The 288,358-nt window shown below is 36.3% G+C and overlaps 2 protein-coding genes and 1 pseudogene across 12 annotated transcripts in view; all 3 read right to left on the reverse strand.

Annotated features, from left to right (window-relative positions):
- Positions 1–13,041: 13,041 nt before the first annotated feature.
- RIN2 (Ras and Rab interactor 2) lies at positions 13,042–243,124 on the reverse strand. 8 transcript variants are annotated; one of them, XM_074209354.1, is made up of 15 exons: positions 242,914–243,124; positions 237,757–237,860; positions 195,509–195,645; positions 156,447–156,470; positions 124,603–124,695; positions 80,088–80,188; positions 64,365–64,557; positions 59,479–59,590; positions 55,572–55,644; positions 48,176–48,267; positions 44,338–45,471; positions 33,944–34,249; positions 29,602–29,733; positions 24,146–24,309; positions 13,045–20,610 (listed from the first exon to the last, which is right to left on the reverse strand). In XM_074209354.1, the coding sequence occupies exons 5-15, from the start codon at positions 124,657–124,659 to the stop codon at positions 20,284–20,286; spliced, it is 2,691 nt and encodes an 896-aa protein (XP_074065455.1). In that variant the 5' UTR covers positions 124,660–124,695; positions 156,447–156,470; positions 195,509–195,645; positions 237,757–237,860; positions 242,914–243,124; the 3' UTR covers positions 13,045–20,283. The 8 variants fall into 8 exon arrangements, with proteins under 8 accessions (XP_074065460.1, XP_074065455.1, XP_074065453.1 ...); XM_074209352.1 differs by lacking the exon at positions 237,757–237,860; XM_074209353.1 differs by lacking the exon at positions 242,914–243,124 and having other exon boundaries at positions 237,757–242,448.
- On the reverse strand, positions 95,470–118,211 carry LOC141501568 (cathepsin Z pseudogene; annotated as a pseudogene).
- Positions 243,125–270,767: 27,643 nt separating the features above from the next.
- SLC24A3 (solute carrier family 24 member 3) overlaps positions 270,768–288,358 on the reverse strand; it is an 835,148-nt gene continuing 817,557 nt past the window's right edge. For 2 of the 4 annotated variants that reach the window (XM_074209362.1, XM_074209363.1), the window contains exons 16-17: positions 286,297–286,362; positions 270,769–285,309 (exon numbers count right to left, since the gene is read on the reverse strand). In XM_074209362.1, coding sequence (XP_074065463.1) covers positions 285,160–285,309; positions 286,297–286,362 — 216 coding nt within the window. In that variant the 3' untranslated portion in view covers positions 270,769–285,159. Of the gene's footprint in view, positions 285,310–286,296; positions 286,363–288,358 lie in introns of all 4 variants that reach the window. The other 2 variants (XM_074209360.1, XM_074209361.1) reach the window with 2 other exon arrangements.

The raw sequence follows: 288,358 nt of genomic DNA on the forward strand, positions 1-288,358 counted from the left end.
TGATCCCTGTGATGTGGGATAGCTGTACCTGACAATTTTATTAACTGTGAAACACAGAAAATGCTGGCACAGAATCAGTCAGTATGGTGTGCCCTCATCAAAAAAAGGTGCTGTAATCCATGAACAAAGCAGAATCGTAGAAGCAAAAAAGAAAAGCTGCTCAAATCCAGAACCAATTCCACTTTAAATGTACAAACGAACCACAACATGGTACCCTGACTCCAAGAGTGTGATGTCCTTGTTATTTGAAAACAAAGGATGAAGAGTAAACATTTAAAACATAAAAAAGCAAGCAATGACCTCATATTTTCCTGGAAGTAGATATATTTTGTAAACATTACACTTTACCTGAGAACTATACTGTCCAAAGGACTCAGAAGGTCCACATCTACAGGTTAATCAGACATGACTTTTTAATCCTTTCAAATCTTAGCTGATCTAAGTGGTGGTCATCTTCTCCAAGAAAGGCGATAATTGAAGTAAGTGCTTCCTCCTGGTCATCCTGCACTGGTTCAGGAACCCAGGAATTCTCAAGCTCATGAATTAGCTGCCAAATCTGGAAATGACTGTTCCACAGGATTGCTGTTAAGTGATCTGTGCTCAGGGGGAAAAAACACACAAAATAGAAAATGCAGCCAGGGGTTTGGGGTCCAGTTTCGGGTTCACCTTGGCAAGCACATGTTTGTACTTGCTGCCATTTGCTTAAGTTGTAGATACCATTGCTACTTATTTCTCTCTGCTCCCCATCCCATGCTGGAAATCCAAGGGATCTCCAGAAGAGTCCCAAACAGAACACTCAAGAATGTTGCTTAGCAGTTCCTCTCCAAAGTCTCTTCAGTGGGCTGCTCTTTACAGTACAGTTATGCACTGATTCAGGAACCCAGGAATTTTCATAAACTGCCAAATCTGGAAATAGCTTAAAAGTGGATTGGTGACTAAGTCAAGATTGATTTTCATATGGAACAATCCCAGGGACTTTTACCATCTTAGCACCTTTGCTGTGCCATTTAGCTTATTTATGTCCTTCCCAAATAGGACTCACAGAAAATAAAATCAAATCAAAAAATCAAAAAAAAAGATGCTTCAATTCTGCCATGCTTATAGAGCACAACCCTTCTCTAATGCTGATCAGTCTTGGATAAGTGTTTCCCATGCTGAACAATCAGTTCCAAAGTTCTTGAAACCTTAACTTCTTCCCACCCACTAGTGAGTTCTTGCTCTTTATGAGTTCTCCATAAAATAGTCTCTTTTGGTAAGCATGTGTTTAGCCTTCAAAGAATGTGGAGGTTATACTCTCTGTTAGTAGTATTTTGAATGCTTGGCAGTTTAGCTCAAGAAAGAACCTCAGTGTCTGGTATTTTATCCTACTAGGTGATCTTCAGAATCTTCCTAAGACAATTTCAATTCAGTTTCTTTCCATGACACTGATAGATTGTCCAGATTTCATAGGCAGACAATTGTTGGGAGCCAGGGTCTCTAAGCTGTTTGACACAGTCGCAGCAAGACTCAAGGCGGTCACACTGCCTGATGGAACATTTCCTTCATAGATAGATAGATAGATAGATAGATAGATAGATAGATAGATAGATAGATAGATAGGTAGATAGATATAGATATATAGATATATAGATAGATAGATATAGATATAGATATATAGATACAGATTCCATGCATACCAATTATTTATAGGTCTATTATTGATTGCAATACTTACAATACTTATTCATCCTAATAGTGGAATGACTATAAAGGAAGGATTCCAGAGAAATTTCCTGAATAAAACAGATTGTAAACTCTACCCAAATTTAACAGGACTGCCTCTCCCTGAGGCATACAAAAAAGGCTTCAACATTATGAAATCTTTGGAAAATACAGCACTGGGAGTTGCAGGGAGACATCAGAATATATACAGGGGAAAACAGATACAAGATGGGTCAGATAGAATTCCAAGGAAATTAACAGTCTTGCCCCCCTTACCATACACAGGAATATATGATAAAGATGGTGAGAGGATAGTTAGTATAGGTGACCAATATGTGAACTCTAATAGCCTTAGTTTATTGGGAAAGAATAAAAAGTCATAGAAACCACGGCATCTACCAACAGGGCTGAAAGGAAAATTGGTTATTGAAGGAGTCAATGGACAGGTGGACAAACATAACTGCCCTCATTATAGGTTGTCAAGGGAGCATATCAAAAAACATTACATACGCGGCACAAAAACATAAAAGCATTCCATTAAACAAATTATATCAAAGATTATTATCAGGAAAGTTCTACTTAGTAACTTGACTATGCAGCAACAAACTAGGCAACAGACAGGTTGAGGTCATCACAGTCTGAGGAGGGACAAGAAAATTAACTACATGATTGATAATCACACTTGTAACCACTACATGATCAAACTTGTGACCATATGAACTATATGATAATGAAAACTGCACACTTTTGTAACCAAGGAAATAATTTTGGCTTACTTGCTTGATGCTTATATGATTCTCAGACTATAAAAATAAATATGAGCAGCTGACAGTCAACCTGCTCCTGCCTTTAACCCCTGTGTTGACTCAATTCATTTTGTCGACTCTATCCCTCCTGTCAGGTTCCAAGGACCCCACAGACGCTGGACCCCCGCATACAGTAATGAGGTCAGCACAACAGCTCTGTAGGCCTTCACTTTGGTAGTCTAATACCTCTTCTCTCCCACACACTTTCTTTTTGGAGCCTCACAAAACACTGAATAAGTGTCAACTTCATTATCAATTTCCCTGTAAAGTACGCTGCCAAGGTAAGTATACTATTTACAATTGTATTCAAAACTTTTCAAATTGCTGTAATCAATGGTTCCATATATGGATGGTGTGATGCTGGTTAATGGAGCATCTGTGTTTTCTTGGTGTTAATTGTTAGGCCAAAATTAACATAAGGAACAGAGAATTGATCCATACTTTGGTGCATTTCAGCTTCAAAGACTGCATTGAATGGACAATTATCTGCAAACGGAACATCATAAAGCAACACTCCCTTCATTTTGGTCTGGTCTTGTAGCCTTTTCAAGTTGAAGAATTTACTGGAAGTTCAGTAGCTGACCTTGATGCTGTGTTCATCCTTAGTGAAGGCCTTTGATAAGATGACTGAAAACATGTTAAAAATCATGGGAGCAATGTCAAACTTCTTTAATTCCATTGGTGACTGGGAAATCTTGAGAGCATCGTCCACTATTCAGAACCTGGGCAAGTATACTGTTAAGAAATTGATGTATAATACTGATGAATTTCCCCAGGCAAACCAAATTTTGATATAATTTTCCATAAGTCCTCATCACTAACAGTATCAAAGACCTTGATCAAATCTGCAAATGTATACAGACCTCTGTTCTACTCCTGGCATTTTTCTTGGAGCTGTCCAACAGCAAACATATTGACTGTTCCTCAATCCTTTCTGAAGCCACACTGGCTCTCAGGTAAGTGAACATCTTCCAAGTGGAGGACCAACCTATTAAGGAGGCTTCTGCTAAGCAATGACTTAAGAGAAAAGCACCCTTGTGATTGTCACAGGACAATCTGTTCCCATTATATTTATCTAGATGGACAATGGAGGCATCTTTAAATTCCTGGGAGATAACTTCCTCATGCCAAATAAATTGGAAAATTTCAGTCAGTTTTTGTATGAGTATTGGATATTCACATACCCCCTACCTTGTAAATCTCAATTGGAATAGAATCAGCACCAGGTGCTTTGCTATATGAAAGGCATCCAAAAACAACTTCTTCAGTTGCAAAAATAATTAATTAACATCTTAAGCTCCAAATTTCATTCATTTATTGAATTTGATGGAATATTGAACAATTTACATATGGTAGAATAAACTACATCTGTCTTTAACAGAACAAAGAAGTTTTAAGTTTCTCTTTTGATAAAGGATTTGAATAGTAACAGAAGAAACAGCCATATTGTAATTTTTTCATTTTCTGCATAGATTTTTCAAAGTCAAATTAACTAGAACTATAAATTTAACTTCAAATTAACTACAAATTTAAGTAATTACAATATTTAACTTTAATAGTTAAAAATATTGATTCTTGAAGAAAAGCAATTTTTTATTTAAAAAAAATTTTAACATTTAATTTAAAGTTTTAAGTTCCAAATTCTATATTTCCTCTGCCCCTCCCTGAGACACTAGGCAATCACACATAGGCCATATACATATGCAATTGTGTAAAACATTTCCATATTAGTCATTTTTAAAAGAAGACTCAAATACAAGAAAAAAGTGAAAATAGCATGCATCAGACTATATTCAATCAAATCAGTTTTTTTTTCTGAAATCATAGTATGCTTCATCATTAATTCTTTGGGCTTATCTTGGATCATTATATTGTTATTCACAGTTCTTCACTGAAGAGTATTGCTGTTACTGTGTTCAATGTTCTTCTGGTTCTATTCACTTTTCTATGCATCGGTTTATGTAAGTATTTGTGAAAAGGTTCTGCTTGTCATTTCTTACAGCATAATAATATTTCATTATAATCATATACCATGGTTTGTTTAGCAGTTCCTCAATTTATAGGCATTCCTTTGCTTTCCAATTCTTAGCCACTATTAAAATGAACTGCTGTATAAACAGTTCCTTTTCCCTTTTTTGGATATCTTTGGGATATTGACAGTGATATTGCTAGATCCAAAAGTATGCACAGTTCTGTAATCCTTTGGGCATAGTTACAAAGTGCTTTCCAGAAAGGTTGGATCAGTTCATGACTCCACCAACAATGCATGAATGTCCCAGTTTTCCCATATCCCCTCTAACATTCATCATTTTTCTTTTTTGTCATGTTAACCATTCTCATAGATGTGAGGTGGTCCTTCAGAGTTATCTTTGCCAAAGAAAACTCCTAATGGGGTCTCAAAGAAATAGATGAGACTAAAAAAAGACTGAACAACTCTGTAATACATTCTTCTCTTTGGACCTGTAACATGAATTGCAGCATAATCTTTGCAAGTGTCAATTCTTTTTCTAATTTATTTAAGGAAATGGGGTTAAGTGACTTGTCCAAGGTCACACAGCCAGGCAATTCAGTGTCTGAGGTTGAATTTGAACTCAGGTCCTCTTGACTCCAGGGCCGGTGGTTTATCCACTGCACCACCTAGCTTCTCCCAACAAGTGTCAATTGCAAAGAGAATTTGTGTCCTAAAGCAAGTATTGTTCAGATGTTGAGTGGTTCTAGTCCATTCATATTTGGTCAAAAGTGAGTCAGAGTTCTCACGTATCCACAGAAGTTTACCTGGTTCTCTCTCTCTCAGGGATGAAGGCATTTCTTATCAGATCCCAAAGGAGATTAATAGTAAACTCTGAAATCCACTGGAAGTCTTCCAGGCTACCATTATTTCCTTTGACCAGACTGGTAAACCCACCATAGAGACAAGTGATTTCACTCTTGATTAAAGCCAGTCTTTTTTTTTATCCCCTCCAATTCTTTGTCCTACAACAATGTGGAGGTCTGAGGACCCATTGCTAAGTAGTGATGGCTGCTGCAGCAGCCAAGGGAAAAAAGGAGAAGAGAAAGGGAAGACTGAAAAATAGTTTTTATGAAAGTTATTTTTTTTTAGGTTTTTGCAAGGCAATGGGGTTAAGTGGCTTGCCCACGGCCACACAGCTAGGCAATTATTAAGTGTTTGAGGTCAGATTTGAACTCAGGTACTCCTGACACCAGGGCCCCTGCTCTATCCACTGCACCACCTAGCTTCCCCTAGTTTTTATATCAATTGAAAGCCCTGATGTTCTCTGAAATACGAATGTATTTTGAAAGCATTAAAAAATTTGAAATTCCAATTTATAATCTCACATTTAGTCTGAATTTTGGATATAGTTCTGTTGAGTTCAGTTTCATTCTGTTGCTTTTTACTCTCGACAGGAAAAGAAGCTGTTTTTGTCTTCACTGAAGATTTTCCCTGTATTAGAGATGATTCATGCTACTTTTCATTTGTTGTCTTATATTATGTAATTCCTTTTACCACTTAGTTGGAAAAAATGACATGCTTTGACCACATTTCATCATAAAACATTTTCCTGTTCATTGAAACAAAACACCATGTGCTCTTTCTGAGTAAACAGTACTGACCCAGATTCCTTTCCACAGTTGCAAAAATTCTAAATTTATAACAAGAAAACAGCTTGATATTTCATCCTTTGTTGTATTATTTCTTTGTTCAGATTATGTATGAGAGCTCTAAATGCTTCAGCAAAAAATATATTTTTTGTTAGGATTGTTAAATCCTAGATAAATTCCCAGGAACAGATGGCACCTATGAAATAGGAAATTAGTCTGGCAGTTATAAAATAAAAATATCATTTCTGATTTTAACATGATACCTCAAGCCTGAAACTTAAGGTAATGGATTTTATGTTTATTTTTGCTAAGTGGGATGTAAGGACTATTTACAAGAAAATGGTATCCTGATATGCTTTAATGAATGAAATATAGACTTTTCCCTCCTACAACCTAGTATACTTTATTAAAACAATGAGTACTTTAGTGTCACTCAAAAGAAGCTAAGCTCAACCAGTTTCAAATCCTTACCAACCATGGTCAAGTCACTTAACTCTATTTCAATTTCTTCAACTGTAAAATGAGGGTCACAATAGTACCTACCTCCCAAGTTATCAGGTTCAAATGAGATAATTTTTGTAAAGCACAACTCAAAGCCAAAAACATAGTAGGTGCTTAATAAATGCTTTAAGTAGGAAATGTTCTGGGAATTAAGTTCCTTTATTACTAAGTTAGCCATATTGAAAAATGTTAAATAGTGTTGGCTAGCATTATATATATATTCCAAATAATATTCCCACTAATTTGTCCTGATTTGAAGCATACTTTTTTTCTTGATAAATAAGTTTAATTGCATCTTAAGTTAATGCTATTGACAGTGTATAAATAAGAGCAAAAGTGAATATAATTGACTACAAAGAATCTATGTAGCTGAAAAGGCTCAGTTCCCTTCTGGTAGCCCAAAGTTTCCCGGAGGCTCAGAACTTTATTAAGAATTTTATTAATAATTAATAATTTCTGTTTTTAAACTTTCTATTAGAAGCCTATTCAGTAGAGTTGAATACAAATCTGACCAACTTCCCAATATTTAAAAGATTCAGTAGAATTTTAGTTTAGATTCCAAGAAAGTCAAGAGATAGAGATGTAGAGGGAGAGAAATTCAGGTTGATCCCGTTTTTGAATCTCCTTCTTTGTCCTGCAGTACCAAGGATGTTGGAGAACCCATCACTGAGACTGATGAACTCCTCCTGAGAAATTGTGGAATGTGCCAGGCAAAGAATCTAATTGGTGAGCAACCATCCTTTTAACTCTTCTGGGCTAATAATATCATTTCTTATTTTAACATGATACCTCAAGACTGAAACTTAAGGTAATAGACTTTCTGTTCAGTTTTGCAGTGGGATACAAGAACTTTTTTACAAGAAATGTGACCCAGAAGAACTAAAAGGTTGAACACCCAATTAGAAAGAGTCATCATGTGTTTCAGATGTTTTGTTTCCTTCCCTGATTAGGTTCTAAGGACTGATCACATTGTTGGAAGTGATTTTTTTTTCAGTAACTATACACCTCCACACCCTATCTTGGATTGGAGCCTTCTATCTAGAGCAGTTTTTCCAAATAAAAATATATACATTCTCTACTGTGATGCCATTTTACTGCCTCTGTTTTAGTGTGGTGACTCACCAGCTCAAAATATGAGAGATTAGGGTGATGGAGGGAAAATGAAGTAAGTGGGCATATGAAGAGCAGAATACAAGAAGACGTAGATGGGTCTTCCAATTCACTGAATGGTCAAGATAAGGAGGGAGAAGAGAGTAGCCATTTTAGAGGTGTTGACCTGGGAAAAAACCTGATAGATGAAGGGCAAAAGAATAGATTTAGAATCATAAAACAGGAGGAAATGGAATGCTAAATGATTATCAAATGAAGGAAATTCATAGTTCATATACACAGGAGAAAAATGTGGGTGATGGCAAGCTCAAAAATAGGACTAATCACTATTTGTAGTAAGCATATTGAAGTAATTGAGTAGATTAAGGAAATGGTAGTTGGGGTATTTAAGGGAATATCAATATGCATTTTGAAGTTCTTAGTAAAAGGAGAAGAATTGGGTTGGGGAGAAAGGGTGTGAGTTAGGCCCTAATTACTGAATTGAGAATGCACTGAGGTCAATAGATCATATCTGTCAGAATCTAGTCTGGATAATACATTTGATTAGCATAAACTTCAAAGGAGGAGAGGTTGCTAAGAGAAGGTGGTACAAAGAGTTTGGAAGTAACACTGAATAGCATTCCATTGTATCAAGCCTAGGGAGTAGAGTGAACTTCCAGGGTAGAGGTTTCTGTGGCATGGTGCAGAAAAAAATGCAGGCTGAAGAGGAATGAAGACCAGAAAGCAAGAGGGTAAGTGAAAGTACAAGCAGTACTGGAAGAGGTGGACAACGGATACACCGTCATCAGGAGGGAGTCAGAAGACAAAAGGAGGAACTCCACACATTTTCACCAACAGCCTCACACACCTAAAATTCTCTCCCTCCTCATCTCTACTTCTTGACTTCCCTTAGAACCTAAGCTAAATTCCACCTTTTACAAGAAGTTATTCCTGATCTCCTTTAACAATAGTACCTTCCCTCTGGATTATGTCCAAATTACCTTGTACTTATCTTGTTTGAACATAGTTATTTGTATGTTGTCTCTCCTAGCAGACTATGAGAAAATTGAGATCAGTAACTGTTTTTACCTTTTAATCTCCAGTGCTAAACAGTGACTAGCACATAGAAGTGTTTAATAAAAGCTCATTGAATTAACTTGAAATGTGTTCATTATGGAGAAGGCATTCTAGAGAGCACAGTATAAGGGATGATTAGATCTGGTGTGGGACATTAAAAGAGAAGGATTGAATAGGATGGAAATAAAAGAGCAGAAGGATGGGGAATAGGATATATATATCAGCTAGGGGATTCAGAATCACTGGAATGAGGATAGCAGGAAAATTTGGAAATATAAAATTGAGGAATGAATTTAAGTAGCATTTCAGTGGTTGGAGAAGGGAGTTATGTGATTAGATTGTTGAAGGTCGTCCCTGGGGGGGCAGTGAAGTTTTATTTTAGGAAGTTCAAGCTTCCCCTCTCCCCCTACAAGCAAGTATTAACAAAGGCATGGTCCTAGGGAATCCAGTCAAAGAAAGGAAATAGAAGAGTGATGTAGATATGGTTGGGGAGTATTCCCAGTATCACTGGAGAAGGTCTTGGAGAAGAGACAGAGGGTAAAAGAGGGTGACCAGAATGAGGGACAGTAGGAGTCTCAAGTAAGGTCCTGGGAGGAATGTGGCATTGGTCTCACCAGTGCCTTTTTCTCATGTCTCACAGCTAAGACCAGTAAGACTAGATGAGGTCATGTAGGCAAAGTCCTACATTAGATGGTAAATGATAGTAGAAAGTTGACCCAAAGAGATTTCAGGGTCAGCTCAGTCAAATTTAGGGGGAGCACTATGGATAGGAGAATCCTGGTGATTCTGGATGTTGCCTATCTACTGATACTTCTCCAACAGTCTATAAAGGAAACTTAGAGGTTTATTTTACAGCTTGGATTCTGGAGAGCCCATACTCCCCTCATGGAGATGGCCTCTATTTACTGAGTCACTCAAAAGTCTTCCTTGAAGTGGGGCCCAAAATAGGCTACAGTTCTGTAACACCTAAAATTGTCCAGCAGTTTCTTCCCTTGGTTCTTATGATCTTATGGTGTCTAGATTTTGGGAGAACTAAAAACTCCCACTAGATTCATGGTCAAAGAATATAAATGATAATTTTCAAGAAAATAGCAAATAACAACCTTATGAAAAGATGATCTAACTCACTAATAAGAAACATGCAAATCAAAATAAATATGGTTTCATTTCACACTCAAAAAACTAGGAAAAAATGACAAGAGAAAGGTCAGTGTTGGTAGAGGCAGTGTGGGGTTGTGAAAAGACAAACTAATGCACACTTAATGGAATTGTGAATAGTCCAACCAATTTGGAAAGCAATTTGAAATTCTGTGGAAAGAATAAAATGTCTATACCTTTTGACTCAAGAGTTTCCACTAATAAGTCCCAAGGAGGTCAAAGATAAAAAAAAGTTTATATACATCAAAATATTTCTGGTACTTTTTATAGTAACAAAGAATTAAAATTGCCCAAGGATTGTGAAATGACTAAACTGTGTATTGTACCTTAAGTGGCAAATAATATAGATTATAAGTGGTTTTATGGGTTTTTCTTTATTCATTGTTATTCATACAAATCTATCAGGGATAGAATTCAAGGGCCTTATTCTCAAAAGCGTGGAAGATGTCTCACTAGAGAATTATTGCGATGGGGTAGATGTCTTTAACTACAAAGCAGTCAGGTCATTGGATTGTCATGACTGGTGATGTGAGGGAGTGTGCTAGGAACTATTAGGGGTTATGAGTCAAATTTTCTGCTTTTTTTATTTCTCTAGCAATAATTTTGTAATGGTTTCTTTAAGTTATTTTTATGTGATTCCGTTTTTGTTTTGGAGTATTGAGATAAGAAGTGGTCTTGGAGGCATTTTCTCACTCCAAGAAGTTACTGTTCCAGTAGTAATTGGCAGCATGGAGGGGGATGATGGAAATTATCCAGAATCAGGGTTTGGCAAACTCTGAATAGGACAGAAAGGCAGTGATTCAAATTTTAAAATATGAGACTAAGACCGAAGAAAAGTGGGGGCAGTTAGGTTGCACAGTGGATAGAGCACCAGTCCTGAAGTCATGAAGACTTTAGTTCAAATCCAGTCTCAGACCCTTACTAGCTGTGTGACTTGCGGTGAGTCTCTTAACTCCTGATTGCCCCCCAAAATTAAAAGAAAAGTGAGACCCAATTGGGGAGATATACTTGGACAAGAAGACCTGGAATCAAAGTTGAAAATGAAAAGTAGGTTCAGGAATACTAAGACAGATGAAGAAATGGAAGCATAGGAAGTCATACTCAAAGAAGAACTTCAAGAGTTCAAAATATTGAAAGTATTATAATTATGGATGTCAGTGATGTCACCATAACTATGATTGGCTGATGTGGAGTTAAGATAGAGGTCACAGGAGTTGAACTAGGTCACTATGGAGTTGGAAGATGCATCAAAACATATAGTGAAGTCACTGAATAAGAGGCTAGGGTATAAGTTTGATATGAAGACTAAATTAGGTTTTGTTTTTTTAAGGACACCAGATTTGTCCTTTTTAAAAATTTTTTTTAAGGCAATGGGGTTAAGTGACTTGCCCAAGGTCACACAGGCAATTTTAAATTAGGTTTTATGCCCTTTGAGGAAAGAGAGAAAAGCTAGAGACCAGTAGACGACTGTGAAAAGATTTGTCCTAGGTATTCTAGAGTAAATTTCAAAAGAAGAGAGGTTGATGAGTGATGGTGGAATAAAAAAGGGATGATCTGGAAATGACCATGGGGATGGTATACCTATTTTTGCTTTTTTGGAGGGCATGAGGGAAGCACCTGAGCCTGGAAAGGGTGGTGAGGGATGGAACACATTCTATCAGAGTTATATTTCCATTAACAATAGAAGATGAAGAGACTATGAGAAGGTATACAAGATAAATCAAAGTTTGTTAACAATTGAGATGAAGTTGAGGAAAGTACAATGAAATAGTAGAATAGCAGAGCACATGGACTATGGAGTAGGGGCAGGCTAGAGTGGTCAAGGGAGAGGTAATAAGAAAAACGAATTGTAGCCTCAATATATTGCAACTCAGATCCCAGGAATAAAGAGAGTAAATGAGTCTCTCTCCATGATAGGATGGGGAAATCAGATATATGGACACATACATACATACATACATACATACATACATAGATGATACATGCAGATTAGAAGGAGGATAACCTTAGAGGAGAAGCTTGAGATAATAGAACACAAAAAAGCCTCATAAAGAAGAAGGTATTTGAAGTAAGTCTTGGAGGAAGCCAGGGCAGGCAGAAGTAAGCAGAAGTAAGGAGAGAAACCATTTCAGTAATGGAGTGGTCAGTGAAAAGGCCCTGAAAGAGGAGATGAAGCAAGTAGGTTGGATTTAGAAACCTGGAAAGGTAGGAAGAGGCAAGGTTGTAAAGAACCTTAGATACCAATCAGAGAATTTTATATTTGATCCCACTAGGTTCATGGTTAAAGAATATAAATGATAATTTTCAAGAAAATGGCAAATAACAACCTTATGAAAAGATGATCTAACTCACTAATAAGAAACATGCAAATCAAAATAAATATGGTTTCATTTCACACTCAAAAAACTAGGAAAAAATGACAAGAGAAAGGTCAGTGTTGGTAGACGCAGTGTGGGGTTGAAATTTACTAAGAAGAATACTGTCAAATCTGTACTTTGGAAAGATCATTTTGGCAGCTGTGTAAAGAGAGGATAGAGAAAAGTGGGGAGACACTTGAGGCAGGGAGACCAATTAAAAGACTACTGCAATAGCCTTAAGTGAGAAGTGTTAAAAGGCTTGAATTTCGTTGGTAGTTGTGTAACTAGAAAGAAGGGGAGATGTAAATGCAAAAACAATATTTAGTAATTGAATGAATTTTTGAGGTGAGAGTAGAGAACTGGGAAGATTATGATGTACCTAGTAATCCAGGCTCATTATCAAAATTTATCCTTTCATTCAGTAACAGGGAGATTCATAAGTAGGGGAAGTTTTGAATTTAAGATGCCTACAGGACATTCGGTTCAAAATGGCCAGGAAAGTAGTTGAAGATGTGGATTTGGAATTTAGAAGACAAGAACTAATATTATTGATTTTGTAGTATAGAGATAACTGTTGGACCAGGCCTTTGACTTTAGGTGTTATCCTTGACTCCTCACTCACCCTCAGGTCCCTCTCACTCCCAAATTCAATTAATTGCCAAGTCCTATCATTTCTACCTTCATAATATCTATGTGCCCTTTCTCCACCTCCTCCACTCCCCAGCAGTGCCTACCACCGTGGTACAGACCTTCATCACCTCATAGGTGCAAATGATATCACCAAGAGAGACAGAAATATATAAAGAAAAGAGAAGATCCAGAACAGAGAAGGAAGAAGATTCAACAAGAGACTGAAAAGGAGTAGTCAGGTAGTAATCCATAATTCCTTTTGGAAAAAACTATTTGGATTTTAGCCCGTAACTTAAAAGCAGACTATTGCTTTTAATCTGCATGGCAGAGATTCATTATACATTAAGCCAGGAACTCTGTATTAAGTCCTGGGGATAAAAGGCAGACTACAAAGGTCCCTGCTCTTAAGGAGAGCACAGTCTAAAGGGAGAGACAGCATGCCAGTAACTTTGTGCAAACAATTCTATAGATATTATATCAAAGGCAGTCTCAAAAGGAAGCCTTCTTGGTAGAAGATGAGACTCAGCTGAGACTTGAAGGAAGTCAGGGCAGCTAGAAGATGAAGATAATTAAAGAACAGTATTTTTGATGAGGACAGCCAGTGAAAGTACTCTAGTTTGGGAGATTAAGTTGTATTTGTGAGGATTATTAAGTGAACCAGTGTCTCTAGATGGCAGATATGTCAGGAGAAGGATCTAAGATTGGGGAGATAAGAAGGGGCCAGGTTATGAAGGACTTTGAAAGGCAAGCAGAAGATTTGATCCTAGAAGTTACAGGGAATCACTGGAGTTTATTGAATGAGGAGGGAAAAGGTGACATGGTCAGATATGTCTTCCTGAAGATCAGTTTTTAGATGAAGAGAGAGTGGATTGGAATTGGGAGAGACTTGAGACAGGGAAACCAACTTGCAGGCTATTGCAATGAGGTGATGAAGGACTGTACCACGGTGGTAGGCACTGTGGGGGGATGGGGGGTGGAGAAAGGGCACATAGATATTATGAAGGTAGAAATGATAGGACTTGGCAATTAATTGAATTTGGGAGTGAGAGGGACCTGAGGGTGAGTGAGGAGTCAAGGATAACACCTAAAGTCAAAGGCCTGGATGATTTCAAAGATGGTGGTACCTACAACAGTAATAGAGAACTTTGTTATATTTCTTCTAGAAGTCATTCACATACATCTATCCAAATCTACAGAAACTTGACATTTGGGTTTTAAATCTTTAGCTAACATAGGTAGGAAGAGGGCAGAATTCCATTCTTTGGATTAATTTGTCATAATGCATAACAAAGGTTCCTTTTATTTAAACAGTTAAGCTATATTAGATAAAAGACATATATTTCCACTTTGTTTTTTGATGCTTCATTTTAAGGTAGTGTAGTAGAAAGAGGGGAGTTTAGAAGACTGCTCTTTCCTGTCATCATTCAGTTGTTTCAGTCATTTCCAATTCTCTGTGACCCCATTTGGGGTTTCCTTTTTTTTTAGCAAGTCAATGGGGTTATAAGTGACTTACCTAAGGTCACCCAGCTAGGTAATTATTACCTTCTGATTCCAAGGCTGGTGCTCCACATTTGGGGTTTTCTTGACAAAGACATTGAGTTGTTTGCTATTTCTTTTTCCAGTTCATTTTACAGATGAGGAAATGGAGGCAAACAGGGTGAAGTGACTTGTCCAGGGTCACACAACTGTAAGTGAGGCTGGATTTGAAATAAGAAAGATGCATCTTTTCTGACTCTAGGCCCAATGGTCTGTGCATCTCGCTATGATTTAATGTCCTTTCTGGAACTTCACTTTGAGCATCCATATATAACCAGCTGTCTGACAAGATTTGTAGTTTGAAGGTGAAGGCCTACTTCTTTCGCTTTTCACTCGTCCATCTGCTGTAACTCCTCTCTTAGCTAGGCCTGATTCTCTTGTAGTGAATCTCTTTTGGTGAAGGCCTCACAGAGACAAGGAACACACATAGCTTGAAAAGAAGAGAACAATGAGTCTCTGGCTCTGGGAAAAGCTTCCAACTTTTCTGCAACCAACCTAAATCTACTTACTCGAGACTTTTGCATAGTTTAGGCAAATAATTTCTAATCTATATTGAATATCTCAAGTTTCTTAGCAGTTTAAGTTATTACTAAAAATAAAAAAAATACAAGATTATCTCATGATTTTAGCTGAGGAACAGAGGAAAAAGAATTCTGTCTACCTTGGGACTGTCTTTTGCCTTCCTTTCTATCTCCAGTGTTTAGCACAGTTCTTAAAACACAGTAGGCATTTAATAAATATATATATTGACTGATATTTAGATAGAGATTTGTCTTTTATTTATGCATATCATTTACTGGTCTTTTCTGATATAGCCCCTCTGTACACAATAATAGACATGAATCATATATAAGTTATGACTGATCATAATTTTACATAAAAAAATATCAGTGATTAAGAATGGCTTAAAGAGAAATATTTAGAAATAAATCTCTGCCATCTGCAGGCAGAGGGAGAAGAAAAAAAGTTAAATCACTTCCTCAACTTTTTTGCAAATTCGTAGGAGGAATCATAGTTCAACAAGCTTCAGCCACACCCATCAGTTTTTTTTTGGGGGGGGGTTGTGTTTTAAATATGATTGCAGGACCTCTAAAGCCAAGCCTGCAAGTCTCTGAACTTGTATAAAATATCTGCTCTTTGATGGTTATTGAGCTATGTTCTATAAAGGAAAACAAATGCTTACTCCAAAAACTTTGAGAGGAGGAAGATAAAGAAACGTGGCATAACCTCATTTTGGGTTTTGGTTGCTCCAAATAAACATGTTCCTGATGATAAAAATTAAATCAAGAAAGCTAATGATTCATAGAGTGAAGTCCACAAAAAAAAGGACATTTCTTCTTAGAAAAGGTAAAGTAGATTTGGCTTAGTTGCTTAGAATCTGAATTTATTGTTCTCTTATGAGTCAGGTTGACAGAGATAGAAGAGGAGTCATCTTCATTATCATCCAATTTCCAATGGGACCAAAAGTCTCCTGGGTGGAGACCTCTTACATAGTTGTAGAAATGACATATTTGGACTAGGAAATTGTGTTTTTTGCACCCTAGAATTGGAAACCAAAGTTTGGATTTGTTACTCTGCCTTTTGTGGTGGAGCTGCTTATCCACTGTCTACTAGTAGATCATTCAAAGAGAATATGTCTCCATGAACTTTGGCTGGTCTTTCTCCATATTCCCTAGGATATAAAGAAAACATCTTAGGAATATGAATGCAAAATTCATACCATTGAGTTTCAGATATTTTCAGATCTGGAAAATCTGTTTGAATTCCTAGTTATATGTAAAATAAGGGGGTTGGTTCCTTCCAGCTTCCTAAGATTTTATGATCTTATTTGATCTTCATAACCCTTTGAAATAAATTAAAAATATATTTTATGTGTAAAATTTCAGATGATTTCTATCATAAGTTTAGAACTTAATCCTCAAGAAAAAGTCTTTAGATATATACCTTTGTTTTTTGGCTTTTAATGATCTTTCTGTCTTTAAAAGTAGAAGTTTTTGAAATAAAAGAGATCTTAACTAAAGAAATATTTTTCATTCTATAAATGAGCTATAAAGTACTGCCAGAATAACTTGTTTAGATAGAGGTATGTTGCCATTAAGTATTCCTTAGAATTTGGAGAATTCATCCTCCAGAGACTTGTGGCATTATAAAAGGGACCATATGGTTGATTAAGATATTTTTTCCTACAGTAGTGGGAAGTAGAGCCTCCCCAGGTGGTACAATAGATAGGGTCCTGGGCCTAGAGTCAGTAAGACCTGCTTTGATATCAGGTCTTAGAGACTTACTACCTAAGAAATCTAAGGTTTCTCAACTCTAGAGATAATAATAGCATTTACCTCCCAGGGTTGTTATGAAGATCAAATGAAATATTGGTAAAGTACTTGGTACATAGGAGGTACTTAAGAAAATGCTTGTTACCATCTTTTCTTATAGTAGTGTCTGAACAAAAAGTCATGAGCTTGAAAGAAATACAGTGGAGGCAGTTTAATATTTCTATGAATAAAAACTTTTGTTATTATTTTCATTTCCTGACTTTGTTTTCTTGTGTCTCTCAGTAACTTCCACATTAATACTAAACTGTTTTAAGTTGGGTTTTTTTGGGGGGGTGTTGTTTTTAAACTTCTGGATCCTAAGGGACATTATTCTGACAATGTTTGTGATATCAGATTGTTCCTTTGGTCTGGGTCCAAATTTCATAAGATTTTTATATTCAGTGATTCATTCTCCTCCTCTGCCCTACATGTATATATTTTATTATCTTTTATCCTTTCCAAATTTTACTGAAGTCTGTTTCCTGGCAATTTGAGAAGTGAGAAATGTCTGCATGGGGGAAAAAGTGGAGACACATGTTATGTTGTAATTTTAAAAAAGGAAACATTGCTCAATGGTAGACAGATCAAGGAATGGTCTTATGATGTTTTCTTCGGTTCACATCATGCTCTCCTGTTTTGATCTCTGTATTATATCCTATTATCTATCTAAGATTATCTTTAGGTCAAGTCTTAAAATTTGCTAGTTATTTCTTGACTAAAAGCTATATTCAAGGCAAGGTATTTCATTTCTTTTTTCTTATCTATAAAATGGGAATACAGATAAGTAAAAAAAAGTAAGCTCTAAATTCCTTTCCAGCTCCAACATTCTATGATTCTACTTCTCACCTTTTTTATGTTAATGAATATTTCCTGAATTAGATTTTTGAATGATAAACAAGAATTTAAAAGTGATAAATATTAATGGCAGAAAAGATGTTATTTCTAATTTGTCCAGAAGAGAGCAGCTCAGTGCTGGAATCTCTAATAAAGAGTCTATAATATTACAAATATAGGGCGTCCCAAAGCCTTAGGGCAAATTTGAGTTATTAAAGCTTTAAAACTACCCTAAAACTTTTTGGGACAGCTTGCTTTAAAAAAACAGATAGAATGAAAAAACATAATAGGATGAAAATGGTTCAGATTTGAGGACTTGGATATTCATTTAACTTGTTAAACATTAAGTGAACACTTCAGAGGGGGGGAGGTGTTAAATGGTATCCTTATTAACATATGCCCTGATTTTGGAATGTTGCTGAGCTACTTGTTACTGAAAGATAATTATTGAGTTTATATTGACCTTTCATTAGATTTCTGATGCAGTTCTGACCAAAGATTTCAACCACTCTGGGAACTTCCAAGATATAAAGTCCTTTCATTATTATAATTGGCAACTCATCTGTAATTTAGAGAGTTGTCTGAGATACTGAGAGGATGAGTGATTTGTGTGTGGTCTCATGGCAACAGCAAGAATAAGTGTCTGAAAAAGGACCTGAACTCCAAAGCTAGTTAGTCTTTACTTCACTATAATACATTGCCTTTTACCACATAATGTAATTGAATTAATCATGGTTTTCTATAACAAGGAAAGTAATATTGTGCATAAAATTAGAAATTATTTTGCATCAGAAGAGTTTTCCTTGAATTTCTTCATTCTCACAGTATTTACCATATATGTATATACATATGTGTTCTTCATGTGTTTGCTAACCACAAACATTGGAAAAGACTTCTTGGCACACAGTTATGGGATACTGCTGAAGAAAATGAAGCAATGGGGCAGCTAGGTGGCGCAGTGGATAAAGCACCGGCCCTGAAGTCAGGAGTACCGGGGTTCAAATCCAGGCTCAGACACTTAATAATTACCTAGTTGTGTGGCCTTGGGCAAGCCACTTAACCCCATTTGCCTTGCAAAATCCTAAAAAAAAATGAAGCAATTTTTCAAAATTATCCAAAAAACACAAATGTCCACACATGACTATTATATAGTATTAAAATGTATTATGTGCAAAATCCATTCTTCATTTATACAAGGGAACACAACACAGAATGTGCTGAGGGTTTCAGAAACGTGACAAAACCAATGCAAAAAAAAAAGTACAGTCCCTTCCTTGTAATAGGCAGCTGCATATCTTTACATGTAGCAAAGGTATGTTCTTGGAACTACCTGGGTTTGTACACTGACAGAAGAATCATAATTTACTGCACTCTTAAACAGGTCTTACATACAAGCACACGCAAATTTGTTTTCAATGTACATTTCTGAAACTCAAAGGGATTTTTCAGTGTCTTTTTATATAGCTGTTTTCCCCTAAACAGCATCAATGGTACACATCCTTGTTTTCAATTCAGAACAATTTGATGCTGTTAGCTTTGACTTACTGGGAGAGAATATTAGTGTTATCATTGATTTTCTTGGTTGATTTCTGAAAATTCTTTATGAAAGTAAATCACATTCAAGACAGATATTGCCAAATCACAATACATATTTACAGTACTTTAAGCAGGCATGATTCCTTCCATCTCCTTCCCCAACATTCTGTTAGGAGCCTGAACCAGCAGACTAACAATTCATTCCTAGGTTATATTCTATACATTCTCCCTCTTCCTTTCTCTACATTCAGTTCTTTCATTATTCCCAGCATCACTTGTTGGTAAAAAACAAAAACAAAGCACACTGTGCATGAACAAAACTCAAGATACCTACATCATACTTATCTACAAGCATTCAGAGGCCAGTGTCAGTGGTACAAGTTTCTTAAAGAAATCCAGCAGTCTCCCCTTTAAAAAATTGCCCAAATGTCCAGTTCAGAAAAGAGGGACTTCTTAATGCAATACTCTAAAACCAGCAAGAGATTTATTTTTTGTATATTAAATGTTAAAAATCAACATGCATAATTATAGAATATTTTATAGTTACAAAAATATTTTAAAAACCAACCCTGACAGTTTACCTGCAACTGCTATAAAAATTTCTATGAAATATAAAAACAGAGGCTTTTTATAAAAAAAATATTAGTTAGAGGAAAGGATGATGCAACCATCCATAGAACTGTGAGAGTTAATTGATGCACTGCATCGGACAGTCTTGTCAAAACACCTGCTGGTGAAATCATGAGAATACTAGCCTAGACAGCAACAAGTTTATCCAGCATATTCACATATGCTTAAATCAAAATAAACCTGTCTTAAAGGGTAGATAGAAAATAGACCTCAGGATGCTGTAGAAATCAAGTATCTGAAGGACACTGAAGGGAAAATCCTAACATTCCAAGAAACTCAGTTTGCTTTGATTGGACACAGGATGGCTGAAGGTAATCACAGCCACCACTGCTGTATGCATATTCACAATAAGCACTACTCACAGCTTGGCCACTGAGCAAGAGACTGGACATTTCTCACAGCTTGGCCATTGAGCAAGAGCCTGGAGCCTGCCTTTTTAAATCTCAGGCATGTGACTCCCAAGTGATACTCCCAACAATAGCTCATGTGTGCTACTGGGAAGAACCCTGCATCATTCTAGGATATGGAGATGTTTTCTTCCTCATTGTTTGGGAAAATTACTCCATATGGATCGCTCTTGATTCGCTTGTAGACAAAATGGAAGACATGAGGTTGTGGTCGACTGTGCAGTTCAGCCTTGATTTTCTGGGGGTAAGTGTCTTCTGCTAGTTGCTGCCAAGTTTCATCAACAAAAAGAAAGAGGCTATACTCCTCAGGGTCCTCTACTTTAAACTTTTCAGCACAAAGTTGGCACACATCCTCAGTAGTAATATAGGGCTTCACCAATAAGGTCTTTCCTGTACAACCGTTGTTAACCTCCTGGAAGGCAACTCGGAGGTAATTCTGTAAAATGAGAAAAAAAAATAAGAAAAAAAAAAACCAAGGACATGTAGAGAATATCAATACTTATTTTCTTGGCTAAAATTGTACAAAGCAGTCATTAATCATTGTGGGATTCAACTCCATCATAGGATGTGAGTGAAATGAATTTGAATTTGTCAAAATGTGTCTGGGACTTTCCTTCTAAACAGTGAACAATGCTTTTTGAAATTTCAGTGCCTGGGGAGAAAAAGTATTTCACTAAAAGGAAAGTATTTCTGTGCATACTTATGGCCTCACTTATTTCTTTCCCACATCAAAACCTTAATTTACAAATAGAATCAAGAAATAAACTCACTTGTCAGACACATGGTACCCAAGTGATAGCTTGAGGACTCATTTCTATCCTGCTGCTACTGCTTTTTTTTTTTTTAATGGTTTTTAGTTTTCTTTCTTTTCTTTTCTTTTTTTTTACTTATTTAAGGCAATGGGGTTAAGTGATTTGCCCAAGGCCACACAGCTAAGGCAATTATTAAGTGTCTGAGGTCATATTTGAACTCAGGTCCCCTGACTCCAGGGCTGGTGCTCTAACCACTGTGCAACCTAGCTGCCCTCCTACATATATACATATATATATATATATATATATGTATATATATATATATGCTTTGCTTTAAATTCCCCCATCCCTTACCTCCCTTTCTCTCAAGTAAGCAACAATGATTGTTGGCCAATTTGTCAAACACCAAATGTTTATATTTTGAGCTATAAACATCTCAGTGAGCTGAGCACAAATTCTCTATTCTTTGACTCTGTTACAAAATATCTTTTAAATTCCCCAATCCCATTCTCAAATTTCTTTCAGTAGTAAATGTACACAAATCAATAAGTTCAAGTTTGGAGATTTAACACTACATTATATATCTAAAGTTTATTTTAATTTTTTTGCCAGGTATTATTTAGTTAACTATAAAATAATTTTGGCCCCTTCAATTTCCTGGGATCTTAAGATGATATGTAATAAATTTTTTCAAAATTTCAATATTTCAAAATTGACTATGGGCAAAAACCATTTTAAGAAAAGTACATACACATTTTTATCATTTTCATTGGAGGCAAATTATGGTTAAGATTGGGGCTTTGGGATGGGGTGGTGGCAATTACAGTAATTTCAGTAAAGTCAAAAGGAGACTATGTGGGAAGAGTGGTATAAATTAGATATGCAGCTGATGGTGTGCTTCACACAAGAAAAAGGAAAATGCAATAACCCTAGGTAGAAGCAATTCCTGCCTTATACTATTATAAAACAGAAAGATAATTGGACAAGTAAAAATGAGGCCAAAGGAACTAAGTTTTGGTCTCAATTTTTACAAATTTCTAGCCCTGAGACTTTATACAAATACAAATATTTTAATAGCTTCCAAAGTCTCAGTTTCCACACGTGTAAAATCAGAACAATAATAATAATAATAATGATAATAATAATAATAACTGTCCTGTCTTCATCATAGAATTGTAGTAGTCAGGATCAAATGAGATAAAATGCATGAGTTTTTTGAAAAATATAAAACATTATTTAAACATAGAAGTGGTCTGCCACAGGGTCTATAGAGGTGACCTTTGAGACAGGAAGTCTCACTTGTGATCAATACTGATTCTGAGTTGGAGTTTGGGGTGGCTAGGTGGTTCAGTGGATAAAGCACCAGCCCTGGAGTCAGGAGTACCTGGGTTCAAATCCAGTCTCAGACACTTAATAATTACCTAGCTGTGTGGCCTTGGGCAAGCCACTTAACCTCATTTGCCTTGCAAAAACCTAAAAAGAAATACTGATTCTGTGACATTGCTCAAGTTACTTATCCTCTGAGTGCTTCAAGTCCCTCTCTTAGGACTGTAAGTTGCAGGGATTGTGTGGGCCTGCAGAGGGCAGAGGGATTTCTTTATTAGTCATTCTCTCCATCAATGATACCATAAATCAGATTAGAGAGAAAAAAAGAAAAATTAGCAAATGTTTTTATTGTCCTCCAGACCAGTTCATTAACATTAGAATTTAGAGGTTCTAAACTTTAAAATGCTGTTTTTGATTGAACTTTTTCCTTGCTGAGCAAGCTCAATATCCAAAATGGTCATTTTAAGCTTTAAGCTACACTATCTCCAAATCATACTTGGCTTTTCCAAGCTGAAACTACTTTTTAAAAAATGGCAGACTTTTCAGTTTCTTTGTCTGAAAAAGAGCCATGAAAGAAACACTAGATAATAGAGTAGCAGAAAAGGCAGGATAACACTCATGGGGGTGAGAGGTGGGGAAAGAGGGAGGAAGCTGGGGAGAGGCAGTTTCACTCAATTGTTCTGTTCTTCCCTTTGAAAGACATATGCTCTACAATATGTGATCCCAGGAAGCTGAACATAATTGCAAGATCCTGAGTATGTGTCTAAGTCATCAGATATTTGGAGCATTTCTTTTTGGAACCCACAGAGGAAAAATATGCACCCTTTTCAAATTCACATGTCTATTAAGAAATTTCCTAGAAGATAATTTTGGTGTTTAACTTGCTGATCTTGCCTACTAAAGGAGAGCCAACTCTGATCAAAACTGAACTCTCAGCTATTTTAAGAGGGCTGGAAAGGCTAAAAAAAGAAGGAAAAAAAGTGGGGTGAGAAGGCAGGGAAACAAACAGGCAAAAATCTTTTAATCAATTCAGTTTAATTCCACTCCTTCCTGATTTAGAAGGAGTAAATACAAACAGCACCACCTTGGGGAATTTTAGAATTCAAACTAAATCTCAAAAATATAACTAACCATTTTTACATTATGCCTAATTACATTTACATTATGCCTAATTCAGATCACAAGTGAACCCCCCTTTCTTCTCCTTTCAATATTAATTCCTTTTTTCCCTTTTAATGCCCACATTACTAGCTTGTTTATGATGAAAAATTCAAAATTAATCAAAAAGCCCATATTACCAGTATGCTCTTGATAATGGAAAACCTTAAACTAGAATCAGCAAGAAAATCTGGAGAAGGAGATGACTCAGGGATTTCCTAAGTGTATTTCCTATCACAGCTGCTACTCCCCCAAGATCTCTGACATCTAAGGAAACAGTCTAAGGTTGGGAAGGTAATGTGAGGATCAAACAAAGCGAGCTGTTTGTTCAAAGAGAGAGAGGGGACAGTAACAGTGACTAAGGTTTTGGCACTGGCACCTTTAGAGACCTATCCTGTCCTTTATGTGTAGTAGATGCCTCACCTTCTTAGAGAGTTTGCTCTTCAGTTAGCCCTCCAAGTGAACCAAATTCTGCCTCAGCTTGACTTCATTTTTTAAGTAAAACAAATCCAGTATTTTATTTTTAACCAAGAAGGAAAGAGAGAAGTGAAACTCAAGGAGAAATAGTAACTTAAAATGCTTTTTCCCTCTTGGACGTTTCAACAAAAGCCGGAAACACATGGAATTCAATTTCCAGTGTCCTCTATGAACCCTGATTTAACACTGACTGCCTTCCTAATGTGCTAAAAATGAGACAGATAAATAATCTATTGTCCTTTATCACCAGCCCCATACCTGAAAGTCATCCACAGATGGGATGGTTCTATTCGTTGTTCTCCTCTTATGCCACTGCCTGAGGGTGTCTCTGGTCTCTGAGCTCAGCAGGCGAGCTGCTTGTTCCTCCTGGAAATTCTTTATTAAAGAAAGCGCTCCATAGGCACTGGTTAAGTAATAGCCTCCTGTGAAAGACAGCAATGGATGATTTTTCCATAGTCCTTGGGAATGAAATTATTCAAGCTTTTCTATGGTAAAAGTACATAAACTGCAATCAAAATGAGCTCTCTCTTCCCACCCCACCCCCATTTTTCAACAGTTATCTTTTCTTTACTCAAGAAATGAGGTATAACAGGGGTTTGTTTCATAGAGAAATTGCCTGGCAGAATCACTAGTGACCACACATTTCTCTTGGTCACACAAGCCCCTTTTGGAAATAAAAATGATAATTTACTGACTGGTTGTGAAGTCACAAAATAATCTCAGAATTGGAAGGAGCTAGAGAAGTCATCTAGTCTAATCTGGACCCAGGGGTGTGTTGGTAAAATCCCAATACAACTTTTTTTTGTAGTTTTTCAAGGCAATGGGGTTAAGTGACTTGCTGAAGGTCATACAGCTAGGTAATTATTAAGTGTCTGAGGTTGGATTTGAACTCAGGTTGTCCTGACTACAGGGCCAGTACTGTATCCACTGAGCCACCTAGCTGCCCCCCAATACAACTTTAATCTTCATTATTACATTTTCTCCATTATTTTCTTAAGTCTAGACTGCAACAAAGCAGTAACTTAAGTCTTGATTTGTGACATTTGCTGATTATTTGGTCTAAAGGATCACACTGATAAAAGCAAGTTCAAACTGGCTTCAGCAGACCCCGACCTGTATCTGATTTAAGAATCACTTCACAGGACTAGGGCTAGGGTCTTCTCTGAATTCTTGTATCTTTCTCAGGTTCTAGCATGATGCCTTCTTGATGTATTGTTTTGTATTTTAAATTAAGTACTATTTTTTTTGATCAGGGAAATATCTAATAAAAGATGTTCCATATCATGTATAATTGACATATTGCTTTCATTCTCAAGGGATGGGGGAGAGTTCAAGTGGGAGAGAATTTGGAACTCAAAATTGAAAAAAGAGAATGCTAAAATAAAAAAAAGTAATGGAGAAATATCTAATGAAAAAAGTAATTAGTAAATAATGAAATAAATAAAAATCCTATTTCCCTCAATTAAGTTTACTCTGGACTTCCCTATTTTGGAGGTAGCCCCCATTATTGCAGTCACCCAGGCTCAAAACCTCAGCTATTTTTAATGTCTTTCTTTCCTGTTTCCTTCCCACTCCCACCTAATTTGGTCACCAAATCCCATCAATTCTGCCTACAGAAGCTCTCTAAAAGCTATCCTTTCTTTTCTGTTCTCATTTCCCACTACCCTAGCTTATGCTCTTACAATTTTTTTTTTTTTAGGTTTTTGCAAGGCAATGGGGTTAAGTGGCTTGGCCAAGGCCACACAGCTAGGTAATTATTAAGTGTCTGAGGTTGGATTTGAACTCAGGTACTCCTGACTCCAGGGCTGGTGCTCTATCCACTGCGCCACCTAGCTGTCCCTACAATCTATTTCTTGACAATGGTTTCCTTGGCTCCATTACCTACCATCTCCAATCAATCCTACATATTTCAGATTCATCTTCCCAATGACACATTAGACTGTCCTGTTCAAAACTTTTCTCTAAATACCAGTTGTTTGTCAGATGAATGGTATTTTCCAAATGTACCAACCTTCAAAACCCTCCATCGAGGCAGTGGGTTTGGAGTCAGGGATCCTGTCTCAAATTACAGCTTGACTACTGTCTACTACCTTTATGACCTTTGTTTGGTAAGCTACTTAAGGCTTTCTGGGTCTAATTCCTCATTTCTAAAATGAAGAGGTTGAATGAGATGATCTCCAAGATTTCTTCTAGCTTTAACTTTCTATCTTGTACAGTAAGCCTTTCCACATCTACCTTACTTTGACCACTCTGCTAATTATTTCCAGTTTATTTTGTATAGGGTATGTTGTGCCCCCCATCAGACATGTAGCTCCTTGAGGTCAGGAATTGTCTTCTGCCTTTCTTTGCATTTCCAGAGCTCAGCGCAGTGTGAGGGGCAAAATAGATGCTATTATTTCCTGACTCTGTTTCTCTGATTACAATTCTGCCACTTTATTTTCTATCCTCTTGGACATACCCTATGTTCTAGTTACACTGGACCCCTTGTCATTTCTTTCCTTTTTTTTTGCAAGACAATGGGATTAGGCAGCTAGAGCAAGCATTAAGTGTCTGAAGTCAAATTTGAACTCCAGGTCAGCTCTCTATCCACTGTGCCACATAACTTCCCTCCACCCCTTGTCATTTCCTGCTTTTCTGCTTACTCATGCCATTTCCTGAGCCTAGAATACTCCTCTTTCCTTCTCTTGTCAGTCCATCAAAATACTTCCTTCTCTTAACTCTCAGATGAAATGTCATTTCTTCCATGAAGTCATCCCTGATCCTCTGAGTTAGAAGTGATTTTTTTTTTAGGTTTGTGCAAGGCAAATGGGGCACCAGCCTTGGAGTCAGGAGTACCTGGGTTCAAATCCGGTCTCAGACACTTAATAATTACTTAGCTGGTGCTTTATCTACTCCACCATCTAGCCGCCCCTAGAAGTGATTTTTTATCCCTCTGAACTCCTGCAATATTTTGCATTTCAGTTATGTTTTTATTTATTTCTTTATTTCATTTGGGGAAGGACGTACATGCCGTAATAAATCACTTTTGTGTAATATCAAGTTAATAGCAATTCTGCATGCTAGGAAACATCTTAATTCCACTACTGGAAAAAAAATCTTTGGAGTTGGGGAATCCTGACTTTTTATTTTCTTTTTTACCCACTACAGAATCTACCAGAGTGTCATCCATAAGTGATGCTTTAATAAATACAGGAGAAGAGTACTATCTCCTAAAGTGGAGCAGCACAGTGCTCTACACTCAGTAAGTTCTCCATGAACAGTGATTGAATTGGAAGGATAACATGGTACAATAAAAAAAAAAAAAACAAAAAAATACTGACTACAATAACCAGGAAAGACTTTATGGAGAGAATGGAACCTGAACTAGACCTTGATGGGGTAAAACCTGAACTTGAGGAAGGTCAATGGGGTATAGAGAAGCTGTTTTTTCTTTAAGAAAAGATTTTCAAGCTTCAAACTTCTCTAGTCAAGGAACAAAAGGGGATAATATAGCAGAAAGGAACTAAATTTAATAAGCTTAAAAACAAAAGGGTTATAATTTCAGTAAACTACTACCCTGACATCAGAATGCATTTAAAAGAAATTTTTTTTCAGATGATCTCCTGCTTAATCAGCAGGAAAGAATTGTAATCTGCTGCCCAACAAACTAATGAAAGGTTTAGCTTAGCAATAATAAGATTAGAATGAGTAATTCATTACCAGTGGTCAGCATCCTTAAGTTCAAGGTTCTATTTTAAAAGAACTCTACAGTGGCTTCAACTAATTGTTCCTATACTTTAGCCAAAATGAAAAAAAAAACAGCACAAGAGAAAATAGCAAAAAGGTAGAAAGATAATTAAATGTTACTAGGAGGAAAGATGGGAAAGACAGACCCCAAAATGAACAGGATACACTTTGGTAAAAGCATCCTCTAATTTTCTTCTCCTCTCTCCAGTCACTTCAGCCTTCAATTTGAATATAGGAAAATAAATAAGAGACAAAGATGGTCTTGAAAAACAATGATAATTTCCTTAGAGAATTTTATTTTTCCACATACTACCCCCAAATGCAAAAGATTCTCACTTGGCAAACAAACATTTTGAAGGCTACCCACTCTACACCCCCAAATTTGGTTCTCTATTGTAATAATGACATGGTAGAAGAAAGTAAATGGAACCATAGAAATTACTGTGTATTTCTTTTAGGCCTTAAGAGACTAATTCACATGACTTTTTTCCTGTCCAAAAAGGGAGGGCAAGATGAAAACACTGAGGGGAAGTGTTTTCATCATTTATGACTAAATTCCTGATTCCTAAGTTAAAAGTACTATTTGAGAGAAACAGATGAAAACCTGGTCAAGAGGATTAAAGAGGCTCAGTATAAGCTGGTTCTCAGGTGGGATAGGAACTAAAGATATTTATTACTAAGTCGGAATCAGAACAGGATGACTTCTGGCTCTTATCCTACTGTTAGGGTTAGCTCTGGGTGAAGTGGCATAATTAGAAGGATGTAGGAGGAGAGGAGTCTCACTGAAACCAAAATCAAAGGCTAACTTTCCAGCTTCAACTGCTTGAATTTGTGAATGTATTTTGGAGAGGGAGGGAGGAGTTACATTTTCTGTTGATCCTTTTGGCCTGGTCTATTCTGTGATCCTTGAAGGTATAGTGCTGATATAACACATTTCCTAGCTATTGCAGAAGAATGTCGACTCAACCAATCCAAAGCAAACCTCATTGTTACAGAGAACACTGAATAGTACTGAATTATACTGGTGAATATATAACTGAATTGGTTAGAATAGAAAAATTTCCTACTTGATTTCTGATCACTATAGATAATGCCAAATCAAACTTTACTGATTACAAATCAATGCATTGAAGTTTCAAGTGATCTCTGCTATAATGATAAGATATATTATATCATCAATGTTCTAACTGTCCACGGTGAGGAAAGTTCAGGTGGAGAATTCAATGGCCTTTCATTTCTTCCATTTCACAAACCTAACAGGAATATTTCTCTTGGTAGAAATAAGTGACTTACTCTAAAGCAAGAAAGAAATTCTTTCTTGGGGGTGGGGGTGGGGGGCTTTTGCAAGGCAATTGGGTTAAGTGACTTGCCCAAATAATTGTGGTAATTATTGTCTGAGGTCGCATTTGAACTCAGGTCCTCTTGACTCTAGGGCTGGTGCTCTATCCATCGCTCTATCCACCTAGCTACCCTAAAGCAATAATTCTTAACCTGGGGTATATGAATGTTTTTCAAAAATATTTTGGGGGGCAGCTAGGTGGCATAGTGAATAGAGCATTGGCCCTGGAGTCAGGAGTACCTGAGTTCAAATCCAGCCTCAGATACTTAATAATTACCTAGCTGTGTGGCCTTGGGCAAGCCACTTAACCCCATTGCCTTGCAAAAACCTAAAAACAAACAAACAAAAATATTTTGGATAGCTATATTTCAATATAATTGGTTTGCTTTGTAAATCTATGTATTTTATTTTAGGCATTTAAAAATATTGTAAGAAAATGTACATGGGCTTCAGATTACTGAAAGTATTGATGACAAAAATAAAATTAAATACTTGTCTCTAAAAGATAATCTTAATTTCCTTCTCATAGCAAACCATGTTATTCTAAACAGAGTATTTTCTGCAGAGTTTTATCCTTTAATACAAAATATAGTAATTCAACCCGATTTAAAGAACACCACACCAAATTACTTTGTCAACCAGTTTTTACCTTCTCCATGCAACAATGATGGATCTAACAGCTCCATCATGTACTCAATTTCTGTGTCCAGTTCAAGCATATCACATTGTGCTATTACGAAGGTCAAAACTGGCAGGAAGTCATCTGCACCATACATTCTCCCTGAGATGGAGAAGGAAGACAAAGAGAAAATCATTACCAAGATCATTCCCCCCCTCAAAATTTATTGCTTTTAATAGACTAATGCCATTTTGAGGGAATATGCCATTTACATATGTGGCTGTGAGTGTTTCTGAAATTCTCTGGGATTATTATAACCCCATATCCACATATTCACACATCCCCCAAAACATGCCCACAAGCGCGCGCACACACACACACACACACACACACAAACACAATTCCTATCAGCTTCTATTGCAATCTCATATCACAAGTTTTACCAGGAAATTCTAAAAGTGAGTTAAAAATATAAAAATGGTGTTTCTCCTCTTCTAGGAATTACAATCAAAATTCAGTTTTCTGGACTAACAGTTCTATCAGAGAGAACATTCTATATGGTAGAAAACATGGCTGAAGGCCCTTTCTGGATATAAGACAGAAAAGATCCTATTTCCATAGACTCTTGATATCTATCTACCACAGTGTCTTAAACGTAGTGTTATATAAATTTGTGTTAAATTGATTTAGAGTTGAAGAGTCATCTAGACCAATTTCTATCTTTTTAAAGATGGGGAAACCAAAACCCAAGGTTTATAAAATTATAAGTAGACTTAATTCTGCTCCAATTCTGATTCCAAATAGCATTCCTTCCAATGCACCAAAATCTCTTTATTTATACTCTTGATTTGAATATCTCTCTATTTTGCATTTTTCTTTTAAAAAAATCTCATATTATCACAAAATATTATTAATTGCAATGAATATTAGAGAGACAATTTGGTATAGTGGATGGAGTGGTTGCAGGAAGATTTGGCTTCAAATTAGGGCTCTTACAGATATGTGACTATATGAAAGTCACTTCATCTCTCTAGGTTTAAAGTGCCTCCTTTCAAGTGTTGAGGTTGCTAGGTTGAGCAATAGAATACTAATTGTGGAATGAGGAAGAACTGAGTCTAAATCGAGTCACAGACAATTACTAACTTCTATCCTCGGCAAGTCAATGAACCTCTACCTCAGTTTTCTCAAATGTAAAATGGTGATGCTGTTATGATCATCAAATGAAATAGATCCTTGTAAAGCACTGAAAAATGCTGGTATATAGTAGGTATTTAATAAATGCTTGTTCCTGTCTTTCTTTCTATCTACTAAGTTATAGATGGTTATGATTTTAGTTCATGGAGGTTATTGATGATGACATATAACATAAGATAACATAAGTAATCTTTAAAATGACATTTAATACTTTCAACAACTCTAGGGGTTGTACATAGTTATTCCCATTTCAAAGATGAGGAAACTGAGGGTCAAAAAATATAATGCAATTTTCTCAGGGCACAAAACAGTGGCAGAGCTAGGAGGCAACCTATTATTATGTTCTGGCCAAGAATTGCACACTTATGTTTTCTAATATCATTTGGGCCTTCATTGCTACCAGATAATCCTTATGTGCTATTCTGATTAACTACTGTTATCTAAATCTCCTCTTGACTCAAGTTTTCAGTGTTACTCTCACCCCAGTCTCAGAAAGGTATTTCACATTCTATTTTTCTGAAAAAATAGAGACCATTCATCATAACCTCTCTCATCTCTTCTATTCCATACTACAAAACCCATTTATATCTTCACTCCTCCACCTATCCTTTGCTTCATTTTTAGAGGGGGAAAAATGACTTTTCTTCTAGTGAATGTTAAGTTCTCTTTATCTATATTCCTTCCTGTTAACCTCTAAAAGACTTATATTTACATTCTTCATTTTCTTCCTTTCTCCTTCCCATTGCCTAGACACATGTTCAATTCTTTTCCATCCTTAAAAAAATAATTACACACTTTCTTCTACCTTCATTATCCCCTCAAAAGATAATGCTATATTTCATTAGCAAATTATTAGAGTAGTTTATATCCATTGCTTTTGTTTCTTATAACCAACTCTTACTTCTCTTGCCATGCAACCTGACTTCTGACCAGGTTTTACTGAAATTGTTCTCCTCAAGTTCTCCACTTAAGTTATTAAAATTAAAGACAATGTCCACATCATCTATCTATATCTGAACTAATAGTATACATCATTTTTATTGATTTTTGATAGTGTTGATCTTCTTTTCTCTTCCTGTATACTCTTTTCCTTGATTTTCATGATAGAACGTACTTTTTTCTTTTGCTTTTTTCATATTTAACTGACGAATTTGTCTCAGTTTTCTTTACTAGAAAATTATTCACCCACTATTTCATTAGAGGAATGTGTACTCCCCTAAGCTCTGTTCTTTACTATTTTCTGTACACTATCTCTCTTGATAATGGCATCTGCTTTGATAGATTCAGTTTTCATCTTTGTACAGGTGGCTCCCAAATCAACACATCTATCCTTAAGATATCTACCGAATTCCAGGTCTCTAGTGCTAACTGCTTGCTAGTCATCCAAACCTGGAGGTTCCATCAGTCTTCCTACACTGAATATGTAAAACCAGACAACATTTTCTTCACTTAATCCCATCTCCTTTCAAACCATTACTATTCCAGTGACATACGTTTATAACCCTGGAACAACCCCTCTCTACCATAACCCATTTCCAAACAGTTGCCAAGTCTTTCCTATTCTGCCTCTAAAATATGTCCTATTCATTTCTTTTTTTGCTACTCATTTCCAAACTTAATATAGGTCCATGTCACCCCTTGCCTGGACCATTCATTCTTTCCACTATAATTTCCTGAAGGTTATTAAATCTTCCCAAGTCATAGTTCTATGACCTCTGCTAAAACCAAACCAAACTAAACCTTTAAAGGCTTCTGTATTACCTAGACTCTTCACCCTAGAGTATAAAATTCAGACTCCTCAGACTGGTATTTTAGGTTCTATATAATATGAATAGAACCCATCTTTTCCAGATGTTATTTCTTTCCATCCACCGATCTCCTCTATGAATTCCCACAAACTATTCTCCATACCTAAAATACACTATTTCCTTGTCAAATTGATCTGCTGAATCTCCACAATTAAGAAACCTCTTCTTCCTTTAAGGCTTAGCTCAAGTGCCAACTTCTCCATGAAGCTTTTTTCTGATATACTTGAACTTTAGTGCTTTCTATTTCCTTAAGTTACCTTGTAATATACTTCTTATGTATATGTTTTAATTGTTACAGTACTCTTGAAATATAATCTATGTATTTCCCCTATTCTTTTTTGCATAAAGCAACTTCACAATGTAGAAATTTGTAATGATATTAAGAATGATATTATGTATGTAAATAAGGGATCCAAGTGTGCCTTCTTTTAGGCCCAATGTAAGCAGTGTTAGAAAAACCTTATTTTGCCCATCTTTCAACTTTGTAATTCATAAGACGATATCTAGTTATTTTGCCACAAAAGAGAATTAGCCAAGAAACAGATGTTTCCTGTACAAAAATATTCATAGCTCCCCTGTTTGTAGTGTAAAGAATTGCAAATCAAGTGAATATCCATTAATTGGGAAATGGCTGAACAAATTGCGATTTATAGATGTTATGGAACACTATTATTCTATTAGAAACCAAGAGGGATGGGATTTCAGAGAAGCCTGGAAAGACTTGCATGAACTAATGTTGAGTGAGCTAAGCAGAACCAGAAGAACACTGTACAGCCTAACAGCAACATGGGAGTAATGATCAACCTTAATGAACTTGCTCATTCCATCAATGAAATAATCAGGGACAATTTTAGAGTACCTGTGATGGAGAATACCATCTGTATCCAGAGAAAAGAATTATGGAGTTTAAACAAAGGCCAAAGCCTATTATCTTCAATTTTTTTTAAAAAGTGTCTTATGTATGACATAATTTTGCTGTCTCTAATATTTTATTTTCTCCTCAAGGTTAAGATTCTTTTTTTCAACAAACTCAATTATAGCATGGAAACAAAGTAGAGATTATCAGACTGCCTTCTGTGGGGGGGATGGGGGAAAATTATAAAATTCAAAACCTTGCCAAAAACCTCATAAAAAATAATTGGAAAACAAATAAAATATTAATCAAAAGCAGTTTTCAAAATAAAAAAAGAAACAGATATTTCAGATTCATAACCCTAAATCTATTATTTCTTATGAAATTTATTTATAGCTCATTTCTCTGATTATTGAGGTACATGATTTTAAATATTTAAAACAAATGCCCATTTGACAAAACATTTCAATAAAGTACATTGGAAATGATGTAGCTTTGATCTACCTAGAGTCCTTACCTGAGTTATTCTCCATGACTGTGTAAATTAATTTACAAACTCTTAGAAGCAGCATGACTTTCTTTTCAGGTGAATACATCTTCTGCATGGTCATGAATTTGACTTTGATCTTTTCAACATCCACAAAATCTGGAGTTGGGGCAAACACACCCAGGTCCTGAGGGCTTCTCTGTCTGACCAGCTGTAGGTTCTCTTTTAACTGTTTCCATGAGCCATCAGCAGTATGGAAATCTTTCAGCATGGCTTCCACATGGCTCTTCAAAGGTTTCAGAATACATTTGTGCATGGCCTTCTCCAGCACAACATCTGCAAAAGGAAATGCAGAGATCAGTTTCACAGTCAAAAAGGAAGAGATGCCATTCCATAGGATTCAGCAAGGAAAATAAAAGCTTTTTCCATTAATAGATAGGGACTAAACATTCTCAAACAGAATTTTTAATAGAATAAATATATTGAATAAAAACATTCCAAACATATTTTTTTGTGGTAAAGGTTACCTTCAATTTCCTGACACCAACATTTGCATTCTGTCAAAGTATTTCAACAACCAAAGTGGTTTTTTTAGTCAATTTAGTTGGCTAAATTTAAATTAATTGACCATAAGATTAATTTAGGAAACTCAAAACTTAAGAGACACTGATCACAATATTTTATTTTTTTAAACTGAAATGTAAACTAGTCTTCTTTGAGTCTCTTGCTTACACTGAGAGGATAGGTTACTCTTTTCTTTCTTCTAGTCTCAGACAATATCCAACTTGAGAAAAGTAGGTTGATATACTGTGTTTGACATTAAAGATAAGCAGTTATCATAATTTTTAAAAAGTACCTCAAACTTTCCTTCTAACTTTATTAATGATCTATAAAAACTCCAAGATTATCACTGGTACCATCTTTACTAGTCTTACTTTCCCCCCCAACTGACTGTACTCACCACTTCTTAACATATCTTCAGATTTGCTTGATAACAATTATCATTATTATTTTTTTGCAAGGCAAATGGGGTTAAGTGGCTTGCCCAAGGCCACACAGCTAGGTAATTATTAAGTATCTGAGGCCAGATTTGAACTCAGGTACTCCTGACTCCAGGACTGGTGCTCTATCCACTGTCCAACCTAGCTGCCCCATTAACAATTATTTTAACAAAAAACTGAAAACTATAGAATAGGGAAAAAAGTCATCATAGGGTTGAATAATAGTAATAATAAAAGAATATCTTCTATAGTTAAAAGAAATTGCTTTTTATGGTTTTAATATTCATTCTCATAATGCTAATCATCACATGTATTTCTGCCTTATCCAAAATGTTACAATGAAACTAATGGTTGTCATTTCACAGTTATAAATAAAGTTAATTAAAAAAAGAAACAAAAATAATTTGCTCTGAAAGAAAAATAATTTGCTTTGGTTTTTAGATTGTTTTCACGGCTTCTATATTAACTGTGGTCTTTTTTTACCTTCAAAAGCAAATTGAAAATATTTTGATAAATGATTGAAGGGCTGTCTAGTTTCCTGTCCATACTGCTGCTATGTTGTTTAATTATTTTTCAGTCATATCTGAATCTTTGTGACCCCCTTTAGGGCCTTTCTTGGCAAAGATACTGGAGTGGTTTGCCATTTTCTTCTCCAGCTCATTTTCCAGATGAAGAAACTGAGGCAACCAGGGTTAAATGACTCACCCAAGGTCACACAGCTAGTAAGGGTCTAAGGTAGAATTTGAACTCAGGTCTTCCTGACTTCAGCTCAGGAACTCTACTACCTATTGCTATAGCCCATACTGAGACACTCTTCCATGATTCTTTGGAACCTCCTCAATTAACTGGTGCTAATGCAAAGGACCCAAAAGATTGTCTTTCATTTAGTGTGCTTTTACCTAGTTCTTTCTTTTCTAGAAATCTCTCTCTCTCTTGCTTTTTTTTTTGTGGTGGGGGGCGCAGAGCAGAGGTATTGTCTTGCTCTCCTCTCTAATCTACCAAAATTGACTGTTTCTTGAAAGATGATGAATTGCCGTTTTCGAGGCCTGTCTCCAAAGAGATACATACATGTATACATATGTACACATATATAAATATAGCCATACATATTCATATACATAATCATATTTGATCCTCAAAATAATCCTTAAAATAGGTGTGGGATTATTATCCCCACTTTATAGATGAAGAAACTCATTAATCTGAGACCCTATCTGTGACTCTATAAAGGATCTTTCTCACTCCCAAGTCCAACACTTGATCTGCTATAAATTCATGCTTCCTGCCACACACTATGATGTATGCTAAGCACATTCCCCCCCTCAACTCCTATAGTTGTCCAGGCCCTTTAATTATACTCTTCCCCCAACTTCCCAGACAAAATTATAATGAAGGTAGGTATGAGCATGTGGGGGCAAACATATAATTTTCCTTATCTCCTTTCTGTGTTTGAGGTATAAAGTAACAAGACTGACAGTCATGGGTCTTATTGTCTCAAGGGATCAGTCTCATTATATTAGTCATCCCAGAAGTTCCAGGACATGAGGGTTCCTTCAATACTCTCTATATACCACAGAGCCAGAACATGAGGAGCATCCAGGAAGGAAGAACATAAGTCTTATTAAACAGGTTCCATTTACAGGCCTTCATCATCTTACTGAAGGGCTGGCCCAAAGGCCAACTTCTTTTGGTTTTTTTTTTTTTAGATTGAGACCAATGATCATAACTTGTGAGTATTTTTAGTAGAGAGCAAAACTTTCCAGGTATGGATGAGATGTGGCTGAGGATCATTCAACATAAAGAGGGCCAAAACCCTAATGATTTGGAAATATAATGATGATACCACAGGAGATTTGAAAATAATGTCATTCAAATCATATATTTTTTTAAATTTTTATTTATTTAAGGCAATGGGGTTAAGTGATTTGCCCAAGGTCACACAGCCAGACAATTAAGTGTCTGTAGCAGAATTTGAACTCAGGTACTCCTGACTCCAGGGCTAGTGCTCTATCCACTTCGCCACCTAGCTGCCTCCAAAATAATGTATTCTTTAACAACATTTTTTCTTTGCATCTTTGGCTTTTATGATGATTCTTTTCTTCCTTGCCCCCCCTCCCCAGCTCCTCTCAGAAAGCAATCCCTTAACAACAATTTAAAAACAAAAGATGAAGATTAAAAACAAACTAGCAAGACACAGCAACATATTTGCAATGTTCCACACTCTAGGACTCCCACTTCTTCAAAGAAGGGAGGTGTCTTACACTTCTCTTGGTGGGGGGAGGTAAAACTTATATTCACATTTTAATTAGGGCCTCCAAATTTTATTTGTGTGGACAACTGTACTGGTTCTGGTTGGCTGTTGATTTTGCAAGCTGGTGAAAGGCAGGAAGAATTCAGATGCTCCTCACTCTGATCTAATAAGTACACATAGTAAACTTTCTTTTATCCCTCTTCCCTCCATCAATCCCCCTCCCCCATCTACTGTCACAAACAATTCTAGGAGTTAAAACAACCTGAGTTAGTTAATGTAAAAGCAGTCCACCTTCTTGGTGAAGAAATGTTACTATTTATCTGAAGACGGAAAATATGATACATCTCATAATAGACTGAGTACATGCAGACTAAATGGGTTTGATTCCTTTGTAGGTGAGTCATTTGCATTGTTAATACAAATAACAACATTTTTATATCACTTTAAGATTTTACAAGATGCTTTTCAAATATCTCATTTTATCCTCACAATTCTGGGAGGCATGTGCTATTATTATTCCCATTTTACAGATAAGGAAAGTGAAACAGGTTAATGACTTACTTGCTTAGGGTCACACAACCATTTAAGTGTCTGAGGTTAGATTTGAACTCAGGTCCTCCTGATTCCAGGTCCAGCATTTTACTGTCCTACTGAGCTGCCTTTGTTCTTTTCTAGGACCCCATACACTTCTAAGCTCTACTACTCAACTTAATAATCCTTAATAGTTGATAAATGAATAAAGTAACAAAGACTATTTAAAAACCAACTATGTCCTAGCCTGTGGAGAAACAAAAGCAGAGAATGAAATATTCCTACTCACAAAGACTAAAATGTACTTATAACAAGTACATACATAAACATAAATACACTAAATATACAGTGAATACAATAAATGCAAAGTAGCTAAATACAAGGAAGTTGGGGGTGGCATCAAGAATCAGTGATCATAAAACAGTCTGAGGAATAATGAGTGGAAAAGATCAGTGCAAATCTAGAAACACTCCTTGAAAAACAAAACAAAACAAACAAAACTTTCCAAGCAATGTATCCATCTCTGATCTTGAGGGGAGGAGGGAAATGAAAGAATCCTAAATATCTTGTCTGTCTTGAATGATGTGTTGGCTAGTTTTGCTGACCTGACTTTTTTCACTTTCTCTTTTATTATTTGTAATAAGGAATGACAATGGGAGGGAACATGGTGGGAAGTGACACAAAAACAAAATAATAAATACGCAAAACCTGTACCCTCTAATGGTAGGTCAGCAATATCACCTTAGATGAAAGGACATAATTATTTATTATTAGCATGATCTAAGTAACATGGAGTCTTAATTGACTAATAGCTACAAACTCTCACAAGTACCCTTTTCTTTTAAATAGAAGTCTGCTATTTAAGCAATGTGACTATATTGTCTCAAAATAAAATATATTTTAGAAATTTGAAGGCAGGCTCAGAATGCTAAACTACTTTCTATTTTTGGTATGCTTTGTTTGTCTTTCAGGTATATATGCATACAAGAGATATATCTCTAGCTATCTCACTATCACCTAAAGCTTCCTTCTCTTAGAGGCAAGGTCTGGTGGATACAATGCTAGACTTGGTATCAGGAAGATCTGAGTTCAAATTTGGCCTTAGACTGAGTGACCCTGGATAAGTAATTAAATCAATCTGCCTTCACTATCTCAGCTGTAAAATGGGGATAATAATAACATCATCTTTCAAGATTGTTGTGAAGATCAAATAAGATAATATTTGTAAAATGTTGGCACATGGTATAGATACTGTGGCAATTGATCACTAATATAGGATCATAAATCAAAAATGACTCACCCAAAAATAATTCAACTTTATTTTATAGATAAGGAATCTTAGGCTCAGACAAGTGAAGTTATTTGTCTCAAGTCAGCTGACTAAATAGGTAGCAATGTTGAACTGCCTATGGTTAAGTGACCTTCCCATGATCACACAGAACTAGTATATGCTGCAGGCAACACTAGATGCTAGACCCTTTCTTACCATCACATTGTTTCTCTTTTCAAACCATAATTGTAACCAAACTATCAGTAGTAGTTTATATTAGAAAGTGATAAATGAAGCCCACCTAGAATTGTATGTGCATATGGAAACTGGAGAGGGAGATAATGAGAGCTGTCCATAGATCTGTTCATTCTAGTCCATGACACACCAAGGAAAATATCTTTGTAAAATCTTGGGCATCAAATGCAAAAAACAAGGTCTCAAAAAAGTATTGAAAAGGGAAACTGAAACAAAATATCTTTTTATTCTGGCACAAATCTTTTACTGCAATAACATCAGGAAACAATTCATTTATCTAGATAAATACGATATATCAATGTGTGTGTGTATAGGGGAGAATAAGAGTTATGGCATTTTGGGTATGTGATGTGATCATTTATATCACTAATTCATCAATATTCGGTCAATGTCAGTACTGTATTCCAAAGAACTGAAAATTTGCAAACAAATATTTGAAGTATGAATGAATGAAATTGAAAATCAATGTGCCAATATTTCAGAGTTGGAACAATTTTCTTATTCTTCACATAAGATGGGAAAATGAATGAAGCAATGAACTAAATGAGATTTCATTTGTATATGAAAATAATATCTATCTGTAATGAGCTTTTCTAGCATAAGGTTCTACTATTGAAACTTTTGGATTATCATTATTTGCTAGATTAATAAGAGTGAAAAATAATAGTATTACAGAAACCCACAATCATCATAACTCGAGTATTAGTGTTGACAAGTATAACAATACATACTAAATTTTATAGTTTATATGTACCTGAAATCACATTAGTAAAACTACAAGTAATATTAGTATAACAGCTTAGTGCTTTATAAGTATTTCACATTATTCCATTTTATTCTTACAATCACTATGTGAGATATATAGCACAAGGATTACTATTTTACAGATGACTAAACTAAGGTTAAATAATTTAGGACTAAATAGCTAAGTTTAATTTAGGACTAAATTTCTTCGGACAAATTTAGTGCAGTTTGTACCAAAACATGCTACTGATCAAATAATGAATCCACTATCAGTTAAACACAAGCATTGCATATTTATTTTTTTCCCAGATGGTTTGTTTACTTTCATTTAGCCACTTTCTTACTTGGTCTCCCTTGTCATTACTGGGATACATTTTGAAAATGGCTGGGTAGGTCTAAGGTGCAATTTAGAAAGACAACTGTGCTTTGAGAAATGGTAAATATGATGGAATACAGAAGCATGGAAAGACTAACATAAATTGATGCAGAGAGAAATAAGCAGATTCAACAAGGAAAAAACATAAGATATCAATAAAAATTTATTTAAAAAAATGTTAACTGTTGGGACAGCTAGGTAGTGCAGCAGATAGAGAGCACCGGTCGTGGAGTCAGGAGGACCTGAGTTCAAATACAGCCTCAGACACTTAATTACCTAGCTGTGTGACCTTGGGCAAGCCACTTAATCCCATTGCCTTAAATAAATAAAAAAAATTTTTTAAATGTTAACTGTTACATTAGATGAGCACAGATAAAATCAAGAAAGTGTTATTTACTCCTAATTTTTTGATTCTTTTACATAAAAACTTTGTGAACCAAGCAAACATTTTATAGCTATAAATAATTCAACCCACTAAAAAGTTGTTCCAAGATAACTTTTGTTCAGTTTTTTTTTTTTGGCTCTTCTGTTCCCATAGTCCTTGGCATTATGAAATGATTCTGTATCAGAAACTGATATCACTTCATCAATAGAAATAATATTAAAGAAGAGGCATTAATATCTGTATTGTTCCTGCATCCTAAGGTCCATTCTGAGTCCGGGAATTCTTTGGATGACTTATAAGATGAAACTATCTGAGCTCCACTTGGAGCATTCTCCATACTACTTGAGAAGTGAGAATGGGTGGGAAGAACCATTGGCAGTCTAGCTGTTTGCATTGTTAGAAAGGTCCCACTGTAGTAGCTCATGTATGTTTTATGACTGATTAATTATCTAAATGTTTTGGGTCATCAACTTCTTTTGCCATTGTTTTCATCATGAGAAGGTTTTAGTTTGACTGGCTCTCATCTACTCTTACTTTCTAACTTCAGCTGATTTCCAGCTGAAACCTTCCCCATTAGAATGTGAGCTCCCTGACAGCAGGGACTTCTTTATCTTACTTTGCATAGATTTAGTGATTAAAAGATTCATTCATTCATTCATTCATACCAGGAAAGGAGAAACAAACTGTGGCCTTAGGAGAGTGTTCCTAGATATGACAAGGATTATCTAACTAGCTCTGACAAATTTTTGAAGTAGATATGTCATCTATTTTGGTTCAAATAGCTTTAAAAAAATACTTAGCATACTCTTAAGTGGGAGAGCACTGACCACTATTAGACACTTGGTTTCTAATCCTGATTCTTTCACAAATTAGCTGCAACTCATCATCTCCCTGGACCTCAGTTTCCTCATTTTTGTAATTACAAGATAGTTACTTAGGTCCTTTTCAGCTCTAAAAATATTCTGTGAATCAATGATTCTAATTCTACTTCCCTTTCCTTCACTTCATTAAATTAGGGTTGAGCAACACAGGCTATGTCTAGACAATTCTGACCAAAGCCACATCTGATTTGCTGTAGTTCTTAATGTGGTTGTGCTACTCAGTCAGATCTTGTGGAAGCACTGATTTATAAATCAATCCAGTCTATTCGACTTTGGCTTTTGGTAGTGAATGTATTACACTGACTTGGTTATAGTAATTCCTGTGTTATAACAACAATAATAACGAACCTTACATTTAAGAAATGTTTTATATTTTTCATATTATCTCATTTAGTTTTCATAAAAAAACCCTACTCTGAGAATGACTGAACTGTTATTATCTCTACTTTACAGGAGGTCATTGTAGCTGTCCAGGGTCAGGTCACATAGCTTATGAAGCCTCCTTTTTTCCCAGTCCAGTGTTTGATCCATTAGATGTGATATGAGAGAAGGAACAATATTAACATGTTCACATTACTTTGGGTATTGCAGCAAAATAAAAAACAAAAACACAATAATAGTTTTGCTAATATTAGCCGGCACCTGTTTCAAATACATTCTGAGTCCGGGAATTCTTTGGATGACTCATAAGGTGAAACTATCTGAGCTCCACTTGGGGCATTCTCCATACTACTTGAGAAGTGAGAATGGGTGGGAAGAACCATTGGCAGTCTAGCTGTTTGCATTGTTAGAAAGGTCCCACTGTAGTAGCTCATGTATGTTTTATGACTGATTAATTATCTAAATGTTTTGGGTCATCAACTTCTTTTGCCATTGTGTTCATCATGAGAAGGTTTTAGTTTGACTGGCTCTCATCTACTCTTACCTTCTAACTTATTAATAAGTGCAGTGTTTTCACTGTTTTGGAAACTGGGCATATTTAATTCTAGAAGCAGGAGGCATGTGACTTGCCTACTTTAATTAAGAAATAAAAACCCCCACCCCCACCAAATTACAGAGATTCCTGCTGAGTGCATGCTCCACTGTTAGACAAAGTTTTAATTTGGTCAGATTAGATAGAACTTTAGAGATGCTTCCCAGGAAGTTCAAAGTAAGTTCTCTGGTTATCTGAGAACAATCTAATACCATAATCTTAGATCTTAAATTAAAGACAGAGTTACTTCTAAGATGAAAGTCTAGGGAATATTTTCTACACATACTAACTGTAAGCAGGTAACACTTTGAGTTTCTGCTCTCTGGAACACTGATAGAAACGGTTCCCGAGGCAACACCTTTGGTTGAGGTTCCCAACAGGAGCAGGGAAATTTAACACAAGGCAGAAACTCAGGCTGGGGCCTTGGTTGCTTTGTGAGGACTTTCTGTGTGGGACGGCTGAATTGGTCTGCCACATAACTCTCTGCTTAGGTCAGCCACAAGCCCTTGCTGTTTGCAGGCAGTCTTTCTGTAGGGTAAAGGAAACAGACTGCTGCAATGCAAACTTCATGTGTTCTTAAACTGCCTCTCCACATAAATGACCTAGAGCCAGGTTATCCCTGAGAGTGAAGCTTGGGGAGGCCTGCAGAGAGAGGATGCTCATCTAGCTAGCTACAGGCTCTCCTTGAATCCTTTCTAGAGGAAAGGCTGTAACAGGGAAGCCTCCTTTGTAACAACCTACTGCAACACATCAGCTTTAACCACACCCTGACAAAGAACAGAACAAACCGAGATTCCAATTCAGCTAAACCACAAACAGGAAAAAAAAATCCACAATAACAATTTCTTGGTATGGAAATCCAGAAGTGACTTTTGTTTCAATAAGCAGAATTGGAGAAAAGACCTCATATGCCATACAAAGTTTATTACTTCTTGGGGAAAAAAACCAAATAAATAAGACTTTATTGAAGGGAAGGAAAAGAGTTTTACTTTTATGAAATGCCTTATAGTGTTTGGGAGTCCTTTTCTGTGTTGCTGTCCAACATATGCATTCCATGAAATTAGCACTTTTTTTTGCACAGCTTTCTAAATGAAAATTTAAAATGCCCCTGCGTCACTATGAAAAACAAAAGGCAACCTGCCAATTTCTCAATCACCTCTGAATACCTTGGCCAAAGTTGCTAAGAGCAAATTCAGTCTTGGAATGAATTTACAAGGAAAGAATTTCTCTCCTTCAGAGATGTTTACTTTTTACATGAATGCGACTCACAAAACATGCCACTTACACAGTCACAGAAGGAGCAAAAGGTTCAAGAAAATAAAATACTGCAAAATTTTCTTGCTTATTTTTGTGTTTAAATTATAATTCTATTTCTTTTAAGGAAGGGGGAGTCTCCTCCCTCTCCAAAGGGAGAGAGAATCGGGATAGAGGTACTTCAAGAAATCAATGAATAGGAAGGGGTCATTCCAAGAACAGGAAGGCAAAATGCATTCACTCAGACCTCAAACTAGATAGCTCTTGCCCAGCTTGGAGGCAGATTCATTATTTAATAGTGTTAACCAAATAAGCCAGAAGTCTAACAGCAAGCAGCATACACTTTTTCCAAACGGTCCATTTAGTAACAGCAAATTTAGGTACCTTTCATTTTTAATAATTCTTGTTCTGGTTTTCTTTGGAAAAAAAGGATAACATATCTAAAATGTGCCATAGTGGTTAAGTCTAGTGCAAAACATAGAGCAAAAGCAATAAATCCTTACCTATTTGGTCTTCTGGAATCAGCGATTCAATGGGGGGATCCAGCTCCGAGCTCTGGGACAAATAGTTCTTTACTTGAGTCATGAATTGCCGGATGGTTTGCAGCATGTCCGTGCTGGAAACGTGGCATTCCTTGTTTTCCTGCAGAAAGCTGACATAGTCCTGGACAAGGCACCCAAAGTAAGTGCGCTTGTCCCGGGACAGCTCGGCAATCTTCTTGATCATCCTCTTCTCTGGGGTCATGAAGGAGCTGAAAACCCCACTCACCTTTCGCAGCTGAGATTTGACAATCTTAGGGAGCACAAAGGAGCTGCTCCTTTTCTTCTTGGATTTGATGGGGGGCGCCATGCTCTCCTGGTCGCTCTCCCCTTCGTAGTCCTCCTGGCTGCTGGTGGTGTCCCCCTCATAGCTTAGGAGCGGCATGCTGCGGTCCAGGTCCAGGGAGTCGGAGGAGGAAGTGGATATGCTCATGTCGCTCAGCCTCTGCCTGCCTCCATGCCGCTGGAGCTGTGACTCACAGCTGGGAGGCAGAGTCTCTGGGCAGCAGCCCACGGCCCTGGGCTCGGGCGGGGCCTCACCTGCGATGCCAGCGCCGGGCGCCGGCACCTGGCCCACACGGGGCCCCGCCGCTCTCAGGCTCTTTGCCCGACCACCTTCTCCTTCCAGAGAAGAAGCCTGCTTCTTCAGGCGAGGCGGAGGGATGGGGGCCGGCTTCTTTCCCAGGAAATCTAGGCTCCCGTGTTTGTTCCCGTTGACTGTTTCTGGCATGCTCGCCTGAGTGTCAGTCCTGGACAGCTGAGGACTGGTGGGGAGGCTATTAATAGCTGGGGGTGGGGGTCTGGGTGGGGGGGAGCGAGGACTCTCGGTGCCATTCACTTCTGCAGTTCTTGGACTCAGCCTTTTCAGGCTGCCACCCAGGTCCTGGCTGTGCACTTTTAAGAAAAGAGGATTAATAAAACACAGGGCCCCGTTGGTCTGGCTGCACTCCAACTCTGAAGGCCTTCTGGTTCGTATAGAATGCACTCCATTTATAAGGCAAAGCTGACGAGAAGCTTGACAAACACCGTCTGAGGGGAGAGGCCTATGAGGAGGTGGAGGATTTAGGGGTTTGTTGTCAGCCGGAGAGTTCCAAAAATCTGAAAGTCATTATTGGTTAACACAAGAATGTAAATATGGTGGGTCTTTTGCACATTAAAAAAAAAAAAGGCACAGTGCAGCATAACAAGCATCTTTGAAGCATGGAGCTTTTTCATTGGGGAATTGGCTTTTTTTTTTTTTTTTTTTTTTTTTTTTTTTTTTTTACTAAATTTCTTACTGGAATTTAGAGAAGACTGCCAAACCTAGCTGCAGGCTCATATTGGGGCTGCAGGGTAGAGCTTTGCACCTATAAAGATTTAAATTTCCTGGGCCAACCCTTTTACTGAGACAGGCAAACTTGAAAAACAAAATAGAATAATGCTGTTACTAGTTCAGGCTTGAAATGGACCATAAACTAAGCCCACAGCTTGACTATAAAACTTGCAAAGAAACAGCACCTTTCCCAAATAGCTTTTTCTGCTATGCCTCCAGGCAGATGTAGCTCTAAGCCAAATGATCATGTCCTCACAGTTCTCCTTTAAGTAGACAGAATAGGCAGCTGTGTGTGACTGTTACACAATTAGTTTGAGGTTTGACATGCTCAGCATTAAAACTCCAAAGAGGAAAAGAGAGAGAGAGAGAGAGAGAGTCAGTCTGTGTGTGTGTGTGTGTATCTATGTACAGAAGTATGTATGTTCATAATATTAATCAGAGGAAAAAACCCAACTTAAGAAAAAAATGAAAATTTGAAATGCAAATGCACTCATTTATTTTTTGTGGTCCAGTAAATATCTTTCCCAAATTCTGGAGCCTTATTGCCATGGCTATAAGTATTCAACACTCTTCAGTTGCCCAAGAGGCAACTATTTATAGGATTTATGTGGTCTGAAATAACATTTACAATTATTTCTCTAATATATTAAGGAAAAGGAGTGACATAGATAATAAGCCTTTAATTTTGGTTTTAAATAAGATTTTTATTTTTCTTCCTCTATACTAAATCTTTCTATATTTTACCAGGCTGACATTAAAATGGATTTGTATAACCAGAGCAAGGACTAGTTTGTAGTAGTAGGTAGACACTCCATGTTGGCTAGTAGTAAGAAACCATCAAAGGACCAAGTGATGAAATGATTCTGTAGCCGATTGGGGTTTGTGTTGGATGTCTTCCACAGCCCTCTTAATTCATAAGAGTCTAGGAAGTCTGTTGTATATAATATATCAATAGTTATATCTGTCTTTACTAATGTTGCCTATCAGCTTGCCAGTCACACTTCTACTAAAGAGGTCTGTCTATTTGGACAGTATCAAGTACAGTTGAGTGCCTCCTATATGCTCTATATCAAGTACCACAGGGAAGAACAGATATAAAGAAAAGGAAAATCCAGGCTCTGTAATCAGAAGGAGCTTTCAATTTAAATAGGGTAATAAAAATAAATATACAAGGAAGAGATTTAAGAATATTTATAGACCAATTTCAAAATTGGTGGAATTAAGATGGGTCAAACAAAATACCATAGGAATACACTGCTTTAAGGTGGTAATGAGATGTCTGCCAGGATTTCCTTTTCTAACCTCACCATCTGAATCTTCAAAAAATTCAGCAACTTGTTTAAAGAAACCTAAATTTAAAGAGGTCAACAAATATCTGTGGCTATGTTCAGAGTGCCCTATGAATTATGAAGGCTATATATACTACATTCTGTCTATCACAAATGGCACCCACTTCAAGATATAATCTTTAGAGCTAAAGAAAAAACATCTAGGGAGAAACTATGCCTGTTGAATTTGCTAGATCAGGTATCAAATCTTTTTTATATGCCAGAAACTCTGGTTCTTGATTCAATAATTATTGACACAGCCAAAGGTGGACATCCAAAGCACTTATTTTCTTCATTCTCAGCAGCTGTGTATTGCACAGTAAAACTCACTATGTAACTCCCCAAAGCAATGGAACAAAAAAGACTGAAATGGGAACCATAAACCAGGCAATTTTTGAAAAGCCTCCCTCAGGGTAGGTCCAAGTAGCATGAAGGAATGAGGGTTAGTGGGTGAAGGAGGGGGAGGACAAGGCCCAGGGAAGGGATGAATGGGACGCTGCTAACGATGACTTTTCTGCATAAGGGGCAAGAATTAGAACACCATGGTACCAAGTTGTACCATAGCAGAGGAAGTAGGACAGATGTTACTATAAAAACATATACTGGCATTTTTCTCATAGAGCAGACAAATTTCTTCAAAGCTTTGTGCTTCACTAGAGATAGAAGAACTTGAACTAATGAACTGAATGAACATGAAGCCCTTCCCTTTCAGGTCAAAACTTGCCCTTTTCCTTAGAAGGTAGTATAGAAAAGAAAAGAAACATGGAATATACAGAAAGCTATTTTACAGAGAGGCCAAGATCTGCTTAGAGGTCAGCCTTCACAAGGCCTTCTCCTTGCCAAGATTTGCCAGAGTAGTTAATGAGCAGTCAAACTATGCTTGGCCCTTCATCTTTAGTTCTTGCTTTTAAAATAGAAGGCAAAAATGGTCACAAGGCGAGTAAAAGGAGGAAGAAAAAAAGAAGTGAGGGTGTTCAGATGGGTATATATATGGACTGTGTATCCATTCTCACACATATACATGTGTATGTATGTCATTGTTCCTTAACTATGAGTATAAATTATTTCATTCATTGTAAGCCATTCAATCTACAATAGTCCAGAGATGTTTCTTTTCATTCATTATTTTATGTGACAACAAACAAGAATGAAGCATACTTACTCAATCCCAACTGGGCCAGGTCTTCCAAGTCAGTCTCTGTCTTTGCTGTTGAAATGGCATGAGGCAACTTCAGGGTGAATGGTAGGACATCCCTTTATTTTTAAAAGATAGAAGAATATTTTTAATTCCATTGAGCATTTTTTTCTCTTAAATTTCCAATGAGACAAAAGCTCACCATTCAATAGGGTTTCCTTTTTCTGCTAGTCTCATTATAGCTAATCATTACAGTAAATCTTAGCACTTCCTGTCACTTTACTGTCCCTATTGCTACATTCAGGGTGGGAGAATCATCTATAGTTTGTAGGGTTATTCCTACTACACCAGAGGTTTTGGAGGAAAGCAGCAGTTTTTCTGCTAGTTCAAAAGTAATTCAACAGACCAGACATGTTGAATATCTAGGTATAAATTATTTACATCAAATACTTCATGCTCTTTTGCTAGGTAGAATTCTGGCAGAGGGGGCAGAGACATTCAGCTCTCTGGGCAGAATAGTCCTCACCACCCTCCCATTGTTTTGTCTGGTACAGCAGACACTGCCTTGAACCTAGCTCATCATTGCTAATATTTATTGATCTGAAATAAAACCACAAAACCCAGTAACTTCCTGATGGCACATATCACATTTAAAATGATATGAAAATAAAGGAGAAAAAAAATAGAATTGGAAACTGGTTAGACACACCTCAACACAATCAGAACTACTTAAGAGCAAGGTGGCAGCTAGGTGGCACAATGGATAGGGCACTGGCCTTGGAGTCAGGACAGGAGTTCAAATCCAGCCTCAGACACTTGACTTTTACTAGTTGTGTGTCCTTGGGCAAGTCACTTAACTCTGATTATCCTACTCCCAGGGCCATCTCTAGTTGTCCTGATTCATATCTGGCCACTAGACCCAGATGGCTCTGGAGAAGAAGGTGAGGCTGGTGACTTAGCACAGCATCCCCTTATTCAAATTCAATTCATATGCTTCTCATAGCATCACCTCCCTGATGTCATGGTCTTCTTTGCAAAATGAAGGACGAACATTACTATTATCTAGTTCAAGTCCCCATTTTATAGATGGGGAAATTTGATGCCCCACGATGTTAAGTAATTTGTTCAGGATCACATAGCAAATTACACACAGTCTGGGTCTTCTGACTCTTAGGCCTTGTTCTTTCCATGCTGCTTTATCAAACTGCCTTCCCAATTGATTATTATTATTATTATTATTACAGAAAACTGATCATTAATGCAAGTAAACAATATGCATTATGGGCTTACAGTAATTATAATTTGTAAGAAGAAATATTCCTGAGGTAGTAGAAGACCTGTAGCTTACAAGTCACCCTTTCCAATTCTACCAGATGATGCCTTGAAGCCAAATCAGAACTAAGTGAACACTCCCTTATATAAAAATTCTTTCTTTCATAGTCAAAGATGATTCTTTGCTGGTCACCCCAGATGACAAGGCATCCTACTCCCCTCCCTAACCTATCCCCAAACACATAAACACACATACAAAACAACCACCACCACCACCAACATGTATTTATTTTATAAATGCTTTGTTTGCATATACTCTATATAAAGGTCTCAGGATAGACTGTTAAGAGCTAGGAATTGTTTACTTTTTGTCTTTCTGTACCTAGTAGGTGTTCAATAAATTAAGTATTGACTTATTGACTGACAGACACAAATGGGTCAAAATCAGATTTTGTTGTTTTTTTTTTTTAAATAATCCTGTTGCTCTTCTACTGGGGAATCTAGTTGGTATTAGAGAAAGAGTACAGGACTAGAGAGTTAGGAAGACCTGAATCTGAATCCTAGCTATGGAATCCTGGACAAGACAGAATCTTTCTATGCCTCAGTTTTCTTCTCTGAAAAGCAGTGATGACAATAGCTATTATTATAAAGCTTGTTCTTAAAAGGATAAAAATGAGATAACAATGTAAGAGTTCTGCAAACTCAAATTATAGCTATGATAAAAATGTTAGCTTTTATTTAATTATAAAAGTACCCTTTTTGTTCTGGTCATCTGTAACCAACTTCAGCTAAATGTGAGATGGCACAGACGAGAGAGTTGGGGGAAAAAAGCTGGTAATAGAAGAATATTGACTTTCTCTATATTGGACAGGTATGAAGGTCAAAATCAGCCCTTGATATATTCCCACAATGCTCTAATTGGTTAACATAGATAGAGGTTAATGGAAATCACCAACATTATCTTCAAACAGAGGAGACAAAATCTGAACTTTCCCCAGTGAATTCATTTCATACTTTTAAGGTGAGATGAGCTTCTCTTTACAAAACTATTGCAATGATACTGCTTCTTATTCATAGACAAGGCAGCTAGGGGTTTAGGGATCACAAAGCCTGGGACACTTGACAACTCTGAACCTTGGTGCTTTTAGTAATGAAAAACAAATGAGTAAAATGTCAAGTAAAAGGATAAATATACTCAAATTTAATATTTCCATATAAGGACCATATTACTGAGCCAGAAGAGACCTTAAAGATCATTAGGGCAGCAATACCACTACTGGGTCTATACCCTGAAAAGATTATGAAAAAGGGTAAAAACATCTCTTGTACAAAAATATCCAGAGCAGCTGTTTGTAGTGGCAAAGAATTGGAAATCCAGTGAATGTCCATCAACTGGGGAATGGCTTAAACTGTGGTATATGTATGTGATGGAAAACTATTGTTCTATTAGAAACCAGGAGGGATGGGAATTCAGGGAAGCCTGGAAGGATTTGCATGATGAGCAGAACCAGAAAAACATCGTACACCCTAACAGCAACACGAGGGTGATGATTAACCTTAATGAACTTGTTCATTCCATCAGTGCAACAATCAGGCACAATTTTGAGGTATCTGCAATGGAGAATGCCATCTGTATCCAGAGAAAGAATTGTGGGGTTTGAACAAAGACCAAAGACTGTTACCTTTAATTTTAAAAAATTCATTATCTTATTATGTAATTTTGCTCTTATACTTTATTTTTCTTCCTTAAGGAGATGATTTCTCTCTCATCACATCCAACTTAGATCAATACATACCATGGAAACAATGTAAAGACTAACAGACTGCCTTCTGTGGGGGGTGGGGGGAGGGAAGTGAGATTAGGGGAAAAATTTTAAATTTCAAAATAAATTAAAAAAACAACAAACCTCTAAAGGAAAGGAAAAAGGGTATAACTTCTTAGGTGTTAAGATTAAATTAGCTAAAGGGGAAATATAATTCAAATTTAATTAGTTGTATTGAAATTTAATAAGTTCATAATAAATCATTGTTTTAAAAATTCCAAAAAAAGGTCAGTAGGGCCAATCCTCTTATTAAATGGACAGGACTTATCCAAGTTGATAAAGATCATAAGTCATAGAGCCTCTAATTCCAGAGCCAACCTATCTGCTAACTATCTAAGTGATCTTAGTCAAGGATTTTCTAGCACCAACATTCTGTAGTTATCTAATGTTGCATTTCTAGCCTTACAAGGCTATTGTATAAATGTGAAATAGTTTTATAAACTGGGGGATTTTTTTAGGGGATCCAGTATCTAAATCTAGACCTTCTATCTATTCTAAGCCCCTCTCTCCCCTTTTATTTTCTTTAAACTGGGGCTCTTAACCTTGGTTCTGTGAACTTGTTTGGAAAAAGAAATAATAATTATATTTTGAAATAATTGATTTCCTTTGTAATTATATTTTTTTTTATTTTTTATGCATTTTGAAAGCAGGACCATAGATTTCACTAGACTGCAAAAGGTTAAGAGACTCTGTTTTAAACAATGATTAGCTCCAATTTTTTGACTTTTATAAGCACTATTTTTTGCTCTTCAGATAAGTCTAGAACAAAAAAAAGTTTTAGTTAAGATGGAGGCTTTCTTTGAATGATTTCTATATAAATCATAACTTCAAATATCAACTTAGAAGAATATTTATTTAACCTAGGTTTCAAAAAATCTTAAAAGATGTTCAGTTTTAAGCTTATAAACCCTTTAATATAGAACTTGGAACATTACATGATACTGTTCTAGGTTTTTTTTTGTTTCTTTGTTTTTGTTTTTTTTTTTTAGTTTTTGCAAGGCAATTGGGTTAAGTGGTTTGCCCAAGGCCACACAGCTAGGTAATTATTAAGTGTCTGAGGTCGATTTGAACTCAGGTACTCCTGACTCCGGGGCTGGTGGCTCTATCCACTGTGCCACCTAGCTACCCCTGTTCTAGTTTTTCTTGATAATTTATGCCTTAAAGCTACTTGTCTCTCTTAGGTTGAAATTTATTAATCAATCAACCTTTATTTAGCACCTAAGATGAACCAGGTGCTAGGAATAATAACAAAATTTAAATAATCTCTGCCCTTAAGGAGCTTACATCTTATCAGGAGAAAAACTTCTGCTCACAAGTAATTAAGAAATAGAATTATTAACTTTTTGGGGGGTGAAATGATAAGGTGGTATGGAATCATAAAAGGTTGTAGGTTAGGACATGGCAACTGGGCTGAGTTTTTCTGGAAGCTAAGGTTTCCATGCCTTTTCACTGGCTGTTCACAATGTCTGGAATTAATTTACTCCTTACCAGTCTCCCTAATTTTATTCAAGAATAAGTTCATGTTTAATACAAACTTGTTGGCTAATTGATTGAATACAAACCAATTAAAATATTTACAAATATGTTCCCTCTCCCTGCCCCACCCCTTTTTTGTTTTTTGTTTTTTTTGCCAAGACTAGAGAACCTAACACTTAAAGCCAAAGTAAATCACTGAGCAACTTGTAGTGTGAAAGAAATCATAAACTCCAAATACCTCTGTTTTTAACAGGTTTGAAGTTCAGATCAATCTCAGAAGCACTTTTAAAGCTACTACATGCACCTAAAAAAAACTAAAAAAAAAAAGCTACTACATGCAAGATACTAAATGGAAGGAAAAACAATCCCTGGCCTCAAGGGGATTGCATTCTATTGTATAATATTAACTTAAATTGATAGGGCAATTCAAAGTTTGTAAAGGGCTTTACATCAATTATCGCAATTAAGCAGAACCATAACTTTGTGAAGCATACAGGTATAATCATCCCCATTTAACAGATGAGGCATATGAGGCTCAGAGAGGTTAGGCATTTTGCTGATGTTAGCTAGTAAGTGCTAGGGAAAGGATTTCAAGAGGGATATTTTAGCTGCCAAGTCCAGTATATCTAATATACTAAGCTATCATTTTAAAAAAATGCTCCTTTAAATCACCTTCATGTCTGTTAGCAAAGTGTAAACTCCTGAGAAAAGAGATAGTGTCTTTGATGTATCATTATACGCTCCTAGCTAGGCTGGTTTTTCTTTAAAGGATTAAAACTGAGACTTAATTGGTTCAGGGGCTAAGGCTTAGGCTAGTGGACCAAGAACTAAAATGGTAGGGAGAGGCAGGTGTTGCTTCCCCTCAGTCTTAACTGCATACCAGTTCGGCCAGTCTAAGGGTGACAGAGAAAGTTATTTGTAGTTGGAGCAAGACTATCTCCTTTTTTCATTCTCCTTTCCTTAATATGGCTAAGTAAACCTTTTATTAATGAGTAGAGGGTTTGGGAATTCAAAACATCACAACAATGTTCCTTATGAGCTTCTTTACTACAGTGACTTAGAACACCATATGATACGGTTCTAGTGTCTCTCAATAATTTATATCTTAACAGGAAACTAAAATTCCTTTTGCTAGGCCAAAATTTCATTCCATTTCTAAACTTGAAGCACAAGGCAAGCTTAGCTTCAAGTTTAGAAATGCATTCATACACATATTAAAAAAAAGTATCAATATACATAATCTGAGTGTCCACACCACTGTGGTTTTGACTTATGCTTAGGCAAGCAAGATAGAGATAAAGCAGATAGAGAGCTGGGCTAGGAGTCAAGAAGCCCTGGGTTTAAATTCAGCCCCAGGCACATGTATGGCCATGAACAAGTGATTTAACCTCTGTTTACTTCAGTTTCCACAGCTCTAAAATGGAGATAATAACAGCACCTACCTCACTAGGTAGTTACAAGAATACAATATAAAGGACTTGGTCCATAGGAGGTGCCTATTTTCTTCCTCACCCTGACTCTCTGCCCTCATTCAAACATAACTGGTATGAATTTAATTAAAAAAAAATTTTTAAGAGCAAGACTTTTAAAAATCGTGCTTTTTTTTAGGAGAGCAGCCAGGTTTACTGGTTGTTTAATACTTTTCATCATATAATTTGCAATGAAATCCTGTAGCCTAAAAGATGTTTGATAGAACATTGGACTTGAAGTCAAGAAAGTCTGAGCTCAGATCTTGCCTCAGACCTTAGTGATTGACCTGAGGCTAGTCACTGAATTCCTTTCTCTTTCTCAATTCCCTCATCTGTGGAAAGGGGATAATAACAAAACCTACCTCACAGGGCTGGTGGATGACATATAAAGCATTTTACAAACCTTAGGGGACAATACAAATGCGAGTCACTATTATTTATTACTATGAGACTTATTACTACTAAGAAATAAACTTCTCCTCACCTTGTCCCCAATTAATCAATCACTCTAGCATGAGGCAACCTGCCCATAATTAAAATCCTGTTCTATGGTAATCCTCACATAGCTTCACTCAACATCAAACAACAGAAAATAAAAACAAAATGACTTCTACAATATGAAGAGGAGTGACGTAAAACACTGTGGCTAAATTTGTTTTTCACAATGACTTAAGTGGTATTGGAAACTTGGAATGCTGGTATGTTTAAAAAAAGATTTGAAGTCCAACAAAAAAATGCTTTGCCACCAAAAAAATGCTCCCAAATTCTGAGTCTTAATTTTCTCACAACATGAAGCAGCTGAACTAGATGTCGTTAAGATGCCTTCCAATTTAAATACCTAAGTACCTTAGAGTTAGATAATGGAGATGTAAGTACTTCTAAAAGTTTTCCAGTTAAAAGAAAAGTATGTGGAAAAAGTGAGCATCAAAATCCCCCTCAAATACAACCACCTAAGACTTACTGGCCCAATTTTGGCATCCACATTTGAAGAATGACTTCCATCTTTTAATAATATTCAGATTAGGACCAGGGACTTTTAAACATACATTTTTTGATCTATCATTCATTCCAATCTCTTTTGGTTTAAGGGTAAAATTAAAGAAGGCTCAGAGTGATGGAAAGTCCCTTATGAAGGTATAATATTAATAGGAATTTATATTTTAGGAAGCCAAGGGAGAGCAATTTAGTTTCTAGTTGGAACTGGTCAGACTGTTCTTATTAGTCAGATGTATATTCATATTGATTTCTACTGGCAATTAACATGTTTGAACAGCTGTTACCCCAATCTGTTTAATAATCAGGCAATGTTGAAGTAGTATGTCTCATACATATGGCAGTTTGACTGATGCTACTCATGACTATGAGGGATGAAGAGAGTCTTACCTGCTAATGCAATAGAAAGCAATGAGCCTGAATAAATCAGCAAAACTGATCCCAGAGCCCTCCAATGAAAAAGCTGAAAAGAGAGATAAAAGAAACCAGGTCAGTCTCCCAAAGTGCACCCTGAAAATGGGAAAGGCTCACACACAAAAGCCCTCTAGACATTGTACTCTGTAAGAAGGAATGATTTTGCCATCTTCAACAAACTACTGTTTATTTAATCAAAACCAGCTGTGGATATTATGTGTGTCAGCCAGAAACAGGCTACAGATAGTCTGTCCACATGAAGTTCCATCCCTCTTTTCCCTGCACATGTTCTAATGCTTCATAAACAGATCAAAACATAGTCAGTTGCACAACTTTTTACTAACAAAACAAGGTTGAGGTAGAGATGTGAAGATGGGTTAGAGGGACAAGCTGACCAATGCCAAAAGAATATGACAGAGAATGTGCCAAGTCCCTCTACCCTTTTGAGCTTGCTGGGCCCTGTGGCTCATTGGCAATGCTTCTCAAAGTCCATTTCAGAAGGGCCAAAAATGCCCTAAGTTTTGGTAAAAGCCCATTTAAAAATTCTGGAGACATCCAAAAAAGCTTTGAAGAAGCAGTTATCTGATGAACTCAGCGAGAATGACTCAGACATACACATATTTAATGTACCCTTAAAATAGGGATCTTTCTAAATTACTGGAAAAGGTTTGAAATGTAATTTAATCCAAAATGGAATGTAGGATCATACAGCCTGATCAAAGATTTATTTAGAACTGGAAACAACCTTAAGGCTAGTTTAGCACTTTCATTTTATAGATAGTGGTGAGGGGGTTTTAAGTCCTAGGAAATCACATTACTGAGATTATATATTGCAAAATAATTCTCTAATGACATTTCCTTTTCAAAGAAAACATCTTTCATTTAAGCAATAGCAAATAACTATATGGAGATCGAGTCTTGGTGGGTAAAAACCATTTGGACACAGGACTGGGAGGTAGAAATAGCATAGCTACCAGGAACAAATGTTTCCTTTGTGCAGATCCATTTATCCCTCTGAAAATTTATCCTAGATTCTTATGGGGAAGTCTGAGAGTTAGTGACTAGGAAAAAAATTCCAACATTCTAAATAACCAAAAGCAATTTATATCACATCACTTTATAAAAAAAAATTAGAAGAGCCTCGCCAAATTCTTTGTTGCATTAAGAGTTTAGAAATACAAAATATTGTTTCAAATAGGTAAATTGTCAACTTGACTTGAAAATATGTTTTGTGATGAAAATATTTTGGTTGTCATGGTGATTGGGAGCTAACTCAAATCTTTCTCACTCTTATCACCCAACATTTTTCAAAGGGCCATCTGGGAGACCAAGTTTCAAAGAACAAGTCAGTCTAAGGGGACTAAGGCTGAGAGAGGTGGCTTTCATCTTTCCCCAACAGAACACCCAAATAAAACGCTTACTCTTGAGGATCTCTCCAGAGGGAGCTAGGGATAGCCTGTTATAGAAGAAGTGATACCTTACTATTGTCAGAGTTGTGGCCACAGGATCACTGAAACTAAAACCAGTTCCCCCAATGACCATGAATTGGTACAATTAAGTAATGTTTTCATCTTTAAAGATCAAGCAAATAAAGAAGGGGAAGTTTGTATCTTGTGACTTTTGTTCTCCTTCCTTCTATCACAAGTCTTTGGTGTTTATTCACCTGCAGGGCCCTGGAGTAGACTGACTTCTGATAAACTAATCCATCAAGGTATTAATATTTTAACACGTTTGTTACTATCATAGGTATTTTAAGACAAGAACACAGAGAGAATCTCCAATGATGGGCTTTGAGGGCACTTTAGGACTTCCATGAAGATTGGAGAAAAAAATAATTTGTGGGTATGAGAACTTCTAAAGTAAGACAAAATATGAGTTCGTTAACCTTTTTTTAGTGTCATAGAACTCTTTTGCACTCTATGAAGCCTATAAACGCCCTTTTCAGAATAATATTTTTAAATGTGTAAAAGAATATATATTAAAATAGTTATCAAAATATTAAAATCAAAAGTTCACAGAACATTTAAGAAATTATAGAGAGCTTTCCAATCACAACACATAAAGCAGGTCCTGATTATTTCAGATCTATGCTGTTTTTAATATAGGATAGAAGTCATTTCCAGGGATGATTCTCTAGTCAATCTAATCCAACCCTTGGAGCATATTGTTGTTCTACTTGGGGCTGTGTAAACCTAGTTGGGAAAAATGAGGTATCCTGGAACCTCTTGTCAACAGGGTGGGATTTTAAAGAGCAAGAATTTAGTATTTTCTGCAAAACAATTTTGGGGGGCTAAATTCACTTGGATATTAAGAAAGATCACAATTGGTAAGAACTATTGTTTTTTTAACAATTATCTGATGAACCTCAAACACTGACTTAATATTTTTACCTTATGTTGGGCCCAATATCATCACATATATATAGTTAATAGACCTGTTAGCTGATTCCATTATAAGTAATAAAGGAATCTGTGCTGTTTCATTTAAGATTATATTCCTAATAATACTATGCATGCATCTTTGTATGTCAATGTTTAATGCAGACATGGTCTTATAAGATACTTGACATGTACAAATCATGTGGCTTCACAACCAAAATTGAAGGTCTTTTGGTCCAAAAAAAAGTTATGAATTCCTAAATTCTAATCTCTACCATTAATCTTAGAAGAATGATCGGATTTTACCACCTAGAAAATTGACAAAGATAGGAAAAGCCAATGTTGGAATGTTATAAAGGGAAAGCTACACTCAAGTAACTGGCAAAACTGAATGGGGAAACTAAAATGGTACTATCATGTTTCCCTTTTTCCTTATGGGGAAACTAAATTGGTACAGCTGTCCTGGAAAGCAATTTGGAATTAAATAAAGTTTAAAAATGTCAACAAGCTTTTACAAGAAGACACACCTGCTGGAAAAACAAGGTAAGGTGATCAATGAGAAAAAGAAAAATTATAGTGATCAATCTTGGTTCCAAAGGAGATAAATAAGAAGGTATCTTCCCCACTCCTTTGCAGAGCTGGGAGTCACAGGGGTAGGATATTGTATATAATATCAGACTTTTTAGGATGAAGGTTTTGCTGAATTTTTTCCATTCTCCCTGTTTTTCAAAAATTCTTTGTTTAAAGGGATGGTTCTCTCAGGTGAGTGGGAGTGGTAAAGGAGGTAATATGGTATAAAAACAAAAGACAACAAAGCAAAAATCTGTTTTAAAAAGAAAAAAATTTTGTTTCTTTAAAAGGGTAGCAGTAAGGTCAAACAATGGGATAGAATCTGAATTTCTAAAGTTCTAATGGAAAGATGAGACTATCCCCATAGGGCATGTTTAACCTTAAGGAAGGCTGTAGAACTAGAATCTAATTGCTAACTTTGCACATAATTTCAACCCAGATAAATCTTTTCTGGTCTGCTGGTCTATCTTGCCTTCCGTTTCTGGAAGGATCACCAGAACTATTTGTTCCCTCTTTATTAAAATCTTTGGCTTTTGTGAAGATGGCTTATACTGAGGCTTTGTAAGCCTGATAAGTAATAAGAACAAACCAAACAGAATTGCAGTGTTTTCTGGTTTAAATTGTTTGAAAAGAACTTGGAGGAAAAGAGTTAATTCTGCACTCAAACCTCCAAGGAATGAATTCTACTTTTGATGACTGACATTTAACAGAGGACTGGAGGGCTAATAGAAGGCAAACTTCAGTCCAAGAATACATGTGCATTTCCCTCTCACCTTAGCTCACTTAAGAAGTTAAATATTGTGATAGTCATGCAGTGTTAGATAGGAATATTTGATCATCCTTGGTCATAGCCTTTCCTAAAAACTTTAGGGAAGCCCCCAGAATAGTGGTAGAGATCATACAACTGATAACTAAAACATGTATCAACTACTTACTATATGTGCTTTCCTTTATTGCAAATTCCTTGAGATATGATCCAAATTCTTTGGGCAGACGAAGTGAGAGGACTTTCTTTTGCATTTTAGAAGATTTTCGAACCAGGAAGATCTAGTTGTGAGGGGAAAAAAAGAATGTCATTTAAAGATATTCCAAAGGTCATAGTATACATGACATACTTCACATTTTTACAAGAGAGACTTAAGAATACTCAATAGTAATAAATACAGATCATACATGAACTTTGAAGGTCATCTACTTGAAGCTCATTATTTTATACTGAGTGGATTCCAGGACCAGAGGAAAGTAACCAAGGTCAAACTCCAACCTTATTTTTTTTAATGGTGAGAGGTCCAAGTCTAGTTTCTGATATATTGACTTTGTGACCAGAAAAAAAGGTAATTTAACCTCCCAGTGAACCTGAGATTATAATTTACACAAGTTTCCAACTAGGAGTTCCCCAGGTCTGGACCAAAATAAGGTAGCATTAATATCTCTCTTGAAAAACATCTAAATCCTATTTAAAATTAGTTGGTCTAAACTCTCTTTTTAGGCACAAAAATGTTTTGAAAAGTTCAAGTTTAAATTCTGATCCTCAGACAATCATTACCTCACATTCTCAAACCTCTCTTGTCCTATTTACATGTGTTCTAACCTTTTAACTGTCTCTCAAATTTCTTCAGTATATAACTATTTTACCCTCTACTTCTCCAATATTCTGTAAACTTTCATTTTTTTTACAATTAACTCATTTGTCCTAATTTGAATTACAAACTGCTTTGTTACTTTTAAAATTTTTTAAAAATTAATTTTATTTATTTGAGGCAATGGGGTTAAGTGACTTGCCCAAGGTCACACAGCTAGGCAATTATTAAGTGTCTGAGGCCAGATTTGAGCTCAGATACTCCCAACTCCAGGGCCGGTATTCTATCCACTGTGCCACCTAGATGCCCCTGTTACTTCTTAAAAAATGGGTGGCCAATTATCCATTGGTGAATGGAATAGTGTTGCTGAGGGATAGGTATTTCTGGGAATAGGAAGAACATTTGAATTGGAATTAGATCAGAGTTCTGGTCTTGTTTCTGCCACTTTTTAGCTATGTGACTTTGGACAAATGGAATCATCTTAGCATCCAAGAGCCTTAATTTTTTTTTTCTTTTATTAGAATGAGACTAATACAGGAAGAATCTTATCTCACAGGGTCACTGTGAGGCCTTCCTCAAGGAAGGATGGATAGGATGCAGAGAAAAGTCAAAAAATTTCTGGAAGGTAACTATGGGGCTGTAGGAGAGGAAATTAATTCTCTTTGCTCTGTGTGGCAGGAAAAGAGGTTTATATTGGAGTTTTCAGTCAGTTTCATTCAGTTCAATAAACATTGAGTACCTACTATATCTAATATATTGTGCTACTGGAAAGGAAGCACCATTTAGTAAATGACTTTCAAATAATTAGCATATATCTTTAGGATTTTCAAAGCCCTTTACACATATTATCTGGTTTGAGGTGAGGGGACTTGACCAGAGTTATAAAACTAGCCAGCATCTATTTGGGTGGTCTTCCTGACCGCAGGTCCAGAGTTCTGACCATCATACCCCCCAGATCTTTAGATGGTAGTTAGAGTACTAGATTGCTTAAATACCAGTTTTCACCAAAAAACTTCCCAGAAGCAGTTCCACCTGTGACCCAGGAATGGTGTACTATCCCTAAGGTGTTTAATGGTGTTTACTGCTTATTTTCACTTATGGAAATTCCAAACTAGGGTAAGTCACATCTGCCATGCATTGGACTTGGTCAAAAGGTTTATTACTTAAAAAGTAGAAAAGAGGGTGGCTAGGTGGCATAGTGGATAAAGCACCAGCCTTGGAGTCAGGAATACCTGGGTTCGAATCCGGTCTCAGACACTTAATAATTACCTAGCTGTGTGGCCTTGGGCAAGCCACTTTACCCCATTTGCCTTGCAAAAATCTAAAAAAACAAAAACAAAAACAAAAAATAGAAAAGATTTCCCCTCCTTATTTGCCTTTACTTGAACATCAGAACATCCTGCTCATTTCTCCCCACTGCCCCCACCCCACTCAATATTACTGACCTTTGGCCTCTCCCACACACACACACACACACACACACACACACACACCTGCAGAATAAGGCACAATTGTGAAATTGCAAGAGATCTTACCTGCTATCCTAGCTCCACCAAGCTGGCCTGGCAGCTTTTGTCACACCTGAACCACAGCTTCTTTCCTGTCAGTTATGGATTGACATACTTGTCCTCTAAAAGCCCTTGCCTCCCAAATGTCTCAAATTTCTACCAGCCAGAGCTGCAAACAGGCTAGACTTATGTTATGATGAGATAACATGGAAAGCAGTTTGCTGTATAAAAGTGCTATCTACTATGTAGGCAGCTATGTGGTACAGTCCAAGTGTTTGAACTAGAATCAGGAAAATGAGCTCAAATCCTGTCTGAAACTCACTAGCTGTAAACTTGAGTTAACCTTCTTCTTGGCCTCTATTTTATTATCTGTAAAATGGAAGTAATTATAGAACTGTGGTTGCTGTGAGGATCAAATGAGATAATGTATGCAAAATATAAACCTTAAAATACCATATAAATGTGAGTTATTCTATTTATTTTTGGTACTAAAGGTAGTTTTCAGTCTTCAGTTCCATAAGAATTTTCTAGGCCCTTGCCTTTTTCTTAGCTTGAAGAGGGGGAATTGGTTTTCTCAAAGTTTTAGGAAAAGACTTCCTATACATTATTATTTAGAAGAATGATAGTACTACTAAGGAGAAGAACAATATTAACAGCTCTCCTTTAAATTAGAATGGTATGTCACCATGGTCTACCTGTTCATCACTTTCCTCTTTTTATATATATCTGCCAGACTGAATTCCTAAAACAGGAGCTGACTACATTACTCATCTATTCAAAATGATTCAGTCGTTACCTCTAGTATAAATATGAAATCTTTAGCCTGGAATTTCAAGCCTTTCACAGGCTGGCTCTCACTTCCTACTTTGCAAAGATGTTCTCCCTTATCTGTCCCCTCTTACATAAAGACTTTCATGATCCTTAGCTTCTCCAGCTGCTAATTTTCTTTGGGTATTAAAATTATTTTTTATTATACTATATTGACTTATAGGCATATGAGTAAGAATTTTCCCAGCATAACATAAGATCTTGAGGGTTAGGACTGCCTCATGTTTGTTACTTATCATAATGCCTTGAATTGCTTAATAAATACTGAATTGAATTATTTTTTTCAAACATCTTTTCCCTCTCTATCATTCACTTCTGTTGAAAGATATCCCTTGGTCTTCCACTATTCTCTGGCTATTTCTGAAACATTTCCTCTGCCTTCCCTTCAGTTCACATCATGCCATTTGGTGGGGGTCTCAGCAAGGTCCACGTTGATGGTGGAAGAAAAACATCTGTCTGAAAGACTGACAGAAGACTCAGTGTGCCAGGGACTCTCCTCACACAAGTCTCAGCAGGCATGCACCAGCATTCCTTACCTACTGTAGGTGAAGGGCAGGGAGGGGCAATACTGCCTAGCAATGAGGCAGAACCCACTTGTTGGAAGCAATGCAGCCCAGAACAATCAACCCCAAAGCAAGTGCAGGCATCCAAGTATTGACTAGGTAAAAGAATCTCTGAAGGCCCACAACATCATCTACTCCACAGGATCTCTTCCTTCAAAGACTAATAACCAAATATGTTTTCAAACACATTTTTTGTTCAACTAGTCTCACAGGACTGGACACCACATCCTTTTATGGACATTAAAATCCAGCCTTCAATAACTAAATCATTCTCTGCAACAAGTCACTAAGAATATTTTCAGACTGGAGAAGAAGAGAGATGTTGCAAAGTTCCAGCAGGGATATAACTAGAAAGCTCTATAATCTCCAAAAACTTTATCCTCCAGGACTGTGAATCTGGCACGCATTGTTAGTCTCATGCCAGAAGGAAAAGAGCAGGAACAGCAACCAGAAAACTTGGAAGAAGCATGAGACACTCGTCTCTGAACTAAGGAGAGTGGGGAGGAGCATGCAATTATTAAATGCCTACTATATACCAGATACCATACCAATAACTTTATAAATTTTATTGTATTTGATCTTTGCAACAACCCTAGGAGGTAGATGCTATTATTAACTCCATTTTACAGTTGAGGAAACTGAGGCAGACAGAGGTGAAGTGATGTGCCAACAATCACACAGTAAGTTAGATCTGAAGTTAGATTTGAACTCAGTGCTCTATCCACCGGGTCATTTGCTACACAAGTTCTTCAGCCCTCCCAGTTTCCTTCCCCCATCCCAAGGCAGGAATCCTCCTCCAAAGCCACATCAGGTATTGCCCCCTGATTAGACTGCTGGGTTCTTAGCCTTCTTTAGTGGGGACTCACACAGTTGTAGCAGTCTGCTCAGACAGCCACCAGTATAAGGACCTTCCAGTATAAGGACAAGATTCACAGTTAATAATATAACAAGTATTATTCTCTGACACTGGACCCTATGGTAAAAAAAAAAAATCAAAGAACTTTCAAGGCAGCAAACAAAAAATTTAAGTGACTACTATATGCAAGATTTCAGGCAGTGTAGTACTGTGAAAATAGTTCTGCACTTGGGAGTCTGGAAGATCGTGATTCAAATTCTGCTCCATATAATTATCAGTTGTGTGGTTGTAACCTTCAAAGAATCTGTAGCAACTCAGACTTTATGTTAGTGACTTCAAAGTTGCTCTCTCTGACAGTTCTGGTAATTCCCATCCTGATTACAAAGTCACAGGTCCTTCATGTAAGTGAAAGATATTGGATTAACCCCTTTCTATCAGCAACCCAGATGATAAAAAAAAATTCTTCTGCTGCAATTTTCTGCTTACCCCTGGGGGCTGGGACTGAAGTATTCCTGCTACCTCTTCATCACTTAAACTCAGTTGTAGCCATATGGGGTGAGTATGCAGAAGGCGATCCAATATGCTGAGTCTGTTGGAGAGACTGTCGTAGCCAGAATCCCGGGGGAAGTTTTTTAAATCCTTTTTCTCTGGGCAGACATTATCCATGTCTTTTACTATCCTAGAAGGAAGAAGGAAAGGAGGTGTTTAAAGGATTGTGATAGGACTTTTTTTTTCAAACCAAAAATCCTTCTTTGTAATCTTAGGGAGGGAGGGAGGGAGGGAGGGAGAGAGAGAGAGAGAGAGAGAGAGAGAGAGAGAGAGAGAGAGAGAGAGAGAGAGAGAGAGAACATCAGAATAGGAAGAGACCCTGGAGGAAAGGGTATATCTGTTTCCAATCACTCTTCTCTTCAATACATCCTTCACATGCTTTCAAATTATCTTCCTGATGCTAGTCTTTTATATAGCACCTAGGCAGTCAAGTGATAAAGTAGATAGAGTGCCTGGCCTGGAGTCAGGAAGATCTAAGTTCAAATCTAGCCTCAGACACTTCCTGACAATGTGACCTGGATAAGTCACTTGACCTTGTTCACCTCAGTTTCCTCAGGAGAAAGCAGGAGAAAGAAATGGCAAACCACTCTCATATCTCTGCTAAGAAAACCCCCAATAAGGTCACAAAGTGTCAGATACAATTGCATAACAAAATATAGGGTTTACTATGTGCTAAGCACTTGACAGAAATTATCGCATTTGATTTTTTTAATTTTATTTTTTCCAATTACAGGTAAAGATAGTTTTCGACACTCATTCATTCAACATACAATTTCAATACATTTTCCCACCTTCCTTCCTTACCTCCCCCCCTCTACAGCATCTAATCTGATTTAGGTTATATATGTACAATCATGTTAAACATATCTCTAATTAGTCATGTAGTGAAGGAAGAATCAGAACAAAAGAGAAAAAACACAAGGGAAAAATATAAATTTTTTAAAAAAGTGAAAATAATATGCTTTGAGTGAAAATAAAATGCTTTGATCTGCATTCAGATTCCATAGTTCCTTCTCTGAATGTGGATGGTATTTTCCATCAGGAATCTTTTAGAATTGTCTTTGATCATTGTACTGCTGAGAAAAGTTAATCTATCATAGTTGATCATCACACAGTGTTGCTGTTATGGTGTACAATGTTCTCCTGGTTCTGCTCACTTCATTTAACTTCAGTTCAAATACATCTTTCCAGGTTTTTCTTTAGTCTGCTCATTCATGATTTTTTTTTTTTTTTTTTTTTTTTTTTTTTTTTAGTTTTTGCAAGGCAAATCGGGTTAAGTGGCTTGCCCAAGGCCACACAGCTAGGTAATTATTAAGTGTCTGAGACCGGATTCGAACCCAGGTATTCCTGACTCCAAGGCCGGTGCTTTATCCACTGTGCCACCTAGCCACCCTCATTCATGATTTCTTACAGAACTATAGTATTCTATCACATTCATAAACCATACACAATTTGTTCATTCATTCCCCAATTGCTGGGCATCCCCTCAATTTCCAATTCTTTGTCACTACAAAAAGAGTTACTATAAATATTTTTGTATATGTAGGTTTTTTCCCTTTTATGATCTCTTTGGGATAAAGCCCTAGTAGTGGTATTGATCCTTTTAATAACCCTAGGGACGTAGGTTCTATTATTACTCCCATTTTACAGATGAGGAAACTGAGACAAACAGTAGCTAAGTGAGTTGTCCAGGGTCCTACAGGTAGTAAGTCTCTGAGGATTTGAATTTGGGTCTTCCTGACTACAGGCCTATTACTTTATCCATTGTGCCTATTTGAAACCTTAAAACTCTCCTTAATTGTGAGCTATTATTATCTTAGTATCATATGGGACCACTGAAAAATGTTGAATAGGGGAACTACTTAATTCTATTCTATTTAAACTAGTAAATCATTTTAGAGAACCTAGATTTTTTTGGTGTCGTTTTTAAATAAAGGTTAAACTCTGTAGGATCCTGCATCATTTGCATCATTTCTATGATCTATCACTGTCTCTGGAATATTGTATTGCTGCTATACACTCCATGTTTAGCTGCATGCATCTGCTTTTAGTGAAACAAAAATTTATGATTGGTGTGAGAAAGAGAATATTTAAGAATTCATAAAACCCTCTATTCTTGTTCCCATTCATATCTCTTCTATCTTTAGGAGGTATAGGTTTATTGGGGAAAATGTCAAATCTGTTTTATCTCCAGAAGATGTCAACATCTTTAACTTTTGCTCCTCATACAGTACTTTGCATTTTGTAGCTGTCTTAATTTCTGTCAGGCTCAGTTGGCTTCTATGTTTAACTAAGCTTCCCAATTTTAAAAATAACTTCCTTAGGCAAGTCACTTAACTCTGTTTGTCTCAGTTTCCTCATCTGCAAATGAGCTGGAGAAGGAAATGGCAAATCTCTCTAGTGTCTTTGTCAAGAAAACCCCCAAAAGGGGTCTTAAAGAGTCAGATATAACTACAAATGACCAAACGCTACCACTATCATCTCAGAATGAAAGAAATATACATATAATACATGTAGGATCATAGGCAATGAAGTTCAATACTGACCATAGTTAAAACTGTCAGATTCAAGAAAATAAATTATAGTAAATTCCTCAGAGTTTTTAGGTTCATGTACCAGAGGTGACATCGACTTTTATTCAAAATTTCTTCAGTAGTATCTTCAACAATTATAACACAATTTACTAGACTTTCCTACTTTCTTACAGTTTATCTATTCTATTAAAAGTTCAACATTTTTGGAACAATATTTTGGAGTCACAAGTTCAAATCTTGTTTCTGGTACTTGCTACTGGTGTGACCTTGGGCAAGTCACCTGACTGCTAGACCTCATTTTTCTCATCTGTAAAATGAAGGTTTAGACTACATGACCACTGAAATACCTTTCAACTCTAGATCTATGATTCTGTGACCAGATTTAGATAAATGAAGTTGCTGCTTAGATTTGAGTCTTACACCTAGAATCCACATCAATTTCACAAAGGACATTTTGCAAATTAATAGGAAAGTGAAAAAAAAATTGGAAAGAGATTTGGGATATTATTTTGATCATTTCCAAGTCAAAAAGGTGAGGCAGTGGAGTTAGGGGTTAAAATGACCATGGCTCTTTCATAAGCTGCCAAATAATGCATTTGAGGTTAGTTTCTTCTGCTTCTACTCCTACTCCTTTTGGGTGGAGTTGTGTTCAGAAAGATCACACCCTTTCATTTCCCAGCTCTTGCAACTCACAATTTACATCTCATTTTCTCAGAAGCATTTTTCATGTATGTTCTATAAGGTAACCTCATTTGGTTAGCAGCTGAAAAAAAACCTACTGTATAAGCCAATTCCAAGACAAAACCTCCTCCTTTGAAGACTCAGTTCTTTGAAGCCTGAACCACTGTTAGGCTTCCAGGAGGAGTGAGAATTATTGATAATTTCAATTCATTTTGACTGTTTTTCCTCTGAGATATGGAAAATGTAATAATTCTGAATCTGTCTTGAATTTCATATTTCCATTAGAAACCATAAGAGCCAGAAAGAAAATTTCACTAAGTAGAAATTGCCCCTTACTGATTTCAATGCAACTCAGCAAGTTTGTGAACTACTGAATCTAGAAGTAATAACTAATAATAATTTTTATTATCTAATTTTATTCTCATAATCACTTTGGGAGGTAGATATTCCCACTTTACAGATGAGGAAACTGCAACCAAGAGGGGCACAGAAATTTATCCAGGGTCACACAGCTGATAAGTATCTGAGGTTGGTTTTGAAGATCTGACAGTTTTTCCTGATTCCAAGTTAAGCATTCTATACACTATATGACAAACCAACAAATACATTTTCTCTCCCTACCCCCCAAAAGATTTTATAATGAGGTTAATTACAAGTACTTAACAAAATATACTTGGACACACATTCTAGTTTGTGTTAATTAGATTGTCCATCAATAAAGTGAATGTTTAAAATAATTGATGATTTTGTGTGTCTATAGCAGAAATTATCACAAAAATATGGTGTAAAGTTATCCTAATAGTAAGACTCATTACAAAAAGACAAAGGGCATCTTACAAAAGATATCAGCTGGAATAAAAGGATTGAAGCCATCCTAGAGTGATATCACAATTTTTGAAATTTTCACTGTTGTGAAATTAATGCGTCTGGTTGAAACCAGTTTCTCGTCAACAGTAGGATTATGGAGAAACTAGACTTCTTTTATGAGGGCTACGAGGATACTGAGAAGGCTTGAAACCATGACAAACTTCTAAAACTGAGGACAATGGCTAAATGATTCAGAATGGACATAATAATCATTAGCTTCACGTATTTGAAGAATTCTCATGTTAGATAGGGGGTTAAGATTTGTTTTATTTATGCTTGGAAGGTAGAATTAAGACCAAGAACTCTGGTAAGAAGCTCCTGAAAAGAATATTTCAGCTCAATATAAGATAGATCTTCCTAATTAGAGCAGTTTAGCTAGCTAGTATCTCTGAAGCTTCTACTATGGGCTAGGTTCGATGTTAAAAACTGGAAAGAAAAATACTGAAAGAAAAACTTAAAGCCAACGGGGAGGGGAGCACTAAGTGGGGGGTATCCGTTTGGTAAAGTAAAAACCAAGTACAAGAAGTTGATGAAAAGGAAGAGCTGGTTGGTAATTCCTGGTCCTCTACAAAGAGAATTTGGAAGATTTCTCCCCACCTTCCAAAGAGAAGGGTAGAAGCAACTGAGACTCCAGATGAGACGAAAATACCAAAGCTGAAGCAATCTTTATGATGAGATTTGTGGTAATGATCTTATCTTATGGGGCCATGATATTGGTGGAGGTAGTTCAGGGGTACAGTCAGCTTCCAGGTAGCACAATAGACAAGGTCTGTGGAAAGTCAGAGGTGGAGCCCCAAGAGGAATGCAGCCCAGTAATGAAAAGAGGTTCTTAGGGATATAAGGAATTCTATGATACCATGGGAAAGCTGTAGAAGAAATTTATGCTTCATGCTTTATGAACCTACTATGTTCAAAGATAACATTTATTAAGTACCTTCTTATGTTCCAAGGGAGTAAATTATGGAGATAAAAAAAGAGAGGTAAAATACAATCTCTGTTCTCAAGGAACTTATTATAATCACCTTGTAACTTTTGAAAGCAAAATATCCTCCTGGGTCACCATTTGCCTATGTGGGTTGTCTCCTCCAGTTAAAATGTCAATTCTTTGGGGAAAATAACTATTTCCCTTTTTTTGTATTTGTATCCCTAGCACTTAGGGCAATTGGTGTTTGGAAATTACTTCTTCCATTTATTCAGATAAACCTGTAATACCTATTCAACAGGAGGTGCATAGGAGAACTGTGATATTGAGAACTATATTTCAATCTAGACGGGATGAATTGTTCTACAACTTAAACCCATAGAAACCTGCCCTTGAAGACTCTTTAGTCTACAACTCGTGCAGAGTTCAGTCAAACATAGTCCTTATGCAGCACAGCACTAGAATACAAACATAAATTATACACGTTTGTTAAGCTGAACAAAGATGTTTTCTTTTTTTTCTTAAATTGGGAAACAGTGAAGATGTGAAGCATGTATTCTCAATTGATTGTAAGGTTCTTCAGGACAAGGACTATATGGATGAGGGGTGGGGATGTTCTGACCATGGGTCATTTGTTCTTGTGCTGCCACAGCAACTGCAGGCTGTATTTGAAATTCAATAAATCCAGGACCTTTTTAGGGATGAATTAATTAAATGTTTGACCAAATATTGCAGGTGAATGATGTTATAAATATTCAAATGGTCCTTGGAAGAAAAAAAGGTCCCCCACTTCTGATAGTCTATTAAGTGTCAGAGACTATGCTAAGTGATTACAAATATCATCAAGTTTAATCCTCACAGCAGCCTTGCAAGGTAGATGCCCCACATCGAGTTAAAGAATCATTGATTTTGCCAGCTTTCAGACCATGCAGGGAGCTCTAAGGATCATAGAACTCAGGAGGCTGCCTGTATCACATCAACTCACCAACATAACTCCAGCAAAACAAACTAAGAGTCATACCAGGCCAAATAGTGATCAAGAAATTCAATGAGAAACTATACAGCAAGGGCCTTGTTTTCACCTTGGCGCTGCATAAATCAACAAGAAACCCCCAGAAAATTGGGAAAGGGCGTCACTAGCAATGCCACAGAACTGAACAAGTAGCCAAGTCAGCAGCTTCCCAGTATATCCAGAGTCCAGAAACATGGATCGTCTGGAAGGCTCTGTGATGGGAGGGTGATAAGAGTGGAAGGCTTCCTGGGAAAACACTGGGGTGGTTGGAAACCTACTATGGGGCCCTTGGAAGTGACCCAGTGCCCTAGAGTTCTGGGATCCCTAGCATTCATGGGGCATCTAGGTGGTATAGGAACCAGAGCACTGAAGCTGAAGTGAGCAAGATCTGACTTCAGAAACAGCCTTAGACTGTGGCTTTGTAGGTAACATGTTTGCCTCAGTTTCCTCATCTATAAAATGGGGTTAATAATAGTACATACCTTGTGCCTGAAAGGGATTAGGTATGATATAAATGTTAGATCATATTATTGTTATTATTATTATTATTACTATCAGTATGACCTGGGACACCATAGATATCTGAAGAAAACATCAATTACTATGTTACTATACTGTAGATCTAGAGGATGCCCCAATATCTGCAAAAGTATTATGGAAGTTAAACTAAGAACAAACAATAAACAACTAAAGAACCTAGTAGTATAATGATTTTGTTCTGAAGACTTAAGGAAGGATAAAAGGACTACAGCAGTGTAGAAAGGAGGCTGAGGAGGTGGATTTGATATTTCTTATAATAGGGGAATAGGAAGCAGATTAATTTTTCTCTTATTCAAAATGGACAAGGGAGGGTTAAAAATGTGTGAATAAGGGGTGGCTAGGTGGCACAGTGGATAGAACATTGGCCTGGAGTCAGGAGTTCCTGAGTTCAAATCTGGCCTCAGACACTTAATGATGATCTAGCTGTGTGGCCTTGGGCAAACCACTTAACCCGACTGCATTGCAAAAAAAAAAATGTGTGAATAAACAATCTGTTTAAATATACATCCAACTCAACAGAAAAATAAGTAGGGATAGGAAGGGAGTTGAGAGGAAGGATAGTGCCAAGGTCAGATCAATTAAAAAGAAAACAAATTTTTTATCCTAAAAAGAGGAAGGGGGAAGATTAAAGAAAAGAACTGGAATCAAAGAGGGTAGTAATCCATCAATAGAGAAGCAGATGAACCAACTGTGGTACATGAGTGTGATGGAAGAAATGAGGAAAGAGATCATTTCAGAGACTCCTGATAATTATGAACTGAAAGAATGAAATGCCTAGAAACAGGAGAAAAATGTAAAAAATTACAACAGTGTAAAGAAAATCAAATCTGGAAAATTTAAGAACTCTGATTAAAGAAATGATCAACTATGTTTTCAGAGAACCTATGATGAAGCATGTGACCCCTGTTTCCTAACACAGAGATGATGAACTCAAGGTGTAGAAGAAACAAACATTTTTGGAAAAGGACATTATGTTGATTTGTCTTTGCTTGATCATGCTTATTTGTTAGAAGGTTTTATCCCCAATCTGTTTTTATTTTTAACTTTTTAAATTTTATATTTAACTTATTTATTTTTCTAATTAAATGGCAAGATAATTTTCTTTATTTTTTTGTTTTTTGATTTTTCACAATAACTGACATTTTATTTTATTTTTTCAATTACATGCTATGGTTGTTTTTCAATATTAATCTATTTGCATACTTATTAGTTACACATTTTTCTACCACCCTCCCGTCCCCCCTCCCCTTGGCCAATAGTTTAGTAGAAGTTGTACATGTATATTTGTGTTTAACATATTTACACTATAGTTATTTTGTGTAAGAGGAATCAGGACCGAAGGAAAAGAAAGAAAATCATGAACAGGAAGGGAAAACATAAGAGAAGTTTTAAGAAAAAAGTGAACATAGTACACATTTACACTCTGAGGTTTGTTTGTTTGTTCCCTCTGTATATGTTTGGGTCCATAACAGGTCTTCTCTCTCTCTATCTCTTTTTTTTTTTTAAGGTTTTTGCAAGGCAAACAGGGTTAAGTGGCTTGCCCAAGGCCACATGGCTAGGTAATTATTAAGTGTCTGAGACTGGATTTGAACCCAGGTACTCCTGACTCCAGGGCCAGTGCTTTATCCACTACATCACCTAGTCGCCCCTCATAACAGGTCTTCTAAGGGTTGTCCTAGATGTCTGAGAGCTGCATTTATCATGGTTGATTGATCAAATTACAGTGTTGTTAATATGTACAATATTCTCTTGGTTCTGCTTCCTTTGTTCACCACCAGTAAGATAATTTTGAATATTCAATTTTGTAAAGTTCTCTCCCTCCCACCCTTCCCTCTACCCACCCTAGATAGCTAATAAACTGATATAAATAATACTTATATTAGTAAGTAAGCTAATATAGGTAATACATGTACAATCGTGTTCCACAAATTTCCATATTGGTCACACTGTCAAAGAAGAAGCAGAACAAAAATGGAAAAACCATGAGAAGGGAAAAGCAAAAACAAAATTAAAAAGGAGAAGATAGTATACTTTATTCCATTATTCCAATTATTCCATAATTCTTTCTCTGGATGTGAATGTCATTTTACACTGTAGGTCTTTCGCTGTATTGCTGAGAAGAGCTAAGTTCATTCATGGTTGATCATTGCACAATGTTGCTATTAAGGTGTACAATGGTCTCCTGGTTCCGCTCACTTAACTCAGCACCAATTCAGGCAAGTCTTCCTTCCAGGTTTTTTATGAAATATGCCTGCTCATCATTTCTTACAGAACAATGATATTCTTATACAGTCAAATACCACAACTTGGTCAGTCATTCCCCAATTGATGAGCATTCCCTCAATTTCCAATTCATTGCTACTACAAAAAGAGTTGCTATGAATATTCTTGTACCGGAGGAGTCTTTCCTCCATTTTTTATGATCTCTTTGGGATACAAACCTAGTGATGGTATTGCTGGGTCAAAGGGTATGCATAGTTTTAGTCCCATATGTTTTTAATTGGGGATGAAAAGGGGAGGTTGGAATGGAAAGGATGACTCAGCAATAGTGATTACAAAAGAAAAAAACAAAGTTTTTTTTTAAAAGAAAACTATACAAAGGAGCTTTGAGGGAAGCACAGACAAGGACAGATATGAACATAGCATGTGGTAATCTTTATGAAAAGATCTGTCCAGGCAAGCTAATGTACCTAATATAAAAAGGGAAATGATTAAAAGGCTAAAAATCTTGGTGTCAAATTTCTCTGATAAAGGTTTGATTTCCAGTATATATATGTACAATTCATAAATTCATAAATAAGACTAATTAGTCATTTTCTAATAGATGAATGGTCAAAGGATATGAAACAAACAGTTCTTTAAAGAACTGCAAAGTATTCACAACTATCTGAAAAAATACTCCAACTCACTAATAATAAGAGAAATACAAATCTGAAGTTTTACCTCACATTCTGCAAATTAGCAAAAATGACAACAGTTAATGTTGGAGGGGTTGTGGAAGAATAGGCATACTAATAAGTTGTTGGTGTAGCTGTGAAACGTACAACCATTTTGGAAAGTAATTTGAAATTACGCAAATATAGCAACTAAAATGTCCATACCCTTTGAAATTCTGTTACTGGGCTCAAAAAAGTTATCCATGAGAAAAAAAGTCCTCATATACTCCAAAATACTTATTGAATTTGCTATAGTAGCACTTTATATACCAAGAATTGGAAGCAAATACCCATCTTATGGGAAATGACCAAACAAATTGTGTATGTTTATTTAATGGAATAGTATCATGCTGAAAAAAAAAAAATGAAGTTTAAGATAACTGCAGAGAAACCTGGAAAGATTTACATGAACTGATGTAGAGTGAAGTAAGGAGAGGTAAGAAAACAATATACACAGTAATTACAATATAAATAGAAATAACAAAGGCACCAAAAATATCAAAAGTTATCGTAACAAAATTTTGAAGATTAAAAGAACTGAGAAGATACTCCCAACCTACTCTTTTATGGAGACTAGAGGTCCACAGGTGTTACCTATTGTACATATTTTGGGACTTTTAAAAATGGATCAATCAGTTATACTGGCTTCCTACCCCACCCCCTAGAAAATACAATATCATATGAGATGACTCACTGGGAGGGACAGAAAGGGGAGGACTACTTATATCTTATATCACTCTGGTGATATAGTAATAAAAACTTATTTAAAAAAATTTTAAAAAGTATACCTACTAATTCATTTCTCTTGCACAGGGATTTGGGAAATGTTAGTTTAGGTACAAAGAAAAAAATATCTTTTTTTAAAATTTCACTCTTTTCAAAGTGCTGAAAACATCCATACTTAGGTTTTCAAATCCTAGGTTGGCTAAGGTGCTAAGTCACTTCTAGTTTCTTAGTCAATCCAGTGGGAGTTAATAAGGACAAACAATAACTTGTCATCAGCCTGGAGCCATTCTTCCTCAATTAACTAGAGCATAAGGCTAGCAAAAAGAATCAGAGAAGCTAGGTTTCTCAATTATTAGAAAACTTTCATCAGTCTCTTAGTGAAAGCTCTGTGTCACAACTTCATGTGGACCCTTCAATAAGGTCCTTCAACAATAGAACCAGCTTCCTGCTTTAAATCTTTTTTTTAAATTTTCTTTTATTCTCTGCTATGTATTTTTTTTTGCAAGGCAAATGGGGTTAAGTGGCTTGCCCAAGGCCACACAGCTAAGGTAATTATTAAGTGTCTGAGCCCGAATTTGAACCCAGGTACTCCTGACTCCAAGGCCGGTGCTTTATCCACTACGCCACCTAGCCGCCCCCCCTGCTTTAAATCTAATGAGACAAAGGATTATTGTTTTCATATTTATCACCAAACACCTTGAAAAATAATCAGCATGAAGAATCTCAAAGGCAAGTCTGGCTACTAGCCACAGGACACAGGGTTAGAGAGGAAGACTTCTACTTTTTCATTCATTCACTCACTATTGGATGGTCCTAGTGACAACTATCTTTTCAATTGTCATTCACTCTGCACAATGAAACTCACTCTGACAGTGAAACAGGATGGGATTGGGCATCTAGTAAAAATGTTAGTTTTAATTTTCAGAAGACATTCTGTTCTTCTATAAAGAATGGAATAATTGTGATATTAAAGCAAAGGTGACCTAGAAGTAAATGGAACAATAGATATTAATCAAGTTAATGGGGTCAGCAGCAGAAACAGTAGAGCCTAAGACAAGGGCAATGACTTGCTTTTGTTGTTGATCATAATTTGAGAAACCATAGTAAAAGATGCAATAAAGAGAGGAGGCAGAAAGCTAATATTTGCTTTGGGCATATTTAGGATTTTGGCAGTGTAGTTTCACATATTATCAGACCACTGTCTATCTATATGCTCAGTTTTATCATCTAATTAATCCATGACTTTGTTCCATAACAAAATTTACATATCTATGCTGATTTGTGATTTGTAGAGCTTTCTCTATGTATTATCTCATTTGATTCTCATATCAACTTAAAACATAGGTGCAAGAATTACTCTCATTTATATGAAGAAATCTTTAAAGTGATTTGGCCAGAGTCACACAGCTAGTAAGAGTCTGAGGCTGGATTTGAGTTGGTCTTCCTGATTCCACTGTACCACCTAGCTGCTCTTGTTCTATATTTGCCCTCTGCCCCCTTTACTTATTCTCTTTTCAGTTCTTCTCTTTTATTTCTAACAGCTTCCTTCACTTTGATACCACTGGCACTTCAAATTTAACATGATGAACATGAAATTCTACACCTTATTCTTTTAATATACCTGTCCTACTCATTTCTTTACTTTTATTCATGGCAGCTACAACTTCATTTCTAACCCTCATGCCTATAACTTTGGAATAATTTTTTAATTTCTCTCTTTCATTCCTCACTTCTGATCAATGGCTAAATTCTTTATTTCTAAGGCATCTAAAGGCATCTCTCCTATCTAACTATCTTGTCTGCTGTGACTGCAATTATACTCCTTCAAACTTTCTTCTCATCTAGATTAATATAACATCTTCCTTTGGAATTTTCTGTTTCTAATTCATTCTCTTTTTAATTCATTCTCAACATCATCTCTTAAATAATCTTCCTAAGTTATTACTCTGATAATGTCATTAATCTTGTTATTGTTATTCATTTATTTCAGTTACATCCAATTTTTCATGACTTCATTTGGGGTCTTCTTAGCAAAGATACTGGAAGTTTTTGCCATTTTCTCCTCCAACTCATTTTACAGATGAGGAAACTAAGGCAAAGAGCTAGTAAGTGTCTAATGCTGGATTTGTGTCGAAAGCTATACTGTCTACTGAATAAATTATCAATTTCCCATCCTGAAAATTTCTAATCTGACTCCAACTCAACCATCTAGCTTTATTTTAGTCAAACTGATTTACTTTCTATCTCTTCTCATCCTGACCTGTGCATCTCTGACCCTATATTCATTCTGTCACTCATACTGGAAATGTACTGATGACGGCTCTGCCTTCTTTCATGTCCCAACTTGGATACTATCTCTTTGCCTTCTTTCAAGTCCCGACTTGGATATTACCTCCTACATGGGACCTTTTCTGGCTCATACCCTAGAACAATGCTTTGCCTTTTACTCTCCCTTTAATTTGTGTACTTTTCTTTCCTCAGTGGAATGCATGGTCTATGATATAGCTATCCTGATCCAAGGCTTTGCATTTTGTAGGCGTTATTTAATAGGATCACAGACCTGGCACTAGAAGGGACCATAGAGGACATGGAGTCTAAAGCACTATTTTAAAAGATGAGGGAACTGAGGCCTGGAGTGGTTCAATGCCTTCCCAGTTAATGTCTGAGCTGAGAATTGGACTGAGATTTTCCTTACTTCAAGTTGATGCTTTATACATTGGGCAGCCAGCCAGTCAAGTAGTATTTTTTAGCCTACAACATGCCAGACTCTTGAGGATACAAAGAAAGGTTCTCAGGGATCTCACAATTTAATGTGGGAGATGACATATAAACAGTCTGGTCCCCATGTACAAATAAAATATAGGAAAAATTGGGAGTAGTCTCAGAGGAGTGTTTCAAGATTAAGAAAGACTAGGAAAGGCTTCTTGAAGAAATGGGGCTTTAGCTGAGACTTAAAAGAATCCAGGGAAGCCAGGGAGCAGAGATGAGGACAGAGAGAATTCAAGGCATGGGAGAAAGCCAGGGAAAATGAACAACAAAGTTGGTTGATGGAGAATTTTGTGCTAGTATTGGATCATATAATACTTGGAGGGCAGTAAGTTGTAATCAAACTAGAAAGACAGAAAAGAGGCCAGATTATAAAAGGTTTAAAAGAGTCACACAGAAGATTTTATTTTTGATCTTAAAGACAAAAAGGAGCCACTGCAGTTTACCTAATGGGTAGTGGGGTGATGTGTCAGGTTTGCACTTTAAGAAGATCAATTTGACAGATGAGTGGAGAATGGAATTGGAATGGGGTAAGACTTTGAACTAGGTTGGTTGTAGTGTCAGGAGGAAAAGGATCACATCTTATAGAGAAGTCAGTAGACGGAACTTCACAACTTATTGGATATGAACTGGACAGATTAAGAAAGAGTGAAGAGTCAGGGATTAGAGTTATGTTGCAATCCTAGCTTTCTAGAAGGTACCATAATAATAGAGAATTTAGGAAGTGGGTATAGTTTTTTTTTGGAGGGGGGGATATTCATTCAATTTTAAACATTTTAGTATAGATGTCCCCAGAATATCTAGTTTCATACTTCTAACTGGTAGTTGAAAATGAGGAGAGAAGTTGGGGCTGAACAAATAGATCTGAGAGTCATATGCAAAGAAATGATTGAAATCTTGAGAGCTGATGAAATCACAAGTGAAGTAGTAAATAGAGAGGAGTGAGATATACTTCTCTCCCCCAGCCTCACCCTCTCTTTGATTGGATGGATATAGATGAGGATCTGGAAAAGGAGACAGAGAAGAGGTCAGGAAATCAGTGTCATGAGAACCTAGAGAGAAGAAAGTATCAAGTCAAAGGCTGCAGAGGGGTCAATAAAGGAGGATTGAGAGAATGCAATTAGGTTTGGCAGTTAAGAGATCATTAAAAACTTTGGAGAATATAGTTTTGTTGAAGGATGTTGAGGTCAGAAGGCAGACTGCAAAAGACTTAGGAAAGGAAGTAGTAGCACTTAATGTAGACAGATTTTTAATCACAAAAAGGAGAAGAGATATAGGATGATAGAAGCCAATAACTAGTGAAGATAGATGGATGAAGTGAAGGATGGGACAGACTTAGACATGTCAATTCCCACCTCAGGAAGCAGGGAAGTGGCCAGTAGATATGCCATCTCTAATATGTGCTGAACTGAACTGAACTCATAGAAGTTAATAGGAATAATAACATCTAACTTTTATTTAGTGTTTTAAGATTTACTAAATGCTTTTGTATTACATTATCTCATTTGAACTTACAATCTAGGAGATAAGACAATAATAGATAAGAATATATAATCTCTAAAGAGGTATAAAACAAAGTACTATGTGAGGCCCCAGGGGAGTATTACTATTACTTGTGAGACTTTCCCACTGTCCATATTGATTAAATACTCTAATATCCATTGCCCAATCAATCATCTGGATACACAGAATTTCCAGGGGTAAGGAAAGTAACAGTTTTGCTACAGAAATAAGATTAGTAAAGGAAATTATAACCTTTTAAATTCAGAAGAGCTCCCTGGGGCTGTGATATCTCCCCTCACACTACCTAAGCAAACACGTCTGGCCGGTTTGAAACTTGCTAGAACACTTGAATTTTCCTTCACAGTGTTCCTCCTGTATTTCATTTCTCCTCACTTGTTAGGAACATTCATTGTTATAAACCTGATCCTCGGGGTAAGATGACCAAAATGTCAATACCAGCCTAGGCCTGCGATTCAATTACAGATACAAGGATACTGTTCAAGGAATTACAGTCACTTATAACTCTAATTCTATTGATTTCCCCTTATTTTGTCCTGACTATATTCCAATTTCCTCCTTTACATTTTACATTAGAAATCCAAAGAAACAAGACCTCCACTTCACATATTTCTATCACTGTAATAATTCCTCAAATTTCAACAGTGTGCTCCTGCTTTCTGAGTCATTTCTAGAAATACTTGATGCTCTCCAGGCCAAGCCTGTCCTATTTTATTGATAAGCAAAGCTTTGGCTGATTATTTCAAAGTGGACCATCATATGATCTCTGCTTTGGTTTCTTATGATCTGAAAATGCAAAAAGATTCCTTTTTGTACTTTCCTTTAATCCTCAGCATTAACAACAGTCGGACTTAACCTGCAAGGACTTAAATGAATTTCTTACCCCAAAGTGTATTTGTTAACTGAAGACTGTGGATGAAACTTATCATTTCTCAGAACTAGGGAGCATCAGCAGGAGGCAAAGTCCAAGTGCATATAGGACATTCAAAGCAATTAAAACAAACATACACAGTCCATTCATAAGCCACTCCTGCCTCCAAGGACTAATAAAGTTGTATGGCTGCCATAGAACACAAACTTCAACTCCCCTAACTAAAGCAGTTTCGCTAACCTTTATTTCTTCCCCTCCAAGAATGAACAGATTTTGGGGATCACCTGGGTATTTCAGTGGGTTCCAGTTCATCTTCCAGGCTGACATCTGTCTGCACCATCTCTTGTTTCAGTTCTCCGATCTCTGAGGCAATTGTGTCAATGAGCTATTCAAAGACAAAAATAAAAATAGTATGACATCAGAAAGTGGAAGAGGCGTGGACTTAAGGCTTGGCCAGGTTTAGTCACTTCTCTTCAGTAGGAACTAGAGGGAGGTTACAAACTTTTTGTTCTTTCCCATGGGCTATATGAATTTCCTCTTACCAGAGGAAAAGCAAGGGGGGCAGAGCAAGCTTTAATTGAGAAAGGGAAGTTCTTAAATTTCTTTAGTTTTTGTGCTAAGCTGCATGGTGAGTTAAAAAAAAATTCAATCACTTTCATTACTCAGTAAAAAAAAAAGTTAAATGGTGGTGAATATATTTCACATCATATTTTTCCAAAGGAAAGACAGAATTTCATTTTCTTTATTGTAATTTCTTAAATTCTCCTACTTTAGTAAGGAAACATTTAAAATTCAAGTAACAAAACAAAACCTCTTTTGGCTCATTGTTTAATGATCAACTTCTATAATTTTGGTCTTTTCCTGCAAATTGCAATACATTTATTTGGTGTGGAATTAGGAAGATGCTCACTTTGATTGTACAGTACAACAGTTACTGGGGCTAAAAGCAGAAATGCTAACATCTCCTACAAATCTCATAGAAAAGAAGAACTAAGCCAAGACTGGACTGACTACTTGTTCCTTAGAAAATAAGGAGGATTCTTCTTGATCAAGATATGAGATGGACCAGATGGTCTGCGCAATCTCTTTAAGGATGAGATTCTACAATCTTTGATTGAAGCACAGTGTCTATAGAGTGTGGGACTTGGAATCATACAAACCTATGTTCAAATCTTGCCTTAGTTTGCTCAGCTAAGTGATAATGAGGATGACAATAGAACCTGTATCGGTTTGTTATGAAGAGCAAAAGAAATAATGTTTGTAAAGCACTCTGTAAACCTTAAAGCAGTAACTAAATCCTACCTTATTACAATTTAGAGGGATTGGCATGACAGTTTAAGCATCAATACTTCCTATAAGTACTTTCTCAAGTTTAAAACAGGTTCCTTTCTTGCCTGTGCATCTCAGATGCTGCTGCAAGGTCCAGTTCAAGGGCCAATCTCCTCCTATCAATCAATCATCAAACATGTGTTAACTTCCTATTGCTTGCAGAAGCAGTGTGGCATAGTAAAGAGAGTTGGCCTTAAAATTAGGAAGACTTAGCTTCACAATTTGCCTCTGCATATTGTTATTCAAAGATAATTTTGAAAGAATTACCAATTCTGATCAGTATCCCAGTATCCTGGACATGGCCTCTGATATCTCGGTGCTTTAGGGAACTCTTTATGACTATAAATTGTAGAAAAAAATTGGACTTGCATTGGTAGAGGGAAGTCTATCAATAGATAATGACATTTAGAAGTAACCTATATGAATGAAATAACAGGACCAGCCCCTAATCCTATGGTACAAGGACTGTTTAAGGTTTTGGGACTATAAAGACAAAAATTAAATCATCCCATTCATCAAGGAACTTACAAGCTATCTAAATGAATCAACATATACAAATATATATACAATACACATACATATATTCATATATGTTCATACATACATATATGTGAACAGCACCAGTCTTGGGATCAGGAGGATGGGAGTTTGAGGCCAGCTGCAGACACTTACCACTTTACTAGCTGTGTGATCTTGGGTAAGTTACTCAACCCTGACAGCCTCACATCTAGGGCCATTCTCCAGTGGTCCTGATTTATAGCTGATCACTGGACCCAGATAGTTCTAGAGGAGAAAGTGAGGCTGCTGATTTAGCACAGTATCCCTGTATTTAAAATCCAATTCACTTGCTTGCCTTGACCTGATGTCACTGTCTTCTTTGAGAACCGAAGGACAAACATCATCATCATTGATTAGACCTCTGATTTCACCAATTTCCTCCACCAATGTGCCTTTTAAAAAATTTATAATCTAAAAATTGTTTGGGTCACTAAGAGTTAAGTGACTTGCCCAGAGTCTTCATTACAGCTGATCTATGTCAAAGGCAGGAATGGAAACTAGGTATTGAGTGACTTAGCAACCAGTTCTGTCCATTAGATTACTCATGTCTTAATTTCAAAGTAAGTTAGTTGGGAGAGGAGACCACAGCAGTGGGAGAAGAATTTCCTTTTCAGGTGACAGAATAATAAAGAGGGCAAGAGAAGAAAAGAAGAGAAAAAGCTATTTAAGGGAAAGAGAAGGAGAGAAAGGAGAAGTAATAGGAGAAAAGAAAATGTTAACAAAAAAAGTAGCAGGGAGAAAGGCATGTACGCAAATGTTTACTATAATGAATAGGGATGAAGAAGAGGGCAGGGATGAGCAGGGAATGTTATTCCTGTGTTAAATTTAATATATACTTTAAAAAGTCCCAAATATATACTTATATGTTATTTAAAAAGCTGTAGTAGAGATTGATGGTCTCAAATACAATTCTTCTTTTTTCTTTTTTTATGGAAAAATTTACTATCATGTTTGAACAAATCAGAAAGGCAAACATTTAATTTAAATGAGATTATCACTAATAACAATGTATATTTCTGTTATTCAACTACGTGGTTTTATATTTAATAATAGATCTACATTTGTATATTTCCTTAAGGTTCACAAAATACTTTCCTCACGTTGATTCTTCAAGACAGGTAAAATTTACACCCCAAACTGACTTATCTAAGTAACATAGTAGATAAAGTGCTAGGTCTGGATTCAGGAAAATCAGACTTCAACTCTGCCCTCAGACACTTACTAATCTTTGATCCTGGAAATCATTTGACCTTGTTTTGTTTTATCTTCCCAATCTGTAAGAAGAGATAGCTAGATGGTGTATGAAAGAATTAGAAAAACAAATAATAAATTCAACTTTTTTTCTCCATATTTCACTCATCTGTAACTATAATTTCAATAGCCTAGTGGTAATTTATTTCATACTTAAGACTGCTCTCTTGAAAAATGATTAGTTATTGTTATGTAAAGATAATTTTGAAAGAATTACCTACACTGAGCAGTTCCCAGGTAACTCTCATCTTGCCTACTCCAGTAGATTCCCAGAAATCTTATCACCAGGCTGTACATTCAGCTTCTGATACTCAGCACCTAGAAAACTCCTTCAGTAGCCTCTCCCCTCTAATTGGAGCTGTAAACTCCTCCCAAAGCCTACCTTCAGGGTTAGGGATTTATTCTCCAGCAGCAGTAGATCAGCTTAGTTACATCCCCAGAGAACACATCCTCACCCCCATCACACTCCCACCCTCTTTGCCTTTTTCACTTTCCTTTTGTCTTTCCCCATGACATTATAAATTCCTTAAGAGCAGGAACTGTCTTTTTCTTATTTGTATCCCCAGAACAATGGCTTAATAAATACTTACTTAATTGATCATTATAATGACCAATCACAGAAAACTAAATATGTTTTACTTGAAACAAGGATTTTATGTTCCCCCCAATTTGTGTGTGTGTGTGTGTGTGTGTGTGTGTGTGTGTGTGTTCAGATGTAAGAGGAAAAAGAGATTTCTGATGATTGGAAAAATATATAATGTTTAAAAAGATTATTGCCATAAATGATTAAATAAGTTTAGATTTTAATGATGGGAAACTGTGTGTACTGAGATAAATAAACACAAAATGTATGCAAACTGAATATAAAATGATTTAAGAGTAGAACAGAATTCTATCAACTGGAAAAAAAGCCGAGTGGAACTTATTTTTCAGGTATCTTCAGCCATGTAACTTCATGACTCTGGGATGTTCTTACAAAGATACTGGAGTAGTTTAACATTTCCTTCTCCAGCTCATTTTTTTTTTCTTTTTGGCACAGCAATTTTTAATGAATATCCTTTACTATCACCTCTTCCATCTCTCTTAGAGTCTAGGACAATGCCTGACACATAGTGATTAATAATTGTCTATTGATTGATTAAATACCTTTTTCCCCTTTGAACATAGTGATGTTAGTTACTACTTTTAACTTACTCTCATGATGAACTCCTGCTTTCCCAAGAAAGAAGGCCTTGGCTCTTGAGACCATCTCATTCCCTTAGGTCCTTTCTAGCTTCTATCTCCAATCAAATTGTTAAGTCAAATAAACAAGCATTTATTAATTTTACTATATTATTTTCCTATATTAATATTACTATGGGTCAGACACTGTGGTAATATATTGGAGAGACAAAGGTTAAAAAATCCAAACAAGCACAAATAATATTCCAACCCCTCCCTCAAAACAAAAGAGAAGTCCTTACTCTCAAAAAGCTCACCATCTAATGGGGGGAATATACAAGTAGCTATATACAGAATGAACTGGAGGAATCTTAGAGGGAAGAGAGACTACCACCAGTAAAGGAGGACAGAAAGTGACACTTTAGCTGGTATTTGAAGGCCAGGAAACTTTGGAAAATAGAGAAAAGGAGATAGAGTTCCCGGCGTAGAAATGGGGGTGGAAGAGAACCAGTAAAGAGGTATGACATCCAGAGACAGAGTGCTTTGGTTGTTGAATAGTAAAGAGGCCCAAAGTGAAAATCCAAATGAACCAGGGGTTTCTTCAACTTGCTGTGTCACAGATTCCTTTCTCAGTCTGGTGACACCTAGCAATCCCTTAGCAAAATGTTTTTAAAAGAGTAAAATAATACAATTTGACAGAAAACAGTCATATTAAAATAGTTATCAACATATTTTTTAAAAGTTCATTGACAAAGGTTAAGAAATCTGAATACACAGTACCTTGCAAACAGGGTTTACAAATATTGTTTAATAAATGAATGACTCAATTTTCATCCTCAGAAATATAAAATTTCTCTTACTTGGTGGCATGTCTATACCAAGTCCAAGAATCAGAACAGATCTCAAGTCAAGGGTGAAAATAAATATTTTGTGTCATAAGGATTATAATGTATTTAAGGCAACAATGGAGGAGGGGATCAACTAAACCTTGAGGACAGGAGCTACATTTTATTAAACTTTATATCTATAAACTTTATGTCTTTCCCAGGTTGTAACACCTTGTTCTATACACAGCCCTTAATAAATATTTGTTTATTTAAATTGACTAGAATTCACTTAAATTGCATCTCAGAAAGGAACTGCCAAGAAAGGTCATGTAGCCTACAGGTCTAGCTCTTCCTTTAGCATTCCTTCCCCCCATGCTCCTACCTCTTCTTCCAGGTTGGGGACATGATGCAATAACTGTAGTTCAGTCACCATTACTTGCTTCTCTAGAGAGACACAGAGCTCTTCCATAAGAGAAGCTCCTACAAACTCCTCCTTCCTTTAAAATATCTGCCAATGGCCCTCCTTCTCTAACATTCCACCTATCTATTCCATTTTTAAGCAGTTTGTCTATCATTCATTTCAATTTTAATTAAGTACTTAATCAGTTTGAGTCCTTACCTTAAAACTTCCTAAGATTCTTTTATACAGCTAATGGAGAGGTAGCAAAGTCCACACACAGAACCCTCAGTTCATCATGAATCACCTAGTCTGGTCAAGGACTGTGCTAAGCCTGGAGGACAGAATGAATTGAAGGAATCTTAGAGGGAAGACACTACTGCCAGTAAAGGGAAACAGAATTTTTGTCTTATGACAAAAGTCTCTGCCTTCCAGGGCTTCGAATTCTCCTGGAGGATACAAATAGAGTCATTCAACTAAATATACAGTTATCTTTTTTTTTTAGGTTTTTGCTAGGCAATGAGGTTAAGTAGCTTGCCCAAGGCCACACAGCTTGGTAATTATTAAGTGTCTGAGGCTGGATTTGAACTCAGGTACTCCTGACTCCAGGGACGGTGCTCTGTCCACTGTGCCACCTAGCTGCCCAATATACAGTAATCTACTCTCCCCTCTGGAAATGACTTTGTATATACTTTGTACATATTTTGTATTTATTTGCGACCTCCTTGAAGACAAGTTCATTTTATGTTTCTATCCTCCAGCATCTAGAATTATTCCTGACAATAAAAGGTACTTAAAAAATGCTTCTAGAATTGAGCTGACTCAAAGAGAGAAAACAGTTAAAAATGGGGCAATCAAAACTTCTTGGAAGAAATACCACCTAGGCTGAGCCTCAATTATTTTGAGAGGGGGAGAGATTAGAGAAGGGAAAGAGTTCCAGGCATGGAGAGGTTCACCTGGGTAAATTCTCTATGTATTTGAGTGTAAGCAATAAAAAGTTGAGTTTCCACACCTGCACATCTAATCATAAGACAGACAAGTTCAAATAAAGAAGTAAAAATTGCAACTAGAAAAGAATGAACAAAGACAGCAAAAGCTGATACTTAACTCAATGTGGCATGATTCTAACATGAGATTTACAAGAAATGAGGGGAAGGGGAGCAGCTAGGTGGCCCAAGGGATAGAGCTCTAGCCCTGGAGTCAGGATGACTTGAGCTCAAATCTGAATTCAGGAACAAACAGATCTAATACGAGCCAGGCATTATGCTATGCAATTTATAAATATTATCTTGGGGGCTATTATCAGTGTGAGACAGTGTAAGTCACACAGCTGGTTAAGTGTCACAGAGTGGATTTGAACTCGAGTTTCCTGATTCTAAGCCTCAAACTCTGTCCACTATGCCACCTAGTTGCCTTAATTAGGGAGGGCAAATGAAAAGAGAAGAGGTCACTTAAAAAAATCCTATTAGCTTTTCTCTGTTTCTTGAGGTGAGCTATATATGAAAAGCAATATGTAAAGAGCAAGGTTACTCAAAGCATGTTTTATACTGAGAAACAAATAACGACAGTATAAAATGTTTCTCCTTCAAAGGCTATTTATATTTTAGGGCAGTTAGATGGAACAGTGGGTAGAGCACTGGCTCTGGAGTCAGGAGGACCTGAGTTCAAATGTGATCCCAAAAACTTATTGGCTGTGTGACCTTGGGCAAGTCACTTAACCCTGACTGCCTTGCATCCAAGGTCATCTCAGTTATCCTGATTCACAGCTGGACATTGGATCCAGATGGTCCTGGGGAAGAAAGTGAGACTGGTGACTTAACACAGCCCCTGCTCCCTACTCAAAGTTAATTCATGTGCTTGTCATAGTATCATCTCTCTGATATCATGATCTTCTTCAAACTTGAAGAATAGGGTCAGCTAGGTGGTGCAGTGGATAGATCATCAACTCTGGACTTAGGAGAATCTGAGTTCAAATCCAACCTCAGACACTTAATACTTATTTAACTATGTAACTTTGGGCAAGTCACCTAACCTCATTGCCTTGCGAAGAAGAAGAAGAAGAAGAAGAAGAAGAAGAAGAAGAAGAAGAAGAAGAGGAGGAGGAGGAGGAGGAGGAGGAGAAAGAAGAAGGACAAACATTTATAATTTAGCTGGATTACCAAATCTTGAAGATGAAACTCTGAGGCGATAAGCTTGTTGGGTGAGTGAATATATTACAAAGGACTCCAGGAGTCCTCCCCTACACACATACATCCCATTCCATTCCTCCAGAAAAACTTCCCACCACTACTGATTGTATGAATGTTAATTCATTTTTTAGGGGGGTGGGGGAGTGACTTGACCAAGGTCACACAGCTACTAAGTATCAAGCCTCTAAAGCTAGGTTTGAACTCAGGTCCTCCTGATTCTAAGGCCATGCTCTGCCAACTGTGCCACCTTACTGATCCTCTTCCATTAATTCTAAGTTTTCTTTCTTTGATAGAAAATAGAACATACAATTAAGGTAGAAAAGGGAAAAAAAGATACCAAAACACTATTTTTAGGGGACAGAGAAAGAAAACACTTGTGCTTAACATAAAACTTGTGATTAAACATGCCTGTCACATTCCTGCTGTTATCAGTTGGTTTGGAAAAAAAAAGAAAAGAAAAAGAGCTGATAGGATACAAGTCTGAGAAAAGTCAAATGGTACTTGGGGATTGAAAATTGATCTAGAAGGCCTTTCATTTTCTTTTACATCTATTGCCTTTGAACAGGTCACCTTTAAGAAAGTACTGAAAAGGGGAGCAGCTAGGTGGCACAGTGGATAGAGAAACAGCCCTGGAATCAGGAGGATCTGAGTTCAACTGTGACCTCAGGCATTTAATAATTAGCTAGCTGTGTGACCTTGGGCAAGTCACTTAACCTTATTGCCTTGATAAATAAAATTTTTTTAAAAAGTTCTGAAAAGGATTAAGTTGGTTTGTAAGAAAATTCAGTCCCTCAAATTTTTGGAGACCTGCAATTCATTTAGGTCTTATTTAGGATCCTGCAAACTCTGAAAAGAAGACTTCACCTTGGAAATAATTAGGGAATGATTAGCTTCCTTTACACACCAGCTAGGTGGGTAAAGTGGATGGAGCCATGGACTTTGAATGAGGAAACCTTCAGTCATTTCCTTCTCTGTGTGACTCCATTTGGTATCTTCTTGATAAAGACACTGGAGGGTTTTGCCATTTCCTTCTCTAGTTCATTACAGAGATAAGGAAACTGAGGCAACAGGGTTAAGTTCATACATGTCTGTTCATTCATGTCTGAGGTCAGATTTGAATTTAGCTGCTAGAAGTAATTTCTATTCTACATATTTAAGAAAATTGTGTTTTAAAGCTATATCTATCCTGAATGGTATTTAACAGAGAACCAAAAGGAAATTACAGACCTCCAACAGTTGTATACAAACAAAACTGTTCTCTCATGTTCACCGATCATTGAAATCTATCAAACATGATTTTAATTAATACAATAATTTCATTTTTTTCCTACTTTATCTACCAGTACTCACTAAGTGACTGAATTTTGACCTGGTCTATCCTTTGTTAGAGGTACAAATTAGAAGTGAGACTTGTGGGGGAATAACCAAAAGCTAGGAGAGAATGAAAGCAAATCTGTTTTTTTTTTAAATCCTGTGCATGGCACTGTGAATCTAAGGAAGATAAAGAGGGAGTCCCTAGGCCCTTAGGTTCCTTAAGAAGTCTATGATCTGGAGGGACAACGCACAATATAAGATGAATGCATTTGAGAGCAATGAAAAATAGTAATGGAAGGTGGCAGTTTTATATCTGCTATTTAAAATTCATATCACTCTGGATAGGTCATTTTTTGTGCACTTCAATTTTTTCATCTGTAAAATGTGAGAGCTGAGCTAGATAATCTTTCCTTTCTAGGTTTGAATCTTCTTCCTTGAAAAACAGTAGGTTCTTGAAAAATTTGAGCTGAATTAAACATGTAAAATCTGAAGCAAAGGTCACTGCTATGGGAAATTGGAGGAAAGCTCTGTGGAACAAGTAACATTTGTGTTGGGTTTTAGAAAACTGGTAGAAATTCCATCAAGATTCTCTGAGAGAAAGCAGAGCAGGAAGTCCAGGCATAGGAAACTGCTCTAGCAAGGACACTCAGATAGCAATCTGGGCAGGGCTGTGTCACTTAGTCTGGAAAGGGTACCAAGTATGTGGAGGAGGAAGGTTGAAAGAATAATAATAATTGCTAACATTCATACAGAGCTTCAAAAGTTGACAAACAACTCATGTTCAAGCACTACTTGCTTCATAAAAATTTGGATTTCCACCAAAGTATATTTCAACCAGCCTTTGTAACCCTACAAATGAGAGGGCCTCAGAAAACTTATTTCAACTAATTTCCCAAGCTCCCCCCCCCACTTTTTTTGCAAAAGCTGGTCAACAAGCATTTACTATAATTCAGACATGTGATGATTATAAAGACAAAAGATGAAAAAGTCTGCCCTCAGGCAGCTGACACTCTAATGGGAAAGACTTTTTTTTTGTTGTGGCCAAGTAGAGAAATATAAGAGTAACAGAATTGTCTTCAAAACAAGCACAGTCTGGTCCTTCTATTATGGGAGCACCTACCCTTGGACTCTCACCAAACAGTCCTGGGCAACTATTATTACTGGGGCTCCAGAAGGTCATGGGCAGTGGGGGAATTATTCTAATTTCCAATATTTGGCCTATTAATGAGTATTTCTTAAGTTTCTCCTATGGAGCTTGAGAGCATGCTTTTGAGGGCAGGGCCTGTCTTTTGTCTTTCACGGTGGCCAATACATAGTGATTGCTTCACATGTGGTTTTTGTTCTTCATCACTGAAGAAGACCAAAAATGACATCATTATGTTTGAGACAAATTACATTGTATTGAATTGTGACTGATCAGCCCAATATGAGCTCAGAATATTTCTACCACAGGTAGGGTACAAATAGTTCATGTGAACACCTGGCCTGGATATTCTAAACTTTTGGATGTCAACTTTCAATTCTACTGTCCTCAGAGTGCAGCACCCTCACTGATAAGAGCACATCATTCTGGGTGGTCCTGTGCCAGTGTCTCCCAAGATGAACAATCAATTCTTCTGACCCCCTTGTGAGCACCTGCCCTGTGTGAGTTCTCCATCAAGTAGGTTTTATTTTTTTGGCAAGTCTACACCTGGCATTCTAATAGCCCATCATAGTTGCATTCTCTGTAGTAATGATGGAATGTTAGGCAGATTAGCCTGAGGAAAAACCTCAGTGACTGGTATCTTCACCTGCCAGGTGATCTTCAAAATTTTCCTAAGATTCAAATGGAAGCCCTGACAGGGCACTGGTAGCCTGTCCAGGTTTCACAGGCATATAGCAATGAAGTCAGCCTAACAAACCTTCAGTTTGGTTCAGTCCAATACCTCTTTTTTTCCCCCCCACTTTTTTTTGAAGCTTCCCAGACACTGAGCTAGCTCTGGCAATGTATGTGTCAGCCTCATTGTCAATGTGTACCTCCTTGAAAAGTACACACTACCAAGGTAAATGAACTTGTCCACAGTACTCAAAGCTTCTCCATTTGTTGTAGTAAATGGTTCCAAATATGGATGGTATGATGCTGGCTGATGGAGCACCAGTGATTTCTTTGTGATAATTGTTAGGCCAAAATAAGTACAGGAGCAGAGAATGGATCCATACTTGGGTGCATCTCAGCTTTAGAGGCTGCAATCATCATCTGCAAATGGAAGATCATGCATCAACACTCCCTTTCCACCTTGGTCTTGGCTTGTAGCCTTTTCAAGGTGAAGAATTTGTCATCAGCTGACCTTGAGGCCATGTTCATCCTCAGTGAAGGTGTTTGATAACATGGCCAAAACATCATGCTAAAAAACATGGGAGAGGACATATCCTTGTTTCACTCCATTGGTGACTGGGAAATCTCGAGAACATCATCCACCTTCCAGAAGCCAGGTAAGCATGTTGCCATTGACAACTAATTGCCTTTATAACTAGGTGAAGGGGCTACAAACAGAAAATCAAAACTCACCCTCTCACAAAGCAGTAGTTATCAAAAACAAGAGCTGTTAGAGAGGTAACCCAATATGGAAAAAGAGCAATGACTTTGGAATTAGGGGGTATATTGTTCTACCACCTACTATGAGCAAGTTATTTAATCTCTATGGGTCTCAGTTTCTTGTAAAACTCAGGGGATTGGACTAGATGATCTTCTAAGGTCCCTTCTAAGTCTAAAACTGTAATTCCTTGAACTATTTTCTCCAGTAGTACTTTCTGTTCTCTGTTTAGGTCTGTTCTTTTTTTGGGGTCAGGAAAATATTAGTCAGAGTTGGCTAGAGTAGTGAGTTTTCACCTATCAGTGTTGCCATAATCAATTTTTTCTTCGAAGGTTTGTGTGTCATGTTTCTTTACTAGAAATAAGCTCAAAGATGGCATGGTTTCTTCTTTACTTATTCCCCCCCCAATTCCCTCAGCAGAGCCTTCTCTCTGTCCACAGCAGTTGGGTGCAAAGCAATGTTTACTAACTGAAGACCAAAAGACATGTCATATGAACAGACTAGGTTCTTCTGTTTCAGCTCTAATTGAAAGGCTCTAGGTGAGGAATGCTGGCTCCTAGGTCTCTTCCTACCTGCCTGATCCTTTTTGGCATCCTTTGGTGGATTCCCCCTAGAGATCATAGATATTAATTATGGGTCTTTTCAAAGGTTTATTCTTGGAACTCTTCTGTTCTCCCTCTATACTGTCACTTGGTGAGCTCCACTTGCACGGGGTTCAGTTTATCCTTGCTATGCAGGTGATTGTCAGAGCTTTTTCTATCCATCCCTAAACTCTCTTTTGACCTCCAATATTATATCACTAACTGACTATATAGAACCACCTCAAATATAATAGATCCAATCCAATAAATATTTATTAAATGCCTAACTTGTGACAGTCACTGAGATAAGCACTAGGATATATTAAAAAAAAAAAAGAAAACCCATGCCCTCAAGGAGTTTACAATCTAATGGTAGAAGATAATACACAAAAGGAAACTGGAAAAAGGGGGATGGGATAAAGGGGAAGAAAGGTACCCCCTAAATGGAGGCAAGGTGGAGAAGTCAGAGAAATTCCAAGGTAGTGTTGCCAGATAAGAAGTGAAGTGCTTTGAACTGAGCTCCTTTTTTAAAAAAAGGAGGGCTTGGAGGTCATGCCCTGCTATCCAATTAGAGTCTTGGAATAGTAATGAGATGGAGTAGTAAGGCTAATAATAACAATAACAACAAATGATAATAACTAATATTTATATAATGGTTATTTGTGCAAGTACTATGCTAAGCACTTTACAAATCCTTACAACAGTCAGCAAATCAGGTGTTGTTATCCTCATTTTTGCAGATGAGTAAACTGAGGTAAAATGAATTACACACATGTAATAAGTATCTGAAGCTGATCTGAATCTAGGTCTTCCTGATTCCAGGCTCAGTGTTCTATCCACTGTTCCACCAAGGTGCTGATGGCTTTTGCAAAATGATTAAATTTTACCAATAATGAGTGTGGCTAGGTAAGAAATGAGAACTCATTTTCTTTTCCCCTAAACCCTTTCTTTCTCAAACTAAGATCTTACTGACAAAGGTCAGCTAGGGATTCGACAGACATTTATTAAGCTCCTACCTTCTATGTGATGGACATTGTGCTAAGTGCTGAATATTACAAATATGAAAAAGAAACTGTCCCCTACCCTCAGAGAGTTTACAATTTAATGGGAAAACAACATACAAAAGGAAGCAGGAGGGAGGATGGGGTGGGATAGAAGGTTTTGGACATAGGGACATGATGGAGAAGCCTAAGGAATTCAGCTAGATAGTGTTTCTATTCTCCCAGTCACGAGGCTTATAATCTTAATATCATCTTCATGTCCTTCCCTCCTTTCCTTCTTTTTTGTTCCCCTTTCTGGCCAATCTCACTCCCTCCTTCCTTTGTAAATGAATGACATTGCAGCTTTACATAAGCAGTCCCAGATTCTGGTCTCTCTTCATCACTTACTCTGCTCTAGTACATTATACCTACTACCACCTAGCAGACATTTAATAAATATTTATTGAGTGGATTTAAATAAATGTATAAATAAGGGCCCTTAATTTCTCTTGACAGTTAAGCAATCTGCCTATAATCAAAGAGGCCAGCTTTGACCAGGATCCAATACTAAATCCCCCATGTCTGAACACATTCTACCCTGTCACCAATTATTGAATTGCCCTTCCCAATCTCCCACCTTCTGCCTCACCTGTAAAATCTAGAAAATAGCAATAATAGCAACTTTGATGTTGTTAGAGAATGAGATCACATGATCTTTGGAGATCCTTTCCAGTCCTGAGAACTATGATTTAATTATTTTTCTGTAGATATAATTTCACAGACATCTTGGGCATGGCAGAGTTGGATTTGGAAATAGGTCTTCTGACTCCAATTCCAGGGCTCTTCTCTTCAAAGGAACAGGAATGTGACCCCGGCAGTAAATTCAGTTCCAGGATCATCTGTGATATTATTGTGAAAGAGTCATATATAGGATATTAAGTGAAGAAATGAGAGAAAAGGAGCGAGGGTCAGAGAAGGACAGGCCCAGGCTGATGGCATTAGCATCACAAGAACAAAATTCTGAAATGAAACTAAAATAAAAGATTTTCTGTAAGTTGGGCATTAAAATGTTCCAAAATTTGGTTTGAGGAAGGAAGAAGTGAAGAAAAGGGGTTTGGGAATGAAAAAATGTAAAGCTCAGTCATTTTCAGTCTTGTGAAGATGATTAAAAATTCTATGATGAATCACTGTGGCTAAAACAGCTGAATCTTTTGAAACTTTTTAAAATGCAAAATTAATGTTCCTCATTCAGGAACATTACCCTGGCTTAGAATTTCTCTGAAGTTTCTTTGGTTTGTTAGTATTCATCTAATTATTCTCACTAATTATTTGAGCTAATGATTCATTGTTCAGCTATGCTCATGGATTCCAAGACAAGGAAACAAAGTCTAGAGCTGGAGTGTGGCTAAACAAGTTGTGGTACATTAAAGCAACAGAATATTGCTGCAATGATAGAAAGAAAAAACCCCAACATACCCAATGCCTATGACAGTATAAGTAGAAACAATGGCAAGAAGTGAAACTTTACATACTATATGACTTAGAAGAAGTTGAGAGATCACACTTCTTTTCCTTCATTAATTAGGCTGTGGACTATGGTTATGGAATATTGTCTACACTACTACACTCAGGTGATGAGTTCTTTGTTTTGTTGAACTATTTCTCCCACCCCACTTTTTCCTTTAAAAATTCTTTTAAAATAGAGAATGGCTTTCTGAATAGAAGAAAAGAGATATATTTAGAAATGAAGCCAATGATTTGTCCCATACTAACTTGCTTTTTCAGTGAGGGGGAATGAGGTGGGAAGAAGGGAGAGAATTGGGAATTCAAGATTTTGGAAGTGAATGTTGAAACTTATTTTTTCATGTAACTGGAGAAAAAAATTTAAAGCATTTGATGAAAAAATAGGATATAAATAAAATTTTTTAAAAAATTCTTAGAACCTCATCTCTCATGCCTATCTATTACTATCTAGTTTCTTATTAGAACTAAATAGTTCTATTACTATCTACTATCTATAGTTCTTATTAAAACTAGATAGTTCTATTACTATCTACCATCTAGTTCAGGCCCTTAACAGTGCATGACTGGATTGGAATAATATTCTTAATAGTCTTCCTATCCCTAATTCCTCTAGGATCAAATATAAAATCCTATTTAGCATATAGTAACAATAACAAAATAGTGATATTATTGTTATCCTGTCACGCCACCCCTAATTTGGGTGTTGTCTTCCCCCATTAGATTGTAAGCTCCTTAGGAGCAGGAACTATCTTTCTTTTTCATACACACACATACACACACACACATACATATATGTTTACATATATTTGTGAGTATATATACATATATGTATGCATATATATAAATCTATGCATTTATAGATGTATACACATCTATGAATAGTATTTAGAATATAATTTAATATATACATGTATACACATGTACATATATACTATATACTATATATATATATGTGTATATATATATATATATATATCTGATACATAAGCATTATGCTTTTCCTCTCAAAAACCCTGAAAGGCAGGTTCTTCCTTTCTTTACAGAAAAGGAAATTGAAGTTAAGAAGGGTTAAATAACTTGCCCAAGGTCAAACAGCTAGTAAGTGACTGAGACTGGTTTTTAACTTAGATCTCCCTGACTGCAGGTTCAGACTCTCTCTAATGAGCTACTTGGTTCCAAACAACCAATTCAGGCTTATCATATCTACCCATTCATTCACAGAACTAGGAGTCATGAGATTCTTGACCTAGTCTGGGTTCTTTCACTAATGAGATATATGCTTTGGACAGTGCTCTTGATCTCATCACTAAATACTCTCTAGGAAGGGAAATAAGCAATTATATGTGACCCCCTTCAAGGTCTTGGGCATGATGCTAAGTGATTTACAATTATTATATCATTTGATCCTCATAGCAACCTTGGGAAATAGGTGCTGTTCTGATCCTCATTTTATAGTTGACCAAACAGGCAAACAGCAATTAAATGATGACACAGCTAGAAAAACTCTGTTGGTAGATTTGAACTCAGGTCTTCCTTCAGACCTGGTGCTTTATTCACTGTGCCAGCTAGTTCTAAGTCTCCACCTCCTTCTCTAGGGTGTCTGACTTTGGGCATCAGGGACCCAGACTCTCCTTTCAAAAGAAGAGGAAAATTCCATTCATTTTTCTTAGAAGAATGATCATAAAATGTATCACAGATTTTTAAGAGTTAAAGGTTCCAGCTGAAGATCATGTAATCCAATGCTAGATTCATCCAACATCCAGCTATTTCATAGCAGGGCTGAAATTTGCACCTCTCTGTCTTGAGAGAAAAATATTGATCACACATTTTCCAGTGATATTTAAATTAGAAAATGTTGTCATGAAGATATACAGCATATACCTTGAACTGAACAGAGGAGTGTCACCATTAAAGTGGGGTATAAGAAAATACATTCCAATAAGGATTCTCTTTAATAAAATATTTTTGAATGCTAATTGGATAAAAGATGGGATTGCAAGTGGGCATCCTATGCCTGTGATTTCTGACCTCTATTGGCTACTCAGTACTTTGATGGGTAAAAATGGCTTAATGAGACCGAGTGTCCAGAATCACCGAACGACAGAAATTGACAGATAGTGCAGCAACTTGGCTCTGTGGATAGAGCACTGGGTCTGGAGTTAGGAATACTGGAGTTCAAGTCCAACCTCAGACTGTCTTGTGTGACTTTGGGAAAGTCACTTAATTGCTGTTTGCTCCACTTTCTTCAACTGTAGACTGGCACCTATCTTCTAGAGTTGTAAGTTAAGCACATAGTTGTTGTTCAGTCGTTTTTAGTCAAGTCCTACTCTTTGTGACCCCATTTGGGGTTTTCTTGGCTAAGTGTTAGAGTGGTTTGTCATTTCCTTCTCCTGCTCACTTTACAGATGAGGAAACTGATAGAGTTAAGGGACTTGCCCAGGGTCAGTAAAGTATCTGAGGTTGGATTTGAACTCAAGATCAGTCTTCCTTACTCCAGGGTCAGCAATCTATCTATTGCATTATCTAGCTGCTCCAAGTACATGGTAGACACTATATAATGCTAGCTATTATTACTGATGTTATTGTTAAATTTTTTTTGTTATTGTTAAATGTTGGAAAAAATCTCAGTTGCCATCTAGTCCCACCTATACACAAAACAAATCCCCACTATAGTATTCAAAAAGTGACCATCCACTGAAGAACTCATTTAACTTTTTTTTTATTCCTTCCATTGGTAAAGTTTGCTACTCCTTCACAAGTTTGCATCCTGTGTGAATATATCCAGGTCTTTCTATAAGTCTCCTATGGAAAATCTACTCAGTAGCAGAGGCTTTCTGGAGGGAACTTTTAACTTCTCAGGGACATGAACGTGTCACTTAAGTCTGCCTATCTTTGTTGCATTCTCCCTATATAACCAATCCTTTTCAGGTCATGTGTATTCTCTATAATCTCTTCTAGCCATCAATCCTAGATGCCCCTTTCCTCTTCCCCTTTCATCTGATAATGATAAAGAAGAAGGATCTGATAGATTATCATATCATAGGTAGGCAGATTATAAAAAAAAAACCAATTCTATATGTAAAGCTGGAAGTGCTCATGTGGTCTCTCTTCTAACTTGTCAGTGCAAATCACAAAAGGAGATAAAGCTTCAGAAAGGCAGCTCCAAATATCACAGTGTCTCCAAAGGCTTATAGCTTTGGCCAACTCTGACATTATATGACAGTGATTCTGTTAATTTAGGGGTTTCTTCTTTGACATCATGTTAGCATCTTTTAGAAGCATGGCATTTCCAATAATACAGTAAAATGCACACATATTTCCTGCCAGTAACCAATGCCTGATTCATCCTGATAATTTTAAAACTCTAATTTTGCAATTTTTCACTATTGGGAAACCTTGGTCATATCTGAGTCTCTTTTGACAAACTGGAAATACATTTACTTAAAGCAAGGATTCTTAATTTAGGGGCACATTAACTTTTTTTTAAGTCAACAAGCATTTATTAAGTGCCTACTATGTGTCAGTCACTGTATAAACTCTGGGATACAAAAAAGGCAAAAGACACAGTCCTTGCCCTCAAGGAGTTTACAATCCAAATGAGGAGACACATGTAAACATCTATGTACATGCAAGATGGCTGCAGGATAGATTGAAGATAGTCTGTGAGGGAAAAAAAAACTGAAAGAAGGCATAATTTTAGCTGAGTCCTAAGGAAACTACAGAAGCCATGAGGCAGATGTGAAGAGAAAGAAGTATTCTAGGCATAGAAGGAAAGGCATAGGTGACAGTCAGTCAAGTCAATGTTTCTGAAGTCTCTACTATGTACCAGGCTCTGATACAAAAAGAGGCAAAAGATAATCCGTTCACTAAAAAAAAGAGCTCAGTCTAATAAGGAAGACAATAAGCAAAAAAAAAACCCAAACAAAAACAACTAAAACTACAGCAAACTCACAATCAGAATAAATAGGGAATAATTAAACAAGAGAAATGAAGAAGAAAGTTTCCTAGAGAAGATGGGATTTTAATTGGGACTTAAAGGAGGCCAGGGAAGTCAGGAGGTAGAGATGAGGTGAGAGAACATTCCAGGCATGGAAAGACTATCAGATAAAATGTTGAGAACCAAGAGATAGAGTGACTTGTCCTTGGAACAGCCAGGCATATAAGGTGTTGGAACTGGAAAGGTGGAAAGGAATCAGGTTATGAAAGCTTTAAAAGCAAAAAGAAGATTTTATATTTGATACTGGAGATAATGCAAAGTCACTGCAGTGACTCCACTGCATGTGGAGAGGTGATATAATATAAACCTGCAATCTAGACCAACAATTTGACACCTGAGTAGATGATGGACTGGAGATGTATTGGGGAGAGATTCAAGGCAGTGAGAAGAATCAGCAGACTATTGTAAGTGTCCAGATAGGAGGCATCAAGGGTTTTCACCAAGAGATGGCAGTATCAAGGGAAATGGGAAAAGATGTTTCAAAGGTAGAATCAATGACCTGGCAACAGATCAGATATGGAGTATGAGAATGAGGAGCTGAGGATGACACCGGGGCCTAGGATGTAATAATGGTGGTGTCCTCAAGAGTCATAGGGAAGTTAGGAAAAGAGAAGGGTTGGGGACATTTTGGAAATGTTTAGTTTAAGACATCTATGAGACATTGAGTTTGAGATGCCCAAATAGCAGTTGGAGATGAAAGATGAAAGAAGGTGTCAGGAAAGAAGTTAGAGCTGGTTAAATAGATAACTGTATTTCAATATGTTTGGTTTCCTTTACAATCCTATGTATTTTAAGTATTTAGAAATATTATTTTGAGAAGACTTCATCAGACTTCCAAAAAATGACACAAAATAGGTTAGGATATTTTGTCTGTGGGTAAAGTTACTGCCTAAAAGGGTTATACCTTTTCCAAGTGTGAACTTCAATTTAAAAGTGGGAAATGAAGGCACAGCTTTTCCACTGTCCAGGAAGAAGAAAGACTGTGTTGAGCTATAGTGAGCCTGGATTAGGGTTGCCTTGTTCCCTGCCATTATGAAGATATGATACTGGAATACCTAATTAGTTAATCAACCAATAAGCATTTATTAAATATCTATTATGTGCTAGACATTGTGCTAATTTCTGGGGCATACAAAAAGAGGCAAAAGATAGACCCTGCTGTCATGGAGTTTACAGTCTAATGGGGAAGACAACATGTAAACATGGGAGTTGAAGCAAGCTATTTTCAGTATAAATAGCAAGTAATTAGTAGAAGGAAGACTAGAATTAAGAATTTTTAGAATCAATTCTAGAAAATGAAGGAGAAAGTTCTAGGTATGAGGGACAACCAAAGAAAATGCCCAGAGCTGAGATGGAGTGTTTATTCATGGAAAAGTTAAGAAATCAGTGACACTGGATAGAAGAGTATGGGGCTGGAATAAAGTGTAATAAGACTTGAAAGGTAGAAGGGGGCTAAGTTATGAAAGGCTTTGAAGGCCAAACAAAGTAGGAAACAGGTCAGGGTGACTATGAAGAAGTCACCCAGCCAAACATCAATTTGTGGTGAAGCATAAGGGGAAAAAGTCCAAGCACAGTAGTAGAGCACAACTTACCTTGTATTTTATGTGTGTGTGTGTGTGTGTGTGTGTGTGTGTGTGTTTGTGTGTGAGATTCTTACTCTCTTCTAAATTATAAGTCATTGAGGTCTGCTTCCTTCTCAGAGAACTTAAGATATTCTTGTGTTCAATAAAGACTAGTTGAAGGGTGGCTAGGTGGCATAGTAGATAAAGCACCCTTGGAGTCAGGAATACCTGGGTTCAAATCCGGTCTCAGATACTTAATAATTACCTAGCTGTGTGGCCTTGGGCAAGCCACTTAACCCCATTTGCCTTGCAAAAACCTAAGGGAAAAAAAAAGACTAGTTGAACTAAACTCAAATATGTAACCCTGGTTTTCATAAGTCACCTTCTACTCCTTTAACTTCTTCAACAATTTGTTCAGTTGTGGTTTATTTTCCCCAGTCATATTTGACTCTTTGTGACCTCATTTGTTTTTTGTTTTTTTTGGGAAGGCAAAGATTCTGAAGTGGTTTGCCATTTCCTTTTCCAATTCATTTTACAGATGAGGAACTGAGGCAAACAGGGTTAAGTGACTTGCTTAGGGTCATATAACCAGTAAATGTCAGAGGCCAGATTTGAACTCTCGAAAGTGACTCTTCCCAACTCTAGACTTGGCTGCCTATTCACTGTGCCACCTAGATACTGAATCACCATCATTGTAACTTTCTGGACCAAAGCATCTCCCCATAAACACCACTCTGCTATCTATTGCACTAGAATGTAAGTTCTTTGAGGGCAGGGGGCTATTTTTGCTTAAGGGCTCTTATCTTTATCTCTTGTATTTTAACACAGTCTTGTCACACAAAAGGTACTTAAAAATGATAACTCATTCATTATATTTCCCCATCTTAAAATCTTAAAGATAATCCTAATTAATTATTAATTTTGAAACATTATATGAATGAACCTCTTTTGCTTTTTTTCTTTGTTTCTTTTATCCTAAAAGAGAAATGAGGCAGGTAGTTAAGCTTATTGCCTCAAAAAATAAACAAGTTCCAGTTAATGAGGGATTCAGACTATTTGGGTTCCAGTTAATTCAAGTTATGCTGTATCACAAAAGAATGACTTACAGACCACCAGGATAGTCCTTCAGGATGACCAGTGGGGCACAACACCACAATGTGAGCTGCTGAGCTGTAGCACTGGCACACTTCATGGTCTTTTGTGAGGATCAACTTTCCTTGACGCCCACCCTCCCTTTCCCCATCGGCATCAGTTCTTCCTGGAGCCTTGAATCTTTTCTGATTTCTTGGCTTTTCCTTCCTGTTTTGACAAACTGCGTGCAAGGACTTTCAAAGAGTTCCCTGTTTAAGGTCTGACCAGAAGCCAAGACTAATGGTTTAACGGGAAGTTTCTGTTGATCAGGGCCTGGGGTAATTGCCCTAGTTTTTATATCCCTGGACAGACTCTGACTACATTATAGTTCACAGGTGGAAGGAGAGCAGTTGAAGAGCTGCCTTCACTGCCTTCAATCAATAAACATTTTATCAAGTGCTGACCATTTGCCAAACACTACAAAGAGTATATAATATATATAGTTAAGCATGAAGATATATTCAGAAATGCTAGCTGCAGTTCCCAATTTAGTGGTTTATTATTTCACAGAAAAATGAGTTTTTACATTCAGGGCAAGAAGGACACCTGATATGCAAAGGTAATCCATTTGACTTTTGCATAGATCTAATTGTTAGGAAGTTTGTTTACATCAAGCCTAAATACTTCCTTGCAACTTCCATTGTTGTTGTTTAGTCATTTTCAATTGTGTCCAACTCTTTGTGACCCCTTTTGGGCTTTTCTTGGTGGAGATACAGGAGTGGTTTGCCATTTCCTTCTCCAGCTCATTTTATAGGTGAAGAAACTGAGGCAATCTGGGTTAACTAATCTGTCCAGGGTTATACAAATAGTAAGAGTTGGAGGCTGGATTTGTACTCAGATCCTATTGACTTCAAGGCTGGTGCTCTTAGCTACTGCATCACCTAATTGCTTTCTCTGCCCTCTGAGGGTCATAAAAGAACAGCTGAATTTAAGAATGATTGGACCTGAGTTTGAATAATTACTCTGTGTCCTTGTATAAGTTCCTCAATATCTCTGAGACTGTTCCTCATCTATAATATGAAAAAGTTGGACTGGATGACCACTAAGGAACTATTTATGTATGAATGGATATATGGATGGTATGTATCTGTAAATATATATGTATTTTTATTTATTTGTAGTTTATAATATACATAGTTGTTTGCATGTTGTGTCTCCCATGAGAAAGTTAGTATCTGGAGGATGGGGTCTGGGTTGTTTTGGGGGGTTTTGGGCCTTTCTTTGTATCCTGAGGCTAAGTACAATGTTTGGCTTATAAGAAAGAAGCCTTTAATAAATACTTGTTTACTTAACCATCTTGTTATTGCTGCTGTTTGTCTTGAAGAAAATCATGACTTCAAGGAGGTGATGCCATAATGCGCATGTGAATTGGATTTGAGGTGGTGGGGGGGGGGGTCTGTGCTAGGTCATCAGCCTTACTTTCTCCTCCAGAGCCAGTGGTCAGATATGAATCAGGATGACTGGAGATGGCCCTGGATGTGAGACAATCAGGGTTAAGTGACTTCTCCAAGGTCACACCAGTAAGTGGCAAGTGTCTCAGGCCAAATTTGAACTCAAGTTTTCCTGTCTTCAGGACTGGTACTCTATCCACAGTACTTCCTAGCTGCTTCAAGATAACTATCATGCCCCACCCCAACCTGCCCCTCCAGGCCACACCTCAAGTCCTCTACTTACTATTCAATGAAGTGATTCTGAATCTAAATCACTTCATTTTATTTACAAGATACCAAGAGAAACTTTCTTAGATGCTTCTCTGAAATCTTTTCCTGTGTCACTGATTGATTGACCAATCTAGTAACCCTTTCAGAAGGAAATGAGTTTTTCTGATGTGACTTATTTTTGTTGTTGAGGGCTTGCTAGCACCTAGTAATCACTTCCCTTTCTGAATGCTCACAAGCAACCCTTCAATAAGAGATTCCAGGAATCATCTAGGAATCAAGGTAAAGCTCTGTGGCCTATTGCCTACATATGCTATTTGCTTCCAGTTTTGGAAATTGGGAAATTTGCCATTCTTTAGTCTAAATACCTCTTCAATTCCTCTGTTGACTCTGTTTCTGAATTTCCAGATTTTTACCATTTTGCCTCAACTGTAATCTCACCCAGGAACTCACCACCTTACCAGTGAGGCCTCCTCCCCCTGGAACATCCATCATTCCCTAAGGTAGCCTTCCCACTCTAGAACTATATTCAACTTATCCCATTCCATCCTGTCTCCACCAATAGATTATTCTTTCTTTCAAATTCTCTCTGTCTCTTATTTTCAATCTCTCCCTGCCTGCTGGCTCCTTCCCTACTGTTGCCAAATACACTCATGTCTCTCCCATCATTAAAAAAAAGCCTCATTTAATCTATTCCTCAAGAATTACCCTCCTAGATCTCTTCTTGTCTTATATGGCTAACCTCCTTGAAAAGGCCTTTCATAATAGCTGCCTAGAATTTCTCTTTTCAGACTCTTTTTAGCCCCTTACAACCTGATCTCATCATTCCACTAAAGCTGTTCTCTCCAGTTACTAATGAGTGACCTTTTCTCATTCCTCCTTTCTCCTTGACCTCTCTGCAGTCTTGGACACTGTCGATCACCCTTTCCTCCTTGATATTCTCTTCTTTCTAGGTTTTCAGGATACGATTCCCTTCTTTTTCTCCTCCTACATTCCTTCTCAGTCTTCTCTGCTGGATCCTTGAGATTTCACCCTTGATATTACTTCATTTGGTGATTTCATTAGCTGCCATGGATGTAATGGCCATCTCTATCCTGATGAGTCTATTCTTTCTTTCCTTTCTCTCTCTGAGCCCAGGGTCATACAGCTATAAAGTGTCTGAAGTAGCTCCAGGGCCAGTGCTCTCTATCCATTGGGCTACTGAGACTCCCTATGATTCTCAAATCTATCTATTCTAACAATTTCTCAGTTGACTTCTAATTTCTTATCTCCATTTGTCTTTCAGACATCAAATCGGATGTCCATTGCAGCTAGGTGGCCTAATGGATAGAGCACTGGCCTTTAAGTCAGGAGGACAGAAGTTTGAAAGCAGCCTCTAACATTTACTAGTCGTGTGACCCTGGGCAGGTCACTTAACCCTGATCCGTCTTGAATCCAGGGTCATCTCCAGTCGTCCTGATTCATATCTGGCCACTGGATCCAGAGGATTCTGGAGGAGAAAGTGAAGCTGGTGACTTAGCACAGCACCCCCTCACTCAAATCTAATTCATGTGCTTGTCATGGCATCACCTACTTGATGTCATGGTCTTCTTCAAGAATGAAGGACATTTATTATTATTATTATTATTATAAATTCAATATATCTAAAACTGAACTAATTTCCTACCTCCTATCTTCCCTATAAAAGGTAACACCTAGGTCCTCAGATTTACAACCTAGGTTTCACTGTAGATTCACCGTTACTCTCTCACCTTCCATAATGTCAACAGTTTGCCAAAGACCTGTGGATTTCACCTTTGTAACAGCTCCTAAATATGATCCTGTCTCTACACTGACATTGCCACCACTCTGTGCAGGTCCTCATCTCCTCACACATGAACTATTGCAAAAACCTGCTGCTGGGTCAGCTTCCTCCCTCAAGTCTCTCCACACTCCAATCTAAACCTCTATTCATCCACCAAAGTCCTGATTCATATCTGGCCACTGGATTCAGATAGCTCTGGAGGAGAAAATGAGGGGGCTAGGTAGCGCAGTGGATAGAGCACCAGCCCTGGAGTCAGGAGAACCTGAGTTCAAATCCATCCTCAGACACTTAATAATTGCCTAGCTGGGTGACCCTGGGCAAATCACTCAACCCCATTGCCTTAAATAAAAAAAAATTTTTTTAAAAGTCTTATAAGAGATTATGGATGAGTTCCTCCTGGAATTTCATTTTAGAATAGGGTCCAGGATAGCTAGTCCTTTTGCCCCAACATAGATAACTTTTCATGCCCCCCTCCCCCCTTCAGCATTTCATATCCATTTTGTGTGTGGTCTTCCCCTATTAGAAGATAGTGAGGATAGAATAGGCTATTAGAATATTACTGAAGGTAAAAAGCTATTTTTCATTTTCCTATTTATAATTCCAGAAATTAATAGGGCCTGACACATGGTAAGAATTAATTTATAGTCTAAAAATTTTAAAAGATCAATGAAAGTGATTCAGAATCCCTTATGACAATTCCTTCAAGTGTCTTTGGAAATGATTCATTTCAGTTTAGTGGCTTAAAATCATTCAAGGTAGCTAGATAACCTTTTGAGATATTCTCACTTGGTTTTCAACTCCCTGTTAATGATTTTCTTTTAATGATCATTCTTTTTTTGGGGGGGGGGGGAGAGAGAGAGAGAGAGAGAGAGAGAGAGAGAGAGAGAGAGAGAGAGAGAGAGAAGTTCTGTCATTCCTATTATTGGGCAGCAAGAAATGATGATTTTTTTTAGTCTTTTTTATTTTTGAAAGGTAGTGGAGTTAAGTGACTTGCCCAAGGTCTCACAGATAGGTAATTAATAAGTGTCTGAGGCCAGATTTGAACTTCGGTCCTCCTAACTCCAGGGTCAATACCTATCCACTGCAACACCTAGCTGCCTCCCAGAAATGATGATTTTTTAAGTGATTTAGAGAAACATGGGGAAGTCTTATATGAACTGATGAAGAATGAAGAAATAATCACACAGAGGAAAAATAATATACATTTATATTGCATAATAATTATATTGTATAATAATTATCTTTATAATAATTTAAACAAAAAAGAATATTAAAAGGAAGGTAAAACTGGAGTAATTGTAATGATCAATCTTGATTCAGAAAAACAGATAATGAAACCTACCCAATTCATCTGAACAGAGAATGGGTCATCTATGAGTACAGAACAGTGTATATACCCTCAGAGTCCGTCACTGTAGCAGTTGTTAACTGTTTTTTTTAATTTTAAAATGAAAAGTTCAGTGTTATAAGTAGCACTGAAAATTACAGTGATGCAAAACCTAAAAGTGTTAATAAAATTCATTCTTAAAAAAAATTAATGAAGCAGCTAGCTAACACACTGAATAGACAGAGCAGTAAATCTAGAGTTATTTAGACTTGAGTTTAAATTCTGCTTTAAAAACTTCCTATTTGTGTGGCCCTGGGCAACTCATTTAAGCTGTCTGTCTCAGTTTCCCTTTTTTTATAAAATTGGGATAATAATAGTACTTATCTCTCTGGTTTGTTGAGAGGCTAAAATGAGATAATATTTGTAAAGAGAACATTTGTAATGAGATACTATCTGCATAACTTACAAACCTTAAAGCACTATAAAAATGCTATTATTTATTATTCTAAGTTCTATTATTTCTCTGTTATCCATTATTTGGACTTTCTCTCAGACTGACTTTTCTTTTTTTTTCTTTTTTTTTTTTTAGGTTTTTGCAAGGCAATGGGGTTAAGTGGCTTGCCCAAGGCCACATAGCTAGGTAATTATTAAGTGTTTAAGGCTGGATTTGAACTCAGGTACTCCTGACCCCAGGGTCAGCACTCTATCCACTGTGCCATCTAGCTGCCCCTGGACTTTCTCTCAATACTTCATTACCTCATTCAGTGGGATACTAATCCTTTGATTATCTCCTTATCCTCAATATAGTTGGAAGAAGAACCCTCCCCTTAATTTATTGTTTTTAATCTTTCCTAAACAACCAGAGTGCTTTCAAGCTTTGGCACTCCTGATCCAGTCCTGAGCCAATCTACATTCCTCTTTTGGTATCTGACTTGAATTTCATCTTCAGTACATTTCTTTAAAAAATCTAAATTGATTGATGATTTCCTTAGATATGCACACTGGCCCTTTTGTGCAGCTGCTTAATTTCTTCTTCACTGGAATTAATACTTTTTATGTCTCTAGAATTCTATTCTGGAGAATTTCATTTTTCTCTTGGGTTGCTTTCCTGTGCTACTTTAAGATGACATTTCTATTTTTATTTTGTAGGTGTCAATCTAGCTGAAAAGATCAACATGTTATCAACATTCTTTTCTTTGTAAGTATGGATCTCATCCTTTGCTCCAAATTTAAAGGTAGTTTGTAGTGACATAGATTACTATAAATATGAGTAGAATAGTTTCTTCTCCTTTTTACATTTTAAAAGATAAATTTATCCCCTTAACATTATGGTTATCATTACTGGGTCCCACTGTGCAGAAAAATCATTCTTGTCCCCAAACCATTATAGTTTTTAATGAACTAAAAGCACGATTACAAACTTAACTGCCTCTTAGAGGCAGAATGGTATAACAGATAGAGCACAGGGAAACCAAGAGTCCTCCCTGGATTTATTGGTTATGAGATCCTGGATAAATTTTAAAATTCTCTGAACTTTAGCTTCCTCACCAGCAAAATAGGGATCATGCTACTAGTAGTAGCAACATCACAGAGTTGTTGGGAGGATCAAATTAGTAGGAAATATGGCATATAACCATCAGTTTTATACAAATGGAGTCTAGCAGGGTCTTGGTGACTGAGCAAACTAGCAAACCTACCTCACTCTGTCTAGTTGGTTCCATCCGATCCAGCCTGACACTACAAGTTTCTCCATATTCTCAGTTTTTCACTTCTTTCTCTGAGCAAAGTATTGATAATATAATTGCTTTTGGAGAGAGACTGTCCAATGGATTAACTTGCAATCCCTTTGCCTTCCTATAGCAAAAATTTAGGTGGTGCAGAGGATAGAACACTAGGCTTGAAATCTGGAAGACTCCTAAATTCAAATCTGACCTCAACACTTGCCCAGCGACCCTTGCACAAAAAATATTTGCTGATGTGTGCATTTACAATTATAGTAATAACTATATAGATTATAAAAGACACAAAACCAAATTTTAAAAGGATGAAATAAAGATGAAATAGTGTCTATAGGGAGACTGTGGAGATTATTGAGTAAGGAAGTGGCATGGTCAGAACTGAGCTTTAGGAAAATACTTTGACAGCTAGATTGGAGAGGGGAAAGACTTGAGACTAGGAGAACAAATAGGAGATTATTACAACAGTCAGGTAAAGAGTGATGGATGAGGCTCTGAACCAGAGAGGTGTCTATGTGAATAAAGAGAAAGGGAACAATGTGAGAAATGTTGTGGAGGTACAATCTCACAGATTTGATAACTTATTGAATATGAAGAGCAAAGAAAAGTGAGAAGTCAAAGAGAAGGCCAAGGTTGAGAACTAGCAGGATGATAGTATCCTCAGAAGAGAGGTGAATTTGGGGAAAATATAATGTTATTGCAACCAGACTGTACCTGTTCATTCAGTGCTACTCACATTATCTCACTAAAAAATGAAGATTGTAACTATATCTGTATCTATGTATGAGCAGCTAGGGCTACTACTAGGGCAGTAGTAGATAGAGTATCAATTGTGAAGGAAGATCTGAGTTCAACTCCAGTTTCAGATACTAGCTGTGTGACCCTGGATAAGTCACTTAACTTTGTCTCAGTTTCTTCATCTGTAAAATGAGGAAGGAAATGGCAAATCACTTCAATATCTTTGCCAAGAAAGCCCCCAAAAGAGGTTATTAAAAAGCTAGACATGACAAAAATGACTGAAAAGCAAATGTATATGTGCATGTGGGGGGGCAGCTTACTTAATGGACACTGTCTTAGAGCCTGCCATTCCTGCATGTAGCTGGTATGTATGTGTGTGTAGTGGGGGAAAGCTGGATATGTAGAAATTGGACTGTTCAGCTGTCTATATTATATTAGGTGCTAAGTGCCCTTAGGGGCTGACAAAGCTGGGTGAAGTAACTTGAGCCAGCTGTGAGAGTGGGCGCAGTGGGGGATGATGAAGGGGATAGTCTAGCTATGTTTGGAGAAGTCACTATTGCTGCTGGAGGAAGGGGGAGCTTCTATCCATTTTTCTCACCCTCTTTTTTAAATGATCACCTGCTCTTTGGGGTCAAACCACAGATCATAAGGAGACCACCATCTCTATTTTAGTGACAGCTGCAATAACTATGTCTAACATCTGAATTGCTCTCCTCTTTCTTCACTAGCTATTAACATTCTACTGAACTTGTAAGACTCCATTCAAATGATATAACCTCTACTGATTCTTTTCTGATCCCTATGACCTCTTAAAAATTATTTCTCCTTACCTGATCTCATTATATTTTACACTCTTGTGCATTTACCATTTCCAATTTATAGAATTATTATTTTTCTTGGTTACATATGCAATACATCCAACCTGATAAGCGGAAATTATATCTTGGTAATCTTTGTAGCTCAACTGTTAGCACAGTGAATTTCTTATAGTAAGTAATTAAGAACTATTTGTTGAATGGATGAATGAAGAAATGACCTTGAGATGGAAGTCTATTTTAGAGCTCTTCAGGAATGCTGAGTCTATCACTCAAATTTCTAAATTAATCACTGGAGAATCAGGAGCAAGTTTATGAACTCTTTGGGCAAAAAAGAGTAAACCATAATGTTATACTTAAAACCAGGTTATTAGACCTTTAAAAGGGTGATAAAATTCTGGTAATGTTTACTCTTTTGCTTTTACACTAACAGCAGTGTACAATTTTGAAATATAAACACTACTAGTCATTTGTTAATTACCCTTGAACTATAGTTAGGGGAAAGAAGAGTCACAAACTCCAAGTCTCTGAATTTTCCTATAGGAGGAGACTAGCAGTGAGGTCATGGTGACAAGGGGTGGGGTGGGGTGGTAATTGTACTTCCCTCATTTATTCAAGATCTCTGATCAATTGTGCATCATACCTTTGAGGATGTGGATTAGTGTGTCTAATATGTTAACTAACATCAAGAAAAGAACTAAATTTAATGTGGGTGTGCAATAGGAAAAAAAGATAAGAAGACACTGAAAAAACATTGCATCAGACAATCATAATGTCAGCAAAAGATCACAAAGGACTTTAGACAATTTTCAAAGCACTGGGTCATTGTTAACTGATTAATGTTCATAACCTGGTTAGTGAAGTATTATTTCCTGTTTATAGGAGGAGAATTGAAGATGATAATAGAATGACAATCTTGGCATTTCTAGAAACCTTTGCTTTCTTTCCTAACCTGGTGAGAGAGAGAGAGAGAGAGAGAGAGAGAGAGAGAGAGAGAGAGAGAGAGAGAGAGAAAGAGAGAGAGACACACACACACACAGACAGAGACAGAAAGAGAGAAAAACAGAGAGCTACTAAATCTTGGAGTTGGAAGGAATCTCAGACCTTATATGGCCTAACCCTCTCCTCTAACAAATGAGGAAATTATAATTCAGAGGACTTTAGCAAAGTAACATGACTTTCTAAGTAGGGGAGAATTAGGAGAGGAACCCAGGCCTCCCAACTTATAAAACAAAGACTCTTCCATTCTAGCCATCCATACACTATCATATAATTTCATGTAATGTAATGTAATATAATATAATATATATAAACAATATCATATAATAACCTAACACAAATTTTTCCCCCTTTGGCTCATGCAGCTGAAGTTTGACTTTATGCTTGGAAAACTTCCCATGTTTCTGTACTAGATAATATATTTAAAATATTTTGTTAATCTTAGAGCCCTATATGTCAGCTATTCTTATTGTTGTTCTTATGGTGAGTCAGTTCACTTCAAAGAGGAAAGGGTGGGGTCCAGATTTATAACCCAGAGCTGGACTCTATGGGCAGAGTAATAATAATAATAATAATAACAGCATTCATTTATGGAATGTTTTAGAGAGACAAAGTATCTTCTAGACAATATTTTATTTGATCTCCACAATGACCTTGTGATGTAGGTGGAGTGCATCTTATGCCTCTCTTACTGAGGAGGATGAACTCAGAATATGAGTGACTTGCCTATAGTCATACAACTAGCAAAGTTTCAGTGCTAGAGTTGGGATAGAGAATCACAGAATTTGTGAGGTGTACATAGAGGTCATCTAATTTAATCCTCTACCTATAATCCCTCATAATTCAGGTTTTGTTTGAAAGTTCTAAGGAAGAGCCCCATTCCTCTTTTGGAAAGCTTAGAAAAGATTTTTTTCCTTTCCATCAATCCAAAAATCTGTATATTAATAATTTTTACCTCTGGTACCAACTAGAACAAATCTAATCTCTCTCTGACAGGGCAACCCCTCATATACTTAAAACAGTTGTCTTCTCCCTCAAGTCTTCTCTTTTCTAATTTTAATATTCCCTGTTATTTCAACTGAAGGAAAAAATAAATGAAAGAAATAATTGATTAAGTTCCTATGATGCATCAAACATTGTGTCTTATCGTGCATTGAGGATATAGGGTACAAATACAAAAAACAACACAAAAAAATAGAGGCTAGAAATACAAAAAAGTCTCTTCCGATTAGGAGCTCCCATTATGATTAGAGGAGAAAATACAAAAAAGAGAGATCAGCTGTAGGGAGGGAATGGAAAGGCCTTGTAGTCCCAGGGCAATGTTGCAGCATATTGAAAAATAAAGGGATGAGTAGTTCAAATAGCAGCTCTTGAGGCTCTTGGAGGATTTCATAGTGACAGGGTAGATGGTAAGGCTTAGTAAGATTCCATCTCACAGAAAGACTGGAGTTTCTGACTCTCAGTTTATCTAATTAGATGTATTATTCTTGATTCTTAGCAGCCTTAAGGCAGGAGAAAAGTGAAGACAATGGGGTTTAGGTATCTCTGCCTGCAGTTCTTCCTATCACCTACCCACCCACCCAAGATGGGGTCTGCATGCTTGATGTTCATGAAGGCAAGGGAGGGAAGGGAGCCTCAACTAGAGATGTTTTCTTCCATGAGGCTAGAGCTCAAGGACTTCTAATATCTTTTCTAAAATGTGAAGGCTAGAATTGAATAATGGTCTAACTGGAGTCTGACCAGAGTAGAATACAGAAAGACTTTTAACTCCCCAGCTATGGATACAACATTTCTCTTAATGCAGCCTTAGATCCCATCAACATTTTGGGTTTCACATTCCATTCTTGATTCATTTAAGATTTGATTCCTCTTGGGGATTAATATAAAGTCTTAGTCTCAGTTCAAGGTTTCTGGGTCCCAAATCCAGTGTTCTTCCCACAATGATGTGATTGATGTCTCCCTCAGAGAGGGGAGGACATTATCTCAGGGGAATTTAATACATTGAAGGGTACTGTTTTCACTCATATCAACATTTTAGAAATCTTTCAATGGTTCCATATTTCCCAAAGCATTAGATTTAAAATTCTCTGTTCAGCAAGCTCTTCACCAATCAGATCCCATTTTTGCCTATATATGTATTCATACATATCTCTTAGCCTTCCTTCTTTCTGTTCTGCTTCATCCACTTGGAAAGTATTCTATTCTCCATTTTCTCTATCTAAATCCTATTCAACCCAAGTTTTGTCTCTTTTAAAGAATTTTGCCTACCCATCCCAGTCATGACTAATCTTTCTCTGTGAGTTCCCTTCTGAGCTTTAGGGGGACAGGAAAGAAATAAACATTTATTAAGCTCCTATGATACACCAGGCACATTAAAATGATCTTTGATAAGAGAGGTGCTACTATTAAGCCTATTTTACAGTTAAGGAAACTGTGGTTAAATGATTGGTCCAGGATCATACAATTAGGATGTCTCTGGGGCCATATTTGAACTCATGTCTTCCTGACTTCAAGCCTGGTGTTCTGTCCACTATGCCATGAGTCTTTAGGACCTATCAGCTTCATTTTCTATATAATGTAGTACAAACTTGTATTCTTTTTTCTTCTATTTATTTATTTCATGTATTAGTTTGATTTCCCCAGCTAGACTTGGGGTATCCTGTATTATATGACTTCTCTATTCCACCTTTTTCTCGATACAATGCTGAGCAAATTTCAGTCACTGACTCAGTTTTTCCACCTGGGGAAGAGTGGGCATGGAGGATATTCCTTCTGCTGGTTGGAGATAGGAAATCCCTAGGGATCTGGCAGAGATGAAGCAGCTTTCCTTCCTTGCTTTTGTACCCTTAATTTAATAGGATTTCTTTGATCTCATCCTTTTTTTCCAAGGTCCAGCTTCAAGCCTTGATTTCCTTCATTCAGTTTCCTACCCCTTTCAGTTTTCAGTAGTGACTTCCTCCTATGACTACCTACAGCACTATTAGTACTAGATTTGTTATTGACTTTTTTTTGCGCATATATATATTTCCTATATTTGACTACAACAAAAAATCTACTAAGTGAAGGAATTATTTCAATCTTAGAACCTAGAAGAGTCCTTCTTGTACACAGTGTTGTTGCACCAAAAAATGTCAGAGGTGGAAGGAACCTCAGTGACTATGGAGATCAACCAGTTAAGACTTAGCTTTCTTTATAAAGCATCTCTCCAGATTGGTCATTTTGTCTTGGCTCAAAAACTTCAATTGAGAGGCAGCTCATTCTGCATTTGGATGGATCTTATTATTAGGAAACTTTTCTGCTCAAGGGAGGTTTTTGGAGGTGACAATGAATTATCTCCACCTAGGTGAGTTTTATTTTGTGATGGTATGACTGTCTAAGGAGAAAACAAAGCTAAATGCTTTATCATTCATGTGACACCCAAACATTACAGAACTGCTACAGTTAGACAGACATTGACACATAAGCAAACAAGGCATAGAAGTATTAAAAGCAGATGGTCTCTCACTTTTTTCTGTACCCTGGGTATTTTTGCAAGCATAGAGAAACAAGAGGAATAGGAGCCATTCCAAAGCCCAGTGCTACCAACACAGGAAGGTCCTGCATAAAATTTACAAGGAAATTATCATCATCATCAATCATTGTTACAACTGATATTTACTGAGTATTTTTAAAGCATGTAAATCACATTGCCTCATGTGATTTGTATATTCCAGCAAAAACTTCCCCCCCTTAAAAGCTTCTTTACAAGTCTTCTAAGCTCTAATCTCTTCCATCTCCAATCCATTTTCTAATGTATAGATTTAGCTAGCCAAGCTACTATTCTGATGGAATAAAACAATTTCAGTGACTTCCTATTGTCCACTATATAAAGTTCACTGCATCGTTTTTAGCATTGAAGATCTACTAAATCCATGTACCACACTACAGATTTATCTCATATTACTTCTATCTATACATTCAAGTTATTTCCTATACACCAAATTATTTTCTAATCATCATGGCAGTCCTATACATCCAGAGTTCTGAAAACATAGTCACTGCTGGATAGATTTAGAGCAATAGCAAAAAGAAACATTAAATTTATCACAATCCCATTCAATGGAATAAGCATTTATTAAGCACTTACTGTATGCAGAGCACTATACGAAAGACTGGGGAGATACAAAGTTTAACCTGTCCAGGGAAATAAAAAGTTTAAGAAAGATTTGGTCCCTATCCTTCTCTAGGACAATACAGTCTAGAAAGGGATATAAATATAGAGCTCATTTAGGTACATGGTTTTTATGAAAACAGACAGAGGAGAAGGAAATTGAGAACATTAGGGTTAGAATATAAACTACTGGAGGCCACAGACAGTTTTACTTTGACTTTGTATCTGTGGTGCCTAGCATTTAGCCATGAACAGAATTTAATAATTGATTGTTGATTGAACCTCCTCTTGAGGCAATGGCAGGACAGTTGAGTTCTCCTCTAGATTCTGTCACTAAAAAGATGTGTGACCTTGGACAAATTACTTAATCTCTCTTAGCCTCAGTTGGTTGTTGTTGAGTCATTTCACTTGTATCTGACTCTTCATGACCCCTTTTGGGGGTTTTTCTTGGCAAAGACACTGGAATGCTTTTGCCATTTCCTTTTCCACTTTATTTTACAGATGACTTGTCTAGGATCACTGAGTTAGTGACTAAAGCTGGATTTGAACTCAGTTTTTACTGACTCCAAGTCTGGTGCTTTATCCACGGCATTACCTGGGGACCCAAAGCCTCTGAATATTCACATATAAAATGAGGGAATTTAACTACATGATGACCTTTAAAGTCTCTTCTGGCTGTATGATCCTATGAAAATACAATGAAAAGTTTACTTGGGAGAAAAAAAGCATATCAAAAAATAACTGGAAGAGATAAAACATCTACTGTTTTATATATCTATCTAGCGATTGATCGACAGATATATATACATATAAGATATCTATATCTCTCTTCATATTTTTGAAATAATTCAGAACTTGTAGTTTTATATTTTAAGATATAAAAAAATCAAAATCACTAATTTAATTATGTTTTTGTTACTTAGGAGCCAAACACAGAAAGGCTCATGCAATCTTAGTTTAAAGAATTAGAATCTAGAGCAAGGAAAGAGTCCAAACTGTGATATTATTACCATTAATTAACTTTTCATAAGAGGCAGCATGTTACAGTAGAAAGTAGCCTGGATTTTATAAAAGAAAAAAGTATTCATGAAGGAATACTAGACTAAATCCATTTGTTTCTATTAGTCCTAAATTGTCACAAAAATTTGCTTGGAAATTTTTTTTTTGGGGGGGGGTTGCCCAAGGTCACACAGCTAGGTAATTATTAAGTATCTGAGGTTAGATTTGACTCAGGTCTTCCTGACTCGAGGGTGGGTGCTCTATCCATTGCGCCACCTAGCTACCCACTTGCTTGGAAATTTTCAAGTTTTTCTTTGACTAAGAATTCATTTCATTGTATGCGAAATTAGAAGATTGTGTTAAAAATCTGGCTCTGCAACCAGTTGTGTGACCTAGGGCAGGTCACTTAATTTAATTGGGTGGCAGGTTGATCAGCTGAAAAAATTAAGGTACTAGACTAAATGACATTTATGGTCCTAATCTACGAATATGATGTTCAATTCTAGATATTTCATTTTTCAAAATAATATTAGTAAACCAGAGATCAGCTAAAAGAGGGTGAGTATGAGGAGTGGAGTGTGAAACTACTCCATTTAATGAAATGCCGAGAGAATTAAGTATGAAGGGGAAGACTTATGGAAGTTATAATGACTGTCTTTAAATATATGTATGTGTGTGTATACATATCTATAAGTATGAATATATTTCCTCCATATATATTATCTCATTCGATCAACAACCTTTGAAATGGGTGTTATTCTTACCCCTATTTATAAATGAGGAAACTGACACTGAATAAAGTTAGTTGTTCTGGGTCACACAACTAGAACAGTCGGAGGAAGGATCCAAATTTGGATCTTCCTGACTCTAATTCCAACACTATTTTACTACCTAGTTACCTCTTGTCTTTAAAAATTTTTAGGCATGCCATGTGGAAAAGGGATCAGACATTTCATATAGTTCAAAGGGCAGAACTTGGAGAAATAGGCAGAATTTAAATAGAGGCAGCTTTTGACTCAGGCACCAGAAGAAACTAATAATTTGAGCTTTCCAAAAATAGAGTGGAGTTTCTTATGAAGAAAAATATTTTGGAAGGCAGATGACTAAATGTCAGGAAGAATACCTGCCTACGGTGGAAAGTTATATTAGATGATGTCTACAGTCCCTTCCAACTCTAAATTCCATAGCTGTCTGATCTTTTTGCAACTATGCTCTTTGGAGCATTGCTCAGAGTTTCTACAAAAGAAATACAAAGAAGTGAAAAATAGAACGAATTCCTTTTAATTCATGGTGTCTCTAGGAGTTACTAATAAAGGTTAGTTTTTGATATCTATGAATTTCAATCCCTTCTTTATGTTTGTTCCCTGGTGGTTGGGTGGTTGAGAGATAGCTATACAATGAAATTAATTCTTACTCAAAAAAAAAAACCCAACAACTTGAAGAGTTTCAAACAAGTTTTGGGGGCAATTTAGGGTTGACATAAACAAATTGGCATTCATACAGGGGTACTTCTTCATCCACAAATGACTTTCTGAATTTTTGTAATTTGGATCATATTTTCCTTTCTTTCTTTTTGGCAAGGCAATGGGGTTAGGTGATTTGCCCAAGGCCACACAGCTAGGCAATTATTAAGTATCTGAGACCAGATTTGAATTCAGGTACTCCTGGCTCCAGTGCTGGTGCTCCATCCACTGCATTGGATCAAAATTTTTTTTTACTTTTCTAAAGTAGTTTATTACAACAAATAGTCTTTTATAGATTTTGGTAAGCCATTCCTTTACAAATCAATTTCCTGAGGACCAGACAAAAAAACAGTGATTTGTATACTTCCACTTTGGAAGTATACACTAAGGATTTAAGGATATGATCTAAGGGGTTGCAATGTGAGGTAAGTCATTTAGAAGCTATTATATTTTAATAAAACTTAAACTATGGGATCCCCAAATGAACAAGACTCTTCAACAGCAAGATTGTATTTACTCCCTTGTCCATCTTTAAATGTTCTGGTTACAATCCTCACCCAGCCTTTTTCACCCCAAGGTTCACCCTATGAATTCCAAACAATCCAGTATTCTGTTCCATCTTTACTAACACCCCGCTCAGCCACAGAAATAACATGGTTTATCATTGGTTGAGGATTGTATTCAAAATAGATCCCTCCATGCTTTCTGTTGCCATTATGCCACAACTGATAGGACCATTTGCGTATATTTCTGCCATCATTTTTTCTCTCCCAGAAAGGGTACCATAGTCACCAACTTTCCAGAGGGTATAGTTCTTGATGAAATAGCAATGTTGGAATTCATTGCATGTACCACATTGATTAAACTTATCACATTCCTGGTCTTTGGCCTGGTAATTGTTGCAGGTCTCATCAGGAATGCCATGTTGGTTGGCGTATTCCCAAACAGACAGATCATTTCCCCCTTCACAGGATCCAGCATTGCCACAGTCGATCACATGTTGCACAGACAGGAGTGTTGATGGCCACGCTCCCTTCCTTTTAATGTTGATTCGATCTGCCATGGCGTTGGTGCTGCTGTGGGCCCAGCAGGAGCCGCAGTACTGGGGATGTGCTGGTCCGGGTGATGCTGGCATAGTTGACCCCCTTCACGTCGCACCAGTCCCAGGCCTTGGGCAGCTTGCAGGGAGGCAGGTACTCGTGCGGCCTGGGGTAGGCCCTGCAAACTGGGGCCGGCCCCTCCGCAGGGGCTGGTAGCAGCTCTGGCCCTCCAGGTAGTAGATGCCTGCCAAGCCCTGGCCCCAGAGCAGCGGCAGCAGCAGCAGCAGTGCCCCGGGCGGCGCCATCCCGAGCTTCCTCCGGGCCAGCCCTGCCCGCCCTGCCTGCCCTGCCCACCCTGCCCGCCTTCTCCCGGCCTCACCTCCTTTCCCGGGCCCTGGGCTGGGGAGTACATTGGATCAAATTTTAAAGATTTTGAAGTGGTTTGCTCTTTTTTTTTTTTTTTTTTTTTTTTTTTTAGGTTTTTGCAAGGCAAATGGGTTAAGTGGCTTGCCCAAGGCCTCACAGCTAGGTAATTATTAAGTGTCTGAGACCGGATTTGAACCCAGGTACTCCTGACTCCAGAGCCGTTGCTTTATCCACTACACCACCTAGCTGCCCCTAGTGGTTTGCTCTTTAAAAGATCCTCTCACCCGCTGCCAAATTATCTGCTTTGTTATCTACATTGTCATTTATTGGCAGGTAGGCCCCATTCTTTATCAGATGAGATATACTTTCAAGATTTAGTTGTGTATGAGTTGTTTTGTGGTCACACCTGACTCTTTGTGATCCCTTTTTGGCAAAGAAACCAGAGTTGGTTTGTCATTCCTTCTCCAGATCATTTTACAAGTGGGAAAACTGAGGCCAAAGGGGTTATGTGATTTACCCAGTGTCACTTTAGCTATTAATGTCTAAGGCTGGATTTGAACTCATGAAGTTTTCCTGACTCTAGGTCTGGCATTCTATACACTGAATCATCTAGCTACCCCAGGATTTAACCGAAGCATAACTTTTTAACCAAATGGTGGTGCTCATGGTTATCAAAACATCTTATAACACTTAGAACCATCCCCAAATTGAGAAAACATTGCAGCTGTCTAACCAGATCCTCAAATGACCCTTATTTGTTTATAATACATTGAAGTTCAGAATATTTTCTGATAAATTAGGGGGATTGTAAAGCAAAAGAGGGTTGGGTCTAGGAAATAAAGGCATATTTTCTTTCTTATTGAATAAAGACAACTATTTGGACAACATGAAAGCCAATAAATTCTAATCAGAGTCCATTAAGACTGCCCTGCTTTCCAGAATGGACAAGGGAAGTGAAAGCTGAGAACATTAATAGGCTATCAAAAACAAACCAAACCAAAAAAAATCTAGTCTTTTGTGTTAGTGTAATTGAACAGCCCTCCTCTTTAGAAGTAGTATTCTAAGAGCACATAACCCTTTACAATTAAGGATTTGGTAATAGGAAGACAAGGGACAAGGTGACTTTGAAGATAAGGTGAGCTGTGTTCATGTCCAATCTCCAAACCATACCAACAATGTGACCACAGAATGTGGTCCAATGTGACTATCAGTTCTCCAGGAAATTCTCTTACACTGTTAAAATACAATGGATTGTCAATCTGAATCAGATTTAATCAGAAGTACAGACTGTACAGAAACAATCCACACTAGTACCATGCACATTTCTCATTATTAAAAAAAAATCAGATCAGAAACCCATTTTATAAATTTAAACTTATCTATTCAATGGACTTGATGCAGTTTCCTCACCCATAACAGGAGGTAGACAATATCCAAGGCCTCTTTTACATTCTTTTAAATTCTTTAATTTTTAAATTAAATTTTAAATTCCTTTGAAATTTAAAAAATTTCACCAGGCTCATACAATTAGGAATTTCTCCATCTGCAACCAAAATCCAACCAAAAGTTCGTGGGATACGCCCAACCACAAGAAGTGGGTTGAGCCATCTTTTAACTTCCTTATCCTGGATGCATCTGTCAGCTACTATTTTTACTAGGTCAAGAAATGACCTTTCATTTACCTGATTTTTAACAGTTGATTGTAGCTACAGCTACAACTTTCCTGTAATGAGCCTGGGTCTTAGAATATTATTTCAGAAATCCCCTGCTTTCTATCAACTAGATTTTGGGTTCTCTTATTGTAACAAATTCCAATCTTTCTATCAAAAGTTGTCCTAGAGTTCTAGGTTCTTCCCACCCATTTCTTTTCTAATTTATTTAGAAAGGTCCAAATCTTGAATTTTAACTAATGAATTCCAGCAGGCATAGACATTTATGCATAATGAGTAAAACTTTTCTATACAGTAAAGGAACATAGAGTACAAACTAGATCCTGATAAAAAATATCAAAACCATTTCATGCTATTCAGTAAGCTTAGCTCAAGACTAAAAGCATTTAATCATTCTGACACTGAGCTTATTTAAATGCATGATGTGTCCCTTGTAGGTACCAAATATCACTGCTCTTCCTTTATTCCCAAGACAGGCTTTCTAGTTAGTGAAAATGGTTTGGATGAGTTTTTGTACCTCTTCTCACAGCCTCCTTCCTGTTCTTACTCTCATTCATTCATTTATCATTCATTCACTCTGCTAAACAGAATCACACTAGCACAAAGGAAATGTGAAATGCTCACATCAAGAGACATCTCCATCCCAAATGTTCAAATGGACTATTTGTACCCAACCTATGATAAAGTCTTCTGAGTTCATCAACCAGTCAGACACACAGTACCTAGAAACCAACATCATGATGTCACTTTGGTCCTTTTCCAGTACAAAGGATGACTAAATACAACATTCATTCACTCATTTATTCAATGAATATTTATTACAAATGTTACTGGGTGGGACACTATGGGAGATATAAAGAAATATAGAAAATGACTCCTGCCTTGCAGGAACTTATATTCTTTTTAAAAAAAAATTATTCATTTAAGGCAATGGGGTTAAGTAACTTGCCCAAGGTCACACAACTAGAAGAACTTACATTCTTAAAAACAAATTATAAAATAAAAATATTATTAATAACTTTTGTTTCAATGCATCACTCACCTCCCTCAAAATGTACACTCCCCAAATCAAATGAATAAAACATGTCATTCTAACTGAGAGTACATTTAACCTTATCATTTAGTAGTTTCCATCAGGATCTAGCTTGTACTCTATGTTCTTATCACTGAGATGTCACTTTGGTATATAAAACATTGTATAAGACTGTGAAGTTCCATAAGGTTCAGGATAGTGTCTTATCTCAACTTTTTGTTGTTTTGGGTTTTTTTAGGTTTTTTTTTTTTTTGCAAGGAAAATGGGGTTAAGTGGCTTGCCCAAGGCCACACAGCTAGGTAATTATTAAGTGTCTGAGACTGGATTTGAACCCAGGTACTCCTGACTCCAGGGCCAGTGCTTTATCCAATACTCCACCTAGCTGCCCCCTTATCTCAACTTTTTATCTTTGCACATATTAGATACTTGTTAAACATTTGTTGAATGAAATATAAATGTATATATTAGTTTTATATCTCACATAAGGCTTCATATATTACAAACTATGTAACTAGTAAAGTCAATAAGCATTAGTAGAAGTTAAGGAAAGAGATATGATATAATTAGTATGATCAAAAATAGTTCCTGAAGAAGACGGAATTGAATTTCATTTCCCACCCACTTTCACTTCTTTGAACTTATCCACTATACCTCCAGGAAACTCCCAGAATCTCCATTTTAAAAAGGTACCCAGGCTAGTCATCTTCTCATTGCCTATCAGGCTACACTCTTATGGACTTATGGACTTTTACATCCCTAAACTGGGTACTTTCCCCCTCTCCAATAACTCTGCCCCACTTCCACCACTACTTTTCAGCTTCCTTTTTGTATGTAGTCTTCCCCAATAGTTTGTAAGCTCCTTAAAGGCAAATATTATCTTGCTTTTTTGGATTTATATGCCTGGTACACAGTGGAGTCCTTAGCCTGGCATTCAAATCCTTTCACAATATGGCCCCAGTTTCCCTCTCCAATTCTGTCTCTAACTACTCTTTGGTCTGGAGACTCTCCTTCACAGCTTTCATAGTTACTATTTCTACCACCCCTTTTTGGGGAGAGGAAATATTACTTCTTATAACTTGTTTGAAGAAACTGATGGTCAGTTTATATCTGTTTTAAAGTTTTTAAATGTATTATTCTATCTGAACAATAACTGCAGTCAGTTATCCAAGAGAATATATAGTGTCTCCATAATTTTGGCCCTTTGAGTATCTATATTTTTTCAACTACTTCAGGAAGGAGAGGAAGGGGAGAAGTTGGTTGATAAATTAATTCTTTTTTTATAATTTTTGCAAGGCAATGGGGTTAAGTGATTTGCCCAAAGTCAAACAGCTAGGTAGCTATTAAGTGTCTGAGTCTGAATTTGAACTCAGGTCCTCCTGACTCCAGGGTACCACCTAACTGCCCCATAAATCAATTCTTATAGCTTTTGATAGGAGTATTGGGAAAAATGGGGTCAAATGATCATCCTTGGATTTCAGAGATACAAAATATCCAGAAATTCCTATTAGCTAATGTTTTGCCTGATACTATATAAATCCAGAAATTCCTATTAGCTAATGTTTTGCCTGATACTATATAAATGACACAGATAATTAAAAAAACTTGTAGAATTCATCCTTGAATCAAAAACATAACTGAAAACATTTTAAACACTTTAGTTTATCAAAGTACATTTGCACAGGATGAGAAGTGGAAGAAGCACTGAAATATTGTGATGCTAAAATTTTCACTTTTGACAAAATAGTGGTATCCACTTGCAAGCCACAAATTGACATTGAAAACTAAAATTTCATATTATGTATTTTTATTTATTTTATTAAACAGTTTCCAATTATAATTTGACCTGATTCAACTTGGGAGTGATGCTAGTAGATAGGCAGGTCTATAGGTCAGTTTTATATATTAGTTTTAAAACATGATTTTTTATTGGCAACGAAAATTTTACCAACAACTACAATTTTTCACTTCTAGGTTTGATCCTGGTTCTATTCATAACACAGAACAGTGGTCTTAAGCCTTTTTTACACTCTTGAAAATTAAGCATCCCCTCAAGAGCTTTTATGTGACTTATAATCTATCAATTTTGCTATATTAGAAATTATTATTATTATGAAAATAGCTTTGACTTCACAGATCCCTTGAAAGGGATTTGGGGATCTCTAGAAGTCCTGTACTGAACTTTGAGAACCATTACCCAATGAGTTCACATTGGTATATCTAACTTCAAGAAAGCAATTAACTTCATCCTGGTAGATAGAGTATTATACACAGTGACAGTGTGTATCAGCAATAAAGAATATTTTATGATTTGTTTATTTTAAATAGAGATTTACTCTCTCTGCAGTTCAAACTAGTAACTGGCTAATAAAAATCCTTATGTTAAACTTCAGGGTTAACTTAGGGATTAATTTTTATTTACTGTAAGCTTTTAGTTGTGTTAATATCCTTGGCCAACAAGCAATTCAGAGACTTGGAAGATGGATCAAGAGAACTGGAAGCTACTCTCTCTGACACTATCCTTGATCAACTCTGTTATCTTGACTATGCTATGCCTCCATTTTACCTATTTCATAATAATGATATGAAGGTTAGATTCAAAATAAGCTAAATAAAAGAAAAATTGTAACACTGGGTTTCTTAATCACTTAATATCTTTGAGACTCAGTCTTTTCAACTACAAATTGGAGAAATAATTCAGTATCTATTAAACATGGCTGTTCTTAGATTGTAATAAGATAATACATGCAAAAAATTCTGCAAACTTTAAAGAGGTATATAAAGGCAAGTTATTATTATTACTACCTAAAGGAGGCATCAGAACATTATAACATGTAGAATAGACATAATAATGAAACATAGAATATTTTTTCTCAGCAAAGATGATAAAGCAAATCAAAGAACAATTATTATTAAAACACAAGCCAAGGCTTTCTGAATTACCTTCTAATGGGCTGACATTATTAGGTCATTGCCAAGACCTACTAATGACAGCTTGCTTCAAAAAAAAAAAAAGCTTCATTCTGAACTCCTGGTGAGAAATGACTAAATAAACATCTTAAGTTAAAAAAAAAAAAAAGGAGTCCACCTTGCATAATTCTTAAAAAAAATAAACTCAACAATTTCTCCCATTAAATATCCATTTTTGCTTTTAATCTCATTAACTTGGCAGTGAAATTTGACAGAGCCACAATACTCTACAGTGAAATAAGTTCACATTATTAGGGATGTAGGGACAGCTATATGTGAGTTGCCCATTTCCCAGGCACATATGAAAGTAAGCCAGATTTAAAGCAGACTCTCTTATAAAACTGTCAAACAAAGGGGAAGAAAGTCACCGGTTTACAAATAAAGTTTTGTAGAATGAGTGTCATATATACTACAGCGTCCCTTTCAGACTCAGCCATGTGTGTTATGTTTATATTGATATATTAAATTAAAAAAAATCCCAAACTACTGTAAAGCAGGATAATAACAAACAGCAGCTGTGTGAAGGAACTGAGCTCAGCAGAAAGCTCTGGGAATTCCTTTTGTGGCTGGGAGTCAGGCAGGGATTGCATGCAGACCTCCATTTGTAGAGGAGAGGGAACCAGCCTGCAATGAGTGAATTGAATCAAAGCTTCCCTTTACCTTAAAGAAGCTTCCTCTCTTGTCCTGACAACGGGCAGCCATTGTCAAAGAGGCCATTCTCCCAAGGCAGGTTCCTCTGTGCACTTCGGACTCCTAAGAGGAGAGACATTTTTAATGGTTAGTCCAGTCTGTAGGAAATTCCTTTCTAAGCCACAGGAACAGTCACAACAACAGCTCTGCCAAGATCTTTCTTCCGTCAACAACACAGTGCCATTTATTTCCCACCAAAGCCCTTCCATATCCTTTTCGTCTATTATTTCCTGTGACCATTCTGCTTCAAAAGGCACAGCTATTAAGTACTGCTCCCCATCTCTCTACTCCCCCTTTCCCAACTGACATAATATGTCTCAGAATATTTTTAATGTACTTATTTAAAAGGAGAAAATGCCAAAACATAATGATTTCTTTGTTTGCTTGACCTCCATTTAAAGTACAATGAGGACAAATGTTAGATGTCACCATTGACTACTCCCAAAGAGTATAGATTTAATAATGGGGCTAATTCAAAGGGGGGCAGGCTAAAGAATGAATAGCACTATATACATATATATATATATATATATATACATGTATGTATACATATATATATATATATATATATATATATATATATATATATATATATATTATATATAGTGGAGAGTCCTCCTTAATTTTAATTTGACAATCATTAACTCTATTTATGCCTGAACACCAGTAATGTCCTCAAGATGCAACTTGGAAAACAATTAGCTTTATTTTCTTTCTCAAAGTTTGAAAGATTTAATTGAAATGTGATACTATATTGAAACAATATATTGTTTTCATTTACCAGCAAGTATGTATAAGTTCATGCAAAGAACAAACCAAGAGGAAAACCAAAGTTTTCATGAAAGTGTGGGGAGGATCTTAGATTTGGAATTAGAAGGGATAGATGCTAGGGGTCATGAAGTCCAAATTCCTGATTTTACAAATAAGGAAAGTGATGCCTTAAGAGTTGCCCAAAGCACCTCAAGTATAACAGCAGGATTTTAACCCAAATCCTTCTTCAGGAGCTCTTTGTACCACACCACACAGTTGAAAGTAAATTTACAGGTAAGATAATCACACATCTATGCATAATGTGACTTAAGCAATTCCAGGATTTTTCAGGAATTTAGTTTTCTAAAAACTCTTAATTTTCCTTTCAAACAAACACACACATGGATATACATGGTAAAATACATGTTCTCCTTCACCCATGCCTATTTCCTTTCATGAGCCTGGAATAATTTTCCCCCCAATTTACTTTTTCTAATAAAACACATCAGTGAATCATGATAACAATAAAAGTGATACAGCTCAGCAGAAAGCTCTGAGAATTCCTTTTGTGGCTGGGAGTCAGGCAGGGATTGCATGCAGACGTCCATTTGTAGAGGAGAGGGAACCAGCCTTACTTTTATTAATGACAAAACTATCACTGCCCCAATTACATATTCCAATTGAGTCAATATATGCAGTCTGAGTGAGTGAGTCTGTCTGAATCCTGATGAATACAGTGGAAAGACCTTAAATAAAATACAAACCCCTTCAAGTTAAAAGTGTCCCAGCTGTACTGGGAAAAGGGGCTTTCAAAGGCAGTACCAGCTGCATTACCAGTTGACTAAAAAGGTTTGGAACAGCTTTGTTTCCATTATTGGCAGTGTTAAGGAGAGCCAAGCAGGGCAAATGAGAAGCTGAAGGCAGAGTTAAGATTTCCAAAGCATATAAAAGGAGAAATAAAATTAATAGAAGACTGTCTGGAGATGAGATATTAGCCAGTTTGGGTGAGCTGTTGAGGGTGTCTGCCCTTTGCTATTGGCATGTCCATTTTAATTTGTAGTTATGAGTTGACAGGTGAATTTCCATTATGGAAAAATTAGAATCCACCCACCCATCCTTCCTGAACTTTCACCCATTTTTAGTAATTTAACCAAGTCTCTTTAAAGGTTCTGAAATGCCGTTCTGTATTTCTTTCTTCTCGATGATCCAGCTGGGACAAAAGCCAAAGTTCCAAAAACCTCCTGAGAAAATTCATTTGGATTTCTAGTCCAATATTGTTGACTCCAGAGATTCAGGTTATTCAACTCAACATCTGAAATGGGACCAAATTCTGAACCCTTTGAAGTTCATCATTTAATCAGGTAAGTCCAAATGTTGGAGAGATGCCAAAGAGAAAATGTAGCCCTAATGTTCAAGATTAAGAGCAGGATAGAATTCATCCAGTAACCTTTGGTAGCTTAGAAATATCCATTGACATAGACATAGAAGCACAACAGTAAAGAGCATACACTCATTCCAACCAAGCTGACGGCCTCTAATTTTTTTTTTTACATAAATATTGGAGTCCTACTTAATTTAGGCCTACAGAGGGCCAAGTAAACACTGAGTAAGACTAGGTTATTAGGAAATCATTTCTCTTCTAGATTTAAGTCTCTCAACTCTGTTCAAAAAAACATTTTTCAATTTCTAATTCCTTTTGATGAGGCAGGACAGGAGGGGGGCTTTATCTATTGACCTAGGGCTATGTTTGTATTACATTAGTAAATATTTTACCTGACTTTAATTAAAGACCTAAAAGATAAACAACATGACTTAAACCATGGCTCAGTTAAACATGTTGAACTTCTTAGAAGTTTCTCTCTCACATCCTGTATTGTTCAATTCAATTTAAAAACCATTTATTATTATTTGTTAATAATTATATTTATTTAGTGGTATCTATGTGTCAGTGAAACTGACATGAAAATAAAACTGATTCAGTACTTGCTCACAAGAAAATTATATTTTATTAGGGAATACAAGCAAATAAACAAAAATAAATATAAGATAAGCACATGATGATGATGTAAAGAACTACAAAACTAGGGTGAGCAGGAAAGGTTGCCTGGAGAGTCGGTACCTGAATTTATCCTTGAAAGAAGAAAGGAGCTGAAGTGTAGGTGTTCTTCAGGTACAGTACAGCTTGCCTGGGTCCAGGAGGAGATTAAAGATAGGGGCAGATAAGATAGACTAAATAAGCACAAGGATAGGGACAAGAACTTTACAGAGGTGAATTTTCAGATAAGGAAACCCCTTCTACCAATCAAGTTGGAGCCTTCTCTGCAATTTACAATCTCAAAGAATGCTAAGAATACTATTTAGACAGTGACTCAACCAAGTTCACACATCCAGAATATAGGGGCAGGACTTGAAGCCTGATCTTCCTCTCTAAAGACCAGCTCTTTAGTCATAGATGCATAAGAATGGAAGCTATGTATCAAATACATATAGAAAGATAAGCTGAAGTCAGAGGAGGAAATTATCTGTATATGAGTTTTGTTCCCTTTATAAACTTTAAGATCCATAAGATTCAGGGTCATGCTTCTCATCCCAAGTACCTAGTACATTAAATACTTAGATATGTAGGTAATAAATGTTTGATGAATTGAATAGAAAAAACCTGACCCCAGGTATAAAGAAGTAGGAAACTTTTAAAAAGGTCTCTGATTTTAAAGCAACAAAGTGAATCCCCGGTGAACAAGAATTAATCTTGGTAGACTTAAATGGAAATCATCAGGTCACTGAAAACAAATTCCTTTTCCCTCCTTTTTAGGAAAAATTAAATTTAATTTTGGTACTTAAGTTTTTAAGATCCAAGGATTGGAGTCAGGGGGGGTTAATTTAAGGACTGGACAGTTAATAGTAAATTCTTCCAGAAATTTCAAGCTATTATGTTTTGGATCAATCATTAATAGGGAATTAATTTTAAAAAATCTCAGATTTATTTCCCTTCCACCAATGGCCCCAAATACATTTCCCCATAATTTTCATTTGAGAACCATCCAAAAATGTGCTAAAATAAAAAAAAAGTGTACCACACTTTGGAGTTCCTGTGTAGTAAATTCTATTCTCTGCTAACAGTATTTTACCTTCATTTCCTCCTCCTCAGTCCTCTTTTAAGAACAGCCCCTGTGTATTGAATACGAAACATGAGACATTCAAGAGATTTTTCTAGATGTTAGACACTATAAAAAGTTTCACTAAGAGCTAAAAGCCATCAAAAAACTAATGTGCCACTTTCAATAAGACTACCGAAGTAATATAAACTGAGTTTGCTGATATGCTCTGATTCAAAGGACCAAGAAAGGAAGAATGTATTCACCACCCATGACATTCATTCAATAATCCCATAGTATTTTCTCTTTTGGTGAACCAGGCTACCTCTATGGCTGAATTGATGTAAACCACATCTAGGAAGCAAAGCACTGACTGGTTGGTACCTTAAGCTATGTAATAAACACACCATAACCAAACTCACCACTCAGGCCCCACTCCACTGAGGGTCCCTTGGCTTATTTTTTCCTGAGTAAGGCTAAATCAGGAGGTAAGCTGAAGTTAAGTGTTATGACTCTGAGTATCCAGCAAGTCATGGACAGGGAAGGATTAGAACTGTGAGTTCCTGAATTTCTACTTCACACAAATCAACAAACTGTGAAATGGTCTAAGGTTAAAAATCCTGGAACATCTCCACTTTTCTCTCTTCTTGGCTGATTACCCACAGAACACTGAAATTGTAAGGGAGCAATAGTGCTATGGAAGGTCTGAGTCAAATTAAGGTGCTTCCCTCTCCTTTCTTTTTCAATTTTTCAAACTTCATCCTTTCCCTCCAATTTGCTACAACTTAAAAGTACAAAATCAAACACAGGAAATGGGTCAAATTATTTTAAAAGCATTAGCATACAATCCCTTTCAGTTTGGATACAATCTGGTACATCAGATAGTGTGCTGGATCTGGAGTCAGGAAGATCTGAATTTAAATTTGGCCTAAGAAATTTACCAGCTGTGAGACCCTAGACAACTCACTTTCTCAGAAGGCAGACAATAAAAGTACCTATTTCCCAGGATTGAGATTGTAAGTAACTTGAGGAGAGGGACTGTCTTTTGGCCCTTTTTTTTTTGTGTCTGGCACATAAAGGTGCTTAACAAATATTTATTAACTGATTAAATTAATATTTGTAAAGTGTTTCAAAAAATTTAAAAGCTATGTAAATGCTAGCTATTACAGATTTAGCTGTTAAAAAGCTCCATCCACAGAATCTTCTAATAATTTTCAACAGCTCTTCACTTTTTGCTTTAAAACTTTCTATTTTCATTTCTACCAGCTTTGAGCACACACTCATATAAGACATAACAGACACATCATCTGTTTTCCTGGATCATACTGCCAAGGCTTATTTCCAATTTCATGTTTTAATAAGGTAAATTGATACTGAAGGTCCTTATATAGTACCTTTCTGAGACAAAAAGTAATGTGCAAATAAAATTACAAATATTGTATATCCAAGGTCAACAGAGCAGAAGAGAGTAATTTACCCAGGCTGTTATGTCAGAACCAAATCTGGGAATGAATATTATCTTTTTATAAATGGCCTTTGCAGGAAAGTTTGCACAGACTTTCCCTCTTTTACTCTCCAAATGCTTAAGGTTTGAAAGTTTAGGATTTTATTAAGTGAGGTGAATTAAGTTAGAAAATGTTTAAGTGCCTGTTCTTTGTACAGCTACTATTAAATGTCTATGAATGTTTCTATGATTATCTTCCTATAACCATGGATTTTGCAAATTGGACAGAAAAATTCATTCCAGACTCAAGCTTAACATTCCAGTTATGATTCAAGTTATGTGAATGTGTAAAAAATCCTGTCTCTCTGAAAATGATTTTCACTGGCTCAATATCTAAGCTTTTTCTTTTTTTTTTCTTTTGTTTTGAAAACAAAATTTGAAACTAAATTCAAAACTTGAATAGAAACTTAGAGAAAAAACATTATCTGACAGATAATTAAAAAGCAAGATTAAAAGACTTCTTTCCCAGCTGCATTATTATCTCACTGGTTTTGTGAATATTTCTCCTCCACACTTAATACCTCAGTTATCTGAACAATAAAATGGATACAGTAATACTACAGTGCTTACTAACGGAGAACAACACAGTATTCATTAAAACATTTTATGTTTCAATTCTTTCTTTGAAGCATATAGGAACTATGTGCATACATAAATATGATGAAATATGGCAATGGTCAACAGAATGACTCTCAGAGGAACTCAGAGACTCTTGTGTTAATTAATGCCAATGTTCCAATCAGCTTATAGGTGTGCTCACTCAGTGATGCTGCAGAGCAGTACTGTGACTTTGATATTGGCTTGGTTGTAATGTATTATAATGAAGGAATTGCAAAATGACAACAGGGGTCAGGAAGTTATTTGGCATATGGCTCTCTAGCTGTCAAATTTGAGAGCAAGTGAAATTTTTCTACTTCTCTCTTTATCCTTATACCTGCACACCTCACAGCCCTGGTATTTCTAATGCAATCCTTGATAATGGGGGAGAGATATGACATGAAACATGGCTCTAAGGATATACAAAATTTAAATTAGATACAGTTGCTGTTCTGATAGGGATTATTTTCATTTTTTGACCTTGTATCCTCAGCACAGTAGGCACTTAATAAAAACTGGTAGAACTGCATTAAAGAGAAGCAATTACAGATAACTATAATAAACATATGCTACAATATATTACAAGGATATGTAGAAAAGTACCATTTCTGAAAGGAAAAATCATTGTCAACAGGAGGCACCAGGAAAAAACTTCATGCATGAGAGTGTGAGGGTAGGAAGTTTTATCAAGAATGGGGGGGGGGGGGAGGAAGGACATTCCAGGTGTAGTAAGCAAAATTACAAAGGCAGGAGAGTCTTGGACATGTCTAGGCAATCAAAAAAATGTCCATTTGGATTGAATTGTAGAGACTACAGAAGCAGGGTGCAGCCCACGTGTTGCAGTACCTTGAATGTCAGGAAAAGAAGTCTGAACTTTACTGAATAAGCAACAGGTGGTCACTAAAGATTTGAGCAGGTTAGCATGATTACATATAAATTTAAGAAAGAATACTCTGGCAACAGTATGGACTGAATGGAAGAGAAAAGAGATATGAAGTTTTTTTTAAAAAAATTAAATTTCTGATACATGTAATACTGTAGACACTAGATCAGGTGTTCATCAGAGACAACACTAGAGTGGTGGCAGTAGGGGAAGAGAGGAAGGGAACAGATTGACAAGATTGACAAGAGCTTCCATCACCTTTACATAGGAAAGACAAGAAAGATGATGCTAAAATCACATCAGTCCTTTAGAGATATGAAGTTGGAAGTCAAAGGGGAGCATATTTTTGGTGAAGGGGACCAGTTTTGGACCTGCTAAATTTGAGAACTAGTGAAACAATCACAGGGAGATATCCTGTAGGAGTTTGGAGATATGGGTTTAGTGATATAGATTTAGGATTGATTCATAGAGATGAGAGCTGTCATCATGGAAATGAGTGAAACTGTCCTAGAAGAGACTATAGTGGTTGAGTAGTAAAGGTTCTGGATCCTGAGTCAAAGCATCTGAGTTTAAATGCTGGTTCTGTTACTTATTGCTGATGAAATCATGGGCAAATTATTTTATCTTTTTGGGAGCCTAGTTCTTCCATTGTAAAATTAGAGGTTGGGCTAGATGAGCAACATGTAAATATACAAGTCATTTAGGTAGGAGATAATAGAATATCTGTAAATAGCTTTATAGCTAGAAATGGCAAGAAATACTCCTCCCATCTCTCTCTCTCTCTCTCTCTCTCTCTCTCTCTCTCTCTCTCTCTCTCTCTCTCTCTGTGTGTGTGTGTGTGTGTGTGTGTGTGTGTGTGTGTGTGTGTGTGTGTGTGTATAGAAGCTAGGTGACTTTAGTATTCTAGACTTTGAGTCAAGAAGACAAATTAAAATCCAGTAATGGTTACTTACTAGCTATGTGGCCTTGAGCAAATAACTTAAACTCTACCTGCCTCAGTTTCCTTGTCCATAAAAAGTTTGTTGTGAGAATAAACTGTGATAATATTTTAAAACACTTTGTAAGCCTTAAGACACTATACATACTTCCCATTTATACTTTAATATTATCAAATTGAATTGTAGACTTGCAAAGGACAAGAGATAATGCCTAAGGTCATCTCATTTTACAGATGAGGAAATAAAGAATATTAGAGAAATCAAGTAGATTATCTAAGTAGCCCATTGCACAGTAATGATTCCAGCCTTTTATTTCTAGTTCAATTCCCTTTCTACTATCCTACTTTTTTTTTTTTTCTAGGCAGAATGAAATAATCCACAACAGGTGGAATTTAAGAAATACCACATTTTCCTTGTGCATTAGTATCTTTATTTCATAAATCAGAAGATTCAGACACCTAGAGCCACCATAACACATAAAGATGTTATTAACATAAGAATTAATAAAGTGATAAAACTGCTGTCTGTGGAAGTCAGTTAGTCAACAAACATTTTAGAGCTTACTCCTACAAGTACTGTGCTAAGCACTTAGAGAGAAAGGTAAACAGTTCTACCCCAATGGAGCTTAACATGGATTAAGTCTTTATAACAAACACTGGCCTTGTGAAACCTGAACAAATTACTGACCCTCTTAGTACTCCATATAGCCCACTAAGGCTATAAATCATAGGAAAGATGCCAATCAATACTGGTGGAACCCTTTTGAGAGATATACAAGTGAAGAACATTTAAGGCACTAAAGCAATAGTTTAATAATAATACAACAATAGTAATAACAACAAAAAATTTTAAAGTTGAACAAAAGGCTTTATGGATATCTCATTGTCTCTTCACAACAACCTTAGGAGGTTAGATGCTATTATTTTCCTTGTTTTACAGCTGAGAAAATTGAGTTTGAAAAAGGTCTGACTTGCTTAAGGACATATAGCTTTTATATGTCTGTTATTAAAGATAAACTTTAGAGTTAGTTTTCTCTCCCTAGCACTACCTAGAGAGCAGACTATGATAGTTGCACCAAAAAATTATTATTTTCATAATTCAACCATCAGAGAAGTAGGAGAAATCAGAAAGAGATTTAATGTTCAATAATATAAAAAATATCAAATATTTTGACATTAATTACCAAAACACATACAAGATCTAAATAATGAAAACAATAAAAGAAGAACTAAGTAGTTGGAAAGATACAGAATACAAAGGACGTGGTTAAGTCAAAAATAGTAAAAATGCAAACTCACTGAAATAATTTAGGAACTTAACCATAATTGCAATCAAAACATTGGGGTATTCCATCAAATCAAACTGTTATAAAAACCCATTAGGAAGGAAAAAAACCAGAAGATATTAAGGAGAATTATGAATAATAGAGAAAGGAGGAATTACATTCCTCAACTTCAAATTGTACTGTAAGGCAAAAGTTATCAAAATTATCTTATACTGGATTTTTAAAATATAAAAACAGATCACACATAATAGAAAAGATATATAATCCAAAATTTGAACTAAAGGAAAAACATTAACTGGTGTTAGAAATACTTACGATTACAAAGCATCCTTTAGGTTACAAATGATTAGGATGATCATGTTTAAGTAATGAGGCCTGTAATGTTCTCAGGTTTTATGCAATCAGTGTAATATCACCCCAAATAGAAGTCTACAAGACCTCACTACTGTCAGGGAATCCCTTTTCTGTTTTTGCTCTGTGAAATCCTCCATGGCTTAGCTGAACATGAATTTCCTTATTTTGAGCCGCATTTGACTATTAAATTTTCATCTGTGTTTCATTAGCAAAGAAACTTGTATTTATTCCACAAGCTCTTTCTTATCTAACAGTAGGCATAGGAGATAGAAAGATAAAAGCTAAAACAGTTCCTGATTTCCAAGAGCTTAGATTCTATTAAAGTGAAACAATGTGGACACAAAAATTAATACAAAATGGATATAATGTGGATATAAAGCATTTTGGAGACAAAGAATAACAATACCAAAGGAGCTCAGCATTTGAGTTGAAGCCTTGAAGGAGCCAGGATAGGAGATAGAATGTCTTATGTGAAGAATACCAAGATCCTCTGCATTATTCTGTCGAATAGAGAGTAAAGTGCAATACACCTTGGGAAAGTAGGCCAGAGACATGTCAAACATGAAAAACATTCAAAGCCAAACTGAGGTGTGTTATCATGGGGACAAAAGGAAATTACTCGTGTTTCTTGCTTAAGGGAGTAATATGTCAGATGTGTACTATGGGAAGATCATTTTGATGGCTGCTAAGGAAGGATGGATAGGAGGAAGCAGATCATTGCAGCAGTCCAGGTGAGGGATGACAAGGTCTTGAACCAGGTGGGTGGTCTTAACACATATGAGTGATTTCTCATTGGAACAGGAGCCTTTAAGATTGTTATTGTTGCTCTCTATTGAGTCAAACAAAAAAAAATTAGCAGGACCTTGTATTCTTTGTACCTTTCAGGGATGTGTGAACTAAAATAAAGAATTGTTTGTAAAAGATTTCTATTTCCTGTTAAAATGTTCATATTTTTCATGTTGATTATACCCATATAAATCTTAAATATTTAATTCACTCAAAATATAAAGTCAACAAGCACTGGGATACAAATAAAATCAAGAGATGCTTTCAAGGAGTACCCAGGTGATGATATTAAAATATATAAATACAGGTTAAATTCCAGGTTATCTCAGAGGAAAGGTACAAAGACTGAGAAGGCCTGAAAAAGGGTTCTTTCAGGAGGTGGTGTTTTAGTTGACACTTGAAGTAAGTCAAAGAAGCTAAAAGGTATTCATTTCAGCCATGGGGAGAGCCAGTGACCACTCTGGACAACCAATGACTAGAGTTGAGAGATGGCATGTCTAATGGGAGGAACAGGATGATGAAGATGACTGGAAATATAAGAAGGAACCAGATCATGAAGAATTTTAAAAACCAAAACAGAGGAGGATTTTATATTTGATGCTAGAGGGAATAGGGGGCCACTAGAAGTTAGTGAATGAAGGTGGAAGACTGGGGACATGCGTGAGACTTGAGTTTTAGGAAACTGAAGTTCAAAGCTAAGTGAAGGATGGACTGGGGATAAAGACTTGCTTCAGAGAGATGGATTAGAGGGCTAGCCTGTCAGATGATAAGGAGTTCATCAGGCCCATTTTGCAGGATCAGAGAAGGAACCACAAAGGTGATATTCAAAAGTTAGAAACATTTATTAAGTGCCTCCTATGGGAAGAAACAATATGTACATAGAAAAAGTAAATGCAATGTAATTGGGAAAAAGGCACTAAAATCTGGAGGGAATCAGGATAGACCTCTTATAGGAGGTGGCACTTTGCAGGAGCTTTGAAGGAAGCCAAGTAGGCTAAGAAATAGACATACTCAGACACTGCCTTCTAGAAGAGGTCTTTCCTAATCCCTCATTTGCTTATGCTTTCTCCATCTCTCCCTAATTCATACTCCTGCATACATTTTTGCATTTTCTTTACCTGTGCCCATGTCTTTATTCCCCAATAGAACATAAAGTCCTTAAGGGGAAATACTCTCTCGTCTTTGTGTCTGTACCGCTACTATGTAACATGATGCCTTGGACCTACCAATTACTCAAGAGATGCTTGAGGAAACTTGGTCCTGTAGTAGAAATGAGAAAATTTACCCCCTACTTCCTTTGAAGACACCAGTCAGTCTGACAGTCAACAAGTTGAAAAGAGTTACTAAGTGCTGGGCAGAGGACTGAATACTAGAATACAAAGAAACACAAAAAATAGGCAGCTCTGGGTGTGGTACATTGTAGATTATTTCAGACTTGGGTAATACACTGTATGGTTTGCTGAACTGCTTTCTGCCCCACTTTCTTTTTTTTTTTAGTTTTTGATTCCAAAAATGTCTTGAAGGGAGAGAGATATATATGAAGGAGATATAAAAACAAAAAGATATAAATAAAAATATATAATTTAAAAATCGCCTGTTGAATGATATAGTTCTAATATCGCCTAGGAAAGATAATTAAATCAAATTAGGAAGTCTCAAAGGAAGCTCTTTTTGTGGCATAAAACAGCATCTTGGTACAATCCTATTTGATTTTTTAGAACTGCACTAGAATGAGATAGGAACAAAAGACAGCTCTCCTTCTGTGTTAGTCTAATTCTCCAAAAATCATAACTGTGCTTTTGTAAGCAAGTTATTTACATTGAAATAGAGGATTTTTTAAATTTATTTTTTTCTCAAAGTTACAGTCAAGATCTATGAAATTTTTCTAAAATGGATTATATTTGAATATCATAAAACAATATACATAATAAAACTGACCCATATTCTACATCTGAGAAACATTTTATGCATCATGGATGATGATGTTTGTCCTTCAATCTAAAAGATCTTGACATTAAATGATGCCATGATAAGCACATGGATTTAATTTGAGTGAGGGAGGCAGTAAGTCACCAGTCTCACTTTCTCTTCCAGAACTACCTGAGTCCAGTGGCCAGCTATAAATCAGGACAACTGGCTATGACCCAGGATGCAAGTTAATCCAAGGTCACAAAGCTAGTAAGTGGCAAGTATCTGAGGCAGGATTTGAACTCCCATCCTCCTGACTCCAAGGCGAGTGCTCTTTGAGCCACTTAGTTGTCCTTCATGCATCATTATGATACACTAGAAAGACAAGTTCAAGGAATCTTTTCTTCCTTGGAAGCAGCAAGATAGAATGAGGAAAAGCATTGTTTATGAACTCAGGAGAACTGGGTTCAAATCCTATCTGTGCTATTTATTATAGATATGATACTGAACAATATGAAATTTCTGATAGGGAGCAACATTCTAAGTAATTGAGCAGAGAGCCAGTCTCAAACTCAAGAAGACCTAATGTCAATTCAATTCAATAAATATTATTGTGCCTATTTTGTGCCAGACACTATACTCAGCACTAGTTTCTGAAATATACTGACTATAATTCCTTGGTCTGGTCACTTAATTGCTCAATATTCTAGGCTACAAATTGCACAGAAGGCATAGTCTACATTAGCAGAAGGAGTTTGTGGATCTAGATCTTCCAAGTATTCATTTATACTCATAATTCTTATCTCTATTCCTATCCCCTATTAAACCGAGCAAGTCACTTTAACTTTTCTGGGCCTCAGCTTCCTTATCTATAAAATTAAAGTTGGACTAAATGAACTCCAACGTCCCTTCCAATTCTAAATCTTATAATCCAAGAATCCTTTGCCCAGTCCCATTTTTTATCCATAGTGTCCTGTACAACTCTGCTGCTAAATTTTTGCTATATTCAAAATGCAGTTTTAATGCCAGAAATCTCAGATCACTAGTTTACATCACAATAAACAAAAAGAATGCCCATTAAAACTGAACTAGTCAAACAAATCAACTTCTCCCATGGGGGTAGGCTTAAAAATTTGGACCAAGGCAAAAACGGGGGGTGTTGAGAGGTGGAAGAGTAATAAATTCCAAAGAGTTGTATTTCTTGTGAAAAATGTAATGCATCTAGTTCTCCAAGATTTTTGGTGTGGGAAACTCTCCGCAGAGGCACACTTACTGGTGGATTCTCAAATAAAATAAAAATAACAGAACAATGTCTGTAAATGTTATATAAACATAAAATAAACAACAAAACCAAGGAAACTGTCATAAGTAAAGGAAAACATATATTATGGTTATGAGAATCCAGGAGTAACTACTTGGAAATATTTTAACAGTCCAAGTAATTTCATATTAAAAAGTCTAATTACAGTTGGATCAAAGTACCAAGGAGGTCAAGATGTAGCTGGAAATCATATTTCTAATACTAGATAGATAAAACATGTAAAAACACATAAAAATCAGGCATACTGCTAAATAGTAGAAAAAATACAATCAAGATCATTCCTACTCTCAAAGAGCATACATTCTAATGGGGGAAAAACACATAAAGGAGCTGGAAGGGGACACTGTAGAGGAGTGGGTAGTGCTTTTATTATGTTAGAGAAGTGAAGACTGAGATAGGATTTATGCTATACCAGGATATGAGGGACCCACATTGATGAAATCATAGATTAATTTAAATAATAAAGTAGAAAAGAGGCATAATACTTTCTATTTCACTTGTCTTAGTCACTCCAGTCCCTCATCAACCAGCTTTCAATGAAAATCTTAATCCATTATTTGGGCAGCTAAGTGGCACAGAAGAGTGCTAGAAGGAGTCAGGAAGACTCATTTTTTTAAATTCAATTCCTGCTTCAGATACTTAACAGCTATATCACTACCTTGCCTCAGTTTCCTCATTTGTAAAATGAACAGAAGAAGGAAATCACTCCAGTATCTATGCCAAGAAAACCTTAAATGGAAGGTCATAAAGAGTCAGACATGACTGAAAAATAACACGAGCAGCCCTCCAGCCTCCAGCCACCTTCTAGATTGGGAGCTAATTTTTTTATCTTTCAAAAAGCTTTTCCTATCAATTAATCAAGAAAGCAAGTTATTAAGTGTTTACCATGAGTTAAATAGTAATCAAAACACTGAAGATACAAAGACAAATTCTGATCAGGAAGATAACATGCACACACATTAGAACAAAGAGAACATACACAAAATGAATATGTTTAGGGCAGGGATACCCTAGCAGCTGAGGGGGTTCAGGAAAAGACCCATGAATTAGGTAGAGCTTGAGTTGAGTGTTTAGAAGAAACTAGAAATTTCAAAAAAAAGAGAAAGGAGTATTTTTAAGATAAGGGGGAAAGCAAGTATAAAATCACAGAGACAGAATATGGAAAACTCAGAGATTAGGCAAGGGAGTAAAGTGTTAGAATATGGATACCTGTTTTGAGAGACATGTTTTTGATTTTGTTTGGGATCAACTTCAAGGAGGAGGAAAAAAAGAGTTTGGAAGTATAAACATGTAGAGGAAGCTGGTACCTTACTTAACCTACCTCTGAGCTTTATTTTATTCTCTAGATACTCTGAAAAATTACTACTTGGCTGGTTCAACTATGACCTCCATATTTGTCTTGAACTTCTCCCAGAGAATGACATCCCCCCAGAGTATGAGGTCAGTTAAAGAGGCTGAGTAGATCATCTGTCTTTGTTCTTGCATGAGCCAGGGATCCAACGTACCAACCTGTGGCCTTCTCATCCCAAAGTCTTTCCAAGTTGCTCTTTCTAAGTTAGTACCAGATCCAGGTCTCAGACATTCTGAACTCAAATTGCCAGCTTCTGCCTCCCTGCTTGCTTCTGTTTGTTGTGTAGAAGGCCTCCTGACCTACTCAGGACTCATCACCATCACTTGCCACAATAGTCTAATCACATCTTTCTCTTAATGACTTCTCTCAAGTCCTTGATAATCTATCCAAACACATTCCTCAATGGTTAGCAAATTCTCATTCCATTATATGTTTTCTATCTCAGGGATTCTAAACCCCTGATTGTCATTATATAAATCCCATTCCCTACTCCACTCCCATGCCTCATTTCATTACTTCTAAATGCCCCTCAGTTCAATTACCACCCTCCCAGATGTCCCTCTTGAGACCTGCCCACCTTTACCACTCTGCTCTCTGAAAGACCCTATATTTAACAAACTTGCTTGCACCTGTAAACATTTTTTCTAATCACTCTTCAACTTTAAGCATTTATTGAGACCTGGTTCCCCTCTAATTAAACTTTATCATTCACTGCCCATCCTTTCACACATTCCACAACATTCATAGGAAAGTGAAGGAGTTAGGTTTGCTATCCATAAGCCCCTCAAACAGTATCCTTCCTACCACAATGATTTCAGGTATGAACTCACATGTTTTCTTCTCACCCCAAGGAGACTTTAACATTTATATTGATACTTTCTCAAACATTCTAAATTCCCAATTTTTCAACTTACTCATTTCCTATGAATTATTCCTCCATTACAATTCAGTTACAGAGATCATACAAACTGAGATCCTATCAAAGTCATATCCTTGATCTTGCTATCATCTACAAGTAGTCCACATCTATATTTATGATTCAGAAATTCTCTATCTGATCAAAATCTCTTCCTCTGGCTTATGACCCCTTATTGGCCTATGATCTTCCATCTCGCCATCTCTGAGTTCTTTGTAGACAATCATCCCCAGTACTAGCTCTACATTCCCCTTTTCTCTATTTTGACCCCTTAGCCACTTTTCAATCTCTGGTCATCTGAATCCCTCTAATCCTTTACTAGTCATGTTGCTTTACTGAGCACCTATCTTGAATGGCTTTAACCATTCACTTTTTTTTGTTGTTGTTGTTTGGCTATTTAGTGTCTGACACTTGGTGACCCCATTTGTGGATTTCTTGGCAGATATTGGACTGGTTTGCCATTTCCTCCTCCCACTCATTTTACAGATGAGGATACTCAAACTGGTTAAGTGACTTGTTCAGGGTTACACAACTGGTATCTGAGATTCTCCTAATACCAGAACCAGCATTCTATCCACTGTGCCACAAAGCTGTCCCATCCATTTTCTTTATTCCTTGGGAAACCACTACAATTTATGTTACATACCTTAATTTGAGTCCACACTAGAGTAGGACATTCCAAATTGATTCACTATTTCACCCATCACCAAAGCTCTTCTTTTTTTTTCCCTTCCTCAAACCTCCCATGGTATCCCTCCTGCCCTAACTTCTCAGTTGAGAACCTTGCTTCATATTTTACTGAGTAAATTGAGGCTGGTGGGCAGCAAGTTTGCACAGTGGATAGTGCATCATTCTTGGAGTCAGGAAGATTCATCTATGTCAGTTCAAATCTGGTCTCAGATACTCAGTAGCTGTGTGACACTTGACAAATCAGTTAACCCTGTTGGCTTCAGTTTCCTCTCTATAAAATCAGCTAGCAAAGGAAATGACATATCCCTCTAGTATCTTTGCCATGAGTACCCCCAAATGGGGTCATGAAGCATTAGATACAGCTGAAAAACAACAAAACTGAGGTCATTTGCCAAGAGTTCATTCTTCTTAATTTCTTATTTCATTTTCCTCATGTTTTCTCCAACTGTCTCCTCCTTCACCCTTTGAAGAGATGTCCCATTTCCTTACATACAAAAATGATCCCATTCCATTCCATCTTTTCCAGGAAACTGTCCTTTCTCATTCCCACTCTTTTCACTTATCTTTAAACTCTCACCGGCTGCCTCCCTGTTGTCTATAAATATGGCCTTTTATTCCTAACCCTAACCTTAATCCCCACCAAAAAAACCCCCAAACCTTCACTTGATCCAAACATCCCAGTTAGTAATAAGCTCATAACTCTCCTTTCTTTTCTCTCTAGACTCCTTGAGAAGGTTATCTACAATGAGTACCTCCATTTCCTTGGCTCTTCCTTTCCTATTTTTTTTTACAATTTGGCTTCTGACCTCAACATTCAATAGAAATTGTCTTCTCCAGAGTGGACAATGATCTCTTAATTGCTAAATTCAAAGTAATCTTTGGTACAGATTCCCATGACACTCCTCGATCTCCTTCTACCAGTCTGATCATTACTTTTAGTCTACTTTCATTGGATCTTCTTTGGGGTCAAGTCTGCTAATTGAAGATAATCCCCTAGGTCTTGTTCTAGGCCCTCTCTTCTCTTCTCTTCTCTTCTCTTCTCTTCTCTTCTCTTCTCTTCTCTTCTCTTCTCTTCTCTTCTCTTCTCTTCTCTTCTCTTCTCTTCTCTTCTCTTCTTCTCTTCTCAGTTATGTCACTTAGTAATCTCATCAGCTCCCATTGATTCAGCTATAAATTTTATGCAGATGATTCTCAGCATTCAAACTCTCATTTCTCTCCTTTCTTACGTCTTCTACTATATATTTAACATCTTCAAGATGTTAAATCCATATATCTATAGATATCTATATATATATTAATTCCTTATGTTCAAAATTGAACTCTTCCTTCTCCTGCCCTGCAGACTTCCAAATATCTTGTATCACTGTACTTTACTATTTGTGCTTTGCATATATTGTATTTTTTGCAGATTGAAGTTTTGTGATAATCTTGTATTGAACAGCCCTATTTTTACAACAGTGTGTACTCACTTTAGGTATCTGGGTGACATTTTGGTAATTCCACAATATTTCAGACTTTTTCATTATTAGTATATATTATGATGATCTGTAGTGAATGATCTTTGATGTTACTACGACCATAAAAACCGTGAACTTGATTGATAAATTTTGTGTTCTGACTGCTGTACAAATGTCCATTATTTCTCTCTCTCATCCCTCCAAACTTCCCTATTTCCTGAGACACAACAATGTTTAAATTAGACCAGTTAATAGCCCCACAAAGGCCCCTAAGTGTTCAAGTTAAAAGAAGTAAACTTCATTGTTTTATTTTAAGAAATTCCTATAATCACTCCAATCTTCAGCAACCATCGCTCTGATTACTCAGCAGTCATCACCATCAAGGGAAGACCCTCCACTAGTCAAAAGATTATGATTCGCTTATGATTTTTAGCAATAAAATATTTTAAAATTAAAGTATACATATATTATATCTGCACACTTAATAGACTATAGCAGTGTAAACATAACTTTTCATATGTACCAAGAAACCAAAAAATGCATCACTCCCTTTATTATGATATTCACTTTTTGCAATATTCTTTCTTTCTTTCTTTTTTTGCAGTGCTGTTCTAGTAATTATGGTATAGGTATTACAAGCCTCCCGGTCACCACTAGGCTTACAACTTTTTTTCTCAAACCTTTCCCTTCTTACAACTACTATCAATGAAAGCATCTCTATCCTCCCAGTCTTTAAGGCTTGCAACCTGAGTGCATTCTTGATTCCTCACTATTTCTCCTCCCCATATTTACTCTCTGCCAGACTTGTTGATTCTGGCCCTCTCTACAATCCTTCATCATCTTATGATCTATTGCAATAGCTTTCTGTTTGGATTCCTTATATCAAATCTCTTTTTACTCCAGTACAACTTCTACTCAGCTGCCAAAGGGATCTCTAATCTTCCTAAAATACAGATCTGACCACTTCCCTTCCCTCCTCAGTAAACTTCAATTGGTCTTTCTTAACTCCAGGATCAGACAAATCTTGTGACTTTTAAAGTCCTTTACAATGTGTCCCCTTTCTACTTTTCCAGTGTTCTTACATTTTACTCTCATCTGTATATTCTGCAATCCAGCAACACTATCCTTCTTGTTGTTCCTCACACAAGAAACTCAAATCCTACACTGCCTTTTCACTAGTTGTCCCCCATGTTTGGCATGCTCTTCTTTCTGTCTCTGCCTCCAGGATTCCTTTAAGACTCAGCTAAAATTTAACTTCTTCAATAATGCCCCTCCATGACAATGTCTTTTCTCTGAGATGATCTCCAAGGAAAGGAAATGCAGACAACTATTCTCAAGGAGTTTAGCCACAACATTCATCAGAGATAGACAACAACAGTAGGATCGAAGAACCAATTAAGGATTGTTAGAGAATAGGGGAAACATGGGCATGATTTTGGGTGGTAGAAAATGAGCCAACAGGCAGGGAGAGATTGAAAATAAGTGGCAGAGTAGGGATGACAGGGGGGTGGGGGGGCAATCTGTAGAGGAGAGGATCACTACAAAAGGAGATGTAGTGCACATAATGCCCTAGTTGATAGGTTATAATAATTTGCATTAAAACAACATTTTCCTTTTAAAGGTTATCTAACCTCAAGAATTCTGGCTGACTGGAAGAATGGTGATGCCCTTAACCAACAGAGAAATTCTGTAGAGGGTTGGCAAGATAGGGGTGGGGATAATAATACAACTCTGAATTCTGTGATTCTTACTCTAATGAGAACACTAAACATGCCTTGTTTTTAATTTTCTATCTTTCTCAATAACAGAAGCATAAACTTTCCTCAAGGTATTTTAAAAAAGTATTTACAAAGTTTTATTGTTGCCTTTGTTTTCTATCACAGTGATTTCAGCATATTTATCCACCCAGTGAGATTTCCTTGTAACATACAAAACTGTAAAGTAAAATCAATGGCATAGTGGTGTATCTTATAGAATATGTGCCATTCTTCATAAGTCTCCCACCTCTCCAAGAAACTGAAGAATTGAGTGGGTTTTTTTTCCTTACAGTGGAATATTGTTTGCCTGCTCTGTTTATTTTGTTCAGACCTTTGCAATATGGCATCCAATTCTGCCACTCAGATCGTTTTTTCTAAAGTTTCCATTGAAATCTTAATTGCAAAATCTGATGAAATCTTTCTATTTTCATGGTTCTTGTCTTCTCTGCTATACTGACATTATTGGTTCCTCTCTACTTCTAGATACTCTCTCCCTTCTGGGTTTTTGTGATGCTGATTTCTTGTTTTTCCTCTGATCTCTCAAACCACACCTCAGTCTTCTCTGTTGGCTCATCATCTGTATCATGCCTCCAAATGTGGGTTATATTACAAGCCACTGTCCTGAAGTGCCCTTCTTTTTATACTCTACTCTTTGTAACTTCATTAAGCTTCATGGGTTTATTATCTGTCTTTCTGCAGATGTTCACACTGTTTTCTCTCTAAATACTTAAAATTTTTAAAACTTTTGTCATTCTAAATTTAAGAAACATCAAATAAAAATGAACATTTTCAGATTTTTATATATAGAACAGAAAACATTATACATGAAACTATGAATCTACTTAATATAACTTTTTTACTTTAATTATGTTTGCCTTATTCTATACCTTGCAGTTATCATTCCTCTCTCAGATAGTAAGTCTTCTCCAAATACTAAAGATTAAGTATCATACTCAATGCTATCTTCAAGCATAAACAGGCACTGGAGCATCACCCATAGAGTGTTTTCTAACTCATCATGATAGACTCGCTTGCTTTATTCATACTCTTGATAATTCTCCCTTCCTGATCTATACCTTGAATTTTCAAGATACAATCTCCAAGGTTCTGGGAGAAGGAAAATAGATAGCTTGATTAAGGAGGTTTAATATCCCAGGTCAAAAGCAGAGCAGGTCAAAGATTCCATACTGATCAGTATTGAGAGTGGACTTGTAAGTAGCACCTATGCTTCTGGCCTATGTAAAACATGGAGGCCCAGTCATTGAAAAACAGAAAGACAAAAGAGACCAATGCACACATACTTCCCAGACCCATACTAAAATGCAGTGACAAAATTAGAGCTATTTTCTAGGCCTCTTGACTCCATGGTGCTTTCCCCCAAAACAATATTGCCCCTATACAAGCCCTTTGTATTCGTTTTCCTTTTGTCTGTTTCACATATGGTTGGTACCTCTCCCTAGGGAGAAAGGATTTAAAATTCAAAGCTTTATTTCTACTATTTGTTAACATTTAAGTAAAGTTTGGATAAAGAAAAAAGTTTTTAAGCAGAATATAAGTGGATTATCTTTAGATTTCAACTTTTAAGTCATCTGTTTCTAATTAAAATGAAGTCAGCTAGAGCTTCTGTGTCTTCCCACTTGCTTTTCTTATCTCAGAAACTGGTATCCATAAAGTGCTTGGGAGGGAATTTTAGGATTTATTCATTAAAATACTACCTTAAATTCTGATCTATCTCCTTCTTTTTTTATAAAAAAATTTGACCTATAAACTAGGTTCCTCTTCTGACTTCCCTATTCCTATTAATACCAACAATATCCAAGCTACTCTGGTTTTTAAGATGAGTCATTTTCAACTCTTGTTTCTCCTTTGTTTCTAACATCTAATATGTTATGAATTCTTTCATTCTTCTTTTAAGTAGACAGTGCCTAGTGGAAGGATTGCTGTATAGGGAATTGGAGGAACAAAGTTCAAATCTCAATTCTGTCACTTATCACTTGTGAAATCTTAAGTAATCTCTCTAGGACCCAGCTTTCTTATGTGTAAATTGATGGGACTGAACTAGATGAGGTCCTTTTGAGTCCAAAATCTATGATTCTAAAATGCCTCCTTCATCCATCTTTTTAATTTCCTATCTGTCAACACATAACTATTCATTTCAATGAGCACTTTTTAAATGCTCCTACTCTAGATTAGGTCAAGGGAGAGATTCATAATTTTGGCAAGATAAGGTGCCTGATTTCAATGATCTGAGGGATTGAGAGAATGACAGACATAAATACCTACAGTAAAGAACAACCCAATACAATGAAACAAAACCACCCAGCACAAACAGAATGCTGCAATCAGAGTGCTTTATGAGATGAGAAAGTAAAAGCTATTTATAATTGGTAATATCAAGTACAACTTTTTGAACACTGAACAGCACTGAACTGACTTTTTTAGCCAGGTTTTAAAGAATGGGCAAAAATATAATAGCAAAAAGGTGGGAGAGAAGAAATTTTAAGGGGAAAAGGGAAAAATATAAGCCAAGTGAAAATATAGATTTGTAAGAAGAATTTTTGAATGCAGAATGGTGCAGTAGATAAAGCAATGGATTTGGAGTCAGGGTGCCTTATGTTAGTACTCCAGTTCTGTTACTCATTACTGTGTTAGCTTGAACAAATGACTTGTGTTTTTAGAACTTCAATTTCCCTATCCGTAAAATGAGAGACTAGATTATTGCCAAAATCCCTTCTGGGTCTTTATTATTCCATACTTTTAGAGTGAATTGAGAAGAGTAGAAAAATAAAAGTCCAGAAGGTGGGTGAGGGAGGGAGGTGAGAAGAGGAGTAGCAGACTATGAAGGGCCTTGAAACCCCATCAAAGAAGTCAGAACTTGATAGAATGCCAAAAAGAAGTCTTTGGAGGATTTTGAGCACTAGAGGAGTAACATGATCAGGAGTAAACATAAGATATAATGTGAAGGATAGTTTGGGAAGTGTGGGCAGAAAACAACCTGTTAAAAGGTTCCCCCCACTCATTCAAAATTCATTAAACATTCAACAGTTATTGAACATCTATCATGTATCATATAGAGTATTAAACACAGAGAACATAAAGATGAATAAGAATGATCTCTTCCCTCACACTTTTTGAACACTATTAGAGGAAACAAATGACATCTATGATGACATCCTCACTACATAAACAAAACCAGAAGACATAAAGAATTTGTAGGGAAATGAAAGGCAGGCTTTGTCTAGAAACACTTAGAGATAGCCATTTCTTTAGAGAGTAACACAGCCAAGGGTCTGTGGGAGCTGTCCAGCTGCAACTAATTTAGGGGAGACTGCAAGATAGGGACAGACTTAAAAAGCCAAGTATAAAAATATTTTAGATAGTACTTTAAGGTCCACAATGCAGTTTACCTCATTTGATCCTCACAATTTCATATATACTTCCCTAACTGCATTCTGGGTTCTAGCCACAGTGGCCATCTCTCTGCTTCTCACAGGATGTCAGTTAGTTAATGAGTGTTTATCAAATCCCTACTGTGCTAGGCTCTAGGGATACAAAGAAAGAAAAAAAAAATCCCCTGCCCTCAAAAAGTGGACATTCTAATAGAGGAGGTATATAAATTGTTACAAAAACATGGATCGAAAGAGGTCTTAGAGGACCTCGTACAGAAGGCGGCTTTTCAGCTGTGTCTAGAAGGGAGCCAGAGATTCTAAGAGTTGAAAATGTGAATTGAGAGCATTCCAAGCATGGAAATCAGCCAGTGCTGAGATATGGAAAAATGAGATGTTATCCTGAGGGAGAAAAAAGCAAGCAGTCACCATTTGATTGGTTCATAGGACATGTGAAAGGGAGTCAAGAGTGAGCAGACTGAAAAGGTAAGAAGGTGCCAGGTAGAAAAGAACCTTAAATGCCAAACAGAGGACTTTATATTTGATCCTAACGGCAACAGGGAGCCACTAGAGTTTACCGAGCAGAGACTGGGAAGACATAGCAAAGCCTACACTTTAGGAACATCACTTTGGTAACTGTTTGGAGGACAGATAGGAATGGTGAGAAACTAGAATAAAGAAGAAAAATGAGCAAGGCATTGCAATGGTCCAAGTGAAAGGTGATAAAAATCTGAACTAAAGTGGTGGTTATGTGATTGAAGAGATGCTATAAAAGTAGAAAAAACAAAAGTACAAACTGACTGAAAATGAAGAGTGGAAGATATGGAAGTTGCAAAGATTGGTGACAGAGAAAATAATGATTTTCTGGAAAACTCTAATAATCTAATTAACATCTATGAAGTGTCTATTATGTGCTACAATTAATAAGGACAATACATAGCTTTAAGAATCATACAATCCAATGGGGGCAGCCAGGCAAGGCTGGGGGGGGGGTGGAGACAACACACAAAAGGAGGAAGGAAAGATGGAAGAAAACCAGGGGGTAACTAGAGGTTCCAATGTGGAATTGGAACCAGGTAGAGAGCAACAGGTACAGAATGAGTGATCTGAGAATTCAGTTTCTTCTCTTTATAAAGGAAGGTTTGGGAGAAGTTTGGTACAGCACTCTCCAGTCCTCTAAATAGAGGGGAGAGGAGGCTGAGGGAGGTGGTGTCAGGCTTGAGTTATCAGCATGGTAATGAGATGAGGTGATGAGCTAATCAGACAATAATACTTAAAAAGGAATTGTTTGAGGGATGGTGGAATAAAATAAGTTTTATTTTGGGCATGTTGAATTAAATGTTTATGAGATATCTGCTGTTAAAAATCAACTCTATCTCTCAAAAATTTCTAAGTTTTCTTCAGGGTTCAGCTTACTTAAGCTGAACTTAAGATGACTTCATCTCCTGGGAGAACCACAAGCTCCCTCCAGTTTTTGCTGTGATTTTCTTCCTCAAATATTATATTTTTTTTATATTTTGCCTCCTCCAATAGAACATATGCTTCCAAAGAACAGAGACTACTTCTTACTTAATTTAGATTTTATTAATACCTAACATGGTGCCTTTCATTTTGGTGTATTTAATGAATGTTTATTAAAAATGAATTGTTTGCTCTTCTCCCTGTTTTATATTCCATTCAGTTTGTCCCATTATTTCTCAGTTGTTGCTTAAATCTGATTAAATGACATCTGTTAAAGATCTTTATAAATTTTATACTTGTCTTTTATAACTTTATAAAAAGAACAAAAAGATCTCTTCTTTAGGGCTTCTTAGTATTTTATTTTCTCCCAGTTACATGTAAAAACAATTTTTAAGTTTTTCAAATTTTAACTTCTAAATTCTCTATCTTCCTTTCTTCCCAGTCCCCCATTGAAAACCCAATGATATAAGTTATATGTGTGAAGTCATGCAAAATATTTCCATAATAGTCATGTTATGAAAGAAAACATAGACAGAAAAAACTTCAAGAAAAATAAAGGAAAAAAAGAGTATGCTTCAGGCTTTCCCTGGGGATGGATCACATTTTACAACATAAGTCCTCAGAGTTGTCTTAGATCATTGTACTGCTGAAAATAAGTAATTTCCAGCTGATCGTCTTATAGTATTGCTGTTACTTTGTACTCAGTACATTTTACTTTGTATCAGCTCATGTAAATCTTTACAGACTTTTCTGAGAGCATCCTGTTCATCATTTCTTACAGCACAGTAATATTCCATCACATTCTAAAACCACAATTTGTCCAGATATTCCCCAGTTGATTTCCCTAAATTTCAATTCTTTGCCATTAGAAAAGAGCTGCTATAAATATTTTTGTACATTATAGATAAAAGGATTTACTTTAAGTATCTTCTGTACATCACAGATGTCACAGCAAAATTAAAACATCTAAATTGAAACCCCTCTTCATGCCCTAAACAACTCTTTATTTGATTTATCTATATTTATCATCAATACCAGTATTCTCTTAGTATTCTCTCAGTATTCCCTTAGGCTCATTTTTTGTTCCACATCTCTTGTGTATCACAAACTCTAAAAATTATTCCTTAAAATATCTCTCATATTCATTTACTTATTTGCATCTTTACTGCCATTTCCCACTCCATTCTGTGGCCAGATGACACAATAGCCTACTACTGTTTTCCTAATCTTTAGTCTCTCTCTTTTCAAATCATCTTATGTACCACCACTACATTAATCTTTGTATAAAATTTAAATTCTAGGATAAGCTAAGCAAATATAATAAAATGCAACATGACATAACTTTTTAGGTCACATACCAATTAAATAACAAAGGATTATTTTATAGAACTAGTAAAAATAATAATGAAATTCATTATTTCATTCATAAGGTCAAGAATTTCAAGGGAAGGGGAGGAGGCATGAAAGAAAAGAGCCTAGGAGTATCAGATCTCATACTTTTCTGCACATTAGTAATTATTAAAACAATTTGGCACTGGCTAAAATTCTAGCTTGCTTAAAAATAGAAATCAAAAAGTGGAATAGTGTAAGTACATGATATGTAGTAGCAAATGAAACTTGTAGCCCAGTGTTCAATAAACCCAAAGCCCCCCAGATACTGAGGTCAGTATTTGACAAAAACGCAGTAGTAATTAGCAGAAATTAGATCTGCACCAACCCCTCACACTACAGATCAAGATAAACCCCAAACTAGTACATGACTTAGATATGACCTTTCAAATCTACTGATGAGGTGAGTAAAGTCCATCACCCTGAAAGGGAGATTATGAAGGATTATTTATGAAGGATAATTGTGCTATTATATGACATTAAAAAGGTTTTGCACAAATAAATTCAATTCAGCAAAGATTAAAAGGGAAATAATTAATTGTAGAAAAAGCTCTGTAGTGATTTTTTTTCTCACAAAGATTTCATTTCCAATATACATAAGAAACTGATTCGAATTTATGAACTAAGCTAAGAGCTATTTCTAAGAGACAAATAGTTGAAGTACATGAATGGGTTATTCTCAGAACTATCTATAGATATATAAAAAATGCTCCAGATCATTAATAATTAAAAAATATAAATTGAAACAATTCTGAAATTCATTTTCTTTCCTATTTATATAAAGATGACAAAAGAAAATGACAGCTTTAAGAGGAATTTCAGGAAAATTGGTACATTTTTTCATTGTTGGTGGAATTATGAATGTGTCCAACCAGTTTGGAAGTTACCTTTGATACACCATTGTTAGACTTATACCCCAAAATGATTAAAGAAAGAGGGAAACGTCCTATACTTATAAAAATCTTTTTTACTAGCTCTCTGGAAAATGACAAAACTAGAAATTAAGGGGATGTCCATCAATTAGGGAATAAATAAACAAATTACAATGTAAGGATGTGATGAAATATCATTGTACTATATGAAATGACAAAAGAATTGGTTTCAGAGAAACATGAAAAGACTTATATGAACTGATGTGGAGGAAAGGACACAGACCAGGAGAATTATAACTCTTGAAAGATTTAAGGACTCTAATTAGGTAATGACCAAATGTGACTTCAGATGTCTCATTACAATGAAAATTTAAAAAGAAAATCAGAAATCTGGTCATTGCCTACAGTAAAAATTAAAAGTCCTTAGCTTGAAATTCAAGATCCCCATCTACCTTTATAATCTTATTCTTTCACTAATCCTAGTATGAATCTTCTATTCAAAGCAGTTCAGACTGCTTGCTAATATTCCAAATCCTGCAAGCTTATGTTCACCACCATACATTTGCCTATCTTCCTTTTCCTGTCATTTAGACCTTCTCCCCTCTATTCGATTTATCCAACCCTTTCTCTCCAAACTCTTATAGTATTTCCTTTTTACTAGACTCAATCATATCCTGTTGTGGATTGTCATTACTTTTTAGCATTGTTATGACTAGGGTCACTGTACAACCCTTGTTGAAATAGTGCAATGACAGAGGCAATGAATTTGACTCTAATTCTAACTTCTGAATTCTTAGGGTGTCAAAATTCCCTTATAGATTCAACAAGTCATTCTTGATATCCTAGACAAAAGATACTGTGAGTAAAAGAATCTGGTGATCTTTCAGTAAGGGCCCCTCAAGTCCCAAGAAGCTGGGTAGGTAGAATATTAAAGAAAAAGCAGTATGGTATAAGTAGGAAGATAGTGATGGAGCCATAGATAAGAACTTCTTCAACTTGAAAGACATCAGATAATGTTGTGATTATTAACCCTTTTTCTCCCCATTAGTCTATGAACTTCTTAAGAGCAGGGATTGTTTCTTTTTGGCTAATTTTGGTATCTCCATGCTCAGCACTTAATATATTCTAATTCAACAGCTAACTTTGAGCTCCATCTTTGAAGCTGACTCAACTCTACTTTGAAATAAAGCCAATCCATTTTTCTTTAATATCTGCTTTGCTACATAGACTCAGATTAGAGTACTTTTATATTATCCATAATTTAAAACTTTGTGATCTAAGACTCATCAGTTCATAACAGTGGACTGTTACCTGGCCATGATGTTATGGAGGTTATGAGATATCTCACAGGATCAAAAACTGGTAAGCTGAAATTTTAAAGTCAATTTCTCCAATACAAATATTTCATTTAGCAGTTGAGGAATCTGAGGCCCAGACAAGAAGCAGACTATGGTTCCTGGAATGGTATACTTGGAATTCAGAAAACTGGATTCGGAAGATTTTGAGCTGGGAGGGCTCTCAGAAGTCATTGAGACCAATATTCTCATGTCGCAGATGAAAATAAAGCCAAGGGATCGTCATTTGCTCCAAGTTACACAGATAATACGCATCTGAGGAGGAACTTGAATTCTAGCTTCTGACCACAGAACCATTTTTCTTTGCTGTATTACCCTGCTTTCTTCAAACATTAACTAGTTATGTGATCTTAGGTAAATCATTTTATTTCTCAATGTCCTCAAGTGAAAAATGGGGGAAAGTATATAACTACTACCTAATTCCATAGTATTTCTTTATTTCAGTTTTAGCACTGCCTAAGATCACACTATTAGTGACAGATCTGGGACAAGAACTTGAGTCTCTTGAGGACCACAATAGTGGTCTTTTTATTCTAGCATCTGGTTTAATTTTAAACTAATTAATTAATTTTTAATTTTTAAATATTTAATATTTTTTAAAATCCCTGCCTGTACCTAGTAAATCAAGATCAATGAGATCAATAATTATTTGTTGATTTAATTAAATAAAAAGTATAGTCTCACCCTCCCCATGAACATTAAATTTGAGTTGAGAAATGCAACTTTTCCCACAAGTTAAACTCTGGGGTGCAAAAGACCATTCTTTAATTTAGTCTTTCTGACATCATTAAAAAAAATATCCTTAGTTAATCTTTTCAATATGTATATGTGCCGACTTCCTGTTTTTCTCCTGAGTGTCTACCAGACTAGGTTATGTAAGGCAGGGTTGTGGCACTGTACTTCAGGAATACTGGCCCAACAGAAATATTTCCTTCACTTTATATGGATAGTGAGGAAACCATAGAAAAGCCACATTGCCCAAATATCCCATTACACAAATACAGTCTACATACAGAGAAAATATCTTTATTCAGCAAATATTCTAAAGCCAGAAAGAGTATTAAGTTTCTGTGATACAACTTAGTTCAGCTTTTCACTCCTAAGGTCTATCAAGAGTTTAAGACATATAAACATTAATGACTTTCACATACGTACACAGTTAAATAGCAGGGTTGCTGATGCCTCTGTCTTGCTGGCCAGAAAAATAGCTCACAAAGCCTGTCTCATCCAACTTGATGGCATTTTCAGATGGACTGTGGAGCTGCCATCCAGACTAGGTCTGAACAAATCCATCTCTATTTCATCTTCCTTTTTATTCATAATCTCACCCTCAAAGAACCCCATGCCTAGGATCATAGATTTGAAGTTGAAAGATTCTGGAGATCTAATTCAATTCTTCATATTATTAGTGAAAATAATGAGGTTCAGAGAGATTAAATGTGTACAAATATGTGCCTATGGTCATCTGGCAGTATGTGACTGTGCTAGGATTTGACTAGGGATTTTTCTACTTATACCATACTGCTTTTTCTTTCAAATCTCTTAAACTCTAACATTTATATACTTCAATACTTTGAAAAAGCTCTGACTTCATCTGTATGCATATACCTTCCATCAGAGAAGATTTCAAGCTTCAGTAGATGGCTTTTACAAGTTACTGTGGCCAGAAAAATTACCAATGTTCTCATAAAGCACCAGGTTCTTCTTCAAAGACATATTCGTCATACTCAAGAGAGATGCAACAGAGTAGAACTTAAGAATTCTGACTTTCACTCTAGGATTAATATAAGGTTCTTTTTTTTTGTCTTCATACTACATCTCTTCAAAAAAAAACCCAAACACCCAAAACCTAACAAAAAATTCTGTTCCAATTTTCAAGTAGGTACATTATAGGTAAAATTCCAACCTTTAAAGGAAATGCTACCTATCCTCCCCCCCCCCCTTTTATTCCTTTCACTGGACTTTGTCCTTTTTATGAAGTCTCCAATGAAAACAGTGAAAAACAATTGAAACAGTGGACAGCCCAGTGTGTTTAGCCTCCTTTCACTGACTGCTTTTTTTTAACCTCCCTATTAGTTCATGTACATTATTTTCTTCATGACTGACTTCTAAAAAGAAGACTAATACTCTCTTATTATTTACTTACTCACTTTGAATTTCACACACTCTACATACAGTTTGATCTAAACAAGAACTTCTATGGGTAAAGTCATATTCTTGCCTTTCTTTACTTCCCAACCCTCAAGCACCACTTCATAAAGCAATTAATTAATAAATGTTTGTTGACTAATTGATTATAAACTTTATTCTTCATTTTTAGGGTTGGGTTTTGTTTTTTTTTTTTGGCTAGGCAATAGGGTTAAGTGGCTTGCCCGGGGCCATACAGCAAGGTATGTTTGAGGCTGGATTTGAACTAAGGTATGCCTGACTCCAGGGCTGGTGCTCTAATCACTGCACCACCTAGCTGCCTCCCGTGCCCTTCATTTTTGAAGAAGACAATCAGGGAGGTGATGCCATGACAAGCACATGAATTGGATCTGAGTGAGATGGGGAAGGGCTGTACTAAGTCACCAGTTTCACTTTCCCCCTTCAGAGTCATCTGGGTCCAGTGACCAGATATGAATTAGGATGACTGGAGATGGCCCTGGATGTGAGGCAGTCAGGGTTAAGTGACTTGCCCAAGGTCACATAGCTAGTAAGACTCAAGTGTTGGAGACAGGATTCTAACTTCCTCTTATCTCAGGTACTGGAGTGTACACAAAGATAATAAGAGGCAGAGGCCCTAATCTCAAGAAATTTACAATCTATAGATTGAAAGATTTGTTTTTGATAACAGTTGAGTTAGGGAGAGGATGCAGGTCCCTGGAGAGCTAATCTAGATTGTTATGCTAGGACACCTTTTTCCACTACCATCTCTGAATTTCATTTTCTTCTTATCTAAAAAGAATAACGTTAAGCACTTAACTGGGTGACAGGCTTTGTCCCAGGCCTAGGAATGCAGAGAAAAACAAGCAAGAAAGTTCCTGCCCTCAAGGAACTTACATTCCAATGGAAAAGGACAACAAATAAAAGGGAGGTGAAAAGAGAATAGTCACTTCTACAATATCCTGTTATGGAGAGGATGGGAAATGATGTAAAGTCAGGAAAAGTTAAGCCAAAGGTTTACTCATCAGAGCCCAGCATCCCAGTGAGATGTCCAAGGTTCTAGTGAGGATGAAGTTGGGATAGGAGACAACATAGTGTGGAGATGGCTATGGGTAACTTCTTAATATCCCTTCCAGCTCTAAAATGCTGCACTTCTATAAAATATATACTTCTGATCACTAGTAGTACTCTAGTGATCTAATATAGCCAATGAAGACCTCCAGGGCTGACATACACCATGGGTATACCTTTAAAGCTTCAATTCCATGCCTATATCATACCTAATATGGGTAGCATAGGGCCCAATCTTTATTATTAAAGAACTGCTATTGTTTTAAATTTTTATTGGTCTTTAATATTTATATTACTTTCATTTTCTAATATATCTTCTCTTTCCTACCCAATGAGCCATCCCTTAGAACATAATTTTAAAAACAGGAAAAAAAAAACAGTTCAGCAAATCTAACCAAATTTGGGAATATCTGCAACATTTAATACCCACAGTTCCCAACTTCTGCAGAAGAAAATACATTTTCTCACCTCTTCTCTGAGGCCAATCTTGGGCATTACAATGACACAACAGATTCTAAAAGAAATAGGAAAAGTCATGCTTACCTTAGAAGGAATCTTTCAGACACCCTAAAAGCAAAATGAAACATGAAAAAAAGTCATTTCTAATCTAGAGTGGTGTTAAATATTTTCTTACATGAGGAAATGCCTGTAAAATATAGTGATACTGATGGTTCCATCTCTTCCTAGTGTTCAAAGTGCTTTGTTGTTGGGCGGGGGGAGGACATCAATGTAGATAACTGCTCAGAAGATGGCACAGTCCCCTGTGGCTGACTGCTCTAACCAACCGCTGGAACAGAACGCAGCTTACCAAGCCACACAGTTCTCAAACTACAACCAAGTCTAGTAGTAATAAGAGTCAGGAGAATCATAACCACAAACAAACGCATGTCCTGCCAAAAGTCAAGCATAACCCTGGGCAAACTTAACCAAACAACATAATGAAAGTTCAATTCTTAATTCCCCAGTCCAGGAAAGAGGGCATGAACCCGGCTCACAAAACACCAATGACATAGCCAAAAGTCAGTCACAGACATTGAAATTTTCTCCTTTTTGGTGCAAACTAATCATTTCCAAAGATCTAATCAACTAGGCTCACCAAGGTCTCCCAGGAAGAACTTCTGACAGCACTGGATAATACAAAGAATACTTCCTGAATCATCATGATTGAAGTGTTCCATTTATCCAAAGAATGGAAACCAGTTAGGTGATAGGTGAACTAACCTAGATGAAAATCTATGTTTGTATGACAAAAAATAAGCAAAAATGTAGTTCTGCTGACCTACTCACAAAGCATATGTGAAATTAAATGGATATATCACATGAGAATCTGCAGACACCCTTCACCTCCCAATTAAACATAAAATGCCAAATGAGGTTTTTACCAGAGCAAGTTGTCAATAGTAATAGTCAATAAATATTTATTAAAGACCTGTAGCACTGAAGATAAAAATATGAAAAAGAGAGTCCCTACCCTTGAGGTGCTTACAATCTAATGGGGAAGAACAACATACAAAAGGAAATTGAAAAGGGAAAAGTATTAAGAGATGTTCCAGAGTAGTGTGGTAGTGAGAGTCTGTTCTGACCAATTTCTTTATTTATCTCCTTTTTAGATTGCTATCATTCAATCAAACAATTCATCAATCCACCAAGGGTCTAGGATCCAGGCACTATGCTCATTGGGAGAGATAAAAAGATTAACAAAATGATCTATGTCCTTGAAGACATTACACCCTCTTAGGAAAACAAAAATATAATTTATATGTGAATGAACAATATGTGCAAAAAAGAAATGTCGGGTGATTTTTGTAAGTGACAGAAATTAGAAGATGGCACTCACTTGAACTAACCCTAGAAGGAACTTGGACGTCCTATGAGGCAGAGGGAAAGAGAGATTCCTGGCAAATTCAAAGGCAAAAAATTGCAAGATGTAGTGTCATGATCATTTTTTTATTTCTTTGATTTCTCTTCTATGCTTCTAACTCTGCTTTTCATTGTGTTTTTCTTTAGCTTTTTTAACTTTTCTTACCCATTAGACTGTAAGCTGCTTGAGAACAGACTGTCTTTTGTGTATTTGTATCCTCAAATATATCTGCCACATGGTATTTAATAAATGTTTATTGACTATTGGCTCATATGAGGAGAATAGTAAAAAAGACCAACTTGGATGGACCAGAAAGTATATAAATGGGGGCATTGTATAAGGCTGGAAAGATTCACAGTGCTAGGTTTTAAAGGGCTTTAAATGTCAAAGAGAGGAGTTTGTATTTGATCTAGAGATCACAGAGAACCACTAGAATTTTGGAAAGTGGCACAATCAGACCTGGACTTCAGGAAAATCACTATGGCAGCAGCTTAGATTGTAGAGGAAAGAGACTTGAGGCAGGGGTGCCAATTAAGTGGTTATGGCAATAGAACAATCAACTAGTTAATAACCAGAAGCAAGAGGTGGTCAGGGTGGTAACTTTGTAAATAGAAAGAAAAGAAAAAATATGAGAGATAGAAATAGAATCTATAAAATATGCATAGGGGAAGGGAGGTTAGGGAGAGAGAAGAGTCAAGGAAGAGTCTGAATATGGGAAGTTGGGTGACTTGGAAGGATGCTAGAAGCTTCAAATGTGGATGCAGGGTAGGTTTTAGGAGAAAGATAATGAGTTCCTTTCTAGAACTGTTGTTCTTGAGATGTTTAAGGGGCATATAACTGGAAATGTCCAATAGGCAGTTGTTGAGTAAGAGTGGAGGGAAAGAGAGATTCTACTGTGTTCAGTCATTTTATCATGTCTAATTCATCAGGTCTCAATTTGGATTTTTCTTGGCAGAGACACTGGAATGATTTATCATTTCCTTCAGCTTTCAGCTCTTTTTACAGATGAACAAAGTGAGGCAAACAGGGCTAAGTAATTAGGTTTGGGGCCAGATTTGAACTTAGGGAAGATGTCTTCCTGACTGCAGACCTGCCACTCTATCCACTGTGTCACCTAGCTTTTCAAAAATAACTGGATGAATTCTTATTGATCAGTCTTTGGTCAGTTATATCTGACTTCCTGTGATCTCATTTGGAGTTTTATTGGCAGAGATACTAGAGTATTTTGTTATTTTCTTCTTCAGCTCTTTTTACAAATGAAGAACCAGAGACCAACAGGGTTAAGTAACTTGTCCAGGGTCAAACAGCTAAACTAAATAGCTCAGGCCAGATTTGAACTCAGAAAGATGAGACTTCCTATCCTCTGTCCCAATATTCTATATACTCAGTACCTAGCTGCACAAAAGAGAGTTGTTAGGGCTAGATATATAGATTTTTTTAGTCATTAGATGATAATTAAACTACATCTCTCTTAATGCATTAGCATTTTATTTTTTTACTATTATAAAACAATATTTACTCACATTGTCCACTTTTTCACATGAAACTACTACCTAACCATGCTTATATTCTTTTGTGCTTGTGCAGCTGATTTTTTTGTAAAGCAAGCATAAGAGCTTTATATTTATCCTTTCTTAATTCTATCTTATTAAGATCAGCATACTTAGTAAGGCTGGAACCAGTTATCTATGTAGACTTGTAGGGTTGGACAAAGGTTGAGGATTTGAACAAGAGAGCACAAGTCTGCTATTTCTAGGCTTAAAGACATGAGTCAGAAAGCACATCCAAGACTAAAATGCTATTCCAAGGGGGTAAGTGTAAAGATTCCAAGGGGAAAGATAAGCAAGACTGAAACAGAGTCCCAAGTCTGAGTTGTGAATCTGATCAGGGCTAGGACAACTAGTTACAGTGCTTCCATGAGGAAGACAATTAGCTGAATTCTAATTGGACTTCAAAGTGTACTGGTCGTGGGTTTTAGGGATCTGTTTATTAAGAGACTGACAGGGAAGGAAACCAAGTCCATGTGGGGACAAAGCAGGTTGTCCGACCACTACTGAATTGGGGTGCAAGGCCAAAAGGAACTGAAATGCAAATAAGGAAACCTAATCATTAAATATTAACTACAAATAAAGAATTCACCTCATTTCTTTGGCTGAATGGAAAAAGTGTCATACTTAACAAGCTGGCTGTACTGGATGGAGTATAGAATCATAGATATGCTATACAATAGTGTTGTTATTTTTGACAAACATCTGTCTCAATGGTCCAATTTTGAGCTTAAGATTCTGAAGTGTGTAGAAATGTAGAAGTCTAGAATGGTCCCTTAAGGATTATTCTGAAAGGAAGTCAATCAGGTAGCACAAAAGAGGTGACAGCAGTTAGCAGAGTTCTGAAACTAAATTGTCCACGGTGACAGCAGCAAAGGTGAGAAAGGATCTGTTACAGCAGAGCTGCCAGGCTCCTGGGACCTCCCCAATTTTGTGTTGGTCTTTGTGGTGTCTATGTCTGGAGCTGCAGGGAAGTCAATGAAATGGGGTGATGGGGAAGAGAGCAGGACTGCTATCTAGTTACCATTCCTATTTTTATTCCTCATAATTCACCTTTAAGCTAGGAAAAACCTCAGCTATGATCCCAGGAGGCAGAGTACTGTAATGGGTTTTTTTTATTGTTTCTAAAATAATCTAGATTAAAAATCCACAGATAGGAAATGTAGTTTGCTCACAGTTCTTTGCCTAGGTTCCAGCCAAGTAAACATTTGTGAGAAGAGGTATTTAGCATTCCTCCTTACAAATGACTATCGTTAGTTTAAAAAAAAATCACAACCTACCATTTATAAAGCCAGTGAATCATTACAAGAAGACAGCTGCAATAAAATCATTCCCACCTCATTTTGGAGTCATTGTTTGATAGTGTGTCTGGAAAAAATTATTGATGACCTGGCCAGGGTATTCTAAGTCACATTCCACAGCCCAGGAAAAGAGTTGTCTTAATTATAATTGGTGAGGAAAGTGATCTGTATGTGTATTAAATTAAATCCATCTCCACCCGGGGGGAAATTGCCTGCCGACTACCACCTCTGGGATATTTTTTCAGTGTCCAGGCAAATTCTTAGAAGACAGCTACAGCAATGGAATTCTATTTAATAAAAAACAGTCTATTTGGTTTTTTTTGTTTTTGTTTTTGTTTGTTTTTAAAGAGGTGAGGTGGTATGTGAGGAAGGTAGGGCAGAAAAAAGTTAAGGAAGGAGAAGCTTGTCCCCCTGAGCATACTGAAAGACAATAAAGCAAAATTTCAAATTTTAATTCCCTTCTAATTAGCCAAATGTACCTTTTATTTTCTTGATGCTGCTATGCAGTGGAACTAAGAGAACTGAAATTTAATATCCAAACCACAAAGCTCTGACTTTTCTCTGTCATGCCATTATCTGGTTCTTGGCAAAGTTAAAATTCTTCCTTTTGAAACTACTCTTTCCTTTTAGAGGTCAGCTGAAAGTCCAGTTCAAGCACCACATTGATAAAGCTAAACACAGGACCACTCTCAAAAAAATCTATCAATTATGGGCTTCAGCATAAAAACTCCCCTTGGTGCCAGGGTTTAATAGACATCCTAGCTCAAAGGTGGCTTTGTGGTGGTGCAGCTGTAGCCACAAGTAAGAGTTAAAAGACTTATTTGAATGTCTCTCAACTTCCGTCAGTGCTCATTGCATTTTCTGTTGTCATAGTTGTTTAATTTTTCACTTTGCAGAATAGGACTTTATCAGACAATTGGAAAAATACTTAAAACCTGGATGATGTATTTATTTTTACATGTCCCCTATTGGGAGACTTTTTTCTCCAAAGAGCATAAACATTTTTTAATCCAAGGTCATCTAACTGTTTTCTGAGTATTATTGATTTCCTAACTTTAGTTACATCTTGACTATAGCAAGTGCTCATAAATATTTCTATAAAGTAGCAACTGGCTAATAACCAGAGACTGGAGTTGTTATTTTGATTATATAAGATATTAAAATTTGCATTTACTCATTCTGCAGATGCAATGAAATCACTTGAATTTCTTTTATTACTGAAATGAGGCAGGATAAACAAATGTTGAAGTTTTTTTTTTAATGTAATTTGGGTATTCTAATGAAGCCATTCTCTTTTGACTACTTGTAATAAGTGCCAAATTTGAATGGATTGACATACACACAATGATATGGTATGTGGTTGGAAAGTCAAATTGGGCAAATATCACTCTTTCAAATGTTGTGGTATTAAAAGTTTCATTCTTAATGTTGTAAAGTGAGCAGTTTACAGATTCTGACTACATGAAGAGCTATACTATATAATTTGATTCTTCCATTATAATAATATCATGCATTTATATAACTCTTTACACAGTTGACAAAGCAACTGGATATACATATCCCACTAAGAGAAGGTAGCTTTGCCACCTCTTCAAAGAAACCTTCCTTGATAAAACTAGTTAGAAATGATCCCTTCCTTATCTTAATGTTTAGGATATTTGTCTGTCTCTTTTTTGCTTTTATACTCTAACATATATCTCTAGTTGTGTTTATACTTTACCCCAGCTAGATTGCAAGTCCCTCAAGAGTAGGGATTGGGTCATCTATGTATCTTCTTCCCCTTCCATTCTGGGGCTTAATACAATGTTTTCTATATGGTGGGTGGTTGATAAATTTTAATTAAATTTTTTTACTATTTTATTTGGTCTTCACAATAACTGTGTGAGGCAGTCAGGGACCCTAGTGACCCAACTTCAAAAGTAAGGAAAGTAAGTTGAGAAAATGACTTGCCCAACATCAAAGAATTATTATTGGTACAACCTTGTCTAGAACTCATGTTTTCTGATCTCCAGTTCAGTGATCTTTCCACTACACTATCATATTCATTAATTAATATTCCCAGGAATGAATAATCTCAAGTTAGATGAGCACATGGTCAAATAATAGATTGCTCTGTGGCCACATGTGTACAATTTGTGATATTGACTTCTCTTATTTCCGCTTCAAGGTGAAAATGCTTTGCAAATATGACCAGTTGGGAATGGTTATGGTCAATTTTTTTGGCTACTGTTTGGACCACATATTGGGCTACACTGATCTGGAGTCCCTTATGTTCTTGCTCATGGAGGCATAAGGCTTGAGCATCATTATGTCTGAAATAACCAAAAAGAAGGGAACACTAGGCATAGTCAGATATGAACCCTAGGCTTCAGGAAATAAGATTCAAAAAGTTCAGAGAAAAGTTGACATTAAAAGCTTCATTTGGAGGCAGATAAAAGGCGAGAGAAACAGAAGTAATACTGTATGGTGGTAAATTACAGCCCACCCAGTCAGATAGAGGACATGAATTTTGGTATAATGAAAAGGTCACTGGTTAAGAGTCAAAACTCTCTACTAATATCACTTGGACATGCTAAAGTTCAGCACAATGGCTCTGGGGTCAGGACCCTAAATATCCTGAGGGAAGATAGGCTTTAAAGGCACAAGGGAACTTAGGTGAAGAAATCTAGGCTCAGAAAGGCTGAATTGTCCACAAGGAAAGAGAGACAATATTTAAACCCCTTTCTTCTCCAAATTCAAAGCTCTTTCCACTACAGCACTATGTCTCTGTGTTTTATTCTTGACTTTGTCACTAATTCACTATGTGAACTAGAGCAACTCTCTCATCTTCTCTGGGCTCAGCTTATCTTATCTGTAAAATAAGAGAATTGTGAGATTTCTTTTTACCTTTCCTGTGGCAGTGAGGCAGACACAAATTCTTTTTTCTAACAACTAGGACCAATAAGCAATAGAATGACTCACTCACACCCCCAATAATTCCCTGATACTGGAAAGTTCAAGCAAAAGCTCAATGACTTCTTGATAAGTATGTTGTAAAGGATATTCTGTATAGTGTGGGAGCTAGAACTAAGGCTCCCTTATACTCCTTCCAGATATAAAATCCTACAACCACTAAAGAGATCACTAAAATCTCTTTCATCTTTTTTTTAAACTGAGGTTAAATGACTTGACCAGGGTCACAAAGCTAGTAATTTCTGAGGTCAAATTTGAACTAAGTTCCTCCTGACTCCAAGGTAGGTGCTCTATCCACTGCATCAACTAATTACCCCTAAGTCTCTTTTATCTTAAGAAAAAATGATTTTTATCTGATTTTATGTTTAAATTAAGCATGAGAAGTAGCACAATATAGCAGAAAGAACATTGAATTTGTAGTTTATGACTTCTGGTACTGTCATCTGTAACTCCTGGTCAAGTCACTTAAATTCTCTTGGTTTTAGGGATAATACTCCTCAAGTCCTCTACCTTACAAGGTTGTTGTTATGAAAAGGCTTTGTAAACTTTAGAGTGGTAAAGAAATGGAAGCTGCTGATGCTGTTGTTTTTATTATCATTATTATTACTATAGTTACATTCCATGAAGCAATACTGTAAAAGGAAAGACAGTTCAAGGAGGACTGGAGATTCTCAAAAGTGAAACTCTAACAATATAACTCCAAAGAGAAAAGAGTGATATGCAAGCAGACTGATATGCCTACATCAAGAGCACTCTGATGAGATTAAACAAAATGAGATTAAATTTAAAAAAAACTGGTTTGGACCAATATGTGGTCCAAAGAATGGCCAAAAAAATGATCTTAACCATTCCCAACTGGTCATGTTTGCAAAGCATTTTCACCTTGAAGTAGAAATAAGAGAATTCAGTATCACAAACTGTACACTCATGGTCACTTAACAATGTGTTCCTCCAGCTTTAGTTTATTCATGAACTTGAAGGTGATAGTATAGTGGAAAGATCACTGAACTGGAGGTCAGACAACTTGAGTTCTAGACAAGGTTGTATCAATAGTAAGTTCTTTGATGTTGGACAAGTCACTTACCCACAAAATACTACCACTACCCTTCTCTGATTATGTAGCATAATCTAGTTTATAAAGCATGTTTAATCTCATTCAATGGTTACAATCATTCAATCATCGCAATTGGCAGGATAAATGTTACTAGGTTATTTTCAGATAAGGAAATAGAAACTCAGAAAGATTAACAGTGTTATAGCTGCAGGGATATATGACTGGGTTGGAATAGAAATGAGATTCTGAGTCTACTGATTTCTAGTTCATGGGTGTTTTCACTGTAACACCCTAAAGGGCACAGGACCCAGGAAAACAAATTAAAAAGACTGGCAAGTTTGAGTAAGAAGGATTTAGGAAGGCTGGAATATAGAATGAACTAAGGCTTCCAAAAATGCTATAGACAAAAGGGGAGACTTTTTTTAAGGTAATTTCAGGACAAAAGAGAGAAATTCACTGTTTGAGGGGCAGATATTAGAAGTTAATAGGGAAAGAGCTTGAACTCAAATTCTTTCTTGACTTTTTTTTAAAATTTATTTTCCAAAGAAGAGAATAATTTTCAAATTGCAAAGAGTAAAACAATGAAGGATGAGTAACCCAGTTTCAATGGTAAAAAGACCTCAAGTGGCTCAACAAAGGACTGCCCTAAGATGATGATGACATTTAATATAAATAAATATGAAATCCAGACATATTCAAAAACTGATATTGCATAAGTGTAAAATAGAAGAGACCTAATTAGATAGTTAGGAGCCACAGAGATTAGCATACTGGACCTGGGTCAGGAAGACATGAATTGAAATCCAGCCTCAACCACTGTGATTCTGGGCAGTTCTCATAACCTTTGTCTGCCTCAGTTTCCTTGGATACAAAAATAAGCCTAAGAATGCTTCCCAAAGTTACTGTGAGGATCAAATGAGATAATATTTGTAAAGTCCTTAGAATAGTATCTGGTTCTTAATACACTTAATAAAAGCTTATTCCCCAGTGTCTAGAATGGTGTTCTGCACTTCACAGTAGGTATTCAATAAATATTTATTAAATGGAACTGACTTCAAATGAGTTTCCACAGATAAAATTAATTTAATTTCTCCAACGATTTTAAAACTCTTTTCTAAATCTTCCACTCCATGATTGCACATAGCAAGGCAAAAATAATAACTAGATGCTATGCTATTAATTTAATTTTAGCTCTAGTTATAAGCTCTTTTATGTCCACTTTTTCAGGCATCTCAGTATTATACTTGCCCATTTATGATAATATTTCATTTCTTTATCAACATCAGCTGTTTTTTTTAGATTTTTCAAGGCAATGGGGTTAAGTGGCTTGCCCAAGGCCACATGGCTAGGTAATTATTAAGTGTCTGAGGTCGGATTTGAACCCAGGTACTCCTGACTCCAAGGCCGATGCTCCATTCACTGCATCACCTAGCCGCCCCTAACATCAGCTTTCTAAGACATATTCTGGTGATGAGAAATATTTCACATTCTTTAGGATCTTCCAATAAAACTGTTGGGTTAATTATAAATATAACAATAAATATGTTGTTAAATATAAAAAAGTTAAATAACTTTTTGTACATGAGATACCATGAACCTATGTCCAATAATTTAGACCTTTTCTTCTATGATTCTTCAGCAATTCATCCAATGTGTTCATCTGATAAAGGGATGAATTCAATGGCTGCTTTTTTATTTCATGAATATTCCCTGCCCCATGTTTGTTTTGTTATGTGCTATTCACCACAATTTCTTTTATGAAAAGAGTAGTGCTCTTGAATCGTATCTCATGGGGTCATAGAATTCAGAACTTGAAGAGATTTGGGAGATCATTTGTTCTAACCTCATTTGTACAGATGAAGAAAATTGAAACTCAAGATAGTTAACAGTTTCATAGGATTTCATTTTCAGTTTTGATTCAGAGGAAAAGTGTTTAACGTAAAACATGCAAATATATAAGGATATCTCTTTCTTTAAATGTAGAGAACATGTACTGTGGGAACTGTTTAATATCCAATGCATAGTACAATCCATTTCTGACTTAGCAGTCATTGGAACACAGGTTCAGTGATTTCAGTTGGGTCACAAGGCTAGTAAAAGTGTCAGATATGGGTCCTCCTGTCTCTTAGTCTAGTACTGTAAGGGCTACACCATGCTGTCTCTACAAAATATAGATCCAGTGATTGTATTTTCTAAACGAAAAATTCAGAATACAGTTTGAGATAAGATTTATTAATTTAATACACTCACATGTGATGTTCATTCTAAAAATATCATGGCCAATTTTTGAGGCAAACTTCCTAGTAGCCAGAGCATCCCAAAATGAATTGAGCCGTCCCTCATTGGAAGACTTCAAGTAGAGTCTGGGTGACCATTTGACATCTGCTGTTCTGCCTGGTTTCAGCTCCACAGAACAAGATGCCTCTCTTAAGATAAGCATCACTTTTTTAAAATTTAAATTTGTTTATTATTTCAACTACATTCAAGGATAGTTTCCAACATTCATTTTCTTGTAAGATTTTGATTCCACATTTTTCTCTCTCTGTTTCTCCCTTCCCTCCCTCTTCTTCCTGACAGTAAGTAATTTGATATAGGATATACATGCATAAAATTATGTTAAGTATCTTTTTGTATTAGTCATATTGTGAAAGGTGAATCAGAATAAAAGGAAACAAAAACCATGAGAGGATAAAAACCATAAAGCATAAAACAAAATTTTTAAATGAAAAATAGTATGCTTTGGTCCATATTCAGACTCCAAGGTTCTTTCTCTGGATGTGGATGTTATTTCCCATCACAAGTCCTTTAGAATTGTCTTTGATTACTTCACCGCTAAGGAGAGCTAAGTCCATCATATTCCATCATCATACAATGTTAGTTATTGTGTATAATGTTCTCCTGGTTCTGCTCACTTCACTCAGCATCAATTCATTTAAGTCATCCCAGGTTTTTCTGAAGTCTGCCTGTTCATGATTTCATTAGTCATTTTGTGTATGAGGAATTAGGACTAAGGGAAAAGAAAATCATGGGATAGGAAGAGAAGTTTAAAAAAATTTTTAAAAAGTAAACAGATTCTATGTTTTTGGTTTTTTCCTCTGGATGTGGATGACATTGTCCATAACAGATCTTCCAGGGTTGTTCAAAATCTCTGAACTGCTGAGAAGAGTTGCACCCATCAAAGCTGATTAATTCACAATGTTGTTAAAGTGCACAATATTCTTGGTTCTGCTCCCTTCATTCAGTATCAGTTGTGTAACTCTTCACATGTTCCTCTAGAGTCCAACCATTCATGGTTTCTTACAGAACAATAGTACTCCATCACATCCATGCACCACAATTTGTTCAGTCATTCTTCAATTGATAGCTATCTTCTCATTTTCCAATTCTAAGGCACAACAAAAAAGAGTTGCTATAAATATTTTTGAACATGTGGGTCTTTTCCCCTTTTTATGATCTGTTTGGGATATAGACTTTGTAGTGGTATTACTGGATCAAAGGATATGCACAGTTTTATAGACCTTTGGGCATAGATCCAAATTGCTCTCAGAAAGGTTGTATCAGTTTACAACTCCAATAATAATGCATTAGTATCCCAATTTTCCCACATCCTCTCCAACATTGATCATTTTCCTTTTTTTTGTTATATTGTTCAATTTGATTGGTGTGAGATAGTACTTCAGATAAATTCCATCACTTCTACTTTCACCATCATGCTGCTAATTCAAACCTTGATGGAAACCACCCTCCTCAGCCTCATTTCCTCTCTCACTTGAGGGCTGGAGGGAGAAGTAGCAAACTCTTTCCAATGTCTTTCTTTATAGAAGGAAGAAACAGGACTCTCAGTACACTCCATATTAACACCTGCTGTTCTGTCTGGTTTCGATTCCATGGAAGAAGCAGCCTCTGCCCTGGGTAAACCATGGTTTCTGTCCCCTCCCCCATCTTCCATGTGCTGTTTTATCTTTTAGATTGTAAGCTCCTTGAAGGCAGTTGTTGTTGTTCATCCTTCATTATTGAAGAGGATCACTGGCATCACAATGTTGTGCCAGAGTACAGTGTCTTCATCTGTGACTGATCTGTCCAATATGAGTTTGGAAGGTTCTACCACAGGTTGGACACAGGTGATCCATTAGAATATTTGAAAGGGAGATGCCTCTAGATTAGCCCAGCTCATGTTTCCTTTGTCCTACCATGATTCTGTTTTGTTCATGGAGTACAGTGCCTTCTTTGATGCTGGCACACTATGTTAGGTCATCTTGTGCCAATGTCTCCCATGACTCACAATCACTCTTCAGAGAGACCTTGAGAGAGTCTTTGTATTGCTGCTTCTGATCATTATGTGAACATTTGCCTTGACAAATTTTTAGGTAAGCAAACATATGGCATTTGGCCAACATAGCCAGCCCAAAGGAGTTGCGCTCTAATGCTTAGCAATTTGAGTGGAGAGACCACTTCAGTATCTGGTACCTTCTCCTACCAGCTCATCTTCAGAATTTTCCTAGGACAGTCTAAATGGAAGCAACTCGTTTTACTGACCTGGTGCTGGTAGACTATCTAGGTTTCACAGGCATACAACAATGAGGATGGCACAATAGCTTGTAGACCTTCAGTTTGGTAGTTATTCTAATACCTCTTCTCTGCCACACTTTCTTTCAGAACCTCCAAATGCTGAGCTAGCCCTGGCAATGCATACATCAAGCTAACTATCGATGTGTACCTCCTTGGAAAGGACACTGCTAAGGTAAGTGAACTTATCCATAGTATTCAAATCTTCTCCATTTGCTATAGTCGATGGTTCCACATATGGAAGGTGTGGTGCTGGCTGATGGAGCACCTGTGTATTCTTGGTGTTAACTGTTAGGTCAAAATGAGCACAAGCAGCAGAGAATCAATCCTTATTTTGTTGCATCTTAGCTTTAGATACAGACTATTAGCAACCATTTGAAAGACTGCTTGAAATGACTAATAATGAGAAAAGAAATTCAAAATAATAATAGTGATAATGATAATAGTTAATTATATAACACCTAGTATATGCCAGGTGATTTGATACTTACAATAACTTTGAGAGGTAGATTGTTATTATTATTTCCTTTTGACAGATAAGAAATCAAGGCAAACAGACCTGAGGCTGAATTTGAAATCAGACACACTGTGCCACCTAGCTGCCAAATCAAAAGAACTCTGTTAAATCGTTTTCCCCAAATAAATCAGTAACAACTGAAATAGTCAAAACTGGAGATGCTGCAGGAAAGACAGAAACACTAAAACATTGATGATAGAATTGTGAATTAAACTATTGTGAAAAGAATTTGGAAGATGTTAAAAATGTGATTAAAATGTCCATATTCTATGACCTGTAGATACTCAATGTTAGGCATATACCCAATGGAGGTCAAAGGTAGAATGAAAATGTCCATATTTGCAAAAATACTAATTGCAGCACATTTTTGATAGCAAAGAAACAAAAGTAAAGTAGGTTCCTGTCAATGAACAGCAAAGCAAATTTTGGCATGGTGAACATGTAATATTAATACTTGGTTAATAAATAAGCAAATATGAAGAATTCAAAGACATATAAAATATATGTATAGCTATATAAATATATATGAAATGAATAAACAAATCCAAGAAACTACACACATAGTTATTTCATTAATATAAAAATAGAAAGAACAAAAATGAAATAGCATTGTGTAATTTTAATGATCAATCTGGAGAAAAGTTAATAAGAAAATGCACCTCTCTCCATTCATTGTATAAGCTGGGGAATGTGAGTATGTAATGTTTCATGTGTCATATGCTAGGAGAGAAACAAAAGTTCAGATCATATAATTCAACAACAATTAATGGTGCTGTTCAAAGTGATGAGGATGCAAAGACCAAACAAACAAAATAATCCACCCCCACCCCAACCCAACCAACCTGGAGGTTTATGTTTTACTGGGTAATAATGGAGTAAATACAGAGTTAAGAATGAAGGAGGCAAAGGAGGAAGCAAAGAGTTTTAATAACATTTAGGAGGAGACAAAGTATTAATAACTGATGAAGTTAGATTAAGAAAGGAAGGTAGATTTGCAAACAAAGAGGAGTAAGATGAAATAAGACTGGAAAACTCAAATTGGAGCCAGAATGTTTAAAATCTTAAGTGTTTCTCTAAGGAATATTGAGTCAAGATTTTTTATCAAAAGAATGACTTTGGTCATTCCTATGCCTTAGGTAGATTATTTTACAGCTATGTGAAAATGGAATAGAAAAGAAGTATCTTAGAGATAGAATAGATGGACCTTAAACTTGACAAGATAGGAAGAATCAGGGGAATACTATGTAATTCTGGGTTGACTGCAAGGATAGAAATAGGGACAAGCTTAGTGGTCAAGATGAATTCAGTTTTGAACATAACATATTTGACTGGTAGATGGGACATCCAGGTAGATGGAACAAACATCAGGCAGTTAGACATATGGAACTAGAATTTAGGAGACAGGTTAGGGCTGGTTATATTTATATATGCTTAGATATAAAGAAATATCTACTTATTTGAGATTCAGTAAGAGAATATAAAAGAACTCACAGAAATAAATGATATCACAGAGACAAAAGGAAACATTGATTACAATGAAAACTAAATAGAATAGCAAATAATATGTATATAGGTAGGTACAAGTTAAAAATATGGAAAAATCTAAGAAAAGAAGGATTATTTCTAATTGAAGAGGTTTAAGGAAGCACTTGAAATAAGTCTTAAAAGAAAAGTGGATTTTAATAGGCTAACATTGGCAAGCATGAAGGTGAAAAGGTGAATCCAATTATAAAAATAGTGTGAACAAGCCATAAAAGGTAGTACAATGTGAGATGGTGGTCAATGAATAAATCATCTTGACTGGAACATTGAAATACTTTGTTGGATCTGTGAAAAAATAAGGCTATAAACAGTACTCTGTAAGGTTTAAACTTATATTCATGAAATGTTAGAACTAGGAATTAACATCTTGTCCAAAACTTTCATTTTAGTAATGAGAAAACTGAGACCAGAGGGTAAGGATTGCATTCCCAAAATCCCATAGCTACTGGCAAATACAGACCAGAACCAAAGACTGCCTAGTCCCTGCTATTTCTACTGCATAAAATAAGGCTGAAGATGAAATGATAAAGAACAAAAGTTATTTCAAAAGACTTTAATATGTTTAGAATTTCTAATTAAAAATGAAGATTTTTAAGAGAATACTGTTCTATCTCTATAAAAGATACTTCCTTGAATCATTAACTATTAAAGCTTTTACTATAAAACAATTACATTCATCAACTAGCATGAAAACACAATTCTTCTCATTAATAGTATTTCTCCTGTTGATGGTCAAATTAAAAGTTTTGAAGTAGGCCCAGATATAAGGATATAATTCAATAAGACAAGAGTCTAGTAGCTAGGAGTGATGTAGTGGGTACTTTTCCAGTTTGGCTGGTAAGGATGGAAATCTAGTGTAATAGAATATAACACTTTTCTTCATAGTTGTGAGCTACTCTATTAAATATGTCAGAATTTTAGAGGAAAGAAAAAAAAAGTTACTCCGCTTCCAAATCTAGAGCAGTCTTATTCTACTATTGTCCAAGATACCATACTGAGGAGTCAAACTTACACATAAAATGTCAGCACCACAAATATAAATCTATCAGTTATTAGCTTTCACTTTGATTTAAAGAGATTCATACAATTAACAAGATTTATGGGCAAGATAATGAGTTTTGTTTTATATATAATAAACATTATATTGAACAACAATTAATGGTGCTGTTCAAAGTGATGAGGATGCAAAGACCAAACAAACAAACAAAATAACCCATGGGAGCTAATAAATTAATTGAGAGAATGTGGTGAAAAGAGACTCTAGAACACCTATAATGATATTGATGATGATCTAGCAAAGGAGTCTAGATCTCATTAAAGGGCAGGCACTGCATGACAAAAACATGTTCTATAACCTTCATGGTACTTAATTGGACATAGCATGGTGCAGTGAAAAGAGCCCTGAATTTAGAGTCAGAAGATCTGGCTTCAAATCACAATTCTTCACTTACTCCCTATGTGTCCTTGGTCAAAGTCATTTCACCTAAGGCCCTTCATCTGTAAAATGAAAGACTTGACATAGGTGAACTTTTCTTCAGGGTTATGAGCTGACTGATGATCCTTTGCTAAAGAATATAGTAGGTCCTCATTAAATAGTAATGTTACTTCTAGCATTTTCTAGGTTTTAACCTTTTATAGATTTGAGTCTTCAAATATCAAATCCATCACAAGATTCAGTTTTTCATAAAAGGACACATAATGTCCTCTTCCAAAACAATTATTGACATTTATTGAAACAGAAGCCTTTGTTTGGATGACTCAGATTGCCTTCCTCTTTAGTTGTTCCTTCTATTTTATAATATACAGATTGACCCTTTGTTAAGAGAATTTGTCCTATATGTGGATGAAAATACAGTCTATTCATTTTCAAATAGAGGAACAAAAGTCAATATGGAATCTAGGCAGGGCTGCCTAAAATTTACAGGAATTCTTGAACTGTGCTTGGAAAACACAAAGATTTTAATTGTTATCCAACCTTAAATCTCAACAAGAATGAAATACAGATAAATAATTGTCAACTTCACACACAGAAAATACAAAAATAGGAATATCTTTTGGTAAGGTATTATGTATAGGGGTGCATTAAATGAAAAAGAGTTGATTAAAAATACTTTTGTTGTAGACTGATGAATTTGATATCTTTTTTTGAATTTTGTATTTTGTATTTTTCTTTGTTTTTTAGTAATATTTGGTTCTGTCATGATAGACTGCTCCAGAAAAAAACACCAGCTTGAAAGTTAGGTTCAATGTGTTCATCAGTTATAACCAACTACAATTCCTTGAGAAAATCCCTTCAATTTTCTTGGTCTCAGTGAAAATAGAGTGTCTTATGATAGGGATAGCAAGGCTATCTCCCAGTTACAGAGATTTTCAGTAGCTGACTTCTGTTCCCTGGCTTCCTTCAAGTTCTAGCTAAATTTTCCACCTTCTGCAAGAAGTCTTTTTCTATCCTGTGCATAATTTGTTTTTAGACTTATATTTTCCTGTTTTTCCTCCCATTAGACTATGGCCTCCTCGACAGCAGGAACTGTTTGCCCCACTCTTTCTTTTGGAGGCAACTGGGATTAAGTGACTTGCCCAGGGTCACACAGTTAAATGTCTGAAGCTGGATTTGAACTCAGGTTCTCCATCCATGGTGCTACCAAGTTTCCCCTTTCTCCTGTCTTTTTATCTTTATCACTTTAATACAATGCCTAGAAAACTATAAGAACTTAATAAATACTTGTTGACTTTAGGAATCCTCACTTGTAAAATGAGCACTTTGTATTGGACTACACAATTTCTAAAGTGTTGGTGAGCTCTAACACACAATAATTCTATGCTCAAAAAATTCTTTGGATATCATAATTAGCATAAAATATAGATTTTCTGATTTTATAAAGCTGGCATTCTAGTTCAAATTCAAATACTGCCTCTGACACATAGCAGCAAATGATGTCAAAAAAATTATTGACTTCTCAGTGGCCCAGGAAATTCTCTAAGAGTTTAAGTTGACAAGTTCTGATCTGCATCGCTGGAGGGTGTTTTCCTTATTGGGAGCACACTATGACTGTTCCCCCATTAGTATCTCTTTTGTATGTCTTAGAATGCTTGTTTTGTTTTTTTAAAAATCAAGGCAGTTCTCTTTACTTTACAACAACACTACAGTTTACACTGCTCAGACTATGTTTAACTCATCACCTTCACTTCTGGACATTGGAAAGTTAGAGTCTATACAGGAGAAGATAGGAAAACTATATATATCAAATGGGAAATAATGGAGAGAACTAAAAAAGATTCAGAAGAGTAAGGGAAGAAATGAAAACCATTTTCTTACAAAGGTTTTTATTTATCCTTCAACACTCTAGGAAAGGAACATTATAAGTAATGGATCAAACTCACAAAGAGACATATTTCAGTCTAACATAATAAAAAGCTTTCAACTATCTGGGACAACCAATTGTACTGGATGATATGGGAGGAGTGTAAAATATCAGAGATGAAGGACTGAAAAAGGACCAGGGTTGGTCAGGTGGCAAGAGTGAACAATAGCTTTTGGGTTGCCCACATGCTTCAGTGGTATCTGTTCAGTGTCAAGAGACCCAGAGGAAGGCTGTCAGCACACTGGATCAATGCCTGAGGAAAAAATTATGGAAGGACTTGGAGAACATATGGTTGGACTGCAAACTGTACCAATGGGTGATGGATTAAAGGACATATTTACTAAATTACTGAAGGAACAACAGTTGCCTCAGGAGACACTGAAATCCCCTGAATGTGAGCATCCAAGCAAAGCCAAGATGACCACTTTTCAGGAATGAACTGTCCTTTAGAAGAGATATACATGAATGGGGAGGGTAATCAGACAGCCTTTTAAGCCTCTTACAAGTCTCAGGTCTTATGAGTCTATGATCTACCTACTTCTAATTTTGATGACCAAACCTTACTGGTTTGAACTGATGGTGATGATGATGATGATAGAATTTATATAGAATTTATTCTTCATAACAACCCTGAAAAGTTGGTACTGTTATTATTCTTATTTTACAGTTGAGAAACTTGAGGCAAGTTTGCTCAGGATCTCATAGATAGTTAAAAGTATGATGTGGGATTTGAACTCAGGTCTTTCTGACAAAGTGAAGCCTTCCACCATATCCCTTAGTAAGAACACGGCATATGAAGCAGCAATGTAAAAATCATTCAAATGTCTACAAAATGCTTTCTTTCATAGAGATATGAAAAACCAATTTCAAGATGAATCATTATGATGCAAAATGGGTCAGAGTAAAGAGGCCCTTCCTTCCAGCTCTCTGTCTCTATTTTCTCCATTTTCATTTTCTACACAAATATTTATATAATTTATAAGAATCAATAAGCTGCTTTACCCTGCTATTTCAGGTTATGGAAAACATGCGGGTATAAAGGAAAACATAAATCAAAATCCTTCTGCCAATGAATACTAGGGCATACACAGGGCTGTGTTGATGCATGAAGTACAAGATAGCTCAGCATCCAGGATGACGGACAGTCACGTTCAACATGCTGCTATTAAACAGGGTGGTCCACCATCTCCTCTCCTGAACACAGGAGCGAAACCAGAAGATTTAGGTCCATCAAGTTGAGTGAATTTCTATGAGATCAGCATACACAGTGAAGTTTCTAGAAATCAGGGATCTCCTATGAGTTATCTGATCTCTTAGGATTGGGCAAAAAGGCAGGGCTAAAGGCAGAGTTCAATCCCTGTCATCCATCAGACTTTCCCCTAACCCAGAATGTACTCATGTCTTCATCACATTGTTCCCCTCCTTTATAGAACTGCAGGATGTCAGAGCTGGAAGGGCATTCAGAAACCAATGTAATCAATCCATCATGGGTCAAAGGGCATTGAAGTCAGTTAATCCTCCCTGAATACCCCACACCCTGATCCTGCTTCAGGGCTGCTCATCTACCTTTGTCCATCTGTCTCTCAATTCTCACCTTCTGTTTCAAGAAGCTGGAGCAGTGGCCACACCCCAGAAAACCATCTTGGCAGGCAGGCTAAACCAGAATGAGGGTAAGGAACACTTGTCCATAAGCTAGAGAGAGACGGCTGCCCCAAGCATGTGAAGACTCCCCTGCAGAATGGGCAGATAAGAATAACTGGATCCAACAGCCACAAAAGCAGTGGAAGCAGGTGCTGTGGACTGCTAAGAGCTTGGGAAGACCAGAAAGATGCCAAGTCACCCGCTGGGTGACAGCCAGCCATTCTGACCTTGCTCTGCCACTGAACTTCAATGACTGGAAGAGCCGGTGAAGCTGATGACAAATCACAGATCTGCCTTATTTAAATCTAATTCACATGCAAGTCAAGTCATCCCCCTGTGATGCCACTGCTCCTTTTCCAAAACAAAGGACAAACAACTGGACTAAGCCCTTAAATCAAATATGTCATTCTCTCCCCTCTGGGAAATATTCCCTAAATAACCTTCTACTTCACATTCATTCCATTCCACCCCAAAACATTGTGACAATATGCTACCTGGACTAAGCCCTTAAATCAAATATGCCATTCTCTCCCCTTTGGGATATTCCCTGAATAACCTTCTACTTCCCATTCCATTCCACCCCAAAACATTGTGATAATATGCTACCTGGGGTGAGAGCTCAGGAAATGGTGATAGAAAAACCTTTTCAGTTTTAATCCTCTTCCTCCAGACAATTCCTTCATTTTGCCAATTAGCATTTGACTGCTCCACTAAAGGCCACTGAGATGGCACAGTGGAAAGAGGGTTGACCTTGGAGTCAGAAGAACCTGAGTTCAAATCCAGTCCTAGAACTTTTACTAGCTGTGTGACCCTGGGCAAATCACTTAACCCTCATCTGTAGTAAAATGAGCTGAGAAAGAAATGACAATTGTCATTTCCTTCTCTAGTTCATTTTACAAATGAGGCAACTGAGGCAAACAGGGTTAAATGACTTGCCCAGGGTCACACAGCTTGTTTCTGGATCAGATTCCTGGCTCTGCACTCTATCCACAAAGCCACTTGGCTATCCCACAAGAATGATAAATGCAGCACAATACTGAAAATAAAGAGGAGATATTTTAAATGTTCACCTGAGGTCCAGCATCTTTGCAAAAAAAAATTCCCAAATGGGGTCACAACAAAAAACTCTGCTAATGCTGCTGGGCAAATCCTCTCTTCTCCCTTTAGAAAGTGAATTTCTTTGTCAGAGACTTTGTTTTTGCCTGTTTTGTACCCCTAACACTTGGCATAGTGCCTAGGGATACAATGATGATATTGATACTAATGATGAAAGCAAAATAAAGAATTTTATCTTATTCATAAAAACCATGGGAAGACTTATATGAACTGAGAGTACCACTGGAAGAATATATGTCCAATGGCTCTAATAATATAAATGAAAACAACAAAATGCTTTGAAACTCAGATTGATTTATTCCAAAAACCAATTTTGAATCAAGAGCAAAGAAAGAAGCATAACTCCTTTTTCTTAGTAGAGAGGTGGGGGAATAAAGACTGTTACTCATAGTGCTTTGTCAATTGAGTTTTTCTTAAATTTTTCTTTGAGCATTCAATGAGGTCTTGAAAGGGGTGAAGATATGTTGGGAAATGGTTTTTATGTTTTAAAAGTAGTATAAATGAGAGATATTATTTGGAGTAAGGAAAGATCCAGTTTCCAGAAATACACTTCAATCTAAAAGCAGATTTGTTTATTTCAACAAGAAGAATGACATTTTACCTACCAGCCAAGTGCTATAACTGAAAAAAAGGTCAGATTCAGAGGGAAGGAAAAATAAATTGGAAAAGAAATTCCCATTCCCATTTAGATCTGTCCTGGATGATCATAATGAGAGCACAGATGCACAGAACAACAGAGTAGTTGTTTGAATTGCCTGCCTTTCTCATAGAAGCTCCCTTGTTATTGAGCTTTCACCTGTATAGATTATTAAGGGGTCATTCTGCCCTCTCCTTCCTTTCCTAAAGTGATCCATAGCAAGGAGGAGTATTAGGCTTCTTGAAATGCTACTAGGCAAGGCCAAATATCACTGGCTCAGTCATGCCAAGGAGCTGACCTTCAGTACAAAAAAAGAGAGGTCCATAAAAATAGTCAGGAGAATCTGTAGGGTCATACTATATTCAGTAAAAAATTGTTCATGGTCTGGCTTTTATATTACTGAACCAGATGATAGAGGTTCATAGCAGTCATTGAAAATGAAAGATGAAGCTAGTTAAAGAAGGTAACCTTCAGACCTAATGTTGTTGGCACAATTGGCCTTGGACAGAAAAGTCCTAGTAGAAGAACTGGTTCTCATATAAATGAAAATTTCCAAATAAATTAGGATCACAGAATTTAGAACTGGAAGAGACCTAGAAAAACATTCATTCCAAGCCCGTTCTTTTGTAGATGTATAACTGAAGCCCAAAGAGGATTAAGTGAGGTACAAGGTATTAGGTAGGAAAAAAGCAATCAGGATTTAATAAGTCAGGCCCTCTGGGCTCCAAGTACAGGGCTTCCTCTTTTCAGGCCTCTCTCCATTATCTTACTTCCCAGATACAAGAATGATTTTGTTGTCCTTTAGTCCTTTTCAATCTTGTCTGACTCTTCATGACCTCACTTAGGGATTTTTGGATACTGGAGCGGTTTGTCATTTCTTTCTCTAGTTCATTTAATAAATGAGGCAACTGAGGCAAATAGAATTAAATGACTTGCCCAGCTTGTGTCCGGGTCAGATTCCTGGCTCTGCACTCTATCCACAAAGCCACTTAGCTATTCCACAAGAATGACAGCTGCTGAGTAATACTGAGAGTAAAGAGGAGATATTTTAAATGTTCACCTGAGTCATTCCTGTTCAGCACATCCGCTTTCTCTGATGATATCAGAGAACTTGGGTTCAAATCCCACTTAACTTTGTCCAATCTTAATCGAGTCAGGTAACTTCCCTTGGTTCTAGTTTCCTTATTTGAAAAGGAGAGAGTTGGATTAGATGATCTCTTAGGTCCCTTTGGGCTCTAGATATTTGATTCTCTGACCTAAGACTGAGTGTTAAATGAATGATTATCAACCAGGTTTTACAATGTCTTGATAATGCTTTCCAAAAGGACAACTGGCTGATATGCCAAATTCAGTAATCTTCTGATGAAGAGCAAACAATGGAATTTAAGAGCCCAAAGACTTCAGTACAGTTTATATCTATCACTGATCTAACAAGTTACCTATTCTCTTTGAATGCTGCCTCATTTGTTTGTTTTTCAATTTTTATCTTCAGTTTCCAATTCTCTACTGTTTCCTCATTTATAAAATGGGAGGGGGAGGGTAAGACTAGATCTCCAAGGTTCCTTCTAGTTCTGAATCTCTGACCATTTAAAAGTCCCCCAAATTAATTTTTCTCAAATATGTAAAGAAAGCTTATGCTTTTCATTTCATTTTGTTCGTCTTATGCCTTTTAAAGCCAAAATGTACAGCAGTCTAATTATGAGGCCAAGGATGCCATAGAAAAATCACATACAGGAGTTCAGAAAGAAAAAAGAAGACTTGTATCAAACTTTATGCTTTTGAACTGACTGGAGAAAATACGGAGATTTTGTACAAGGCAAGAATCTGCTCTTCTAAGATCCTGCCATCAAGTGCTTTAAGGATAATCTGTTGTTTTAACCAAAATATTTTCCATTTTCCTTTTATGAAGCAAAACTGAGGAAATATTAAAATGGGGGATGAACAAAAAAAATCACCTATGAGATAGAATGATATGGTGAAAAGGATATTTGTATTGGAATCAGCAGACCTAGGTTCAAATTCTACCTCTGATTCTTGTGTGATCTTTTTTTTTTTTTTAGGTTTTTGCTAGGCAATGGGGTTAAGTGGCTTGCCCTAGGCCACACAGCTAGGTAATTACTAAGTATCTGAGGCCAAATTTGAACTCAGGCACTCCTGACTTCAGGGCTGGTACTCTATTCACTGTGCCACCTAGCAGCCCTGATTCTTGTGTGATCTTAAGCCATTTAATTTCCCTCAGCCTCAGTTTCCTCATTTGTAAGATGAGGGAACTGAATTAGGTAGCATCTTAGATTTCTTTCAGAGGTTGCTAGATGGCTCTGTGGATAGAACACTGAGCCTGGAATCAGGAAGACCTGAGTTAAGATTTGGCCTCAGACATTTATATACTGTGTGGGCAAGTCACCTAACCTCTGTTTGCCATAATCACTGGAGAAGGAAATGGCAAATCACTTTAGTATCTCTGTCAAGGACAGTATTGGCATGCTATGGTCCTTGGACTGAATGACTGAACAACAACAACAAACAAGATCTCTTTCAGCTTTAGATCTGTGAACCTATGCTAAAACATGTGCTGTTTTTGTCCCCAATAATGTAATATTTAATATAATAACTTCTTCCTATAAGGACCAAAAATACTTCACCATGTAAACTAACAAAGAGAAGTAACCATTTTAATAAATCAAAAAAGGCACTTTTTGCTTCTTAAAGTGGTGTCTACATTCTAATTACTGGTAACAATAATTCACATATTTTCTGGGCCATATAAATGACCATGAATAATTAAAACTTAATTACCCTTAACCGATAAAGCGCCTGGTTCCCCCAATTCCTAAATTTTTAATCTTATTCTTTAAATGAAGCATTGATCTGCATAATTAGTTTGCCACCACTATCATTAGTGTATATTAATGAGTACCTTCTTGCCCTCCAGGTCACTGTCAGAATTGACACGTCAAAATTAAGCACTATACAAAAGGAGCAGGAAAAGAAGAAAGCAGGAACAGATTATGAAGAAGATACTAGATATGGAACCATGTGAATGACTAAACTTTGTTATGGACCACTGTAGGACTATCAGAAAGTGATTTAATCTCTCAGGGCCTCAGCTCTCATCACCTCTCAATCAAATGAGAATGTTGAACTAGATGCACTTAATGTCTCTTTAGCTAACTCTTAATCCTATAATTCCATGAAAACTTAACATTTTCAACAATGGATGGAAGAATTTGATATATTTACCATTTATTTTTTTTTATAAATAATTGCTTCTAAGAAATCACATTAAACAGCAGGTTCTAAAAGGCCAAGCTGACTCCTGAGTCAGGAAAACAACTTCTACTTAACAACACAGTAAAAAGCAATAACTTGAAAGGATTTTATATTTCTGATTGACTAATTAACTTTATTGACCAATCATGACTTTAGCAGTCCATTGATGATCTATGCTACCCTTCTCTTGATAAAGTGATAGACTCAAGGTGCAGATTGAAGCATGCATTTTTGGATAAGGATAATTAGGGATATTTGTCTTTTCTTTTTCAATGGAGATCAAGAAGAGAGGAAAAAAAAATCAGTACATGTTAATCAGGTTTATTCTGTCCAACTTCCTTACTTTAAAAATTAAAGACAATTATAAACATGTTATTTGAGGAAATCTTAGACAGTTGGTTAATGAAAAGAATCTTGGACATTTTGTTAGTGAATGACAGAATTGCAAAGTCTGATGATATCAAGTCCAACACCCTTACAACCACATTATAGGGTCAATATTAAATTGTGAGATATCCCTAAGCAAAGAGATGACAGGATTCTACATCAATTAGACCTTTCATTTTGACATTAATTATAGGTAAGCTTTTAACTTTTCCTATTTAATGTAGAATTATCTAAATTATGGGAACAAGTCTCAGAAAATATATTGGTATGCTAACTTGACCCCAAATTATAATCAATAATGTGCTAAAATGCTTTTTATTAGGGGTTTGTAACTAATTTTAATTTTTGATTGTTTCTGTTTAAAAGGGTTTCCTTCATATCAAATGTTCAAAGATTTTTTTATTTTTCTCCTCTCCCTAAAATAGTGTATATTCATGAGAAATTTGATCAGGATTGATCCTAGTGTGTAGCCACCTCAATCATTTCTTTTGTTTTGTTTTGTTTTGCAAGGCAAATGGGGTTAAGTGGCTTGCCCAAGGCCACACAGCTAGGTAATTATTAAGTGTCTGAGACCTGATTTGAACCCAGGTACTCCTGACTCCAAGGCCGGTGCTTTTTCCACTATGCCACCTAGCTGCCCCCCACTACGCCACCTAGCCGCCCCAACCTCAATCATTTCTAATATTCACCTTCTACCTCTCACTCCCTTACACAGAACCATTATCACTTACAGTTTTCCTACAAAGCCTCTTCGTTATTGTTTTATTTTTGAATTGTAAGGGAAGACAAATGCTTGAAATCTCTCTCAACAAAGGGAATCATTTATCTTTTTTAACATCAAAGTTACTTTCCCTTCAAACTAGGAAGATTAATAATACATAGTACAAACTAGCATCTCCATTATAAACCCCATGATAAGATTGATGACAAGCTTCTATTCTTCAATGAACGTTCACATTGTGTTCTTTCTATGATTATTTGTCTTTCAGATCTATTGCAAAAACACAATTGTGATCTACCAGATCTCTGCTTCCAAGGGCACAGATAACTTGGTGTGAAGAAAATGAATCAGGATTCACTGACAGGAAAACAGCTATGAATCACACTCCAAAAAGGAGAGGTTCAGATGTGTTCAAACCACAGGCATGCTCCCCTAAATGCCACACTGGCTATGTCACTCTAACTTCTGCTTTTTCATGGAAAAAAAAAGAAGTCATTTTCCAGTTAATGAAAACAAACTTTGAATGTTACCAAGCTTACCTAAAATGTCCTCAAAATAAATTTACTAGGCTTTAATGATAGCACACTCAAGAGAAAGCTCTGACTTAGGAATTTTGTTGTCATGCTTTTGTGACATAAGACAACTAAATAAATCAAAATGTAACTAAGAACTTGGCATCTATCACTGTGAAACAATACTCAATAAATCACTTATTCATTTTTACCTAGTCATAAACATCTATCTTCTCCCTTCTCCTTCAACCTTCAAATGAACAAACTTTTAACAAACTGTTTGATTTCTAAAGTTTTATTTGAATCATATTTCTACCTTACAGAGAAAAGAGTGCTAAAAGTGCTTAAATATGTTTATTTTGTTTTTACTTACAAGTGTGCAGAAATGAATGAAAAAGTTTTTTTAGGAAGGACTTACCAAATATTATGTATATATCTCTCCAGGGTGTACTCCTGATTCTATTACTGGATTTTCTCTACACCGTCCCCTCACTCTTCTTCATCCTTTCAGATTCTTTGTAATGTTGCCTTCTCCCAAGGACCATCTATATTTCTGCTTGTATTTGTATTACTTGAGCATGTTTTGCACATGATAAGATCTTACTAAATACTTTTTGACTTGCCTTAAGTATTGGGGATATAAACACAATCCCTGAACACAAAGACTTTATTCTGATAGGGAGAGACCACACAATTAGGAGAATGGTGAAAGGGAAAAGGAGCTGTGATCTGTGAGATACTACATAGGCATCAGGCAATGCAAAGACACAATCATTCTAGAAGTAACGATAGCCTTGATTTGGTTAAAATTTTAAGAGCAAAAGGTAGAAACATGTCAGAAAAGGGGTAGCACACATGGGCAAGTCAATTGGCGGAGGTCAAAAAGCATGCATGGTTGGGTTTGGGACTGGCTAGGCAGAGTAAAACCCTGCTACAAAATAACTGATGTTAAGCCTGGGAGCAACATAATGGCCCCCTAATATCCACTTGGTTTCTTTCTTTTTGGCTTTTCAGATGAAAAATTCTGCATTCGGTTGGAATCCCTTTCATTTACACCTGTCTCCAGTTAAAAGCAGAGAGGTGGTAATGTGAGGAGAGCTCTGGACCTAGAGTCTGTAAGACTTGAGTTCAAATATGGACTCAGAAACTGAGTCCTTAGATACTAGTTGTATAAGTCATTGCTATTTGCTTCAATTTCAATAATGATAAAATGAGGCTGTAATAGCAATCAATTCAATTTATGGAGAACATTGAGATAATAAAATAGTAGCTCAATGGACAGGCATCCCTCAAGGGGGAAGGTGGGGATAGAGTTGACTTGGGAATTTCCTCACCCTGGGGCCTCTCTCTCCAAATAACTGTTTGAGGCACAGATTCTCCACAATATCTCACTTCTCTGCCAAAGCTCAGTCCTTCCTTACTCCTCTAAGATGTGCTAAAAATCCATGCTGGCTCCAACCTCCATCTTTTGTCTTCTGGGATTTTTTTCCTGCGGTCTCCCATGCTTAGATTGTTTTCCCTCCTCCATTCTGGCTGGTGTATCCCTATCCATAGGTGAATCTAAATTAAGTAAGACTCATAACTTTTCAAAGTGAGGGTCGGGAATTTGAATCCCTATTCTTCCCAGCACAGAGGGCTGATGAAATAACAGGTGGGGAAGTACCAGTTCTCATGACTGACAGTAGCAGGAGGCTATAGGACTATCTTAAAGAAGGTGGTAATTCAGAGGCAAATCAAAGAAAGATTGCAACTTACCAAAAACACCATTTAAAAATAGCAGTCCTGAAAACCTCTGCAATATATTGCCAGTCCACTAGGTAGAAAGTTCATTGGTCTAGACATAAGCAGGTTTTGACAGGCCTTTTTTGATCTATATTCCCTAGTTTAATTTGAAAAAAATTCACTGGTGAATAGATGTCTGATAAATTCCCTCTTGATTTACCACAAAAACCCTCACTCCCCATTTTAAAAAAAAGTAAGAAATGAGAGCACCACTTTAAAAATTTTTTTTTCCTTGTTGTTTCAATATTACAATTTCCTGTTCTGATCTATTAACAAGTTTTTCAATTCACTAAGATTTGAAATTCATCCTTCAAATAAATAACTCTTGGGAAGCGTTTCTATAAACATGTCTAGTTTTCTAAACTGACGTTTTTCATTCCAAACTTGGAAGATTTCTTAAATGTGCAGAAATTCCTGCCAGGAATATGAAGGAAAAGAAAGTAAGTGCTGGATTTGTATTTTAAAGAATTTCTAAATCGACAATACAAAGTATGCATTGTCTTTTAAACCTATTTTCTCATTTTTAAAATGGTATAGTATTTGCACATCTTATCTCAGAGTTATTGTAAAGTAATGATATATAATGGAATGAATACTGGATTTGAATTTACAAAAGACCTAGGTTTTTATTTCACTTCTTCCAGGAGGTGTAGTAGATTGAATGCTAGGACTGGAATCAGGAAAACCTGACTGAATCTGAGTTCAAATGTGACCTTGGATATTTACTGGTTGTGTCTGAGCTAAACACAGTAACTTGCTTACAAGTGATGTAGACAAGCTCTTTAACTTTGGTTTGCTTCAGTTTCTTCAATTGTAAAATGGAGATACTAACAGTGTCTACCTTCCCAGGTAATTTTGAGGATCAACTAAGATATTTGTAAAGCTTAATTTATAGGCACCATGTAATTGTTTATTCTCTTCCTTTCCCCTTCTCCAGAAAAGAAAACTCTGAGGGGAAAGAATATATAGGAGAATGTGACCAACAGTAACAAATGCTATGGAAAGGGTAAGAAGGATGGTGCTTGAGAAAAGACTAAATTAAGAAATCATTGATAAGTTTGGAGAGAGCAGTTCCAGTTGTATGAATAGTTCAGAAATTAGATCACAGAAGATTCAGAGAAGAAAGGAGAAGGAAGTGGAGGTATCCAGGATAAATAGCTTTTCTCAGGGAGTTTAGCTGAGGAAAGGAGAAAAATCAGATCACAACTAATGCCATCAAGTTGGGTTTTTTAACATTTTAGGAATTTATGGCATAATTTTGGGCAGCAAGGAAGGAGCAAGTGGCCATAAAGATTCTGAATATAAGTAAGACGCATCATATTGAAGAGGTCTACCGGAGAAGATGGCAGAGGAAAGAATCAAAAATGGTGGCAAAGTAATTGACCTTGGCAAGAAGGGAAAACTCTTTATCCAACACAGGAGTCAGGATATAGTGCGGGAAGATTTTTGAGTGATTGATATTGAATGAGGTGGAGGGAAGAAGGAATTCTCTTTGCGAATACTTTCAGTTTTTTTTTTTCATTTTAATATGAAGTTGAGTAGATGAGGATCAAAGATGATCAAGATGGTAGACTAGAGGAGAAAGGAGACTTGGTACAGCTGCGATGGGAATGCGATGGTAAATCAACCAAAAAGGAGAAGAAGATAATATCTTGCTATAGTGAAGGTCCAGTTGAAATTAGACAACACAAATTTGTACTTGACCCAGTCATCATGGTTTTATGGTTTTTCTCCAACTCCCTTTAGTAGCACATGAAGAAGGATGATGGAGGTAATCTAGAATTGGGATCTGGCAAATTGAGATGAGCAATAAGGCAAAATAACGAGGAATTTAGAAGAAAATAGTGGAGAAATGAATTGGTTCATCAAGGGCTCAAGACAGAAAAAGAAGAGTATAGTTGGTGCATGATTATGATGAGAAAAAGGAAATTTGGAGTTTGTGAATGTGGAAGTAAAATACATGTGGGTGATTGCAAGAACAAATATGATCATATTTCTGAGACTGAGTTTGAACTCAGGTCCTCCTGACTCTAGGGCCAATGCTCTATCCACTGTACCACCTAGCTCCCCCACTCTCTTATTCTCTCAATCTAAAGAATCCTATGAAAACATAATTATCTGGCAAAGTAAACAAAGGGTAGAACTGAAGAACTGGAAAATTCTTGAAGTGACTGAACAAAAAAAAACACAATGTGTTTTCCTTTAACTAACAGCTAGATTTTTTTTAGGTTTTTTTTTTTGCAAGGCAATAGGGTTAAGTGGCTTGCCCAAGGCCACACAGCTACGTAATTATTAAGTGTCTGAGGCCAGATTTGAACTCAGGCATTCCTGACTCCAGTGCCAGTGTTCTATCCACTCCTCCACCTAGCTGGCCCATAGCTAGACTTTTTAAAAACAGTTTTATGTATTTTATTCTGTTTTTTATTTTTCCCTGGTTAGATGCAAAAACAAGTTTCAATATTCACTTTTAAAACCTTGAGTTTTGAATTCTCTTCCTTCCTTCCAAATGCCCCTCACTAAGAAAGCAAGCTATAAGAAATGTCAAGAAAAATTAAGTTTAAAAATTGCTTTAATCTTTGAGTCACTTATATTCCATTTTCAGAGGATAATTTGACTTAACAACAACTAATTCTTATATGGAACTTATCATATGCCAAGCTCTGTGCAAGTATTTTATAATTAACTCATTTGAGCTTCACAACAACACTGAATAAAAAATTAGTAAGGAAATCATTATGGAATAATATATGTCTAGCTGAAGATTTAAAATGTACTGTATATTTTTATCCCTATTCAGAGTAAGATATATATATTTTTTAGGGTTTTTTTTTATCTTTTTCAAGGCAAATGGGGTTAAGTGGCTTGCCCAAGGCCACACAGCTAGGTAATTATTAAGTGTCTGAGACCGGATTTGAACCCAGGTACTCCTGACTCCAGGGCCGGTGCTTTATCCACTGCACCACCTAGCCACCCCAGAGTAAGACATATTTAGAGCTGGAAGAGACCTTATGTACTCAGCTGATGTATGCTATATCTAACTGTATCTACTCCAGTCTCCTCATTTTGCCAATAAAGTTGAAAGAGTTCAAGTGATTTGTCCAAGGTCACAGAGGTAGTTGTTATTATTACTACTATTATTAAGAGCCCAACTACTACTACTTACCATTACTATTACCACCATCATCACCACCACCACCGCCACAATTATTACTTTAACCATTTACTATTTTACATAAACACTAAGATTTGAGAAGAGCTTTAGATATATTATCTCATTTGCTACTTATAACAGTCCTGTTATATTATATATATATATGTATAATATATCATTATGCTATTATTATTATCCTAATTTTTATAGAAAAGGAAACTGAGGCAGACAGTGATTAAGTGACTTGTCCAGGATCACAAAGAACTTGGGGTATAAAACTCAGGTTTTATCAAATCCAGGTCCAGAGTTCTAAATGCTTGGAAAGATTAAGTTATAAACAGTGTTCCTTTGCTGGGAATTCAGAATTCTTTTCATTATAATACAATATCCCCTTAAGAATTAGAAGCATTTGTATAGTAGAGATATGATACCATTGTATTTTAGGGGGAAATGATTTTTTTGGTGTATATTTATATGCATGGTCTGAAAGAGTATTATAGTCCAAACATAATGGCTTGTGAGATCTGATTGTTAAATTTTCAGTATGAGCATTTATATTTCATAAATTGACAATTTCCACAAATTAGGGCTTGATTTACTGTTTTGTGGATGATACAGACTTAAGAAAGAGATGGAAAAAATAATGCAAATTAATAATGCTGATTAAACTGAAAATTTTGTCATATATATAAATATTTTCTCCTCTGTTAAAACATTTATCAGCATACATATTTATTTCCTCTATAAATACTGCTAAGTTAAATAGGAGTACTGGAGAAGGTTCAAAGAATGAAGTCATCAATGAGAGTGAATGGCTGTTGACTAGAGGTTAAAAATAATAATTACTCTCATTTATTTTTGCAAAGTACTTTTTATCCTCACTTGAGCCTCACAATATCCCTGGATCCAGTTTATATTAAAAGAACTAGATGACTTGTACTTGAGGGATATGAGGGATTCCATATGAAGAACATATTGAAAGGTATGGACAAGAATCAAACATGGTGAGGACTAAAGTGGCTTTGCATTGGTCAACAGAGTCTGATGAAATCAAAGATCAATTCAAGGTGGGAAAGGGCAACTGCACAAGGACATTCTCTAAAAAAGCAACCCATACAGAAGCAAAAAAATACCACCTCTCTACCCAGCTTCATTTCAACTAAAAAATTATCAAACATCAAAGATGATCCACCGTTGAACAGATCACCCCATCCATGTGAATCATATGTGTGTTTGAAAAGATATCAGGGTATTGAGTAAAGCATGTCTAAGGGACTTAGTCCATTTTAGAATCATGTTTGGAACTGGAAGGGGCCTTAAAGATCACTTAGTACAAACTTCTCATTTTACAGATGAGGAAACTGAAGCCTGGGAGTTTAAGTGAATTACCCAGATATTGAGTTCCTTGAGAGCAACCACCATGTCTTAAACTTTTTTTTTCTCATTCCTACAGTCTCTTTCAGTCTGACCATGTAATCAATAAACAGCTAGTTGAAGAGAGATCAGGGACTGTGGTTAGCAGGAATTAAGAGGCTCTAGTTTTCATTCTTAAATAAACCAAAGTCCCACATGTGGGATCTCTATGGTCTCATTAAAAAGAGCTTTCTGCTTTTTACTAAAGACTCAATATATTTAGAGTAAGAGAACACTGTACTAGAAAAGTATTAGAATAATATTATTGGAAGACTATTAGAACAATGGATGGAGTCTTGAGTACAGATCAAAGCTTACTATTTTCATTTTTTCAATTTGTTTTACCTTTTATTTCCCCTCTCATTAAAATTTTTTTTTGTTCTGATTCTTCTTTGGTAACAAGATTAATATGGAAATATGTTTAACAGTTATACATGTAAAACCTATATCAGATTACTCTCTGTTGGGGAGGGGTGAAGGGAAGGAATGGGAGGAGAAAAATGTGGAACTCAAAACCTCACCAAAATATGATGGTTGAAAACTAATTCCGCATGTTGTTGGAAAAATAAATAAATAATTTAAATTTTTTAAAAAAAGAAAAGAAAAGTGGATGAGATTAAAAAGCTTAGTATAGAAAAACTCAGTGCTGGGGGCAGTGACTTTAAAACTGTCAGCCAGATGATGGCAACATTTGCCTTCAGTTGAAAATGGGGAGCAGAGACCAGAAAGATTGGAAAATTCATTATCACTGGATAGAGCTAGAGGGATTGCATTTCAGGTGCATGGTATGTGTGTGTGTGTGTGTGTGTGTGTGTGTGTGTGTGTGTGTGTGTGTGTTTGTGTGTGTGTGTGCACATTAAGGAAGGGCAAGGCCATAGAGAAGGTGGGAACCCTAGGATGTGTAAGAAAGGAAGCTAACAACAATGCCTCACATTTCGAGTCTTCAGAATCTGTAAACATACATCTCATAATCACCCATTAGGCAGGTAATGAGACTAAGACTCAACGTCGTTAAGTGACTTGAAAATAATCACAGGACTAACAACTATGGGCTAACGCTGAAGGCTGGGTCTCCTGATTTCAAGTTCAGGACTCTTTAAATCAATAGTAACACAGTTTAGATGGTGCAGTGAATAGAGCATCAGTCCTGGAGTCAGGAGGACCTGAGTACAAATCCAGCCTCAGACAAAAATTACTTAGCTGTGTGATCTTGGGTAAGTCATTTAATAACTCCATTACCTTGCAAGAAACAAAACAAAAAAGAGTAACACAGTCTAGCACAAGAGGACCATTGGGTTAAGAGGAAAGGTGGTGATTTAAATCATTTTATATCAAGTATGATTTTATAGCAAGGAAGAAAGTATTTAGGAACAAATTTCACCAGAATTCAATATTGTTCCTGGTGTCCCATATGTCCCTGGAATATGAATCTAGTGCCCTTGTGCTAATGTAAGGGGAGTCATAGCAGGTAGGGCTTTGGTCAACATCACATACATGGAAGATGCAGTTTATCTCAGATATGCCAGTTCTCTAATGCTGCTTTGGAGCAGCAAGGATTCTGGTGATTTAGCAGTCATTCAGGAAATTAGCTAAGACCGTACTGTAAATATTGAAAACTAACAGATAGCTGGCTCATAAACAATCCTTCCTCCTCCCTCAATATTACAAAGTGATGGAAGTAAGACTGACCCTAACTTTTCCATATATTTCTTCTCTAACCTCTTTTCTTTTTTAAAAGTCATCCTTGATGTTCGTTTTAACATAATTCAGTCCTGAGGTTATCTTTCTTATTTCAATGCATCTATTACATTGTCTCTTAACCATAACATTATAGATTTGATGATGATGATGGTTTATCTTTTGTTTTCAAAGAAGACCATGACATCAGGGAGGTAATGCCATGACAAGCACATGAACTAGATTGGGGGCGGGGGGTGCTGTGCTAAGCCACCAGCCTCACTTTCTCCTCCAGAACCATCTGGGTCCAATGGCCACATAGAAATCAGGATGACTGGAAATGGCCTTAGTGCAGTGGATAAAGCACCAGTCCTGGACTTCAAACCCTACCTCACAAACTTGACACTCACTAGCTGCGTGGCCTTGGGCAAGTCACTTAAATCAGACTGCCTCAAATCCAGGGACCTCTCCATTATAGACTGAAAACTGAAAGGGATCTTTTAGAGGTCATTTAGATCAATCTTATTGTAGAGATAAAGAAACGGGCTCACACAGGTTAAGTGACTTGCAAGTGGAAAATTCAGGATATGAACCAAGGTTATCTGGCTGCAAATCTAGTATTCTTTCAATTACATCATGTTACTTTAATGACTACCTTAGATTAATTCCTATTTTTTCCCTTTACTTTGCTTGAAACTATCTTCTGAACTGTTGTCCAGGTATATGTTCCTCTTTTGCATTTGCTCAGTTGGAACCATTTGAAGCAAGATAATATTTGTGTATATGAAACAGATGTTCACCAATATTTGTGTATAAGACATTGATGTTCACCAATATTTGAAGCCAATTTTGCATGACTTTTACAGCATCTTGGAATTTTGTATATTTTAGCTACTGAATCGATTTCATTATTAGTTCTGAAAATTTTCCTAACATAAAAATCAAAAGATATTTTCAGAGTGTTTAGCAGGTCCCAAGGGCAAAGTAACACTTACTAAATTAACCTTAAAGCCTCATTAATTTTCTTGTTCTGCCATCAATTAATATTTCGGTTTTAAGCAAAGATGTTATGTTACATGCACTAATATCTTGAAAGTTTTTATATTGAATACTCTATAGCTCAACAAAGATGATTGTTGGGTACAAAGGATACGAGACTAAGCAATCAGTTGGTTCCAATTCAGAGTTCCTTACTCTAGTTCCAGTTCAGAGTCTGTTACTATGTGTGACCTTAAGCAAATCACAATATTGTGTGGTCATAATCATTATTGCTAACATTTATAAAACATTTATTTTATATCAGATGCTGTGCTAAGTATGTTTTACAATTATTATCTTATTTGATCCTCTTAACAACCCTGGGAGTGCTAATATTATATCCATTTTACAAATAAGGAAACTGAGGCAAACAAGGTTTAATGTACTTAGGGTCATACAGATAGTAAGTGTCTGAGATAGAATTTGAACTCAGGTCTTCCTGACTCCTGGCTCAATGCTCTACCTACTAAAGAGCATCTAGATGTTGTTTGGGATTATCACTTCCTTATTTTGGATATTATTCTTTTCTTAATGCAACCTATGACTGAATTAACCTTTTTGACAGTTTTCAGACATGACGCATATGATGCATGTCACCCTTTAACTTGCACCCTTTAACTTCTTGTTTTTTACACTTAACATTTCTTTTAGTCCTATCTCCCTATCTCCCTTACATTCTAAGGAGGATGGTTGACCTCTGAGTCCCTATGTATGTGTGTCCCTTGTTCTGATTCCACATACTCAACAAGCAACTTTCAGACTTGTAATTTGGTCAGATTATGAAGGAGAGAGAGAGAGAGAGAGAGAGAGAGAGAGAGAGAGAGAGAGAGAGAGAGAGAGAGAAAGAGAATTAAAAACAACCTCGTGGCCTCTCCCTAATATCATTCTTCCTTGATCATTAAAGTCTGAACTCTAAGAGAAGAGGGAAAACACCATTTCCAAATTTGTAGGATTAGGGCAGAATTAGGCAAAATATCTCTTACACTAGTATAAAAACAGAGAACCAGATTTTTCTCTGAGCAGTCCTTTTCTATTTGAAACAGAAAACTTATTCATTCTTTTGTCTATGATGATCCCCCCCCATTTCAGAACATCCTGAAATGATAGGGCTTAAAGGTGGAAAGTGACACCAACCATCACTGTCTGATCTCTTCATTTTTTTAATTGATATTTTATTTTTCCAATGAAATGTTATGAAAGTTTTTTAACATTCATACACAAGCATATGCATATTTTAAATTTCCATAATTTCCTTCCACCCTCCTCCCCTCAGCTGCGAACAATAAGGTGAATATTGTATCTACATATCAGTATTTAACATGTTTATAGATTAGTCATTTTTTGGTATGAGGAATTACAATTAAGGGAAAAAAGAAAACCATGAGATAGGAAAGAAATACATAAGAAATATTTTTTAAAAGTGAGTGCAGTGTTCATTCAAATTCTGTAGATTTTTGCTTTGTTTTGTTTTGTTTTTCTTCCTTTGGATGGGGATAGCATTGTCCATAGCAGGTTTCCTACAGCTATCCTAGCTCTATGAACAGCTGAGAGGAGCTGCTTCCCTGGAGGTTTGATCTCTTCATTTTTTAAAGAGGAAGAAAGTGAGGTCTTGAAAGGTTAAGTCACCTATGTAAAGTTACACAAGCAATGAGGAAGCTAGCTCAGTAAGAGTATGAAAGAGAGAGAAAGACAGAGACATAGAGATGGGGGGGAGGAGAGGGGGGGAGAAAGGGGGGGAGGAGAGGGAGAGAGGGGGGGGGGGAGAGAGAGAGAGAGAGAGAGAGAGAGAGAGAGAGAGAGAGAGAGAGAGAGAGAGAGAAAATGAAAAAAAAAACAAATCCCTAAACCCTGACAACCTATTAAGAATGAATGAATGAATGAAACAATGAAACAGATGAATACAAGATATATTTGGTGAGGCTAAAATTAGCAGAATTTCAAGATTAATTAACTATAAAAGACAGGGAAGAATCAAAGGTTGTTACTATTATTGTTCAATCATATCCAACTTTTCTCAAACCCTACAGATCATACAATCCATGGGATTTTTCTTGGCAAAGACACTGGAATGGTTTGCCCTTTCCTTTTTCAGTACCTGAAGGCAAACAAAGGTTGAATGGCTTGTTCAGAAACATTCTGCCTGAGGCCAGATTTGAATTCTGGTCTTCCTAACTCCAGACCCAGCATTCTATCAAGTCTTTAAGCTGCTTCCAATACTTAATAAACATTGTAAATTGGGTGAAGGTTGGTATTATAGACAGAAATAATAAAGTCGAAAGGAGAGATTTAATAGACAAGTAATAAACTCATTTAAAGGCATATTAAGGTTTGTGAGTTTTTTGGGTAGCACTTAAGAAATTTTTTTTATTGATTGAAAAATGAAAACTAAATAACTCAAATTTATAGTCTAGTAGTAGTACATAGTTATAAAGAACTTATAAATAATTCCTAATATTTGTGGCCTTTAGGGCTATTTCCAAGACCCACACATTTGATGATTATAATTACCAGATAATTTTTTTGCTTAAATAATATTTTCCCCAATTGCATGTAAAAACAGCTTTTAACATGAGTATTTTTAAATATTAAGTTCCAAATTCTCTCCTTCCCTCTCCTCCCCACTCCCAGAGACAATAAGCAATTTGATATAGGTCATATGTGTAGTCATTTAAGTGGGAATTGTAGTTGAAGCCAGAGGAATGAATTCAATTAATAAAAGGATTGTAAAAAGAGGAAGTTGGAAGGACAAGGTCAGAAATTTGAGGAGTAACTAAAGTATCAAGGGAGCTTTGAAGGTAAAGTGAAGGAAAAAAGAAGGAACAAGAAGAGGTGGAGGAACTAGGAGCAGGTGTTGGCTCACATGTGAAGAGAGAAATTATAGATTCATGCAATCTTAGAATTGGAAGACACTTCAAAGTCCACTATTACAATGATATCTGAATATGAATCATCACCTTTACAACATTTATGGCAAGTGGCCAACTAGCCTCTAATGAGGGAAACCCATCGCTGACCTTGGCAGCTCATTTTGCCTTTGGATAGCTCTAACTGGGAGGAAGTTTTTATTTGCATCAGGCCAAAATCTGACTTTTTAATTTCTATCTACTATTTCTAGTTTTGTTCTCCAGTACCAAATAGAATATGGGAACAGTGTATTCTGTTTCTGGAATAACTTACTACCTACATTTTTTTTATGTTTCTGAATTATTTGTCTCTTTATCTCATCATCTCAGTAATAAATGAACCATAAAACTGTAATGTCTGAAAATATAAAATTAACACAGTCTTTGGGCAGACTGAGAAAAATGGCCCATGATAATAATGACTTCTGAGAACCCAAAGAAATCATGAATAAAATGACATATTACTATATCACTTACATATATATATATATATATATATATATATAATATCACTGTAGTCATATCACTTAAGTCATGTCACTTAACAGTCCTTATCATTTTCAAGACAGTTTAAACAAACAAGTAAATAACAACTAAAACAAAAATCAGTCTGGGGTCAAAGTTAATTTGATTTCATAATCTGTTCCTTACATACCTGTTCATTCCTGCATCTCTCTTCCTTGTTTGTGTTACTCACAATCCTGGATACCCTATCTTCTTCAGTGAGGGCTAAGAAGCCAGGGAAACTTTTTTTTATGTACAGGTTTCACCTTTTTTTTTGGTTTTTCCAGTCTGTAATACACAAAGTTAAGCATTTAATGCTTTGTGAGTCTTTGGAAAATACCACAAACAAAACACTTTTTTCTTCCCCACCTCTAGGGAAACATGTGAAATTATAATCAATAACAATTAATGACTAGTTTTTTTCTTGTAAATTCTGATAATCACCCTCCAAGCAAATGGGAAAAAAGTTCCTCCTTAAAGAGTTAGAATGTACTCGACAAAGTTGAAAAAACAAGTTCTAAAATGATTCTTTTTTTTTTTTAAAGGTTTTTGCAAGGCATTGGGATTAAGTGGCTTGCTCAAGGTCACACACCTAGGTAATTATTAAGTGTCTGAGGCTGGATTTTGAACTCAGGTACTCCTGACTCCAGGGCCTATTCCCTGACTATCCACTCAATATTCACTATCCAGTGACTATCCACTGCACCACCTAGCCGCTCCCAAAATGATTCTTTGTATCAGAGAAAGGACACAAAAAATGTTTTCCCTGCTCTCTTCTATTTAGGTTAAGAAGCTTTTCTGGGTTTTTCCTTTTTTTTCCTGCACTTTATGTTAGTTCTTATTTGTTTAAGGAAAAATCTATAGAAATGCAGCTAGACCCTGCAGACAGATATCCCATCCTATTCACCTTTTATTCCTAAATAACATTTTAACCATTTATTTTACTTTCTTTTTTCACCAGGGCTGCTAGCAAATGACTCATTTTAGTTTCTCCCTCTAATAAAAAAAAAAATCAAAAACTTCTAATGAAGGGGTTCTTAATCTGGGATCCATAGACTAGATTTATAAAAATATCATTATTTAATGATTGCATTGCAGTAAGATTAATCTTTTTTATTTCAACTATAGCACCTTATCCACCATACCACCTAGCTGTCCTATTTCTACTATTAGGGCCTAGTAAATAAGCAGGTAAAAAACATCAATGAGCAAAACTTCACAGAAAAGTCTTATGAATTATGACATAATTTCCCAAGGAATTTTGATTTATATACATCATCTTTGTGTTTACTTGATGTTTGGATGTACTGGAAATGAGCCAATGTCAATAGGGTATATCATGTACCTTCACATAGATCATGTTATTACTTTTGTTTGCAATATTTCAATTTTGGAAGTGGATCAATCTGTAGCATTTGATTAGTCATAAGAAACAAACATTCAGGGCAACAAGATGGTGTAGTGGATAAAGCACTAGGCTTAGCGTCAGGAGGACCTGAGTTCAAATTTGACTTCACACACTTGAAACTAGCTGTGTGACCTTGGGTAAGTCACATAACCCCAATGCCTTGCAAAAAAGAAAAGAAAGAAAGGGAAAAAAAGAAACAAACCTTCAAAGGTTAAGTATATAAAAGGTACGTAAGTATATAAAAGGAACTTAAATGTGTGGGAAACTATTAGCAGACATTAAATCATAGGATCATAAATCTTGAGCTGGAAGAGATCTTAAATATTTGCTAGTTCAGTTTTCTTATTTTACAGTTGAGAAATTAGAGCCCACAAAAGTTGTGACTTGTACAAGGTCATGTCACTTATATAATAAGTAGCAGTGCTAGAACTTGATCTCAGGGCTCCCCACTCCTGAGCAGCCAGGTGGCACAGTGGATGGTGGATAGAGTATCCAACCTGAAGTCAGGAAGACTCATAGTCTTGAGTTCAGATCTGGCCTCAAACATTACTAGTTGGTGACCCTGGGCAAGTCACTTTAACCCTGTTTGTAACAGTTTATTTATAAAATTTATAAAATGAGCTGAAGAAGGAAATTTCAAACCACTCCAAGTATCTTTACCAAGAAAAATCCCAAATGGGCTTACAAAGAACCAGATATGATTGGAAAAAACTGAACAATAAATCCTGATTCTAGATTCATCACTCTTTCCCCTGTACTATCTGCCTTCCTTTATGTTTTGAAGTCTTAGAAAATTCCAGAACTTTTTTAGAGTCAGTTTAGATTCAATTAAGAAAGACGTGGGCTTAAATCTTGCCTCTGATTCTCCATGATTTTGTGACCCTGTGCAAATCAATTATCCTCTAAATGCTCTCAGGCTACTAAACTCTAAAACTATAACCTGGAGAGCAGGAACAGATCAGCATTGGTGGAGGCAGTCTCCTCCACATCAGTAAAATACAGTTCTGGTAAAAAAAAATTTTCAAACAAATTTTTACTTGGGAATATGGAAGAAATAATTGACCCCCAACAGTATAAAGAAATATCACAACAGCTGATGTGCCACTGATCTATATAAGAAGCTAAATTAAAATGATTCTTGCCTTCTGATACTTAAAATAATGAAATGTTTTTAAGAAATATTCTCTAATTATAAGACTGGTATAGCCCCATTTAGGGCAATAAAATCACACCAATCTAAAGCTAGTCTTGGGGTGTTGCCCAAGGTTCAGATATATAATTGTCAACAGCTACACAGCTAGTAAATATCAGAAGAAAAGTCTGAACTCAGGGCTTCCAGGTGGCAACTCCAAAATTATATTAACATGACTCATGTCCGCTTATATAAATATCTTAAAACCAGACAGAAAAAAGACTTACTGCCTTGACTGATGTTATCTACAAGTTATGGTTCGACATCCGCTGCAATCTCTAACTTTTCTGTGGTACCAACGATCTAAAAACAACTTGTGTGCACAACAACCACTTCAATTCATTCTGTTTAAAACTAGTTGTTTTCCTTTAAAGAAGTTCTGTTGCTAAGAGCAATGCTTATTAGTTTTAGATTTCAATTGAGTTTCTCAACAAAACACAATTTCTCTGGGGAATGGGGAATGGATGCTTCCTGACCTTGAGAAGGTTAAATTATCAAATTTAGATCTAACTTCCCCAAGGGGGAAAAACTAAATCAGTATAATTACTTTGTCATAATTCATTAGAAGTTCCATTGCCTTGGCAACAATTATTCACTCAGCAAATATTTATTGAGCATGGACCATATGCAAAGTACCACTGGAGACACAAAGATGAATGAACTTGTAGGCCCATCAACCAGCCTGTGAGCCATGAAAAGAAAATTAGAAATGAAAACTTCTAAATAAAGACAAGCAAAAAAAAAGTTAAGAATTGCCAATTAACTTGGTGGTGTACTTTTGGATTAATTTAACAGTGACACTAGCTAGAAATCTGTTCTATTTAGATCCTTATTTGTATCTCTGTTACATTTACTATGTTATATTTGTCACAAGCAAAGATTTATTAGAGTATCCTTCATTTTCAAGAACTATGCGAAGGACTAAATTATAATTGGAATTCCACTACTGATAGAATTTGCTTTTATCCAAAGATTCTCACTTGAGATTTTTCAAAACAACTGACTTGATGGTCATCTCCATGTTGTCAATTAAGAGTGATAAGGGCAGCAGTGAATAGGATTATTATATTCCATTTGGTGCAAATTGATTTAGTTTAATAATTTGACAAACTCTTACTATTAAATACCCAGCAAAAAACTTCAAAGCTTTAAATTTATCACTACTAAATTTCATCTTAGTATTTTGACCTCAACATTCTAGGTCAAGTGTTATTTTACCTTTGGAACTCCTTTGGGAGTCTGGTGAAACCTATGGATCCCATCTCAGAATACTGTTTTTCAATACAAATAGTAAATAGCATTATAAAGGAAACAAATTGTATTGAAATGCAGTTAGGAATTTTTTTTTTTTAAATCAACTTAATGGACCACAGGTTTAGAATCCAGGTTCTGGTTCTTTTTTGGATTCTGAGTAACTCACTTTTTGGATTCTGAGTGTCATAAATTGCCTTCCCTCTAAGTTTTAAGTCATTGATAAACTCAATGTGGTATACCTTTGTCTGAAACATCTATTAAAAAAAGGTTGTCAAAAGGGCCAAAGGATTGATCACTGAATCACCAGAGACCTCCTTCCAAGTTTACATCAAATAATTAATGATTATTCTTTGAGTATAGTCATTGAATCATTTTTGGGACTCATCTAACTATGGTATATCAATATTGTTCCATCTTGTCCATAGAAAAGCATGATAAACTCTCAAAAATTTTGCTAAATGGAGTGGTCTTTTTTTGAAGGTCTGAGCATGGCAGGTTCACTATTGGGGACTGTTTACTAAATAACTCTTTTGATGATGTTCCCACTTGACGTTTCCCCTGGGAGTATAAGAAAGTATCCCAAGCACAGGTCTTCAATAAATAAGCAACAAATGAATCAATCAATTAAGGAATAACGAATGAATAAAAATGTTTAATATAGTCAATTAGCTTTTACTAAATGTCTATTCTACTTGGTGCTAGGAATATAAAACAAAAAGGAAAAGTAAATATATACAAAATACATGCAAAAAAAATACAAAGTGATTTCACAGGGGGAAGGGTACCACTGAGAAATCTGGAAAATGCCTCTTGTAGGATGCTCTAAAACTTTGAACCTCATCTTTCTCAAGGAAGGTAGGATTATTATTATTCAGTTGTTTTCAGTTGTATCTGACTCTTTGTGACCCCTTTTGGGTTTGCCATTTCCTTCTCCAACTCATTTTGCTGATGAGGAAACTGAGGCAAGCAGGGTTAAATGACTTACTCAAGGTCACATGGCTAGTATCTGAATTTCTCAGGCCAGGTTTGAACTCTTTCTGACTCTAAATCCAAAGCTCTATCCACTGTGCCACCTAGCTGCCCTAAAGTCAGGACACCTAGGTTCAAATTCTATCTCAGAAACATATCAGTTGGATGACCTTGAGCAAGTCATCCAGTCTGACTATGTCTCTGTCATCTTTAAAGAAGGGGTTGGACTCCATAAGTTAAGATCCCCTTTTTGCTCTAGATCTGTGATCTCATGTTTCCTCTGGGAAAGGTTTTGAAGGTTTTGTTCAGGACAAATATTTCATTTATTTTTAGCAATGAAGGTCAATCTCATCCTGAGCATTGCTCTGGCTTCTCAAATAATTCCTCTTGTGATTGACAACCAAAAACAGGCTACAAAGGAAGAAAAAGCCTAGAAAGGCAGAAAAAATTGCTTGTAATTGGGGAGGAAATATCAGAGTAAATGTGGTTGATTCAAGAAAACAAAAAAAGATCCTCCCAGAACACATATTGACTTAGAAGTCACAGTTGTTTATTGATACAGAGACAGATAAAGAGATTATTAATATCTTTGTGATCCAGGGACCTGGATAAGCCACTTAACTCTGTCTCCTTCTCCTCTTCTATAAAATGAGTTGAAGAAGGAAATAGCCAATCACTCCAAAATCTTTGCCGAGAAAACCCCAAAAGGGAGCCCATAGAGTAAGACAAGACTAAACAACAATGATTAATACATCTATACATTTAAATCAGTAAGGAACTACATTTTATTCTGGTTCAGGCTGTATTCAAAAGAGTGTTGTGCTCTCTTTGGGTTTGACATGTGAATTGTAGACAGCATTCTGTTCTTTCTTAGGTACTTGCCAAATGATCTAGGTCCTCAGGAAGCTTACAATTTTACCTGTAACCCAAGTATCAAGCAGAGTATCAATACTCTGGGAAGTCAAATCAGATTCCATTTCAGGAATTATCTTTCTATTAACCTTTCTATAATCATGATACAGCTTGTATTCCTTCCTATTCCCCTCATCTATCTTTTCACCTCTCATTTTCCCTCTCCCTCCTTCCCTCCTCTCTCTAGCATCTAGCATTAGTTCATTTTTTTTAGGATACTCAATTCACCTATAAGAAATCGAGCTTTCAATAAAATTTGAAAATTGAGTACATTTATTACAAACTATAAAAAAGTTATTTACCTGTGAGCCCACTAGCAAAGAAAAAAGATAGTTCCTTCCTCTCTTACCACAAGAGTTTTTCCCTGTCTCTGTATAGACAAATTTAAAATACCAACTGAGGAAATCCCAGTAGCTTGAGTGGAACTGGGAGCTGGGTGATGTCATTATTTGCATATGTTTCTGCTCTGATTCTGCATTCTCACATCTATATAGAACAACATACCAAAATTATTGTGGCTCTCAAACACTATTTGGTCCAGGTTCTCTCTGGCTCTGCTCTAACAGTCAGGGCCTTGATTGTTGCTACTACTATTGTAACAATATTTCTGATCAGAGTCTTCACTACTGAGTTGAAATGCCACCACCATGTTTGTGGTTCTCTCTCCCATCAAATCCCTGCTCTTCTTCAAACAACATCCTTATCTAGGATCCAGAAGAATTTAAGAAATTCTTTTTTTATTTTTATTTTTTGTAAGGCAATGGGGTTAAGTGGCTTGCCCAAGGCTACACAGCTAGGTAATCATTAAGTGTCTGAGGCTGGATTTGAGCTCAGGTACTCCTGACTCCAGGGCTGGTGCTCTATCCACTGCGCCACCTAGCCACCCCAAGAAATTCTTTAAGAAAGATTTTTCCATCTCAATAGTGTATGCTCCTTATATGTCCAAAATGAGAATTCCTAATAAATTCCCAAGAGTTTAAATGTGACCAGTGTGACTTTTTAAAAAATCATGATAGTGACTATTTTAGTGAACACTTTCTTTTATCTTTTAGAACCGTTGATAATTATAAAATATATTTCTAAATTTGATAGTATTTGTTATTGTTTTTGATTTGATTTATTCAAGTAAGTTAAAGTTGAAATAAAGAAACAGGACAAAGAAAGCACCCAATTCAAGCAAAAAAAAAAAATAACATTTCTGAACCAGATGGCCCATACCCACAAAATAAACAATGGAATATCCGTTTCCTACATCACTGCCAGTAACTATGTGACCTTCCAGACTTTGCATGAACCTTTGACTTATTGGGCATATGCTTATAGCAGCAAACTAATGTAACAATCACAAATGACAAGAAGTTAACAATATCTGCCACCCAGAAGTGATTTCTATAATAGATCACCAGAATCTACCTCTTCCAAAACCTGATTTTGAAGAATATTAGGATCTGTACCAACTAGGAGAAAATCTAGATTCCATGTATCTTGATCACATCTGCAAGATTTATTCTGGGCATCACAGTTTAAGAATGACATTGGTAACTAGTTAGGTAGCTAGAGAAGTTTATAAGGCTAGCAAAGTATCTGGAATGAAAATCACTTGAAGGAAGTGAGCATTTTTGCCTGGAAAAGAGAAGACTTAAGGGAAGTCATGATGCTTTTTTTCAAATATTTGAAGGAAATCTCATAAAAGGTTTGTTCCATGTGTCCCCAAAGGGCAGGAATAGAAGCAATAGAAAAAAAATGCTGCAAAGAAACAAAAAAATCCTAACAATTGGAGACCTATCTAAAGAATGGGATTCCTAGGGATGTGGTGGGTTCCTTTTCACTTGAAGTTTTTGTGCAAAGGTGGGATGCCTATTAAATTTTATAGGGAAAGGATTTTTTTGTTGGTTTGTTTTTTAAAGATATGGGCTCTACCACCTGGTCTCAGATTTTTTTCCATTTTAGAATTCACTTCAGGAATTCTAGAATTCTGTAATTCTGAAGTATATGTTCTTGGATAACAATGTTGAGTAGACTATAACTAAAGTAAAATAAAAATACACAAGGATAGAGAGTAATTGATCCTGAATGAGGAAAATAATGATGATGATGGTGGTAGTAGTAGTAGCAGTAGAAGTGGTGATAACAATGATGCTACTTCAATGGAGTCATGATCTCATCAACTGTGGTATTACTTCCAAAGATGCTGATAGCAACCTATTGTTACCTTTTGAATTTTTGGCTTATCTTACCAAATATCTAGGATATTTGGATACTTGGGCAGTATTTAGGCTATTCACCTTCTATAACAAATCCTTCCTGATCACCCTTAATGCTAATATTTTCCCTCTGAAGATTGTTTCTAGTTTATTCTACATATGAGTGTATACATAAATATGCATATATTGTGCACATTTTGTATATAGTTGTTTGCATTTGTCTTAGATACCCATTAGACTATGCACTTTCTGACAGCAGAAATAGCCTTTTAAAAAAATCTTTCCTTGTATTTCCAGCAATGAGCACAATGTCTGTCATGTGACTGGTGCTTAATAAATGTTTATTTACTGATGACTAATTTTTGATGAAGGAAAATATAACATGGAACTTTCTTCATTGATCTTTGGGTTGTCAATAATTTAATTTTTCAGCAACAATGATGTCATGAATAATGTTGCCAGGATGATACTTGTCTTTAAAAAGATGTGAAAAATCATTTGTGCCATATATTACAATCGATAGATAGGTATTAGAATGAACAGAGTGCTGGGTTAGAAGTGAGGAGTTAGACTCCTCTTTGAGTTCAAATCTGGTCATAGAGACTTACTAGCTGTGTGACCCAGGACAAGTCACTTGACTGCCTCAGTTACTCATCTGTAAAATGAGTTGGAGAAGAAAATGGCAAACCACTCCAGTATCCATGCCAAGAAAACCCCAAATGAAATCACAAAGAGTACTTTCAGAAATTATTTAAGGCTCAAAAGTCAGGTTCATTTGTAAAACTATTGTTATCTATGAGAACACTGAGGCACAGGCAAATTAAAAAGATATGTAAAAGATTTAAGGGTTTGTAATACTCAATTGAGTCAGTGGTAGGACCTGGTTTAGTAACTCAAAAGCTTTAAATTTTTCATTCTTCATTTGATGGCAAATTTTATTCAAAGATTTCAGCAAGCAGATGAGTAATGCTTCCTTTTGAGCAATAAGACAGTGGCGTTAGGTGCTTGTTATGGAGAGTAGATCAGAGGAGAAACAAGGAAAATGAAATCAGGGATTGTATATTAGGCCAATCCCAGTTGAAATGCATGGAAGACAGCCCCAAGAATTAATCTTGCCACTCTGGCACCCTTTCTTCAGTCAGATGCTTTTATACTTTGCAAAAGAGCTTGGGTGGTTTCTGTTTATGCCCAAGAAATTTAACAGCCATTGAGATTACTTCATTTTATTATTGCAAAGAATGCTAATTGGGCTTGTTTGCCCACAATGCAACAAATTTTGTGAGCTAGTCTAAGGGCCCCATTACTCCACCTTGGTAATGACTATACTGCCCTAGTTACTGTGTTGTTAACAGCCTTCAAAGACAAAATAAACATTCAACTGTCTCCAGTATCACGTCACATAATTTTCTTTTGCCAAAAAAAGGAGATATATAAATCTTTGCATATTAAAAAGATGTTGAGCACCAAAAGTAACCCAGGTCTGTTCCAACAAAAGTTACTCTGCCAGTTAAATTGAGAGTGAAACTCAGTTACCATTCTCTAAAAGGACATGCTCTAGTGTCTCATTTCTCAAATGAAAAACATTCTCCAGAGAGACTACACAAAAAAAAGACCTAGAGAGAAGAAATAGTAATAAAACTCTGAAATAAGGTTGAAAGTATATATTCAATAGATATTCAAATGAAGCATGGATTTTCAAGTTGGGAGGAGAAAATGTTTTTTCTTCTACCTTGATCAAGCCCTGATTTAATAGAAGTGTACACTCCTTACATCATGGCATCCTGGGTGATGCTTGTCTTTCTCTTCAGATCTTATAGAGGAGATATACCCTATATCTTGGTAGACAAAATGTAGCATTTGAGCTATGCTTTATGATTGAGTGATTCCCCAAATGCTTTTAAAAATATCTTTTGTAACCAGGAGAACATCGTACACATTAACAGCAATGTGTGATGATCAACTATGATACACTTAGCTCTTCTCAACAATACAGTGATTAAAGACAAAAGATGTGATGGAAAATGTCATTCACATCCAGAGAAAGAACTATAGAGTCTGAATGTAGAACAAAGTACACTATTTTCAATTTTTAAAATTGTTTTTTAATTTTTCCATCTCATATTTTTTCCCTTTTATTCTGATTCTTCTTTCACTAGATAACTAATATGGAAATGTGTATAACATGATTATACATGTATAACCTATATCAAATTACTTGGAGAGGGGGAAGGAAGGAAAAAAGTGGGGGGAGAAAAATATGGAACTAAAAATCTTATAAAAATAAATGTTGAAAACTATCTTTATATGTAATTTGGAAAATATATAAAAAACAAATGCTTCTTCATGACTCTGGTAAACAACACAAAGCTCATAAATGATCATTTTTATAAGAAACACAGAATGTACTCTTAGCAGTAGAGCAAAAGGAACCTAACAGGAAGACATGGATAAGACTTCAAACTTCAGTGTGTAAAGTCCAAAGAGGCAAGTCCAAAGTGGAAGATCATTTTCCTCTTCTTGGTTCCCCCCCACCCCAAGGATGTTCTATGACCTTGGCTTACTTTGTTGACCCTGAACTAGTAGATCTACTTCACTATCCTTGTTAGTAATTAAGTTTGTTGCTTATTCCACATGGATTTTGAGAATTTAACTTATCAATAATTGATGAAGACATAAAATGTATAAAATAGCAAAAATATCATCATAAAATGACAAACATAATGTCTTTTATTTTAATAGCATTCCTATGAGGAAGACAGACACAGATTTTAAAATTCACTGTGTACAGAAAAAGAAACCGAGGTGAACAGTGTTTCTCTATCCAACCCCCAACTCAGTTTCCAGGCCAGTCCTCAAAGCCTGGAATAGTTCTTAAGGAGAAGGGGGTCATCCATTCATACAACTGATAACCAAGAGCCAATTGCAGTGCAGGGAAGTTAACCTAGCTGAAGCAGCAGTAGATGGATGGGTACACACACACACACACACTCTCACAGTGACATGTTAGGCAAGTTAAATCACTATCACCATGTCATCTATCATTTCTCTCACCAAACCTGATAAAGAAAATCATCCCAGGACCCTGAACCCCAAAGCCCTAAGAATAGTAACAGCCCTGAGATCCACCAGCTCTATTTCTATCCCAGTTCCCAAATCCATCATTCAATATGGAAATGTGATCTGGCAACTGCTTCTGTAGTTGCCACAACCCCTGCCTTCTATGGGAAACTGGGAAAAGAAAATTCCTGTCATCAAAATATTTGGCATTGTCAAATGGTTCAAATGGATATGCTGTTATCAGTGGAAATAACATTAAAGATTCATCAACATCTGCTTTACTGACAAAAATATAAAAACCATGAGGCTTTTTCACTTTTCTCATAATTGATATCCCTGGTATTGTAGCCTCATATAAAAATATAAGCTTCTTGAGAGCAGAAACTGTATTTTTTTATATTTTATTCCCCACTACTTAGTATATATTAAATCCTTAATAAGTGCTTTCTCATTCATTAATTGATTCATTCATTCATTGGTTCATTCATTGAGGGATTAGTACAGGTCATATAAATCAGATATGACTCATAATAAGTATTTTGTTGATCCTATTAAATAATTTTTAAATTAAATATTCTCTAGTATAAATGCAAATGACCACAACACACATGAACTGCTACTTTATCAAAGTAGAAAGACTTTAAGTCCTTGATGTAGATTGTGATCCATTTCTCATTATTACTCACTGTCAATATATTTGATTTTGCCTAAAATATTAACATCATCCTGCTTCGTTAAAATAGCATGTCTTTTAGAAATATAGTGGTGGAAAATTCAATTTTATTTCTCTGCTGATGAAAGAAATACCATCTTATAAAATAAGTTCTCAGGTCCTCCATCAATCTGGGGGTGATTTGTTCTATAGCTTTGGTGAATAGCTTCATCCATGAATAATATGTTTAGAAATAGCTTTAGGCTACTCCAATTAATGTGATACATGGGCTATTCCTTTTTGCACAATCCTATATTTTAGAGAAGAAATTTTTCTTGGTGATAAAATAACTTGTACAACAGTTACATGAACCTGTGGTATGTGTATACATATAGATAAAAAAGGTCATGCTCTCACAGAGTATATACAGGGATATTCATTCAAGAGTTGCTTCTATTCTGGCTGAGTTAAGCAAGAATGAAAAAAGGAAATATATAATATCAAGAATAAAGATCAGGTTCTTTCACATCATGACTAATATGGAAATAGGTTTAACATGATTATACAGATTTAATCTATATCAGATTACTTGATGCTTTGGGGAAAGGGGAGAGAAGAGAGAGGAGGAAAAAATTTTACAAAAGTGAATGTTGAAAACTATTCCACAAATAAGTTTTAAAAATAAAATACTTTAAGAAAAAAGAATAAAGTTCATGCAGAGATATTAATTATATAGAGTTATACAGTCTAGTGGATAATCAGTGTATACTTAAGAGAGATTCCTTTTAAAAACTATGTTCCTTCAGAAATTCTTAGTTATGTTCAATTTTGTACTGAATGGATCAAATCCCATGTCAATGAGACAAATTTATGACCATTTTAAAGAAAATAATCACCTAATAATTTCTCCCCACAGTTAAAGACATACACTGAAAGTATTATAAAATATAGTATAAAAATAAACAAAAAAAGAGCTACCTTTCAAAAAATTTCACAGCAGTCATTATCTTTACTTGGAAAAACCCTATATATCTAACAATGGGAAAAAGCTAAAAAAACCATGTTAAATTAATGGAATATTATGATATAATGATGACTTCTAAGTATGAGGAAAACATGGAAACAATTTTATAAAGTATTGCAAAAGTTAAACAGTCAGAAGAACTATGAGAGGACAAGTGAATATGAATGAATTGACCAAGACTTCTGATGAACTGGAGGGAGAGGTAGACAAATTATGTTTCTTTATGTGTTAAAAATAATTTAAAGTACATTAGTTACCAAATTTGGTGTAAAATTTTTATTAGAAAAATGAGTGGACAATTCTTACTATCAAACTAAATTATGTTTACAGTTGGATGGGGAGTTCATTGAGGTAGTCCATCAGTAACTATGTCTAGGAAAGGCACTGCAAATATATGTACTGGATCAAAACTGAAAAGTGATGGATGTCCTGCATTTATGAAACTATAGTCTCTTCAAGTTCCTATATTGCACCATGTCCCCTTGACCTTCAAACTCCTCTTTTAAAGGAGCAATATATTCCTAGTGAATACTATATGATCATGAGTCATGGAGTACCATAATTACCAAAATGAAAATGATTCAAAGGGCAGTAGAGGAAGCATATGGTGAATGAAGTAGACAAGTATGTTTTTAGTGATTGATGACGTATATGTAAATGGAGTAAATATTATCATCCAGGAAATATACAAAGATCAGAAAAGGAGGTGGGATAATAATCTCTTGAAAGTGAAGGAGCAAAAAATAGACATCCTGGTGCCCATGTGAGAAGAAAACCTCTAGAAAACTTTTCACACATTGGGTTAATTGGCATTAAAGAAGATTTGTGGAAAGACAAAAATATGATTAGAAGATATGAATGAACTGCAATCTGCTCCACTGGATGAAATAATGTATCATTTATGTATTGAAATATATAGTATACATATGCTTATCCATTCTATGGTATAAAAAGAAGGCAGGATTAATTTCTTCTCTTATTAAGAAGAGGCATTCTAACTATGGTACCCTAGTAAGCAGGGATCAAAATGGTCAGAAGGTGACCCTGAAAAGATAGCTCAACTGAAGACTACAGCAGATGACCAGTAGGTGGCAGCATTAAGTACATCTCAATAGAGGGAGAAAATAGCTAGTGTGAGAGATGGCTATACCATGTTTCCCCTATTTATTTGACCCCAACATGTAGTCTCTGTACAGGTCCAATCTTTCCACTGATGGTGTATTTTCTTAGACAGTATACCTCAAAATGTATGCTACTTTTCTTACCATATTATTTCATTAAATGCTTTAAAAAAATTCATTGTTCTGATTGACTAGTGAAAGTAAACACACTGGAGGTCCTATGAACCATATTTTAAGTGGATCTAGCCAAACAAAGCACCCTGAACCTGGATCATTTTTTGTGAGGGAAGTCCATGTGCAATACAGAGCCTCAGATTCAATCATCATCATCATAAATTTAAAAAAGTACTTTAAGCTTTGCAAAGTGCTCTATTACCTTATAGCAATTCTTTGAGTTATATACTATAAGTATGATCATCCATATTTTACATAAGAGAAGACTAAAGTTGAGAAAAGTAAATATCTGTGATTATACTCCAGTGAGATTCGAATCCAGGACTCTTCAAATTCAATTCTCTATTATCAATCCATAAGTATGTATTAAGCACCTATGACATGCTACGGACTATATTAGTCACTGGAAGGAAATTTCAAAGAATGAGCCAATCCCTACTTACATTCTAATAGAGGAAATGAGAACATATCTAAATTTATACAATGCAAATATAAAGAGAATAAATAAATAAATAAATAATGGTTAATTCCAGGTATTTCAGGAGGGAAGGCACAAATATTGGGGGGGGGGGCGGGGAGAACTCAGGAAAGGATTCTTGTAGACAATGGTGTTTCAAATGCATCTTAAGGGGTAAAAAAGGACTCCATGAAGTGGCAATGCATTCCAAGCATGTGGGATGACCAGCACAAATGCAATGAACTGGAGAATAGAATGTCACATCTAAGGATCAGAGAGAGAAGTCCAGTTTGGGCTATATCACAGAGTGTGGGAGGGAGAATAACATCCAAGGATCCTGGAGAGATAGGCTGAGATCACTCTGTTTGGGGCTTTAAAAGCTAAGCAAATAGGTTTATATTGTATGGCAGCAACAGGAATGCACTGGAGTTGATTGAAGAATAACATGGTTCCATTTGCACTTAAGGAAAATTATTTTAGTAGCAATAAATAGGACTGATTGGAAGGAGTCAGGGACAGGAAAACTAATTTGGAGACTATTACAATAATCTAGATTAGAGAAGATGAAGGCTTGAATCAAGGTGATAGCAGTAAGAGTGATGAAAAAGGGTCAGATTCAAGCATTATTATAAAGATAGACTTGTTAAGAATGAACAACAATATGATATGGGGAAGACTAAAGAATCCAAGTTAATGCTGCTGTATAAACTAGAGAGACTGGAAAAAGAGTGATGCCTTTGGCAGAAACAGGGCTCTAATTTAAAGAGCTGCCAAAAAAAAAAACCCAAAAAAGAAATGGAACCAACTTGGATAAGACAAAACTGCAAAAAAAAAATCAGTAATATCTTCAAATATGTGATTATTATATGTTATTATGTAATTCCCTATTTCCACTGGAGGCAAGAAAGAAATCTATTGTTTCTTCAACTAAATACAAATCACAGGGTAGCTGTGAGGATATAGGGCCCAAGGGACATGAAGATTTTTGTGTAAAGATTTAGCCTATTGTTTTGGGAAAATCTAAGTCCCAAACTGTTTTGAGACTAATTAAAAAGTAAATGAATATTTAAAGATTAACAGACTGCCTTCTGTGGGGGGTGGGGGGAAGGGAAGCAAGACTAGGGGGAAAATTGTAAAACTCAAAATAAATAAAATCTTTCTTTAAAAAAATGTAATCACAAAAAAAAGTAATGAATATGAGAGATTTGAATATCTCTGACCTTAACCCCAGTAGCTTTTAGTCAGGGAGAATAATAAGACTTGAATCATTGGAAACAGGGACAAATGTTAGGGTGACCTCAAAAATCAGGACACATTGTTTGACAATTGAAATTTATTCCTTTTTTGCAAAGTCTTTTTTATTTCTTAAATTTTATTCTGAGCCTAAGAAATAAAAGAATCATTTCCTAACAGTAGAATAGAAAAAATTTTGCACATGAAACTGCTAATCTATTATGTACAACTTGCTATTCCTTTTATATATATAGTAAAGTTACCATGTAATTTTTTTCCTTCTCCTAGAGATGGCTACCATTAGACACAAATATGTATGTACATATACATACATTGTAAAATCATTCTATACATACTTTTATTTATCAGTTCTTTCTCTGGATGCAAATAGCATCTTTTTTTCCATATGTCCTTTAGTGTTAATTTTGATATTTACAATAGCCAAAATGGTTTAGATGCTCAAAGTTGTTCTTAAAACAATATTGCTGTTATTGTATACAAATTCTTTTAGTTCTGCTCATTTCACCCTTCATTATTTTGTGCAAGTCTTTCCATATTTTTCTAAGATCATGGAGATCATCATGTTTTATAACTCAATAGTATTCCACAATGATCATATACCACAATTTGTTCAACTATTCCTCAATTGAAAGGCATCTTTACAAATTCCAATTCTTTGGCAGCACAAAGAGAACTGCTATAAATATTTTAGAACAAATATTTTTTTTTTTCCTTTTTCCCTGATCATCTTTGGAAACAGATCTAATAGTAGTATTAGCAAAACCTTATTTTAAAAATATGCTTACTTGGAATGTCAAAATAAATGCATATGGTAGAAAGAAACCCTATGGAAATTGACTGAAATGGATGGTGATTTAGTCCAATTCAATTCACTTCAGTTCCCTTTAAAGAATCCATATATGGCCTAGAACTACACCAAGGGGAAAAACAAAACTTCAGAATATATTTACATTATAAGATAAAAGTTTGTAATGGACAAAAATTCATATTTTTTGCCTTTGCCTCTTTTTTTTCTCCCTCTCTTTCCCCTTCAGCATTTCTTCTTTCCATCCTATTTTTCCCTTCTCCTTTATTTCTGTCACAATCCTAACCATTGAGGGGAATTCATGTGTTTTATCTGAGCAATAAATAACTTTATTAGCTCCCCCTACACATTTTTCTGGGCTGGTAGGAGAATATGGATGGACATATTTCTTCTGTAACTGATCGCCTAAAAAAAATGCCAATAAATGCCATCTAGAAAATAAGCTTTAGCAAGAGTTTGTGTTGTGGAGAGCATGTGAAAGGCAGTAGGGACACACATCTCCTTCAGGGTTAACTGACAGAGCTATTTGCACATCTTCCTTCATTCATATTCATATTTTCCCCCTACATTCTTCCACTTTCTCCTTATCTCTAAAAAGACACAATGTATAACAAGATAACAGTGTTGACTCCTCCAGTGAGTTTGCTGGATATAATCATCAGAATTTTTTGGTTTTCATACTCTCTAGTGATTGGAAAAAAAACCTCTTAGGACTGTCAGTGTCAAAAAAATGAATCAAATGATATCCACTAATAAGCTAGCTTGCTATGTGATTTGGGCAGATTATTTCATTGGGCAGACCCTCATTTTCCTCATCAATAGTGTCAGACTATCTTTAAGGGCCTTTTCATATTTATTACTATATGATTCTGTGATTCTTCATTTTAAGAATGAACAAGGGGCAGCTAGGTGGTGCAGTGGATAGAGCACCGGCCCTGGAGTCAGGAGTACTTGAGTTCAAATCTGACCTCAGACACTTAATAATGATCTAGCTGTGTGGTCCTGGGCAAGCCACTTAACTCTATTTGCCTTGAAAAAACTTAAAAAAAAATAATGAACAAAAAGTGATATAAGACACTAGCTGTATCCAGAGAAAGAACTGATAGATGTATAGAATGATTTTACATATCTATAATGTATGTATTTATATATATATATATATATATATATACATATATATTTATATCCAATGGCAGCCATCTCTTAGAGAAGGAAAAAAGTTATATGATAATTTTCTCATATATACATATATACATACATATATATATATATATATATATATATTTATGTTTGATATGTGCTCCAAAAGCAGACCAGCTAAAATATATATATATATTTTTTAGTTTTTACAAGGCAAATAGGGTTAAGTGGCTTGCCCAGGACCACACAGCTAGATCATTATTAAGTGTCTGAGGTCAGATTTGAACTCAGATACCCCTGACTCCAGGGCCGGTGCTCTATCCACTGTGACACCTAGCTGCCTCTAAAATATAAATTTCCTCAAAACCCCACAGGTGGGGAAAACTGTTTTAGTAACAGAGCTTAGTTAGAGATGTATTCAAAAGCATTAGATAATAATAATCTTAGTGGTTTTGGAAGGTCATATGCTTGTATATGAACAAATTTAAAAAATTATCTATGAATCACATAAATCTGGAAGACTCTAGCATTAGTCAGACTTATTAGTCCCAGCCAAAATCTAGAAAAATACAAATTATTGTTTATTTGGTTCCCAGGATTTACTTGAGTTTACTACATAGCAGAAAGAGAGCATGCTTCATGGCAAGAAGACCCAGATTCAAGTCCTGCCTGGGGTACATTCTAGCTATTAGATGCTGGGCAACTGTTTCAAGCAAATTTCTTTACTGGTAATGATGAGTTGCCAGATAGTGTGGAGGAGGGAATATCCCAGACTAATGAAATTACAGGCTCAGGTCAAAAATCAAAAACAAAAACTATTATATATATATATATATATATATATATGTATATATATATATATATATGCTTACATACACATAGATATAGAGATAGAGATAGAGATAGAGATAGTGATTCTAGTCCCATATAACCTTGGATTGTTGGCCATGGGAATAAGGAAGATCTGGATTCAAATCCTCTCTCTAACACTAGTTCAGTGACCATAGTTAAGACCCACTAACTATAATTACAGTAAATGGAGTTTTATCTTGTACCAGGGAGTCACAGGTCCTTTCTAGTCTTTTTCTATTTTATACTTTATTCTCTTTCATATAATCTGTTCACCCCTTCCTATAATTCTTTCTCTATTCCTATCTCCTGGCTTCCCTTAAATCACATTAAAATTCTACCTTCTGCAAGGGATGGGAGGGGTCTTTGCTGGTTTAACTTAATGATAATCTCTGAAGTCTTCAATTTATCCCCTATGGAATCTTGTTTTGACTAGTTATTTGCATTTTTGTCTCATCCTTAGATTGAAACTCCTCAAGGGCAAAGACTGTTTCTGCCTTTCTTTTTATCTCCTGTGCTTATCATAGTACCTAGCATTTAGTAGTCACTTATTAATAATACTTGTTGACTTGAAGAAAATCCTCCACAAATCCTTTTCTAGGTCCCAAGAACTCTATATCCTCCCTGCTATCCTATTATTCTTGCTCAATTCTTGGGGCTGCCACTTGTCCATTCTCTTTTCTTCCAGCCAACTGACTTTCTGCCACTATATAAAGGAAATGTGATACAATAGATGGAACTCTGGACTTAACATCAGAAACCTAGGTTTACCATCTCTATCATTTACTAGATAACTGGCCATGGGCAGCTCACTTCATTTCTTGGAATCTGAGTTTCCTCATTTGCAAAAAGATCTTAATACTGTAGTATTTACCTCACACATTTATTTTGTGGTAATTACAATTTTAAAGCTCTATATAAATTTGATTGACAGACTAAGCCCTAAGTAAATGCAATGAAAATACTTTATATTTTCTTTCATATTCTAATGTCTAAGCAGTTCACTTGATATAGTTGGTCAATACTGACCAATGATCATAGTTTCTCCTGTCACCTACACATTCCACAGTTTTGATGATCAGCCTGGCTGCAAGGTCAACTCTCTATACATTGCTCTGTTCCATCACTCAACAAAACTGTAAACTACATTAAATTTAAAATCATATCCAGATATATTATTTTTTCATATGGAGAGAAATTTTTATCATTCAGGTCATTTAATAATACATAAAGATACAAAAAAATAACAAAAGGGATTTTTTTATAGAAAGATAGTAATACATATACAACTGGAGCAACAAACATGAATCCTCTAAAATCTCTAAATTTTCTAATGCATAAAATATTGTTATTTTTGAACTTACTCATAAAAGAACTGTCAAGAGCTACCAAACACTTTCTTTGCCAGACAAAACATGATAAAAAAAACAAACAAACATAATGTACAACACAAATCCTCACTTTCTTTTGCAATTCTGTTTTATAAGAATGAGTAAATCATAGGCAGCATTAGTACTTTGTACATCTCAAATATACAAAACTGTCAAAGGAGTTCTACTACCATTGCTGTTACCAAAGATCAAAAGTTTTGGTCCTCAGATATAACCCTCACCTTGGTAAAATTCAGGACAGATAATTTGCAAGAATTTATCAGGATGGGGGTGGCTAGGAGGCTTAGTAGATAAAGCACCAGCCTTGGAGTCAGGAGTACCTGGGTTCAAATCTAGTCTCAGAGACTTAATAATTACCTAGCTGTGTGGCCTTGGGCAAGTCACTTAACCCAATTTGCCTTGTAAAAAAAAGAATTTATCAGGATGGGGATAGCTAGCTATAGTGTAGTAGATAGAACACCAGCCCTGGAGTCAGGAGTACCTGAGTTCAAATCCAATCTCAGACACTTAATAAGTGCCTAGCTATATGACCTTGGGCAGGTCACTTAACCCCATTTCCTTAAATTAAAAAAAAAAGAATTTATCAGGATTTCTGATTCTGTCTTTGACTTGGTTTAACCAATATGCAACATTTAAAAGAACTACAAGGCTCCTACTAGAAGAAGCAGGTATGTACCTGACAGTATTCTGTTACATTAAATTTCTTCTCTGCTCCCTTGTTCTGAATTCTCTGTAGCTACAATAACAATACCAATAATTATAATATAATACCTACACAGAAAGTACTTTACAAATAATAACTGATCAAAGAGGGGTTGGGGGAGGGGAGGTATCTTTATTATTCCCATTTTACAGATGAGGAAACTGAAGCAAATAATTATTAAGTGACTTGTTCCAGGTCACACAGCTGTTGTCTGAGGTTGGATTTGAAATCAAGTCTTCCTGATTCCAAGTCTGGTGCTGTATCCACTGTGTCATCTAATTACTTTAGTCAGTCAGTCAAGTAATATTCATTAAACTCTTACTTCATTCCAGGCACTTGCTAATCACTGAGAATACAAAGAAAAGTAAAAAGGTAAAGGCAAAAAGGTAATTAACAGTCCCTGCTCACATTTTAATGGGGATCATATCATGAAAACAACTATAAATGAATAAGATATATATATATATATATATATATATATATACTCACACAAGAATATATATGCAAATATATGTATCTGTTTATATATATTCATATAAAAATATTTGAAAATAAAATTGGAGTTAATCTCAGAGATTAACATTAAGCAGGTCTAGAAACACCTTCCTGCAGAAGATGGGACTGTAGTTAAGATTTGAAGTAAGTCCGGAAAACTAGGAGTTGAGATTGAGAAGACAATTCCAGACCTAGAGGATAGCCAGTGAAAACAAGCAGAACAACAGAGAGATGATGCATCATGTTCAAGAAAGAGGCAAGAAGCCAACTGAATCACAGAATATGTGGAAGGAAGAAAGGAAGGTAGAAAAAGACTAGGCAGAAAACTAGGTTATGATTCCAGGAAGATCTGGGACCAAATACCTTCTCTGAGATGTATTGGTTACGTGACACTAGGCATATCGTATAACTTTTAAGTGGTCTTGGCAACTAAGATTGAACTGAAGAGAAGGTGCCAACTTGCACTATACCAAAGACATCACAAATCCAGGTTACCTACACAATCCACAATTTTGATGATTCTTACCCAGTCAGCCTGGCTTCATGGCCAGCTCTCTGCACTACTCCATTCTGTCACTCAACAAAATTGTAAGCTAACTTAAATTTAAAATCATATCTAGCTATATCATTTTTTTCATAAACTGTAAGGGATGACTAATAAATAAGTTAAACTTTTAGTTTTCATAGATATTATACTTCCTAAACTTGAGGAATGTGACAAATAAGTAATAAAAACTGTAATAAAGAAGAAAAATAGGAAATTATTTTCCCACAATTAAATTTCTGGGGGGGAACCCCATAATAGTCAATGAAAAGTTACATTAGGAGCTTGCTATTCTTTGCTACTTCTCCCTCCTTGTCTGTTTCCTAAGGATCAAACTCTAGGTAGGCATCACATAGCAACAATATTTCTTCTTGCTTTCCCCTAGTCAGTAATACAAGTTCACACTTCCACCCCTTACCAGAGAGAGTAATATTCTTCCAGTGCTGCTATTCTAGACAAGTAGGTAGCTGTGAATGGGGAAGGCCAGGAGACTGATCTAATATTATCTGCAAAAGAAAGAAAGAATCTCCTGCCAAAAAGATAAGAAAGAACTTGAAATAAACCCAGTCCCCACCAAGTATACCCAAATAATTTTAAAAGTACCAAATAACTAAAGTAGGGGAAAAAAAAAACAGGACAGATGAAAGGAACTACCTGCATAATGGCTAAGTAAGAGGTCAAACCTCTTCCATTTATCCCAAACTCCTCCCATTATCACACACACACACACACACACACACACACACACACACATACACAAAACCAACAAGCAATAGTCCAAACAGAGCGATAGAATAATTACAAACAGAAAAAAGACAGGAAAGACTACATCATGGAAAGGGCTATAGAGATAAACCAATAATAAAATGGATTAACAAGGGAAAAAATAAAACTATATAGGAACGGACAATAAATACTACGAAGAAAACTATTCAAAAATCTCTCTGAAAGAAAAAGCAGGCAATACATTGTCTAGGACCTTTAGAAAACACAATCAGAGGCAAAAAGGTAAACAAAAGCATTATGGACATATGAAGAAAGATATCATCTGCATCCACAGAAAGAAATGATGAAGAGAAGAATGAACAGAATAATTTTACATACATACATACACACACATATTTGCTTCTAGCAGTAGCTATCTCTAGGGTACAGAGGGAGGAAAGAAAAAATGTATATGATAATTTTGCTATAAATCTGAAAAGAATAGTTTATTGTGTATAATAGATTTGCAGTTTTATATACAGTCATCTTTATTATTGTACTATGGTAAAAAATTCCTGTCTTATTCCAAAAATGTTTAAAAAGCATAAGGATATCAAGACAGCATTTGATTTTATACCTGATTTATTTTACATGTGATGCTTTATTTTGTTTTTTTGGTAGGTTTTTGCAAGGCAATGAGGTTAAGTGGCTTGCCCAGGACCACATAGCTAGGTAATTATTAAGTGTCTGAGGCCAGATTTGAACTCAGGTACTCCTGACTCCAGAGCCAGTGCTCTATCCACTGCGCCACCTCGCTGCCCCCTTTACATGTGCTCATGGACAAATAAATTAGCCTTCCTAAATTTTTAAAACTCATTCTATCATCTTTATATTACTATTTATCTAGAAATGTTAGCAGCAGATACTATTCATGAAGAAAATGTACTGGGTTTTGTACTGGTTTTGTCTGAGGATTCATGAACAATCCAACTGATTGACACAAATCTGAACATGCTATTGTATTCAGCTTCCCGGGTATTACTCAACTCAATAATACATTAAGAGGTTTTTCCTTTTCATTTTTAAGTCAGAAATCAAGAATGGCAAATCTTATATATCATAAGATAGACTGATAGTCTAGCAGAAAATAGGAAACTGATTTTTCATGCTCCTAAACAGCAATATATTGAGATGACAGTGACTGAGAGGGAAATCTTTAGTGCTTGATTTGACTTTGATTCTGTGCTATTGCATATTTTTATCAATGTTTTGGATGAAGATATATATATATATAGATAGATAAACCAAATCTACAAATGCATGAATCTATGAGGAAGAATGAATACCTGCTACAACAGAGTTCACATTCAGATAAATGCTGAAATGGTAGATTGATGGGCTAAAAGGAAAAAAATTTCAATTTAATAAACTTGAATTGTTTTATATTTAGATTCTCCTCCTGCCTACTTCCCTTTTGACTTCTCTTTCTCAGTCTCCTTTGCTGGATTTTCACCCATGTCAGGGCTGTCCAATCTTACTTTCAAAATTTTTCATTGATACAATAGACATTATATTTTGATTTTCCATTTTAGTGAGAATTCTATGGTAGCTTGGCTTCATTTACTAAAGCATTTAGTAAATCCATGGGCAGCTGCATAGTTACACTGTGGGCTGCTGGGCTGCATTTTGGACAACCCTGATCTATGAAATGGTCACTAACTATGGGTCACTAATTATCTCCCAAATGCTTGCTGACTAACTGACTCTGTCCTGGGACCTCTGCTCTTTTCTCTCCATAGTCTATCCCTTGATGATCTCACTAGATCCCATGGATTAAAACATCATTTTTAAGAAAATAATTCTTGGAGCTATATTCCAGCCCTAACCTCTCTTATGAGATCCAAATCCAAATCATCAACTATATACTGACCATTTCAAATTGTGCATCCTGTAGGTCTCCTTAACTAATTATACCCCCCCCCAAACATTATATTTCCCTCCTGAGACTTCTTCTGAAGTACTCTACTATTGTCAAGGCAACCACCATCTTTCCAATCATCTTTGGTGTCATTCCTTTAGTCTTTCTTGGTCCAAGAATCCAGTTACTAAATCCCGCATTTTTTTTTATCGGTTGCTTCTCTCCCATCACTCTATTTTATGTCCTCATCACCTCTTCCTGAAACTATTGTAATAGAGTGATAATTGAAACTTTTCTTTAAGTGTCTCCTCACTCCAATCCATCCCCCACACAATTACCAAAATCATCTTCCTAAAGACTAACAATGTTATCATCTTATGGTGTCTCCATTGGCTCTCTTTTCCCCTGTACCAAATATAACCCCTTCATCTCTTCCATTCTTCTTAAATATTACTCCCATGTAGCCAACCTACTTAGTAAGAACATCACATAATGTTGTTCCACCTTCCATCTCCATGTTTTTCCCCCTAGTTGTTTCAGATATCTAGAATTCTAGACTCATAGCCTCTATCTACAAGAATCTTTTAACTTTGATTAAGGCTCACAAATTCTTTATCCTTCAGATGGCCCTTTGTAGCTCCTTGAAAGTGAGGAGTATTTTCTTTTTCTTTTTTATTTGTATCTCTAGCACCATGCCTGTTTAATAAAGGTTCAATAAATTTTTATTGTTTTATTGAATGATTAATTAAAGAGATGATAATACTACTGGCCCTGGTCAGATCACAATTACAGTATCTTGTCTATCTCTGAGAAAGACATTTTAGGAATATTTATAGACAAGCTTCTGGAAGGTGGTATGAGACTGAAATGATGAAGGATTAGAGTACATGGAACTAGGAATGTTTAGCATGGCAGAAAAAGAAGATCCTCTTCAAATATCTTAAGTGCTGTCACATGAAGAGGGTTTAATTGTGTACTGGTCAGTCCTCAAAGACAGAATTAGAAGGAATAGGTAGTTGCTATAGAATTCAGTTTAGGCTTTAAAAAAATAAAAGGAAAGAAAATAAATAAATAAAAGATGATAAAAGGAAAGTGTTGGGGAAAATTTCCCAAAATTAGAAGTATTCAGAGATGGAAAGGCTACACCGGGAATTAACACATTCTCTTCCTCATTAGATATTTTCAAGCAAAGGATGAATTTTTCAATTCAACTTTGAAGGCCAATATTTTGTTAGACATGTGATAGGTAATCTTGATCAGATGTTACCCCCCACCCCACATACTGCAACTGTAATCTAAATTTTAGAGATTTATCTTACTCTTTTTAACTTTTCATATTCTACAATCTAGCCACATGGTATCATTCATTATCTTCTGTCCTCTTGAGTCTCTATACATTTATTCATGTTGCCAATAATAGACCTCCAACCCCACTCTTTTTCTTTTTTGGAGACAGTCAGGGTTAAATGACTTGCCCAGGGTCACACAGTTAGTACGTGACTAAGACCTCCAGAATCCAGGACTGGTGACCATTCCCATCTCACTTAAGGAAATACTTTCACCTTACAGGTTGAAATAAATGATCTCTAAAATTCAGTTCCTAAAGTTTGTGATTCTATGAACTGATACTGTAACAATGATTTAAAAAATACCGGGATGTATTCAAAGAAAATTTTTTAAAAGTTAAAAGAAGAAATAAGTAAGGATGGGATTTAGGGCAAAAGCTGAAGTTCTCAATGACAAAATGAAAGATCGATAAAAATAAACAATTTAGAATATATGATATAGAATTTCTTGCCCTAAAAATGCCAGATTTTGAATTCAAAATACAGAAGTTAAAGAAAAAGTCAACATTTTTTCTAAGAGAATGTAAAGATATTTAAGAATAACAAATATAGCCAAAAATAGCCCCAAAACTCCTCCCAAAAGATTACCCAAATGAAAGTCAATAAACTCAAAGATCTTCCCTTAATTTTAAATCCAATTTCCCTCTAAGAACTAAACTCACTTTTTAAGACATTGAGAATTCCCTTTACAAATATGTGACCTACTGAAAATGGAGAGGCAGATCTTATATCTATTCCTAAATCAAGACTGAGCCTTTCTTTCCTCTTTCTACTCTCTGTGAAGCTAAACTTGAAGAAGGAAAATAAAGTCTGCACTAGCATAACTGATCAATCAAAAACCCTAGGTTTGGGCCCCATAATTATAGTCAAGACATGATTCATTTCATAGTATTTATTCCTGCACTATTTTGCCCCACGTTCCAATACAAGTCCTGGGAAGATGGGTCAAGCCACATAGAAACATTTCAGAACAAAATTTACAAAGAACAGAGAGTCTCAGTAGCAAGAATCAAGCATTCTGTTGGGGGTTCTACTTGTCTTTATTTTCAAGGACAAGGGAAGGGCAGAAAGCTCTTTCATGTATGGTAAAGACATCACAGAAAAATCCTTCAAGTACTATTCATTCAAAATGCAAACAGCATCATCACAAAGCTTTCATTCATTGCCTCCATGAACAAGAGGCTGCCTGGTGTAAGGGACAGTGAACTGGATGGAAGCAGAAAAATCTAGGTTTAAACCCTACCTCTGCACTAAACCATATGATCAAGCATAAGGTAACTAAAGTTCTCTTAGTCTCAGTTTCCTTATGCATAAAATATTTATAGAGTTTATAACACACAGTCATTGTGAGGCTCAAGTGACATAATATATGCAAGATGCTTTGCAAATTTTAAAGCTCTACATACCTGTCACCTCTTGACACATTATTATTATTATGGCAAAGGGTTAGGGGCAGCAAGGAAGGAGCTATTTTCTACATTCAGTAAAGTCAAAAGGTTAAAAATCTCCATTGTGTATATAAGTTATAAAATTCATCATTTAAATGGAGCAGAAAAAGTCCTTAGAGGCTATTTGGTACCACAGATTCAGAGTTTTAATGCAACTTAGTTCTCAATTCCCTCTCTGAGCAATTAGTTGTAAGCCAAGGTGGAAAAAAAATACTGTATTATAATCCTTGATTCAGAAACCCTGAAGTTGAATCTTGTCTTTCTCATTTATTAGTAATGTGGAATTGAGTAAATCCCTTTGCATCACCAAGTCTCAGCTTCTTCACCTATAAAATGAGTTAGTTGAACTGAACTCTAACATCTTGTCTAGCTTTCTAAAAAATAATACAAATCATCTTCAGTGGCTCCTTATTACTTAGGAAAGCAAGTCCATGCCTTTATTGGACATTATTGGCCCTTCATAATCTGGCTCCAAACTTTATTTTCAGCCTTATCATACTAGCACCCCACCCATTATTCTATGTTCTTGGCCAGTAGTTCTCAAAATTTGGTCCAGGGTTCAGTGATCATCCCCAAGAATCTTTCAAAAGAACTTGAAGTCAAAAACATAACACTAAAACATTTTAATTTCTTAGGTGGTAAATATTAAGTTAGAGAATGAAATTTGATTCAGTTCAATCAAACTCAACAAATGTAGTAATTATCAAATATTTACAAGACCCTGAAGTTCTGTATTATAAGCCTAAAAATATTAAAACTATAATCCTATAAAACTATGAAAACTAAGAGCAGTTCTGCATTCAAATTCCTACTTATTTGATGATGCCAAAGCTCATTAAATTCTCTGGACTTCAGCTCTCTCATTGGTTAAAAAAAAATGAGGCTGAACCAGATGTTCTCTGAGGTCCTTTCAAGTTCAAAATACATGATTCTATGATCCCTTCCAGGTCTAAACCCATGATTCTGTGATCAAGGAGCTTATTCTTTTGAAGGGCTTTAGATGTCATCTTTTGTGCAGTCCTCCTACCTACCAATGAAAAAAATGAAGGCAAAGCAACTTTTCAATTCAACATGCCCCAAATAGGATATATTTTCTTTCCTTCAATCTGTTCCTCTTTTAAACTACCCTACTTCTGTGGAAGGTATCTCTACCTTCTACTCACCCAGTAACCTCGGCACTACCCATAGACTCCCTATTCCCACTAACTTATATTATGTACTAAATCAGTTGCAAATCCTATTTTTTCTATTTCTGTTTTTTACCATATCTCACATCTATTCCCTGCTTTGCATTCCCGGATGCCACTGAAGTTCAGATCCTCGTCCTTTCTTCCCCAGAACAGTTTGCTGTGTTAGCCTCCTCATGGACTTCTTGCCTCAAGTCTCTTCCCACTGCAATCCATCCTTCATATAGTTGCCAAAGCGATCTTCCTCAAGTACATGTCTGAGCAGGTCACTCAATAAATTCCGCTGGTTCCCTTTTGTAGTTAGAAACAAATATAGAAATCCTTTCTTTGTTTTTTAAAGCCCTTCACAACCTGGTTCCAACCTATCTTTCCATTTTTGTAAGTTTAATCCTCTTCCTGTAGAGAACACAGGAATGTTGTTTGGGAATGTTAAGTGACATTCCATCTCCCCCTCCACATTTTTTGAACTGGCTAAGAATTAGCTACCATAAACTTAGAATGCAACTCCTCTTAGAATCCTAAGTATGTTGATTGGAGACTTGAACCCAGGTTTTTGTGACTCCTTAGTCTACTCTTTAGCCACTACTCAATACCTTCTTATTTATTTTGTATATTCTTCTCTTATTATATATATATATATATATTTTTTAAACACTTATTATTTGTACATGTCCTCTACCAGATAAGAAGTAAGCTCCTTGAGGGTGGGGACTGTTTAATTTTTATCCTTGTATCCCTAGTACTTAGCAGAGTGGCTGACAGATGACTGGAACTTAATAAGTGCTTATTGTCTGATTGATAGATTATTTTGAAGTGATTTTCCCAAAGTCCTACAAAGCAGTTAGTGGCAGAGCTGGAAAATGAGGTCACATCTCTGATCTCTAGACCAGTATCCTTTGTATTATACTTTCTATATCCTATATTGTGGCAGGAGAGAGCATTAAATATTTATCAACTTTAATTACATTCTTCTGCATACTAAAATATATATGTTGAAGTTTTTCTCCAATACCTCATTGTATCTGGAAGGTTTTGCAAAATATGTACAAAGTCTAGCAAATGCTACAAGATTGGAAGAACTTCCAGTCACAGACTAGTGGCATTCTACACCTGAGTGAGTCAATGCATATTTATTATGAGCAGACACTGGAGTTAACAAAGAAAAAAACAAGACAGTCCCTACACTCAGTGAGTTCAGGATCCAATGGAAGAGACAACGTGCAAACCATTATGTATAGACAAGTCCTTGTACAGGATAAATGTACAGGATAAATTGGAGATAATCAACAGAAGGAAGCACTAGAATCAAGGGGATTGGGAAAGGCATCTTCTAGAACAGAGATGTCAGACATGTGGCCCACAACAACATTCATGAGTGCAGTTTGAACTAGATTAAAATGTAGTCTTATCTAATTTTAATGTATTGAAGTATTAATATAAAAAAATTCAGAAATGTGTGGTTTTCTCAGTCAATAAATATGCAGACCATAAGGATCCATAAGTTCAGTGGCTCCTGTTTTTATTTGAGCTTATATATCACTACTGCAGAAAGTGAATTTTAGCTAATACTTAACATAAACCAGGAAAACCAAGGGGCGGTGGTCTTTTGAGGAGTAGTCAAAATTTATAAAAATGCAATAACAGGTGAAGAATTTTTTTCAGCTAGAGCAAAAAACCATTTACTATGGCACAGAAAGCCTATAATTTGGGATAGTGGAAACATATCAATTAAATAACTCATCCTTGAAGAAGTGAGTCAATAACAGCTCTCATTGAATTGATGAGAAACAGGGTGACGAGAGAGATTTCTTTGGATCTGGAAGTTCTTTCCAGTCATGCATCAGATACTCCAAAGAAACACTGAAGTCCCTAAAGTCCTCTGGACCCTTTTGTGAAGTGGAGAAAGAAGGCCCTGAGGGAGAAGGGGTAATATTGGTAACAAGATCAATGAAGTGAACTGTAACTTGCTTCATATTCTTGGATGGAGAAAGGGGAAGTTGAAAGACCCTCACAAGGAATATAAAGAAATAGTCTCTAGAATTTTCCTTATTAGAAGGAAAATGTTATAAAATAATTAACACAGTGACATTATGACTTTATTTTTTCTTTTAAATATTTTTTCAATTGAATGTAAAGAAAATTTTTAACTCTTTTTACATTTTGAGCTCCAAATTTTCTCACTCCCTTCCTCTTCTTCCTCTAATAAATAATTTTAAATATGTTATATATGTGCAATCATGTAAAATATTTCTATATTAGTCATGTTGGAACACTATGATTTTCAAAGCACCTCATCAAAGGAAGATGAGACTAAAATTCAAGACTAGAAATTTGTTTAAAATTTATTAAGCACTTAAGCATCCAATGCTTGTCCAGAACTGTCTAATACAATTAAGGACCCTCCTAAGAACCCACAATCCATTTGGGGGAAAACACTTTCTATATACTAATTCATATTTTCATTAGACTATAACAAGACTTGAAACAATGTACTGGATGAACATGAGTAATTTAGCTGCCTCCCAAATTAGGCAGCTAAATGAGTCCTGGCTAGTAGTAAAGAATTATTTAGTTCAAATCCTGTCTCAGATATGTTAACAAGCTTAGTTGTATGTCCCTAGGCAATCTAGGTTACAATCTAAAGAGGGAGATAGCACTCAAGGAAGATAGGAAAAGGGAGTGAAGATGGATCATCCAGAGGCATCTTGTTCCATGGAGCTGAAACCATGGGCAGACCAGGAGATAAAAAGTGAAGTGTGTGAAGAGTCGTTTTTATGCCCTATATAAATGGCAAATATCTAATCTCTCTCAACTTTAATTTCCTCATTTGTAAAGAGTAAGTTAGACTGGATGATCTGTTCTAAACCTATTATTGACTATCAAAATAAATCATTCATGAGAGACTGGGACAAGAACAATTGGAATAAACCAATAAATTTTGTTCAGAAGAAAACTTTAATTGATAGGGGCCAGATGTCAACATTAACCCTACCATTAGAAAATAACCCTTTAACTTAGCACATTTAAATAAGCTTTGTTCTGCAGAACCCTAGAATTTCAAGAAACAGCAATAGGATTCTTTGAGAACTTTTGAATATTAATGATATTTTCTTCTCTCAAAATACCTAACATGTACTACAAATTTGGTACCTAATCTGCTCCATTTGCACCAAAATTTCCCCAGTCCTTACTCTCAGTCTCCTTATCCAATTACTGAAAAAACCCCTGGGCCCCATATATAGCATTAATAGGTTCTATCAATATACTGCAAATCCCAAAGTGCTCAATGACAAAATCGGTTCAGAAAATATTGTTTTACTCAAGTCTTTCATTTTTTGTTTTCTTCATTTCCTCTTTATTTCTTGAAAGCCCAGCATTATGATGAAGGCAATATTCAGGAAGCCTTACTTTCCCTCTAGTTTTGGTATACATTATATATACATATATATACATATATATACATATATATATATATATATATATATACTATTTATATGTCCCCCCATTAGAAAGTGACACCTTGAAGTCAAACACATTTTTGCCTCTCTTTGCATTACCAGAGCTTATAAGGTACAGTGCCTGTTAATAATGAGTGATCAATAAATGCTTGTTAAATGACTGTGGGCAGAAACAGACAGCTGCCAACTGAGGCCAAGGACAAGATAGGGATGTAGAATGACTCTAGCATAATACAGCCCCACTTTTCACTGTGTTTCAATGCTTTGCTCATTTGAAGTGGCCTAGGTCTCCAACAATGAGGGTAATAATTCAAGTAAAGTCAGGCTTCTGCCTTATAGGAAAAGAAAGGTGTCAGGAATTCCCTGAATCTGAAACCAGGGACACTTATATACTCAGAGGGAGTTAAGTCAAATGCTGTTCCCCATTCCTCATTTACATCACTCACCTCATTTACTTCTCTCCTTTGTCAACCTAGTATAATAGGCCTTATTCCTCATGCCTTAATTCTTGAATTATTACCAACAAACTCATACTCCTCCAATACATCATATCTACTGATTGTGAAAGTATGAATTTTTTGAAACAGAACTCTGACAGTGTCCCTTCCTTCAGTCTAAAACCTTTGATGATGGTCTACTTGAAGGATAAAATCTGAACACTTTAAATTGGCATCCAAGACCCTAACACAAACTGTGGCCAATTCACCTTTTAAGCCAATCTGTTCTAGTAAACATGGGGTCTAAATTTTTTTTGGCATCAAGGACCCCTTTGGAAATCTTGTGTAGCCTATTTTTTAATGCATAAAATGAAATTCATAGCAAGAAAGGAAACCCTTTGAAATACTTATTAAAATGTTTAAAAGACAAGTTCACAAACCTCAAATTTCTTAACTGGTATTATAATACCTGCATTAGATTAAAGTCTGACAAACAGACCTTATCATTGCCTGAAGATTCCTTATGCTTTCCTACCTTTGTGACTTTCATGCCTGAAATGTTCTTTTCACATTTCTACATTTCTACATTACATATGCATATATACACTTATGTATATATTTATGTATATGTGCCTACATATAAATATATGCATATAACTGTATATAGGCTTGCATATATAGTTATCCTTTCCATCTCACAGCTTTACCTGTTGTTGTTTCAATATATTGAGGGTCAGCATAATGTGAAGGTCAGCAGACAACATGGAAAAATTATTTTTACTTAACAATGACCTATGGATAACCTATGACCAAAAACTTAACCCAAATTTTACAATAAGGTGCTGTAAACACCCCATATAAGAAAAGAAAATAAATTCATATTTCTTCTGTGGTACAAAGGGAAAGCCAAAATTTTATGCAGATTTTTCAGATGGTAGAGATGCCATGCTCCTAACTCTGGCAATTTGGAAGAGATAACTATGCACACACATCCAAATGTAGAAATCTATTTATCTCTATCAATTTCTAGTTCTATCTGCTACCCAGCTTCTAAAGGTCAATTAAAGTCTCATCTTTTCTTCTAGGCTTTCTGATCAGAAGTAGTTGTTTTTTCTTTTGAATATCTAGAATACATACTGTCATTACTGTTTATATGTACCACAAGACAAACTACATCTTGTATTTTAAAAGTTTTTAAAATAGATTTTAATTCTCCTACTTGTTTAAAAGTTCTAGAAAGTCCAGACCACACTTGACATTGCCTTGTGTCATCCACACACTTGAACACTGGAGAAATGAAGAATTATATATTGAAAGTATAAATTGCTTACTTAGTAATCTATATATAATAATCTCATATTTTTATATTTAAATCACAGATACCAAAATATTGTTTTTATACAGAACAATAATGATGATGATGATGATGATGATGATGATGATGATGAAATATTAGATTTCTGTTGTTTAAGTTTCAGATCAGGCATTCAATTATAATACTTCATAACCATGTAATTTAACAAATATAAAATTATTCAAATGCCCTTGATCTTTACAAATTCAAATGGGATTAGGAATATCTTTATAGTTAACCTCTCTGATCCTTAGGGCTTCTACTGCTGAAATGAGTTAGGCAGAAATCTAAACTGGAATCAAGGAAAACTGTTTTTCTGGTTCTAATTCTAATAGTGACTAAATAAAGTTGGACACTAATTTCTCTGGAGCCTAAATTCCTCAGTGCATGAGGAATGATAACCAGTTATCTCTTGGTTTTTGTAGGAGAGGCAACCCTGAAAATCTTTGAAAATATGATTTAAATGCACTAAGGAATTTAGCTATTTGATGGAAATCTTGGATTGAAGGCTTCATTTTTGCATGCTGAATAATCACCACTTCATAGTTTATAAATTCAGATTTGGGAATACTGAATTTTCCTAAAGCAGGGCATATTTGTACTTAACAAATGAGATCATTCATACATTTCATATATATTATATATATATATGTATGTATATGAAGGCACATGTTAAGCATTAAAACATGTTTATCTTTTAAACAGATATTCAAGTCACCCCCTAACTGACAAATGGTCAAAGGATATGGAATTCTCAGATGAAGAAATCACATTTATCTATAATCTTATGAAAAATTGTTTTAAATCATTATTGATTAAAGAAATACAAATTAAAGCATCTCTGAGGTACCACCTCACACCTCAGATTGGCCAAGGACTAGAAAGGAAAATGATAGCTGTTGGAGTGGATATGGGAAAACTAGGACACTAATGCATTATTAGTATAATTGTGTACTGATCCAACCTTTCTGAGAGCAGTTTGGAATTTTACCCAAAGGGCAATAAAAATGTGCATACTCTGATCCAGCAATACCACTACTGGGTCTATACCCTGAAAAGATTATGAAAAAGGGTAAAAATCCCACATGTAGAAAACATTCATAGCAGCTCTTTTTTGTGATGACAAAGAACTGGAAATCGAGGGGTGTCCATCAATTGGAGAATGGCTGAACAAATTGTGGTATATGTATGGGATGGAACACTATTTTCTATAAGAAATCATAAGGCACAGGATTTCAGAAAAGCCTGGAAAATCTTGCACGAATTAATGCTGAGACAAGCAGAACCAGAACATTATACACAGTAGCAACAACATTGGGTAATGATCAACTCTGATGGATTTGTTCATTTCAGCAATACAATAATCAAAGGTAATTTTAAAAGAATTGTGATGGAAAATGCCTTTCGTATCCAGAGAAGGAAATTAAATGAAAACCAGTTTATTATTATCTTCAATTTTTAAAAGTTGTCTCATGTATTATGCCATTTTTTTCCTCTCTAATGTTTTTTTTTTCCTTTCATCGGGATCTGATTCTGCTCTCACAACATGTTCAATATGGATCTATGTTTAGCAAGATTGTAAATATAGAGCTTATATTAAATTGCTTTCTGTCAAGGGGAGGGGGGAAGAGAGGAAAATTGTAAAACTCAAAACCTTGCAAAAATATGACTGGTTAAAACTACCTTTGCAAGTAGTTGGAAAAACAAATAAATAAAACATTTAAATTTTTTTAAAAAGAGATAGTTAATACTGCAAATTGGCACAGATAATTTCCTGACTTCGCTTTTCAGTTGAACCAAAATGTCTTTTTGTCTCCCATTCCTCACATGCATCACCCCATTTCCCTTTTCCATAACTTTACACAGTCTGACTTCCTTGTTCATATCATATTCCTTCTTCATTTGTACCTCATGGAATTTCTAGTTTCCTTTATAGCTCAACTCAAACATCATCTCCTGCAAGAGGCCTTTCTTTGACAGATAGTGCCTTCCCCTAAAAATTATCTTATATTTATTTTGTATAAGTTTACTTTGTACATGTTGTTTCTCCTCATATTAATTTTGTATAAGCTTTTTGTGTCCATGCTATCTCTCCCTAGAAGGTGAAAGCAAGACCTGTTTCATCTGCATCTCTGTCATCCTGGTGTTGTATGTAGTGGGTGCTAGTTAATTCTTCTCACAAATGGCTGAAGGGACAGTTATTAAATGTATTACCTCCATTTAATGGATTTAGAAACTAAGGCCCAGAGAGGATAAATGATTTGCCAGTAGATGGGACTCAAACTCAGAGCTCTCCTAACTCCAAATCCAGGCTTCTTTCACTACATTATGCTATAAAATCAAAGAAAGCTGTATGATATACACAATAACAAAGTTTTTTCTAACTAAATACTTCCAGTGCATCCATTATTTTTATGAAGGAAATCAATCCATTGGGGAGATATATAGTAGGAACATTATTCCAATTTCTATTATAGCAAAATAAATATTACTATCATTATGTAAAAGGTTGATAGTCAGCTAGAAGATGTGACTTGGAATCATTTAGCTATTCCCAGATACCCAGATATCTACAGAGAAAATGAAAAAAGGATGTCAAAGTCCACCGGGATTTACATGCATAGACCCTGAAGACCTGGGACTTAGCAGGCAAGAGCTAGACTAAGGGGCTTTAATGAGATAAGACACATTTTTATTCATTTAAAATGTTCAGAAAGTAGGTAAGTTAGATATAAAATGTTAAGTCTGAGGGCATTTCTTTCCCTTTTATGGTGAAAAAAACCAAAATTCATAAAAAATAAAGTAGTTCATTAATTAATTGGGGAAAAATGTTGGTTTTTGGATAACCTGGGAGGGTCTCATTTTGTTTTAAAATCAGATCCAAAGTACCAGGGGACTGGCTTGGGTCATGCCTAGACCAGGAAAGGAACTAACAGTTTCAGACTTTTTTGAATAGGAGAAGACTTTAGAGGTCACCTATTCCAAACAATTATGTAAATACAAGAATTACCCTTACAATATACCTGAGAAAGGGTTATATGCCTCTCTCTTTGAGCACTTCATAAGATGTATGTTTAAGAGGTGGAAGAAACCCTAATCAAGTCAATAAATATTTATTAAGTACCCATTCTATGCCAGACACCATACTAAGCAGTGGGAACAGTAAAGACAGTCCATGCTCTCATGGAGCTCATGATCTAATGGACCCTGGAAGTCATCTCCCTCAAACCTTTCTTTTTAAAGAGGAGAAAATTGAAGACTTAGGTTAAATGACTTGCCCCAGGTCATATCAAAGACTCACTTTAAGAACCAGTCCATTTATAGGTATTTCCAAGTCTTTGGAGTCATTGACAATATACTATGGAAGAGAAGAGACAGTGTGGTGTAATGGAAAGAGCAATAAGCAGTTGACCAAGAGTCATGGGCAATATTCCATCAGGAACTTCAGTCATAACTACTTGACCCAGGGTCAGAATGGGTCAGAACAGTGGGAATTAAGTGCTAATTAAGTGCTAATTAACTTGTGAGTTATATTGGAGTCTTCTCTTTATTACTACAATACCAACAAGATATTTCCAAAATCACAATTATCACAGATATAAAGACAAAAGTGATCAATCTTGCCCTCTGAGATCTCCTCTAAATGAGGAGACAGACTACACAGAAAGATATGTATAAACCAACATAACATGTTGGTTTATACACACACATGTACGTAACATATATATATACACATATGTACATATACATGTACGTAACATGTATAAACCAAAAAAGAAAGTAACCTGCACATGGGGGGGGGAGAGGGAGGAGAAATACCAGTACCTTAGAGATAAAAAAGTCTTGTAAAGAAGCTGGTATTTGGGGCAGAGATATGGCATAATGGATAGAGCACTGGCTCTGGAGGCAGGAGGACCTGAGTTTAAATATGACCTCAAACACTTATTATTTACTTAGCTATGTGATCTTGGGCAAGTTATTTAATCCCATTGCCTTGCAAAAAAAAAAAAAAGAAGCTGGCAATTGCCACCCTGAAGTTTCCTAAAGGAAACCAAAGATTCCAAAAAGACTTAAATGAGAAGAAAGAGAATTCTCAGCATAGGTAATAGTTGGTACAAAAGAACATTGAGGGATGATGGCATGTCATGTGAACATCATTAAGTAGATCATTATGACTAGACCATACAGGCCATTAAAGAAGGGCAATGGGCAGTAAGACTGGAAAAACAGGTTAGGACCAGGAAGTGAAGGACTCTAAATATCAAAGAGAGGAGTCTGTATTTGATTCTAATAGTACCAGGTAGCCACAGGAGTTTATTGAGCTTTAAAGATTATTTTGACAGTCATATGGAGGATTGATTGGCAAAGGAAGAAACTTGAAGCTAACAGACCACTAGGAGGTTATTGCCATAGTCTCTAGAGTGGTTGTCTCCAAAGTGCAAGCAATAGAGCCCAAGGTCATGGCAAGATTCCCAAAGAATATTTGTTAAAACATTCAAAAGTTAGAAAGATGAGGTTGGCTTTCACTCTTTTTGCAAGGGCCAACTGTGGGGTTTGACAGCAATACAACTACACTTAGCATTCACCCACTGTCTCCCAACACATTCCCAATACAATCTCCTAATTACCCCCATTTTGGCCATGAGTCCTTCAGAACAGTTGAAACCTGCCATTTGGATGCCTGCAATATCAGCTGCTCAAGTATCCACTGGGAAATCCACAACCCCTATCCCCCACAAAGTATATGAATATATAATATTATTAAATCACAAAGAATGAAAAAAAGGCATGACTTTAGACAATTCTGGAAGTTATGAACTGATGTAGAGTAAATGGAGAAGAACCAAAACAAATTATATAATTACAATATTATAAAGAGAAACTACTTTGAAAGACTTAAAACTGACTAAGCATGATTCCAGAGGATCGATGATGAAGCAGTTCCCTACTTTATGTCAAAGAAGTAAGAAATTCAATGAGGAAGAAGGCATACAATTTTTTTTGGACACAGTCATTATGCGTATTTGATTTCCATGACTATACTTATTTGCCACAAGGAATTATTTTTGTTTCTTGTTAATTTTGGGGAGGGTGATTGGACAAATAAGAGGAGTAATAATTGTGATGTCTCAAAAAATATGAAAAGGATAAAGGAATATTCTCACATTTAAAAAAATTATGCAGAGGAAAACTGTATTCAGAAGGAAATTCAGAAGGAAATTCAGAAGGAAAACTTCAGAAGTAAAAAATAGACAAGCAAGAGTTTTTAAAGTAATGCTGCATTTATTACATACTTTTAAAAAATGTAAGTGGTATAGAAAAAAATTCACAGTTTTCTCTTTGGGTTCAGCTTTGTATGTGGAAATATTCATTTTTTTGTTGAATGTTTGTTAAATTTAGATAAAAAAGGAAGTTCCTCTTCCCCCCTCCAACCCTTCCTTTTCCCCCAGATTACCTCATGTCTACTCGTCACTCTTGGGGTGTGGGGCTGTATGCAGTTAGAGGTTCTGATTTGAAGTGGGAAAGAACATCTAATGAACTTAAATATATATGAACCTAATAGCACAAGTATATAATTTATAAATAAATGTAAATTCATTAAGGGAAAGTGTTCAAAAAATTTACTAATAAGGATATTCAATCAAAAAAAAGTTTGACGATCACTGATCTAATGTGATTAGGGTCTTAATGACAGTGAATAAAGAGAAGAGTATATATGTGAGATGTGAAGGCATACCTAGAAAATGACTAGAAATGTACAATGAATGAAAGTGAGGAGTTGAGATGATGCTCATGGTGAAAACTCTATGCCTGTATGGCCACAGGTGCTCTTAAAGGTAAGGCATGGGTTAAAAACATGGAAATTCAGAAGAAAATTCATTTTTCAAGAAAAGAATGTGTTCCTGAGAGGTCTACAGTTGCCTAAGGCAGTGAATCTAATATTGAGAATTTCAACATTACTTTACATGTTTATATATATATATATATTTTTTTTTTTACCTGTGATGCCAAGCTAAGTCTATTACCATCCCTCCAAATCTTATCATATATGTTTCCTTGTCTATTTAGTCTAAAAGGTTCTTACCAGATACTGTGGCCACAGGAAAAAAAATCTTAGCAATGTAGAGGAACTAAAAGATCATTCAGTGAAACCTCCATTTCACAGATGAGGAAACAAAGGTTCAGAATATGTAAGCTAATCTAACAACTCATGAATTGCCATTAAACTTTGCAGTATGACTCAGTTTAATCTTTTTATGTTTAAAGACAATAACCAATATTCTATAAAAATTTCTGCTAGCTTTTCCAACAGTTTTCAAATTCTTATTTGTAGTTGTTAATCCAACCTATTTTGTTGTCATCTTATTTTAGAAAAAAGGTTGACATCAGAAGTATATCCAGACAACTAAACTCTTCTATTCAGAGGATTCTCAAGTCAAAATATTTAAAGCTGAGGGAGTTTAGATATCCTCTAATCTAACTCTCTCATTTTGGAGATGCAAAATAAAACAACTGAGGTTTTAGCGAGGACAAGTGACTTGCTTAAGACTGCACAGGTGGTAGGAAGCAGAGCAATAATATGAGCCTCCCCCCCCAAAAGTTCAATTGAGTTGTATGTGATATTCCCTTCATCACAAGTAGTTCATTCTTTGTTATCTGCAGCATTCAGCTAGGACTGGAGAGATGGACATCCTATTTCCTGCATGCAATAGGAGCACCCTTACCTATCACAATATATACCTGATCCAGACAGAAATAGAATCTCAGGAATGGAAATTAGTATGAGTTTTACTAAATGATTTAGAATTAACATGAAACTCAAATAAAAAGCCCACTACTATGGTTTTTACATTGTACTAATGGTACAATGAATGAATGAGTGAGATTATATCACTGAAGTGACAAATATTTCACTGACTTAAATTGTCACAATGCATTCTTAATTGTGAAGTCAATTTAACCTTTCCATTTTAGTGAGGAGACTAGTCAATCAGTTGCAAAATTTCAAAAAAATTTGTCATTCCTATGAGGTTGGATTGAAGGAAGAGGCAATATTTGACCTTGGATATTTAATCTTATAAAGATATTTAAACTTCCTAAAAAGACTTAGGAGAGAACAATGACAGATGTCTCCATGTAGCTTAAGGGCAGTTTATGTGGAAAAGAACAGACTCACTTTTCTTGACCACAGGATAATCTGTAGGGAACTCAAAGAGGCCAAACTTTTCTTTTCATAAGGGGAAAACTTCTTAACAATTAGAAGTCTCCAAAAGTGGAATGGATCATTGCTGGAGGTCAGGAGCTTCCTTTCGTTAGAGATTTTTAAACAGAACCTGGTTGACCATTTGGGAATGTTTGAAGGAGAGTCTCAGTTGGATACAGTTTGAGTTAGACAGCCTCTGTATTTCCTTACAACCCGGAAATTCTTTAAGTTTGCACTTTGTAACTTTACCTCAAGATTATAAATAGTACAATAGCCTGGAATAGGCTACTCAGAAAGATTTTTTTCCTCTCTTTAGCTTTTTCCTGCTATATCTGGAGAGTAACCAAGAGCTTTATCCAGCAGAAGGCCAATAATAACCAAACAATGTAAAGGATAGGAAAGAAAGGATATATATTTTAAAAAGATCAACAATAATACCCTTCTCAGGATTTTTTAAAAATAAGAATTCTCTACAAAAATGCTTTTTTATTTAGACTAATAACCAACTAGCATTATGAAACCCAAATCTTCAAAAACTAAAAAGGCTTTTAAAAAATGTTTCTAAAAATTTGCTTACTATAATATTGATGTGATTGACAAAAAACAAAAACATTTGTTTTTATATGAGTTATGATGCTTTATTCTGTATTTTCCTTTATCCATCTTTCTTAAGTGCTCAGGTAACTGAGAGCATGCATTTATAAGACAGCTTTAGGTTAGAGATGTGACCAGTGCTCATGGGGCTAGATCTAACAAACTAACCCATGCAAGATTTGGAACTGGGGAGAGACATTAGAAATCTTCTAGTCCAATTCTAAAAATCTTTCATTTTATACTTGAGACTAGGCTCAGAAGGGTCTTTCTCATGGTCACATAGGTAGCAGGAAAGCAGAGCTGAGATCTGAACTCCACCTCTCTGGCTCTTACTCCAAAATTCTTTTTTTTTTATATTTTGAGAAGCAAGCCCCAAGTGAACTTAACTGAATAGAAAGTATTTTCACTATAGACTTATTCATTCTTTCCAGCCCGCAGCACAGGTACTTAATAAATGAGAGTATGGTATGATAAGAAAAACACTGCACTAGGGTCATCATCACTAGGAAGCTAGGTGGCACAATGGATAGTATGCTGGGCCATAAATCAGGAAGAAGTGGTCTCAGATATTTACTGTCTTTGTGATCCTGGGCAAGTCATTTACTTGCCTGCCTCAGTTCCTTCATTGTAAAATAACCTAGAGAAGGAAATAACAAACCACTTCATTATCTTTGCCAAAAAAACTCCAAATGGGATCATGAAGAATTAGATATGACTGAAATGATCATATAAAAAATAGTTATCTCTGCCACCAAATACTTGGGAAAGTTTTTTAACATCTAGATTTCATTTTTCTTCTCTATAAAATACAAAGGTTAGACAAAGTCAACTTAGATTCCTCGAGGGGAACTGCTAGCAATCTAAAGTCTGTTTCAAAATACATTTTTTAATAATGATATTAAAATGAACTCAGATTACTAAGGATAGGTAAACTGTTTTTCTTATTGCTGTACAGCTATACAAATGAAACATTTATTGAGAAAACCTTATTGGAGAGGTAGTTTGCAATATGTACAATAGCAACTTCTGTTACTTCTTTAAGGTTTAAAAATTGCTTATCTGATAGCAGTCCAGTGAGGTAGATGGTATGAGTATTACTATCTGTATTATGCACTGAGGTTCAGAGGGGTTCAAAAGACTTACCTGTCCAACATCCCACAGCTAATAAGGGTTGAAGCAAAGCTTCAAGCTCAGATTTCCTGGCTCCCAGTACTGTGTTCTTTTCATTGCCTCTCAATAGGGAATACCTGAAGGGGAGTTGAATTGAATTAACTGTGATATGATAAGTGGGAAATGTATATCTGGCACAGATATGGACAATGAGTCAGGTCCAAGACTGAAAAGAAGGATGAGAGTGGGCTGGATTACCTGTGGGAAATGGCAAATCTCCCATACTAAGCCTAAGCTTCCCATGAAAATAAATGTCCATCTTTTTATCTTTTGAAATTTATTTTATTTTCAATTCATAACAAAACAAACATTTCCATGATAGAGTACTATAAAAAGGATGACTGCATATGAAACTGCAAATCTACCATGCTATTCCCTTCAAATATAACGAAGTTATTATGTAGAATTTCTTTTCCTTTTTGTCCCAAGAAAATAGCTACTATTATAGATATATATGTATGTGTGTGTGTATGTAAAATTATTCTATGTATACTATTTATCAGTTCTTTCTCTGGATGCAGATAGTCTTTCTTCATTTGTACCTTATTTTTAATTTGTGTACTTATCATAGTCAAAATGAGTTAGTCATCCAGTCTTTGTTAAAAACAATATTGCTGTTACGGTATACAATGTTCTCTTGGTTCTGCTTACTTTGCTCTTTGTCATTTTATGCAAATCGTTCCATGTCATAAAATCATTTAACATCAACAATTGTTAAAAGAAGAATCACATGGAATATAATTACTTCCAAGGAATTAAAAATGAGTGCTCATTGGAAAACAGCAAATAAGTGAAAGCTGGATGACCACAGTCTGCTAAAGGAACTAAAGAATTCTGAAGAACAGATAACCAGAATATTATGAAAGAATTGCATGACAGGAAGAAAAGATGGTCTGGTTAGATAGAAAGATGAAGAGATGAAAGATAGGACACATCTAGAATACTTTATTCTCTCCTTGAGATGCTGGGCCAAATTAAATTAAGATTTCTTAATAGAGGGTAGAACATCTGAACTGTGGTGAATTTTTGGAAGATTGACAAAATTCACACAAGAAGGGCAGGCATGGATGGGATACAGTCTGCATCATTGCAAAGAATCCTCAAATACTGAGATCACAGATCCATTTGTGTATCTGATTTCTTTCCAATACAAATATTTTAATTTGTATTGGCCTTTACTCATGTTTTATTAACTTTTACTTAATTACACACACACACACACACACACACACACACACACGCACAGAGAAGTAAAATAAAAGTAGACATGGATTCAAAATACCTCTCCATGTACCTCAGTACCTCATCTGTAAAATGAGCTGTAGAAGGAAATGGCAGACCACTCCAGCATCTTTGCCAGGAAATCCCCAAATGGGGTCATGAAGAGAAGGAGACATAATTTAAATGACTGAATCACAACCACAGGTGCCAACCATTTTTCAAAGATCTCAAATGATCTCCACAACAACCTGAGAAGTAGCTGCTATTATTATCCTTATTTTAAGGTGGTGGAACCTGGGGCAGATAGAGATTAAGTGATTTGCACAGGGCATACAGATAGGAAGTATCTGAGGTTAGATTTGAACTCATGTCTTCCTGATTCTAGGGCCAGTAATCTTTCCACTGCTCTACCAACTGTCTTACAATACTATTGGGCTTCCCTACTAATCTTCACTTATCCAATCACAGAGCCTTCATATGATATAATATGCCACTATTATGAAGTCTTTGAAGTGAGGAATAAGTTTGTCATAAAACTCAACAGTCTCCATAGATTGCAAATGAATATCATTCATAGAATTGGCTATAACAGGCTTATTACACATCACTCAACTCTATGCCAAACTGGCCAATTTCCTGTCCCCCAACAAAGACTTTCTAGGTCCCATCTCTTTGCCTTTGTCTAAACCCTTTACCCAGACACTTACTAGCTGGGTGACCCTGGCTAAGTCACTCACCCCTGTTTTTCACAGTTCCCCATTTGTAAAATGAGCCAGAGAAGGAAACAGCAAAATACTACAGTATCTTTGTCAAGAACTATCCCTCCTGGGGCAGCTAGATGGCACAGTGAATAGAGCACTGACCCGGGAGTCAGGAGGTCCTGAGTTCATATCCCACCTCAGACATTTAATAATTAGCTGTGTGGCCTTGGGCAAATCACTTAACCCCAATGCCTTGCAAAAAACCAAAAACCTAACCCTCCCCCCCAAAAGGGGAGTCATAAAGAGCCAGATATGGCTATAACAATTGAACAATAGACCATTCCCTTTGCAAAGATGACAGTCCTTCCTCCCTTCTCTCTGACATGAAATCCCTGGATCCCTTAAGGCTCAGCTCAGGGACCATCTTCTACAGGAAAACTGTCCTAGTCCCCCAATTGCTAGTGCTTTTGCCAGAAGTTAGTTCTTCTCTTCTTTGCATGTTTTTGGTATATAATTTTCTTTGTATATATTGTGTCCTATGTACAGATTGTGTACACCCTGCCTTATGGGCAAAGGGCAATTGTTCAGGGTTTTTGTCATATTATTTACACACACAGTTGTTTAGTACTTGCCAAAGTGATTCAAACATAAAACAAATAAAGCAATGTGGAGAAACAAAATAAAAGATGTCCTCAAAGGTATGGATGATCAAAAACATGGGTTGACCACACAGGTTTTAATGGTGAGGAACAATCAATGAACTTTTTTTCCTCTCAGTATTAAAAGTAATCAAGGAAGACCCTCAACATACTAGGATAGACCCCCTAACTAACAGAGGAAGTTGTGAACAAGCATTGCAAAGAATGAGCATTCTACACTATACAGAGAAAAGTTGTATCATGAGAAGATAAATTCTTGTGGGTATCTGAGTGGACAGGAAAAGCAACAGAAAAAATGAGTCAGTTCTGGTTCTGCAGTGATGTCCACTAAGTCTGAAAAACAAAGGGGAAAATTGGCAACATGCTGAGAACAGGAACTGTAAGAAAACCAAATCATACAGGAAAGGAGGGCATGAGCAGGTTGCAATCTGCACTGGTGGAGGGGATATTCATATAGATGAGACAATAGATTCACTGAAGCACTGAAGTAAAGTCCTCCAGCTTTTATAGAATAATACATTGTGCACAAAGCTTGGATATCCCTGATTTAATTCAGATTTATGTGTATAGGGTTGATTTGCCAAATCTACATTCCAACTTTGACTTTGTTTACATTTTTAGTTGAAGATGTTGTTTCCCCAGAAATAATGTAAACTCTTAAAGGAAAGGAACTGTCTCAATTCTCTTTGTATCTCCAATGCCAGTCAGAGCCCAGAATAAGTGGGTGCTTAATAAATGCTTCATAATGTACAACTCTGTTCCTCAAACCTGTGCTGCAAAGACCCCTGAAGGGAAATTCTGAGAAGCCTATACAGTTCAGTTCAGCATCTATGGAGATTGGCAGTTCCCCGTTAACCACCTGATAGTTAATGATTAGAATAACCAGCACCTGTTTCTCAGTTCTCTAACAGGAAAAAAAAGTGATAGTGCATTGAGAAGGGATTTCATACTGCTGCATATGTATAAAGTACTGTCAAAATGCAGGATGTTTTATGAACAGTTTTAATGATTTTTCCTGAGGGAGAAACAATGATCAAAGAATTGCAATTCTGTGAGCAAATGAACTGTGGCGAATTGTTATTGAATTTTTTTTTTTCAAATGGCCTCTTCAGCTAATTTTAAAGTCTGCAAGTCCTGGACCTCCCCCTCCTTTCCCTTGGATAATGTTATGGAGCTTCCCCTCCAACTTCTAAAAGGCTGCCGCTTGGGAGCTCTGACAACTTTCAAAGGCTGGAAAACCTATCTCTTGACCAAGGCGGAGGAGCCCCGGGAGTTACACCCACATGGGGTCTGCTTCTGGGGCGCTGGCTCCGGCTGGACCTGACGCCTTGGCCAGCCCTTTAGGACTCTCTCCAGGCCCCCCTAGGGCGAGGAAGGGGTCATAGCTCTGCTTTTCACGTGAAACTTGTAAACCCGGCACCGACGCCAAGCCAGAAAAAACGCTAACCTCTGGAAGCCGGAGGGAAGGGGGCGGACACCAAGCTAAGAAGAGGGAGCCGGTTCTTGAGCCAAGTCCACAGGTTGGAAGCGGCCCCTTCTGGGGCTGGAAATCCGGAACAACAGAGTCCTCCTGGATGCAGGGGCCCCATCGTCATCAATCAACATGACAGGCAAAAGAGCTGAACCCAGTCGTCGGACTGAGGCACCAACCTGCCGGCCTCCAGGATCCCCTGATGGGCAGAAGCTTGCAGCCTGCCCTAACCTAGCAACAACCGGGAGGCTTCGGCCTCTTGCTCTTCGGACTCTGTTCCTGGAGGCTCATCAGCATGCACAAGCATTCACACCCGAGAGACCAGCTCCAGGTACTGGGAAACACACTCAGGGTCCAGCCACGTAAATGTGAAGTCAGCCAACAAGCAGGTATTAGGCGCTTACTGTATGTACACTATCCTAAAAGTTTCTGAAAGGCAGTCTGTCTCTAGGGTATCCTTAGGGTATCCTAATGGGGGGGGGGGGCAAACCTTCAAGTAACTGTAATTATATAAAATGTATGTGGAGGGGAGGTAGTACCGGAGGGCATGGCGTGCACTGAGGCACCAGACACAAAGAGGTGAGTGTGCCACACCGCCCCCCACAGCCCCGGCTCCTGGACCCTTCTCCCCTCAGTTAGGTGTTCCCCTGCCCCGTGCCTGCGCACACGGCTCAGTCTCCCCAGCGGCCAAGGCACCCCAGTTACACTGCCATGGGAATGAGACCCCGCGCAGGGACTTCTCCCCCCACCTCACTCCCGGCCCTGGACCAAGCTCGGCCGTTTTTCTCTCCCCCTTCCTGCATCCCTCTCCAAGTCCTCCTTTGTATCCCCAGGAAAAAATCCAGCACTCTGGCTCTCGCATTCCTCTTGCCGCTCCCCCCCCCCCCCCCCCCCCCCCCCAGTCTTCGGCCGAGAGGAGGAAAAGGGCAGAAAGGCACAAGGAGAGAGAAGAAAGCGAGCCCGAGCCGGGAGTTGCGTCCGGCCCCTTTAAAGAGGCAGCTGCCCGGCTCGGAACAGCCCCGCTGACAGCCCCTTCCCCAAGCCCAGGGGCGGGGGGCACGCTGCCGCTGCCCCTTACCTCGCACTGCCCGCGTCGCTTGGGGGGCCGGGATCGGGGAGCCTCGGCCCGGGCTGACACCAAGCGCAGCACCGGGGCAGGACTTCCGAGCTGAGAAGAGGAGGAGGAGGAGGAGGAGGGGGAGGAGGACACGGAGGGGAGGAGGACACGGAGGGGAGGGCCTAGGCTTTGTGTCTGCCTCCAGCCCTCCCTTTACAAGTGCACTGGCGTCCCACAGGAGCCGAAGCTCCGAGCCCCGACAGGGGATTGGGGGCGGGGGTGCTGCTAAGAGGTGGTGAGGAAAGCGCCTGCGCGATGCTAGGAACCCCCCCCCCCACGCCCCCCGCCTTCCACACCCCTCTTCGCAGTCCGCACTTGCCCCTTCTTTGCCAAAGTGGAAAGCCACAGGGAGGAGGAACCGGGATCAGAAAGTTTATCTAATACTAGAGTCAACTTGGCTTCAAAATTCACATCACGCATTGGCGCCGCCGCTTCTCCCAGAGGATGGGCTAGACAAGCTCAATTCAGTTAGACAAACATTTTTTAATGTTTTCGAGGTCCGGTGCTAGCCCTTCCTCGAAACATCCCCCCACCCGCCCCCATTCCCTTCTTATCACTTGAAAAACTAAATACAAACATGCACATCCTTTTGGCAAACAAACAACCTCGAGAACTTTCTGGAACCTGAAGGGAAGGTATTGAAAGGGCAAGTTATTCTTGGAACTGCCTCAGATCCCATTATAGATCTTGTCCAAGTCCTGTCTTTGTTCTGTGTTCACTTTTTTTTTTTTAAGATGCTGCATCCTCCAGGGATAGGGGACGGGGTCACGATTCTGGGATTGTTGTTTTGCTTAGTCATGACTCAGGGATAGATACTTCTACTCTTGGTCTCTTTCCCTAGCAAACCAGACACCCGATTCGTGAAAAAGAGGCAGAGAGAAATCTCTACCTGAAGACTATCAGGAATTAGTAAACACTTGTGAATCCAGGGCTATTCATTCATATTAGCTCCGTTCTTGTTGCCCCTTGGGTAAACAGAGCCTTTTGGGAATTGGAAACATTGTTTTACTTAGTTACTGTAGGGGTTCAGTATTTTCAAAGTTGTGTAAAAAGATATTCTAACATTCTGAAAGATGTAGCCTGGAAGCCCACAGGAAAGCAGAAAGAAAAAAAAATAAAAGCTATTATTTCTTTTATCAGTTTGTCTCTTAGATACTAACTCTGTAGGTTTAAAAAAAAGGAAAAAGATGAAGATGATGAAGATGAAGCTTTCACCGTAGTTTTCTTGGTGTTTTTCTCCACTTCTAAAGCCAGCAGGTGATTTTATTCCTTATAACCTGCTCCGAAGCAAAGACTACTTCCGGTTTTTACCACAGCCCCACCCCCCCCCTCCACTCTCCTTTAGGAAAGAAAAAAATTGGGCTGTAGGAAGATACAGCTCAGAAGTGAAAGTTTGTACCTTCTCAATCTTCCCTCCCTATTTAGAGCAAAGCAATGGCTTAAGAGTAAGGAGAAAGTTCATCTGAAGGAAATGCTCCGATACATATTCTCCTCCTATGTTTTTCTTCCTAGTCTCTCCTTCTCCTCAATTTCCCTTCCTTGCCTTGGTTTGACTTAATGGCTTAAATTCCATTACATGCCAGAGTCAGATCTACTCTAGTTTGACCCCTGATTCCAGGTCAGAGTTTTTAGGGTTAGAAGAGAGTTGTGGTCTAGGCCAACCCTTCATTTCACCAATGGAAAAAACTAAAACCAAGAAAGATTGTCTGAATCCCACAGTATTTGGACCCAGGTCCTCCTTCAAATTAATTGACTTGTATACTATTTTACACCATCTAGACCTGGATTCAGGCATAAGACCTCCCATCATTCAATAAATTCAACCAAAGGTGATTAAACAGCTACTATGACAAAGTATGATAGTTGAGACCAAAGTATAGGTGACCCAGTCAACTGGAGATAGCCCACAAAGACCCAAAGGGGAAAAAATATCCTCAAGAAACTTGCACTCTATAGCTGGATGGGTGGGTTGGGGTGGAGCCCTAAGGAGTCCTACTTTTTATAATCTACTTAAGTCCAAGCTAGGGGGTGTGTCCAAAACATTTTCCAGTCAGATCTCATTCCTGATATCCTCCCCAGAAATATTTCACTGGCTCTTCTCCATTCATCTCTTACTTGCCTGTTTCACTTAGCAGTCACATAGCATATAAATTTTAATCATCATCATCATCATCATCATAGCTAGCATTTTGACACTTTAAGGTTTGCAAAGCACTTTATATATTTTATTTGAATCTCACTGTTTGTAGATCCTCTTTTTTCAGATGAGGAAACTAAGGCACTAAGTGTAAGTCTATTTGGGATTTTCTTGGCAAAGATATTGGAGTGGTTTGCTATTTTCTTCTCCAGCCATTTTACAGATGAGGATACTAAGGCAAACAGGGTTGTCAAGATATTGGGAGACACCCTGTTTTCCAGAGCAAGCAGATTGGTCCCTGAGCTTGGCCTAAAAAACAATCCTTTGCACTCACCCTCTGGCAAAATCACATAATTATTCTGTTCCTTTGACCAGGTATTCTCTGAACTCAGGCAAGTTCTGGACAAGCTTGGACAAGTATCTATGTTGTAGTTATGAAGCCCTGTTATGAATTAAACTTGTCACATTGTTGCTGTTACCTGTCATTGTCAGGGATACAGTTCACTGAATAGCCATTGGTATAAGTATTGAGATTTGGCACATGTGACTAATTTGCCTCTGTGCTTGCATGCCATTTCCCACACTTTAAGATTTCTGACTCTCCTGTCTCTAGTCTGCTCTTTTCATCTCTGGTCACCCACAGGTTAGAGTCTGGTTCAATCTGGTTGACAGACTTTTAAGTGACTTACCCAGGGTCACAAGCTAGTAAGTGTTTGAGGTTGAATTTGAATTCAAGAAGATGAGTTTTCCTAATTTCAATTTCTATCCATTGGGCCATCCACTACATCACCCAGGTGGTCATGAACTCTGGGGCCATTTGCTTAACCTTTACTCATCCAATCTTATTTTAAATTCCTTAAACAGAATTTTCCCTTGGATTTGCTTGATGCATCTCTTGCAAACTGCTCCTAATTTGCAAGACCAAAATGTTTCATACACAAATATGTATTGAAGGAGGGAGGGGAGGGAGGGAGGGAGAGATAGAGAGAAAGAGAGAGAAACATTAATAACTGGAGGGATCATATTCATTCTTCATTAAATATTTTCAGATAAATATTTCATGCAACAAATATTTTAACTATTATATGGAGAATTATTATTCCCATGAAAATAGACTTGAGGGAACTGGATAAAGCAAAATGCTGAGATATATGAAAATAGTAATCTTGAAAATTTTTTTCCCTTACTTCATGTTTTGCCTATATGACCTCTGACCTCAGTTTCCCTGGTGATAGGAATGGCCAAGAAGGTCAGAAGTTGAGAGCCTCCCAGGACATTTCCAACAGCTGGTTGTCAACTTGGCCAAGAAAGTGTCATTTCTAAAGAAATAGTTTTCACTTTTCTAAGTATTCAGGGGAATTTTAAGCAAATTCCAGAGAACTGATATATCAACAATATTTTTCCCCTTTTTAGAGGACAGAGAAGTAGGGGTGAATGTACTCAGCAGGGCCCAGAGTAAGAAGAGGGGTGATCCATGGTGAGAATTGTATTCTAGTGTAGTGCTGGAAAAGGCTATAATGTCTTGCTCATAATAGGTTTTTCAATCTTTCTTCATTGTTGGTTCTTTCCCTGCTTCCTGCAAGCACACCTCTTTCTTCCTCAACCTTAAAAAAATTTTTACTTGACCCCATCATTCCCTCAAATTGTTCCTTTCATAAACCAGCCAAGAAAAAAAGCCAATGACCACCTCTATTTCTTCTCCTCCCATTTCTGAGCACAACACTCATCTAAAGCTAATTTCTCCAATGTTAGCAAGATTCTCAATGTTTAAATCCAGTGACTACTCTCAGTTGTCAACCTTTTGACCTCTTCAGTCTTCTGACACCACTTACCATCTTCTCCATCTGGATTCTTTCTTCCCACCTTGTTTTTGTGACTCTTCTTTCTTGGGTTTCTTTCTTATCTAACCATTCCTTCTCAGTCTCATTTTCTCCGTCATCCTGTCCTGCCCTATAACCCTGGCTGTTCCCCAAGGATCTGTCCTTCCTCTCTGTTCATACACTCTCTCTTTTGGATCTTAGCAGCTCCCACAGATCTATTTGCAGATTCCTATCCACCCTCCCCCCTTATTTCCATTTCTAGGTCTACATATCTAATCCTAGTCTCTCTCCAGAGCTCTAGTTCTGCGTCACCAAGATAGTGTGGTACTGTAAAAAAAAAGCACTGGCTTTGAAGGCAAAGCACTTCAAATTCTATATTTATAATGCACTACCCATGTGACTGGACAAGCTATTTAATTTCTTTGGGCCTCAGTTTCCTCATTTGTCAAATGAGTTATATTAGATGACCTTATAGTTCTTGTTTTTGGATGTCTTTATGTATATAGCAAATCCAACATGTTCAAAGTCGAACTCTCTAATCACTACCCTAAACCCGACATTCCTCCAAACTTCTACATTTTGTTTGAGACACCACTGAGTTATATTTATACTCTCCTCACAGTCCAGATCCAATCAGTTGCCAATTCCTCTTCCATAGAAACTCACCCATTCTTCCTTTCTTTTATATTCACCTCTCCATTACCCTTAGATTAGACCTGATCATCTCATGTCTAGACTATTACAATGATTTCTCAATTGATGTTCCAAAGTGAGTTTCTTTAGCTTCAATCCATACTCTAAAGTACCTGTCTGATGATATCACTTTTTTAAAATTTTTTATTTTTGTAAGGCAAACGGGGTTAAGTGGCTTGCCCAAGGCCACACAGCTAGGTAATTATTAAGTGTCTGAGACTGGACCCAAACCGAGGTACTCCTGACTCCAGGGCCGGTGCTTTATCCACTATGCCACCTAGCTGCCCCCATATCACTTTCCTTCTTAAAAACCTTCAGTGATTTCATTAAGTTAAAGACAAACTCCTCTACTGTGTGCTTAAACCTCTTAGATTTCTTTCCAGACCAATTTCACAGAACTTCTCAAATACTCTACATTCCAACCAAACTCTCCTGGCCATAGCTTCTATTTCTGCTTTCTCCATTATCATCCTTTTGTCTCTTCAGGGGTACATTGGGAGAAATGTTGTTTTATGAATACAATAAATATGAACCAGTTTTGTTAACTGTAGAATGATCTACAAGTGCCTCATTTCATTCCAACACTGTCTTGCCCACAGTCATAAAGTTAGTAAGTAATAAAGAAACTGAACCCATTTTCTTCAACATGAGCCTTAGTATTCTTTCTATTGTATCCTGTTACAGTATCAGAGAGCTGTACTAAATTGGGCAAATCACTTCACTTTTTTAAAACTCAGTTTCAAGGGTAGAATCAAGGTGGTGAAGGGAAAGGTTGACAACCTTGTTTCAGCTTCCCCAAAACCTCTTCTGTGATGACCTAGAAAATTTGCCAAACTGGATTCTGGGTAAGAAAGTCAAGAAGGAATGGCAGTGAATAATTTTTTTTCCAGCCCAAATTAACTTAGGAACATAAACAGAAAAGTTTGTGGACATCAAGTTGGTAGCTGACCAGGAGCCCAGTGTAGCAGCAGAAGCATCATCAGGTTGTGGTAGTGATGAAAGATGAGAAGGGACCTGAACACCTGGGAAAGAGATTCCCAAGAAACCCCTGTTTTAGCATTGGGAGTAAGAATTGGTGCTATCAAGCAGCTTTGCTACACATTACCCAGTTCCAAGTCCTAGTTCTCAGAAAAAAGAGGGATAATCTCAGTGGCAAAGGAGTCCAGGGACCCTAATTGTGTAAAGAACAGAGCACAGACCACTAGGGCAATGAACTAACCTCTTTCTGGGTCATAACATACTGGAATCCCAAAAACTTATAGGCCCCCTGACTGAGCTGCAAAAGCAGCAGAATTGGTGGGGTGGGGACAGAGCCAAGATGGTAGAGTGAAGGCAGGACATCCCAGATGTTCTTCCCCAAACCACTCCAAATGCCTTTAAATTATGACTCTAACCAAATCTAGAGTGATAGAACCCACTAAAAGACTGAGTGAAACAATTTGCTGACCCAAGACAATGAGGAAGATCCATGGGAAAGGTTTGTTATACCAGGGTTAGAAAGGGCTACAGCAAAGCCCAGGCACAGTGGCCACAGGAGCAAACTGGCTCCAGCCTTCTAGGAACAGCCTGCAGGGTGCCTGGATCCATGACAGCAGGGTGGTTCCCAGACCTCTCAACCCAGGGACAGCTTGGAAGGTCCTCACAGTTCCAGGGTAGAGGGGAGTGCTTGTGGTCATCCACAGATTAGAACACAGGCAAGAGCATCTCATAAGACCTTGAAGGGGAGGGAGGGTATCTCTGCAAAACCCTCAAGGGCTTTGGGGGGGTGCCTCTTACATCCTGAAAGCAGAGTCTCACCTTAACAAAGAATTAAAATGAAGTCATATAGTCTGAGGAAATGAACCAACAGAAGAAAAAGAATCTGACCACAGACAATTACTTTGGTCCCATGGAGGATCAAAATTTACATTCAGAGTATGACAAAGTCAAATCTTCTGTATCCAAAGCTTCCAAGAAAAATAGGAATTGATTTCAGGATATGGAAGAGGTCAAAAAAGACTTTGAAAATCAAGTACAGGAGGTAGAGAAAAAATTTGGAAGAGAAATGAGAATGATGTGGGAAAAACCAAGTCAACAGCTTGGTGAAAGAGTTATAAAAAATACTGAAGAAAATAACATCTTTAAAGTCAGTTTAGGTCAAATGGAAAAAGCAGTCCAAAAGGTCAATGAGGAGAATTGGCCAGCTGGAAAGGGAGATTAAAAAAACTCTCCAAAGAAAATAATTATTTCAAATATAGAGTGAAACTAAGGGAAGCTGATGACCAAAAGAATAAAAAACTAGAGGAAAATGTGATATAGCTTATTGGAAAAACAACTTACCTGGAAAACAGATCCAGAAGAGATAATTTAAAAATTATTGGAAAAAGAACATAGACTTCATTTTTTAAGAAATTCTCCAAGAAAATTGTCCTGACCTCCTAAGTAGAGGACAAAATAAAAACTGAGGGAATCCACCGATCACCTTCTGAAAGAGATCCCAAAATAAAAGCAGCAGAATGCCATAAAAGTCAGAAGTTTAAGCCATTCATTCCTCAGAAGTGAGTAATATAAAGTCTAAAGTCAACAAGCATGTTGGAAAAATGAGCAAACAACAATAAAAAAGAACTTGACCATTAAAAACTACTGTGATGACTAATAGGATGCTCTCAGAAAAAACCTTACATGAACAGATGCAATGAGAAATGTACTATACACAAAGTAATAGCAATGTTGCAGGTTGTTCAGCTGTGAATGACTTATCTTTTCTCAGCAATGTTGTAAAACAAGAAAAATCTGAAAGACTTATGATAAAGAATACTATTTATCCCAAAGACAGAACTGATGATGTCTGAAATCAGATTGAAGAAAACTTTTTGTTTTACTTATTTTTCATGAGGTTTCTTTTTTTTGGGGGGGGGGATGATATGTTTATCTTTACAACATGACTATTATGGTAATTTTTTTTATGACTACATTTTTAGTCTATATCAAATAACTTGCTTTCTCAATGATGGAAAGTGGGAAGGAGGGGAGGGAGAGTGCGAAGAAGGGAAGGGAGAAAATTCAGAACTCAAGGTACTAAAAGTGAACATTGAACCTTGTTTTTTGCATGTAACTGGAGGAAAAATAAAATAAAAATAAGAGTAAAAAAACCATAAAAACTATTGTGTCAGAGAAGCTCAAGATACATATTCAAAAGATGAAATGACCTGAAAATATCTACAAGCAAAGCTTCAAAGAAAAGTGTAGATTGGACACAAGACCAATGAAGTTTATAATAAACTACTTGGCACAAATAAATAAATATAAGAAATGCTAGAAATTAGATTCATAGAATGTTAGAGTTGGAAGAGGCCCTGAAGACCACTTAGTCAACTGCCCTTTCAGTGAAGGAACCTCTACTATAACATCCATGATTATTCAGTCTCTCCTTAACTAGAACAACAGGGAGTTTGCTACTTAATAAGTTAGCCCCATCAAATGTCAGATAACTCTATCTATGTAAAAATTACAAAAATTATCCATCAATTAGACTAAAGTCTGCCCCTTGTAACTCCTAACCTAGTTCTTTGACACAACCAAGAAAAAGTCAATGCCCTTCAACTGGTGATAGATCTTCAAATATTTAAAGATCCTTCATAGTCCATTTTGTTTTAAACTTAATGATCAATAATATCTTCAACCATTTCTCATTTAATGTAGTTTCTAGTCCTTTCATCATTCTGGTGATCTCTTCTCTACAAGGACTACAGTTTGTTGTCCCTTCTTCAAATGTAATTTCCAGAACTAAACATGATTATTAATTATAATCTCTCCAGAGCAGAGTATAATAGTACTAAAACCCTCCTGTGTTCTTGACATTTCATTTCTATTAATGCAGCTTCGGGCTGAATTTTTTTTTTTTGTTAGTAGCATTATACAAGCTCTTGGCTCACATTGAACCAGTTTCTCCTGATGTTTTTGAAAGGAAACATTGTCTTTTTTTCATGCTAACTTCAGCTAATTCAGGTCTTCCTCATTTGGTGTATAGTTTAGTTTTTGAACCTAAATGTAGCACATTACATTTATTCCTATTAGAGTTTGTATTATTGGTTTCCAATAAGTATTCAAGTTTGTTGCAATAATTTTGAATCTTGATTCTTTCATTTATATAATTATCCCTCTCTCCCAACCATATGATATGAATGTGTTTTTGTGTATTGGAGAGAACACTGGATTTGGAGTTAGGAAGACTTGGTTTCTAAGTTCCAGCCCAGACAATACCCAGAATGACCAAGGACAGAGTCACTTCACCCTTCCACCCTTTTGCCCTCTGTCCCCCCTCCCTCTCCCCTCCCTCCCTTCCTTCCTCCTTCCTTCCTTTTCCTTCTTTCTTTCCCACCTCCAGTCCCTAGTATAGAGTTAGCACACAATAAGTGCTCAATAATGTTGATTAAATTGAAATTTGTTTCAATTTGTCACTTTCAACCTTTCGTACTAATTCAATTACAAAATTCATTTATTCAATAGACATATAATAAACCCTTATCAGGTGTAAAATGAAATTCTGGTGAATTAGTGGATAGAGAGTTAGCCTTAAAATTGGAACTATCTGAGGTTAAACAACAAAGACTAGCAATACGACATTTAAACTTTCAGTGCCCCAGAAAATTCTCTAAAACTACACGTTGGAGAATCATTATTGATTTACATGGGTAAAAGTTTCCTCATCAAAAATTCTCTTTGCCAATACAATAAAAAAAAAACAAGGCAAAAAATTTTGCAAAGTACCCTGCTAAAATAAAGATAGTTAAGAAAGTCCTTGGGGTGACTAGGTAGCTAGGTGGTGTGGTGGATAGAGCACTGGCTCTGTAGTCTGGAGGACCTGAATTCAAATGTGACCTCAGACACTTAATAATTACCTAGCTGTGACCTTGGGCAAGTCACTTAACCCCATTGCCTTGCAAAAACCAAAAAGGAAAAAAAAAGTCCTTGTTCTCATGGAGTTTGAAATTTAGCATGACAGGTACAATTTAAGGCTTTTATCATTGGTCTTCTGGGTAAGTCATTAACAATTTTTTTTTGTTTTCTAGCTTGCAGCAATATAATGAATGATAAAATAACATACAGAGGGGGAGATGAGTATATAATTTCTTATAATTAGAAATAGAGGAGATAGTTTGCAAACAGTGATAGACTTAATCTAATTCCTTGTTAATTATTTTGAATTATATTTTAAGTAAACATATTCTTTCCTTACTATAATTTAATTTGTTTAATTCTGGGCAGGAGGTGAAGGGATTCAATATTAGGAACTTGTCAGTAGTAGTTTTAAATAAATGACAGACCCAAAAAGATTCTAGGAACATAAATTTGTCATTGGGGCACCATATTACTACTCTCCAGTCCTAAATCCCTACTCCAGATTGCTGTATTCAGTGGCAATTCTTTTCTCAATCCTCAATATTGACGCAACCAGTCTCCTTTATATCCTCCTCTTTTTAGATTTTCATGATACTGCTATTTCTCCTCCCACTTGTCAGATAATTCCTTTTAAGTCTAGTGAACCCTGGTCACACCTAGTAATTATGATTTTCCTTGAAGGCTGTCCTAGCCCCAATTTTCTTTATCCTTTATGCTACTTGACTTGGTATTCTCCTTAGCTCTCAAGGATTCATTATCATCCCTGTGCTAAGGATTCTCCTATCTACTCTGGCTTACCCTCTCTCCTGATCTCTAGGTCTGCATCTCCAATTGTTAATTGGAAATCTTGACCTGAAAGTCAAACTAACAGGTCAGCCAATGTTATCTGCCCTTTTTATTAAATTGGGTTCCAGTGGTTATGGCTTTCTTTCATAGCTAGAGCACTCTCCCTCCTTATCTCTGCTCTGATCATCCTATTTCTGTGGTGCAAGAAGTCTCTTCTAGTCTTCCTTAAACTTTGTTTTCCTTCAGAGAATATCCCCAATTTATCCTTTTTTTTTCTTTCTTGCTTATAAAGTTGTTTGCATGTTGACTCTCTCCATTACACTGTGATCTCCTTGAGGTGAGGAACTGGTTTTATTTTTGGCCTTTATTTGTATTCTCAGTGCTTGGAACATAGTAGACAATAAGTTTTTGTGGACTGACTCTAGCAAAAATCTTGCTGTTGTGGAGAGTTAATCAGGGGAATCATCTGGTCAACTCTTTGAGCTTACAGGGTGCTGAAGTCTTGGTTTCAGAAATCAACTATATCTCCTTTATTAATGCCTATAGATCCATGGATACTTCATTGAGAATAGATTTAATCTTTATGGGGATAAGATGGGTAGTTCAGACAGTTTATAAATCAGAGATATCCCCAGTAAACTATCCAATAGGACAGGGCATTTGCTAAGTTGGGGGCTTCTTTGCAGAGAGCAGCAAAACTAATCCTGGAGGGACACCTCCTCTCAAAGCCTATCCCAGGAGCCACAAATAGTTGTCTTGAGGCAAAGAGCCATGTGGCCTTAGCTACTTTTTTTCAAATGGAGAGTTTTTAGACCCTAATTTCAAGATTCCAGGCTTCCATTGAAAGAAGAGGGAAATTTTAGATAACACCAGCATTGGAAATGAACCATTAGCACTAAGGAATAGGAGTAGAGAGGATTGTTTATGTGCCTCTCCCATTTTCCTTAGCCAAAGGATCTATAAGGGATTGAAGCCATGACTTTAGAAAACAAAAAAACATTGATTTTGCCTTCCCCTATTTGGATGGGAAGGAGGTTGTTTTTCCAGGAATCCCGAGTCCCTTTTCCTTCATAGAGAAATATGTTATTAGTAGTAACTCAAGTTTGAATGTATATATGGGTCTCTGAAGTGAAACTGAAATTCATGAGTGCAGGAGTTGTCCTCTAACAACCCCAAGTTTGTTTATCTTCCAAAGGAAGTTCAAACCACAGAGTAGTGTTGTGAGACTGGATTCTGGGGGAAGTTTGAAATTGTTAGTGAAGGAAGTTAATTGCATTGATTGTTTTTATGAGCTTTTTGGGTTTTTTCCCCTATTTTTTTTTGTGTGTAGTAAAATAAAGGCTGTCCTGTACCTTATATGCAATGTTATCTTAAGTGCCTGTAGAGGATCTTATTTACTTCTATCTATAGAGATCAGGATATAATTATATTTGGAAATTGATGAGAGGGAACTCTGGGTGTAGGCAAAAAATTGCCAAAAACCTTATGATTCTTGGAGCTACTCCCAAGATTGGATCTGGTAAATATAGGCAAAAAAGGTTTGTACCCTTTCCCTGTAGAAACATGGTTTATTATATTCCTATTGATTGGAACATGCTTTCCCCCTTACTTGTATTGTTCTCTTTTTATGCTTTCTTACAGAAAATGTAGGGAGATGACAAAAGGGATGTATGTGCACAGGACTATATGTTTTCTTGGTTTACTTCACTTATGACACTCATATGATCAGAAAGGTACAGTCTTGATTCTTTTAGCATATGAAATCACTAAATGTTAGAAATAACATCTGGCACAATTACCTTATTCTGTGTATGGAAGTTAAATAGCTAATAACCAACAGAGACAAAACCAGAACCCAAAGCTCTTGACTCTAAAGTCAGTGTTCTTTCCACTATTACACAACTGCAATGCAGAACAAATTCACATGCCAGAGAAGATGAGTGAGGCAGTGATGTCAATAAGCAGAGTTTGGAGAACCTAGTACCAGCCCCCAATTCTGGTCACATGTTGGCAATTACAAAATCCTCTGATCATGTCCAAATGCTAATCTAGACAGGAAACACTGATCAAATGCATTGGAACTAGATGTATGGGTACATTTGCAGGGAATCCTTTAAGAAGATGGAGGTGGTCCTGAGTCCTCCTGTGTGGCTAACCTCCTTGCAGGAAGGCACTCCCCCTACCTCTCAGGAAAAAATTCCTTTTTAAATGTATATATAATTTTTTTAAAAGCTCTGAGCTGTCAACAAGTTGTTTCCTTCCTATTAAAAAAGTGGGACCTTCTACATTCATGCTGGTTTCCATGATCTAGACTCCCATTTATATAAATTATTTTTCCTAGGAAAGTCAATTTCACTTATCTGAACTGCTGTTCCATCATCTGTAAAGAGAATATAATAAATTATCTTCTTTGGAAGTTTGGAAGGAAGTCACTGTATAAGATCTTCAATAACTATAGAAATATAAGCTACTCTATTTCTCTAACAAGTAAATATAGAGTGGCCTTCTTTAAATAATATCATAATTAATGTTGTTGGTGATTTCCATACAACAAAGGTTCATCCAATGCTACTTAATATTTGAAAAATCTTCCAGGAAGAATTCCAGATTGCTTTATTGATTTTTTTAATATGCAGGAAACAGAAACAAGAACAGAGTGCCTTAAAACTTCAGAGTGAGTCAGTGGTAGTACAGAGCCAAAATTTCTGGGCCTTGATGAATGCATATTGCTAAATCCCTATAGTAATATAAACATGCCTTGCTCCTAATTGACTAGAAGTTATAGAACACTGTAATTTATTCTAAATTTTATTAGGAAGTATCTCTCCCTCCCTCCCCATCTCACCCCCAACATATTGAGTCTGATGTGGAAGTTAACTCAATCGGTCAAATGTAGTATGGCAAAAAGATCATTCATGTGATGATAGGGTCTTAATTTTTTTCTCACCTTTAAATTAAAAAGTATGGAACCTATGTACTCTAAGGTCTGGTGCACTTCTAGGGATCTATGATTATAAATAATGCCATCTATAGGATATAGCTTCCTCTTCACATACACCAACTTAAATAATACATCCACTTAGTGGGTAGAAGTGAGAAATCAATGGTGTGTCCTTTTTAATCAAGGTCAAACAGATAAACTGATCAGTTTTATAACTGAGATACAAAAAATTGTGATTCATATTATGATTTCAAAGCAAGAGATTTAAAAAATATGAATTCAGAACTAAATCAATTGTACCAACAATTTACTGTAACTCAACTCAATGATGCTCTGTTACCAAGAAAAGACATCCTCCTAGCTGGTACACCAGATGGCATTGCTCTGCAACATTAGAATGTGCTATTTCAAAAGAAAATGACATTCTTATCAGCTAAAGCACACATGAATTTATTAGACATTTTGAATGATAAAACAAAAGAAGATGTTATGTTTTATACAGATGGAAACTTGATCTTATCATCCAAACCTGAATACTCCCAGTTTGTCCACATTAATTCATCTGAATTGATTAATTCAATAGGATGGTTTTTCAGGGGAGCCTGCCACATTCTATCATCTCTCTGCTATTTCAACTGAAGAACAGTGACATAAAAACATTCAATTTTGTAGGTATCTTGAAGTTTTTGGATATATATATATATATATATATATATATACACACACACACATATATACATGTTTTACACACACACACACACACACGCACATAATATGGCAGAGTGCTGGGTATGGTAATAGGAAGACTCATCTTCCTGAATTTAAATCTGGCATGGGAACCTAGGCAAGTGGATTCAACTCTGTTTGTCTTAGTTTCTTCACCTAAAACATTAGCCAGAGAAGATAATGGCAAACCTCTCCAGTAGCTTTGTCAAGAAAATCCTAAATATGGGTCACAGAGTCAGACATGACAAAAATGACTGAACAACAACACAGTCCACTTATTGCCCCATTACCTTGTTAAATGTAGGCACTGGAATGAGTTATGAAGTTTAAATTAGAGATATGAACATGATCAAGTTACCAGTTCTAGTCAAATTTAACTAGTAAAATATTTTTTGGTTCCCCTTTTCATTGTTTGGTTTGGATCCAAATTGGTTAGTAGGTATTTGATCTTTTTTTTTTTTTAAAAAAACAAGTACAGTAATAAATAAATAGCTAAAATATAGTTTGCTTTAGGCTTCAACAAATTCAAATGGTTTGTTCATTTTATATATGATTCATTTTGCTTCAGTATATATAGGAGCATGACAAAGTTTGAGTCAGTTTAGATTTACAGCATTAGAAAATCTCACAATCCAAAAATTAGAAAAGATCTTGGAGGTAGTTTTTTAATAATCCATTCCCTGAATGGATAATCTATATAAGTCTATATTAGTCAGTTATTCACTCAACAAGGGATTGAAGGAAAGGGAATAAGTATTTGTTAATGTCAATTATTTATGTACCAGACAGAGCTAGGGGCTTTCTAATTATTATTATCTCATTTGATCTTCACCTCAAAATTGAGAAGTAGATGCTATTTTGATCTTCAATTTAGAGATTAAGGTGACTTGCCTAAGGTCACATAGCTAATAGGTTTCTGAAGTCACATTTGAACTCAAATTCCAGTGTAATAACATTTTATTAATCATTTCTTATGTGTTAGATACTGAGTTAATCACTGGGAATAGAAAGAAAGACAAAAAGCAATTCCTGTCAACAAGGAATTCATATTCTAATGGAGGAGACAACGTACAAACCTGTCTGACTGCTCCTTTTCCTACTCCTCTCCTGGTTCATCATCTATCTGTGGGTATTCCCTTTTATCTTCTCTCTGTCTTTCTGTCTCTTTTTCTCTCTCAGAACCTCATCAATTACAGATTTAACTCTTATCTCTATATCCAATTGAAATTGAATAACATAATTTTATAATGCAAATAATCAGCACAATTATGTGATTTGGGGGAGGCAGACTGGCAAGGGTAATCCAGGGTGGAAATTTGGTGAGAGATAAGCAATGATAGGGCAAGGATATAAGGTAATCAAGAGCAAAGGAAGTGTAAGGTTGAAATAGCTATAGCTAACTATAGTGTCAAAATTCAAAGGTGACAAAAATGATCTTCAATCAGAGATAATAGCCTAGAAAATGTACTCAGGGATGGAGGGACTGAAATTCTCAATGAGGGTGAAGGATAGACTTATGGGTAATGAAGCACAGGGAGAGAAGAGAAAGTTTGGGTGTGAGATATAGAATCACTTAGGGAGGAATAAAAGGAATGCTTTACTGTAATGAGGACCTAGTTGAAGTTGGATAACACGAATTTATAAAATATCTAGTCAGCACAGTTGTGTAATTTTTCCCTAGGTATTTTTGTGATTGAGAATAGAAGGAATAAGCCCATAAGGTAAGACTTCCTTCTTCAAATGCAAGTGAGAGAATTCCAAGGAAATCTAGCTCCCAAAGAAAAAAACTGGAAAAATTGAAGTGTTATTATCTCTGGGAGACATAAAAAACACATACTATGATTTCAAATTAAGAGATTTAAAAATATGGACCATGTTAGTCAATGAATGAAGAAAGTTAGGGAAAAGTTAGGCTTCTCCATATTAGTAAATAAAAGAATTAGTTTTTAAAGTTCCTGATATCATGAATACATATTTCCTTCCCTTTCCCCCAATTTAAACCCATCTATGTACTTGCCACAATAGCTTATAAAAGACTTAAAGGGAAAAATACCTAGCATTCATTTAGGCTTGCAAATACTCACTTAATGTTCTCAACAATGCTGGGATATGAATGTCATCATTATCTCCATTTTACAGATGAAGAAACTGAGGAAGTCAAAGGTTAAATGAGTTTCACAGGTCACAGCATCTATCCACTACACTACTTAGTTATCTCTAGTCATGCATTATGTGCTTATTTCTGGATTGGAATGGTAGGAGAGAAAATGGAAACCTGTGGTTCCTTCTGGCCTTACAGAAGTGAAAGACTTGAAGTAGGGATGAGAGAGGATGATGACAGCAATTAAAACTTTGATAACAAAAATAAATAAAGAAGTCAGTAGAAGGAAGGCTCAGGCTTCTAAGAGCAAAGTTGATCCTCTGAGCTATTGGAAAGTTCACTGAATTCAAAATTACAGGGTCTAAATTTCAATTGATTTTCCTCTTTATTATCTATAAAATTGGAGGATTATAATAGAAAAAACTCTAAGATCCCTCCTACTTATAAAATTTGATGATATAAGGTAATGAAATTTGCAAGAAGCTTCGGCACTTTCCAGTGTCTAACAGGCCCAGGTGCCCTCACACTGACTTCTGGATTCCCAGGACCAATGTAGAAATCCTGCCCAAGCCAGGAAGTGACCCATGCCTTGGTCTTTTATTATTCTCTGTCCCCATCCAAATAGAACTATTTTAGGCAAGGTTGACTCTAACCATAACTGTATGATAGTCTTTGGTTTCTTAACAGCTCTCCTTAAGTATTCCTAGCTGTCCCCCTCCATCTATCAAGGTACTTGATGTTCTTTGCTTTTTCCCCGACTACATAACAAAATGCCTTTTTTTAGTTATTTTTTTAATTTAAATTTATTTTTTATTAAAGATATTATTTGAGTTTTACATTTTTTCCCCAATCCTGCTCCCCCCCCACAGAATGCACTCTGTCAGTCTTTACTTTGTTTCCCTGTTGTACCTTGATCCAAATTGGGTGTGATGAAAGAGAAATCATATCCTTATAGAGAAGTCTAAGAGGTAACAAGATCAGACAATAAGCTATCTGTTTTTTTCTAAATTAAAGGGAATAGTCCTTGTACTTTGTTCAAACTCCACAGCTCCTTATCTGGATACAGATGGTACTCTCCTTTGCAGACAGCCCAAAATTGTTCCCGATTGTTGCACTGATGGAATGAGCAAGTCCTTCAAGGTTGAACATCACTCCCATGTTGCTGTTAGGGTGTACAGTGTTTTTCTGGTTCTGCTCATCTCACTCAGCATCAGTTCATGCAAATCCCTCCAGGTTTCCCTGAAATCCTGTCCCTCCTGGTTTCTAATAGAACAATAGTGTTCCATGACATACATATACCACAGTTTGCTAAACCATTCCCCAACTGAAGGATATTTACTGGATTTCCAATTCTTTGCCACCACAAACAGGGCTGCTATAAATATTTTTGTACAAGTAATGTTTTTACCCTTTTTCCTCATCTCTTCAAGGTATAGGCCCAGTAGTGGTATTTCTGGGTCAAAGGGTATGCACATTTTTGTTGCCCTTTGGGCATAGTTCCAAATAGCTCTCCAGAAGGGTTGGATGAGTTCACAGCTCCACCAACAGTGTAATAGTTAGTTCTTTTTGCAAGGCAATGGGGTTAAGTGGCTTGCCCAAGGCCACACAGCTAGGTAATTATTAAGTGTCTGAGGCCAAATTTGAACTCAGGTACTCCTGACTCCAGGGCCTGTGCTCTATCCACTGTGCCACCTAGCCACCCCTCATTATTCCCTTATTAATGGAGTTTCAGACATCAGCAAGCAGGTTCTATTTGTGCCTAAAATGTGGAAGAGCATTCTAAACTCATATTGGTCTGATTCAGCCACAGTTAGACTCACTGTAACTTGTCCTTTTCATAATGATGTCATTTTGGTCTTTTTTCATTATGAAGGACAAGGACTAACCAACCAATATATTCATCACTATTCTCATCTCCTATGCGGCCTCTTTACTAGAGAGTTTACTATCAAAATTATCTGAATGTCTTAAGACTTCAGGGATATATAAGGTTTCTTCTTATCAAGAGAACTTGGCCCTCATTGTCTTAATCCAAAGGAATGATAGTGGTGCAAATTTGAAAATTTGGAAGAGACAGGTTGTAAGGGGACATTTTGGGTCACATAGGTGCCTGCACATTTCACTTTTTATATAACAAGCCTAACTCTAGTCCAGGAATAGAGACTCTAAAATAAATAGCACTACTGATCAATAGAAATTAATTGGGGATGGGGTAGGGTAGTAGTACCATTTTTTCTTTTAAAGTTTTCACCATATATCTAGCCCATCTCTATTAGCTGTCCCTTTTAGACTCATAGAATTTACTGTAAGGGACTTTGAAGATCATTTAGTCACAGCCTCCCCCTTATTCTATAAATGATAAATACAAACTTCAGAGAAATTAAAGGACTTGTCTCATTACCCAGAGTTGTGATTGAATTTAGGTCATCTTACTCCAAATTCAGGGATCTTTCTAACAATGTGTGTGTGTGGGGGGTATGTGTATATATGTATGTATTCATGTATGTATGTATGAGGCTGGATCTCAAGCCTTTCAAAATATCCACTGTCTACTCAAGAGCCACATCTGTAAAATAGGTAAATTAGATACTCTCTAAGACCCTTCTAAGTAGAATTCTAGATAGGACATTGCTATTATAAAAATAAAGAAGTTAAGTCATATCCCAAGGATTCCTTGACAACTCAACAAATTCATTGTCTCACATTTCCTTTATAATTCCTGTCCCAAATCAAGAATAGAATATGAGAGATCTTGAATGATGATTTATTCCAACCTTTCTTTCTTTTTTTTTTTTTTACTGAGGAAAGAGGATTCTAAGAAGAAGGAATAAACATTGATATTTATATTCTACCATGTTCCAGTGCTAGAGGCTTTTTACAAATTTTATCTCATTTGATCCTCATGACAACCCTGGAAAAATTTTATAGATGAGATGATGATGTTGATGATACTTGTTCTTGGTTCTCGAAGAAGACCATGACATCAGAGAAGTGAAGCCAAGACAAGTACATGAATTGGATCCTGACTTCAAGGACAGTGCTCTATTCCCTGAGCCACCCAGCTGCCCTTATAGATATAGATGGGAAACTGAGGCAAATAGAAGTTAAATGATTTGCTTAGAGTCACACAGCTATTAAGTGTCTGAGACTGGATTAGAATTTGTCTTTCTGACTCCAGGCAGAGTATTTTATTCATTTTACCACTTAGCTGCCTTTAGGTAAGGAGAGAGGTGACTTAACTTCTGTATTCTTATAGTGGCAATACTCTGTCTAGAACTAAATTCTCCTGACTCCTTCCCAACCCCAACCCTCCAAAAATTATATAATTTTAGAAGGGGTCTAAGAGAGTAGTCAATCCATTTTTCAGATAAATAAATTTCTTTCTGCAGCTCAATTTACACATAAGGAAACTCTCATCTGGGAACTGATATGAACTCAGGAAAATGAGTCTTCCTTATAAAAGTGTTGCAAAGAGAACTTAAAAAAAACCCAAATTTGTTGAGAATTCTAGGTCTTATAGGTCTTCTGGGGGGGGTGGTAAATGGATTGAAACATAGATATGTAGTTAGGTAGCTAGATAAATCAATCAATTTATCTATATCAATCTAAATCTAATCTACACTCATTTAATTGATCTGTATTCAATCATATTCTTTAAGGGTTACAGTCAGTGAACAATATGTTCCAGAGATAATGCTAAACACCATGGATTAAAAAAAAAGACAAAAAAAGACTGAAATGTCAGAAAATTAGAGTGTAGGAGAGAAGCAGAAAGGCAGTCCATTTGGATCCCTTTAAACCTACAGAGCATAGCCCCAAAGTATTCCTAGAAAGAGAAAACCAACACTATGTATTATTAGACTGTGAGACCCTTGAGGGTAGGGAGTATCTTTTTTGCCTGTATTCCCAATGTTTATTGTAGTGTCTGGCACCTAGTGGGTAATTGATAAATGTCTATTGATTGAGGATGTGTGTCTGAGGAAACAACCTTATTACTTTGGTTAGATTTCAACATTTTCTAGGAGAGATTAGATGGAGTAGAGATGGAAAATTTGAGTAAATGCTTGTGGGATTGGGTGGGTCTATGGAGTAGAAACAAAGAGTCTTGGAGTATAGTTATTAGCCCAAAGTGTGAATGGCAGAATATAAATTCTAACCCACTGACTCTTTGTCTAGGGTCTTTTCTAGAGTAATAGGAGTTTGAGAACTGACTAGCGTTCTGGGATTTGTACATCTGAGGGACAAACATTCCTTCTGCACCTGAGAATATTTTGAGCCTTTCTCAATCTTTGAACCTTCAGGGGAAACTTGAATCTAGCATGGAATATTTTAAAGGACACTCTAGACATGACAAGACAGACCAAAAAGAGGCAGTAGGAAGTATAAGAAGTGAGCAGCAGCAGGTGTGAGAAGAGGGTTCCTTGCCTTGAATGTTACCAGTTGAACTAGAAAGAAATGAGGCACAGAGGCAACTAAAGAGAAAAGATGAAAAGGAGAAACCAGGCAGAAGGGTCAACTGTGGTCATGAAAGGAGAGATGGATGGGCCTTGCAGGCATCTTACAAGAGTATTCAGAGGGAAGCTAATAATTGTACTCCTCTCTTCAAGGATTGAAGTAAACCTGTCCCATCCTCCAGTCTGCTCTCTCCAAAATCCCCTTCTTGTGCCAGTCTAGTAACACATACTGTGATGGTAAGACAGGTGGGGAGATAGTGTTGGACTTGGAATCAGAAAGACCTAGGTTCAGGCCTTGCTTCAGACTCATTATTTAGGCAAATCACCCTCTCTATTTCAGTTTCCTCAACTTTATCTGTAAAATAGGAAAAATAATAAATTCCAACTCACAGGGGTTGATGTGAGGATCAAATGAAATGATGTGGTTAAGAATGCTTTGCAAAATTTAAAGCTCTGTATAAGTGCTATTGATTATTATTAATAATAATAAGCTCTTCCAATTTATCAAAATGTGTCCTTTATTCCGATTTTTTGCCTGAAACATAAAGAAGTCAGGGGTTATCTAGAGATAACACAATACTTGAATTGAGGACAGAGAGCCAAACCTATTTGAATGAATGTTAGGAATTTCCCTAACTGAAGGTTCTAACCTTTACTCTGATATAAGCTCCATTAGACAGCAGTGAAAGAAGACTACAAGGATCACCATATTATTGATGCTAGGCTAAAAGCTAGCTGTTGTAACAGGTTATGGCTAATTGTTCTCTAAATGGCTAATTATTCTCTAGCCTCCAAGGTGAGAAGGAAAGAGGGTCAGGTGGAAACAGTTGAGGTCTAGGGGAATGATGATGATGATAATGATGATGCTGTTTGTCCTTCAAGAAAATCATGATATCAGGGAGGTGATGCCTTGACAAGCATTTGAACTGGATTTGAGTGAAGGGGTGCTGTGCTAAGTCACCAGCCTCTTTCTCCTACAGAGCCATCTAGCTGCCCTAAAATGAGAAGCAACTCTGAAAAGCTAATAATCACTTTTTTTGTGCTATATAATCTATACCTCCAACAGATACTTATTTGTTCCATTATCATATGAATATCCTTTTCAGATGCTTGTATTTTGTTTTCCTAAACAGTATTGGCAAATCAACTAGAACTCATCTAGTAGTACTATTGGAACACAAGATTTTTTTTTAACCAAATATATTTGTCCTTCACCATCATATTAAAGGTTCTGTGATTTCTTCAATGTGGTGAATTCACTCATTTTCCTTGGGAAATAAGCTTAGGAAGTTGCCTGAGGTGCAGGGTGAGACTGGGTGAGATTTGAAAATTTGTCTTCTGAACTTCGAGACATCTAACTTTTGTTAACTTTTAACATGTACTGTTAGCATTTTGTTTCCCAATCATAAAGGGTATATATAAACAGCATTGGGGATTACTATACATGTAAAATATATTAATTTGTACATTTTCAGTTTTAATTTCAATCAATTTCATTGAGACTTCAGCATTCTTACTAATAGAACCATTCTGAATATCTGTCTAATTAGGATCAATTAGTTGGTTGTTGTGCTCTGTTCTCAAAGAGGACCAAAATGATGCCACCATGTTGGAGTTAAGTTTCCATGTATCTGTCATCAGACCAATAAAAGCTTGGAATCTTCTACAGGTTGGGCATAAACTATGTGAACACTTGGGGTGCATTCTCTAAATTTGCATATCTTTTTTTTCTTTTGAGCTATTTCAATTCTGCTCATAGAGCTGAAGTCCTTTGTCAATGGACAATGACTCATTTGGAGGTATTTGGAGTGTTTGGGGGTGGGTGTCAGATTTTTTCATTCCTCTGGAGGATGGGGATAAATGTCAAAATTAAAGCAGATTTGTAAGAAGGGTAGGGAAAGACAGCTGGGTGCAAAGCCTAGTGGACCCATTCCCTGATCTAATTTCATCTCTTTCTCCTCTGCATTTCCAAGGGAATGAATCACCAAGAATTCAGATGAGTATTTTCATAGAATTAATAATATTGGTGACAAAAGGGTGATTTGAAATCATCTAGCCTACTCCTTAATTTAGTGGTGAAATCATGGTAGTAGAGGTATTTCTCCAAGATCATACAACTAGTAAGTGACAGATCCACTTATCTGCACTCAGCACAGTGCTTGCAGTGTAGTAGATACTTAATAAATCTTTATTGACTATTGAAATCCAGGACTCAAACCAGGTTTTCTGGTTTCTAGTCTCACTCTTTTCATTCTATGGCAACTGCCTCTCTGGGTTTCAGTTTCTTTAAAGGTAAAATGAAAGGTCTGAACTAAATGGTCTTAGGTCTGTTTCACACTCAAAATTGTCATTCATTCATTTTTTTTAGATGTGTCTGACTCTTTGTGATTCTATTTGGTGTTTTCTTTGTCAAATACATTGGAGCTGATTGCCATTTCCTTCTCAAGCTCATTTTACAGATGAAGCAAACCAGTTTAAGTGATTTGCCCAGAGTTCAAATAGCTAGTAGATATCTAAAGGACAGAATTGAATTTAGGGAAGATGAGACTTCCTGACCTCAGTCCCAGCACTCTATCCATTGGATCCTATAGCACCCCAGAACTGTGACCAGGATAGCGTGAATAATGCTTCAAATAATGCCTCAACTTTTCTCAGAAGGGTATTGAACTAAATATAATTAGGGGATCAACCCTTCTTCATCCTGATGAGTTTTTCTTTCCCAAAGACTCCTTCACAGTCTCTACAAGAGTTTTAGTGCCTGAGGTTTAGATTCATTCTTAAAGTCAACTTTGAAGTTTGCTGAGTAAACACACCCTTTCTCATCAGAAACGCTGATGAATATCACCTACATTGTCCAAACCACTGGCTTTGCTTTCCAAGTAGGATGTTGTGCAACCACAAGGACAGTCTCTTCTTTATTCAAAGGGTGGGCTGCATCAGAAAATCTTCACTCTAGAACAGGGAAGTAAAAAAAAAATTGTGTCATAGATCCCTTTGACATGCTAATAAATCCTATGGATTCCTTTCCCTAAATTCCTGCTAAATTCTGTCAGAGGATAGTGAAAATTAAGATGTAATCTTTTTCCTTTATTCAGTTTTTATGAACTCTGAAAATTATCTGCAGACTTCTTCAGGATCTGTGGACCCTGAGTCAAGGACCTCTGCTCTAGAATGTTTGGTGCCCAAACTCAGGAACTCTCAAACTGGGCCCATACCCATGAGGAAACTCCCAGAGCTAGTCCTGTCAAGGATATGTCTCTATTTGGTTAAAAGACTACATTCTGGGATGATGCTATCTAGGGAATTCAAACTTCTGTCTTTATGCAAGAGGTAGACTTTCAGGGATTGTCCTTGAATTCTTTTTTTTCAGACTGTACTCAGACAAATATCCTCTACCTCCACATGCTTCTGTTGTAAATCACCATTACTATTTTTTTAGGACGATATTCTTAAATTGACCGCATGATCTGATATGCAGAAAATATATGCAGACGTATAGAAGACTCAGGCTTATATTTGACTAGACTGAAAATATTGGGGAAAATGGATACAGAACATTTTTTTTTTCTGATTCTGAAGCAGCCCTTCCACAATTGTTTACCTCTCTGGTTCTCTGCCAGACCAAGACCCATTTTGTGACTTTCTGCAAGACCTTTGACCAGAGCAGGCCACATCTTTAATTTTCTCTCTTTTAGACCATTGATGGGTATGTGGCCATAGACCTTTTTCTTCTCCTCCCCTTTCTCTTTATTGTGTTTGGCTTTGTGACTTAATTTCAAAAAAATTCATTGTTTCCCTGGAAAAATATTACTTTATAATAGAATTCTGTTTTATTTGAATAAATGTTTATCCTTTCAATTTAAAAGTCATTTTGGATAGATTTATATGTTTGTCTTTAGCTAGATATTTTCTTGAAAGTTCATGTGTTAGTCTTCAATAAATGTTAAAAGTTGTGACTTTTTATGGGGTGAGATTAAGTTGATTACAATGCTCTGTTAACAACTTGTTCAAGATCAGGAAAATTGATGGATGGAAAGGGAAATAAATTTGAGTTTTGATAACTCCTACCAGAGAAGGACCCTGAGTCAAGGTTAATAGGTTTCCTTTTCTGATGGTCACCTTTGTCCCACCAAGTGGTAATTCCCTGTTATATGACTCCTGGCCTACAGTGTGCAGGATCAGATCTTATTTCTTTCTCCAGTATGACTCCCTACCCCTCCACTCCCACCAACTCCCAGATTTTTGAGGGTCCTAAAGTAAACTAGACAGCAAAACCAAAAGGAAAGAGTTGAGTTTCAACTTTTTCTGTTTTTATTTTTTTCATAAGATTTAATGTGGAAATACAACGATCAAGATGAATGTAATAGGTTGAATCTTAGGCAGAATTGTCAAATATTAGAACTTGAACTTATTTTTAGCTTTATTTTAATGAGTCTTTTCCTCTGCTTCCCAGTGACATCCTGTCTTCAGGACCAGTGTCCTCTTGCTTTGTTTTTATTCCTGCTCACAAGAGAGGATTGAATGCTTAGGGTTGGCACCTTAGTATAAATGTTTCAGTTCCTCCAGTTCCTTTCCTAAGGATTCAGTAATGCATTTTAAATCTTATCTCAAATTTTGAAATATTAGAGAAATAATCATGAAGGGAAAGGAAGGCTTCCTATACTCAAATAAAACCATAATCTGCTTACCTCTAAAGCCAGCCCTAGCTTTTTTCTCAATTCTCAGACAGTCATATTGAGCTACATTGCTCTGTTTGGAGAGAGTACTTAACTTGTTTTAGCTTTAGTTTCCTCGGACCTTGATTCCTTTATCTGATCCTTCCCAAACTCAAAACCAGAGAGTTGCCTTTTCAAAGGCAAAAGAATCTTTGAAGTCCCTTCCTTTTAACCAATACAGCTGAGAGAACACTGGTCCTGGAGTCAGGAAGTTGTTGTTCTGACTCTTTGAGACCCTATATGGAGTTTTCTTGGTAGATATTGGAGAAGTTAGCCATTTCCAGATGAGGAAACCGAGACAAACAGGACTGACTTGCCCAGGGTCATTCCCAGGTAGTGTCTGAGACTGATTAGAACTTGGGGAGATGAAGTTGTTTCTGACCCCCAGGCTGGCACTCTATCCATTGTGCTACTTAGCTTTCCAAGTCAAGGAATCAAGAAGATTGGGAGCTCAAATCAAACCTCAAATAATTTCTAGCTGTGTGACCTTGGGTAAATCACAACTTCTGTTTGCCTCTAAGTCTACACTTCTGTAAAATAATCAAGCTGCTGTTTTTCTTTTAGGTCAGGATCAAGGGTCTACAGTGGACACTGGTACACCAGGTGTCCGTGGTGTACCAGGGACTACTTTAAATTTGGGGGGGAGCTTTTTTAGAGAGAATGCCCCCAAATTTCCAATTTCTTCAAACTTCACTATTTCAGACCCAACCCCAACACTGGAAGAGAATCATACCCAAGATTGGGAACATCTTGCTTTTTTACCACTAACATTTATTCTCATTACAGTATTTTGTAAACATTGGAATGCTGAGGTCAGTGCCTTCACTTGAAACAAAATCATATAGATATATCTGCTCTCTGGGAAGCCTAGAGTGTCCATCATTGTGAGAGTCATCTGTTGTGGTCTAATCTCTTTTTCCTTGATGCTTTCCCTACATATAGCAGGTTCTCATTTCAAGATTGTTGACACAGATGGTGATGAGTTCATCAAGTTAGAAGCTTTCATTGATCCCAGATTCAAGCTTATGGCACATAGCCATGAGAAGAGACTGCTAGGAATACAAGGGGTAATGATATATAGGTACTCTAGAGATAGTCTTCAAATAGGACCATGACTTTTTCTTGATATCCCTATCCATGACAGTTAGGTGTAGTGAACACAGAGGGGACATGGCTTCAGGACAATTCAATTTAAATCTTGATTCTGATACTTGCTGTGGGATTTAGGGCAAATCACTTAAAACTTCATTATCTGTAAAATGAAGAGAACTTTAAGTGTCCTTGTTGCTTTTATTTATTTATTGCTTTATGGTTTTTCAAAGGTTTACCTAATTTGATTTACCCATAGTTCCCTGACCATTGTTGCTTTGATGGAACTTATGCTCCCATATTGGTTTCTCAAAGTTGCCCTTCTTTCCTCTCTGGAAGTACTAACTAGTCAAAACTTATAGCATGGCATAGTAGGTAAGGCATTAGACTTGGAATCGTGATGATGATGTTTGTCTTTTGTTCTCGAAGAAGACCATGGTGGTGCCATGACAAGCCCATGAATTGGATTTGAGTGAGGGGCTGCTGTGCTAAGTCACCAGCCTCATTTTCTCCTCCAGAGCCATCTGGATCCAGGAGCCAGATATGGATCAGAATGACTGGAGATGGCCCTGGATGCCAGGCCATCAGGATTAAGTGACTTGCTCAAGGTCACATAGCTAGTAAGTATTAGTGTCTGAGGTTGGATTCAAACTCCTGTCCTCCTGCCTCCAAGGCCTGTGCTCTTTCCACTGTACCACCTAGCTGCCCTTGAAATCATAAAGACTTGGATTCAAAGACCTATCTCAGAAATTTACTAGCTGGATGATCCCTGATTAAATTATTTGACTTTTTTATGCCTCGGTTTCTTTCCTTGTAAAATTAGGGGTTAAACTTTATGACCTTTTAGGACACTTCTAGAACTAAATCTATGTCCTTATAATCCTCACCTTCTATTGCCTTAGTCTTCACCCCAATCAGATTAGGATCTGAAATCCTAAGCAAAGTCTCCATAGGGACCTTTTCTACCGGCCTCCTCATGGAAACTCTCTTGTTGAAGATCCATTCAAAACTCCACACAGAATCTCCATGCAGTGGAAAATGTTTGTCCTGATATTCCTATCATCTAGAGTTGCTGGGGAGCTAGGATCAAATGAGATAATATTTGTAAAGCAGTGAATATGATGCCTTTTGCAGGGCAGGTACTTAATAAATAAATGCTTGTTTGCCCTCTCCCTTCATGGTTGGGATGGGGTGGGGAGAGAGTTCCCACTAGCAAGGTTTGTTCGTGGAAGCTTCTGGTTATTCAAGACTGGTGGCAGCCCTACCTGATTTCAAATAAGTTCCAAATGGGGGTAGGATCTTCTGTTTCAGTCATAAGCTAAAATTTTGTAGGCACCTTGAGAATATATAGGGATCTTTTATTACTTGGTTTTCAAGGGAAAATATATCTAAATTTATTTCATAGTCCTAAGTATTAGACTAGGTGAACTCAAAGATATATATATATATATATATATATATTATATATAATATATATATATATATCTTATTTTAGGGGCAAAGTTGAGAAGTGAAAGTTCGTTTCTAAACTTTCAGAGAGCAGAGACCCAAATACCAATGGCTTCTAGTTTTCTTACTAAAGTAGTCGGAGATTTTATAAAATGTCACCAGGACCTTGATTCCTGTATCTGATCCTTCCCAAACTAAAAACCAGAAAGTTGTCATTTGACCAGCAGTTGGTTCCCCATCCACTCCAATTCTATTATGTCACAGGCCCCAAGGATTTAAGTTAGAGCCAGAGAGATGATTTATTCATAAACTCTGTATTATCTTTGAGAAGACGGCTCACACATTATCAAATCAAATGAAAAACTGTGTAAAATAATTGGATCTAATAAAACTTTTTTTTGTTTTTCCTTAGACAATAGTGTCATAATTTTTTCATGTTTACCAATAGTTATAACACTTTAAAACACAGAAATACAAGAATCTAAGATCATATGGTTATCAGAAAACAGAGAAATGCATGCTCTCAGTTCTGTTAAAGATCTAACTAACACAGGCAATTGGGACAACTCTGCATACAAGTTGTACATAGCACTTTACAACAAATTGCAAACAAACATGAAGAAAGACATACAGTTAATAATATTTATACAGAAATGACAAAATTAGCTGAACTCAGTTAAAAAGGTAACAAATTTTTTTCCTGTGGCTTCACCATTTTTACATATTAAAACCATGTGAAGGGAAAAAAACCACAATCTATTGTAGAATAAAACCTCTTTATAAACTTTTAATTTCTCTGTCCCTTTGAAAACTGAAAAGTCCCAGAGTCTGTACATGATTAAGAACAGGATGGGCACAATTGCACACTTCTGTCTACATATTTTTTGTCATAGTAGGAAGCATCATGGCACCTTTTGTATTTCAACAGACCAAACTCAGAAAATGTTACAGCTTGACTCGGAATTGAATGAGAAACATAACTCAGCTCTTCTTTTATTGCTGTGATCCCTGTCATGTGGTATTGGACCAAGAACATTCAAAGCTAGTCATGCTCACAGTTGTTAGGTTTACAATGAGAATGAAGCAAAGCAAACTCCAAAACAAGTGTAAAGAGGGAGAGAAGGATAAATTTTTCAGGACAATTTCCAGGATATCAAAAGTATTCTTCTTATACTTCTTTATGTTCTAATTTCATCTATACTCTTGTTCTAATCACCAGATCATGTGACATTAGCATAAGAAAAACAAAAAGAGGACCTTAAACATCTGACTACATACTTAATTGGGTTGTGAGCCTTGAGTGCATTTAGAGACAACAATGTTATTTCACTAGTCTCAGACCCTTACTAATACGGAACATTATGGATCAAAATTCATTCATTCATCCATCCATCCATTCATTCATTCATTCTCTCTCTCCTTTCTCTTTCTCTCCTTCCCTCCCTTTCTTCTTTTCTTCCTTTGGCTGTCTTTCTTTCCCTCTCTCTCTTTCTTATGGTGTTATGTGTACTTTAAAACCGTATTTATTATTTTATTTTACAGAATAAAATTGATCATTTCCTTGTTTATGTCTTACATAACTCATTCTAGGATAGTCAACTTTTTGACTTTTGTCTCTAAGATAGGGTCTCATTAATGTTTTTACTAGATAGAAGGAGGTGGAGCAGAGAGTTTTGAAGAGTATGTTAGTTTTTCAAAAGTTTGAAACAGATTCCTGAGTTCCTTATGATAATCTTAGTAGCAATCTGTGAAGATGATCCCTTTATAACTATCTTTCATTAGTAGTTTTGGAAATCCTAGTTCTCATTCTAGTTCACATGGCTGTATTTAGTGATGTCCAAGCAGCAGATGACTTGGAGCATCCTCTAGTTTAGGAAATGCTCCAAGTCTTCCCATTTCCAACTCCCATCTCCCCCCAACTTCCTGTCTATGCTACTAGCTATGAATCTTGAAGGTATCCAGCTGTGTTTCAATTATCACTTCAAACAAATCCCAGCCTGTGTGCTGTCTCTGTGAAACTTGCCCACTCTTATTACAGAAAACTGCTGATCTATAAGCACTAGTTCTCACATAATGAATCTTTATAATCTCTCTTACACACACACACACACACACACACACACACACACACACACACACACACACAGACACACTCACACAGGTAAGGATCTCAAAGGACCTAAATTCCTAGAAATTTTTCTGTTGCTTATTTTGCAGATAAAGAAATGTGATGAGGAAAAGAAAATGGGAAAGATATTTAAGCAAGAAAAAAAGAAACTCAGATATCAAGAATGGAACAAAGACTGATGTTTTATCTTTTTTTAAAATTTAAATTAAAGTCTTTTAAGCTATCTGTAAGATGTTGAGAAAAATATCTGTCTATTGTTCACATCTAAGTACATTTAACATTCTAGGTGGAGAATCTGACCAGATTCCTTTTAATTTTCAAATTTCCAAGGTATTTCATATTGAAGAAATAGATGGAATAAAGACTTAGTAGTGATATGGTCAAAGGGCATGCACAGTTTAGTAACTTTTTATAGACATAATTCTAAATTGTTTTCCAGAGTAGTTAATATTTCATGACAAAGAGGTGATGAGCAATGAAAAATGCATCTTTGGACATGACCAGTATGGGGAATTTGTTTTACTAGGCTATAGCTTTATGATATAATGATTTCCTTCCTTCCTTCCTTCCTTCCTTCCTTCCTTCCTTCCTTCCTTCCTTCCTTCCTTCCTGCCTGCCTGCCTGCCTGCCTGCCTGCCTGCCTGCCTGCATCATGATGTTGCACATTTATGACTTTGAAAAAGTAGCCACTCAAATAATCTATAGCACTCTTCATATATTTCTTCTAAAAACTGCTTCTCGTTGATAGCACCCAGCCTGTCCCTGGAGAGGGGAGGAGTAGTGAAAGTGTTCTGGGCTTGTCAGGGAAATATTGACTGCTAGGCTTTTGGCAGGTCTAGCTGCAAAGCTGGGTGGACTACTACTATCTTATCATGTTTGCATTCACCGAATATCTTTTGAAGTCATGCCTAAGAGAAAACTGGCTGATAGTTAACCAGTGAAATGCCTGATACAAATCCAGAAAAAACACCTTAAGCAGACCCTTCACTGGGAGAGGGTGAGTCAGTGGAAAAGGACCTTAGAAAGTATTAGGAGGATTTTCTGATATTTATGTTTAGAGACTCCAGAATTAAAACTTGGAATGCTAAACTGAGAAGAATTTTTAGGTAAGGCAGAAAGTAGAATGACTTGGGTTTTAAGGAGAAAGTAGATAATAGGATCACAGAATAAGAGGTATCCCAGTATAGGAAGAAAATGCTGTACCACCAATGTGTGATTGCTTGGAAGGATCATCAATTTTTCAAAGAGCTGCAAAGGGACAACATCTGAGCCAAGCTTCTCATTTTAAAGATAAGAAACCTAGATGCAGAGAGACAGTAAGCTCCTTATCCACAAATTCTCAAAGTTGTAAGTGTTTAGACCCTGATCTTCTCATTCCTAATTCAATCTTCTTTCCTCTGTGTATCACACACCTGTCCTTTTTAAAAAAAATGTTGGCACAGTAGATAGAGCTCTGATCTTGGAGTCAGAAGCATGGGAGTTTGAATCCAGCCTCAGACACTTAACTCACTAGCTGTGTGACCTTGGACAAGTCACTTAACCCTGATTGCATCTCATCCAGGCCATCTCCAGTCATCCTTATTCAAGTATGTCTATTGGACACAAGGGGATCAGGAGGAGAAAGTGACCAGCACCCCATCACTAAAATCCATTTCACTTGCTTGTCATAGCATCACATCCCTGATGTTGTGATCTTCAAAATGAAGGACAAAAAATCTACTCCAGGTGGTTTAGTAAGAAGTGTGAGGAAAGTAGGTAAATAAAAATAACTAATTTAATAGATTTCTCTGATAGAATGTAAATTTCTCGAGGGCAGGAATTCTGTTGTCTTTGTAGACCTAGGACTTGAACAAGATCAGCTATTCATAAGTTTGTTGAATGGAGTTAAACTCAAGTTCTAGAAGTTCATAGGATTTAGAAGGATTGAACTTTACAGATCAGTTGGTCTACTCTCATTATTTACAGATGAGGAAATTAAGGTCCAGAGAAAGGAAATGATTTACCCAAAGTAAGGAGTAAGCAATAAATGGCACAGGTAGGACCAAATAACTCTTTAGATTTCAGGATCAAAATGCTTTTCCAGGATAATTGTTAATGTGTAATAGGTTATTAGAAAAATAATTCATTAGACTAACTCATCCTATTTTAAATATTCTAACCCTACAAATAAAAATAAATTAATTTTGTGTTGCACTTTTCTTCTTTTCTTTTTATTCCAGGGGGTACAAATGCAAGCAAGATTGGTTTTGAAACTTAAAATTAGAAGGACAACAGATGGGGGAAGAGATTAACAAGTAAAGTGACATGGCATAGAGATAGTCAGATCATGATTTAGAGCCCTGGTTCCAGGCAAGGTGAAAGTTGGGTTAATAGAGCAAGGAGCAGAGTCCAACATAGGGTAAAAGATGAGAATGAAGGCTGGTGTATAGGTAACATTGGTAAGGAGATGACCAAAACAAATGTAGCACAGGAAGAACAGGCTAGAAATATTACTGGGCAATATAAAGACAGTTTAGACATGAGATGAGATTGGAATTCAATATTTAGAAAAAACAGAAAAATTGCTAGAAATGTTCTTCTATATATATAACATATATATATATATAACATATATATATATATTACATATATATATATATATATATATATACCCATACACACCATGTATGCGCACACACATACACACACAGAGTTATCCTAAATAATGATATTCATAACTATCCTATGAATAGATTCTCTTTCTTATTCTGTTGACAGTCAGCTACCATTGAGCTTTAGTTTTTAAAAGCTTTAAATATATTCAGTACATTGTAGCTGAATATAAATCTCAATTTAATCTCATTCTGTAAAATAAGAATTCAAATCTATTAGAGAAGACAAGCTAATGTTAGATGCCCATTTTGGCCCATAGTTGAATATATATGATGATTGGTCTTTCAGAATGATGAAAATGACAGCATTGTTATCTAATATTAGGATACTAATATACTAAAGCACTTTTCACCTTGGTAGTTCAAACACAGGCTATTGGCTCACCTCTGTTCTTTATGGTAATAAGAATTTTATGATCGCTAATAAATTATATTTGGATTTCCTTAAAGTAGTAAATAACTAATGTATTTGTGTATAGTGCAAATATCACGACTAAAGATTTTATTTTCTTTAGGAAAAACAACATATAAAGAGTTTCTTAATGGATTGTCAATTTTCCAAAAGGGTACCCTCTATATGACATATCATTCAGTATGTTTATGTTACTATATTGTGAGATTAATGTGAATGAATTATATCCTTTATGGCCAAAGGAATAGCAGATTGACTCTTTAACTCTCAGTCCCACCTTTGTCTTTTCAACAAATATTCCTGGTACATAGGAAACAATCTTTTAAAAGTCTTTAGATTCCTGTGATGCCTTTATTAAAAATCAAGGGGAAAAGTGACCATGTGCTTGACCTTGCCTCTTAATTCCAAGGATTCAGTCCTCTCAATTATCTTCCATGTACATGAGAAATTATTTTATTGTAGATCCTGGTTCACAAGTTGATACTGTTCAGAAATGGAAAGGCCCTTTTGGGCATTTTTTCCTCAGGGATAGTGATTGAAATTCCATTACTTTGCTATAGGGGGAATGAATTAAACCAATCTTTTTTTTTTAAACAAGGAGTCCTGTTTTTGGCTCCCCAAACTCTAGTAATTTTCCCTGAGATTAATACAGGATAAGACTCTGGCAAAGGTCTCTTTTCCTAAAGATGACTGACAAGAAAAGAACCAATAACAACAGGATTCCAAGCATGGTGTACCAGTGAGTCTAAACAGCATGTTAACCATTTTGTATCTCTATCTTCCTTATAATGCATGTCTCTGGGAGCATAGAGCTAGTTCTACCTAAATTTTATACAGATGAATTGAGTATTAAGGAAATAAAATTACTTACTCAAGATTACATAGTTAATGACAGATCTAGTTAGTGGCAGACTAACTCCCTGGTCTCTAGACGTCCCCCCAGGCCTTTGCTATTTCTACTCTATCACACAGTCCTCACTGAATGCCTGCATTCAATGGCAGAGGAATGTTTTTATTGCTACCATGCCTATCCAGAGATTATGAGCTAGTACATAAAATTTTCTCACTTTTTAACCCACACTGTGTTATGGTTAAGTGAACTATCATTCCCCCCCCCATGTCTATATTCATTTTTTATTTTTCATAACAACAACCATTATTATATCTGGGCTGATTATCAGCACCAAGTAACAGTATTCGGTTTGGATACCTTCAACTCAAGCACTCAAGAGTAGTCAGATCTTCTTGGAAAGATGAAAAAATCTGAAAAACTAATAATATTGAGGTGTACAGCACAACCTTCAATGAGGCATGTGGTAATAAAGAGAATAAAGGAAGAGCAACATAACAGCTTTTGGAAAGGAGGAGATTACTTTCCAGACCTGTAGAATCATAAGCAATATCTCTGAGAAGAAACTATAATATAATTGACATTGATTTCCCTGAGAATGCACAGGAGAAAACTAACTACTGGCTCTAGAATAGTCTTGTCTTGGAATTAGTCTATACAATAGTAAGTGGTGTATTATAAGTAGCCTGTCAACCAGTGTTAAAATAGTTAAGGAACAGAATTCCTTTATGTAAAAAAAAATAGTTAAAAATTTTGGTCAGTGTTATACTCTTGGATAAATTCTTTAGAAAAACCTATATATTGTTTTAAAATTTATTTCCATTTCCATTCAAAGGCACATTAGGTACAAACTCTTCTGGTTGGATTCACATGATGTTTAACTGATCAAAGTTTCTCCATAGAATTTCTAGGAATGGGAATCATTTATTGCCTTTTTTTGTTGTTGCATTTATTTTTTCCTGAAAGGCTGCCATTATGAATGTCTAGGCAATGGGGAAATTGGTGGATTATTTAAAAGATTACCCGTATCACTTTGGTCCATGGAAATTGAAACAACTCTTGTAGATTTTAACTTTATGATGGCCGGCTTCTCAGGTTGGCAATAATTTCCTGGGAGTAGATTTTCCCCCCCAGGGAATATGTCACTCTTAAGGAAAAGGAAATCATCAGAGCATGTTATGGTTCAAAGGGATTTTTTTTAGGATGATTTAGTTCATCATTTTGCCTTCAGACAGAAGGCTAAGCTAGGTCTGACAATATTATATCCTACTTTAAAAGACCTCTGCTTAAAAAAAATCCTTTGCTGATAGACAGTATTAACTAATTAAGACTCTCATTTTCATTTTTAACTTGATACAGAACAAAGGGTAACATGGATCACACATTGTATCTTAATATTTGAGACATCTCAAAGGCAAGACCTTTGGGGTAGTATTCTTGCATGGTACATGTCTGAATTTTGGGCAGACCACCTATAGCTACAAAGTCCTATCTTTCCTAACTTTCTATTTGAATAAATCTTGATTGATTTTTCATTTGACTTGCTTCCAAGCTTTCTGAGCAGTGGGGTACTGTTCTTAGGGCAATCCCAAGGGCAAGATTAGCCTCATGATTTCATGAATCATTTTGATCACCAACACATAGTCATTCTGACAAATCATTTATTTTGTCATGGAATTATAACATCCCTGCCAAACAGGCTAACATGAACATACCATCTTTGATTAGAAAAGTACAAATGGTTATGTCATGTAAACAAGAAAATTTTCCATTGATTCATCTGAATCCATTTTGCTATAAATTTAAGTCCAAATATTTTCCAGTGTGAATTAAACTGATAATAAAACGCTCTATTCCTTTGCTCAGAAGTTAATCTACTGCAATTTTGCCTTTCATATGACTTGTTCATAACCATATCTTTGTGGCTTTGTGGCTAACCTCCCTAAACACAACATACTTGTAGAGTAGATTTCTGCCAAAAAAGAAGGTATTAAGATGATCATAATCTATTTGTATGATTCTATACAAAATGATGGTAATTTAATATTTCAATAAATATGTGAATAATCAAGAATAGACCTTACTTTCTTTTTCCACAAGGGAATAATGCTTCAATTCAAAATGAAATAGAAGTTCTTTTAGGGCAGGGACTATATTTTGGCTTGTCTTTTCATAGCTAGTGCCTGGTACATATTAGACATGTTAAAAAAAAGCTTGTTTGATTGGATTAGGTTTTGCAGGCCTCAATGAATAGCAAGGAAAGATTTTATATATATATTATATATATACATATATGTGTATATATATAATATATATATATATACTAAATATCCATTTTTCTAATCAATCTATGCCTCAGGTAGAATATTTTTACTGAAAAGTGAAATAATTTTGACAAATAGGATAATTTAATGTAAATAGAAAAGAATATTTAACTTTTCAGCAACAAGAAAGGAATCTTACTTATGCTTCAGCAATAAAATTATAGCTATAATGTAAATGGTATCTTACCTGCTCAGAAACTGGGGACTGATTAAATAGTTCTGGAAACAAACCACAGTGAATATTTTCTTTCAAGTACGTGGAAGCCTAGAGGAATATTAGTGAGTATGAAGTAATGGTTTGGTATTTAGCATTTGAAAAACAGGTCTACCTTCACAAGCTATAGTTTAGAAACAAAACATTTGTTCTCAAAAATAAAGCCATGATGAACCTGAGAAAGCAGTTTGGTTTTTCTTGTTTCAAAAAAAAAATTAGTCCTGATGCCAAAAATTCATTCTCATGCAAGTATACTCTATCTTTTTTAGTTATGAGCTCTAGGATTCCTCTTAAGAAATCTGCCTACAAAAATAAGCACAAGGATCCCATAGGTACTCAAGACTCTACTCATTTCATTGCATGATCTAGATGCAATTCTACTGAACCAGGGTTACTGGGCTCCACCATGTCCAGAAAACTAGATGAAGGTTAAACTACTCTCTGTTACCTAGGTCTAGAAGAAAAATTTACTAATCTAAAATTCTAGTGAGTAGAAAAATATTTAACATACAAGCATAATTGTATGTACATATATAAGCTTAATTTTATGTACATGTTAATTGTTTATGAAAATCCAAGTAGGGAAATTATCCATCTTTTAGATAGCAAACCCTAAAAGAGATTACCTCACCTTAACCCCTTACAAAAAAGCAAGAAAAATTGTAGTTCCACACAGCTCATAACCTCTGAAGAATGTTTAATTAATTTCAGTTGTCATTCTCACAACATTCAACATTGCATACTCAAGGATAAGCAATTGGAAAGGGTGTATAGTGGAATTTTAATGTCCTGACTGAACATTTTTCCACAGGGGGAAAATCATCATTTTATGCTGTGTAGCATGCAGAGAAACCTTTCCATAGGATCAATTCCCAATGTCTCCCCTACTTTCCCTAAGATGCTCCGGAAAAGAACCTATAACTTTAAGACTGATTTAATTGGTTAAAACCTTAGGAGGAGGGGCAGTTTGTGTAGAGTTTTGGGTCAGGAAGATCTGAGTTCAAATCTTGCCCATTATTCATCATTGCTGTATGAGCATGGGCAAATTGCTCAGCTTCTCAACGCTCTAGAAAACTCTCTAGGATGCTAAATTTGGAAAGAGTTGCTGATCTGCTTTGAGGGAGAAAGCTTTCATACTTAAAGTCCTTTACTTTGATGAAATCACTGTTCCTGAACATACAAATCTCATGAGAAAAGACTTCAAAATCTACCCTATGATGATATTTACATGCTGCTATGCATCTGGATGCTTAGAAAAAACCAGTCTGACCAAATTTTAAACATTTTCATCCAGAGGTTTGACATCTTATGAAACACAACAAGTATGTGTGTGTAAAAGAGAGCATTGTCTTAGAGAATCTAAAGGGGAAATGAGACTCACAATTCCTGACCATGCTGTTCAAAACACAATGAGTTAGTAAATATGTTTGTCACAAAGCAATATATTTGCTCCACACTCACCAAAACAATACCTGGCTCATTTTTTAAAAATTCTTACTACCTGAATGTTTTCATGAACAATTAAGTAAAGGTATAAAACTACCCTTGATATATTTACTGCAAATTAGATATTATCCCTATTTTATATACCCCAAACAGACTGAGATAGTATGCATTACTACCTGCATTGTCTAAAATTTTCAACTTTCTTTAAAAAACAACAATAAAAACCAACCAACCAAAAACGCTTTGGGAATTTTCTTAGACTACATGCTTATAATATTGGTTGTTTTAACATATACAAAACCACAAATTCAGAGCATGCATATTCATGGCCTTAAAGTAGAGAGCTTAGAATATAAAGGCCATGAAATAAACATCATTAAAAAACATCCTTCACCCAACCACCCTCCACCCCCACATATTTTCTGTTGTAAATACAAAACATGTATCTACAAAAAAGTGCACTATTTCTAAAAATGCAGGTACAGAGTTTTCCTTTGGTAGGGGCAAAAGCTATTTAGTTCTTCTATCAACTTTCTCCTATTAGCTTCTTAATTCTTTCTCAGGGCCCAAATCCAACTGTCTACTTTTGTAGACCCACTGAAGGGGTTAGCTACTGGGTCCCACACTTGGTAGAGAAACCTGGTTGAGGGGGTCAAGCACAGAAATTAAAGTATTGTGTTCTTCACAAACAAGCAACAACATTTTGGTTTGTTTTCTGTTCTCCTGTTGCACTCTTTAAGATTTTCTCAAGGATTTGCTTAGGAAGAAAAAACAAGATTTACAGTGACCAGTGTGTATCTCTTGTTGCCTATATTATTGAATTGTTTCACTTGTGTACATAGCCATTTAAGGAGGTCAGTCCTCCAACAATCTTATTGTGCAAATTTTCTCTGCAGTTATATTTTCATGATTAGGAACTTAAAAATGTTTCACCCCTGCCCTCCCCCCAGTAAATTAAGAAGATGACAAACAATAATAGCATTTTAACATTGTAGGCCAAGTGAACTTGCTTATTTGATTGCCCCTCAGACTACATATGACTGTGAGGGGCTCACATTTTGGTTGCATTTTTTTGTGATTAATTTTTCAAATTTCCTAAGGTGTGTGAAATCATTTTTTTCAGAGGGGAAAATTACAATTTTCATTTTTACTTTATATGATTACTGTAGAATAGCACTGTTAGCATAGGAAATGTGGGAAATAGGTTTTCCCATTAATTTTTCCCATTGAGTGATTTAGCAAATGACTGTGGTTTTTGATGATTTCATAGCGGGTAGCACATTTAGGCAAAAACAAGCTCTATAGCCTAGCCTTAGGAGCAAAAGAACAACCTCTTCAAAATATAATAACCAATATAAAGATTCTTTTAATGTAGCTTATATATAAGTACCTATCAGGAGACCTAAAATTGGAAGGGGGGGATATTAATTTTTCTCCAAGATACTGAAATTTAGAGGACACTTGTTCATAATTTAGAAATAACTTAGTTTAGCACCTAATTAGCAAGATTATTTACTTAAAACAGGAAGCTAATGAGCTTCTTTCCTATGGGCACACCCCCAGCCTGCCCCTGCATTCCTTTTCCTCCCATCTCCAGCCTTCTCAGCAGCTGCTCCATAGTGTTTTTGGATACTTTTCCCTTCCTAATTGATTCAGTCTTTAAAAGTTGGTCTGAAGGCATGTTCCATGCTGCTGCTTGCCTAGGGCAGTGAAAATGATAATTATATTTCTGACAAGTAAAACCAAAATACCTTAAAGCACTTACTAATTCTAAGATTAACATATGTGACAATGATGTCATTGAACAAAGGTAAGAGGGATGCCATTAGGATGTAATATTTCCTGAAATAAGCCACATATTGTTGCTGTGAGATAATGGCTATTTCACAGATAAAGTTCAAAACAGTCTTGCTAGACCCCATTTAAGATGGATACTGGTAGATACTTAAATCAAATTTTGTTCATCCCCCCCCCCCACACACACACACTATTTTTTCCAGTTGAGCCACATTGAATTTTGGGGTGAGGAACAAGTTGTATTTTGAAGTTGGCCCAGGAATTCATCCTAAGTTCTTCAAAAATTGGTAAATTGTTCCTTCAGATCTATATTGGTTGTAAATATGGCTTTTTATAATGATGGTTTTAAGGTCTCCTTTTTGAGGAAAAAAACCCAAACAAATATGTGTAGGGAAATATCACCATCAGTCATGTCATGAGTAAACACTGGCAGAATAAAATAAAATGGACTATTTGAACATAGTAAAAATTCTAAATCTTATCAGTGTTAGAACATAATTTCCAATTTGCATAGACACACAAACAGAATGAAGTGCTAAACATTCTGCCTTAACAGTAGAGTTTAGAAAATAATGGGTATAAAGTTCCTTTATGATTTAAAGGTATCCAATCATCCATGCTGTTTATTTCTGCATTCTGCTACATCACCAACATCTTATTTATTTAAGATAACTAATTATATACATCTATTTCTGGATAAATCAATACAGAAGTCAGTTGCAGATGTGAATATTTATCCATATTCATATGATGAGTATGACAACTTTTACTAGTTGGTACCAGACTAGTTAATGCCAAATGGACCCTGATCTGGATAGAAAGTAATGTGTTGTGCTTTATGAAGACTAAAGATCAGAGAAGTTTATTGTATACTTTCTGTCCAAAGAAAACCAATCTCAAATAATCAAGTGCAAATGTGCAACAAAGTCAATAAATGCAACAGCTCTGTGAACAGGTTTCCTGCTACAATTAAAGATAAGTGGTTTCCTTTTTTGTTTATTTTGTTTTTAAAAATAGGTCTTCTACTCTCATTTACTTGTATTTGTACCATATACAAAGACATTCAATCAGTTTGTAATATGCCATTACGTTTGATACCAGAATATGTATGGCGTGGGGGCAGTGTGTGTGTGGAGGGGGTAGGTGGAGAGAGAAGACCGTCCTGAATTATTAGAATGATCAGTGCTCAAAGTAAATACAAGAATCAGCTTGGGGAAGGTCCATAGTTTCAATAAATACAAATGTAACAAGCATAGGTGTTTCTCAACTTGGTGGAATTTTTCTGCATATTGATACAGTATCATACAAAATAGCAGGGCTATTAAGAGCAGTGATTGGCAAAAACTTTCACAATTAACTTATGCTCATGAGCAAGTCTTCATTGAACACATTTTACATTTTAAAAAGTGCCATCTCTCTGTTCTTCTCGTCCTCCCTCTAACTCTCCAGGGAGAGGTGAGTCAGCTTGGCAGTGTTCTGTTGGGAAAGTTCACCCATTAGCAATCTAGCTGCGTCCAGTGTACTCCTTACTGAGTGGCAAATTGGGACTTCATCGACATCTGTATGTGCAAAGTATGCTTCTTTCTTTTCAAAGAAACCAGTGTCTCTAACTCATTTACAAAAAGCTGAAGCCTTTTGTTTCTATCTTGGTCACCCTGAAAACGAGTCTAACAAGAGGAAATCACAAGTTAAGTAGGGGAGCTTATGACACAGACTGTACCTTGTACCTTGTGGATGGTGTGAGCCAGGGCTCCCCTCACCAAAGGCTCAGGCAGGCTGGAACTATTGCTTGGAAAACTAGAAATATCCTAAAACTACAATGATAGCCATGATGGATACCAGAAAGTGTTGTCTTCCCTCCAATGTGCTTTCCCTTCTATGTTTCCCATAAGACTTTGAGATGGCTAATTCTGAGTAAAAAAGTCATTCTCTGTTGCCTCATCAACTCCTTTTAATGAACAGTAAAGCCACTCATACTCCAAAGTACCTTGAGTTCCGTACCCATAAAACACTGCACTTAGGACCTTTGGATTGTTGATTATAATCCAAAACACTGGAGGAAAAGACATAAAAAGAGGCTCTCTGGAAAAAAAGGGAAAAAACCAAAAGAGAACAAAACAACCCCAAACCCAGAACCCCATAATTATCCTCACAAAAACACCCCATACAATCAATGTATCCTCTTCTCTGTTTCCCCCAGAATCTCAAGTCATAAATTAGGTTAGTCTTCCATCAAATAACTTAAAAAAGAGGAGGAATTGGAGCAAGTTCTGTCTGGCTCAGCGCCAGGTAGCAGCCAGGTAGAATCCCAGTCACTGTTCAGAGGGAAAGAGATTGAAAAATCATATGAATGTGGAAAGTCTTCACATCGACACAGGAGTTTTCCTGATGGGAGTGTACAGGGTGGAAGTTGGAAGTGAGAAAGAGGAGGAATGAAGGGGAGCCAGGGCTAACCAGAGAGGAGAACAGCGAGCAGGATAGACTGTACTTCACGGCCCTTCGGAAGCACCCCATTCTCTTGGGGGGGGTGCCGGCCGTGTTGAGTATTGCACAGAAAAAGGAAGGAAGTGGCACCTCGGCCTTGCCAAGTGGATCAGTGCTCCCTGCACATGGGCAAGTTCACAAAGGTGAAAACGTTGAATTCGGTCATGATGGAGAAACACAAGAAGATGCCATACAGGAAAAGGCACACGAATCCCAGCTTCTTGTCCAGCTTCCACTTGTTCATGTGGACACCAAAGACCTGCAAACAGAAACAGAGCACCGGTTTTGGTGTGGAAAAGGAATGATGACTTTCTAAAGGACCTTGAATGGAACCAGTGCAAATCTACTTTGAAAATCTCTCTCTCTTGGACCAAGAAAAATAAAATGACCTAAGATTTACAAATCCTATATAATAACCAAAGATTGAAATATTATTTTAAATCTTATTTCCATTCTCATGATCAAGAAAACTATGATTAATTTGCTATTGAAATAAACAGAAAGAGTGAGACTTTTTAATTGGAATTCTAGTTGTGGTGATTACTCATCAAATATTTTTTGAGCTGAATGTTTATTACATTTGGCAAAAAAAGCAGCTTTCACTGGCTTAATGAAGATATTAGTACAACTTTCTAAATTCATGGTATCAAACAATGAAGTTTGTAGTACTGATTTCAAGATCATACAATATACTAAAGTACCTTCTGAATCTTTAAAGGAAGGCTGAATTATTTTTGGTATCATTTTAGCACATATGTTTAAATGTATCAGTTGCATTCTAATTCTTTAAGACTTAGTCATCAGTACTTGTAATACATAATCACTCTCAGTTAACCAGAGTATTCCTCCAAGTGAAGAATACTACTTCCCAGTCTTTCTAGACATGTAGGAATTTGCTGTATCTGGGTGATTTATCAAGAAAATAGGAGAATCACCCAGATACAGCAAATTCCTACATGTATGTGCCTGTTGTGAGACAAGACGGCTTCCCTCTAGGAGGCCTGGATTTTTTTCACACAAGGATAAAAGGCTGCTATGTGTTGCCAGGGCCTACTTCCAGGAAAGAATGGAAGCTGGCTGGGTCTTAAATAAGATTGCTCCAAATCACCATAAAGCACAAGACCATCAGGAAAATGCTCTCAGCAGAAGATGTCCAAACAAATATAGGCATGAAAAGGTCGATGGAGGAGATGAAGAGAAATAGTCCATAGAGATAAAAATACCAACTGGAAAGCTGTATACTTACCGTGACAAAAACTGAGGCCAAGAGCAAGCCAACAGAGTAGATCAGTCCCCTGCTATTCAGTCGAATCTGTAAGGAAGGAATTTCAAACTGAATCATGGTTTTATAAAAGCCATTTTCCATTTCCTTGGCATGCCATCAACTTTAAAATAGTGTTGTCTATAAGAATCCTTCTAAAACAAAGAAAACTGAATGGTCTTTATACCTTTCCCTGGAGGCAGCCTTGACAAGAGAGAAAGATTAATCAAAAGATTTAATTAATCAAAATTTTTTTCTGTGTTCTATTTCAATTACTTTTCTTCTATATTTCCTTAATATGCTTATTAACACAGTCCTGTGCATGACATTAGATGTTCAATCAATACCTGTTGGTCTATTGATGACTTATACAATATTTAGTATTATTCAGAAAATTACTCTGCAGAGCTGAAAGGTGCTTAATCATCACAGAAAGATTCAAATGTTCTCTTAAGCCAGTATAGAAGAGATTTTAGAAAGGTCTTCAATGGTGAATATCTTTGGTTAGCTCTCAGATAATTCAATAAATATTAAGTTCTTATGATGTAAAAGGTGCAATAGCATAGCAGCAAGGAGCCTGGTCTTGCCATTAGGAAAACTTAGGCCTTAGTCCTTCCTTCTGACACATAGAAATTTTGTGATAACCAGCAACATCTCAGTGCCCTAGGCAATATTTTAGCACTGTTGTTTAGGATGAGTTGTAGATCTGCATTCATGGAGGGAGTCCCCATACTAAGACTTCTTCATCTTGGTAGAATCATAGGTCTAGACCACCCCCCTCCACCAATATTTTTTAACCTGGTACTATGCTGGGTAAAAGGTAAAATTGAAATAGTTTCTATTTTCAGAAGATTTAAATTCTACAAGGGAATATAGGTACTTCAGTTAAGTAAATAGAAAATTATATGAGATAATTTCAAGAGAAAGTAAGCACTAATATCAGGGGGGCAAGAGGAAATTCCTCTAGTAGGAAGCTTGATCTTATCTATGGTCTCAAGTCAATCAAGTCAAGGCAGCAGTAATTAAATACCTGTTCTGTACCTGTCTGAGGATACAAAAGAAGGCTAAAAAATTTAATCTTAAAAAAAGCTGTCTGTGCTCTTAAAGAATTCTCAACCTAATTGGAGAGTGGGGGGGTGATATAACATGCAAAATATAAACAAGTTACATACAGGATAAATTGGAAGATAATGAGAGGGAATGCTTCTGGGAAAGGCTTTTTGCAGAAGATAGGATCTTAGTTGAGACTTGAAGGAAGCCAGGGCAGTCAGGAGGGCAGAGATAAGGAAGAGAAAGAGTGGTCCAGGTTTAGAGTTCAGTAGATGAAAATGCTTGGGGTTTGGAGATGATGTATTTCATATGAAGAAGAGGAAGGAGGCCAGTGTAATTGGGTTACTAAATACTTAGAGAGAAGTGTATCATAAGAAGACTGGAAAAAGCAGGAAGGGGACAGGTTATGAAGGCCTTTGAAAGCTAAACAAGGGATTTTATATTTGATCTTGGAGGCAATAGGGAATCAAAGGAGTTTGTTGAATGGGGGAATAGATATGGCATGATTAGATCTGTATTTTAGAAGGATAAATTTGAGAGTTGAAAGAAAGGAGGTAAAACAGTGGGAACCCAGTTCAGATTATATAAGGTAATCTTGAAATGGACTCAATCAGCATGGTATTAAGATTTTTCCCCAGCTTTCTTCTACAGCAAAGGAGATGGGAGATTGGGAGTAGTGAGAATAATCTAAGATCATGATTTGATAGGCAAGATGTTTAAGGGGATTAAGGGGTTAAGGTTTCTAGAGAAGAGGATAGTATGGAAGTTAACTGGTCTGCTAAGGGGTCAAGTTCACAAAGGGAAGAGAAGTAGTCAGTTGTGGAGATGATCACTTGGGAAAGAACTGAAGGGTGAAGGGACTGGAATAGTGAGGATAAAGAATGGGGTTTGGAGTTGTAATGTAGAGGGAGAGGTTGAAATGACAACAGTTTATGAGCAGATAAAGGAATTTCAAAGTTTATAAATATGAACGTGGAATATTTATGGGTGATGGCAA

The sequence above is a fragment of the Macrotis lagotis genome, chromosome 1 (genome assembly GCF_037893015.1).
Source record: "Macrotis lagotis isolate mMagLag1 chromosome 1, bilby.v1.9.chrom.fasta, whole genome shotgun sequence".
NCBI lineage: Eukaryota > Metazoa > Chordata > Mammalia > Peramelemorphia > Peramelidae > Macrotis > Macrotis lagotis.

Bases quoted from the DNA above. Each gene is read 5' to 3' on its own strand.
- RIN2 (XM_074209358.1), bottom strand. From the start codon at position 124,659: ATGGCCTCTTTGACAATGGCTGCCCGTTGTCAGGACAAGAGAGGAAGC. The intron at 64,558-80,087 runs GTGATCCCCAAA...TCTTCCTTCTAG, and splicing joins GAACCCACTGAAATACCCAG to GATAGTAAAAGACATGGATA. The intron at 24,310-29,601 runs GTAAAAACTGGT...TGTCTTTCACAG, and splicing joins ATCATTGTTGCATGGAGAAG to GAGGCTATTACTTAACCAGT.